This window comes from Prionailurus viverrinus, chromosome A3, assembly GCF_022837055.1.
Source record: "Prionailurus viverrinus isolate Anna chromosome A3, UM_Priviv_1.0, whole genome shotgun sequence".
Lineage (NCBI taxonomy): Eukaryota > Metazoa > Chordata > Mammalia > Carnivora > Felidae > Prionailurus > Prionailurus viverrinus.
Window position 1 is genome coordinate 79397373 of NC_062563.1, and position 243793 is coordinate 79641165.

Here is a 243793-nt window from a genome sequence, read left to right on the forward strand (position 1 = left end):
TCCCAGAGTGATGGGATTGAGCCCCACGTTGGGCTCCATGCTGAAGGTGGAGGCTGCTTGAGGTTCTCCCTCTGCCCCTTTCCCCTACTCCTGTACTCTCTCTAAAAAAATTAAAAAAAAAATTTTTTAAAGAATCTAAAATTTAACTATCCTCTGTTGAGACATATCAAAAACATCATATGACTTGAAGGTGATGATGGCTTTATTACCAGTTCTGAAAAATGCTAATTCCAAATCTGTGCAAGTAATTGTTGGATCTCATGTTTGTGAAACATCAGATATTACTACTGTTACAGAAACCAAATTAGAACACTGTGTCATACTTCCAAGCAGTGCTATGCACACAAAACTAGCATATATAATACTATAGGTCCTAAACAATATAAACATAGAGATTAAAGAGGCATTTTTAAAATGAGTGTTATATGACTTTTTTTGAGTTTTCATGAACTAAGATTTCATTTCTCTGGGTGTTCACAAACATTATGTTTCAGTTCCTTAAATGAAAATAGGTGAGTGGGCAGGTTTCTCAGAGCTACAGTCTTTACTTTAGGGACTGTCCCTTTCCCCTAAAGTTTACTTTAGAAATGGTGGTACATGGACTCATGTTGGATAGGAGGGACAATAGGTGAAATTGATGATGGCAGGATCTGGGTCTGCTGACATACTCCAAACTATTTACATATATTTTTAAGTTTATTTATTTTTGAGAGAGAGAGAGAGAGAGAGATCAGGGGAGGGGCAGAAAGAGAGGGGGACAGAGGATCCCAAGCAGGCTATGCACGAACGAACCTTGAGATCATGACCTGAGCCAAGATCAAGAGTTGGACACTTAAACAGCTGAGCTACCTGGGCACCTCTATTTACTTTTTTTTTTTAATGTTCATTTATTTTTGAGAGGGAGACAAAGGATCCAAAGCCACCCAGGTGCCTCATAATTTTTAAAAAAAAATTTTTTAAGTGATCTCTATACCCAACATAGGGCTTGAACTTGCAACCCCAAGATCAAGAGTCACATACTCTTCCAACTGAGACAGACAGGCACCTCTGATTTTTTAAAGTTAATCTATATATTCCATTTTCTTGCCAGCAATTTCTGCTGTATCAACACTTCTCCAGATTAAAAATTTGGGACTTTTGGGGGCACCTGGGTGGCTCAATTGGTTAAGCATCTGCCTTTGGCTCAGGTCATGATCTCGGGGTTTGTGAGTTCAAGCCCCGCATCAGCTCTCTGCTGTCAGCACAGAACCTGCTTCAGATCCTCTGTTCCCCTCTCTGCCCCTGCCCTGCTTGTGCGCATGCGCTCTCTCTCTGTCTCAAAAAAATAAATAAATAAACTTAAAAAAAAATGTTGGGGCTTTTCTTTGCCCCTTGGTTCTCCTTAATTCCCTATAACCAGCTGGTCACCAAGGCCTATAATTTTTTCTAATGTCTCTTGATTGTTTTCCTTCCTCTTCATCTTTACTTCATTTCCACATTCAGGCTCATGCTTGTTTCAGGCTCATGCTTGTTTCACAGCAATAACCTTTTCATGGAAGCTTTCATGCAATCAGTCTAATTTCTTGAACCACTTGCCTTCATCATAGCACTATCTGGTTTAAGAATTTGCAATTTTCAGGGCACCTGGCTGGCTCAGTTGTTGGAGCATATGACTCTTGATCTTGAGGTTGTGAGTTTGATTATTTTTTTAATACTTATTTATTTTTGAGAGAGAGAGAGATGGAGCACAAGCAGGGGAAGAGTGGAGAGAGATGGAGACAGAATCTGAAGCAGGTTCCAGGCTCTGATCTGTTAGCACAGAGCCTGGCATGGGGCTCAAACTCATGAACTCTGACATTATGACCTGAGCTGAAGTTGGACGCTAAACCGACTGAGCCACCCAGACACCCCTTGGGGTTGTGATTTGAGCCTCACATTGGGTATATATAGAGTTTACTTAAAAAAAAAAAAAAAAAAAAAAAAAGGGGCGCCTGGGTGGCGCAGTCGGTTAAGCGTCCGACTTCAGCCAGGTCACGATCTCACGGTCCGTGAGTTCAAGCCCCGCGTCAGGCTCTGGGCTGATGGCTCAGAGCCTGGAGCCTGTTTCCGATTCTGTATCTCCCTCTCTCTCTGCCCCTCCCCCGTTCATGCTCTGTCTCTCTCTGTCCCAAAAATAAATAAAAAACGTTGAAAAAAAAAAAATTAAAAAAAAAAAAAAAAGCTTGCAATTTTCTCCATTGTCTACAAGATAAAACTAAACTACTCCTCCCAGCATTCTAATCCCTCCATTACCAGATTTTAACCTTATTTCTCTGTTTTTTAGTATGTATTTGTATTAGTTAATGTTATGATAGCTGCTATAACAAAGAGACACAAATGGCTCAGAAAAGACAGAGACTCATTCCTTTCTTTTTTTAAGTTTATTTATTTATTTTGAGAGAGACAGCAGGAGCAGGGTAGGGGCAGAGAGAAGTAAAGAGAGAATCCCAAGCAGGCTCTGCACTGCCAGCTGCAGAGCCCAATGCAGGGCTCAAACCCAGAAACCATGAGATCATGACCTGAGCCAAAAGCAAGGGTCAGATGTTTAACTGACTGAGTCACCCAGGCTCAGAAATTCATTCCCCAGAAATTCATTTCTTAATTTAGTGTTTGAGTTCCAGGCTGCTCCATGCAGTCATACAGGGTCCTTCCATCTTGTTTCTCCATTCAACAGGGTTGAATATGGATCACAGGACATCTTCTTTTTAGCCCTTGAAAAGGCAAAAAAGCAGGCTTGCCATCTGAAAGTCTCTGCCTAGGAATGGGTGGGCGCATACTATCTCTACTCAAGGGAAGTTGGAGATACAGCACTATTCAGCAATCATGTATCAAGCTACAGTTAATACAGAAAAAGAAGAGAAGTTGGGCGAGGTAGCTGCATATGTTGAAGGACCTAACCGGCAGATTGGTGTCTTTTGCAAGATTGACATCATGGCAGATCCAAAAACTGATGACCAATTACATTTCACTGATATCAAAAAATATTTCAACTCTTATACTCTCACAGGTGGAATGAATTCCATACTGGCCACATATGGAGGCATTGCTTTGATGGTCTTATACTTCAAGTTAAGATCTAAAACAACACCAGCTTTGAAAGCAACATAAATGGATTTTAAACTGTACCTCATCTGTTAAGTTCCCAAGCCCAGAGAAGCTAATGTCAATTCATCATCTGGTATTCAATTTGTACAATACATTATGAACCTGGAAAAAAGAAAAGAAGAAAAAAGAAGTCAGCTAGCTCTGTGTGCTACACGCCCTCTGCTTCCATTGTCCTGGTCTCTCCAACACTCAGCTTTTCTTTCCTTCTCTCCTTCTCTTCTCTCCACTTATCCAAATAACATTCACCCTGTTAAAGTATTACCTCCTCTTATACATATTGCAGCCATATTAAAGAATGTCTCAGTAAGCTGAAGGAAGTGGAAATAGTTCCAGGCTCTTTAAAAGTGATTTGTAGATCCTGGTCTTTGCTCTTTATGAAGTGCTTCCTCCCTTACTTTTGTTTTTTACAACTTCTTGAATTCTTGGAAGTGGATTTCAGAAATCTTAAATAACACTCACAGAGTAATAAGTAAAAAGGGGAATGGTGGGGGTGGGAAGAAGGGTTGCCAATAGCACAGGTAGAATCCACTTCTAATGGCTGAGTCCAGCTACCACAACTATTTGTCCTGACTTGAAAGTACTCTAATTGGGACTAGAGTGTAGTCTTGATAAGGCTTAATTTCTTGTAAAATAACCTTGTTGCCTAAATTGATGTAAAACATCTACATAAACTGTGCAACCAAGGGAAGGTAATGCAGATAAAAAGGGTATCAAAGAGAAGCAGTTTGGCAACGTTCATCCAGAGTTATCTGAGGGAAAGACACTGAATCTGATGAACAGGATCATTCTGGTTATTAGAGAAGTGTAAAAATAATTGCTTCTTTACATATATATGTATATATTTTTTTAACTTTTAACTTTTTATTTTTAAGAGAGAGAGAGAGAGAGAACATGCACAAGTGGTGGAGGGGCAGAGAGAGAGGGAGACACAGAATCTGAAGCAGGCTCCAGGCTCCAAGATGTTACCGCAGAACCTGATGTGAGGCTCGAACCCACTAATCGTGAGATCATGACCTGAGGTGAAATCAGACACTTAACCAACTGAGTCATCCAGGTGCCCTGAATGCTTCTATATGTTGAAGTATTTAGGGAGAGGTGTACCAGTGTAGGGAATTGATTTTGAAATATGTTTTTAAAAAAATAAGGTAGATGAGTGGATGGATAGAGGAATGGAAAAATGGCTAGACAGGTGGTAAGTGTAGTGAAATTTATATTAAGGGTAGAATCTAGTTGGTGAGTGTATAGATGCTCCTTGAAAAATTCTTTCAACTTTGCTGCATGTTGAAAATTTTTATAACAAAATAGGATAGAAACCTGCTAACATTTTTTATATACTTTCCCTGTGTCAGACCCTTTACATTAATGATCCCATTTCATCCTCAGGACAAGCCTGTAAGACAGACACTATATTATTATTAACTCCATCTTATAAATGAGCAAACAAGCACAGAGAGGTTAAGTGACTTGCCTGACATCCCACATTTAAGATGAGGTCAATCTAAGATTTAAATCCAGGTATGTGTTGTTTGCAAAGCCAGATCCCTTGGTTATGGGACAGGGATAAGTCAACAGGCTTTTTTCACAGCCTCCATAAAATATTATTCAAGATTCTATCATTCATTTTTCCTGATTCCTTATCCATGAAGCAGTCTTCCTACTTCCTCCCAAACAACTTGTATCTGGGAAAAGAGTGTCCTATGCCTAGTGGATGAACTACATCTCTGGTCACAAGAAAAGCCTGTGATCAAACTCCAGAGCTGTGTTGGTTCTCAACTGTTAGTGGAAAACAAATGTCATCTATGTGGGGTACTGGGCTTTCATATTCATCACTAAATCAAGCGCCTATCAGTTACGATGTTCACTTGGAAGGGTAGGATGCCACTGCCTTTTGGCCCAGTTGTCCATTTGAACTCTGGTAGGCTACTATTAACCTGGGGCTCCCCTGGTCCCTCCAAGTACTTTCCTTAAACTCATCCAACACCATCCATTGTTTTTCTGGCCCTTCGCTATTATCACTTCGGTTTTAAAATTTACTTCTGTGTAGGGGCACCTGGGTGGCTTCAGAAAGTTAAGCATCCAATTCTTGCTTGGTCATGATCACAAAGTTCATGAGTTCGAGCCACATGTCAGGCTCTGTGCTGACAGAGCAGAGCCTGCTTGGGATACTCGCTCTCTCCTCTTTCTCTGCCCCTCCCTGGCTTGTTCTCTCTTTCTTTCTCAAAAATAAACAAATTAACTTTAAATTTTATTTCTCTGTTAGTTGTTACAGTAGCAAGAATATGCCCAACAGTATTATTACAATTTTCATCTACTAAAGGAACTTTTACTTTTGTTGGCATCATAGAGTGATGGCAATAAAATTTATTGCCAACAATACTACTACAATTTGTATGACCTTAAAAAACAAATGTACCAAATGAATATCTCAATATAAAGGTTCTTATAGGGTAAATTGGTTCCCTGCTGCGTCTTGGATTCTTTAGTGGAACACAGTAAGTTGAGTATCAGGGCTTTAGTGAAGAGCAAATCTTGTCAAAGTGAGTTTTGAGGGACAGAACTCTTAGGATAGTCAAAGAAAAAACATGGATCCCAGAGCCCTTCCCCTACCTACTAAATCAGAATTTCTGAGAATGGGTGCAAGTAATGTGCACTCCAAACAAGTTCCCCAAGTGATTCTTATGACCACCAAATTTATTTTAAAAAATGTTTTTAATGTTTATTTTTGAGAGAGAGAAAGAGAGAGAGAGAGAGAGAGCATGAGAGGAGGAGGGGCAGAGAGAGAGAGGGAGACACAGAATCCGAAGAAGGCTCCAGGCTCTGAGCTGTCAGCACAGGCCCTGATGCAGGGCTCGAACCCACAAACCATGAGATGACCTGAGCCAAAGTCAGAAGCTTAAGCAACTGAGCCACCCAGGTGCCCCTTATGACCACCAAATTTAAGATCCACTATTCCAAATGACTTGGGATATTTTGGAAATCTGTGACCAAACTGTTGGTTGTCAAAATGATTTGGGGGCACCCATGGCATTCACTGTGGGGGTGGTTAGAGATGCTAGATGCCCTCTAGGGAGAGTCCAGCACAGCCAACCATCTTCATGATTTCCCAGGGTCTCACCAGATATTCACATTCACATAGGTGAAAAATCTATTATAATAATGTAAGCCTAGAACACAACCCCATTTTACATATAAGCACAAAATATTTTTTGTGTGGTTTTAATATACACTGAATTTCTGAAGAATGCAACTACCATGTTAATCAAAGATTATTTTATTAGAAAACTTTTTGAAAGTTGTAAAATCACAATTCTGACAGCTCACCAGTATAGAACATCAGCATCAGACTGCATGTGCTACACCTACAGTGATTCTATGTCTAGGCATAAACATTTGAAAACTTTAAGTCTTTTAATGTAGTCATACCCAAGTGTGTAAGGAAAAACTCAGTTTTCCTCCCTTACTCTCATACTACTACCAAACTCACAACTTCTGATACCAGGTGTGTGGAATTTTTTGCCCATACCGAACAATTCTCTGTGACACCAGCAAGGGGTCTTATTACATTTAACTCAATTCTGACACTAGCTAATGGAGACAACATGAGATCCCACAGATTTAAGGGCTCAGTCCTATGAGATTGCCCCCACTTCAGATGTCAACTGCAATTAGTAGTTACCCATAACCTCTGTCTGACTTGGCTACAAATCAGAAGTTCCCATGACCTCCTTCCCTTGGATTCAATTACCTGCTAGAACAGTTCACAGAACTTAAGGAAACATTTACTTATGTTTCCCAGTTTATTATGTTATAAAGGATATGACAAAGGATACAGACGAATAGCCAAATGAACAGATACATAGAGCAAGGTATGTGCGATATGGAGCTTCCATGCCTTCTTTAGGCAAGCTACTCTCCTAGAACCTAGATGTGTTCAACAATCTTGAAGCTCTCTGAACCCCATAATATTGGGAATTTTATGGAGACTTCATCAGATAGGCATGACCAATTATCAACTCCATTTCCAGCCCCTCTCTCCTCTTTGGAGAGGGGGGGGGGTGGGGCTGAATATTCCAAGCTTCTAATTGCCACTTGGTCTCTCTGGCGACCACCCCCATCCAGGACCCAACCAAGAGCTCACAGAGTTGACTCATTAAAACAAAAGACATTGCTATCACCCAGGAAATCCAAGGGATTTATGAGCTCTGTGTCAGAAAATGGGGGTCAGAGACCTATATATACATATTTCCCATCATTCATACCAAACGTTTACATATTGAAGTATTATTTTTTTTATAAATGGCTTTCTTTTTATTTCTCCTTGACATTGTTGTTAGAGCATTATTTTTATTTCTTTGAAAATATACATGTGAGGTAGATTATATCTATGAATTTCACTTCAGGATAGTAAACAGGATGTTACAAATATAAATTATAAAACAGTGGACACTGATCTGATAAGGTGAAGAATCATTGCCCTTGATACTAAAGAACATGCCTTAAACACATAAAATCTTTTTTTAAATAAAACAGCAATCATGAAGTTACATTTTTAAAGAAACAAACAAATCTGGCTAGTAAATGGATGTGTTCTGGGTCTATGATCCAGAAGAATATGAAAGAGAGTGAGAGATAACAAAATGAAGTTGCCTTATAGATTTTGTGTTGTTGTTGAAAGATAAAAAAGATGTCCATTATCAAACTGAATAGATGTGTTTATAGAAAAGTTTCATAATAAAATCAACCACGATGGTCCTCCATAGGCTCAGAAGAGCTATCCAAATGCCAAGTGTATAATATACAACACACTAAAGACCAGACATGGTGGGGCGTTTACTAACCCAACCAGGCTCAAGGAAGAAAGGTATTGACTTCTAATCAAGATAATTCATTCAGCAAATATTGAACATCTGCTATATGCCAGCTGCCAGGAATAAGAGAATCACTGCTTTTAAGGATTGATTTTATATTTTAGCAAGGGAGCCAGGCATATGACCAAATAACCATACTTCAGTGTGATAGGATGATAGGTAATATGCTGGTTTTCATGTTGCACATATCTTGGAAGAGGTTGAGAGGATGTGATCACAAGGTGACCCTCAAGCTGAGCAATCAGAGTCTCTTTACCCCTCCCTTGTCCTTGGAATATATGTTCTACTCACCATTCCCACACTAGGAGACATTTCAAGGATGCAGCCTTAAGAGAGTAATGTGTTGTTGAGGCCATCTGGACTTTGTACGTGACTGGGCCTCATTAAGGCATTAATATAAACTTTTAAAAATCTGGCAGGTGGGTGTGGAGATCTACTTGTCTTACAGCTGACCAAAACAAATATTGTATGGAAGTTCCCTTGCTTATTAAACCTGCAATTTACCAATCTGGAAAAGTCCCCTTCTTTCTTCTGTCTCTCCTTGTCCTCTGCATATGGGGGCCAGTTTTGAATTTCACCTGGGAAACTCCTGCAGATGCTAACCAAGGACAAAGAAAGAAGAGTCTATCTGGCTAAGGGAATCTGTAAAGCCTTCCTGCAAGCTGAGTCTTAAAGGATGAGTGGAATGAAACAAGTGAAGAAGTCTGTGTTAGGAGGTGGGGAGAAGGGAGATAGGTGATAAGCAGGTGTCAAGGGAAGGCTATGCATGTTGTGTGGCCTTCATGGGGAAAGTTATTCAGAAGTCTATTCAAATATTTAAAAAAATTGAGGTATAACTTATGTAGTGTGAAAGTCTTTACACACCACTATAGCTCAGTTTTTAAATATATGTAATCCATGTGAAAGATATATAAAGCCAGACTCTAAAGTGGTATTGAAATAGGGAAGAGAGCCAAGTGTAAACTGAACTCAACTTTGATTTGTGCAAAGGTAACTGGACATTTTCAATGGAGAAGGGGGAAATAGAGAAGGGAAATGAGCAGTCAGGAGTGTGGAAATTTACAAAAAATGGGAAGGGGCCATCTGTGTTTGTTAACTGGCATTTATTGACGTTAGGCTCCTACCCTGCCACAGAGACTAGGAGACAAGTATCGTGTGGCTAGGTGTCGGCTAGAACAAACAGTAAATACTTTGAGCAGGCTTGTGCTTTCCCAAGCAGCAACCTAAGGGGGCTGAAGTCATCATCCTGGACTTAAGAAGTTAGAAACTTTGCTAGTGTTTGTTCAAGTCTCTTAGCATAAGGGGTGGGCAAAATAATTTGTGCTAAGAGTTGTCATAGTTAAGGGTGCCTGGGTGGCTCAGTCCATTAAGTGTCTGACTCTTGGTTTCCACTCAGGTCATGATCTCATGGTTCATGGGTTCAAGCCCCTTGTCAGGCTCTGTGCTGACAGCGTGGAGCCTGCTTAGGATTCTCTCTCTCTCCCTCTCTCAAAAAAAAAAAAAAAAAAAAAAAAAAAAAAAAAGCCCACCCCACACACACAAAAAAAAGCCAAAACAAAACAAAACAAAACCTACAGAACAAAACAAAAAAAAGAGTTGTTATAGGTCAAGACTGAGGGCTTGTTGAAAAGAGGGCTCAGCAGAGGCTGACTACAGTTTGGTCAAGGATTAAGTCTTTATCACCCATCACTCAGATCAAGATATAGAATATATCTAGCAACTCAGAAGGCTCCTTTGGGCCACTTCTCATCAATACCCACCCCAAAGGTACCCAACATTCTGCCCTCCATCACAAAAATTAGTTTTATCTGTTTTTGAACTCAATATACAGACATACGTTGTTTTATTGCTCTTCACTTTATTGTACTTTGCAGAGATTGCAATTTTTACAAACTGAAGGTTTGTGGCAACCCTGCACCAGCCAAGTCTATTGGCACTATTTTTTCAACAGCATTTTCTCACTTCGTGTATTTGTGTCACATTTTGGTAATTCTCACAATATTTCAAATTTTTTCATTACTATTACATTTGTTATGGTGATATGTGATATTTGATGTTAATTATTTTGGGGCATTGCAAACAGCACCCATAAAAGATGGCAAACTTAATCGATACATGTTGTGTATGTTCTGACTGATGCACCGACCAATTGTTCCCCATCTCTCTCTCCTTCCTCAGGGACCCCTATTCCCTGAGACATAGCAATATTGAAACTAGGCCAATTAATAACCCTAAAATGGTTTCTAAGTATTCAAGTGAAAGAATAATCACATGTGTATCACTTTTTTTTATTTTAAGTAAGCTCTATGACTAATGTGGGGCTTGAACTTATCACCCAAGATTAAGTCTCATATTCTACCAACTGAGCCAGCCAAGCACAGCTCACATTTCTCTCACTTTAAATCAAAAGCTAGAGGGGCACCTGAGTGTCTCAGTCAGTTGAGCGTCCAACTCTTGATTTCAGCTCAGGTCATGATCCTGGGGTCGTGGGATTGAGCCCCAAATTGGACTCTGCATTGAGCATGGAGCATTGCTTAAGATTCTCTCTCTCTCTCTCTTTCTGCCCTTCTCCCCCACTCATGCTCTCTCTCTCTCTCTCTCTCTCTCTCTCTCTCAAATAAATCAATCAAAAGCTACAAAAAGGCATGTTAAAAGCTAAAACAAGCCAAAAGCTAGGCCTCCTGCACCAGTTAGCCAAGTTATAAATGCAAAGGAAAAGTTCTTGAAGGAGACGAAAAGTCCTACTGCAGTGAATACACAAATGATAAGACAGTGAAACAGCCTTATTGCTGATATGGAGAAAGTTTTAGTGGTCTTGAGAGATCAAATCAGCCACAACATTTCCTTAAGCCAAAACCTAATCCAGAGCAAGGCCCTAACTTTCTTCAATTCTGTGAAGGCTGAGAGAGGTGAGGGAGCTACAGAAGAAAAGTCTGAAGGTAGCAAAGTTTGGTTCATGAAGTTTAAGGAAAGAGCCATCTCCACAACATAAAAGTGTGAAGTAAAGCAGCAAGTGTTGATGTAGAAGCTGTAACAAGTTATCTAGAAGAGCTAGATAAGATCATTAATGAAGGTGGCTACGCTAAACAACAGACTGTCAATGTGGTCAAACAGTCTTCCATTGGAAAAAGGTAGGACTTTAATAGCTAGAAAGAAGTCAATGTCTGGCTTCAAAGCTTCAAAGGACAGGCTGACTCATTATTAGGATCTAAGGCAACTGGACTTGAAGTTGAAGCCAATGCTCATTTACCATTCCAAAAATCCTAGGGACCTTAAGAATTATGCTAAATCTACTCTTTCAGTGCTCTGTGAATGGAACCACAAGGCCTGGATGACAGCACATCTGTTTCAAATACAGTTTACTGAATATTTTAAGCCAACTATTGAGACTTACTGCTCAGAGAAAAATGTTCCTGTCAAAATATTACTGCTCATTGACAATGCACATGGTCACTCAAGTGTGCTGATGGAGATGTACGGTGAGATACACATTGTTTTCATGGCTGCTAACATGACATCCATTCTGCAGCCAATGGATCAAGGAGTCATTTTGATTTTTAAAATATATTATTTAAGAAATACATTTTGTGATTTGGTTAGTGTTTTAGTAACATTTCAAGTTTTTTTTAATTTGTTTTATAGACTAAATGTAGGGTTGGTATGAAGCAAAAATCTAATTGTTAAATTTCTCATTTGTGTTTTGTTTTCTTGAATGCTTTTTTTTCAGTTGTTTAAGGAGATTTAAAAATTATTGTACTTTGGTCAAAAAAATAATAAATATATCTTATAAATGTAAAAAAAAGAAATATATTTTGATTCAGTAAAGTTGCAGGATACAAAATTAATATACAGAAATCTGTTGTGTTTGTATATACTGATAACTAGCAGAAAAAGAAATTAAGAAAATAATCCCATTTACAATTGCATCAAAAAGAATAAAATACCTAGGAACATATTTAACCAGGGAGGTGAAAGAAATGATAAGACACTGTTAAAAGAAAGTAAATATACATAAATAAATGGAAACATACACCATATTTATGGATTAGAAGAATTATTATTGTTAAAATGTCCATTCTATTCAAAGCAAGCTACAGGTTCAGTGTAATCCCTATCAAAACACCAGTAGTACTTTTCACAGAACGAGAACAAATAATTCTAAAATTTGTATGGAACTGCGGAAGACCTCAAAAAGCCAAAGCAATATTGAGAAAGAAGAAGAAAGCTGGAAGTATCACAATCTCAGATTTCAAACTATACTACAAAGCCACAGTAATCAAAATAGATGATAATGGCACAAAAATAGATCAATGGAACAGAATAGAGAGCCCAGAGAAAAACCCTCTACATTTATAGAGAGGTTCAATTAATCTATGACAAAGGAGACAAGAATATACAATGGAGAAAAGACAGTCTCTCTAATAAATGGCATTGGTAAAATGCAAAAAAAAAAAAATGAACCTGAACCACTTTCTTATACCATACACAAAAATAAACTCAAAATGGATTAAAGACCTAAATGTAAGACCTGATGCCATAAATCTCCTAAAGGAAAACATCTCTTGGACAATGGCCTCAGCAATATTTTTCTGTGTCTCCTAAGGAAAAAGAAACAAAAGAAAAAATAAACAAGTGGGACTACATCAAACTAAAAAGCATTTGTACAGCAAAGGGAACTATTAACAAAATGAAAAGTCAAGCTACAGAATAGAAGAAGATATTTGCCAATGATAGATCTGATGAGGGGTTAATATCCAAAATATATAAGGAACTCATACAACTGAAAAAAAATCTGATTAATAAATGGGCAGATGGGATACCTGGGTGGCTCAATCAGTTGGCTCAATCAAGCGTCCAACTCTTGATTTCAACTCAGGTCATGATCCCAGGGTCATGGGATCAAGCCCTGTGTTGGGCTCCATGCTGAGCGTGGAGGCTGCTTGATATTCTCTTTCTCTCTCTCTCTCCCTCTGCCCTTCTCCCCAACTTGTACTCTCTTTCTAAAATAATTTTTAAAAAATGGACAGAGGATCTGAAAATACATTTTTCCAAAGCAGACATATAGATAGCCAACAGACACATGAAAAGATGCTCAACATCACTAATCATCAGGGAAATGCAAATCAAAGCCACAATGAGATATTACCTCACACCTGTCAGAATGGCTAGTATTGAAAAGACAAGAAATAAGAAGTGTTGGTGAGGATGTGGAGGAAAAGGGACGCTTGGGCACTGTTGGTAGAAATGTAAACTGGCACATCCACTATGGAAAACGGTATGGAGTTTCCTCAAAAACTTAACAATAGAAATATCATCTGATCTAGTAATTCCTCTTCTGGGTCTTATCTGAAGCTAACAAAAACACTAATATGAAAAGATATATGCATTACTATGTTTCTTGCAGCATTATTTACAATAGCCAAGATATGAAAGCAACAATAGAGGAACGGACACAGAAGATGTGGTATAGACAAAGGAGTATTACTAAGACATAAAAAAGAATGAAATCTTGCCATTTGCAACAACATGGGTAGACCTAGAGGGTGTTATGCTAAGCGAACTAAGTCAGAAAAAGACAAACACAATATGATTTCACTTATACATGGAATCTAAAAAGCAAGGCAAATGAACAAACAAAAGCAGAAATAGACTCATAAATACCAGAGGAGAATGGAGTGGGGGCATGGGCAAAATACATAAAGGGGATTAAGAGTTACAAATTTCTAGTTATAAAATAAATAAGTCATGGGGATGAAAACTACAGCATAGGGAATATAGTCAGAAATATTGTGATAACTTGGGGCACCTGGGTGGTTCAGTCAGTTAAGTGTCCAACTCTTGATTTTGGTTCAGGTCATGATCTTAATGGTTCGTGAGACTGAACTCCCCTTGGGGCTTTACACTGACAATGTGGAGCCTGCTTGAGATTCTCTTTCTCCCTCTCTCTCTGCCCCTCCCCTGCTCACATTCACTCTCCCTCAAAATAAATAAAGATTAAAAAAATGTTCATCAACACCAGAATACATAAACTGTGGGCGCCTGAGTGGCTCAGTCAGTTAAGCATCTGACTCTTGATCTCAGCTCAGGTCTTGGTCTGGAGTTGTGAATTTGGGCCCTACATTGGGCTCCACTGTGGGTATGAAGCCTACTTTAAAAAAAAAAAAAGAATAAACTGTGATATATTCATAAACATGGATTTCTTTCCAATTATGAAAAAAATGTACTACTGCCATATAACAATATAGATAAGTCTTATAGACGAAAAGCCATACACAAAAGAATATATACTATATGACTCCATTTATAGGCATACCTCAGAGATATTATGGATTTGGTTCCAGATGACCACAATAAAGCAAATATTGCAATAAAGTGAGTCAAATGAATTTATCAGTTTCCCAGTGCACATAAAAGTTATGTTTGCACTATGCTATAGTCTATTAAATGTGCAATACCATTATATCTAAAAAAACCAATGTATATACCTGAACTTAAAAATACTTCATTGCTAAAAATACTAACCATCATCAGAACTTTCAGCGAGTTGAAATATTTTTGTTGGTGGAGGGTCTTACTTTGATGTTAATGGCTGCTGACTGATCAGAGTGGTGGTTGCTGAAGGTTGGGGTGGCTGTGGTCATTTCTTAAAACAAAACAGTGAAAGTTTGCCACATTGATGGACTCCTTTTTTTGTGAATGATTTCTCTGTAATGTACAGTGCTATTTGATAGCAAAATGTGAGATCATGACCTGAGATGAAATCAAGTCAGAGTTTTAACTGATTGAGCCACCCAGGTGCCTTGGCATTGTTCTTTTCATTTTAGCCATTCTGATGAAGGTGTAGCAATATTTTATTATGAGTTTTGTACACATTTCCCTTTTGACTGAGCACCTTTTTATATGCTTATTAATTATTTGGCTATTCTCTTTTGTAAACTGACCTGTTGGGGTCTTCTTCCCACTTAAAAAATTGAGTTATCTTTTTCTTACTGATTTGTAGAGTGGATAGGAGTATGTTAGTTGGATCCTATGGGAAGCAGATACCAATATGAAATTATCAATGCGGGGCGCCTGGGTGGCTCAGTCGGTTGAGCGGCCGACTTTGGCTCAGGTCATGATCTCACGGTCCGTGAGTTCGAGCCCCGCATCAGGCTCTGTGCTGACAGCTCAGAGCCTGGAGCCTGTTTCGGATTCTGTGTCTCCCTCTCTCTGACCCTCCCCTGTTCATGCTCTGTCTCTCCCTGTCTCAAAAATAAAAATAAAACGTTAAAAAAAAAAAAAGAAATGATCAATGCAATTGATGTATTGGGGTAATGCCTATGAAAAATAAAGGGGAGAGAAATAAAGGAATAGGCAGGAAGAGTCTTCAGATGCAGATCTGACACGTGTGAAAAAGGAAAAGGAAGGAGAATTGGGTAGGAATACAATCAGATTGAAGTACATCTCTGAGAAAGTCTTAACCAGTCCAATGAGAAGCTCTAACACAACAGCTCCCCATAGAGAAGTTCTGTACTGGTTGGAGATAGTGAGCCCTTGTCCCACAACTGTGCTTATAACTGGCTAGATGCTTCTAAGGAAATGTGTGTACTTGGCTTGCAAGCTGAGGTAGATCTTTTCTAGAAGTGAAATCTAAGCAAAGTAACTGATGGACACCATAGAATTCTTTACCAGATGTGTGTATTGCAAGTATCTTCTCCTAGTATGTAGCTTGCCTTTTTATTCTTAGTGGCATCTGTTAGTTACTTTTAATTAAGTCCAATTTATCTATCTTTTCTTTGTTATTGCTTTTTGTACATTGTTCAAGAAGTCTTTGCCTTTCTCAAGTTCATGAAGGTATTCTCCTGTTTTCTCCTAGAAGTTTTATCATTTTGCTGTTCACATTAAAGTCTATGATACATTTTACTTTATTTTATTTTATTTTATTTTATTTTATTTTATTTTATTTTATTTTATTTTATTTTATTTTATTTTTTTATGGTTTATTTATTTTGGGGGGGGGTGCAGAGAGAGAGAGGGGGGAGAGAAACCCAAGCAGACTTCACGCTGTTAGCACAGAGCCTGGCACAGGGTTTGATTCTACAAACAGTGAGACCATGACCTGAGCCAAAATCAGGGGTCAAACACTTAACCAACTGAGCCACCCAGGTCCCCCCATGGTCTATGATCCATTTAAAAAAATATTTTGGGCATGGTGTAAGGTTAGGTTCAGGTTCTATTATTTTCCAGATGACAAATTTTTCCCAGCACTAATGAAAAGACCTCCTTCCCTGCCCCACCCCCCTGCCCCCACCTGCAGTAGAGACTGTTCTAAACAAGTGACTGTATATGTATGGGTCTGTTTCTGGATTTTCTAGTCCAGCCCATTATTCTATTTGTCTAAACTTGTGCTAATATCATACTATCTTAATTTCTGTAGTTTTATAATAAATTTGGATATGTGGTAATGTAGATTCTTCACCTTTATTCTTCGCTATTGGCTTGGCTATTCCAGGACCTTGGCATTTCTCTATATATTTAAGAATCACCTTTTCAATTCCAACAAAAATATGCTGCAGTTTCAATTGGGATTCATTAATTCTATAGACTAATTTGGGGAGAACTGATATTTAAGCAATATTAAGTCTTTCAATCCATGAACATGGCCTGTTTCTGGAGAGGAACTTCTAGGTAGAAGGGAAAGTAAGAACAAAGGCAGATGGACAAGAAAGAGCATAGCTTCTGGGATATGAGAAGCTACAAAGCAGTTCATTGAGGTGTAAAAGTGCAAGGCATGGAATGCAGAAGATGAGGCTGAAGAAAGAGGTCTGATGTGCATTCATACTAAAGACTCAGGTGACAATGGATTTGAATAGGTTTGAATGGCTTTCACAGGGGTTAAAAGTGTAGGCGGGGATAATAGTTAGAAGACATTCCAGGAGTTTAGGTGAGATATAATGAAGAACATTGACAATGGCAATCAAAGTGGGAAAGAAATGGATTCATATTTTATTGGTAAAATCTGCAATACTTGGTGACGGGATGTTGTAGGGTAGATGGGAGATGGTGAGAGTCAGAGATGGCTCCCAAGTTTCTAACCTGTGTCTGAGTAGATGGCGATACAAAGAATATGGGAGTAACAGTAAACCTGGGAGAGAAATGGTGAGTAGGTTGAGGTTGGCATGCCGATAGGGCTCCCAGTGAAGTGTCTGGAAGACAACTGGATACATATGGTCCTGGAATCATAGGTAAAATCATGAGAATCGGTCAGATCACACAGGGAGTATGTGTGGGTTGAGGAATATTAAGCATCCTTCCCTCATATTCTCAGTGAAACTTAAATTTTCCTAATTCTTTGTCTTCTTTTTCAAGACAATATTGCCCATTGATCTTCCCTGGGTTAAAAATCATATAAAGGGGTGCCTGGGTGGCTCAGTTGGTTAAGCATCCAAATCTTAATTTTGGCTCAGGCCATGATCTCACAGTCCTGAGATCAAGCCCTGCATTGGGCTCCATGCTAGATGTGGAACCTGCTTCAGATTCTCTCTCCTTCTCCCTCTGCCCCTCTCCCCCACTTTCTCTCTCTCTCAAAAACAAACAAAAACCATATAAGAAATAGTGTTTACTGGTCTGACATTATGTTTATGACCACAAGTTTCAAATGGTCATTCAGTACAGCAGAAATGCCTTCTAAAGTTCCACTCTCAGAGACCATGTTTTTGGCTTCTCCTTTTCCTCCAACTTTCTATTCTCTCCTTGCCCTCTACTCTCAGTTGAATTTTACCTCATAATTTACTTTAAAAAAGGGGGGGGGGGAGCAATTTGACTACCTTATTTATTTATTTATTTATTTATTTTTAATTTTTTTTAATGTTTATTTATTTTTGAGACAGAGAGAGACAGAGCATGAACAGGGGAGGGTCAGAGAGAGAGAGGGAGACACAGAATCCAAAACAGGCTCCAGGCTCTGAGCTGTCAGCACAGAGCCCGACACAGGGCTTGAACTCACGAACCAGGAGATCATGACTTGAGTCACCGACTGAGCCACCCAGGCACCCCTGACTACCTCATTTTTATACTATCAAGTGTACCAGGTTCTCTGCATCCTCTCTGCCTTCCTTCTCATTACCACAGAGGAGTCCCCATTCCAATCTACAGCCAACCCTGTACATCTGTCCTCTACATTTCACCCTTTTTCCCTGCCTCACTCATTAGCCCCCTTCTCTCTATCATCAATTTCTCCTTTGCTGCCAACTCCTTTTCATCTTTATACAAATATGCCTTAATATCACTCTCTATAAACAAAACAAATCTTCAGTGCCAGAGACTGCTAGTGCTCACTGATACTCATTTTCTTTTCTTCTTCCCGAGCATATAGCTAAATGCTATTTCTCAAATTCTATTTTTCAGCCTCCTTGTGGAGGGCGTACAGAAAGTAAATTGTGACTTAGTAATGTACTCAGCTTTCAGGCCTGGCCCATAAAAATCTCCCATATATGATCCTCTACTCTCTTTTCTTTTCTAGGCTGATTTTGAAGGCCACATGTTGATGCTACAAGACCGAAGGCATCTTCCAGATTACTCCTGGAAGAAAGCCACTCAACTCACACTGGACTGTGACTTGAATAATAAACAAACGTCAATTGTGTTAACATGTTGAAATTGTGGTTGTGAGTGACAGCCCTTAGCCTCATATAGTTCTGCATTCCCCCTTCAGTTATTGCCTCATTTCTGTTTCCTTTAACACTCTTGAAAGGGTTGTCTATACTCCTTGTTTTCATCATTCTCCTCAACCTCCTCAAATTCAGCTTTCATCCCCACCATTCCATTGACATGGCTCTTATCAAGGCCATTAATGACCTTCATCTTGCCAAATCCAAGGTCCTTTCTTTATTCTATCTTTTTCAATCTCTCAGCATCATTTAACACAGCTGACCATCTCCATTCTTTCTGAAACACCCTCTGGGACACCATAGTCTCTTGGTTTTCCTCCTGCTTCACTGGCAGTTCCTTCTTCTCTACCAGTTCTCTAAGAATTTAAGGATCCCAGGGTTCTTTTTCATATTTTTTCCCCTCTATCTACGCTTTATGTTTAGGTAGTCTTATCCCAAATGAAATGCCACTGATTTCCAAATCTTTATTTCTAGCCCTGACCTTTTCCCTTAGCTTTTGTTCTGTATATTCCACTGTCTACTGGGATGTCTACTACGCATCTGTAACTTAACATGTCAAAAACACAACTCCTGATTTTCCCTCTCAAACCTCTTTCTTTACTAGCCTTCCTTTTTACCTGGTTGCTTAAACCAAAAATGTGGGAGGGGTGCCTGGGTGGCTCAGTCGGTTAAGCATCCGACTTCAGCTCAGGTCATGATCTTGCAGTCTGTGGATTTGAGCCTGGAGCCTGCTTTAGATTCTGTGTCTCCTTCTCTCTCTGACCCTCCCCTGTTCATGCTCTCTTTCTCTTTCTCTCTCTCTCTCGGAAATAAAAAAATATAAACATTAAAAACAATTTTTCTTTTAAATGTGAGAATTGCCCTTGTTTACTTTTCTCCCTACTCCTCCCTACATCCAATCCATCATCAAGTCCTTCCACCTCGGTCATCAAAATAGCTTACTAAATTTGACTTCTTTTCGCTATCTCCTCTGCTAAGACACTAATCCAAAGCACTTCTTTCATTTAAACTACTCCAACAGCCCCTAGTTATAGTGTTCACTAAGTTTAACATGTCAGCCTGAGTAAACATCTCAAAATGTATTCATAAATCAATCACACACTTAACACTCTCCAATAGCTTTCTGTGTGCTACTGGAATTAAACCTCATCTTCCTTATCATGGTCTACAAAGTCCTAGAGGATCTGGCCCCTGCTTACCTCTTCAACCTCATTCTGTTTGCGTTAGTCCTCCTGGCCTTCTCTCCATCCCTCAGGTAAGCTCTTACCAATCTCCAGGATTTGGTACTTGCTATTCCTCTGACTGGAATGTTCTTTCCCTGAATCTTCCTGTGGATACCTCTTTCTGATCACTTAGGACTCAGCTCAAATGTCACGTCTTCAGAGCATCCCCATCCTCAGTCATATACTATCCCATTGCTTTATTTTCTTTACAGCAACAAAAAAACAAAATACCTTCATAATAGTATTTTAAAGGATCTTTTTTGATAATATGCTCGATGTCTTTCATGTGGGCCATAGCTGCATGAAGGCAGATGCTCTGTCTTCTTTCTTAGTGTGTCACCACCTAAAGAGTACCTGGCACAGAGTAGATATTTGTTGAACTGAATGAACAGTATCAACAACTGGGTGCCTTCGAGGAAAACTAGCATGCGCTATTCTCTTCTATAAGTGCCAATAACTAGCTGCCTATCATCTTTACAGTAATAAGCTCTTTTTTCTCAGCATAAGTCCCCTCAAAATCAAAATTACTACTTACCTTTGTTGTTTTTTAGTCCATCCATCACCTTGTCTTGCAATCTTTCTATCTTAAAAAATTAAGTGAGGGCACCTGGGTGGTTCAGTTGGTTGAGCATCCGACTCTTTGATTTCAGCTCAGGTCATGATCCCAGGGTGGTGGGATCCAGCCCCACATCAGGCTCTGCCCTAAGTGTGGAGCCTGCTTGGGATTCTCTCTATCCCTGTCTCTCTCCCTCCCTCTGCCCCTCTCCCCTGCTCGTGTGCACTCTCTCTCTCCCTCACTCTAAAATTAAAAAAATAGGGGCACTTGGGTGGCTCAGTCAGTTGAGTGTCTGACTTTAGCTCAGGTCATGATCTCAGGGCTCTCTGGAGCCCCACATCAGGCTCAGTGCTGACAGCTTAGAGCCTGGAGCCTGCTTCAGATTCTGTGTCTCCCTCTCTCTCTGCCCCTCCCGCCCTCAAAAATAAACATTAAAAACTTTTTCTAAATAAAAAAATAAATAAATGTATCCTGTACAACTAAAATATTTTCCCTTTTCAGATATGGACTGAACCTTTCAAAAGAGGGTTCCACTACTTTAAAAAAATGTGAAAGGGTTAAAACAAATCTTTAGGAAGGTAAGATAATAAAACCCATAGCTTAGTCATATGACAAATTAAAAAAGCCCTGGAAATAAATATAAACATGCTGTCCTATTAATGAGGAGATTTAAATAAGTCAGTCTTTGAAAAATAAAAGATAACAATTAGTTCAAAATTCTATAGTTGTTACTAAATCTCCTTAGGTATAACTTGTGAGTTTACAGATTGGAGTGGTTTTAGAACTGGTCCTAAGTACTGCAACTGGGACAGATTCTGTTCGGTCCAGAACTCTTCAGTAGACAAACATTATTATCCTCTATTAAGTTCAAGAGGCACCTAAAACCAATCAATTTCTGAAGGTGGAATATAAACAAATAGACACAAAATATTTTCCCTTCCTATTTGTCATTCACCTTCCTAATGAATTCTTGAAACATCTGTGCTCAGTTCTCTCTTACAGTTCCGATATTGGGGGTTGAAGGTTAACTTCGTCTAAAAACTAAATTAAAAAATTTCCCTGGTACCAAAATGGACAAGAAATCTCACCTCCTTTCTTTTTACTCAGCAATTCCTTTAGAAAAATCGAAATTACAAATGATGTCTTTGAGATGTATGTATACCTTTTAAAAAGCTAAATAAGCCTCTTGCCAGTTTTGAATCCCTCTAAGGTCTTTCTTAGGGGCCTTGAAATTACCTCTTTGAAACGCAAGCACCAAGGAGGACCCTGTCCCACCTCTTGGTCTTTGTGGGATTTTAAACCCCAGCTGTTGGCTTCCAGATGTAACTTCGTATTATTTTTTTCCTTTGGATAAAGACAGCAGGTCGGTGGTGGATTATATCTGCCTGGCTACATAAACAAATGAGGGTTGTTGTGTCTTTCTTTTGTTTTTTTTTTTGTGGGTTTTTTTTTTTTTTTTTTGTCTTTACAGTCTCTTTAGTGCATCACATGCTTTAATGCTTATTCAATAATAAAATTGTTTCATTCTTTCCTACTTTTAGCGGAGAGGATATTATGGAGTTGGTAGATTTTATTTTTTTTATTTATTATTTTTATTTGTGCGAGAGATCGAGTGATCGAGAAAGCGAGAGAGCGAGAGAGCGAGGTAGAGATCACCCAAGCGTGGGAGAGGAGCAGAGGGAGAGAGAGAATCTTGAGCAGGCTCCACGCTCAGAGCAGAGGTCAACAAGGGGCTCAATCTCACGACCCTGGGATCATGACCTGCGCCAAAACAAGAGTCAGAGGCTCAAGGGACTGAGCCACTCAGGTGTACCAGGAGATTTTATTTTTAATGATTTCCCCAACTGGGTCCTCCAGTTTCAGCACTTGTATAGCTGGCTGATAATCCCCATGCCCCCTCCACACTCGTCTTAGGCAGTAAGGTATAGTGCAAAGACCACGGAATCAGACAACCCTGGGTTTAACCTGTGCTTTTCATTTTACCAGAACCTAACTTCTCTGAAGTATTACTTCTTTTTTTCTCTGAAGTATTACTTAACTTCTCTGAACCCCTATTAACCTCATTTACAAAATTAGGACAATAATACGTTTTAAATGAGGTAAATAAACGGACACACAAGGAGGTTCTTAGCACTCGAACGAAACAGAGTTATACCACACTGCCTCCACACACTAAACGTGTGTTTCACTCCCCCTCTCCTCGTGGGTATCTGTCAAATCCCAGGATAGAGTTTACCTCACTAATCTCGAGCACACTGCGTTAAGAGGCAACGAACTCGCAGTGAGGATCTTAACAGCTGAAAAAGTTTTAGTAGGTAAAGCTGACAGAGCCCTCGCAATTCAAACGGAATGGAGGAAAATCAGGTTGCGGGGGTCCCCAAATGCAAATACGTGAATTACAAATGAATACAGGCGACAGCGCTTCCGCACTTCCTCTCCAAGGCTCATCAGCACACCGCCCGCCGACGCGGGGGCGAAGATTTGCATGTGCGAAGTTGGAAAGAGGCGGGGAACCACCCATCGAAAACCCCGGCCGCCGTCCCCCGGGGCCCCGGAGAGCCAGCCCCACTTCACTGCCCGGCCCGCCCCCAAGTGCTCCGGTGCGGCCGGCCCCCTGGACGTCACCGCACCTTCCCACCCTCTTCTGAACTTTAAACCACGCGCCTCAGAACAACCTGGAGGAGGGGGATTTCTTCCGAGCCGGCGGCTGTCGCACGATCAAAACAGTCACCGCCCGGCTCCCAGCGTTCCCCGCGCTCCCGAAGATCCCGCCTCCCACTGTCCAGACCCAGTCTCAAAGCCCTCGGCTGCAGGGGGCGGGGCGCGGGGTAGGGGCGGGGCGGAGCGCGGGCCTCCGGGACGCCCCGCCTCTCCGCCCCCGGGGCAGGCGGTGCGGGGGTGGGGGTGGGGGTCTACGTCAGCCGCGGGAAATCCCCTCTACTAGCTGCCCGCCCCTCGGCCTGGCCGGCCTGGGGCTCTGGCGGCGCTCCGCCCCCTACCCCTGGCTATCTCGCCTAGGAAGGGCGACTCTGGGTGATCGCAACGCGAGAATTAAGGGGGTGGGAAGGTGTGAGCCGCAAACTCCTAGGAGGGCGGGAAGGAGGAGGAGGCCCCGGGGGGTGGTCAGGGGAACAGGGGGTCCGGTCGGCAGAGTCCGTCGGCCGCCGGACCGACGCGGGCTGATCGCGGAGGTCTCGGGTCTGGACGCTTGGAGCGGGCGGCGCGGTGAGCGGAGCCATGGCCTCCGGTGAGTGTTCCAGGCGCGGGTCCGGACCGGGGGAAGGAGCTCCTCCGGACGTCCGAGTTTCGGGGGTCCCAGTTTTGGTTGTGCGCGTTATGTCTTTAAAATCGTCTCATCTGGCAAATTGTCAGCCTTTAACAAGTTCCCCGGTTCAAGGTTTGCGTGCGAAACCAAAGTCACGCTCTGTAATTTGATGCCAACGATTTGATTTTAGGATTAGGGAAGTAACAATTACCTAAATAAAGGAGGACGGATAGTTCTCGTATTTAGAAGTTGTTTTATGTCGAAATGGTGGTGTTATATTTTAGAACAGGAATGAAGAAGCTTCAGACCTCAGGAGTGCGCTACTTTTTTTTTAAAGTTTAATTTCATCAAGTGCCGAGAGGTGATCACTGATGTGTTGACAGTTGTACAAAATGTGGTGCGGCTTTAAAAGTCACCAGTGGTATCCCAACAGCTTTTAAGTGGAAACGTTGCTTGAACAAAGTGGATAGTTTCTACTCTAAAGCGCGTACTTTCTGTTTTACGGAAAAGTCATTTTTTTTCTTTATTGGAAAGGAGTATTAAAACACCGGTGCTTTTAAAATAGGAGCAGGAATGAAAACTGTGCATCACTAATGTAGAAACTGATTTTCAGTTAATAGATGCGTCCATTTCTTGCTTTGGAGGGAAACGGCTTTATCAAAAAACAGGTTAGAGGACAGGGGAGGGAGTCTCAAGTATTCCCTCAAGTAGCCGTGGTTTAGATCTGTTTGTAACCTAAAGGGAAGTAAATCGAGTAGATTGTTCCAGTTGGACCTTTACAGGATGCTGGCAAGGTTCATGAGGACGTTTCCCGGCAGAGGGAGCAGCTTGAGCAAGGCTGGGAGGCCTTATCGATAGTATTAAGTTAGCGCTGTACTAAGTGGCAGAAGAGGGGACCTTGTTTTTGCTTGACCCGCGTCCTCCCAAGTCCCTGATTCAGTGACCCTCAGAAGGTTGATATCTAGCAGAGAAGAGGAAGTAGAAAGCATTAAAGGATTTTTTTTAAGGGTTGAGCAGAACAATGCCATAGCTACTGCTGTAGGCCGAAAAGGAAATTGGGGTGGTTCACATGACATTTGATTTCACTTTGTCTGTGGTTTTCATGTGAGAATACAAGTGTAGTTTAAAATATTTCAACTTTCTCTTTACCCACTTCAGTGACCCCAAACTTTAAGATAATTTTGTAAATTTATAACTTCAAAGCACATTTAGAATGAAAATGCAAAGATGATCTGAAATATTTGGCTAATTTATTATTGGTTACCAGAAAGATTTTGTGTGAAAGTAGTAAAGGTGAGCATTATAAATAAAAAAGGTCAGACTGCTGTCAACTTACACAAAATTCGTTAATATGTGGCTTGAATACAATACTTCTAATTACAAGGGAGAAAAGAACCATTTACACAGAGGGTAGCGTAAGCCCCACAGCATTCAGGAAGACGATACAATTTGAATTTGTTTAATGGCACTGTATTTTGTGCTGTTGTGAGAGCTGATTCCCTAAATTGAAGGGGAAGAAATTTAAAGGAATAGAAAGCTGTAGAGCAGTTATCTCTTTTTTTGTTTTTGTTTGTTTTCTGTTTTTTTGTTTTTTGTTTTTTGCCTTTTCTGGAGTTGCATTAAAATGGGACTATTTAAAATATAACAAGTTATTTGGGGTGCCTGGATGACTCAGTTGGTTAAGCGTCCAACTTCCGCTCAGGTCATGATCTCATGGTTGGTGGGTTCTAGCCCCTCGTTGGGCTCTGTGCTGACATTTCAGAGCCTGAAACCTGCTTCGAATTCTGTGTCTCCCTCTCTCCCTCTGCTCCTCCCCTCACTAGTACTCTTTCTCTCAAAAATAAATAAATTAAGTAAATAAATAAAAATAAAATATAACAAGTTATTTAAATTGGAATTCAGTTGTTTGAAAACTGCCAAGGAAATTTTTAAAAAGGAGTCTGGGTATATTTTCCTTAATCACCTGTAAAGGCCTTATAGAAAAAGATGCAATAATTACAAATTCTTTTCCTGTTTTGAAACAGTAATTGAACCGAAAGAGTAATAGGAGAAAAATTTTTGCTTAGTTTATCTTTGTTTAGTTTAGATTATTTGTAGTAAGGTAGTATTGGAACCTCAAAAAGTATTTTTATTGATTACCAAGCACTTTAGACCATGTCTTTATTTCTCACCGGATGTCATATGTAAATAGGTATGGGTAGTTGCATATGTTATCTGTATCACGTAAAAGTAGGAGATCATAATCTCATAGGCAAAATTATATAAGTACCATGAGTAACTGGGACTTTGATATGTTTATGATTCTAAATTTTGTTCAGGTAAATTACCAAATTAATTATTTAGGATTTCACAGATCAGGTTCTATTAAGTTGTCTTTATTGCTTGTTTGTTTGTTTGTTTGCTTGTTTTTAACGCGTTGATTTTTCTGTCTTTTGGCACAATTAATTAGAACAGGTATTGCTAAGAAGAATGTTCCTTGTCCACTTAGGGTATGCGTAGGCAGTCATTACTCTTGTATATTTATGATTCTGTTGTGCTTAACATAAGCAAAATTAGCTATTTTATGTCTGAACCTAAGGCTTCTCATTGTTCCAGTAGAAAGTACGGAATGCTCTTATGCACACCTAGGTCTGTTTCCTAATAAGCAGTACTGTCTTTGGTAAAATATGTTTTAATATTTAGATAATTGATTTTTATTCACAGTTTTCTTAAGTATAGTTCTGTTGTGTCATACAATAGGAAGTACATGAAGAAGTTGTTTTTGTAAGCCACAATACTTCCAACTCTGTGGTGTGAGTTTCAAGAGAACTATAAGTATTTCTCTTGAGTAAGGGGAAAAAAAATCAGTGTAGGTATGATGCAACTTAATCTTTAACGATAAAGCTGGAAGCTGGAATTGGCAACTAAAGCAAATGACTTTTTTAAGTAGAAGACTGCACACTGTAAACACGAAGGCTGTTTCAGACTTGCCACCCATGAAAACGTAGAGACAATAGTGGTATGAAAGAATGAAGGTGCTGACAGAATGAAGTGGTATGATAGAGTGAAGGCACTGAGTGAGTGAAATGGCTAGGGAGGAATCATGATGAATCATAATTGGTACCATCTGGGGTGTGTGTAGTATCTTTCCCAAATACAACTTAGGAGGCTCAGCATTTCCTTTTGTCCTGTCCTTCTCTCATCTGCGTTCTCTGCAAAGGATTGTGTTTGTAGGCACATGACCCAAATACTTGCATGGGACATACTTATACTAAAAACCAGTCAATATTTGTTTAATACTTTTTAAAATTGGCATCCTGTAATGTTTAGTTTTAAATTTGGCAGGCTTTTTAAAAATATATATTTATTTATTTATTTATTTTGAAAAAGAGCATGCGCGCACAAGCGGTGTAAGGGGCAGAGAGTGAAGATACAGAAATCCCAAGCAGGCTCAGTGCTGTCAGCACAGAGCCCATCCGTGGGGTTTGATCCCACATACTGTGAGATCATGACCTGAGCGGAAACGAAGAGTCAGTCGCTTAACTGATTGAGTCACCTAGGTGCCCCTAAATCTGGCAGTCTTAATCAAGACAGGTGATTTGGTATTGCCATTTATTTTCAATTTAATTAAATACCTGAGTAATCTGGGACAGATTTTAAATATTTCTCTACTTTTTCATCCCAGAAGTTAAAATTTTTTTCGAAATCCTCCCCGCCCCCCAACACAGTGAAATCTCTAGCACTTACAACTCTTACATCTTTTATTTACCTTATGCTGCATACATCAGTCAAATACACATCCAAAACTGTCCTTACTTGGATTCTTAAGGCCCATTTCCGAGTCAGCCTCAGATATTGGAATAAATCTGGACTTTAGCCCATAATGAAGCTGGTTTTATTCCAGTTCTGCTACTCTGTGAGATAAAAATGAGAGAATAATAATTATAAAGGCTTGTTTTTAGGAACCCATAAATACCCATCAATGTTAGTTTTCTTATGTAGTGGAGCTGTTTGGGGACCCAGACCTCTAGGAAATGGGACTTTCTAGAGATAGTTTGAGTATCCTGACATTCTAGAATTCTGTGAAACCTTAAAAACTTACAATAATAGGCTAGAACAGATGCTAGATAGAAAATAGTCTTTCAAGAATATATAAGACTACCCATTTACTTTTAAACAATTTGAAATGGTTTTCTGTATTTTTAAACTAGGGGAGAAGAATTTAACAGTGATGTTTGGAGGCAGTGTATCTTTTCTCTCTCTGTTGTCCACTTAAATGATACTGAACATTCTGAAAAGAAAGTAAATAAAAAATTTCTTAGTAGATAAACTGTCCTTTTGCTAATGATTGATATAACTTATCCTTCATTTGATTTCTTTTGCACCTTCTGTGTTATTCTCTTTCTATCCTGTGGGAATAGGCTTAAGTTTTCTTTGCCCCTTTGTTAACTGAATGCCATTCTATGTGAGAAATGGTAACTCTAAATTTTGATCATAATTAGGAAGAAACGGAAAAGCTCACGTGTGTCTTAAGGTAGAGAAGATTATCACCACAATTCAGTTGGGTTCCTAGGTTTGAGGAATGACAAATCTTTTCTTTTTCTCCAAAGTGAGTGAAGGTGATATTTAGAAAAGTGTATATTGTTAGCTCCATTTCCTCCTTTGACTCTCAGGCAGTCTGTTATCCATTACTTCTGTAAGAGAGATGCGGTCTGTAGTCAGTTATTCTCAGCTGTGGTGTTGACATTTTAGTGTGTTATCATTTGCTTGCTGTATTGTAACGAGTCTTACTAATGATAGTTAAAATATTAGTTTTGCAAACAGTTTACCTTTTAAATAGATCGCTGTGATTGGAGACCATCCCATCATAATGCCTTTTTCCCTTGCTTATATTTGGCTAAGCTTCTTAGACTGGGAGAGAAAGAAGACTTAGAAGTTGTCAGAATTCCTCTGCCTAGTTTGTCTATCACCCAGCTCATACTTGTATATGAATTTTTGGACTGCTCTCTAGATATGTGCATTGTTTCTGCTTCTTTATGTTTTAGGGCAGTGGTTCTTAATCAGTAGTGTGTTAGAATGGTTTGGAAGTCTTTTTCAGAAATATGTTGGGGCTTTAAAGATTTCTGTTTCTATTCAGATCACAGGTGGGATCAGGGCGTGTATGTTTTTTGGAAAAGCTTCCTAGGTAATTCTGATACATACCCCCACTCTGAACTCTGTTCCAGGAATTTCATTGGATCTAAATACTGACTTCCCTATACCAAGATGCATTATCTTCTTAAATTAAGTTGCATTTATTTTAGGTTATTTGCTGTAATCAGTTATTGTAACTTTACCCCCAGTGGTTTTTATGCTTGGGTTTTTTTGTTTGTTTGTTTTTTAATTTGATCCATTGGGATCCCAGCTATCATATTTGCTAATGTCATTTATAATTTCTTTTAACTTCATAATGTTGAGCTTTAGCATCTATAAAATGGGATAATAATTCCTGTTCTGTTTTTATGATGATTAAAGTTGAGAGGATCAAATAAGAATATATATAAGAGTACTTTAAAACAGTGTTATAATTACTGTAGTTAACTTTTTACTGAACAATTAACACTGGTTCCCAGTGCTGGCTATAAGGTTTTAGTTAAGGTGTCTATTTCTGACAATTAAAGCTCCATTTTTAACTTTTATTTCAATGTAATTAAAAAAATTTTTTTTAAGTTAATTTATTTTTGAGAGAGTGTGTGTGCAAGTGGGGGAGGGGCAGAGAGAGAGAAGAAGACAGAATTTCAAGCAGGCTCCTTGCTGCCGGCACAGGACCCCATGAGGGACTTGAACCCACGAACCATGAGATCATGACCTGAGGTGAAATCAGGACTGGCCACTTAACTGACTGACCTACTTAGGCACCCCACAATGTAATTTTTTTTTTATCTTAAAAACTCAAATAGCACCCTTTTTTTTGCCTAAGTGCAAAAAAAACCATGAATATATCTTGCAAATATTTTGGCTATATTTCAGATGTTTTACAATATTGTTCAAAATGCAGGGGTCAACCCTAGCTTTTGTATAGTATTGGTTAAAGAAAAGTGCAGTAATCAAGAACTACTTAAAAGAAATTTCAACTTTTCAAAACTGTAGTGATTTGAGATAATCTTAGTTGAGAGTACTTATTTTCCCTACAATTCCCTCATTGATATTTTACCTTCTTCCACTCCATAGATGACTACATTTCAGCACTTTTTTCAGGAGAGTGGCATTTTAAGACAGAGCACTGAGGAAGGAAATAACTGGTACACTGTACTGATGCGTGATATAAGTGATTTATAGTTGGGAAGTAGTTTTAAATCATAAATACAGATAAATTAGACTGTAAATAAGTATGAAGATTAGAAAAGTGTAGCAGTTCTGGTACCCACAAAGCACTGGTTTTTTTCCTTAGTAGGGAAACCTACTGAAGGATCATCAGTATGATCCTTCAATGTTTGTGTAACTTACACGAACAAAAAGATTTTTAGATTTTCAGTTATTCATTCTCCAGATGTTTACCGAATATCAGTGTATAAGGCACTGATGAATACGTCACAATTCTTGCCTTCAAGTAGCTTGAAAAGAAATAAGACCAGTAACTTGATGAAATAAAACAAGTTGCTTTTTTTCAAGAAGAAATAAAACAGTGAGTCTCCCCTTAATTATAGTAATTTGGAATAATTGTCATAAACAAAATACTATGGCAAATTAGAGGAGGGGGAGATTATTTCCAGCTGGGGGAATGTAGAATATTCTAATAAACTGTTGGTTGCTCATGAGACTTTTGTTTGTTTTTTTTTTAACCAATAAAGAGCTTCTTCAATAGGAAGAATGGATTTCAAAGGGTTTTAAGTACTTGATGTTATATGATAACTAATATTTTTCATTTTTATAATTTCACATTTTTAAAAATTATTTTAATCTTTCAGCAACTGCTCTTTTCTTGTCTATAGCCTTTTTTCAAAAACGCTTTCTACTTTAAGGTAGTGTTGTGTAACCAATGAAATATTTGAAAAATCACTATGAGCCTAACTAGCACTTTTACTCACACTCATCTCCCAAAAGTTAGCCACTTACCATTAATGATGTAATTCTATATCAACTTCCCACCAACCACCTTTAAATAAATAGTGGGCAGGGATTTATTTGACCTTTAGTTCAACCACATAAATTATTTTATATATCACTTTAAAATATTGTTGAGTATTGAGAGGAAAATGTACTTTATTTTCAAATACTCCTTCAATAATATAGAAGGATATGAAATATTTGAAACTGAAATGTGAATTTGAGTTATTTGAAATATGTGAAGTTGAAACACTCATCTGCATGCCTTACATTTTTCAGTAAAATTGAAATAAGTGTTAGGAACAAGATTAGGTTAAAGTCCGTTTTCCCTGGCTCTTTGTCTTTTGCCTAAACAAATAGGTAGTAAATTCAAACAGGAGTCTGAACCAACCAATTAATTAAAGGTAACATTAACACTTCATTCAGTAACCCAAAGTAGAAACTGTGGAGCCTCAGTGATTCTTTACTTGCTCTTAACCCTAATGTTCAGTCACCAAGGAGTGTTAATTTTATGTTTTCAATAATCCTTCATCCTTGTTATCACGACCATATGTCAGACGTGCCCTCATCATTGGGCACAGTAGCATAACAGCCTCTGAACTGATCATCATGCTTTCTCCTTTCTTTCCAATCTGTCCACTGCCATCAGAATTCTTACTCTAAAATGTCAGTCTGATCATATGGTTCCCCTGCACAAAACCATTCATTGATTCTTTGTCACTCAGAAGGAAATCCAAATCCCCAGTGTACTCTGGCATTTGGTTCTAAAGGTGAAAGTGTATTACACGTTCATTATGGTTATATTGGTGATTCTTAAACTTTCTTTTCTGTGCTGCCACGACTTTGGACTCCCTGCTGAATGCCTACCTTTCTCCCTTCCCCCTCTGCTCTCTCCACCCTTTTTTGCTTCATTAGTTCTTTTTCCTTTAACACAGGCATGTCTGACTCTTTTGCTCTTACTGTCATTTTATGCACAATTTGTTAGCATAAACAAAATTTTGTTTTGTTGGACTCTCCTATAGTCTAATAATTTGTGTTGTTTGCCTCATTTTTTTTTTAAGTTTTTTTTTTAATGTTTATTTTTGAGACAGAGACAGAGCATGAACGGGGAAGGGTCAGAGAGAGGGAGACACAGAATCTGAAACAGGCTCCAGACTCTGAGCTGTCAGCACAGAGCCCAACGCGGGGCTCGAACTCACGGACCGTGAGATCATGACCCGAGCGGAAGTCGGCTGCTTAACCGACTGAGCCACCCAGGCGCCGCTGCCTCATTGTTTTCCAAAGTCTTGAAAGTACCAGTTGTTATAAAATCATGGTATCACTATAAAATCATTGTTTTCAAGAAAGCATTTGAAATTAATAATAGTAGACAACATGTATTGAGTATTTCTTATAGGTGTGTTACTTGGTAAGAACCGAACACACATTACCTCTAATCCTCACAACAACCCAATGAAGTAGGTGCTGTTATTATTATTCACATTTTATAGAGTAGGAGACTTATAAGATACAACATTTCCAGTGTGTTTGCTATTAAGATAGGACTAAGTAGGACTCACAAGACCTCTTCCTCATACTGCACTGGGAAGACCCATTGTGTTACCCTTTTGAAGAGTTTTCTTGCATTCTAACAGAAGATAAGTCTTTAGTCAAAGAAATTGATTATCTAATTGTGGGAATTTAAAAGTCAGTAAGCTGATTGAGGGAATTTTTTTTAATGGAAGACGTCTTTACCTCCCTGAAGTAAAGACACATTGCTAAGTACCCTACTTGTAAGCACACTTGAGTGTCTCCACTGAGCTTTCATTTCCACAATATGGATCATAAGAGGGGGTAAACAAACATGCACGTGTTCTAGGGCAGCTCTATTGACATATAATTAATGTATGATAAATTACACATGTTTGAAGTATGCAGTTTGATAACTTTTGACATAGAAATACGACTCTAGGGGCGCCTGGGTGGTGCAGTCAGTTAAGCGTCCAACTTCAGCCAGGTCACGATCTCGCGGTCCGGGAGTTCGAGCCCCGCGTCAGGCTCTGGGCTGATGGCTCAGAGCCTGGAGCCTGTTTCCGATTCTGTGTCTCCCTCTCTCTCTGCCCCTCCCCCGTTCATGCTCTGTCTCTCTCTGTCCCAAAAATAAATAAACGTTGAAAGAAAAAAAAAAATTAAAAAAAGAAATACGACTCTAAGAATCATGATCACAGTCAAGATAATTAACATATCCATCATCCCCCAAGTTTCCTCATCCACTCCACACCCCTGTTCTTAGGTGATCAGTGTTCTGCTTTCTTTGATTATAGTTAGTTCATATATTCTAGAGTTTTATATAAATGGAGTCCTACAGTATGTGCTCTTTTGGTCTGGTTTCTTTCAGTCAGCATAAAGTTGCATGTTTTAAATGACATTTTTATAGAAAGTAAGTAATTATTTTCTTTTCCTCTGTTGTGTCTCATACTTTAGTAAAGGTTTAGATGGAACTGATTGAAAATTGTGGTGAGCTTAAAATCACTTCTGGAATTTGTTTGGATGTACTATGTATCAATCCTTTAAGATTCCAATGGAGATATTTAAAAAACATATCCTTCTGCAAGGATTTAAATGCATTTTCAGTTTCTTATTTTTCTTTCTTTTTAATGTTAATTTTTGAGAGAGAGCAAGAGTGAGTGAGCGTGTGGGGGTGAGGGGAGAGAGGGAGAAGGAGACACAGCATTCAAAGCAGGCTCTAGGCTCTCAGCTGTCAGCACAGAGTCCAACATGGGGCTGGAACTCAAAACCGTGAGATCATGACCGGAGCTGAAGTTGGATGCTTAACCGACAGAGCCACCCAGGTGCCCCTGTATTTTCATTTTCAATTAGCCGTCTTTTAGTACTGGTAAGAGTCTAATGCAAAATCAAGCAGTTAAACTCACTTTTGGAGTATGATATTGCACTTCTGAAGACTATCTTCTTGACCCTTCTGTGGGAATCTTGAAGGAAACCCTTCTACTTGTTCTCATATGAGAAGTGGATATCTCTGAAGTGGGTATCTCAGAACTTCACACTGGCATAGCTGTAGATATTAAATGGTAGAGTGCTACCTAATAAATATGATTTGAGTGATTTGTGTTAGCATTATGTTAATTATGAGTGGGAGAAGAAGGTGCCTTTACCATTCAACCTTGGGTAATTGCATTTCAACTTTAATATTGGGAGGGAAAAATTTTTAGTCTGCTGTTTTGAAAGAAACAAAATGGTTAAATCCATTATTACTGCTATTCTAATTTCACTCTCCCTCTTTTTCAAATTTCCAGGTGGGTATAACCCATGTATAGAGATAATTGAACAGCCCAGGCAGAGGGGAATGCGTTTTAGATACAAATGTGAAGGGCGGTCAGCAGGCAGCATTCCAGGGGAGCACAGCACAGACAACAACCGAACATACCCATCTATCCAGGTAATAGACCATTTTCCTGTGTGTACCTAACTCTTAATTGCTTCATATTTTAGCTATAGCAATTACATTAAAGACCCAGTTTCTTCACAATGTGCTGTCATTTCTACTGTGGCTTAAATATATACTTTGAAGGGGTATTTATGGTATGACAGTGAACAGAAAAGCCTGGCATTCGGTGGCCCAACATTCAGGTGTTTTCTCATGCTCCATGATAATATTACGGTATAACTTGTTTTAAAAGGAATATGGGCAGAATCAGATTATGTGACCAATTGAAATTAATGCAGAAAATAGTACTCCAAAGAACTGAGAGGTAAATTCTTCCCTTCTGGTATTCTCTGGAAAGTTTCATCGAAACTGCATTTGCCAGTCAACTGGACTTTATTTATCTGGTGCTAACTGCATTATATATATTCAACTCTCATTTAGTAGATCAATTCTTAATGAGATAAATTTATGGATTATATCTTTAATTTCCCCCTTTTTCAGATTATGAACTATTATGGAAAGGGAAAAGTGAGAATTACATTAGTAACAAAGAACGACCCATATAAACCTCATCCTCATGATTTAGTAGGAAAAGACTGCCGAGATGGCTACTATGAAGCAGAGTTTGGACAAGAACGCAGACCCTTGTTGTAAGTACACAGTCACAGATCTCTTCAGGAATAGGATAAGCATGGGATGCTCTGTTTACTATGCATGTACATCTGTTATTTTTTAGCAGAATAGAGTAACTTCTCATTCTACTTTTACTTACTATAGTGTACCTTTAAATTTTCTTACCATTTGCTTAGAACCACCCTTTTATTCTTTACTAGTGGACAGCCCATGATGGTAGCAGGAATACTTATTGTTACTGAAGGTATACATAAAATTATTTCATGCTGTGATTTTCTTTCTTAGTTTGAACAATTTATGAAAGGTTTTCTTTCATATATGTTACTTTGTCCTTTCATTAACAGTTAAAAATCACCAAATATGAGAAAATTAACTGGAAAACTGGAATTATTATTTAGAAAAGGACAGGTTATAAAAGTAACATACAATAGTAATTCTAAGATAAAAAAAATCATTTAATACTTTGGTATTGGTGAGGCTGCCACAAGATGGGTCCATTATCATGTTGGTGAGAGTACAAATTAATAAAATCCTTCTGGGATGCACTTTAACATAGGAAAAACCTGAAAAATATGAATGTCTCTTGAACCGGCAATTCTGTTTCTAGGAGTTTATCCTCAGGAAACAATTAAGCTTAATTTAACTATAGTGATATTCATTGCAGCTTTGTTAGTGAAAGTAAAAAGTTTGAAGCAATTGAAGTAATAAACAGGGAGGGACTAGTTAAATAAACTGGTACATCCAGGCATTAAATATAACATTGCAAATATCTCTTTATATAGAAAGATATTCACACTATGTAAGATAAATTGGTTTTAAAACAATATGTGATTAAAAATATATTTTTTTAAAAAATGTATGTGTACATATACTTGGTATTAATAGTAGTTGTCTCTTGGTGGGTAAGATTGTGGGGTTTTCTATTTTTCTTTTAACTTGTGTTTATTCTATAGTTCGTTTTTGTGATGAACATATATTGCCTTTGGGGAAAAAATGAACCTAATTACAACAGGGAAAATGTTACTAGCCTCCTTTTGTATTAGTAGTGACTATTTAGAAAATGTACTTTAAATTTATTATTATTTTTAATGTTTTTATTTATTTTTGAGACAAAGAGAGACAGAGCATGAGCAAGGGAGGGGCAGAGAGAGAGGGAGACACAGAATCTGAAGCAGGCTCCAGGCTGCAAGCTGTCAGCACAGAGCCCGATGCGGGGCTCGAACTCACAGACTGTGAGATCATGATCTGAGCTGAAGTCGGATGCTCAACTGACTGAGCCATCCTGGCGCTCCTAGAAAATATACTTAAAAATATTCCTCTCACAATAACAACATAAACCAAAAATAATTAATAATACACATGTGGCAAGAAATATTTCCTATTTATATTATTTGACCTCCCAATGCCATTTTACACTGTGGACCCTTCCTTTCTTAGAACATTCTTATTTCTTGATTTCTGTGAAAATAACCTCTCCTGTTTTACTTCTTGCTTTTCTCGATCTTAGTTACAGGCAGTTAAATTTTTGGACTATCTTGGTTATGTTCAACAGTGCCCTTTATGGCTGTCCTGTTTATCCCCCCAATCCAGGTTTAAGGATCACATATTGTATTTACTTGTCATGATTATTTTTTTTTTCAACGTTTTTATTTATTTTTGGGACAGAGAGAGACAGAGCATGAACGGGGGAGGGGAAGAGAGAGAGGGAGACACAGAATCGGAAACAGGCTCCAGGCTCCGAGCCATCAGCCCAGAGCCTGACGCGGGGCTCGAACTCACGGACCGGGAGATCGTGACCTGGCTGAAGTCGGACGCTTAACCGACTGCGCCACCCAGGCGCCCCTTGTCATGATTATTTAAGTTGTCATGATTATTAAAATCTCCCTTAATTCAGAACAGTTTCCCAGTCTTTTTTGGTCTTTCGTGACATTAACATTTTTGAAGAGTCTGGGCTGTTTTGAAGATTGTGTTCAGTGTGGATTAGTCTGAATGGTTGCTGGTTTATATTCATGTTAGTAACACGAATAATACATTCATGTTAACCCGAAACAATTTGGATGAGAAATCTACAGAGGTGCTGCTATGTTGTTCTCAAAATATCCCTTCAGGAGACATGGGATATTAGTGTTTTCCATTGGTGATGTTAATCAGCATTCTATTGTAAAGAAAAACTTTCCCTTTTTCCCCTTTCCTATTAAAAAAAAAAAAATAGCACTGTAGCCCCATGGATTCTTATATACACTGTACTGTAGTCCATTATTGGCATTATTATTATTTTGATGTTCGGGTTGACCCATATTTGACCAATGCAAGCCCCTTCAGCCTGTTTCCTATGTCCTTTTGATATGTTCCCATCTCTCTTTGAGCACTTATTTTTTTACTTTCTGACACAGCAAAGTGTTCAAGACTTACTTGTACTTTTCTTGCCCCAGCTCTGAAATCAGTTTTTTTCTAAGGAGCCCTGGTTCCTTTCAGTGGAGAATGGTATTTAGTCCCATTGTCTTTTTGACATATTCTTGTAAATATCAAAATACCTCAAATAGAGTATTCCCAAGACCGTGATTGTACCATGATCATACTTTTTTCTCAGTGCTTCTTCCAATGTGCCTTATCTCAGTGGTTGCTATAAAAGCCCCAAACTTGGGTATCATCCATGACACCCCTCCCACAGATGCATACTTTGAATGCATTAACTAGTATTTCTTAAATAGTTCTTGAATCTATGCACTTTCCTCAGTGACCTCCATCACCACCACACTACCTGTAGTCTAAATGTAAGCTGCCAGAATAGCCTCCTGACTCGTCTGCTTGCATCTTTTTGTACTCCCCCTCTCCCCCCTGCTCCCCAAGTCTGTTCTCCACTTTAGCCAAAGTGATCTTTTGTAAAAGTTAAGTTAATTCATTCAGAGTGAGCTTTTCAAATACAAATCTGAATGTCAAATCCCCATTTAAAATATTTTAATGGCTTTATGTGGCTCTTGGAATAAGGACAGCATTCCTTATTGGCCTGTGAGGTCCGCATGGTCTCCTTGTATTTGTAGCCTGCCATTATACTGTGCTTTCCTTGAACTTTATACTCCAGTCATAGAGGCCTTCCTTTAGTTTGCTGTGTTTACAATGCTCTTCTGTAGGGACCTTTGCTTGTTCTGTTCCTCCTGCCTGAAGTCACTTTACTCTTCTCTTCCCCTACTTCGTTTCTGTTTATATTAAGTATCAGTTCATACAATAAACCTGTTTGTCCATCCAGAATTGATCAAGTCTCTCCCATCAAAGGCTCCTATGACAAAGTGTATGTCCCCCTTATCAAATTTGTTAGGATTTCAGTTTAGCATTTGTCTTTTGTTTTTTTATTTTATTATCATTGTTATTATTTTTAATATTTTTATTTATTTTTGAGAGAGAGAGACAGACAGAGTGTGAGGAGGGGAGGGACAGAGAGAGAGGGAGACACAGAATCTGAAGCAGGCTCCAGGCTTGGAGCTGTCAGCACAGAGCCCGCTGCAGGGCTCAAACTCGTGAACCATGAGATCATGACGTGAGCCAAAGTCGAATGCGTAACTGACTGAGCCACCCAGGTGCCCCAGCATTTGTCTTTTGCATGTGATTATTTAATACTTCTATATCTGCTTCACTAGACTAGAGGTCAGCAAACTTTCTCTGTAAAGAGCCAGATAGTAAATAGTTTAGGCTTTGCAGGCCATATGGTCTGTGTTGAAACTGCTCAATTCTCTTGTAGCATGAAAGCATGCCTAGACAATATGTAAACAAATTGGCTTGTCTGTGTTCCAAAAAATCTGTGTTTGCAAAAACAGGTGGTGGGCCAGATATGGTCTGGGGGCAATAGTTTGTCAGCCCCCGCGCTAGACTGTGAGCTGCATGAGGGGAGGGATTGTATGTCCCCATAACTTTCCAGACAGTTTTGGTACAGAGTAAGAATCCAAAATTTCATTCATTAAAATTTTTGTCAAAGAAAAATGAGAACCAAGCTATGAATCTTTCAAAGAAGTAGAATACTTTTGAGGAAGAGGATTATGGTTTCAGGGTTTTGAGAAGGGATTACGTATTCCAGATTTATTTTTTAATTATTGGAAGCAGAGGAAAGAAATGTCAAAGGTATCTTAGGTGCTAACAAAATCACAAGTATGGTGAAGGTGAAGAGCAGGAACATAAGACAGCATGAGCATGGAGAAGGGCAAACAAGGCAGGCAGCCTCCTGTTGCAAAGTGCTGTTATGAAGTTTGAACAAATAGTAATGTTATTATAACCAAGTTTTGCTTCCTTATTCACACCCACCCAGCTTTAATGATGTCATGGTTTTTCCATGTGGGAACAAGTATGACTGGTGGTGGTAGGGGAGTTCCCCCCTCCACCATCTATGCTACAATATGCAAATTAGTAATATTTGTAGCTATTGAGAAGTTTTCCATAAATGACATTTTAAAACTTTTGTTAAATATTATTCACATTAAACAACTTTCTAATTTAAAATGTTTCAGTGTTTTCTTATGAATGATTATTATAGCTTCATATAATATAGCATAAAACATATTCCATTGCTACTAGCAGTGAAGTCAGGGCTCAGAAATCAAATGTCTGTGGAATGGATCAGGGATAAGAGGACTAGCAGGCACTATAGTAAATTGGAGAGCCCTGCATAAGTGGGGCTGCAGGTGCTCAGCTCTAGCCAGGTGTTTCTGTGCCAGTCTACTGTTGCCAGACCTTTAGAATGTTGAAGAGAAGCCAGAAATCCATATATTTATATTCAGTTAACTTGATTGTTAACTGTGCGCATTTGTTTTTTTATTTAAGGTAGGTGACACTTTTATGGGCTTAATAAAACATACCTGTGGGCTTCAGCTTATGGACATCTTTTTACAACTTTTTTGTTCGGGAGGTCAGTTTTAGCTTTGTGGTGTCACTTTCCTGTTAATCTTCATCTATTCTGGTATATTTGACGTAGGTATAGGATATATGCTTGATTTTTGCAGTATCTTTCGGTAAAACCTCATTTATATGTCTTTGTATTTAACTGTAAAGCAGTTTGAAAGTTCTGTTTTCCTTCTAGTTTTCAAAATTTGGGTATTCGATGTGTAAAGAAAAAAGAAGTAAAAGAAGCTATTATATCAAGAATAAGGGCAGGAATCAATCCTTTCAATGGTAAGTATGCTTGGTATAATCATTTCTGTTATTTGGGTATTGACCTATTTGTGTTAGTGAATTCTATTTGTATCTCAAACCTGTGCTTTAAGAGCTACCTTAAGTTCCATGTTCACTTTTCTACTTGTTAGCGTATACCTGTATCTGAAGAATGAAGAATATTTAAAATCTTTCATAGTGTTGGAAAAAAAAAAATTCTTTGGCAGACAGGGCTTTCTGGTATCAGTGGAAAGTGCCATTGTTTTCTATCAGAAAACCTCAAAAATGTTCTGATTCTTTTTGAATGTGGCCTTCCTTTTGCCACCCCAGCAGATAGTATACATTACCTTTTCTGAATGTTGAATAGGCACTGTGGTTATAAGATATAATCCCAGTGTGGAAGAAGATGTATAGAAATAGTAGAAGCTATACAAAATATTTTCATTAGTATATTTATATATAAGGCTAGATATTTACTGGTTAGTAGGTTTTGTTAGGGATGGAGTGATGCGGTGTAATGCCTGGCAATTATAAGCACTCTGTGTTGTTTGGATAGATAAATGCTGGCATCCTACACTACAGTTAGTCTCCATTGTAAGTCTTCTGCAGCTACTTAAATAAGCATAATTCAGGAATTGAACGACTATACAATTTTCAAAGAATACATTTCTCTGTCATATTTAAGACATCCTGATATTGTTGGGGCATCTGGGTAGCTCAGTTGGTTAAGTGCCCAACTCTTGGTTCTGGCTCAGATCGAGCCCCGTGGGATTCCCCCCCCCCCCCCTCTCTCTTTCTCTCTCGCCCAGGAGGTGCTCTCTCTCTCTGGCACTCCTGGTTTCATGAACTCTGTCTCTTTCTTTCAAAATAAATAAATGAACTTAAAAAAAAAAAAGACATCCTTATATTGTTGGTTGTTTGTTTTTCCTGGATGTATAAAAATAATTTAAGGGATGTGAAGTGAAGTTAAGGAATATGTTCATAGCCAAGTGTGGTGTTTGTATGAATCATAAGGTCTGCATCTCTTTTCCCTAGTCTTTATTTTTCATACTATTTAGTATAATGCTAAAAGCAAAAGTCCCCTTCAGCCTTCCTCATCAGAGGAGACGACTGGTAAATTTGATGTGTATTTTTCTAGAATTTCCTTTATATATGCATAGCTGTCTCCCTAGTTTAGCAGCTTATCATTTCGTAGTTTTTATAGTGGTGACTACTGTAGGGTAGGATGCCGACATTTAGCATGCTGTAGTCATTTACCTATTAAAATAATACAGGGTGCTTACAGTTGCACTATTCCAGATAGTGCCATCCCCAGCAAAATCCACTAAACAGTAAATAAATATATATAAATAATATAAGTGAATATACACAAATATACATATATATTTTTTTATATAATGGAATCATGCTATACTGCTACTGCTTCTTTCTTTGTACTTAGGAATAGATCTTAAATATCTTTCCATGTTAGTACTTTTGAATCTATTTTACTTTTTAACAGAGTACTCTATTGTTTGGACAGACCATAATTTGTTTATCTAGCCATCTGTTAATGAGCGTTTAGGTTTTCATTTTATTAAAAAAAAACCCAACTCCATTGAATATATATACTTTGAGTTCTTGTGTGATTATTTCCTTAGGATAAATTTTCAAAAGTGGAAAATTTCTGGGTCAAGAGTCTGCTCATTTTCATTACTCAAGTAAAAGCCAAAACTTATAAATTAAAGAGTCCGTCTAAGTTTAGATGTAGTATAAAACAGGGAAATGTAGCACAAAACAAGGAGATCATAAATAATAGCTACCATTTATTAAGTACTTTTTGTATGTCAAGAAGTAAATGTTAGGTGCCTATGTATGCTATTTACTTAATCATTGTAATGGCACTTTTCAGAAGAGAATTCCAAAGCTGTGGTTATTTAATTTTCCCAAGTCGTGTAGCAAATGGCAGAGCTGGAATTCAAGTCTGGATCTGACTCCAGTGGAAAAGCAAAAAAGGAAAATGTAGATGGGCCTTCTAGACGTTTATTAGGTTTTTTTGTTTTTGTTTTTTTACACCAATCCAGAACCAGGCATGATGTTAATAACACTCATATAGCACTCAGAGTAGTTCCTAGTACAAAATAAGTGCGTTACATATTATTTCATTAAATTTATTTTTTAATTTTTAAAAGTTTCTTTACTTCTTTATTTATTTAAATAATCTCTACCCCCAACGTGGGGCTGGAACTCACAACCCCAAGATGAAGAGTCACATGTTCTTCTGACTCATCCAGCCAGGCACCCCTTATTTCATTTAATTCTTATAACAGCCTATGAGGTAGGGACTATTGTTGTTATCTCCATTTTATAAATAAGGAAATGAAGGGATAGAAAAATTAAGTAGTTTTCTCAAGGTCATATAGTTGGTAAGTGATGGTACTGGGATTTGAACACAGGTAGCCTGGCTACCAGGCTCACGATCCTCTCTCTACTGCACTGCCTAGGTGGATTTAGATTTGGGGAAGGGAGCAACCCTGCCGGTTGAGCCTTCACAGTATTTGTGCTTTTGGTTGTTATTTAGTTTTTTGTAACATCCCTTTCTTCCCCATAGCCCTTTTGCTCCCTCTTTAGTTTAGGGACCTACCATCTCACAATTTGAATTGTAGTAATCTCCTCCCCCCACACCCCAGTAGAATAATCTTCTTAGAATAGTGCTTTAGCATATTATTCTGATTAAAACATTGAAATGGCTCCTTTAAAAGTTTAAAAACTAAATGGCCCTAAATTGAAAGTCTTCCACATGTAGCTCCAGCATATCTTTCCTGCCTTCTCTTCCACTGCTCCTCTTCATGAACCCCTCGCTATTCCAGCAAAACTCTTTTGGTCACCTACCCTAACCATTTCTCCACCATCTTCTCCATTTTTCTCACTACCATTGTAGGAATGTAAACTTATGTCATTTATAGCTGGACTGTTGCTGATAGCCCCTAAACTTGTGTTCCTGCCTCTGTTCTTAATATCCTCCAAGCAGTTTATACACTCTGCATGCAAAAATATCCTTCTAAAACAATAGGAATTCAGTGGCTCCAAATAATTTTCAGCAGTGGTTCTCAAAAATATACTTCATACTTGCTAAAAATGTGGATTCCAGGTCATATTCCCACTGATTTGCTAGGTCTAGCATGGGGTCTGGGATGCTGTTTTGAGAAACCTCTAGCTCCATGTTTCTTAACTTACTTGACTGTGACTCACAGAAGAAATAGCTCATTTCTCCACCAATACATACATATGCACACATACATACATACATAAAGCACTGTTCTTACTACATGCAGTTTACTCTATTCCATGCCTTTGCATTCCATTTCTTTTTCTCTTCTTTTTCTCTTTTTTTAAAGAAAATGCTTTTCTAACCCACTGAATTAATTTTATAACCAATGGGTCCCAAACTCTTACTAAAAATGTCTATCCACATCCACCTCTATGTTTATAGTGGCATTATTTACAATAGCCAAGACAAGGAAACATCCCAAATTCCCATTGATTGATGAATGGATAAAGAATGCTATATATACACGATGGAATATTATTTAGCCATAAAAAAGAATGAAATCTTGCCATATGCATTGACATGGGTGGAACTAGATTATAATGCTAAGCGAAATAACTCAGAGAAAGACAAATACCATATGATTTCACTCATGTGGAATTTAAGAAACAAAACAAATGAGCAAAGGGAAAAAAAAAGAGAAAGAGGCAAACCAAGAAACAGACTCTTAACTCTAGGGAACAGATGGATGGTTATCAGAGGGGAGGTGTGTGGGGGGATGGGTGAAATAGGTGATGGGGATTAAGGAGCACACTTGCCATGGCGAGCACCAGGTGATGTATGGAAGTGTTGAATCGCTATATTGTACACCTGAAACTAATATAGCACTGCATGTTAATTAAGTGAAATTAAAATTTAAAAAAGAAAATGCTTATCCAACCACCAAATTAATTTTATGACCACTGAGTCCCAAACAACAATTTGAATATCTCTTCCATAGATGATTCTGGTGCAAGCCATCCATGGACCACGCTTTGAGAAACTCTGATCTACTTGCTAGATTCAACTTCTCACTTATAGCATTCGAAGCCTTTGATCATCTGATCCTTGTTTTCCATTCCAACTTCTTCTCTGGCTTGCATCCTCTGCTTTGACTTCCTGTCCCTCCTTCCTCTAACACTGAGCGCACACATATGTGCTTTGTTTTTGCCATCTGAAATATTTTGCCGTGTTAGAAGAGCCACATTCTTTCTTGCTACTGTGCCTTTATATACGCAATGCCCTTACGTGGAATGCCCTGATCTACCTAGTAAATTCTTCCTGCTCATCCTTCAAGTTTAAAGGTTGCCTCTTTGAAGCTTTCTGTGACCTTGCCACAGAGAAAAGTATTGTTTTCTGAAAATGTTGTACATCTTTCCAATATGATTTGCTATGCCTTTGTGTGTTTCTCCCTCACTGATTCCCGAGGCTGTGAAGGACTGTCTTCTATGTATCTCTAACACACAGTCTAGTGTGTGGCACATGGTAGGGGCTTAATTAAAATTTGCTGAAAGGGAAAATGAACAAATGAATGAGTGAACACACCTTGTTTGTACTTGTCTACCAAAAATATCCAAGTTGTTTCCTTATCTGAAATGCCCTGAAAGCCTTTTTAGCTCTGTTGAGCCCAAGGTAATATCCCCCTAATTCTACCAGTCACTCAGCAATTGGTCATGAAAATCTTTGTGACATCTGTTGGATTATTTAATTCTCCAGCAGTTGTTTTATGAGATGAATTTTATGCTCATTGTGGACAGGATCTATGACGGAACTTGCTTATATGTCACTTTGGTACCTAAACCGTATATTTATATTACTGTTAAAACAAATATCTTCACAACCAAGTGCCTTGAGGTAAAAGTTTCCTATTTATATACAGTAAGTTATGCATCTTAACTACTAATGCATTCATTCCTTCAATAGGAAATGTTACCTCATTCAGTCTTTATAGTCCTAGGTTGTTGTAGGTGCTTGGAATAAGTTAGTGAACAAAACGAACAGAAATTCCTGCCTTTGAAGAGCTTCTATTTCTGTGGAGGAAGACCGACAATAAACAAATTTACTAAGTGAATATAGTATGTAATTTATTAGGCAATGAAAAGTTCTCAGGGGGAAACATCAGTGTAAGGAGTCGGGAATCTGTAGTTAAGGGGAAAAGGTTATACATTTAAATAGGACAGTTAGAGTAGGCTTCATTCTCTATTCCAGTATAGTTTTCATAATAGAAATTATGGTTATTATATGTTATTATTTTCCTAGAATATTGAAATAAGACCTAAAATGTACATTTCTCTTTTTTAAGTTCATTTTCTTATTTAGAGAGTGAGAGCGAGTACAAGCAAGGGAGGGGCAGAGGGAGAGAGAGGGTACAGAGCCCGATGCGAGGCTCAAACCCACAAACCATGAGATAATGACCTGAGCAGAAATCAAGAGTTGGATGCTTAACCGACTGAGCCACTCAGGCGCCCCCTCAAATGTGCATTTCTAATACTAAGCAAAACAAAATCTAATCCCCTTGAAAAAACTCAAAACACCAAAAACTAATTTAGATAACTCAGAATTATCCTTTTCTTTGGTTGTTTATTTTATTTTTGGGATATACAAGTTCAAATTCTACCATGTACATAGAAATTTGTCAGGGCTGAATTTATACTTTTTCACAGGTGTGTCACTTCACATAGGAAAATTCTGTTAGTACTGTAAGAGATTAGTTGACTTTGTTTTTGTGATCTATATTTATGATATATAGAAACAGTAAAATTGGAAGTGTTTAGTAAAATAGGACCTGCACTTTCTGGTCTATAGACTGATGTTACATCATTGTGACAGTCTGTTTTCTAGACATCAGGTATCGTGTGAAAATACAAAAACTGGTAAAAATTATTCTTAACTTTGTGTAGGATTAGTTTATGTACTACATCAACTAGTATGTTTTAAGGGCATTCCTTACTTTTCTTGCTATTAATTCTTTAGAACTATCTCTTACAAAAAAGGGATATACAGCAGTCAAGTAGTGTCAAACTTAAGGTTTCATGTAAAAATATTGTTCAAATTGTCAAAGATGTGCTGAAATCTAAATTGCACGAAGAATTTAATGAAGGGTTCCAATATCAAGTTTTAATAGTGTCCACTTAGCTGGAATAAAAGAATAGCAGTTAGACTTCATAGAGGACTCTTACAACAAAAGCTGAAAAAAATTTATTTATTATTTTCTAGCTATGTGTTTAATGACATACAAGGAATTCTAATATTCATTGATTAAAATCGATAGGATTTTGACAATAAAGAATTTACAATTCAGTTTTATTCAGTATCTTATTATTTTTCCATATCGAGGACACTGAGTTGTTACAAAGACTAATTTACAATTGAGTTTGGAGGGATTATCTTATATTGGTAGTCTGAAAGATAACACAGGGGCACCTGGGTGGCTCAGTCGGTTAAGCATCCGACTTCAGCTCAGGTCATGATCTCACCATTTGTGGGTTCGAGCCCCGCGTCGGGCTCTGTGCTGATGGCTCAGAGCCTGGAGCCTGCTTCCGATTCTGTGTCTCCCTCTCTCTCTGCCCCTCCCCTGCTCACGCTCTGTCTCTCTCAAAAATAAATAAAACATTTAAAAAATTAAAAAAAAAAACAAAGCCCTCACCAGAAGAAAAAAAATATTAAAAAAAAAAAAAATGAAAGATAACACAGTCTAAAAAGACAAGTGGTCTCTAACATAGATTCATTCTGGTCTCTAAAGTCTGGTTTAATACAAGAAAACATAAGAGCCTTTCCTCACAACTTTAAGCTTAAAAAACAAGAAGAGGGGCACCTGGTTAGCTCAGTCCATTAAACATGCAACTCGATATTGGGGCCGTGACTTTGAGCACCATGTTGGGTATAGAGATTACTTAAATAAATAAATTTTTTCTTTTGTTTTTAAAAGACAAGAAGAAAAAAAGGCTCTTGAGTACTTCTTTATCCTTTCTTTACTGCATTTGCTTTAGTTTTTCAAACCTTATTGATTATCATGGGCAGAACTTGGGGTACTTCTTTTATGCCTTCTGTATTCAACATACTCCCATTATAACACTTTTCATGTTATATAATTTTACTTTACCTATTTTTCATGGAGACACTAATCTCACTAAGAGCAGGCATGGTCTTTTCATATCTGTATCTGGTATTTATTTTAGTGCACAGCACATAATAGTAACTCAATAAATACCTTGAAAGAATGAGTAAATTAATGATAGATGGCTGTGACCATTTACCTTTGGCCTGGCCATGTAAGCACTTTAAATGTTAGCTTTTCTTATGTTATACGTGACAGATTAATCTATACATTTTTTTAAAAGTTTTATTTATTTTGAGAGTGAGAGTGCATGAACAGGTGAGCTGGGGAGGGGCAGAGAGAGAGAGAGGGGAGAATCCCAAGCAGTCTCCACGTTCAGCACGGAGCCTGACACAGGCCCACGACCACAAGATCATGACCTGAGCCAAAATCAAGAGTCAGACGCTTCCAGGTACCTGGGTGGCTCAGTCGGTTAAGTGTCCAACTTTGGCTCAGGTCATGATCTATCGGATTGAGCATCACATTGGACTCTGAGCACCACATTGGACTCTGTGCTGACAGTCTGGAGCCTGCTTCAGAGTCTGTGTCTCCCTCTCTCTCTGCCCCTCCCCCACTCACGAGTGCACGCTCTCTGTCAAAAATAAACATTAAAAAAAAAAAAAAGAGCTAGACACTTAACCAACTGAGCCACCCAGACGCCCCTCTATACATTTTAAATAGCAAGTCAAATGAATTATAACTAAACTTCATTTTTTTTTCTGAAATGAGACTTAAATGAAATGAGCTTTTTTCCCAAATGACTTTTAAATGAAGTGAGCTTTTAAAATTATTAGCCTATATACTGTGTATTTTTGTCCTGATGTTTACTTGTATTTCAGTAATATTTAACTGTATTAGAATTTTGGAAATGTCACATCTCTAGAGCTAATATATACTATAATTGACTTTAAAATTTTGAATCCCTACTTCCAAGAGAAATACATCATGGTGATATTTTTCCGATAAAAATTAAATTCTTATACATACTGCTTTTAGGACTAAGGAGTAATATTTATTTCTAAAGACAGATTAAGAAGAACAATTGTTACCTTGTTGCCTTTTGATAAATATAAAGGGAAATTTTAAACTAGTTTAAGAGGAATTTAAGAGAATTTGTTCTTCGTCAGATTTTGCATATTTTTAAAAGCTGAGAAGCATTCTCCACATTGCAGAACAAAATACTGCATTTTGTATTATAGAATGATACGTATATATTTAAGAACCTGTAGCAAGCATTATCCTAAATGAAGGAGACATCAGAAGCATGCTTTGAAGTTAAGAATGTGTATTCTTGCTACTTCTGTTCAACATTGTAGTGGAGAGTGTAGCCAATGCAGGGGCACCTGATTGAAAACGCAGAAATAAAACTGTAATGATCAGAAGCTATTCTTTATGGTGAAAACTCAAAAAGATATACAAGTATATTATCAAAATACTAACCTCAAGAAGAATGGATATAAAATTAATATACAAATATCAGTAGCATTCTATATATCAACAATAAATAATTAAAGGAAATATTGTCAGAAAATATAAAGTACGTGGCAACGAATCTGAGAGATGACAATGAAGATTTCTTTAGGGAAAATTATAAAATTTCATTATGAGAGGGTGGAGAACACCTAAACCGAAGGAGAGATAGGTCATGTTTACTAATATCAATATTATAAAGATGGCATTTTCCCCCAAATTGACATACAGATTCAATGCAATTCCAGACTCTTGAGATTTTTCATTATATATGATAAAATTATTCTGAACAGGAAAAGGAGGATATTTTATGGAAGAGAAATAGCGATGACAAACTGGCTTTATCAGATACTAGAATTTATTATAAAGAGAAGTATTAATTAAGGCAGTGTAGTATTGAGGTAGCAATAGACAGATTGACCAGTGGAATAGAATTGTGACCCCAGAAACAGACTTAAGAAAATATGAGAATTAAGTTGGATTTTTCTAACTCTTGCTATATACAAAAATCAGCTGAAAATGGATTACAAATTTTAGTGTAAATCAACACTTTTAAAAACTCTCAATAGAAAATCTTGGTAAGCAGATTTTAGTCCTTGGCATATACAAAGAGAAGACACAAAACAAAGTTTTATAAAACAGTTGATACATTTGATGGTATTCTTTTTTTTTTTTTTTTTAAATTTTTTTTTCCAACGTTTATTTATTTTTGGGACAGAGAGAGACAGAGCATGAACGGGGGAGGGGCAGAGAGAGAGGGAGACACAGAATCGGAAACAGGCTCCAGGCTCTGAGCCATCAGCCCAGAGCCCGACGCGGGGCTCGAACTCACGGGCCGCGAGATCGTGACCTGGCTGAAGTCGGACGCTTAACCGACTGCACCACCCAGGCGCCCCTTGATGGTATTCTTAATTTCAGTTTATTGTATTTTTCAATTCTAGAATTTATTTGGTTTCTTTTCTAATAGTTTCAAGTTCTGTACTAAGTTCAATCTTGTCTTTCAACTCCTGAGTACATTAAGTATAGTTATTTTTAATATTTTATTTATTTATTTATTTATTTATTTATTTATTTATTTAGAGATAGAGACCGTGAGCAGGGGAGGGGCAGAGAGAGAATCCCACGCAGACCCCGCACTGTCAGCACAGAGCCCAATGCAGGGCTCAAACTCACAAACTGTGAGATCATGACCTGAGCTGAAGTCAAGAATCAGATGCTTAACTGACTAAGCCACCCAGGCACCTCTAAGTGTAGTTCTTTTAAATCAGGTTTCTGAAGACTTCACTATTTGAATCTTTTGCAGTGTTTCTATAGACTCTTGTTTTTCTTTTCTTTTTTTTTTTTTTTGTTTTAAATCACTTTATTTTGTCTCCTCATATGCCTGGTTATTTGAAATAGAATACCAGTCATCGTATATGAAAACTTCTAAGGATTTTAGGTCTAGGATGTTGTTATCTGCCTTCAGAAGATTTTCTTGTGGTAGGTGACTAGTCACTAGCAATCTCAGATCACCTCAAATCAGTGAATGATTTAGGTTATTTGAAAGTGGACTTCATCTCTGTGGACCTGGTATCTTTCCAGTTCATTCTTTTTTTTTTTTTTTTTTAATTTTTTTTTTTAATGTTTATTTATTTTTGAGACAGAGAGAGACAGAGCATGAACGGGGGAAGGTCAGAGAGAGAGGGAGACACAGAATCTGAAGTAGGCTCCAGGCTCTGAGCTGTCAGCACAGAGCCCGACGCGGGGCTCGAACTCACAGACCGTGAGATCGTGACCTGAGCTGAAGTCGGACGCTTAACCGACTGAGCCACCCAGGCGCCCCTCCAGTTCATTCTTAACTCCTGAAGTGTAGCTCCTCCAGGGCCCCAACCAAAGAACTGGGCATTTTTCAGGTCCTCCATCCTTGGTATACCCTGAACTCCCTTTATTTTTCCCCTACAGGCTACTGAGAATTTATCTTAACTTCTCATTTTCTTAGCCACCTCTTAGAAAATTGGCAGGCTATATCTGGAAAAAAAGAAGCCTCTCATTCTGAACTTAACCTCTATGGGTTTCTGTGATACTGTGATTTATAATAAATATATATTTGGTCTTCACCCCCATTCCTGACATAAAGCTCCTAAAACCTTTTGTAAGTGATAACAGCAAAAAAAAAAAAAAAAAAGGGGGGTCTTTTGTTATTTGTAATAAACTCCTTTCAACCACCCCGTTATGTCATATTATGTTATGATATGAACACCTGCATCACAGGTGTTCATATCATAATATTTTGACTTTTTAGTTATACAGATATGTTCTTGTAGACTCCTTCAAATGCTTGGCTTAAGAATGCAAATGAGAGCGGCTCCTGGGTGATTCAGTTAGTTGTGTCTGACTCTTGATTTCTGCTCAGGTCATGAACTCACAGTTGCTGAGTTCGAGCCCCGCATAGGGTTCTACGCTGGCAACATGAAGCTTGCTTAGGATTCTTTCATCTCTTTCCCTCTCTCTCATCCTGTCTCCCGCTCACAGTCTTTCTAAATAAATAAATAAATGAATAAAGCTAACTTAAAAAAATACTAATGGGAATATTTAAAATTTTTTAATGTTTATTTTTGACAGAGAAAGAATGAGTAAGAGAGGGGCAGAGCAAGAGGGGGACAGATGATCCCAAGTGGGCTCCACACTGATAGCAGTGAGCACTAATGGGAATATTTTAAATGTTCTGATAGCTACAAAGACTGTGAGCATAGTTTAAATAAAAACAGTCAAAATTGCATTGCCATTTTATTAGTTATTTCCTGTAAGGACCAAAGAATTTGGTATTTAACTGTGTTTTCAAATTTAGTATTTCAAATTTTAATACTTTCTGAAAACTAAAATTTCATTAAAAATTTCCACATTGCGTATTTCATGCTTTTAAAAAATATGGCTGTTGGGGCGCCTGGGTGGCTCAGTTGGTTAAGCGTCCGACTTTGGCTCAGGTCACGATCTCGCGGTCGGTGAGTTTGAGCCTCGCGTCAGGCTCTGGGCTGATGGCTCAGAGCCTGGAGCCTGCTTCCGATTCTGTGTCTCCCTCTCTCTCTGCCCCTCCCCCGTTCATGCTCTGTCTCTCTCTGTCTCAAAAATAAATGTTAAAAAAAAAAATTAAAAAAAAAATGGCTGTTATGATTTATTGCTACAGCTTATGTTATTTGAAAATGCACTTAATATTTTCTTGTTGAACTGTATTTCTTTTCAAATATCAACTTAATAAACTGTTACTACATCTATTCTGTCATAAAGAATAGGTTTTTATATTTTTTCAGAACTGTAAAATTTTCCTGCTAGTGTTTTTGTTCCTTTTAAAGCAAACTTAATTTGTACATAAAATTCCTTACGGAAACTAGCTAGTTACCTTATATCATCTATTTTCTTCTATATGGGTATTTAATTCTATAGGGTATTTAATCCCTAACATATTGTTCTGAATTTTAGTAGTTATTTCTACGTATGTCATTTTTATGCAAAACATACGTAAAGCTTTCTAATAGAGTTCAGTTTTTGAGAGCATAGGTTCAGGATTCAATGACGTCTTAGTTTGAATTCCTTCTCTACCATTGCCTATCTGTGAAACTTTGGAGAAGTAATTTCATCTCCTTAACATCAGTTCTTGGGGTGCCTGGGTGGCTCAGTCAATTGTCCAACTTTGACTCAGATCATGATCTTCCGGTTTGTAAATTCAAGCCCCGCGTCAGGCTCTGTGCTGATAGCTCAGAGCCTGGAGCCTGCTTCAGATTCTCTGTCTCCCTTTCTCTCTGCCCCTCCCCCACTCACACTCTTTCGCTGTCTTTCAAAAATGAATAAACGTTAAAACATAAAATTCTTCATCTGTAAAACAGGGATGATAATAATTCTTATACAGATTTATATTCTCTTTTATATTCTTCCTATTCTCTGTTGCATATAATCTGCAACTACTTTGTAAGAATTTGTCAATTATTAATGTCAGTTTGGGGTTCTGCTCTAAATTTCAGATAACTTAGGATAGTTACTTCCTGACCATGGCTATAACTTAATACTGTTAGTGACTGACTACGTGCTGGTAATGATAAAAGGCATTCTTGGATTGTGTGCCATTCTGTTTTGTTAGCACAGATTGGATGCTACTTAGGGTTATTGGATATGTTGGGCAAGGAGGAGGACCTAGCAGGATTTTAGTTCTATGTGACTGTTTTACATGCTTAAAAAAATTGTACTATTTGTATTTAGTTCCTGAACAACAGCTGCTTGATATTGAAGATTGCGACCTCAATGTGGTGAGATTATGTTTTCAAGTTTTCCTCCCTGATGAACATGGTAATTTGACAACCGCTCTACCTCCTGTTGTCTCTAACCCAATTTATGACAACCGTAAGTACTTTATTTTCTTACATTTATAGCATTAGCTTATGGGGTTTTTTAGTTTAATTTTTTATAGTATTTTGGCAATTAGAAAAAAGTATCATTGTAAGAAAAATTCAAGTATTACTAAAATAATAGGAGTAATCTTCTCTGATCTTCTCCTCCTCCTCCAAAGATAATCACTATCCTCAGGTATGTTTAACCAGTTTCTTCATATATAAAAACAAACCATCGTTTTCACACAATATATTTTTGGCAACTTTAAAAAAAATCACAGATCCTTTAAAAAAAATTTTTTTTTTCTCTTAGCAATGTATCTTCAGCCTGTTCCCCCTTTAGGTACCTTATTCTTTCCAGTAACTGCATATTTCTTTATATGGCTATATCACAATTTTGTGAAATCATTACCTTATTACAAGACATTTGGTTTGCTTCCTTCTTGACTTTTTTCTCTAACAAATTGTACTTCAGTAAATATATCCTGTATGTGCATATTTTATGCAGATGTGTCTCTAGCATAATTTTATAAAAGTAGAAATGTTGGCAAATGCTAGATCAAAGGATATGGATATTTGTAGTTTTAGAAGATTATGAAATTGCCCTCAAAGTTTGTGTGTGTGTGTGTGTGTGTGTGTGTGTGTGTGTGTGTGTGAGTGTGTGTGTATTTGCTTTTATATGCATCCACTCATGGTATATGACTGCCTGTGTTGCATGTAGAAGCATAGTGGAGCATAGGCCTATAAAGGTGGATCAGAGTATCCTCATCATGGAGAACTTTGAATTGCCAGGGAGAATTATTAAAATTGTATTCCTATACATGTCAGCATGAAATTGCATTGCTATAGGGTTATAGTCATGATTGAAGAGATTAATCTGGTGACACTGTGTAGGATGGATTGAAAGAATCCGAATTTAGAAACAGGGAGATTTAACTAGAGGACCTGTTATTGCCGAGAAATGAAGTCACAAGGCTCTAAACCAGTTTGGGCAATGTAGTTAAAAAGGAAAAGGACAGATGTGGATTATTAATGTTTTTAGTGTCCTTAATTTATTTATACACTAAAGCTTTTATCTGTCCTGTAAGTTGTTTTCCTAGAATTCTCACCGTAAAAAACGAGTAAAAAATATTACTAATTAAAAAAAATCCTTTATGTTTAGGTGCTCCAAATACTGCAGAATTAAGGATTTGTCGTGTAAACAAGAACTGTGGAAGTGTCAGAGGAGGAGATGAAATATTTCTACTATGTGATAAAGTTCAGAAAGGTATTTATTTATTTGTTTCATTGAATTTAGAATATACAGATCTTCCTGGGCTTACAGTGAGGTTACACCATGATAAACTCACTGTAAATTGAAACTAATCTTAAATTGAAAATGCAGTTAAGGGGCGCCTGGGTGGCGCAGTCGGTTAAGCGTCCGACTTCAGCCAGGTCACGATCTCGCGGTCCGTGAGTTCGAGCCCCGCGTCAGGCTCTGGGCTGATGGCTCAGAGCCTGGAGCCTGTTTCCGATTCTGTGTCTCCCTCTCTCTGCCCCTCCCCCATTCATGCTCTGTCTCTCTCTGTCCCAAAAATGAATAAACGTTGAAAAAAAAAAAAATTTTAGAAAATGCAGTTAATACACCTAACCTGCCAAACATCATAGCTTAGCCTAGCCTACCTTAAACATGCCCATAACACTTACATTAGCGTGCAGTTGGGCAAAATGACCTAACACAAAGCCTATTTATAATAAAGTATTGAATATGTCGTGTAATTTATTGAAAACTGTACTGAAAGTGAAAAACAGTTGTGTCAGTTGTTGACCCTCCTGATCAGGTGGCTGACGTGGCTTGCTGCCACTGCCCAGCATCTTCAGAGTATTGTACTGCATATTGCTAGCCCAGAAAAGATCAAAATCTGAAGTACACTTTCTACTGAATGCATATTGCTTTCACGCCATCATAAAGTCAAGAGGTTGTTAAGTTGAACCATTGTAAGTTGGGGACCATTTTATTTCATATTTATTTAGAGAGAGAAAGAGCACGTGTGGGCAAGCAGCGGAGGGGTAGAGAGAGAGAATCCCAAGCAGGCCCTGCGCTGTCAGCACAGAGCCCATCACAAACATGAGATCATGACCTAAGCTCAATTGACTGAGCCACCCATGCGCCCCCGATCTGTACTTTAGATTAATAGATGGATTTTGTTTTCCCATTGCTATTTCTTTGCTTTTGTATTCACTAGATGACATAGAAGTTCGGTTTGTGTTGAACGATTGGGAAGCAAAAGGTATCTTTTCACAAGCTGATGTACACCGTCAAGTAGCCATTGTTTTTAAGACTCCACCATATTGCAGAGCTATAACAGAACCAGTAACAGTAAAAATGCAGCTGCGGAGACCTTCTGACCAGGAAGTTAGTGAATCCATGGATTTTAGATATCTGCCAGACGAAAAAGGTACGATTTCTTGGTGGTAAGGTTTTATACATTTCTTTCTTTTTTTTTTTAACCTTTACTTATTTTTAAGTAAAATAAGAGAGCACAAGCATGTGGGTGCGAGTGAGGAAGGGGCAGAGAGAGGGGGACAGAGAGGATCCAAAGCCGGCTCCACGCTGACAGCAGAGTTCAAAGCTGGGCTCAAACTCACCAACTGTGAGATCATGACCTGAGCTGAAATCGGATGCTTAACCAAATGAGCTACCCAGTCACCCCAATATATATTTCTTAAAGTTAGTTCTCCTGATAACATTTTCTTATTAGATACATTTGAATACAGTAGTGTTTATTCATGATTTACATTTTATTTCCTGAAAGTTTTCAGCTGATTTTTTACCAATTGATCTTTATGCTCTTTTGCATCTCTTTCTTTAGAAAGGAATCTGGAATAGTTTCAAAGTATCCGAACTGTTCATCAAAATTTATTTTATATTTGAGGTTCTGTTTTTGTCCTTATCATGCCCTTTTTATAGGTGGAAAACTTGCCACTCAGAAACTGGTCTTCATTTTGGTTTGGTCCTTAATCTGCCCTTATTGTGTTAGTTGACATTGTTGACTTATAGGTGTTATAAGAAAACAAGATGAGTATTATACCTTTTACTGCTGACTTGGGACACATTCTACAATACTTACTAAATCCATATTATATATATATATTTAAAGCATTTTCTGTATGGGAATAAAACACCTATTTAGTTGTTGAAGGAGAAGCAGCACAATCCTATGATGATTCACATACTTTCCTGCTTTCTTTTTAACCAGATACTTATGGCAATAAAGCAAAGAAACAAAAAACAACTCTACTTTTCCAGAAACTGTGGCAAGATTGTGGTAAGAGTATTTTGGATTGATTTGTATTTAAATAGATTTGGGGGTTTTTACTTTATCCCATTTTCCAAATTTTAACTGATGTTATTTTTTAAATTGCGTTTAATAATGAAAAAACTTTATCACAACAGTTAATTTTCCTGAAAGACCTAGACCTGGTCTAGGATCAACTGGAGAAGGACGATTCATCAAAAAAGGTATTTCATCCCCTGTAGACTATTCCTTAAATGGTCAAAAGATCAGTGCTTTGCACAGTATATTGGAATTCCATTCTTAAGAATGAAAACTGCTTCTTTGCTATTTTCCATTCCCACAAATTATTTCATGCTTTGAATATTAAATGAATTGATCTCCATTTAAGGTCCTGTTGGAAACTATGATTATGTTTTTGGGATTCATTGTTTAAGAAATTACATTTGTTCATATGGTGGTAATTTTACTTAATTATGGTGTGTCATGGAAGAAGTGGTTTGGATCTGGCGGGTCGCTTATCTTTAAAGTTTTACTGAGACACAGCCACGCTCGTTTGATGACATATTGTCTGTGGCTGGTTTTTTTGCATTACAGTGGCAGAACTGAGTAGTTCTAACAGAGGCTGTATGGCCCACAGAGGCTAAAATATTTGGCTGTTTATAGAAAAAAAGTTGTGAACCTCTGGTTTAGATCATTCAACCAGGGTTATTTAATTAGAAGTCTTTCGTTCCCCTTAACATTCTTAAATCAGTGCTTTTTCCTGGTTGAGTATGTGTAGCAGTCATATACTATATAAATAAATACAGAATCCTTAATTTCTTTCTGACTGGGAATTATGTGGTACTTTAGAGTTCTAGCTTAATAGATCTTAGCAAGTTATATGGATTTTTCAATCATCCCTAATGAGCATTTCCTCCATCCCTCCATTTTCTCCTAAAAATAGTGAATTTGAAAGGTTTTGGCTATTTAGATTCCCATTACCTGAAATTCTGATTTTTTTTTTTTAATGCTTTATTTTTTAAAGTAATCTCTATGCTCAATGTTGGGGCTCAAACTCACAACCCCAAGATCAAGAGTCACATGCTCTATTGACTGAGCCAGCCCGGGACCCCTGAAATTCTGGGATTTATTTTTCACTTTTCAAAAATACCTTTCTAGGGCCTCAGAAGCTAGATTTTCATATTTAACTGGAGTGAAGTTAACTATGCCCAAATAACTCACAAAATTAAAGGTATTGGTAAAACAGCGTTACAGAACGCAGCTTTAGACTCATGTAATAATTTTAGTGCAATTTACTATTTTTATCTAAACTGTTACATCAGTGTCCTTGAAAGTTTTCTTTATTAGTGTGTTTATGCTATTTTAATTTAGAGATATTTTTTATACTTTTATTTCAGTTTTGTAAAAATGTATTTTCCTCCCCACAGAATCCAACTTTTCTCATGGTGCAGTTTTGACAGATATGTCCAGGACCTCAGGCATTTCAAGCCAAGCAGACTCCTACTATTCCTCGTCTGTGTCCATCTCGAGTGCGTTGTCACATCATACTTCAGCCATACCTGCAATGGTATCTCAGCCTTCAAGCTGGTCTTCAGGGGCCCACCCCACCTCACGCTCAGTCAACACAAATCCACTGAGTAGTTTTTCAACGGGGACACTTTCCTCTAATTCACAAGGTGTCTCACCATATCTGGAAATACCTCTTGTGAGTGATTTGAATGCCTCTAATGCTTGCATTTATAACAATGCTAATGACATAGGCAGAATGGAAGCATCATCCATGTCATCAGCTGATTTATATGGTATTTCTGATGCCAACATGCTACCGAATTGCCCTGTGAATATGAATGACAGCATGAGGGAGTCTGATAATCCAAGACTTGTGAGCATGAATCTTGAAAACCACTCATGTAATTCAGTGTTAGACCCGAGAGACTTGAGACAGCTCCATCAGATGTCCTCTTCCAGTCTGTCAGCAGGCGCCAGTTCCAGTACTACGGCTTTTGTTGCACAGTCCGAGGCATTTGAGGGATCTGATTTCAATTGTACAGATAACAGTATGATGAATGAGTCAGGGCCATCAAACGGTACTAATCCAAACAGTCATGGCTTTGTTCATAGTCAGTATTCGGGTATTGGCACTATGCAGAGTGAGCAATTGAGCGACTCATTCGCGTTTGAATATTTTTAAGGTAACTTGTGCGATTTAAATGGTTACTCAAGATTTAAATCCTTTGACATGTTTGTAACCATTTTTATGTTACCTATATAGATACAGTATTTTATATTTCTCTGAGACTATAACATAGGGTTTTGTTTTGTTTTGTTTTTCATTTAAAAGATGACAGTTCAAAACTTCTTTATCAGAGAGAAGTATAAAACTTTGGGGATGTAGGGCCTTCCTCTAACAGGCAGGCGATCTTGGCTCTGGAGCTCCTTGTTTAGCTGGCAGAGAATTTGTCAGGATATAATGAAAGATGAATCTTCAGTGCTGAAGCTACAGCTTGAAAGAGAGGGATGAAATCATTTCCTAACTTCAGGAAGAGGAGGAAAAATTCCAGCATTTACAGAAGACTTTTGCTTCAAAGAGTAGATAAATCTACACAGACTGAACTTCTAGGCTAGGATGCCCTATAGAGTCTGACATCCAATGAAGGTTTATTAAACTAGCACATACTTCAGCTTAGGCTAAATCATTATTTGACATAAGTGTATCAAGTACATGTTAAATATTGAATAAAACCAATTTTCCCGTTAACCCCCCCCCCCACACACACACACACAACTTTGGGTATATTGAATATAAAGCTAGAAAGTACCATAAAAGGACAATTCTGAAATGGAAATTTAAAAGGGCCTTACTGTTTCTTCTTTTGAAACATGTGACCTGATGCTGTGTGTGGTGCGAATTGTGTCTTTAGAGTCCTATCCCATTTCCCCATGACAGAATGAGAAGGTGAGAGAGAGCAAGGCTCTAGTTTTTCCAAATATACTTTTTTATACTTCTTTTATATTGTATTAATGTATTCTTAGGTAAATGAATTAACTGATATTTGCTTTTAAGCAAATTTAAGGTGAAACCTGTAATGACTATGTCATTGGAAAAATGAATTACTTATTATTTTTGAGACCCATGGGCCAAGGTGACCCCTAAGGGGTTTTCTGGAGTTTCTTAGATTTTTTTTTTTTTTTTTTTTTTTTTTAGAGAGAGTGAGTATGAGCTGAGGGAAGGGGCAGAAGGAAAGAGAATCTTAAGCAGGCTCCACACTCCTTGTGGAGCCCAATGCAGGGGTTGATCCCATGACCCTGGGATCATGACCTAAGCTGAAACCAAGAGTGGGATGCTTAACCAGCTAAGCCACCCAGGTGCCCCTGAGTTTCTTAAATTTATATGTAAATCAAAAATCTTTAAAAATTTAACTTGGACAGAAGGGAGTTGAAGTGAGCTTTCAAGGTAGGGGAAGTTCTCTACATTTCGGACTTAAATCCCTACCTTTAGAATTGCTTGTGATTTTAGCTTTACATCCATGTCTTTAAGGTGAAGAAGTTTCCTTAGACCTCTCTTCTTTCTTGTTTCCTGACTCACTGTGATCTCATCCAATTTCGTGCCCTCTTCCTAAATTTTACCCTTAGACCTATCCCCTGACCTCCAGACTTGGAGCTTACATTATGCATGCAAAACTGATTATTTGACATCTCTGCTCAGAACCTAATTAAAGCTCAGACTCGACATAACTAAAACTGAGTTCTTGATCTTCCCTCCCAAATTTGCTTCTCCTTCAGTCTTCCCCAACTTAGTAATAGTAATGCCATGCTCCTAAAGTTGCTAAGGTCCAAAACCATGGAGTCATCCTTCATTTTTTTATCTCCCAAATCCAATCCGTCAGCAAATCTGGTAGGCCCTGCCTTCAGAATATATCCAAAGTTCACCACCTCTTTTGACCTCTACTATCAACTTCCTGTTCTAAGCCACTATCGTATCATCTGCCTATAGCCTCCAAAAATGCTCCTACATCCTTGTGCCCCTACTGTCTATTCTCCCAAAAGTAGCCAGAATAATTATTTTTAAAACAAGTCAAATTGTCAGTCATCTGCTCAAACCATCCAGTGGCTCCCTACTCCCACACAGAGTAAAGACCAAAGTCCTTAAAATTAGCAGGCCCACACTCCCTCTCCTGTCTCATCTCTTACCGTTTTCTTTTCCTCATTCAGCTCCAGGCATTTGGAGCCTCCCTTCAAAAACACCACTTATACTCATGCCTCAGACTCTTTGTGTTTGGTGTTTTCTCTGCCTTGCCTGTTTCTCTCTCAGATACATGCGTGGCTCACTTCTTAACAGCCTTTGGATTCACTCAGCTGTTACTGATCAAGGCCTTACTCAACTACCTACACATGAGCACTCCATGCCCCCTCTCCCTTATATTGGTCTATCGTACTTATCAGGATCTGACTTTACTAAGCATTTGTTTATTGAATCCCCAGTTTGTGGAACAGTGTCTGCCTCCTATTAAGCACCGAGTAATTATTTCAAAGTACTACTACTAGAACTTTCAAAGTGTAGTACTAATAGAATGTTCAAAGTATTATAGAACTTTGTTTTTTGAAAGACCAGCTCTAATTATTAGATGCTTAGGATTTTTTATAATTCTGTTTAATGTGACATGGGGTTTATGTCTGAATCATGTACCTTCAGGTCAAGGATTAATACTGGTAATCCAAATTGTTTGAAAGCAGAGCAATCCCAGTGGCAAAATGATGGTAGAATTTAGGCAGTAATAGTAGTTGTGATGGAATTGTCATGATGCTAAGTAAATAGCTTGTCAAAGACTTAGTCTCTTTTACAACCAGAATCTCCCATAAATATTGAGTATGTTCCGAGCTAGAAACAGTGTGTCATTTCACTTACGTAGTGTCCAAGCAAACCAATAAAGTTTATTGGAACAATCAAAATGGGAAATGTGTGGATGTCGTGTAAATAAAAATTCCGAGTTGAATGATCCTGGGAAATGAGAAGGCGAGCAAGATAAATCTTGACTTGAGGTCTGGATAGTTTAGGAAGCAGAAGAAAAAGAGTAAACATACAAGTACCATTGATATTTCTCAGAAATTTGATTTCAAATCAAAACATTTGTTATGTAACTTTAAAAACCATAAGCATATAGCATACTTTAGAAGTACTTAACCAGTAAGCAAGGAAAACTTGGAAGGTATAATTCCTTTTTTATTCAAAATATGAACCCGGGATATCTCCAGATAGTGGTTCATAGGTGCTGAGTTTTTTGTTTTTTTTTTTTAAAGAGAATCCTATAATTTTATATTAATTAGCACTGGCAAGCTTAAACACAGACTGTTAGAATATCTAAGTGGATTTTCATTAAATAAGCAATTGACTTGTTTCGCAGTTTGGGATTTTTTTTCTGTGTAAGCCCCATTAAGATACTGCAACATCTGTGTTTAGAGTATTTCCAATCGATTTCTCATTTTTCAGGTGCTATTTACTGATTGTAGAATTTATTTAAAAAAATTTTTTTTTCAACGTTTATTTATTTTTGGGACAGAGAGAGACAGAGCATGAACAGGGGAGGGGCAGAGAGAGAGGGAGACACAGAATCGGAAACAGGCTCCAGGCTCCGAGCCATCAGCCCAGAGCCTGACGCGGGGCTCAAACTCCCGGACCGCGAGATTGTGACCTGGCTGAAGTCGGACGCTTAACCGACTGCGCCACCCAGGCGCCCCTAGAATTTATTTTATAATTTAAAAAGAATTTGGCAGCCTGCTTCTCCTTGATCTCTAAATGTATTTATGCTCTCACACGTAGTTTCCAAGGAAAAGGTGCCCTTCTGCCTTTCTAAATGAACTCTACTTGTACCTTGGACTGTCCTCTATCTCCCATCTTGTTTTTGTGTCCTCATATCACCATTTAGTGCTGGTTTTCTTTGTATAAATGTGGTAAATGTCTTCTCTAGTCTAAAAAGAAAGGAAACAAAAATCTTTCCTACCAACTTCATGCCCTTTCCTTCACATCTGGGCTTGGGAAATGCTTTCAGCCTCCCATTTCCTCAGCTCCCATTCTTTGGCTTACTGTTTCATAACATTCTGGGGAAAGGGCCAGTCACTGTCCTTTTCAAATCTAGTGTCTTTTTGTCAGTCCTCACTCTGCCTGACCTATTCATAACCTTCTTCCCTATTGGCCACTCCCTCCTTGGATGCTCCTCCCAGGCTTCTGTGGTAGATAAGATTCTCCAAGGCTGACATTTTTTCCAGAGTCTCATCCCCAGCCCTCATTTGGTGCTATTTTTCCCCCTGGGTAGCCTCATCAATGCCCATGATTTCAGCTTTCTCTCATGCTGCCCACACTTACCTTTATAAACTGGCTCCCCCTTTGGATTCTCTACTTTCATTAATGGGATTGCCATTTACCCTGCCAGCCAGAATAGTTAATAGGAACTTCAAAGTCACATTTTATTCCTTTTCTCCCTCCCTCACACTCATACTTAGTTATCTGGTCTTTTTAATTCTGCCTCATAAAAATGACTTGCATTTTTCCCTCCTTCCTTCCTAGTGCTTTCTTAGTATAGGTCTTCATTCCTTTTCCCCAACAAGAATCTTCTGTATACTGTGGTTAACAATAATACCACATTCTCCTTAAGCCCTATTATGTAGCTGGCATTCCTTGAAAAATCTCTCAGGCTGCCAGGCCTCCATGCCTTTAACATACTCACTTGGCCTCTGCTCTTCGGCAACATGTATCCTTTTTTTTTTTTTTTTTAAATATAAAAATCTGTATTTATTATAGTTAGCATAAAACATTTTTTGCATCAATTATTGTTGTAATTTAGGCTGAATAACTCCAGCTATTTTGCTACTGTGCCGAAGTCCTCTTTTGAACCTACAACGAAGAGCCTGTAATACTTATGGAAAGCGTTACCATAGCAACCTATATTGATGTCACAAGCTCAGGCTTCTGACTTCATTGCATAATGCAGTAGCAACTGGGTTTGCAGCAGAAACACCCTGCTAAAGAAAAGTACCTTGGTTCACAGCAAAGGGGACAAAGGAAAACAGCAAGATATAGGGAGTTGAAAGAAAGGAATTACTAATGCCTTGTAGTAGGTAACTAGCTCACAAAGATGAAGAGGACACTTTGAAATTAAAAAGTGTATAGGGGCACCTGGGTGGCTCAGTCACCCGGGTGGAACCTGGGTGGCTCAGCGGACCCGGTGGCATCCGGCTCAGGTCATATCATGGGTTGGGGAGTTCAAACCTTGTGTCAGTCTCCACACTGACAGTCCAGAGCCTGCTTGGAGTTCTCTCTCTCTGCCCCTCCCCCGTGTGGATGCCCTCAAAATAAACAAACTTTTTTTGAAAAAGCATATAGAGTTTTTTATTTTTTGAAATAGTAATGGGTAAAGGATATGATTGATGTCCTAATCTTAATTTTAATAAAAATGTGGAGAACTCTTACATCAATATGTCATATTATATAGCTAGATCTATTTAAGCATGTTTTTGTATGTCTCAGTGAAAGATTATATCTGTTAATGAGTATTATGCTTCTTATACTGGGTACATTAAATCATCAGTGTTTATTTTACCATGCAAATATTCATCCTCATTAGAAGACAAATAAGTGACATGGCTCTGCTCATTTAAAATAAAACAAAAATTTGCAATGATAACCTTTTTTAGACAGGCCTGATCTTTCCATTGGAGCCTAAAGCCTGTTCATTATGTCAGCTGGTCTAGATTTCTATCATAGAGTGAATTTCCGAATTGAGATTTTGGAATTTGAAAAGGCATTTACACTAATAAACTTCCTCACCAGAAACTAAGCAACACATATCCTTTAAGACTGGGCTTCTCCTCCGTGAAGCTGAGTCCTCCCCCAGTTGAGACACAGCTCGGTGCGTGCGCCTGTCGCCAAGATCCTCTCAGTCAAGTACAGTCCTTAAAGGTTTGTCTCATTTGGCTTTTGGACTCTCACTTGGCACCATCCGTGGCATCGTTGGTGTTGAATAAATGGTAGCTATTCATTAAAGAGGGAAGGATAAAACTGACAGAGGATTATAAAATGTGGACAAGGATATGATTTTTAAGGGGAAAGGTTAAGCTGGTAGGAAAAGCAGTGATGCCAAGATTACCCAGCTTGTGAAATACTTTACTGTCTGCTTCCTATACTGTCAACTGTATTAGGTAGAAACTTTAATAGTTATTAGGATTGCTTCACATCTCTGACCTGGCTCCTTTTCTCTGCTGTGTGTGGCAGTTTTAATCTTCTACACGTTTCTTCAACACCGTACCCTTGCACAGACACTCCAGTATTAATGTAATAAATCACATGGCACATTTTTAAAAGTTTATTTATTTATTTGGGGGGGGGGGGGCAGGGAGAGAGGGAGACAGAATCCCAAGCAGGCTCTGCGCTCAAACTCATGAACCGTGAGATCATGACCTGAGGCAAAATCAGGAGTCAGATGCTTAACCGACTGAGCCACCCAGGCGCCCCTTTTTTCCCTCACAGAGCACATTTTTTTATGTCTAATGTGCAAAGCACAGTGTTAGGTGCTAGAAATGAAACAGGTGATGGAGATGAATCTCCTGCTCTCACAGATGTCAGTCTTTTTCTTTTAAGAGGTAAAATACTCTGCAAAGTACAGAAAGTGGACTAGTTTTAAGTGTACAGCTTGATGAATTTTTACATATGTAAACAATCATTTCCAGTATCCCAGAAGTTTCCTCCATGCCCTTTCCAATGTACCTATATCTCAAAACCACTATTCTTATTTCTGTCATCAGAACCTAATATTATAATGGCCTTTTAAATTGGTAACTGGGTTTCTCTAAAAGCTGGGTTGTCAGTTTTAAATCTAATGTTTCAGAAAAAAATTTGTCCATGTTAAGAGAGACTTGGAATTGGTGATCTAGGCTGCCCGGTAGTGCCCAATAACTTGTCATATAATAGGGGATTAAAGAAATTGCCACATGATGTTAAATAGCGTGGGAAAATGGAAAGAGTAGGGACTTTGTCGGAACATCTAGGTGTGAATTTTCAGCTCTGCAACTTACAGGTTATGCAATATTTAACAAATCATGCCTTCTGTGGGCCTCTTTTCAGATATAAAATGCAGATAATACCTTCTTTACCTACCTCACAAGATGTGTTGTATTAAATAAAATAATGCACAAGAAACTAAGTAGTGCTAATGAAATATTAATAAACCAACATCTATGTGTATCCTGTGGCCCTGAGTAATCTCTAAATCCAGACATTCCTTCTGTCTAATATATGGCAGAGTGAGAACTATGGAGTAGATTCCTTAGCAGGAACCCTGAGATGGGTTTCTCTTTAGAGTGACCATCTGTTGTGCCCAGATCTGGAGGCTGTTCATTTGGCCTTACTTTTAACAGAACCATTTTCTACTATATTCTATTATATAGCAAACCTAAGATCATTTCCAGTTCTGAAATTCTAGGATCCTTAATTTATTTGCCAAAGTTGATTATGAGTTGGGAGTTGTAGCACTATCTTCCTACAAGGGAGCCTCATCATAGCTAACGAAGTTGCCACTGAAAGATTTCTGATCGTTTCCCCACCCCGCCCCCCCAGGGGTTGAGTATGAAAAGGGCAAAATTAGGATGCTTTTCGTAGCACACAGAAGAAAAAATTTCATGCTATTTAACATAAGCCCAGGAGTGGGCAGCTAATGAGAGCGAAATATATGGTCTGTGTCTGATCTTATGCCTTTGTCTAAGATTTAGTCAAATTGCTATTTTAACTAATACATCTTAGCAGAATTTAAAGCACAGACTTAAAATCATTGGATAAGACTGAATTTCAAAAGTAATTGTAATTTTTTTCATGATACAAAAGTATAGGTTAAGAAAAAACCTTTATGTCCCCACTACTGTCACTAATAAAACACAGATAAAAATTTTAAACATTCATTTCTCTTAAAGATTTTCTAAATATGTTTCATTTCGAAATGTCTATAGCTTTAGGAAAAAATACCACCTGCTAGTAATTATCTATTTAGAGGGGGTAGAATTTATCATTTGTCACTTACCACTCATTTCCACTTCAGTTTACGATTGGACTTTCAAAAATTTAAAGAATCTTAAAATTTTAAAGAACTGAAAGAATTTAAAATTTTTCCTTAAATAGTTATGTGTGAACAGTAATAATAATTAGTAAATAATGGTGCTTCAGTAAATCGAGTTTTCAGGGATATCAGCAGAGTAAATAAAATGTGTTTTTGATAAAAGTAAACATCTTGGCTGTTTTTCTTATTACATAATCAAAACAGTGTAGCTTTGCATAAAATGTAGTAATAGAGAAGATGGGAGTATTTGGGGATCTACTTAATGGAATTTAGTCTCAGGAGACTTCATTGGGAAGTACCATGTCTAGACGAACGCTTTATATGTCTTATGTTTTAAAAGACTGCATTAAAGGGGCACCTGGGTGGCTCAGTAGGTTGAGCATCTGACTCTTGATTTTGGTTCTGGGAATGATCCCAGCACCATGGGATCGAGCCCCACGTCAAGCTCCATGTTGAGCATGGAGCCTACCTAAGATTCTCTTTCCCTCTGCCCCTCCCCTGCTTGTGCTCTCTTTTGCTTTCTCAAAAAAATAATAAAATGACTTTAAAAGAATGTACTTAAAAATGGTGTTAACTAATGAATTACCCTTCTTAAGGGCTCTAAGAAATTTGAAGGCACTGTAAAAAGTGGTTTTTGTTAAGTTCTCAGGTATTCAATTATTTATGTTAAATGTCACATCAAGATGTAATCATTTGTAAAATGTCAAGATGCTTTTTGTTGTACAGAATATTTTATTACCTTTGTAATATCTTTGTATACAGTGATTTTTTTTTTCGTGGTAATAAATGGAAAAAACTCAAAGACTTAAAATTTTGTTGTCATTTGACTTAAACTATTGATGAGATTTTGTTGTTTATAGCATCCTCCTTGGGAAAGGTAGTTGGGTTGCTTAGAAACATTAGGCATTTTTATGGAAAGCTATAACTGAATATACCTGCATATGTAACTGTTCTGTGAAATGATAATTTTTGTAGAGTACTAAAATGCATTTTTAAAAGATTTTCATTTTCTGCCTTCCTGACTTATTTCCTGCCTCTCTCCCTTTCTGTATAATTCAGGACAAAAGTCATTCACTTATTCTGAGCAAGGTACAGGTAAGTACTTTGCCACAGGAGGCAAAGGTGGTGTCCTAGTGTGGGACTGCTGGGTGGAGCTGAAGGAGAACATTTGAGGGTGGTAGAGAGGGGACTTTCTGGGATCTGGAATAAGAAATAGGAGATTGGTTATTTAGGAGGGGGACTGATCTATCAAGTAAATAAATAAGGCTAATGGGAGCCAGATTTCTGTCAGAGAAAGGTATTACAAATATGAAAAGGGAGAAAACTAGAATAAGGTTGGAATTGGAAGTACTGGTATACAACTCCCAATTTTCAATATGTGTAAAGTAATGTGTGTGTGTATGCATTTGCATTCATAAGTAACAAATTATAACCCGTCAAATAAAACAGGAAGCCACAAATCCACAAGAAGGGAAACTTCTACCTTTCAGTGGAATGGTAACCAAGAAATGTAAAAGGAACGGTGAAATTAGAAAATCAGTATTTGACAAATCTTCAGTAAATGCTAAAATTAATAGATGAAAGTGTGATGATCTTATAAGATACTCATTAATTAAAGGGAAAAAAAGAGTATAAAAGTGGAGGAGCCTGGCAGACACTACCTTCATTAAGTGATTAAAATCCAGTCGTCAGCAACTGCACAAATCAAAATTGTAGAATACCTGATAAGATGCAAGAAGATAATATCTCCTATGGTACTCTTGCGAGGAAGGTACAACCTGAGTCTAATAATAAGGAAACATCAAGCAAACCCAGATGTAGGAGCAATCTACAAAATAACTGACCTGAAATCTTCAAAAATATTAAAGTAATGAGGGGCGCCTGGGTGGCGCAGTCGGTTAAGCGTCCGACTTCAGCCAGGTCACGATCTCGCGGTCCGTGAGTTCGAGCCCCGCGTCGGGCTCTGGGCTGATGGCTCAGAGCCTGGAGCCTGTTTCCGAATCTGTGTCTCCCTCTCTGTCTGCCCCTCCCCCGTTCATGCTCTGTCTCTCTCTGTCCCAAAAATAAATTAACGTTGAAAAAAAATTAAAAAAAAAAAAATTAAAGTAATGAAAGTCAAGGAAAGACAAACTTTTCAGATTAGTGGAGATTAAAGGAACGTAACAGTTACATGCAAAGTGTGATTCCTTGCCCGTGAAAGTCACCGTTGGGACAACTGGTGAGACTTAAGTGGGGTCTGTGGATTACGCAGTCGTAATATCTATGTGAACTTGTGAGTTGATGGTTCTGTTGTGGCGAAGAAGAATGTCCTTGTTTGTAGAAATTACACACTAAAGTATTCAGGGTGATGAAGCATCACTGGCTCAATGGTTTAGGGGGAAAAGGTTCTTTGTACTTTTCTTGCAACTTTCCTGTAAAGTTGAAATTATTTCAAAATGAAAATAAATGAATATCATAAAAGTGGTATTTTTTTTTTCTCCATAATAAAAAAAGCAGCACCTAGGGGGCTCAGTCACTTAAGCATTTGACTCCTGATTTCTGCTCAGGTCATGATATCGCAGTTCGTGAGTTTGAGCCCCATGTCAGGCTCTGTGCTAACAGTTCAGAGCCTGCTTGGGATTCTCTCTCTCCCTCTCTCTCTGCCCCTCCTGTATGTACTTTCTCTCTCTCAAAATAAAAAAACTTAAAAAAAAAAAAAAAAAAGGAGGGGGGGTACCATTTCAGAAAATCCAAAAAGCTTGTGTCAAAGCTCATTCTTTTTACGTGGGCTTAATAATCAAGGATAAAGATCCAAAAGAAAAGATCAGCCTAAGTAAAATGTTTTTCTCTTTGGAAATGGAAATTTAACTTCCAAGTTTATTTCATATAACTTGTTAATGTCACCAGTTACCTTACTTGGGATATTTTTTTTTCTTTTTTTCTTTTCCAGGTATTCAGAGTTGTTTTTCCTCAACTAAATCACAGACTGTATTTGGAACAAAGAAATACTAAGAAGTACAATAGGCCCTTTCTTTAAGTGTTATTAAAGACTTCATTTAAACAAAGCTATGAGGGGAGATCACAAAACTAAAAATAATTTTATATGGGCAAAAGTGAAACTATAGCACTCATTACTTAATATTCCCAGCTCTGCATAACACAAAGACCTAACGTTAACTTTTAACAACCTGTGTCTCATAATATATGAACATATGGAATAAATAAAGTATAAACAGCTAATGTTTTTGCTTAAAACTTTGCATGTCAGGAATAGAAATTTAAGAAATAGAAATCTGTTAAGGAAGTTCTTAATTTTTCCAGTTTGGAGATTCCACTAAATTCAAGGCTGAGCCACAAGAAACATGCAAAAGACTATCTCCCAAATTATTTAGATCTTTTGTGGCAAAACTTCCCCAGAAATGGAGAAACACACAAAATTTCTTACCTGTTTATCAGAAGTTTATTTCCATTATCCCTTTCTCACTTTCTGGCATTGAAAATAGTGAAAAAAATTTTTGCTAGTATTCACATACAGAACTTCATGTCAAATAATTTTCCTGATTTCTAAAATGAATAATACATCTTGGTATCTATGAAGTAGGTTTAATGAAGAGATGGAAAACAATAATCCAGTACCATCCAAGTCACATGTGTTTTAAAATAAGCTCAGATAGTTGAATCAGGGTGACAAATTATACTTAAATCTCAAATTTTAATGAGATTGCTGAAACATTCCTCTTAATGACCCATCCATTTTCTTTAGGTTTGGCTTATTTCCTGTTCTCTCTTCATAGTACCAACTTACTAACAAATGGTCATCATATGAGATCATATGAAATATACTTGGGCTATTTTTTTGGTAAGCTCCTTGATTTGGCATCTGAATTCTAAAAGTCAATTCTCATGGTTAGTGCATTTAAATGACATTCTCAGGTGCCTCCTTTACACAGTGGGTACTCAATAACAAGGTTTATTAAGAAAGGACCTTAAAGACCAGGACACTTCAGTTTTAGCCCCTCCTAAGGAAGTAACTAACAATTTTAGACAAATCATTTAACTTTCATTCTTTGGTTTTCATATTTATAAAATGGAAATGATGAAATCCTATCCACTTGATGCAAATGTGTGAAATTGGATAATATATTGAAGCACTCTGGAATATATCAGATTGTTTAGCAATCTTAATTTTTCAAAATCTTATCCCTGGGTTTGAAATTACTGAAGGCACTTGTGTCTCCTTATTTAAAAGATTTATGGAAGTCTCTTACCAGGGTACACCTCAATTCCTAAGTTTCACTTTCCCTCCCCAGGAAAGGTATTGATTTTTTTAGGTTGTCAAAATAGTAACTTGAAGTCATTAAGATTTGTGACAGATTATACCAAAGAGTACTTCTGTTGACAATGGCTTGCTTGAAGTTTACCGGGAAAAATATTAATGATGTCAGATTTACACTTGATATCTTAGGATATTAGAGGATACTGTCCTGTGTATCAATCTAGATCTTTTGTCAAGATCATTTAACAAATGTAGAACATGATTTTGAAGGTGGTATGTCTTGTGCAGGGAAATTGTGCTGAAAGAAATTCTAGCTTCTCAGATTATCAGAATGCATCCTGTTTGTGTACTTCTCTAAATGGAATAATTAAGAGAATGTTTCCATTATTCATAGTTTGGCTTGTGGGTGTTGGAGAGGGAACAAGAAAAATCATAAGATATCCTTAGAACATTTAACACAAAATATACACAAATATAGATCCTGAGATGTTACAACAAATGTTAAAATATATAGATCAACATGATCCAAATGGTTTCCAAGACACTGTTATGGTGAGTAAACAGCCATCATACAGTGCATGCTGAACGGATGTCCACATCGTGCCACGAAAACCCTACTCTGTGTTTCCAAGTTTGAAAGCTAGTCATCCAGAGCAGGGGGCCAGTCAACATCTACAGACTAGAAGGAAGAAAACAAGACATTAAAACATTACTGTTTCAGTAAGCATTTGCTGATAATGCTTCTAAACTTAATAGTGTTAATATAACACAACAGAAGAAACTGCATTTGAAGAACAGTCATTAAATACCACAGTTCAACACTCTAAAATCCACATGAGGCCTTGAGATTCTTGGGCCCAAGGTCTGTTTCTGAATTCATAGAGTATTTGATTATCAGCCAGTTATTAACTGTACCTTTGAACAGTAAGAGACTAGAGTACCTCTAAATTTTCTAAATGTTATTTATGGGTAAAGTAGCAAACAAACTCAGGGAGCAAGACCAACTTTCCCTCGGAAGTCTCAGCAAATTTTACTCTTCAGATCATTTTCATTTTCCCATCTTGCATTTAACAAATACTCAAGCAGTTTATACACTTATAGTGTTATTTGTAACCTAGCAACCAAATGAAAAATAAATGAATATGAAAGAGCGCCTGGAACTAGAAAAGAATAAATGATCATTGAGTATCATTTCAGAAGTTTTGTTTCTTGAAAAATCAAATTTATCTATTTCTACTCACCTGGTTTGGCTCTTCTAGAACAAAACCTTTAAGTCATAGTGAAATTACAGTAGCAGACAATTTTTTCTCCACATAAGCAATCACTTCCTAGGCTTTACAAGTATGAAATTACACCTTGTCTTAACTACCCTAGAGGGCCTAATTTGAGAGAAAAGTTAAAAAAAAAATCCACTGTACCCATGTCTTGTTTTGTTTTGTTTTTGAGGCTTAAATTTTAAAACCCAGTATGATTTACTAGACACGATTTTTTTAAATTAATCTACAAGCTACTACCAGAATCAGGAAAATTGGGTGTGTGTGTATGTGTGTGTGTATTTTTTAGAAATCCCAAGATATTTTGGTTCTGTTTCAGAACACAGCCATGTACTTAACACCCATATATAAGTTCATGGGTTGTCTCTCATGCCTGAAAACTAAACATTTCAGACCATGATCTTGTATGTGTTGAAAGCAGGAGAGGTTTCAAAAGCTCCCTAGGTGATTCCAATGGACAAACAGGGATGAGGAACATTGGCCCGTGACTCTGATATTCCTAAACTGTTCTAAGAACTGAAATCAAGGAAGATGAATGCAGTTGAGATTTTCTTCAACTAAAGGTTGTCTTCCTCAAAATAAGTCTCATGAGAAGGCTCCCTGCAACCTTGAAGGTGCTGTCACTGGCTATACTGCAGGAGCTGTATAAAATCTAATCTGAAAGCTCTGAAGAAAACTGCCAGTAAGGTATTAATGCTCCAGTGATCATGTGATTACCATAGATGTTTTCACACTAGGCAGTTATACCCACTTCTTTTTATAACATCAATCCCAGGTGCAAAATGCTAGCCTCCTAAAATTGTTTTTGTTGGGGGGTGGGTTGGGAGAGGGACCACCTTCCTCAACAAGGTATTTGTCAGAGACACAACTTGTGACTCAATACCTACTGATGCTCAAATGAGAAAAAATACTTATGGAGAATTTCCTGAACGACCTATTCATGCCACTCTTCTAAATACTTAAGAATTTAACCTTGTTTCAATTCAGACTTAGAGCAGAGAATTTGTACCACATCATAGAGGTCCCTGACAGAACTGCTTTTATAAATAATTGTTGGCTCATCTCATTTTCTATCCCTGTCCTGAATGTATGTTTCTGAGCAATCTGAAACTCCTGAAACAAAACAGGTATGGGAATTAACTCTCTAGAGTCCAAAGGACATATGAAGGGCTCTTAAGCATCATTTCCTCACTCCGTTTAAGGGTTTAAGATCTCATGCCACATGTAAAGCAACTTGGTTAGCAAATTAGCTATATATTTGCAAAAATTACAAATGAGACCTTGTATTTTTTAAAAAGATAAAAATTCCAAAGAGTCCCTCCCTGCAATACAATGCTACTGTGAGATTTTGACTATTTTCAAATACCTATTACGGTGAATAGAGATAGGTACCTGTTTGGCTTAATGCCCCCCCGCCCCCCAAAAAAAGCAGAACTTTGTTGAATTCAATGTACAAACAGGCATTTCCACAATAAAATGGTTTACCTCAACATCCAGCTCAAGAATGTCTGCAGTCATATTCATTAGAGAGCCAATGTTCGGCTTGGTTCTCCCAAAGTCTCCATGTACAAACTCTTTAATGTAGCTGGGATTTGTTTAAGGAAACAATGGAGATAGCTATGCAGCACCAACTGTTTGGTGAGATTTGATAGGTAAAAGGGAAAGGACAGACAAAAGCAGAAATGTTACAACGGTGAGGTTATTTCCGAGCTGTGACCAGTGATGTGTGTCTTAGAAAATAAGCTCTGGGGGTGCCTGGGTGGCTCAGTCGGTTGAGCGTCCAGCTTCGGCTCAGATCATGATCCCACAGTTTGTGGGTTCGAGTCCCGTGTCGGGCTACGTGCTGACAGCTTGGAGCCCGGAGCCTGCTTCCAATTCTGTGTCTCCCTCTCACTCTGCCCCTCCCCTGCTCGCACTCTGTCTCTGTCTCTCAAAAATAAATAAATGTTAAAAAAAAAAAAAAAATTAAAAAAAGAAGAAAAGAAGCTCTGGCAAACTGGTTCCCACCAGCCTGGAAGCCAACAGCAGGACTCAGCACTAAAAGTCATGACTTTCTTTTTTTCTTTAGTTTACCTCCAAGTGCCAAAGTTTAGCTATGGAATTTTTTTTTTTTTTAGTTTTGTTTGTTTGTTTCAAGTAATCTCTACACTCAGTGTAGAGCTTGAACCCACAAACCCAAGATCAAGAGTCGCACACTTCATTGACTGAGCGGGCCAGGCGACCCTGGATGTACATTTTTTTTTAAGTTTATTTATTTATTTTGAGAGAGAGTGTGTGTGCATGCGCATGCACATGAGCAGGGTAAGGGACAAAAAGAGAGGAGAGAGAGAATCCCAAGCAGGCTCTGTGCTGTCAATGCGAGCCCCAGGCGGGGCCTGAACTCACAAACTGTGAGATCATGACCTGAGCCAAAATCAAGAGTTGGGCGCTTAACCGACTGAACCACCCAGGGGCCCATGGATATGGATTTTTTTAAGTTAACTGTAGTTCAATACTAAGTAAAACAAAACCTTAGCTATTTTTTCTCTGCCACAAATTCCATTTTGTCATCTTTTTGGCCTCATTTTTCAATAATGTCAGCTGGCATCTGCCAAATGATAAGTTTCCACAGGGTCACACACAGAGTAACCTCGATGATGGCTTTCCTGGTAATGTGACCCAGTGACACAATAGGAGTAGGATGGGAGGGACAATGAGAATATTAATTTAGTCTTGAGAAAGGTCCTTCAGAAGGATTATCAAAGGACCTAAGTTCTTGTTTGCAACTCTTGCATGGTTAACAAGAGAATTAGGTTAATTCTTCTTTTAAAGGGGCAATTTTGTGTTTCCCTCATAGGTCTTCGAATTTTGAAGTCAATGGTTAATCCTAGAATTACTTATTAAGGTTATATTAATATTCCTTACACAGGACTCTACTACAGGCTTGAAAATATTTATCTGAAAGATATAATTTTGCTAGCATTCAGTAAAAACTCATTTAGTGTTATGTTGTGTTCTATAAACCAGCACTTAGTATAAAAACTTGATATAATTTGAATAGGAAAAGTAAGTTTATTCTTAGATGATAAAACACTTCCACCATTAACATGCTGATATGATGTCCTCACTTTCTGAAAGTTTATTCACTCTACTTTCACCAAATGTTTTGACTCAAGGATAAGACATATAATTATCTAGTAACTGCCTTCTTTACTAAATGCATAATTACACAACAGTTATAATTCTTTTTCTCTCACTTTCTTTAGAGAATGCTACTTCTGAGGAGCAGTGATGAGGGGACATGACCAAAAAGCCCCAGAATAACCAACTGAAAGGGCCAGAATGTTCTTATTCATATCCAGAAGGATGAGGTATAAGTCAAATGAACTAGTTCAGTGTACTGAGCAATGTATGTGAAAAATCCACATACTTCTGTGTATAACCACATGGTATCTAAAGCTTTACCAAGTAGTCTTTCTTGGCTAATCCCTTAAATTCAGGTACATGGCTAGTCCTAAAAACGTTTTAGTAAGATTGAAAAGATACTTGTTTCTTCAAAAGACCACTGCATTTCACCTGAGCACACTACACCTAAACTGGAATTAGGTAAAAAGAGTGGGAACAACAACAACAAAAAAGAAGTGATTTCTTTGACATTCCATCTACAGTAGGCAGATGTGCTCCAAACAACAGGATTACAAAGGTCTGCCTGCTGTCTTCTCAACAGATCAATCCCTCGATCTAAACCAAAAGTTGAAAAGATTTTAAGAGTAAATAACATACACCTATTTCACCTTTGCAAATTCTGGTTGCTTCTGGGATGTCAAGGGGCAGGGTGCGGGAGGAGGTTGGTGGGGAAAGAGAGACAGACTAATTACAGCAATATGGTGACAATGCTAGTTGGTGGTTAAAATAACTTTTTTTTTTTTTTGCCTTCGATCCATAAGTAGATCGTTAGTTTTATTCTAGTTAAGTATTTTATCACTTCATACTATTGGATCACTAAGTAATATAAAAACAAAAAACAAACACACAAATATTAGGAGCACTTTTGAAAAGTAAATTAGAGCTAGGACTAAGGCAACTGCCAGATGTATTTTAACCAGCAGCTCAGGGTTAATACAAAACCATACAAGGCAGAGCCCAATATGAAGAAGTGATCATTTGTGGACTGTTCTCTTGTTTTGGGCCAGTGGGCAAATAAAGTGTAGATCAGTATGTAAAGTAGGGCCACTCCCATCTACTATCAGTGTTTAATAATCTGGGGCAAATGCTCCAAATACTGAAAGGACCCAAATGTCGTTATGAAAACGCGACTTGCAAAATGTTATGAAGACACAAATCAAAAAATGAATCAATCAGAACTGTTTCCTGAGTACTTACTATGCAGTGGGCATTGTGTGAGACACTGTGACTATTTTAAGGTTCACACTCTATTGGCTGCTGACTCATGGTTTAAAAAGTCATTTTGAAAAATACAAATTAAATGGGACCCCCCCACACCCCACACCCCAAAACAGAATTTTTCTCCAACCTAATCCTTACCCTAATTGTTCCTAGATCAAGTTGAACCTATCTTCTGGGGCAGCGTGAACTCTTCCACTAAGGTTCCGCTTAGATTACTGCTGGGCGAAAGGCGAAAGGATACGTGCCAGCTTGAGTCTTCAGGTAGAGGTGGAAGTGATGTTCATCCACATAGCGCGTCTCCATGGAGTGAATGATGCGAGTTCTCACAGCCAAGGGCCTCCGATGCAGGACTCGGAGGGGTGTTTTCTGGTCAATCTTTAAGTCCTAGAGGAGGATATGTTACACAACCATGGAGTCAGCTTTGCTCCCAGGGCACCCGGGGAAGCCCGTCTCAGTGTCTCCTTTGTCATCCATGGCTCACCACAGAGGTCTTCTTTGGTGGACCCCATCTATCACTGTCAGGGTAGATACTGGTACTATAATAAATCGTACCTCCAAAGGTTCAGGCTCTGTGGAACTTCTCATAACCTAGTCCATAGTTACTCATTTTCTGGGCCTCCGTATGCCATTAAAAAAGGATTTGGATGGGGCACCTGGGTGGTTCAGTCAGTTAAGCCTCCAACTCTTGATTTCCGCTTTTGGTCATGATCTCACAGTTGGTGGGATCTAGACCCACGCTGGGCTCTGTGTTGGTTGACAGCTCGGAGCTGGCTGAGAATTCTCTCTCTCTTTCTCTCTCTTTCTGCCCCTCCCCTGCTTGTGTGCACTTGTGCTCTGTCTCTCAAAAATAAATGAATAAACATTTTTTTTAAAGGCTTTGAAGTAAATGATCCTCAAGGTCTCTTTTACTCTAATATTTAATAAATTGATTAGGACCCCAGAGTTCTAGTCTATCCTTTACTTTAACAGAGCTCTTCTAGAAGATCTGTTCTTACCTTTTTTTTCCCCTGACCCAACAGATGATTTAACAGTGGGGTGAATGGCTGAGGTGAGAAATGGCTTTCTGTAGAAGGTGAGACCTTGGCATCACTTGTGTGTATGTGCAGTGTGCAAGTTTGAAGGACAACCATATACCTACTCACTAGGTTATTTTTTTTTGGTTATATGAAAAGATGTATCTGGAAAATTAAGTTACATCACTGTTTAGGGTAGTATTTTCAATATAATAACTACAAAGAAGTGTGTACAATAAATCAAGACCTCTCAGTATTTGTAAGCCCAGTTCAAGTTACTTGAGAATAACAATACTACATGCTTTTGACAATTTAGATTTTTTAGGGGCACAGCCTTGTTTTTCTTCAGAGATTTCCTTTTGTCACAAGACATTAAATAAGAAATAGAGATTAAAATTGTAAAAGGTCAACTAATTCTAAGTTTTAAAAATAGATATTGGATATAACCAGAAATGTAGGTTCATGAGAACTTTGAATCCTCTGCCATTTCTTGTTGGAACAACTCCTTCCTAATTTATACGACTTGGGAGTGCCTGAAGCCATGCTAAGAGAACAAAGATTTCTGTCTGGTCTCCCCTCTATCAAGTTTTCCACCCAGAAAGAAAGAGCAAGTTCTGACAAAGACTACACTTGAAATGGTGTGACTGTTTTGATCATAGCAGTGAGTCAATGGCCCCTCCTAACTTGTAGGTTTTATGATTCCATAATTCTTGGGTTTAGAAGCATGTTGTTCTGCTGAGATATGCTGTCTACATAAGGTCTGACATTTCTCTGGCCAAAGAGACAAAAAAAAGGACATGGCTGAACTGTTAAGGAATCTGTACAGATACAGCCTTCACTGTAGAATACAGAAATAACTGGCCTTTAAATGAGTGACTAAGGAATGCTCCTCTCCCTGTACTAGTACTCACTCCCAGTCCTAGTCAATGGAAGTACTGACTGAGCTGGGAGACCCACCACTGCTTCCAATATAACACTCGTTCAGCACACACTCCTGTGTGTTTTGTGTCTGCTTGTTTTCAGTAGACAAAAGGAAACTATTTACTTTAACATTGCATTCTTCTGGCCCCATTCTGATGAATTTTCAGAAATACAGACACATACGCAAACAACTTTTTTTTCCTTAGAAATAGAATACTCTTAAAAAAGAAGAGACAACAGACTTCAAGCTGTATTAGAAAGCTGTAATCATCAAGACAGTATGGTACTGGCACAAGAACAGACACTCAGATCAATGGAACAGAATAGAGAACCCAGAAATGGACCCACAAACATATGGCCAACTGATCTTTGACAAAGCAGGAAAGAATATCCAGTGGAATAAACACAGTCTCTTCAGCAAGTGGTGCTGGGAAAACTGGACAGCAACACGCAGAAGAATGAACCTGGACCACTTTCTTACACCATACACAAAAAATAAACTCAAAATGGATGAAAGACCTAAATGTAAGACAGGAAGCCATCAAAATCCTTGAGGAGAAAGCAGGCAAAAACCTCTCTGATCTTGGCCGCAGCATCTTCTTACTCAACACATCTTCGGAGGCAAGGGAAACAAAGCAAACATGAACTATTGGGACCTCATCAAAATAAAAAGCTTCTGGACAGCAAAGGAAACAATCAGCAAAACTAAAAGGCAACTGACGGAATGGGAGAAGATATTTGCAAATGAAATATCAGATAAAGGCTTGGTATCCAAAATCTATAAAGAACCTATCAAACTCAACACCCAAAAAACAAATAATCCAGTAAGAAATAGGCAAAAGACATGAATAGACACTTCTCCAAAGAAGACATCCAGATGGCCAACCGACACATGAAAAAATGCTCAACATCACTCATCATCAGGGAAATACCAATCAAAACCACAATGAGATACCACCTCCCACCTGTCAGAATGGCTAACACGAACAACTCAGGCAACAGATGTTGGCGAGGATGAGGAGAAAGAGGATCTCTTTTGCATTACTGGTGGGAATGCAAGCTGGTGTAGCCACTCTGGAAAACAGTATGGAGGTTCCTCAAAAAATTAAAAATAAAACTACCCTACGACCCAGCAATTGCACTACTAGGTATTTATCCAAGGGATACAGGGATGCTGTTTTGAAGGGACACATGCACCCCAATGTTTATAGCAGCACTATCAACAATAGCCAAAGTATGGAAAGAGCCCAACTGTCCATCGATGGATAAATGGATAAAGAAGATGTGGTATATATATACAATGTAGTATTACTCAGCAATCAAAAAGAATGAAATCTTGCCATTTGCAACTACATGGATGGAACTAGTGGGTATTATGCTAAGTGAAATTAGTCAGTCAGACAAAGACAAATATATGACTTCACTCATATGAGGACTTTAAGACACAGAACAGATGAACACAAGGGAAAGGAAGCAAAAACAATATAAAAACAGGGAGGGGACAAAACATAATATGGAGAACAAACAGAGTTACTGGCGGGGTTGGGGGGGGGATGGGCTAAATGGGTGAGGGGCATTAAGGAATCTACTCCTGAAATCACTGTTGCACTATATGCTAACTAACTTGGATGTAAATTTTTAAAATTAAATAAATAAATAAATAAATAAATGTGAAAAAAACAAAAAAGAAGAGACAAACAGTAAATTTGAAGTGACTTTTTCTCAAAATGGGGTAGTAACTCAGTTTTTCTATTTTTTTTTTTAATGTTTATTTATTTTTGAGAGAGAGATAGCAAGAGCAGGGGAGGGGCAGAGACAGGGAGACAGAGGATCCAAAGCAGGCTCTGTACTGACAGCAGAGAGCTCAAACTCATGAACTATAAGATCATGACTTGAGCTGAACTCAGAACCTCAACCAACTGAGCCACCCAGGCACCCCTCAGTTTTTCTATTCTTGATGACAATAGGAATATTTGAAAGTAGTTTTAACCCCAACACAAAAAAATTATTAGAAGTCAGCTAGTCCCATCAGTCCATTTGAGCTATGAACCATTAAAATAGACCCTTTCATTGCTTACTCTGTACCTACAAAAATTATCTTTCACATTATTCAGCATTATTTCTAAATTAGCTGTGAATAGGGCTACCTTCAAACTATGAATGCATTTTTTTTAAGTAATCTCTATACCCAACATGGGGCTTGAACTCACGACCCCAAGATCAAGAGTCACATGTTCTACCAACTGAGCCATCCAGGTGCCCCAAATCTATTTTTTAAATGAGTTCATCTTCCCCTCAGAATTCTGAATGACTTACATATGTGGTGAAATAATGGTTTAGAAATTTGTTTTCCAATCTTAAGAATATCTGTCTAAACTATCATTCTAAAGGCTGCAGATAATGGGCTGAAAACCAAACAGCTTTTGATATAGACTCATGGAACATAAGATCTGGAGGCCCACTGGGGGTGATCTAGTCAACACCCACCCCCGTGTTAGGGATGAACGTGTCTAAACAGGTGAATGATTCATACTATAAACATTATTCTGCACTTCACTTTCTTTCTCATAATGTCATGTGTATTTCTGTGAGTCATAGGTGTGGACCTACTTCTATCCTTTTTTCCAACAATTTTAGGCATATATACACACAATAACATAAATGGGATCACATGCTGCTTTAGTTTTTTTTTTAATAACTTTATAATATTCCAGCTTCCTCTGCCATTTCCTTTTTTTTTTAATTTTTTTAACGTTTATTTATTTTTGAGAGAGACAGAGACAGAATGCGAGTGGGTTGGGGCAGAGAGAGAGGGAGGCACAGAATCAGAAGCAGGCTCCAGGCTCTGAGCTGTCAGCACAGAGCCTGACGCAGGGCTCGAACTCACGAGCTGTGAGATCATGACCTGAGCCAAAGTCAGACGCTCAATAGACAGAGCCACCCAGGTGCCCCTGCCATTTCCTTTCTGAAGGAAGTTCACTTTGTTTCTAGCTGTGTTGTTGTTGATTTTGCCACTTTGAATAAAGTCAGTAAACATCTTTGTGCACAAATCCTTAAGCCCTGGAGTTTTATTTCTTCAGGACAGATTGCCAGTAGTGGAAGTGCTGGGTAGAAGACGAATACGTTTTTAATTTTTAGAATCACTGCTACATTATTTTCCAAAAAAGGCTAAACACTTTACATTTCTACTGACAAAGTATGCAACTAGTCTTCTCCATGCCAACCAATAGGTGCTAGTCTCAGAGGACTAAAGTGATGTCTTATTGTTACTTTAATCCAAAGTGGAACGTCTTTTCAGATGATCCTTGGCCATATGCAGTTGCTCTTTTCCAGCTGCTTGATCCTTTGTCTATTTTTCTCTATTGGGTGTTTGCATTTTTCATAAGTAGAAATCCTATTTATGGTATCTTTTGCCACACGATTTGTTTTCTACATAGTTGCATATATGTGTATACAGAAACACACACTCATGTATATGTTTTAATGTTTATTTATTTTTAAGGGAGAGAGACAGACAGAGCATGAGCGGGGGAAAGGCAGAGAGAGAGGGAGACACAGAATCTGAAGCAGGCTCCAGGCTCTGAGCTATCAGCACAGAGCCCGACATGGGGCTCGAACTCATGAACCATGAGATCATGACCTGAGCCCAAGTCAGATGCTTAACCGACTGAGTCACCGAGGCACCCTTGTGTATGTGATTTAAACATGTGTATGTTTAAATCACAATGTATCACCCAATAAATACTCTTATAGCTTGTTTTCTTCCCCTGAGCATTTATCAGGAACATTTTCCTTTGTCAATAGTCATCTACCACATAATTTCTAACAGCTGGTTAGCAGTAGTCCATCATACAGATAAACCATAAGATGAAGTCTGTCTCCTCTAGTAGGTCATCTAGATTATTACAAAATATTGCCCATTTTAACAACGTTGTGATAACTATACAGACCTCTATATCCATTTATGCTCATTCCTTGCATTTGAGAGTAAATTATCCTTACAGGAAGAGATGGGGATAGGTGGGAAGAAACATGCAAAGGAACAGGCAGACCCTCTACAGTGCCGTATGCTCATGTGAAGGAAAACCTAGCACATGCCAAAATTTGTGCTGTACATATATTATCCTTCTTAAAAATTTATAACGTTGGGGCGCCTGAGTGGCTCAGTTGGTTAAGAGTCCGACTTCAGCTCAGGTTGTGATCTCACAATTCATGGGTTTGAGCCCCGTGTCGGGCTGTGTGCTGACAGCTTGGAGCCTGGAGCCTGCTTCAGATTCTGTCTCCCCCTCTCTCTGCCCCTCCCCCACTTCCATTCTGTCTCTCTCTCCCTCAAAAATAAACATTAAGACAAATTTATAACATATTTTATTTATACACTTTATCTTAGCATCAATTCTATTAGACAATTCTATTTCATATTTCCTTTCTACGGATGGCCAAATATAATAATAGCATTGCTCACGTTTTCTATGTACCAGATACTGTTCTAAGTGCTTCGCATGACAACTCATTTCATTCTTCTAATTCTACAGATGAAGGAAACAAAGCATAAAGAAGCCAAGCAACGCGTCCAAAGTCACACAACTAGGAAATGCAGATTCAGGATTTGCAGCCAAGCAATCTGTGCCCAGAGGCAGGATCTCAATCACTAGCAATGCTGCCTCTCAAACAGGTTCGATGAATTGCCCAGTCATTCAACCAGTAAATGGCAATGCCAGGATTTGAAAGCAGGTCTCACATTCCCAAGCCCATGCTTTATGACTTGCTACTAACAATCTAAAAGACAAAGGAATATTTTATAGGCAATCAGGAAAAAAAAAAATAGAGCATTTAACTACCTTTATGTCATTTAGGAATTCAATGTCTTTTTTCTGTATGGCTTTATTTGTCCATATTAAGGCACTGTAGGATTTGGTCTTTTCTTCTTCACCTTCTTTCATATGTCCTATTGCCTCTCTAAACAAAAACAAGAAAAGAAAGTTTGTCTAAACACACAAAATACACTTAAGCCTTGCCCCAACTTCCCTTTCTTCAAAAATAGCTTTATTGAGATAAAATTTACATACAATTCCCATTTTAACTGTACGATTCAGTGATTTTTAGCATGTTTAGAGAGTTGTGTAGCTATCACCATAATCTAATTTTAGAATACTTCATCACCCCAAAAAAGAAACTCCATCCCTATTTGCAGTTCCTTCCCATTTCCTGTTTCCCCTAGCCCTTGGCAACCACTAATTGACTTTGTCTCCATAGATTTCCCTACTCTGAATATTTCATATAAAATGGAAGCATACAATACATGGTGTGTGGTGTCTGGTTTCTTTTACTTCATAATGTTTTCAAGGTTCATCATGTTGGTGCATGTATCAGTACTTTATTCCTTTTTATTATTGAATAATATTCTGTTGTATGGAGATACCATATGTTACCCATGGACATTTGGGTTGTATCTACTTTTTTGCTATTATGAATAATGCTACTATGAACATTCATGAGCAAGTCTTTGTGTGGGTGTACATTTTCACTTCTTGTGGGTATATATCTACAAGTGGAGTTGCTGGGCCATAATGGTAACTCTACATTTGACCTTTTGACAAACTGCCAACTGTCTTCCAAAGTGGCCACACATAATCTCACAGCAATTTCTTAGGGTTCCCATTTCTCTACATCTTTGCCAGCATTTGTTTTTTTCTGTCTTTCTGATTATAGCCATCCTAGTGAGCCACCCTAGTGAGAGTAAAGTGGGATATCACTGACGTTTTGACTTGCCCTTCCCTAATGGCAAATGATATTGAGCATTTTTTTTTCATGTATTCATGCATAAACATAATATCCTCTTTGGAGAAATGTCCACTTAATCATCTTCCCCATTTTTAATTGGGTTGTTTTCATATTACTGAGTTGTAAGAGTTCTTTATATGTTCTGGATACAATTCCCTTAACAGATACATGACCTACAACCAAAACTTCCATTTTCAGTTCGTCTCCAGTGAGTCTACCCTTACCTTGTGACAAGCTGCAAGTCACGGACTTGGATTTTGTTAGACGAATTATTAATTTTCTGTAGTAGCAGAAAAAGAAAAACAATTAGCAACTCTAGTTCAGTTACAGAGTTGCAGAAACATGACGATTTCCATGTCATGAAGTGGTTTACCTGCTGAAGTTCCTTAATTTCTTGTGAAGTGAAATGTACTCTATGAGGATTCACCAGCTCAATTGCAAAGGGCCTTCCTGGCAGCACACACCCCGTCATGAAACAGAAACGTGTTGATGGAGTTAACATTTGGGCCAATGCAAGAGGGTTAGGAGGTGTGAAAAAACGAGTTGAGCTCTAGAGGACTGAAAGTTTAGTGACATGACTACATCTGGGGGAGGGAAGAATGTGTGAAAAGAATCAAGGGGCTTTTTGGGGGGCTGCTAAACCCCAGGACAGGCAACATGTGAAAATGACTGCTCTCCCAAAAGTCCATGAACAAGCCTGTGTTAATTACAAAATAAAATCCAAACAACTGCTAATTGATTTGGTTACACAAAGGTAACATTATTACACACAGCAATGCCCAGGTATACCAAGCTGAAATCCATCCTCCTAGCCTAATCCACTAGTGAAATGGAAAAGCTGTGATTCCATAAGGGGAAGGGACTATTAACTCTCAGCATCTTTCTTGTAATGCAACAATGCAAAATGAGAGAAATGAAGGCTAAGAGAACAGAATCACTTTTTAAATGAAGATGTGCATTTTGAAAACTGTGCTGGTACTGCTGAAATGTTAGCAAATGGAACAATTAATAATCAAACTTTTGGAAAAACTTGGTTACCACCTTGTTAATGCACATAAAATTCCCTTAGAACCTATAGGTATGCAATAAGGATGGCTTCTGAACACATGATTCCTGTTAAGACATAATCATATAATTTATAAAGGTAGCTCCATAATTCGCAAAGCCTCCTCACTGGGAGAAGCTCTGGGCTTTGCCCACTTTGGTTTTAACTGAGCAACTACAGTGAACCTGCTGTCTGAGAAGGGTGATAGTCTGAAAGTTAGTTCTAGTCAAGTGATGCTGTTGCAATCTTACCATTTCCTAATGTTCTCACATCTACATCTTCTCTTCCAGAGGAGGAAAAATTAAAACCTTTGCAAAGGAGATAAAGAAAAATAATCAGAAACATAATAGCCCTAAGACTTTCATTCCCACCCGTTGGTAGAAACCCCATTTGTCTGAAATAATCTACCGGAGAACTCCAAGGGATAGTCGCCATCTCACCTCTAATCCCAATCTCTAATAAAAATAGCAATGATAAGAAGTACCATTTATTGAGCACATATATGCTGGGCACTGAGCTAACATTTTGCATACATTATTTCATTCAATCCTTATTAGAACTTTATGATGTAGGTATTAAATAAAAGAATACCAAGCTTCTAAAAGGATAAGTACTTTCATCAAGGTCGCATGATTAAATGGCAGACAGAGCTAGACATTTCTGATGTCAAAGCCAGACCTTAACTATCACCTTATGCCACCATCCCATGGGAGACCAGAGGCAGAGCACTTTTTAGAGGAAGGCTCCACAACAACCCTGGTCACAAGCTTACGGTGAAAAATCTGTCATTTTCCTTCTTTTTTTTTTTTTCTTGAAACAAAACAAAGCAAAATCATTTATTTGAGAATTAAACTCTATGAAAGGAAGAGGAGTGGGGGGGAAAGGGTTTAAAAGTAAATTCTTTGTATCAAGCAAAGCCTAAACTGGGACCACAACAAAACTAGTGTTCATTCTAAGATAAATGGATCATCCTAGACTAAAAGCTGCAAATATTAGAATGGGAAATGGTGTAAAAAAAGGTGGGGGGGGGCAGCTGTTGCATCATAACTTACTTAGATACAAAACTGACAATTTCACCATCATTGCCATAGCAAACATTACCACAGGCAGGCATTATTCTAAATTTTTCATAGATGTTAACACTATAAGGTAGGTATTATCATTATCCTCATTTTACTTACAAGGAAAATGACCCAGACAGGATAGGTAACTTGCCTAAGATGACATTATTGGTAAGTGGTAGGGCCAGGATTTGAACCAAGTGGTCTGACTCCATCCAGAGTCTCCTAACCACTGGTTTATACAACACCACCAAGAGATAGGCAGAAGAGTTCAGACTCATGCCCACAGGGAAAGCAAGACTGGTCTTCTTGGATCAGGGATTAGAAAAGGCTGGGACGTTTGGAGAACTCTGGTCAGTCATTAGAGTTTGGTAAAGTTTAAGATCTCTGAACACATACGTATATTAGAGGCTATACAAGGCACTGTGTACGAGGCACTGTGCTAGACACAGGGGAGATAAACAATATGGACACGGTCCTGATCCTCACAGGGCTTACTGTTTGTGGAGGGATAGGGACTGTAATATAGTGGGTAGGGCTATGACAGGAAGCACATAGCATTATGAGCATATACAGCACTAAGAGCACAGTTGCAACATGAGCTATGAGATTTGTATTTATTCCTCAATGGTCCAGCTACTTCGGAGAGCACAAGATGAGGAAGAACAAGATAGCTGGAAAGAGCAAATGGGAAAGGCGGAATAGTGAACACCATTTAGACAGCCACTTTTTTCCCAGGAAAGAGTCTATATGTAAAGGTCCCACGTAGATTTTAGAAAAAGGAAGGTTAAAAGGCTTGGAAAGGCCTATGAAAACTACACTGAAGATTAGCCCTCTTTTTGAAGATACTTAGCTGTGAAGAAAGTAGGATTTCACCCTTTCCTCATGTCTAAGAGATCCCTTTGGCAAGCCAAGGTCAACACTTTAGGGAACATAGGTTCTGAACTATTGTTTGACACGTACTGTCAGGGTAAAGTGGGCTCCTCTCTCCCACAGGGCCCAAAGCTATGGGTCTCATAGAGAGGAGTAACCCAGTACTGGTTAGGTAAGGGCCAGACAGCCAAGGTAGGACTAGAATTTAAGCTGAATTTAGGCTCAGAAATCTGGGTAAATTGGGTATGGCTCAGTCAGTTGAGCATCCAACTCTTGATTTTGAGTCATGTCATGATCTCATGGTTCTTGGTATCAAGCCCCACGTTGAGCTCTGCACTGGCAATGTGGAGGTCTTTTTTTTTTTTTTTTAATTTATTTATTATTGAGAAACAGAGACAGAGCACAAGCATGGGAGGGGCAGAGAGAGGGGGAGACACAAAATCTGAAGCAGGCTACAGGCTCTGAGCTGTCAGCACAGAGCCCGACGCAGAGCTCAAACTCACAAACCAAGAGATCATGACCTGAGCCAGGGTCAAACGCTTAACCAACTGAGCCACCCAGGTGTTCCAGGTGTCCAGGTCTTGATCTCAGGGTCGTGAATTCAAGCCCCATGTTGGGCTCCACACTTAAAAAATAAATATAAATAAATAAAAATAAAAAGAAGCCTGGATAACTTGTGCTGCATTAATACCTAAGAACTGGCCAAGTAAGCAGCTATGAGAGCCACAGGGTCAGGCTTTTCTTGAGGTGGAGAATCAAGGCCAGGCAAGGAATAGGATTCTGTGGACCACTGAGTCCCAAAGAACCCTCCACTCCATGTTTATACTCCATTGTTAATAAAACCCATGGTAACATCAGTAGCTTCTAGACAGACTCAACAGACTCAAGAGTAGCACTAACTAGGGGTGGATAGCTAAATGGGGAATTCAGAATGGCAACTGGGAAGCTGAAAGATACTGACTCCCTGGGGCTGTGATCTGTCTTATACCTGCCCACCTCCATCTCCAAACCAGCCATAATGTCAGGGAACCAGGGGATCCACAGTGACTGAGCCATAACCTGTGACTGATGGGGGAGAAGGGAAAGAACGGGACACAGAGAGGTAAGTCGAACAGTGACAGCTAAATCAGACCAGAAATCTCCAATTCATAAATTAGCCCATAAAATTTCCACAAATTCCAGAGGTGTAGGATCCCAAGCTAGGCCCTTGGGAAGTCCAGAGAAACATTAAATCCAGACAAAGGAAGAAGCGATTATTTATTATATCTTTTAGGAAAATATCTCAAATTTGGACAATACATTGAGAAATATTTTTGGGGGTGGCATGCCTGGATGGCTCAGTCAGTTAAGCATCAGAATCTTGATTTTGGCTCAGGCCATGATCCTAGGGTTGTGGGATCGAGCCCCACGTAAGGCTCTGTGCTGAGCGTGGAGCATGCTTAAGATTCTCTCTCCCTCTCCTTCTGCCCCTGTCCCCTGCTTGCGTGCTCTTTCCTCCTTCCTTCTCTGCTCTAAAAATAAATAGATAGATAAGTACATAATAGAAAACTCACTTAAAAATACTTTTGGGGGTAACCTTTAAAACTTTATTCGTATGCAATTATGAATAATAGCTAACAACAAAAGGAAAAGGAGTTAAGTATTAACTCCTTAATACCTTAAGTATTAGGAAATACATGTTTAAAATTTGGGTGAGTTTTCATTTTTTTTCTTTTTTTTTTTAATTTTTTTGATGTTTATTTATTTTTGAAGGAGAGAGGCACAGCATAAGTGGGGGAAGTGCAGAGAGAGAGGGAGACACAGAATCCGAAGCAGGCTTCAGGCCCTGAGCTGTCAGCACAGAGCCCAATGCGGGGCTCGAACCCACAAACTGTGAGATCATGACCTGATCTCTGAGAGCTAAAGTCGGATGCTTAACTGACTGAGTGACCCAGGTGCCCCTTTTTAAAAAAAAATTTTTTAAGTTGATTTATTTTGAGAGTGACAGAGACAGCACAAGTGAGGGATGGGCAGAGAGAGAAGGAGAGAGAATCCCAAGCAGGCTCTGCACTGCCAGCACAGCCTGATGTGGGGCTCGAACCCACAAACTGTGAGATCATAACCTGAGCCGAAACCAAGAGTCAGACGCTCAACCGACTGAGCCACCCAGGCGTCCCTTCTTTTCTGTTTTTTTAAAGATTTTATTGTTAAGTAATCTCTACACCCTATCAATGTGGGGCTCAAAACTCAGACCTGAGATCAAGAGTTATATGCTTCACTGATTGGGTCAGACAGGTGCCCTGGTTGAGTTTTCTAAATTCACATTATGCCCTGTCTTATCCCCATAATCCTGTGAGTTCCTTTTGCTCAAAGGAACAGAAATTGTAAAAACAAAAACAAAACCAAGTGCAAGAATGATCAGGAACTATCAGCAGTTCAGCTAGTATGTAGTGGGTAGTGGCCCTCATACGCAGAACACACAGATGATGGAACTGAAAAATGGGCAGAGGCCAGATGATGAAGGCCTCAGAAGATCAAGTTCAATAGTTTGGATTTTATCCTGCATGTAGTCATTGACAAGTTTTCAGTAGGGAAATAACATGACAGATATTTATTCAATAAGTGAATAGCAAATGTATTAGGGGAAAGTTTCTTAGACACAGTGACTTTGAGAGTGTGTCCAAGCTTACTACTCATTAACCAGGGGATTAGCAAATCGATAATATGATGTGCCAGTTTGAAGTGACTGAGACATCTCCCATTTAGGGGAAGGGACCTTTATACGAGTAGCTAGACTGCCTCATATAATACCACTTATTTTCAAAGAGTTGTAAAACATAGAGGTACATCAGTCAGAACCATCTTCCCAGAGTTGTCACATGTTATCTGCAGAAATGATGAGTAATATATCTGAGATACACAGGTTTAGCAAATTGATGCTATCAATCAGGCATTTCTAACAACAGGTTTTATCCCCTGACAAGGAGCCAGTTAGCACCAAGGCCCAGAGGTCTGCTTTTTCTCAAGCAGCTCTCAATAAATTTCCTCAGGACACAATTACAGATGCTAAACACACAGTTTGCTTCATTTTCAGTTTGGGGACAATTTCCCCCCCTCAAATGGAAAATGAAACCAAGCTAACTTCATGAAAGATTGCAAGGGGGAAACATACATCTGTTTCAGAGCCTCCTGACGGCCCTCTTGGCAATGGGGCCTTCCTTGAGACCCAAATAATCAAAACTGAAAGTTTCTTGAATCATCTTATACAAAGAGAGTCAGGTGGCTCCAAAAAGAGTTTGAAAGAAACTTTTTGTACTAAAGCTTAATTTTCACTTCTTTATAATTTGGATAAATCTTACAAGATACCCAGTATGTAGATATTAAGCAAGTAAAAGCTCATGGCAATATCCCAGAGTCCTTTTTTTTTTAAGTTTATTTATTTATTTTGAGAGAGAGAGAGAGAGACAGACAGACAGACAGAATACATGCACACACAAGCGGAGGAGGGGCAGAAGGAGAGGGAGAGAGAGAATCCCAAGCAGGCTCCACACTGTCACTGCAGAGCCCTACATGGGGCTTGAACTCACAAACTGTGAGATCATGACCTGAGCCAAGATCAAGAGTCGGATACTTAACTGACTGAGCCACCCAGGTGCCACTTATCCCAGAGTCTTTACTGCTGAGATTTTGGAAAATGTTAGGTTGCTAGGTTAATTTCTTCTTTATTCAGTAAACAATTCTTAAAGACCCTTAAAAAGAGAGTCCACCTACCTGGTAGGCAACAAATTATAAGAGGGATGTGTTTTATTTATTTATTTTTTTTAATTTTTTTTTTCAACATTTATTTATTTTTTGGGACAGAGAGAGACGGAGCATGAACGGGGGAGGGGCAGAGAGAGAGGGAGACACAGAACCGAAACAGGCTCCAGGCTCTGAGCCATCAGCCCAGAGCCTGATGTGGGGCTCGAACTCACGGACCGCGAGATCGTGACCTGGCTGAAGTCAGACGCTTAACCGACTGCGCCACCCAGGCGCCCCGAGGGATGTGTTTTAAAGTGCTTGTCTTCCTTCTTGACAAGCCAGAGAGGTGGAAGGAATAGCCATATCTCATCTCAATCATCTGCTTGCCATTCCTAAAGCAGTCTTGTCTCAAGGTTTTTCAGAGAGAAGAGTAGATATCTAGTTGCTTCCTCAAAAAAAGTGTTCTAATTATGCTAGGAGACCCACTTTAAAGTAAATCAATCATTGCTTATGGCCTACAGTTTTTCCTGTTGTACAACATGACTTCCTGCAATTGAAATCTTAGCCCCTTCCCTCTAGCCTAATCCTAGGTGAAATCACAGGCTCTATGTGGTCTGCGACCTGGCAGACCTACAGAGACAGAGAAAACCTAAGCCTGGCAGGATCTGACTCATCCCACAAACCTGGGCTCATTAATACCTGGAAAATTAAAATACAACACAACTATCATGAAGTCTTCATGAACTGGTAGCTGTTGACCTGCTTTCTCTAGGCTTGAACTTTATCCCAGGACATTTTAGCAGTTAAGGTGGAAGCTAGACATTTGCCAGTGATTATTCTTGAACAAGAACTGGATGTGGAAGTTGTGTTTTAATTTCCTCATATTCCCCCAAAAGAGGCCAAGTCTGAGGTGTCCCAAGGTCAGAACTTAAGTGCATTCACTTAAAACAGTTTCAGTGGTTTTGAATTTGCCCAGGAAAGAATAGTCATCTTGAGAGACAAAAGAAATCCTCGGCTCAAATCCAGCCCAAGCCAGAGGTGCTCAGGACATGGTGACCCTTGTTCATGGGAAGCTGCCAGGCAAGGAGTCTAGATCTGGTGATTTACAAAATTTAGAAATCTTTCCCGCCACCTCAAAGAAACCTATTCATGAATGACAATGTATTTAAAATATGAATATTATAACACTTACTCTCTGCTTTGAATACTGCCAAAAGATGATCTGAAATTAATTCTTCCACTGAAGATTCCAGCTTCCTTTCTCCATCAATTATCCAAGGAGTTTGCGGTAGATTCCTGGAATATTTATTATATCTCCCTGTCAAAGAAACATAAGGTAGCCTGGATGGAATTATATAATTAACATAATAAGATAAAACAACTATACATTGAGTGCCAATATCCTAGGTGCCACGATACAAAGCAAGGCTTACCCTTCAACTAACTTACAATCTAACTTGGGGAGCCAGCATACAGACATATAAATAATTAAATTAAAAGATTTAAGGTAACAATAGAAGAGATGGTTAAAGACATGATATGAATCATCAAATGAGCTCTGAAGAAATGCTCAATAAAAAAAAAATTAAATGCTCAATATATTTATTAATCCGATTGGCTGGCTGAACAAGTTATATTATGGAACACACCAAGGGTCATTACCAAAAAACCCAGCAACTACTGCTTTTATGCCTGATTAATAATACTTTAATGCAATACTCATTGGTGATAATATATTCCAAAGAGTTCAAATACGGGAAATTTTGAAGTTTTTTAATTAAAAAAAAAAAAAACCAAACAGAAAATGACTCACTGCTTTATGAAGAAAGCTGCACTATGGCAGGTAGCTTTCATTCCCACAGGGCAGAGTATTATAGTTAAGACCACGAAACAATTTCATTTCGGCCATTACTATGAAATAGATGTAGCTTTCAAAACAAAAACTATCTGCTAGATTACCTCTTGGGAAGGTCAATGCAACAATTTTTTATTTTTAAGCAGAAAGTCAAATCTTCAGTCATTCTGCAGATATAAAATTATTTTTTTCAAGTTTGCTTTTATGCTTTCTGTAGCTATGTTTCTCCCGATCAGTTTCGGGTCTCTGCATCTACCCATATTTCTATGGGTATTGGCCACCTCTGATGGAAACTATTAAAACTTAAGAAGTGTCATTTCCCTTTGGCATGGTATTTCAAATAACCATTATGAGTGGACCTTGAGAATACCTACAGAAGCTAAAATAAGCTTGACTATCAGTCCTAGTTCTCAAAAGAGTTAATTAATCAGAACCTGATAACAAAAATTAAAAGGAAACAGAGGAGAGGTGACTTGAGTTTTCAGAAAGGATAGTAAGTTGACAGCATAAGTATATTCTAGACTAAATATTTTACCAGCCACAAAAACAGCACCATGAGCACACTCAATTTCAAGAACAGTGCATACAGCCTTTGGTGAGTTTGGAGGACAAGGAAACTGCCTGCAAAACAAAATAAATTTTACAGCTACTATTTTCCAGAAAAGATATTGAACCACATAACTAGGATGAATCAGCATTGTCTGAGACACACGGAACCCGAGTCTCTCACGGACTAAGCCACTCCCTAACTTTAAGTTTTGAAATCATAAAGATCTTTTATACCTCAAGTACACTTTAATACACGAGAGTGACACAAAGTAAATCAGGGCTCTGCTACTACCTTTCACTCAGGGGGCTGCATGTTCCCAGATGATAATTTCTAACAGCCTTGAGATCTGAGAGAAAACCCCATATTTATGAAGTGGAAGCCTCTCCAGGGTCTTTAGCCATCTTGCTCCCTATGAACAGTTGGTGCCAGCTTAAAAAATCGTTAATCATTTGGGTAAAGCTGGTAAGTCCCACCTGTGGGGAGGGTCTCCACCAGTTTTCTCTCTTTCTCTTTCTCATTCCAACTATGACCTTGGGAATTAGATCACACACAGGGCCAGAAAAAGTGGAATGTGGCAGACTCTGCCCTTTTAACTAAAAAACTTCAATCTGAGGACAGAAAAGAGCAATGTATGGCTTTATTTTCTGTCTACCATCCGGGAACTTCCAAAGCCATGGACTGGAGTCTACCTGTAAATGACTCAATGTGGATGGACTCCAAATGCTTGGCTTGAAAATTTCATACAGTTTCCTAAGATGTCTTAACAAAAAAAAATGACTTAGAAGTTCAGGACCTATTGCTTGCAAAGAGAGGCTGACTTTACTTTCTAAAATTTAGTGTAAGTATTTCCATTTCCTGAGACTCACTTTTAGTCAATAAAATATATAAAACCTTCCTCACAACTTTATTGTTTGAAATTTATTCAAGGATATTCTGGAAAGATAACCATGATATTTTACTGAACAAGATGAATACAATGAGAATTAAAATATGAGGTTTATTGTATTTCAGCATATTTTAACAAGTGAAGGGCCTTTTTCTCCCTCGTCTTCAGATGGACAATACTTAAAACAGGGGATGTAATGGGACCAACTCTGGGCTGGAGAGACAGGAACCCTGGCTCTAAGCCTATTCTATTACCCAGTTGAAATCTTAGGCAAGTCAACTCCCTCAACATGCTCTTCTAAAGATAAAGAAGTTGGATTTGACTCACCAATTCAAATACCAGTCCAATAAACATTTACTGAACACTAGTACATGCCAGGTACTGAGCCAGGGATTTGGGAATATAATAATGACTAAGACACAATCCTCATCCCTGAAATACATCCAGTCTTGTTTTAGAGACTGGATGTTAGATTATCTCTAACATTCCCTTTATTCTAAAATTCCATGATGCCGCCATGTTTCTATACTTCTACTCACTTGCGGAAATCCTCTTCTTTTATCTTATTCAACGCTTTCATAACTGCCATTCTAGTGAACACTGACTATATAAGGTAAAATGAAAAGAAAAGACATTTTATCACTCAGACAAGAAAACATCAAAGGTGAAACACAGAACATAGTTGGGGAAATTACATCATTTTAAAGGAGAGAAATACTTAATAGCTTCAAGAAGGTAAAACATAAGCATTTATTCCAGCAGTTCTCCCCACAGCCTTTCTTTTCAATCTAGTCTGTGTCCATAACACCATGTAGGTCTAGCAGAACAGTTCAGCAGTTGGTTGCCAGGCTAAGAGTAAATAGAGCCAACAAGCCCGCCCTGGCATCTAGCAGCTCAACACCACTCGCCAACCACAGAGAAAGTAAACAAATTCACTGTAACAGAAGGGCATCTATAACAAATGTCCCACTTTGGGTTTTTTTTTAAATAAGAAAAGTCAAACCATATGGTAGACATGCTAGAACAAATTAGTGTATATATGCATGGCTTACTATGATAAATTACAATTACTTCTTCTGTTTTGTGAAATTACACTTGACTAAAAAGAGGTACAATGTAGGTCTCTCAACAGTTTATCATCAAATCAATGATTTTCTAAACCATATTTTGGAGAACCCCAAATTATAGAGTTAAAACTGAAAATTCAGTGCCTATTTGTTAAGATATGAAAACTTAAGCCTGAAAGAATCTCAAAAGGTTAATTAATTTGCTCTCAGCAATAAGGCAGGAAAACTACATACACTATACCACTGGCCAAATGATGTGGTATCTGTGATGCTTTGACAAAAATTTCCTTGTTCTACAATTTGGTGCTGGTACCTGTATATTTCCTCAAAGATAACAAACAATACAATGAGATCTTCAATATAAACATGGCTACAGGTCATTTGGGCAGAGCTTTCCAACTAGTATGGCAAAGCAATGAGCTACAGTTGTGCCAAGATGTTGAGCCCTCTAATTCACAAGGGCCAAAGAACCCCTAGACCAATTGCTTCCAGATTAGAGCAACTTGTTAACTTCAGGGTGCTGAAAAAACATGGTAATGTTCTAGGTGTATCATGATGTGAGAAAGGTGGGAAGCAGTGCTTTAGACTTTCTCACATTTAGACTTGCTGCACAGGGAATTTGACAAATGGTGCCAACTCTGTCTCCCATCCCTCAACACCCCCTCCCCCTACCACCCCCTGGTTCCAAAAGGCTCAGCAACCAGTCAAAGCGAGAGTAAAGACTAACAGATGTATCTTTGGCAATGAATACACACACACACACACACACACACACACACACACACACACACACACATTTTTTAGAGCATGTGCGTGCACGCATGTTAGCAGGGTAGGGGCAGAGGTAGAGAGAGAGAGAGAATCCCAAGAAGGCTTCGCACAATCAGTGCAGAGTCCTACGTGGAGTTCAAACCCACAAACCTTGAGATCATGACCGGAGCTGAAATCAAGAGTCAGACACTTAACCGACTGAGCCACCCAGGTGCCCCAGGAGAGAGAATCTTAAGCAGGCTCCACGCTCAGTGCAGAGCCCGATGTGGGACTTGATCCCATGGCCCTGGGACCATGACCTGAGCCAAAATCAAGAGTCAGACACTTAATAGACTGCGCCACCCAGATGCCCCAAGTTTATATTCTTTTTAACGACCATAAGGGTAAAATGGATGTCAGTAAAAGTAATGCCTGAATCTTCACATAAAACCAGGTAAGTATCTGTGGCATGAAAGGTTGCCAATATCGTTGCCTTGCCATTCTACCCTGGCACAGCAGAAACTGAAATGCATGCTAACTATTTTGCTCATTAACATGAAAACCAGCTCACATCAAATAAAGGGGAGTTTGTATAAAATGCCCTTTTGCAAATGTAGCCTGAAATAGGCATATTAATTCAGATTGTCCTAAGTAAAATAATTTATTTTGGATTATATTTCTTAAATACCAATTTCTAGAAAATGAGTATTAGACAAAAGTTTGGAATGCTAATAATTAACATGGATTTTCCCCAATGATGCAATTTTGGGAATAAAACCTCAAAGTTGAATTTCCCCAAACGGATAACAGTAACATCATTGAAACACTGGTTCTAAATTTAACAACACCAGGGAGACAACCTAGACAGTGAGACAAATATGAGATTGTTTGCGTTATGACTTCCTAGCTAGAGGCAAAGGTGTTCAGAGTTGAAAAAAAAATAACTGTAGCAAATGGAAATATTTAAAGAATGATTAAAAGATACATTGACAACATTTCTAACACATATCATTTTGTTGTTAATTTGAATATTCAGCTCAAATAAAACTCAATAAAGAATAAAAAGGAGGAATCTTTACCTGCTTGTTTTTGGCTGGCTTGAAGCAATCTGGGCATATTGCACGTCTAAGTAAAATCCAAGTTAATAAAGAAAAGTTAATGAGTTTATTTTGGGGTGAATATAACTCAAATATATTTTATATAATATTGCTGCTAAATTCAGGATATTAGGAACAGACAAAATGAATTTCTATACCAGCTGTATTGGTTTAATCTGCTAAAACATGACAAGTTACAAAGAGGACTGTTTCATGAAAATCCAAAAGCATTAACAATGTTACACAATTGACATTGTTTACGTAGCAACTTACAGGAAGTGGCAATCCTCAACTGTTTCTGGGTGAGCAAAGATCACACTCACTTCAAACAAGCTCTAAAAATTATAAAGACAGTTTAAAAATGAGCAAAAGGAAACCAACATCTAACCACTTATGAATGGAAATAGAAATTAACTCTCAAAGATTGGCTTCAGAAACGAATGAGAAGGAAAACTGGAATACTACTGTTCTCAAATCAGCTTGTTCACAGGGCCATTGAAAAGGATATAATTTTGTTGGGTTTTTTGTTTGTTTTTTTGTTTTTTTTTTTTCACTTCAAAGCTCAATTACTAGTGATTCTACCAAAAAAAAATTTTAACAAATTTTGAAATAAATTTGTATGATTTTTGTGCATGTATATAAATTCAATGTGAACATGAAAGAGAGTTCAGGGAACTGGAAAGAGACAACTGAAAGAATTGTTCCTGCCAGTATTATGATTAGGATTATTAGCAAGGCAAAAGCATTTTATTCACATACTTAAAATCTCTGTACAAGGCTTTCTTTTTTTATTATTTTTGTGTTAAGGCTTTATTTTTAAGTGCTCAAACTTCTTAATGGATTTGAATTTTAAAAGAGAGATCTTAGCTTCTTATCACAAAAATGATACATACAAATTATAAAATAATCAAACACAGAATGGATTTTTTAATCCCACACCACTGAGGTAGAATGTAGTAACCGTTTGGCGTGTTTCCTTTTAGCTATTTTTATAATATAAACATAAATGTATATACTTCATGGGATATTAAACATACTTTTGGAAAATTACTTTAATTAATATGCCAGGGACATCTTTTCAACTCTAGGGACTGTTGGACATTTAAGTTGTAAGCTTTTCTGTTATTAAAAAATGCTATAATGAACATCCTTGCATACAAAATAAGCACAATTTCATACTCTATATACATTAATCTCCACAGAGAACAAAAATTCAACATAGAGAAAAACAATAAATGCCACACCATGTAACAATTTATTCTTCTTTATTGAATATTTCTATATTTATTGATTGCATTGAATCATCAGCAAGCATATTAGCTACTCTAGAATCACAATAATGAATAGCTAGGTTTTTTTCTCTCTCTAATCTACAAAGTAAAATTAAAATCACAAGACATTCCTTTTACTCAAGAAAGCTTCACTCATTCTGAATCTATTAGAACACTGGCATCTTTTTGTTTTCTATTTTCTGTTCTCACTGGTTCAACATGTAAAATTACTTATGCTTCAAAACTGAAGTTTGAGGTAAAAATATTTTGCATCAATAACTTCTCTAATTTCCAAAGTACTTTCATTACCTCATTTCCTCTCCGTATATGTGTGAAGTGATTTTATTCTCTATTCTATCAGTATTCAGTTTAAAGGACAGAGTTTATTCATACTAACAGAGAGAAACACAGCTAAGAATTTTTCTGAATGGTGAAAAAAATTGTTTAACTATTTAGCTTTGAAGGATGGTTTGGTGATTTTACTGGAATAAAGGTGTATCTGATATTCAGGGAATTTCCTTCAAGCAAAATGATAAAGCTATGAGGCCATACTATTAAAATCTAATTTAAGAGAAGCTGGTAATATGTCCTGTTTCCACATCTGGAAACCTGTCGAACTCTCCCCTAAATTCAATCCATTCTGGAGACTGAGGTGAGGTCTGTTCTGGAATAGGGCAGACAGCTAAGTGTTCTGGTTTCAAAGGCGGTGTCTACCTAAAATTGAAAAGGAGGGACTTGAGATACCAACAAGGTGGGATAGATTGGATCCTCGCTCACTGTAGTTGATTGATTATATCTGAAAATAAGATTAGCCACAGATAACCAGAGTTGACTATTTAAGTTACATAAGTTACTCATAGTTACTTATGTATTGCTCTGTATTAATATGTGTCTCTCCAATTAAACTATAAATATATTAAAGGCATAGATTAATTTCTAATCTTTTAAAGTCAGTTAGGGTACACTATACTTGTTATACACATAAATGTCTTAGATCACAAAGAAGTCTTAAAAAAATAAAAACTTTCTCAATTTAAGACTGTTAGAAATTAATATGTTAAAAGTTTAAAAATCCTCTATTATTTAAAGAGAAGATTATTTTGACTAATCAAAACTCTGCCATATGATGATGTAAAACCAGCGAACAAAATTAACAGTGCTGATGATCAAATACCTTTCCATCAATGGGAACACCCAGTTCCTCTGAAAACAGGGGGTGAGTTATCCATTTGTAGGCTTCTTTTAGCTGTACTATATCGTTTCTTCCCAGCGACAGATTCTGCTTTCTGAATAACATAAAAATTAATTCACTGACATGAAAAATTTCACTTTTTCAACTAAAGGCAAAAATTTATGCAATTATTTAAAAATATTTATTGAGTGCCTACTATGTGCCAGGCGCTATTTTACATATTAGCTAGAAAGTAGAGAACAAGTAGACAAAAATCCCTCAGCTCGTGGACCTTATCATCTAGTAGAATCAAAAAACAACATTTTAAATGGTATGAAATAAATAAATAAATTAATTAATTAAATAAAATAAAATGGTATATAAGATAGTTTTTAAGCTTCAAAGACAAAAGAATACTAATGACCTTTTCTGAGCTATCATTGCCAGATTCCTAGATTTATACATCAGAAGACAGAAAGGTGTAATAGAAGGGATTATGTATTGCTCAGAAACAACAAAACTGTGTATTAGGATAACTCATCCAGACTAAAAATGTTTGCATCTACTCTCCTGATAATGGGGCTTACTTTTGGGAAATCAGTGTACAAGCTGTATTTTACTGCTGAAGAAGAAACATTAAATTCTAAAATATCGATGTGCTGAAATGCTTGTCAATTTAATATCAGAAAAATGTCTGAATAAAAATCTGACATTCCCCCCAAATCTACTCATGAGCCAATAAATAGATTTGGGGAAGTCCCAATTATGATTTCTAGCTTTTAGTTTGAGTTTGAACAATTTTATAACTAAAATTGTTATAGAAAGGAACTGAAGGGGGTGCCTGGCTGGCTCAGTCAGTAGAGCATGAGACTCTTCATCTCTGGGTCATGAGTTCAAACCCCACACTGGGCATGGAACCTACTTAAAAAATAAAAAGAGAGAAAGAAAGAGAGAAAGGAAGAAAGAGGGAGAGAAAGAGGAAGGGAGGGAGGAAGAAAAAAAAGAAAGGAACTGAAGTGAAAAGAAAAGAAAAACATGCATGCTATGATATTATTAAAACTGCTTTGTTATGCTGAGTATAATATTATACCACTAATACATTAACAAGTCCACTTCATTCAAATTATTAAAACTACAAATCAGTCTTACAGCTATATACGGGGCTTCTTTTAACAAAAGAGATGTTAGGGCCAACTTGTGAATCATTTCTTCTAATGTACAACTTTCACTGATAGAAAATGACTACTTATATCAAATATTCATTGTAATTTAATTCTTGAAGACCAAAAGACACTACTAACTGCAGGTAGAAAACAAAAAATAATTTAGCTAATGGCTAAATGTAATTGATCTAAAAAATATGTAAAGATGACTTTCCTCTAGAAATAAAGTTAAGAAATAATTGATGTACCAATTCGATATCCAGTTGAAAGTATAACTGATTACACAGAATGCTTTCATATGCTTTGGAATTGTGGTTTAACAATGAAATACCCTGATAAACTATATCTGACAAATAATCATATTATTTCTCTACATTTAAGAACTTATTGAAACACTAAGTGTTTGAGCTTCATAAACTGTTCCCAATTCTCTGAATATTAGAAACTTTTTAAGTATTTTAAAAGACTATTTGATGTTGTATCAACAGTTTAATGATATTGGCATAATATAGCATCACAGTTGAAAAGTAAATAATTAATGTATGAGAACACATTTTAAAGGATAAAAAGTTGAAACAAAAAAATACAAGAATAGAAAACCATTTAAACATTGTTTACACCCAAGAGAGTACAAGGGGTTACAGCAAAAACCAATCCTAAATATGAGTTAAAACATTACTCATGTATTTAAGAAAAGTGGCATTTTAAACCCTTCATAGTCTTTTAAATATATTTAGATATCTTAGTCCAGTTAAAAAAAATTCCATTATTTTTTCCTTCTAGATTAAAGAGCTGTTAGAAAGGGTTAATAGACAGCTTGGAAACCTTAATATATAAGGCAAATAATTAACACTTAAAATGCCAGATTTCACTTTCTGCCACATGAATGTGGCTAATAACTTTTTTTTTTAAGTTTATTTTTTTGAGAGAGTGAAAGAGGGAGAAAGTTGGGGAGGGGCAGAGACAGAATCCCAAGCAGGCTCCATGCTGTCAGCAGAGAGCCCGACACGGGGCTTGAACTCACAAACTGTGACATCGTGACCTGAGCCAGAATGAAGAGTCCGATGCTTAACCGACTAAGCCACCCAGGCACCCCATAACTTCTCTAACATAATGTAGGGTAAATGTTTTCATAGAAGTCCTTAGCATATGCTTGATGGTCCTTTAGAGGAATTAGTAGTCATTGAATTAAATTCAGTCCCAATTTAGTACTTAGTATCACGTTTCCCTCTCTCCTGTGTCAGATAACTACTGATAAGGATGTCAACTGCAATCACTTTTTCTATCAATACAACATGACAGCCATACCAGAGGAAAGATGAACCAAAATATCCAAGCACAATTAATTTTTCTTAATTCATTGAATCAATTCTTTAATGGCAATTCCTCTACAATATTTTGAATGTAGAATGAACTATGGACACTGAGGGAAAAGATTAGTAGTTTATATTTTTTCTGTTCCAGTATCTCTATATTGAACAGGATCTTTTGAAGAGCTAAGCTTAGTTTAAAATTCTTCAATAAAGGATAACAACAGCAGCTCACAAGCAATGTGGATGGAAACTGGAAACATTTAGAAAATAGCATTCTCTGTGCTAAAAAATTTCTCAAACACAGGATCAAATTTTATCATTCCAGAAACACAAGCATTTGAGACTAATCTAACACAACCTAACTAAACGCCAAAACCTTTGACAGATATATTGCTATTACCCTCCCAGAAAAGCAGATATGAAAGAGGAAATAAATCAACAAACAAGCCAAATCAATTACTTTTTTTATAAATCACTTAACCAAGTATAAGATTCTAATACAGAAATCTATACTTCTCTCTGTGCTTTTCTCTCCAGAGTACACAGGAACCTCTAGTAGTCACATGGCCCTTTTTATATTGGTATAAAATTTTTAGTTTCAAAATCCAAGAGGGTCTGGAAAGTTAAAGATTTTTTTCTTAACTTGGTAAGCAAACACTGACTTGAACGTGTGAAGCTTTTTAGAGGCTTTGTGTATCAAACTTAGTGTGAATATTCATGTTTCACTGCAGAAATATAAATGTGTTTGATTACAGAGTACCACCTCAGACCATGAGGGGAGGGGTATGTTATATATGGTATCTAACACCATATTGTATTTCTAAAACCTGAAAAAATTCTAAGTTCCAAAACATATTTGGTCCCCAAGGGTTTCAGATAAAGGACTGTGGACCTATGTTTTATATGTTTTATCTGTGTATAAACTCAACTGTTTTTCTGCTTTAGTTAGGATTTTACTTTGTATCTTTTAGAGCATAGTTTTATAATCTAGTTTCTAAGACCAGTATAAAATTTATTCTTTTATAACAGCTTGCCAAACTACACTATATAAGTGCCTTATATAAATGTAAAATATGTATTTACATTCTTGTTAAATCTACAAAAAAATGAATCCACTTTAATAGACACTAGTAAGATGCCATGCAAATAAACTAATTAAATAAGGTTGACACCTAAGTCATACCATAAATTTGTTTTCTTTCTGTTAATTTCTCTAGGAGCTAGTGAACTCAACTCTAAAAAAGGAGGCAGTAGTAGTAAAAGTACTTTAAGAATCAGGTAGCTTAAAATAAATAAACATTTAAAAAAAAAAAAGAATCAGGTAGCTTATATTTAAATGGTAGAAAAAATTCCCTACCTAAATTACTTACCCCATTTCCTGTTTTACCAGCAACCATGCAGCATGCTGTAGGCAATTTAGTCACACCCAGAAGAAGAGAAAAGGGGGAAAAATGTTCATTGAAATGAAGTTCCAATATCATTACTAAAGTGCTTAACTAATTTGCTAATCAAACTCTTTTTAGGGGAGTAGTAAGTATTCAGAAATGTGGCAATGACCTCAATCTCATTTAAAGTCAGAAATGAGGTAAGATGCCACTTTGCAATGCTGGGTTACTGTGGCCTAGGAATTCAACAGGGGTATCTCCCTCCTCCCTACAGATTTCTATCTCATTAATGAGATACAAGTTTGTAGCATAAGGAGTTTACTTTTTTTCTTAAAATATCTTACTTCTTCACAGAGGAAGGCCCAAAGTAATGGAGAACAAACTATGTCCCCCAAACAGAATTAAAGGCCTCAGTTTTGTTTTTTTTTTAAAGAGGGCTACACATTTTTAATTCTATCTAATTAATGATATCCATATGTAAGTGTACCAACATCTGTAAGTCACTTTGGAATAAAACTAAAACTAAGATGGGTGGATGGATAAATTGATGACTAGATATACAATAAAGGAAATATAGAAAGAGTAATAATGATAGAATCCAGGTAGGTATATGGGTGTTCGCTGTACAATTCTTTCAACTTTACTGAACATTTAAAAATTCTCATAATAGGGGTGCCTGGCTGGCTCAGTTGGTGGAGTGTGCAACTTTTGATCTTGGGGTTGTAAGTTCGAGCCCTATGTTGGGTGTAGAGATTACTTAAAAATAAAACCTTAAAAAATGCTCATAATAAAATGTTAGAGAAAATGTTCTGGGAAGAGTTAATAAAAACTGAAAAAGTTGCTAAAATGGAGACAATAACATTCACAATCATGGTTGTTATAAGGATTAAGTTCATGCAAAATGCTTGACACGGAAGTGTGTGGCACTAAGATTTCTCAGTCTGCCATTGACATCCCATAGCTGTCACCTTATAGAAAGCAAATGACAAGTCCTACCTCAGCAAATAGCATTTTGTGAACATGACAGAAGCACACGTGTATAAGTCAATAAAATACCATATGTAGTCTCTGCATCCACATGTCACAGGAGTGGCCATTCATTATTGCTATTAGAATAGTAGACCCGCCCACCTCTACACACATATTGTGGTTCATATGTAGAATCCTGTCCTTTTAAACTTCAAAAGACCAGAGGGACACTAGATACTTTTAAAGATTTCTACTCTTTCAGAAATCTTAGGTGAATTACTTTGTTCAGACATGAGCCAACTAGAACTAGAGCTGTTCCCAATGCCTAAACATCTCATCAGTACCTTCTGATTCAGTAGTTTACTTTGCTAGCTCAATCTAACACCTTTGATAGCACTACAAGTCCCCATCCTTCTTTCCTTCCTTTACTCAAGCCCTCTTTCAAAGAATGTGGGCATATGGTATAACACACAAATTACTAGGAGTCCGGAGACCTGGCTTTAGGCATTACTAAATTGCTGGCACTCAGTTTCCTAATGTGCCAAATGAAACAATTAGACTAAAATGAATGAACTGAAACTTTTCTGGATGGCAAAAGTCATCATTAATGGGCATTAGTTAGTACACTGTTTTGTAACAGAGGCTATTAAGACTTAAAGGACTTTATGATCATAGAAAAAAGTGAATAATGGTCTCCCAAAGCTGAAACTTGCAGTCAATATTGCCCCACCTTCCTTTAGCCTTCATATTTTAAGAGGTCAATAAATACTTGTTTTTTCATCCATAAAGGTGTATTAATACTCCCCTTCAAGGGACACTGTGGGAATTTAATGAAGTTGTGTATGTAAAGAACCAAGTAAGATTCTTGGCATGTACTTAACAAATAGTAACTATTATTGTCATTTTTGAATTAAAACCTTAACTGCAATTCACAAATAATAAAATTATTATCCCTTAAAAGATTTCCATGACTTGATTCCCAAACTGCTCTGCCATAGGTAGTTCTGGAACTTCTCTCATCAATAAAATCCTCATGGGTATCTAAGCTATAGAGAACTATCTATCCCTTCTTTAAGGGGACTCAGACTCTTCTGTCCTTTTTTAAAAAAAAATTTTGAGAGAGAGAGAGCATGAGTGGGGGAGAGAAGGAGAGAGAGACACAGAGAGAGAGACAGAATCCTAAGAAGGCTCCAACACTCATCATGGAGCCTGATGCAGGGCTCAATCCCATGACCCTGGGATCATGACCTGAGCCAAAATCAAGAATTGGATGTTCAACCAACTGAGTCATCCAGGCACCCCCCTTTTGTCTTCTTTTAGTGAACTTTTCATCTCTGCTTTTAAAGCAAATCCTGTTTTCTACAGTCACTTTCAGGTGATGCCCATCAAATCTGCAACATGTCCTGCCATCCTCTGATTATAAAGTAGGGCAGAACTGGAGGTTGCCAAGGGAGACCAGATTACCATGTGTAACATATAAAATTAAATCAACTGTCTTCAGTACCTGAGATTTGCTAAAGGGTTTTTCCTTCCTAATCCTCTGCAGGCTTCCTGCTCAAGCATGCCAGCAGGTTGGACAGAACTAATCACACAGCAGGGGCTGGAAGACTGAATCCCAAAGAAGTCAGTGTTGCTCAATTATTCAATTTTTACTACGTGCTAATAATGTCCTGGACCTGCTTCTGCTGAGGAAGAAAAGTACATTTCTCTCTTTCAGGTCACCAAGATAATTTTAATAAATGTTCTATTCCTTAGTCAGTGGGAAAAAAATCATTCTCTAGAGTAAGCAATTTAATTCTTCCTCCCCAACAGAACCAAATGGCATTAAAGTTATCAAGTTTAATCAAATTTGGTACCAAAGGCAGTATGTTATCTCCTGAAAATTCAGGAACCACACAACTTAATCCCAGACTCTGCTTTAACTGTATTACAGAATTCTGGGCAAGTGCTAAATGAAGCAGAAGAACATGCTTGCTAAAGTGCTTGTATATTGTGGTAACCACCCCACCCCCCCCCACACACACACCATGGGAAGTCTATGCCTCGGAATGGCTTTTGAGCTTAGGGTTCTGAGCTGGGGGTTCATCTAGCACCAGTGAGAGTGGGTAACAGTAGAGCCAAATTGACACCGATTTAAGTAGAGGTGGCAGGTGGGAAGGACAGAGAGAAAGAGAGGTGTTAAAAATGGCATGTTGGGGAGCTACAATTCAGTAAAACTGGTGCTCAGGTTATATATAATGTGCACATAAACGTGAGTAGGGATTCAACAACTAGAGATGAAACTCGAAAGATGAGCAGGTTTTAAGTGCCATGCTAGGGCATGACTCCGAAGCATGAAACCATAACAGAAGAAGTGCCACATTTACGTATGTACAAAGTCCCATGGCAGCGCAAAGAATGAACAATATTTGATCTTCTTTAATTAAGTCACAATAGCCATCATCTGCACACTATTATTTTTCTTACATGGTAGCTTAAGAAAACAAGATAGTTCTTATACCAGAAGGCCTCATTATCCTACATGGGAAATATAGTGTGGGAATGGAGAGGAGTAAGCAGCTTTAAGAGGTAATGGAGAGAGACAGGCAGGACTTGGCGACCAGCAGTGATACTAGGGTTTCTAAATTACCACTAATGCCCTTTTTAAAACTCTAAAAATCCTTTGAATTCTACACATCTCCTGGACTCATTTATGACTCATAATAACAAAGAAAATGTACCAACAGGAAAATGACAAGAGTTGTGTGGAAAGCTGGAGGTATTCCCCCCATTCTCTCTTCTCCTAACACACACACACACACACACACACACACACACACACACACATTTATGTATGTATTCTACCTTCACACAAACAGGCAGCAGGGAATCAGGTTCAACGACGAGGTCAGTAACAACAGTAACTCTTCTTTCCTCTTCCCAGCATGCCTGCCTAACCTTTCCTTCTCCTCCTCCCCATTCCCCAGCTTGCTACAGCCGTGAGCATCTGCCTCACCGGGGCCTGCTCCTCACTTCGCGACAGGTTTGGTGTCTGGCGTAGTGGCAGAAACAGGAAGGTAAGAGAGGAGGCAGGAGAATACATTCTTATAACCATTGCTGGGCTCCCCCACCTGGCTGAGGTAAAGACCCCTCCTCACCCATGTCTCCTCACCTCTACCACCTCCCTGCCTCAATCTTATTCTTCTTCTCCGGAGTCTCTGATCTCACATCCATGATGTAATGACTAACAGAATGAGTCTGGGTGTCTCTTTTGATGAATAAAAGTTATGTCAGCTCTGTTTGAAAAGCCACTCATATCCTCTACATTATCTTTCCCTATAGGGTTGAGGGAGAAAAAAATGAAGTGGGGGATTAAACTTTCTCACTCCAGCCCTCCCTAACACTGCCGGCAATACAACCTTTGGACAGCATTAAGAAGACTGAGCTTTTTATTTTTGACAAGACAAGAGGGAAAAGGCAAAGACAAGTCAGCAAAGACAGAATGCCCCAGAATCTGCGAGGCAAAATTAGGGTGTACAGCTCTACTGACCCAGTTCCCAGGAGAATCCTATTTCTAAGTTCTGAGGTTTAAGAAGGAGAATTCTTCTTGTATTTTCCAATATTCTAGGTGCTGATGTTTGCCTAGCTCTGAAGGACTTAATTGGAAATAACCACCAGAGGAAATTCTGTGGGGGTGGGAAGGTGGGGTAGGATGGAGGAAGGGAGATGACAATGAATGAAAGGCTCTGGGATAGACATAAAGACAAATATCGCTCATGTGGAGTCTAAAAAACCCCCACAAAACCATATGAGTAAACAAATAAAAAGCAGATTCAGACCTATAAATACAGAAGACAAACTGGTAGTTGCCAGAGGGGAGGAGAATGAGGGATTGGTAAAATGGATAAAGAGGAGTGGGAGATACAGCTTTCCAGTTATGGAATGAAGAAGTCATGGGAATAAAAAGCACAGTATAAGGAACGTAGTCAATGATATTTAACAGTGATGTATGGCAACAGATAGTAGCTACCACTTGTAGTAAACATAGCATAATGTATAAACTTTCTAATCACTATGTTGCACACGTAAAACTAATGTGGCATTATGTGTTAACTGTATTCAAATTTAAAATTTTAATTAAAAAAAAAAAAAGACAGATATGGCTCAGTCCTGTCCTTTAATGTCATATGCTAATGAGAGGATAACTTGGCAACTAAATTTCAGGTAACTCTGAAGTTAATATCAGTGAAGCGAAGCTATCTCAACAAGTATCTGTTAGCAACTGGGTGTGGCTGAGGGGATGCAAATATATTTCCCCCTAGAATGTGATTTTAGAAAAGTAGCATCCTCACTGAAATATCAGTTAACATAAAGTGAACTTGCAGATTCAAGAGACTTCAACGTATCAAATATAGCTCAATTTCAAGACATAAATACAATTTTACCTCAAAATTACTACCAAGAAAAACAGGTTTTTAAAAAAATTTAACGTTTATTTATTTTTGAGAAAGAGAGAGAGACAAAGCACGAGTAGCAGAGGGACAGAGAGGGGGACACAGAATCCACAGTTCAGGCTCCAGGCCTACACTATCTCTCTAAATAAATACACTTGAAAAATAATTTTTAAAAATTTTGGTATTACTTTATAAATATGCTAAAGTAATTTGTTACTATAAAATAAAGATTTATGGCTTCAAGGTGGTAGAATAAAGCCCTTTCTGTCTGCTTCTTCTTTGGAAAACCATCTCAACATAAGATGGAGAATGAGAAACAGAAAAACAAACTCCACCTACAATGAAACAAAAAAATAACTCGTCACCCCAAGTCTCCATACATGAAGACAAAAAAGAAATGCAGGAATGGAAAGTAGCAGAGCATAGGAAGTGGATTCTTAAGTGTTGGCAAAAGGCGATACTTGCCCCTCCAAACCCAGCAAAACTGAGGACTGGACGTGTAAGACAACAGAGTGTGAAGTGGGCTAACAGGGGAAACAGCTAACAGGTGGTATGAGGAATGAACAGAACCCAAGGTCCTCTCCCTGACACCATGCAAGGGCAGATTTATACTCTGGGTACCAAACTAGAGGTATTTACACTCAGAAGCCCCTGGCAAGAGGACGGCTGGAGTAAGGCCCTGCAAGGAAAACAGAAGTGTTCAGTGAGAGTTTACAGTCTGCATAGAGACCTGCAGTTCCCTCTCTCACCCTGCTCTGGGTACTGAGGCAGCCAAACTTATACTTCTCTGGACAGAAGATTAGAAGATTCATTGTTGAATGAACTAGATGGTTTCTGAGGGAAAAGTTTCAGAAAGTGATATGTGGTCTCTCCATATAAAAAAGTCAGTTTACTACCTGTTTTCCTCCAATAAAACCCAGTCCACAAGCACCACTGTCCTGCTCTATACAGACCTAACTTTCGATCGCTTTTAAAATGCCCTATGCTTAACAATGAATGAACAAAGATCACTTACTCATTTAGAGAAAATCTCCAACATGAAAGGAAGAAAATAAAACAACACATAAATAGAAAAAAGTAGAAAGAGTAATACCTGAATTCCCGTGTACCCTTTGAGCCAGCTTCAAGTTATCAACATTTTGCCAATCTAGTTTTATCTATCTCCATTACCTTTTTTTTGTAAAGAAATGACCTCAAGTTTTTATTTTTTTTATTAAAAAAAATTTTTAATGCTTATTTATTTTTAAGAGAGAGAGACACAGAGCACGAGTGGAGGAGGGGCAGAGAGAGAGAGAGAGAGAGAGAGAGAGAGAGAGAGGGAGACACAGAATCCAAAGCAGGCTCCAGGCTCTGAGCTGTCAGCACAGAGCCTGACATGGGGCTCAAACCCATGAACCATGAAATCATGACCTGAGAAGATGTTGGATGCTAACCGACTGAGCCACCCAGGTGGCCCCATCAAGTTTTTTGTTTTTTTAAAGAAAATCCAAGACAAATCATTTCACCTGTGAATACTGTCCAATGGAAGCATTTTTAAAAGTGACATTCTTTACTACCAATTAAACTTATAATGGAAACATTTTAGACATTGATTTCAAAACATGTGAGGGAGTACATAGTTTCTCAAACTTCTTTTGGGGCAGCAGAAGGGTATATAAGCAAAAAAAGTCTGAAAATCACTTACTGCACCTTAGTTTAAGCAAACAATAGAAATGAAAAAGGGACTAGAACCACATATTTGGAGAAGGTTTGGGGTTTTCCCCTTCATTTTGTTTTATTCTTTTTAAATAACATGTTAGAAAGTACAGAATACACTGTCATTTATTTTGGAACATGATTTTCTCTGTCTCTTTCTCCACTGTATATTATCTCAACTTCAAAGGCTTTCTGTTTCTTCAGCAAAGAAAAAAAGTAGGAGGGCCCCAGGCAGGGGAGGGCAGTAGGGGAGAACGTAGGACCTCCTTCCTCCTACTCTCCATTTCTTCCTTTTAATCTGACCTTTGGACAGACATAAACTGCACTGCTGCTGCTGGCGACTTGGGCAGGACGTGCTGAATATGGTCCAGAGTGGCCACACCCAATGACAAGTAATGTTGTGTGCCCATGTGTGGTAGGCATATATTAGTAAACAAAATAGGCATAAACCCTTGCCTTTGTAAAACCGATGGCCAAGAATCATAAAACAAACAAAACAAAGAAATCACACTATTTTATGTGATAAATGCAATGCGAAGTGATAAAGACAGTGGAGAAAAGTGAGAGGAACGAGGAATGGAAGAAATGATCTGCAATTTCCACTACAGTAGTCAAGGAAAACCTCACTGTGAAGGCAACATTTGAGAAAAGATGTGAAGGCAGTGAGGGAATAAGCCATGAATATATCTGAGGAAGAAACCTTTCATGCAGAAGTAACAGCAAGCAAAGGCCCTGAGGCAGAAGTTGTGCCTGGTGTATCCAGTGAATAAGCAGTAAGGCAGCCAATGTGGCTGAACAGTCAAAGAAGACAGAAACAGGTGAAGAAGTCAAAGAACTGAGGTGCAGTGCTAAGACAGGGCTGCTATAGGCCCTTTTAAGCAATTAAAGGAGTTTGATTTTACTCTGAGGGAGATGGGGACAATAGGAGAGTGAGCAAAGGAAGGACTCGAAATGATTTACTTTTTTTTTTTTTTAATTTTTTTTTTCAACGTTTTTATTTATTTTTGGGACAGAGAGAGACAGAGCATGAACGGGGGAGGGGCAGAGAGAGAGGGAGACACAGAATCGGAAACAGGCTCCAGGCTCTGAGCCATCAGCCCAGAGCCTGACGCGGGGCTCGAACTCACGGACCGCGAGATCGTGACCTGGCTGAAGTCGGACGCTTAACCGACTGCGCCACCCAGGCGCCCCAATGATTTACTTTTTAAAGTGATAGGGGACAAGCATGGAAACAGAGGCAGTTGTTAGGAGGCTATTGTTAAAATCCAGGTAATTGCTCAACCTGTCTGTGCACCCTCCACCTCAGGATCAAGGAAATGATTTTGAAAACTACGTAAGGAGAACTGGGGTCTTTTCTCGTCTGGGATCTAACTAACTTTTGCTCAACAGTCTTCAGTCCATTTCCTAAAAGAATAAGCTGAGGCTTTACCAGGCTATAACTCTGCTTTTGGTTCTGGTCTCGGCTTGTAGTTCCATGTATAGTGTGATGAACCAACTTTCACTGAAATAACATTAAAAAGATGCAACAAATATTTAAAAAGTAAACAATAGGCTAGTCTTATTTACAAATACATATATGCATGTATATATGTAAAAAACTTAATAAAATATTAATAAATCAAATTTTATTAAAATAAAACAAAAAATGTTTATTTCAGGAAAACAAAAGTTCAACACAAGAAAATCTATTCAATTACTTGACTACAATAATAGTTAAAAAGAGAAAAATATAATGATTGCAAATATCCATTTCTGATTTGAAAAACTTACTAAACTTGGGGGCGCCTGCGTGGCTCATTTGGTTAAGCGTCTGACTTTGGCTCAGGTCATGATCTCACAGTTTGTAAGTTTGAGCCCTGCATCAGGCTCTGTGCTGTCAGCACAGATCCTCCTCTCCCTCTCTCTCTCTCTGCCTCTCCCCCTATGTCTCTCAAATAAATAAACATTAAAAAAAAAATTACTAAACTTGAAATAGAAGCAAACTTCCTTAAAGAGTATCTATCAGAAAAGAGTTAACAATATACTTAATATCACAAAATTCTAGAAACATCCCTATTCTTGAGGGTCAAGACAATATATAATTTTCAACAAAAATTACTAGACATGCAAAGAAACAAGAAAGTGACTCGTTTTTAAGAAAACAGCAGTCAGCAGAAACTGACTCTGAGTGGGCCCAGAAATTCAATTTAGCAGAAAGAGCTTGCAGAATTGAAAGAAGTCATAGAAAACAACCTGTTGCATAAAAAGGAACGGTATAACTAATCACAGGCTTCTCATCACAAAAAAACAAATAACAAAAGATACTGGAACAACATATTCAAAGTGCTGAAGGGAAAAAATTTTGTCAACCAAATATTTTATATCCAATGAAACTATACTATAAAACTGAAGGAAAAATAAAGACTTTTCAGATAAACAAAAACTCAGAGGATTCATCACCAGTAAATCTATATTAAAAACAAAAATAAAAACCTTAAGCTCTTCAGGAAGAAGGGAAATGATACCAGATGGCAACTGGGATCTACAAGTAAGAATGAAGAACACTAGGAATGGTAAGTTTGTAGGTAAACATAATAGGTATGTATACTGTTTTCTTCTCTTTTAAAAAAGATATATGACCATTTAAGGCAAATGTTGTAACACTGCATTGCTGGGTTAAAAGGTATATAAATGTAACAGATATATACAACAATTACACCAAGGACAATAAATTGAAATATAATGTTGTAAAGTTACTTACTATATTTTACCCGACTGAATTAAGGTGAAGATGCATATTATAGCCCCTAGAGCAAGGGTTGGCCAAATTTTTCTGTAAAGGGCCGGACAGTACATATCTTGGGCTTTGCTGGCCAGGATGTCCTAGCGCACCTACCCAACTCTGCTATTGCAGTACGAAAGAAAAGCCTAAAATAAACTAAGCTCCCACTTCAGGAAGATAGAAAAAGAAGAGTAAATTAAAGCCAAAAAAAGTAGAAGGAAGGAAATAATAAAGAGCAGAAGTCAATGAAACAGAAAATAAATATATAGAAAGAGTAAATCAAGGGGTGCCTGGGTGGCTCAGTCAGTTAAGCCTGACTGTTGATTTCTGCTCAGGTCATGATCCCACGGTCGTGAGATTGAGCCTCGTGTCAGACTCCATGCTTATAGCATGGAGCCTGCTTAGGATTCTCTCTCTCTCCCTCTCTCTCTTCCCCTCTCCTGCTTGTGCATGTTCTCTCTCTCAAAGTAAATAAACAAACAAACATTTAGAAAAAAGTAAATCAATGAAACCAAATACTGGTTCTTTGGAAAGGTCAATCATATTGGTAACTCTCCAACTGGACTGATCACAGAAAAAAAAAAAAAAAGACATAAATTACCATTGTTAGGGAATATTAGTCCATAATACAGAAATATTATGAAAAACTTTATGTCAATATATCTGACAACTTAGATGAAACAAATTCCTTCAAAGATACAAATTATCAAAACTGACAGAAGAAACAATAGGAAACTGAATAGATCAGTATCAACTGAAGAAACTGAATTTGTAATTAAAAAATATGATCATGTTGTAAAATATCCTAAGGAATCTCCAACAAAACTATTACAACTATGAAAAAAAGTCAGGCAGAATTGCAGGGTACAAGGTTATAAAACACCAACTGTATTTCTATAAACAAGCAATGAAAAATTTAAAAATGCAATAAAAATACAATTCCATGTATAATACCACCCAAAAGAATGAAATTCTTAGAGATAAACTTTTAAAACATGTGTGAAATCTGTACACTGAAAACTATAAAGCATTGCTAAAAGAAAGCAAAGAGTGAAATATACCACATTCACACATTGGAAAATGCAATACTATCCAGATACCAATTCTTTTTTTTTTTTTTAATATTTATTTACCATTTAATTTACAGCGCTGTAAGGGAAGAAATATATTGGAAAAAATACAATTTTCTCATTCTAAAAATTCTGAATTGATTCTGCTTTGCCACAAGGAATGGCAAAACACACACATATGCGTACAAACACACAAGAGCATTATTTTGAAGTTAAAAAATACCAAATTTAAGTCAGATACCAATTCTTATCAAGTTTACCTATAAATTCAATGCAATCCCAGTCAAAATTTAAGCCAAATTAATGAAAAAAATAAATTGATAAGCAGATTCTAAAATCTGTATGGAAATGCAAAGGACCTAGAATCACCAAAGCAAATTTTATTATTTTTTTTAATGTTTATTTATTTTTGAGAGAGGAAGAGAGAGTTAGAGTGTGAGCAGGGGAGGAACAGAGAGAGGGAGACACAGAATCTGAAGCAGGCTTTAGGCTCTGAGCTGTCAGCACAGAGCCGGATGTGGGACGAACTCATGAACTGAGTTCATGACCTGAGCCAAAGTCGGACGCTTAACTGACTGAGCCACCCAGGCACTCCTCACCAAAGTAAATTTTAAAGAGAACAAAGCTCAAAGATTTGCTGTTTTCAAGACATACTATAATGCTGGAGTAATCAAGACAGTTTACTATTGATATACAATCCACTGATGACATATCAATGGAAGAAAAACACACACATATATATACACACATATGGTCAGTTTATTTTCTACAAAGTTAGCAAGGAAATCAATGGGGAAACCAAGGCTTTTTCATCATATGGTACTGAAAAGAAAAACAAACATCAACATTTACCTCACAGTATATTTAAAAAATTAACTCAGGGGGCGCCTCGGTGGCTCAGTCGGTTGGACGTCCGACTTCGGCTCAGGTCATGATCTCACGGTCTGTGAGTTCGAGCTCCGCGTTGGGCTCTGTGCTGACAGCTCAGAGCCCGGAGCCTGTTTCGGATTCTGTGTCTCCCTCTCTCTCTGACCTTCCCCCGTTCATGCTCTGTCTCTCTCTGTCTCAAAAATGAATAAATGTTAAAAAAAAATTTTTTTAATTAACTCAGAATGGATCAGAGATATAAACATAAAAGCTAAAAGGAAGAAAATTTTTTATTTTATTTATTTATTTATTTATTTATTTATTTATTTATTTATTTAAAATTTTAGAGACAGAGAGAGGATGAGCAGGGGGATGGGCAGAAGGAGGGAGGGAGAGAGAGGGAGAGAGAGGGAGAGAGAGGGAGAGAGAGGGAGGGGGAGTAGGAGAGAGATAGGGAGAGAGAGGGAGAAGGACAGAGAGAGAGAGAGAGAGAGACAGACAGACAGACAGACAGAGAGACAGAGGATCCCAAGCAGGCCTCTATGCTCAGCATAGAACCTGACACGGGGCTTGATTCCACGATCCTGGGATCATAACCTGAGCTGAAATCAAGAGTCAGAGGCTCAACCAACTGAGCCACCCCGACACCCCTGAAAACTTTTATAATAAAACATAGGAGAAAATCTTTGTAAACTTGCAGTGTACAAAAATTTGTTGGTAGGATACAAATAGCATGAACCATATGAATAAAAAGCTGGTGAACTGGACTTTATCAAAAGTAGGAAGTTGTCTTCTTTGACAAATATCATTAAGAAAATTAAAGAACAACCCACAACATGGTAGATAATATTTGCAACACATATATACATAATAAGGATGTGGATCTGGACTATATTAAGAACTGTTACAACTCAATGAAAAGAAGATAACCCAAATTTTTTAAATGGGCAAAATATTTGATAAAGTCACATGTGAAGAGACTTCACAAAGATATATGAATGGCAAGTAACTACCTGAAAAGATGCTCAACATTATTAGTCAGTAGAAAAATAAATATATAATCTCTATACACCCATTAGAATGGCTCAAATGAAAGAAAGTGATGATACCAAGTGTTACTAAGAATGTGAAGCGACTACAATGCTCACATACTGTTGGTGGATTATAAACATAAACTGATAAATCTACTTTGGAAAATTGCACGGCAGCTTCTCATATGGTTAAACACATACCTACCATATGACTTAGATTTCCACTCTAAGGTATTTACCCAAAATGATAATATACACACAAATGATTACACATAAAAGTTTGTATACACCAGCTTTATTCAAAGAACCCGAAAACTGTAATGCATGAATGTGCAGACGTGTAGGAATGTTAGACATGGTTGATTAATATCATTAAGATATTTCATATTGTTAGGCCTAACTGGCTTGAGGTGGAAAAAGCAATACTCTTTTTTTTTTTTTAATGTTTATTTATTTAGTACAGAGAGAGAGAGACAGACAGACAGAGTGTAAGCAGAGGAGGGACACAGAGAGAGGGAGAAGAATCCCAAGCAGGCCCAGCACTGTCAGCACAGAGCCCAATGCAGGGCTAGAACTCACAAACCATGAGTTCATGACCTGAGCCAAAGTCAAGAGTTGGTCACTTAACCAACGGAGTTATCCAGGCACCCAACGGAGTTATCCAGGCACCCGAGAAATAATCTGGTTTAAAGCTGAGCAATAACTTCAGGGTTTGAATGGTTATTCAGTGTCAGTTTGAAATAATTTTTTCTTGGCCCAATAAACAAATATTGTGGGATGAAGGCATATGAGATGATAGTTTTTATGCAGTATGGATATAGATTGCTTTCATAGATCTTAGAAGTGATAACTATGATTGGTAAAGTTAACATAAATAGTGAAATTAGTATAGAAGAGGTGAATAGATTTATTGCCTTTATTTGGAGTTGTACCAACTTTTTGGTTTTGAGACCAATGGATTATTACTTCTAGCCATTAAAAGTTTAAAAAAGCTGTTATTATTATACATGGAGGCATGAATTAATTCTTGCATATTTTCTCAGTAAAAAAGATGTTTTGAGTTTCTATTATTAGATTCACAATCTAATATTTTTATTAAAATATATTAAAATATATTTTATTAGGTAAAATATATTTAATTTTATTTTTATTAAAAATGGATGTCAAAATAATTTGGGGGTTAACTGATATAAGTCACAGGGCAGTAAATGTGGGGCTATGAGAGCATTTTCTCATGTGAATGATGGTTTGCTCTATTGTGTTTTGATCAATATATAAAGGGACTATAGGGTAGTAATAACAATGTTAATTCCTATTAGGATAATGATAATGTTGGATAATGAAAATGATGATGTAATGAATTACAAATAGTTCTCCAATTAGGCTAATTGTTGGGGATAAGACCAAATTGGTAAGGTTCACTAGAAGTCAACATGCTGCTGTTAGTAGAAGGAGAGTCTGTTAATCCCTGAGCTAGAATTATAGTTCAGCTGGGAATTTGTTCATAGTTTGAATTTGCCAGGCAAAATAGTGTTGATGTAAGGCTGTGGGCAATTATTAGGGCTGTAGCTCCTATGTAACTTCATGGTGTTTAGATAAGAATGGCTACAATTATTAGTGCTATGTGGCTAAGAAAGGAATATGCAGTGAGTGATTTCTTTTTAATGTTTTTATTTTATTTTTGAGAGAGAGAGAGAGACAGAGGGTGAGCGGGGGAGGTGCAGAGAGGGAGACACAGGATCCAAAGCAGGCTCCAGGCTCCGAGCTGTCAGCACAGAGCCCGACGTGGGGCTTGAACCCACAAACCGTGAGATCATGACCTGAGCCAATGTCAACATTCAACCAAATCAAGAACTAGATACTGTTTCGGTTCAGGATTGAATTATTAGAAAGTTTAATGAACCTGTAAGATTTTGGATAAAGATTAGGGCAATGAAAAGTGGGAGTGATCCTACTAGAATATAAAATAAAGTCCTGCTTTTAATCATTCTATTTGGTGTCCTTAGTGGCTGATGATGATTAGGATTGGAATTAATGTTGCTTCAAATAAAATATAAAATAAAATTCATTCTATAGCAGTAAAAGTTGTAATTAAGAATATTTGTAGGGGCGCCTGGGTGGCGCAGTCGGTTAAGCGTCCGACTTAGGCCAGGTCACGATCTCGCGGTCCGTGAGTTCGAGCCCCGCGTCAGGCTCTGGGCTGACGGCTCGGAGCCTGGAGCCTGTTTCCGATTCTGTGTCTCCCTCTCTCTCTGCCCCTCCCCCGTTCATGCTCTGTCTCTCTCTGTCCCCCCAAAAATAAAATAAAAACTTTAAAAAAAAAAAAAAAAGAATATTTGTAGCATAACTAGTATTGTAATATATAGTTTCTAAGGAAGGTTGGTGATTCTTTCATCTAGTGATAGATGAAACTGACTGGCTATGGGTATTAGTGGACAAAGTCATATCATTAATGTTAATAAGGGCACTGACAGGGAGCCAGAAAATATTAGTGAAAAGTTAAGGCTGTTGTCATTAAGTTGATTTAGGAGGAATGAGCTAATAAAGCTGATTAATAGGCTATAAATTGTAGTGTTAATTCAGATTATATTATTTAAATGTATTCCCTATGACTCAGCAATTCCACTCACAGGCATATAGCCTAGATAAACTCCTACGTATGTGCACTAGAATACAGCTACAAGAATGCTTATGGTTTTACTGTTGGAAGTAGCCAAAAACCAGAAATGAACTTAATATCCATTTATAATAGTATAAATAAACTGCAGTATATTTATGCAACTGAAAACTGTATAACAATGAAAGTGAATAAATTATAGCTACACATAGCAATATAGATGAATCTCTTAAAAATAATACCAAATGAAGGAAGCCAGACACAAAAGATATATTATGTTATGATTCTATTTTATATAGATCAAAACCAGGCACACTTAAACTCTAGTTTTAGGGGCAAAGACAGGGGATAACTACTGATGAATATTAAAACAAAACTTAATAAAATGAAAATGAAAATATTTCTATTCTAGAATAGAGGGTAGAGTTCAACTTCGAGGACTCATCATGTAATCTGTGTTTTCTATAAGGCCATTACTTAAATATGAGAAATGAATGACTAATCAAACTAGAATAAGACTTTACCTAAGATGTCCAGTAAGTTAACCAACAGACATACCGTGTCTCAAGTTCAGGGGAAAAAAGGTCTATGTGCTAATAGAATATTGTTTATCCGGGGGGCACCTGGGTGGCTCAGTCGGTTAAGTGTCTGACTTCAGCTCAGGTCATGATCTCATGATTCATTTCATGAGTTGCAGCCCTGCATCGGGCTCTCCGCTGTCAGCAAAGAGCTGACTTCAGATCCTCTGTTCCCTCTCTCTCTGCCTCTCACCCATGCTCACTCTCATTCACTCTCTTTCTCAAAAATAAACAAGCACTAAAAAAACAAAGAGAAGACACATGTGGTACATCTTAATCTTAATTGCAAAATAACTCAGGTTACATCATGAATAAAAATTTTATCCAACAGAAGTGTCCTTAATACATACACGCATTTAAAAAAATCTTACCATTCATACATGGTTACTGATCTACTAAATAGGCTTGAAATGCATGTGTCCAATTCCTTGATAAGTAGAGGGTCTCTGTGATGCTTTCAGAGCTATGATCCAAAGTCTCACTAAAATCACTATCTCATGGTTTCTTTTTGTTTTAAATGTTTATTTATTTTTGAGAGACAGTGAGTGGGGGAGGGGTAGAGAAAGAGGGAGACAGAATCCCAAGCAGGGTGCACACTGTCAGCGCAGGGACCCATGTAGGGCTCAAACTCAAACTCTAAGAACTGAGCCTAAGTCAGAGGCTTAACCGACTGAGCCACCCAGGCGCCCCACTATCTCATGGTTTCTAACATGAATTTATAGTGACAATACACCATAATCTCCAAGCTTCAGAGAAATTTTAAAGTTTACTTTTTTACTTTGAGAGAGAAAGCACGTGCACGTGTGTGTGCGCATGCACAGGGGAGGAGAGAGAGAGGGAGACAGAATGCCACATGGCCTCTGTGCTGTCAGTGCAGAGCCCAATGCAGGAGTTGATCTCACAAACCAGGAGATCACGACCTGAGCGGAGATCAACAGTCACATGCTTAAATGACTGAGCCACCCAGGTGCCCCCAAGAAAATGTAAATCCTAGATATGAACTGAATTCTGAAAAGATTATGAGTCTTGATACAAGCATAAAAGGGCTACTACCTATGTTGACACCTTTACATCTATTTCATGATTTCATTTCCTTTTGCATGCTTCACGACTACCTTTAATTTAAATAAAATCCATTTTCTTTTTCCCCACCCAAGTTAGTTCCCCTTACAGTATCTCTGCCCAGATACAGCAACATTTTTAACAATCACTTCAGAGCAAACTGAGATCCTAGCAGAAAAAAACATCAAGAATTTCAGTTGCAGCAATACTTCAACAGTTACTTACATGAATAGCTTTTAAATTACGATGTAATGAAAACAATATATGCTTCTTTAACTTGCTATATATATATATATATATATATATTATATTTGTGGGGTTTTTTAAAATAAAAAACCTAACCTCTTCTTTCTGCTAGTGCCTGCTCTGAGGACTCTTGCCACAACTGTACAGACTGACATGCATCCAGCTAATCTCTGACACACTAATTGTTAAACCAAAAGATACAAGCAGTAGAAAGGAAGTAGTTCTGAAAACTGACAACCCAGTGTACAGCTGAAGTCTTTACATGAGAGTGTTAGAAATTATTAGAGTATCCAAATTGGTTGAAAATATTTATAGCATTAAAATTGGATAACTATGCACAATAAAAGTAGTGGCAAGGATTTTACTCATATGTGGAATTTAAGAAACAAAACAAACAAGAAAAGGGGAAAAAAGACAAACCAAGAAACAAGAATCTTAACTCTGGAGAATAGACTGATGGTTACCAGAGGGGAGGTGGGTTGGTTGAGGGATGGGTGAAATAGGTGATGGGGATTAAGGAGTACACTTCTTGTGATGAGCACTGGGTGATGTATGGAACTGCTGAATCACTGTTTTGTACACCTAACACTAACATCCACTATATGTTAACTATACTGGAATTAAAATAAAATAAATAACAACGGTAAAGAGAAAGACATTTTTTCTTAGAAAAAGATTTCTCAGATAAACATTCCCACAAAGGCCTTGAATGGTATCTACTCTAGAAAGTGGATTCCATTAGTATTGATCCAGTATTAATATCAGTGAAGAAAACCAGAGCAGGTTTTACTTAAAAGGGAAGATTAATAAAGATAACTTCCAATATTTTAAGCACTACAACCTAAATTTTTAAATGTTTATTTATTATTGAAAGAGAGAGAGGGGGGCAGAGGAGAAGGGGGGCAGAGGATCCAAAGGCAGGCTCTGTGCTGACAGCAGACAGCCAGCCCAACACAGGGCTCAAACTCATGAACTGTGAGATCATGAACTGAGCCAAAATGAAGAGTCAGACGCTTAACAAACTGAGACACCCAGGCGCCCCAACCCAATTTTTTAAAAAAGCAGGAACAGCTGCAGCACTTCCATTAATCAACACTTTTTAACTGACTGACCTAATCTAAAACTATTTCGTTGATCTTGCCTTTTCTAAAAGAAAAGAAAGTACCGGTAGCATTTCTTAAAAATGAGGTTTCTGACAAGTCAGTAATGAAGTTGGACGAGTCTGACTTCAGGGTGGCACCTGCACCCAGGCCCTCTTCTTGGACATTTGGACATATGTGTGACTTGGCTGAACACGTTACTGGCACGCCCACCTCCAATTATTAAGGGACTGTAACATCATAATTCATCGTGTCACACACACACACGTACCAGTCGTCCTAAGATCAAAGGAAAATCAAAAGTAGCTCCTCACAAAAATGACTGGAAATTCCTTTATTTTAAGATATCTGCTGTAATAAAATACTCAATTCAAAATGTCTTCTCCACCTACTCCAGTCATCTGATAACCAAACTTGAACCCAACTGTGGTGGGAAAGTCTTAAAAAATGTAATTTTAATTTTATTTTTAAAAACCATATTTTTAGAAAATCACCAAATAAACTGGTGATTTATCCTCATTCTTGTTAAAATATTACGAGTTCTGGTTGTGTGTGTGTGTGTGTGTGTGTGTGTGTGTGTATACATATATATATATATATATATATATTTTTTTTTTTTGACCAAGTATCCTTTCTCTGACTTTGAAGATATTGTACCCTCTGAAGAAACAAAGTACCGGTGAAGGTCAAAACCTAGGCTAAGTCTCTCCTATAAACACAGCAACACAATAACCCACTTTTGAAATCTTACCAAATCACAATTTAGGCAGTGGGATATAGCAATAATCAAAAGCATAAACCTTAAAGTGGACAGATGAGCATTCAAATCCTAGCTCTGTTATTTATTAGCAATGTGATCTCGAGTTTCAGTTTCATCATCTGTACAATAGGGATAATAACACCATCTACTTCAAGAGGTTGTGGTGATTAAATTACATATATTATATATATATATATATCAAATTATACATACCAAAAACAATCATAACTTCATAGGTTAGAATTAATAAGTCTAAAACATGGTGGTGACATCAGAAAAAAAGGACAGTTGACATGACTTCTCTATGTAACACGAGAAACCCAAATCTGAAATAGGCAGAGCCTAAATTAGAAGTTCCCTTTTTCTGAAACTTAGTTTACTAGGCCACAAAGTCCTAAAATTAATGAAAAAAAAAAAAGTTTGATAAGGAACTCAACAGTTGGTAAGTAGCAACGTGATAATATGTTGCATTTGATGGGGAAACTGACTTTTAAAGAAAAACAATTTGCTTTACTTTATATTCCTTATTGTATTTATTTCTTGTATTTCTTCTTGTAAATTTTAAATATGCAAAAGTATAACAATTCACAAGAAGGGACCATACAAATTAAAACAATAAACTTCAAAATGTAAAGGCTGCCTCATATTCTTACTGCACCCTACTACCTCTCAATGACCTGCATGGGTTGATAAGACATAGCAACTCTTCTTTCTTGCTGCCTTCTCCACCTATACTTAGCTAGTTCAGACCAAGAAAAAAACAAAGCTAGGAAGTAAGCATATGCATATTCAAGTATTTAAACATATGTATGAATACCCTGCCAACTTCATTCCTTTTTTTTTTTTTTAATTAATTTTATTTTAGAGAGAGAATGTGCATACCCAGGGGGAAGACAGGGAGAAAGGGAGAGGATCTTAAGCAGGCTCCATGCTCACCATGGAGCCCAACTCAGGGCTAGATCCTATGATCCTGGGATCATGACCTGAGCCTAAATCAAGAGTTGGACACTCACCCAACTAAGCCACCCTGGAGCCTTGCCAACTGCATTCTTGAATTCAATATACATATTATTACTGTGATGGTCTTTAGAATTAGCCTTGTTTCTATCCTACTTCACCATGACATCTCCTTCCCAGGAATAGGATCCATTCCTCTTTGCTACATGCTGCAATGACCTCAGGAAGAGGTTTTTGTTTTACATGTTGGGCTCCCCTGGGCCTGCATCCCTAACAATGGGTTATTAGACCTCTTCAATACCTGCTCTGACTCCTTGACAGCTGGACTTCTGACTACCCATTCTAACCAGGACTGGGGTTCTGTATAGACTTTGACTAATTGCATATTACTCAACATTTCTCCCTTGGAACACATGTCCCAGATAGGCACTGAGTAACAGAATCCTGAACCTACTACCATGTCAAGTCCCATGTTCCCCCTAACACAGCACCTTTGACTAGATTCATCATTCTGGTGAGCCCTTGATCCTTGTTTGTGTTCTTGAGTGGATGGCTTAATAATGGAGTAGTTTAAAAAAGTAATTTAAAAAAGGCAATGCCCATAGAGCCATGGTAGTTAGGTAAATAACCACACCTGAATGTAACAAGATGAAAAGATGGTATGGTCTAAAAACAAAAAAGAGCCACCCCAAATTCCAATAAATATGCCACATTAGGCAAGCTTTGGTTTTTCTCCTCTTCAAGTGAGGATAAGTGAGATGATTAGTGAAGCAGTACCAATCTGTGAGGCAAAAAAAAATAATCCAAGTGTATCTTTTTTCTAAATCACAGATATAGGGGATTCATTGAACTGTGAGAGATTAAAAGGGGATCACCTTATACACAAAGGTTGGGAACTCCTGGATTCTCCATCAGAAATTCTGAATGGATTTATTTACACTGAGGGTGGGGCATGGTCAGAGCTCTGACAAATCACAGCTATATACACATCATCGTTTTTCAGTGAGTACCATAAAAAGCTAGGAGTTTTGTTCTAGTTCACCAGGGTCTCCTACAGATCTATGATTCTGTGATTCTACTTACTTGTTGTGCTCACAGGGACATGCTTTGGGAGTTACTTTTTATAAGGAAGATAGGTTGAAGTTGTTGCACGTCCTCTGAAGGGTTTTTAACGTTGCAGCCTGTGTATCTAAAACATAGCAAGGTTACTATCCCCCCCAACCTGTCCATAAAGAGTCTATTGAAAGACACCTAAGGAGCAGAGACAGTGATCTCTGTAATTTCTGGATGTTTTTCAGTGTCTCATTCAGCAACCTTATAAAAACACATTCTGCATGATTTAGTGGACCACACAGGGATTGAAGCAAGTTCTAACCAACTAACCTAATAAAAAAAATAGGGCTACAAATTCTGAAATCTCCTTAGTAAGCTCAGAAAAAGTTTGTTAGTCAAAGTGAACCTTGAGTTGCTCTTAAATGGTAGGTGAGAGAGAACACAAACTGATTTAGGCAAGACGCCTGTCATGCAAAACAAGAATGTGAGAAGTCATGGAACATGAACAAAAAGCTGAAACTACATATGCTAAATCAGAGTCAGGTTAATGAATGAGCCTGCATACATAATATGAACTTGAAAGCATAGTCTCTGTATTTGAAGTCAAAGTGATTTCAACATAATTAGAAAAAACATTGCCCTTTAGAAAAAGTAACTACATCAATCAGTTGGAGGGGGGAGGTTCTGGAGTATTTGATCAAGAAAGATCCTAGATTAATGGCTAGGAGTTTAAGAGGCCCTATAAGTACATGGAAATTTTTGAATATACACATGTCTAGGAAAGGGATTCAATTGCTTTCTTTAGATTCTTAATGAGATGATGATCCCAAATTGGTTATGAACCCACAGATTTAAGTAAAAATCCAATCTTTTGAATATCCATTTGTCATAATTTAAGAAAAAATTGTAAATATAAACTGCCACCACAGAAATGGTACTGCTTTTATTTTTGGTTAGTTTTCTAGAGCTGTGTATAATTTATAGTACTTAGTGCAAAGCATGAAGATATTACAAGTATAAAAATGAAAGTGTGGGGAGATCCTGGGTGGTTCAGACAGTTAAGCATCTGCCTTCAGCTCAGGTCATGATCTTGTGGTTTGTGAGTTCGAGCCCCGTGTCAGGCTCTGTGCTGACAGCTCAGACAGAGCCTGGAGCCTGCTTCAATTCTCTGTCTCCCTCTCTCTGTCCCACCCTCTCCCCCGGCCTCCTGCTCATGCTCTGTCTCCCTCTCTCTCCAAAAAAAAAAAAATAATAAAATAAAAAAAAAAAATGAAACAAAAAGTTTTTGATTTGACAAATGCAACTCCCAACAAGCTGCATAAGAGTCAATAAAGTGAGCAAACTGTTTCCACACACTACCAAAAAAAACAAACTGATAGTGCAATATTGCCCTCTACTGGACCACACTAGTAAAGATAAACCTAAAAGAACAGGACTTTAAAGAGTTTACTTTTAAAAGGACTAAATGGAATGCTTTTTCCCATAAACATCAGTTTAGCCTAATATTAGGGTAAGTCTGGATCATTCATTCTCTCATAATTTTAGTGTGGCACTAATTGGAATGTGGTGAAGAAGTTTAGAGGACTCAATCATGAATATAAGGTAACAAAAAAATAACTAATGTAATAAATATTTTTCTTAAAACTATATAGGATCTTAGAATTGAAAAGCCTGAACAAAGTTTCTAGTCTAACCATCTATATGGCGTACACTTTCCTTCTATATATCTCTGCCAAGTAATTGCCCAGCGTTGGCTTAAATATTCTGGTGGAATATACCATCTCTGAAAAGTCTATCCTGTTCTGAATAGTTCCTTATAGCTGAAAATGATCTCCCTCCTGATTCCATCTCTGCAACAGAAAACCTCTCAAATATTGAAAAATGGCAAATTCATCCCACTACTCATACATTCTCCAAATTTAACGACCCAGGTTCCTTCAACAGTGGCTCCCTGACCAGGTTTCAGATGTGTCCACCATTTGGAATGCACTCCTCTTAATGGGTATTTGTTTTCTTTTGCTACTATAACAAATCCACTACAAAGTGGTTTAAAGCAATATGAATTTATTATCTTATAGTTCTTTAGGTCAGAAGTCCAACATGGGTCTCACTGGGCTAAAATCAAGCTGTCAACAGGGCTGTATTCCTTTCTGGAGGATGTAGGCTAAGAGAATCCATTTCCTTGACCTCAGCCAAGAAGGGTACTTTTAAGGGCTCATATAGTTATGCTGAGCTCACTCAGAGAATTCAGGATAATTTCTCCATCTCAGGATCCTTAATCTTAATTACATCCATAAAATCACCTCCCCCCCTTTTTTCCCACGTAAAGTAACATATTCCCCGGTTTCAAGGATTAGGAGGTGGACTATCACATAACGCCTTTCCATTTGTCCCTGTTCCTCCTAAAGTAATATGTTCCATCTGCATATGGCAGTCCATGAATGGTCAGCACTGAGTAAAACCAGACGGACCATCACCTTCATCTCTCCAGATACTACACTTTCATATCTGTACTGAAGTCCAAAGAGGTTATCCACATCAGTCCCCTAATTCTTACCAGGCTATTAACTAAAACACCCACACCTTGTCTATAAACACAGCTTTTAAGCCATTCCCACTCTGTCCTGTAGTTGGCAGTGGTTTTCTAAACCCATGTATAAGAACTTATGTTTACTCCTGTTAAATTTCAACTTGTTAGATTTTCCCTATTCTTGAGATCTTTCAGATCTCAAGTCTAACACTCAGCCTATCTGCTATATTTTTAACTCTGTGTCATGCACATCTGCAGTGCTACCATTATAGCACCACTAGTAGAAATCATGAATGAGACATCTGAAAAAAACCTCGCAGCACATCAGAAATCTCTCTGAAGTTGCGTGATTCTTGAATTTCGGTGTGTACTTTAATTGTAGAAGGGTTTCTATGCCCTATATCTGGAGATTCTGATTGAGGAGGTTTAAGACAAGGCCCGGCAATCTGCTTTCAACACCTTTCTCCAAGTGGGTTTCAATCAGCAGAGTACACTCAAAGAAACACTGTCCAGGTTGAAATCAGTTACTAATCAGTTCCTTTTGGGTATGTCCAGCCACATACAACCCACCCAATTGTCTTCACATTCTGTTCATGTTTCCTGCCACAGGAAGTTATCATGAGAAAGAAACCTGGTCTGGGGCACCTGGGTGGCGCAGTCGGTTAAGCGTCCGACTTCAGCCAGGTCACGATCTCGCGGTCCGTGAGTTCGAGCCCCACGTCGGGCTCTGGGCTGATGGCTCGGAGCCTGGAGCCTGTTTCCGATTCTGTGTCTCCCTCTCTCTCTGCCCCTCCCCTGTTCATGATCTGTCTCTCTCTGTCCCAAAAATAAATAAACGTTGAAAAAAAAATTTAAAAAAAAAAAAAAAAGAGAAAGAAACCTGGTCAAATCACTAGCTAAATCCCTTTTATAGTCCTGCTAGCCTATAAAAGGAAGAAATGATGCAGACATAATTTGTTCTTAATTTGTTCATAATTTGTTTATAATTTTTTCACATAATCTGCTTGGTGTGTTCACCAAGTTTTCCTTACCCTCGGTGCCCACAATTAACTTTTTAGTTCTTGATCTAGAATACTGCCAGGAGTTTAGGGTCAAGCTCCCCAGTTAGTAGTTAACAAAACCACCTTTAGAAAACTGGGGCTGCCCTTCTCTGTCTTCCAGATTTTGGAAAATCTGCTATCTTTTAAAAGCTCTCAAAGATCATGGACAACTGCAAGTTCTTTCTCAATCCACCCTGGAACGTCATCCAACCAGGCCCAAATACCTGAACCCATTTAGAGCAGCTTCACCATGTGGAGCTCTCCCTCTCCCTCACCAGGCAATGATCATTCTACCCATTTAGGTTGGACATCATTTTCCTTCATAGGAAGGACAGAAGCAAAATAAGATTTTCAGAAGTTCCACTTTCTCTGTATCATCCATCAGCAATATACTATCAGTTCCAAATAGCAGACACATCCCCTTTTTCATCTCTTTCTTCCTATAATCATAAAGTACCCCAAGTCTTCCTTAGCAATTCTTGCAAGCTTCTACTCATTAGAGATTTTATTTTCCAGTTGCTATTACAGACCTAAGCCTCCTCCTTATATCTGCATTACTCTGACTTTACCTTTCCCATCTCTTTTTTTGGAAACTGACTTCAGTATGGCAAAAAAAAATTACAACTGGAGTTGGATGATATATACTTAAGGGCTCATTAGGCTAGCCTTGCTACTTTTGTAATTTTCTACAATAAAAGATAAATACATATAAATGTATAAATACAAATGTTTATATAAATACAGAGAGAAAGAGATCCCCCAATTTCTTCTTCGTTGAGATGCATTTTTATCCTTAAACTTTCTTTTATTGGTTGGGATAATTTGGTTTTAATTAAAGTCTGAATTGCACTTTCTCTGAACCTCTGAATCCTTTTATCTTCCAGCCCAGATTCCTCTGCCATTTTTCTCTGACTCCCTTTTCTTTGGACTGTTTGACATCTACCTATCAAAAGTGTAGGATTAAAAAAAAAAAAGTGTACAATATATTCTCATTATGCTTGTTTCTCTCTTCCTGTCAAGAATATAAATTTTAGGGGCGCCTGGGTGGCTCAGTCAGTTGAGCATCCGACTTCAGCCCAGATCATGATCTCGCAGTCTGTGAGTTCGAGCCCCACATCGGGCTCTGTGCTGGCAGCTCGGAGCCTGGAGCCTGCTTTGGATTCTGTGTCTCCCTCTCTCTGCCCCTCCCCCACTCATGCTCTGTCTCTCTCTCTCTATCTGTCAAAAATAAATAAACTTTAATTTAAAAAAAAGAATATAAATTTTAAAAAGTTCTCAGTTTATTATCAGACTAGATTATTTCTGCCATTATCCTTTAGGACAGTGGTTCTCATGGTGTGGTCCTTTGTAGCAACACCAGCAACACCAACACCCCCCATGAACTTGTTAGAAACACAAATTCATGGGTCCAACCGACCTACTCATCACAATCTCTAAGGATGGGGCCTGGGAAACTCTCCAAATGAGTCCTATGCACATTAGAGTTTGAGAACCACTACTTTAGGAGAAGACACTGTTCCAATTCAAAAGCCATCAATGTGCTTTTAACCAAATGTGATTTGCATCAAGTGCCTAGACACTGGGAGTCCCTGATACTACTGTAAACACTAACCTTTATGACTCTCTTATGTTTGCAACTCATCACCTCTTCTTTGGCCATACAACACACTTCCATGCCTGTGTCTATCCCGTCTCTCTCCTTTTATTCTCCTCTGGATGGTGTTCAGCATTCTTCCACTCACAGGATCTCTGATCTCAATGCAGGTATATAATTTCTTGCCATATCACACCATCATATCTCTCCTCTTAACAAATCTGATTCTCATAAAAAAACTCATCCTTCCTTTGTTACATTCAAGTGGTGAGCCCAAATCCACAAAGTCATCATTATGGTAATGATATACTTATAAATGATATACATGATATACTATCCCTTATAATCTCAACCTTATCATTCGAATTTTGTGTACTGTTATAAAGACTTTGGAGCCTCTAAGTATTATATCCAGCTAGGTTCAAGATTTGTCTTTTGTGAGTCCCTGAATACTGCTTCCATTTATTCTGCTTACCATGTATTACTTGATGTCTAACAGGGTTTTACCAGTTAATTTGCTTGTTTTCCTCCTCTTCGGCACTATTCAGTCTAAAACTGTCCCAACCAGATAAGACAGTTCCTAGGAAAACACACACAGATGTATTCTACCTCTCCCTCCATATTCTCCCAAACTCAGTGCAAGATGATGATTATATCAACTGCAAGCTTTTCTTCCTAAGCTTTTAAATTAGTGCATTTATAATGATGATAAATAAAAACTATAGCTGTAGCCAGAAGGGATTGATAGGGCCAAATATGGAAGAATTAATATAAATTTAATACTTTGATTAAAAAAAAACACCTTTAGTTGAGCTCATCCTTTCCCTTAGTTCTTTAGTAAGGAGACATACACTATTACCATGTTGATAAAAAGTTATTTGTTTTCAACTCAATGTATCTGTGATCATAATTTTTTTCTTTAGAAGTAGAAAACACTGAATCATTCAAATTCACTCAATTGTGTATTCCACTCTGAATTATGAGATAACTAGCATCAATCAATTCCACACATATTAATGTTTATCTTACACACAGAAAAATAAGTTCTAAGCTTTATAAGCTCTAAGTTGAAAAACTACAATGTAGAAGAAACATGTCACTAGAGAAGTCAAGAATTTATATTCAAAATGCAAGAATACACGAAAAATGTGTAATTTGTTTAAAATGGGATATGTAACACATATGTTAACTAGTTTGAATAGCAATTTATATCCACTCTGGCCTACATATCATATCTTAACTCCAAAGAAGTAATAAAAGACAGCAATACAAGAAAGTGACAACACGTAATAATGAAAGAAAATCACAAAATGAACCATAAACACAATTTGCTGAAAAAACCTGCATAGTATACAGCATGTAGGACTGCATACTTTTTGAATAATTAATATTCTTAAGAAAAGAATGGGTAAAAATGTATTACTCAATATAAAGGAATACAACGAGGCGCACCTGGGTGGCTCAGTCAGTTGAGAGACCGACTTCGGCTCAGGTCATGATCTCATGGTTTGTGAGTTCGAGCCCCACGTCAGGCTCTGTGCTGACAGCTCAGAGCCTGGAGCCTGCTTTGGATTCTGTGTCTCCCTCTCTCTCTGCCCCTCCCTCACTCATGCTCTCTCTCTCTCTCTCTCTGTCTCAGAAATAAACAAACATTAAAAAAAATAATAAAAAAATAAAGGAAAACAATGAGTCACTGAACACACTATTCTGTGGAAATGTATTAATTCTGCAATAACTGGAATGCTCACATATTTCTGCTAAATAGTTTTGTGGTTAAAATCAGTTATAAAAAGTAAATAGAAGGGTTCTTGGGTGCCTCAGTCGGTTGAGCATCTGACTTTGGCTCAGCTCATGACCTTGTAATTTATAAGTTCGAGCCCCACATCAGGCTCACTTCTGTCAGGGCAGAGCCTGCTTTGGATCCTCTGTCTCCCTTGCTCTCTGCCCCTCCCCTGCTCATGCTCACTTGCTCGCTCTCTCTCTCAAAAATGAATAAATATTTTTTAAAAAGTAAATAAAGTTTAAGCAGAATTAGAAATATTCTGTTTGTAATATGGAATATAAATACTTCATAAGTATTCAATAACTATTAAATGGATATGTTAAAATGATCACTTAAGTGATAAAAATGGAAAATACAAATTTTAATGTCAAAATATAAACTTTGAGATGAAGAACTTGGTGGTAAGATATATAACCGCACTTAGAAAATATGCTCATATTTCTATTTTTATTACTCAAACACTGCAACTTTTTATGAGTTACTTAGCTTTCGGAAGCCGGTTTCTTGCTACCAAAACTGGATTCAGAAAATGACCTATCCGTGAAAAACGCTTTGATGATTCACTAGAAAATGATTTTATGTGTTTATAAACCTCTGTACCTCATCATCATCCGCTTTATTCTATTAGTTCAGCCATCTTGTCATCGACAGAGATACTATTTAAAAACACTCTACTCTTTTTCACCTCCCAGCTCTTTGTCATTCAACCAGCTTCAACAAGTCGTAAGTTAATCTTCGGCCTTTTGGAGGCTAATAAACATAGAATTTGCTACAACATACTTTGCTCAACCAAGGAGAGTGATGGTATAAGATATAATGTTCTGCTGACACTTTTAGATTCTTAGGGAAAAGACACCTTACACCCATAAATGAATATGTTTAGAACTCATTGTTATAATTTGAGATTACAGGGGTCATTCTCCCTATAATTCATTTAACAGTATTAACAAAGATAGTTTTATGTTTTCATGTCAGTTTTGACATACAAGAATGTTACAGTAATGACTACTATTATTTTTTTCACTTAACAAAGGAAAAAAGTTAAACATGAGGCCATTTCTCTCCCTTTTTCCATGGACTCCAGAAAATAAGAAGGTTCATCATAACTGAAATGATCCCATCCCAAGACCATTATAAAATGTATACAACTGCCCCAAAACATTTCTGAAGTCCTGGTCAAATCTCTTTCTCTGATCAACATGCCTCACACAGATCTAAAGCTCAATGAATATCTGCTACAGAATGAGGACCTTTAAAAAAAAAAAAAAGACAGTCCTTTTAATGGCACAAGGAACACTGTTCTCTTCACTAAGTCTTCAAAAAGTGACTTAAACTAGTCACTTTACATATTGAAATGAGAGAAATTCTCTGAAATCTCTACCTTTCAATTCCTTTAGAGGACTCCTGGCCTTTGGGATGTTTTTCATGTTTAAAGGCGCTAGGCTTTTATTATATAACTTCCCACAGAAGACTGAAACCATGTGATATTCTCAGCCCTGCTGACACAATAAATATTAAAAACTAAAAAAATAAATAAAAGAGAGACAGTCCTATGATAAACTAACTTAATCAATAATTCCTTTTTTTCATCCATTCATTCAACATTATTAAGCAGCTATAATAATGCCATGCTTTCAATCATCAATTATTCAATAAGTACACAACAAGTAGAAAATATGGTAAGGCATATTTTTACATCTCCATTTTTTGAGAAATTTCTAGCATGCATTTCACATATAGTTTCATGCATTTAAATGACCTTACCTCTCTTACAGATAGCTGTGGTGGGAAGGAGACTGAAAATACCAAGTTGGTAAATTCAAAACCAGAGGCCTCAACTTTTTGGCACACCTAAAAAAGTATTACATAAAAGCATTTTTTTATTACATAAAACAGTATTCTATAAATTCTCAGGAATTGCTGCAAGTTTTACACTAATCTTCATAACATGGATTTTGGTCTAGGAGATCACACTACACTTCTAAACTTTCACCTTTGGGAATTCTCAGAAACATCCTGAAATCAAATATTTGCTAACTATAACCTGAACAACTGATATCACAAGGTTCAAAACAGCCAGGATTCACTTGCAGAACAATCTGTGAAACGTCAAAATAGTTTTATATTAGATCACCTCCTAATTTAAAAAATATTTTTAAGCAAAATAAAGCCAAATTTGGCACTCCTGACAGCTAAGAAACAAAAGGCCACCCCACATTCAATCATGTACCTTCCACAAGACGGTAACACTTGTCATTTCAAGACACTAATAGGTATGACTAAGAGCTTTTCTCTAACTCCTAACTATGTTAAACAGCAGAAGGAAACTGCTATATTTTCTTCAGTTGAGTAGCACTCATGACAAACACAAGGACACATATTTCATTAATTTTCAGATATCTTGTTAATAACGTAATTTGAAAAGAGTCGGCTTGTTTTTTCAAAAAAATGTAAAAATGTTTTAATGATCCATTGGTGTTAAACAAGTTGAAGTGAATGGTATTGCTCCTTTAGATTCAAGAATTCTAGGCCTTAAGACTGAAAATTTCTACATAATTGCACATATAATAAAAAAACAGATTATTTACCTTTTTAATGAACTCTTTTTCACAGAATTCTTGAAGAATTCCTAGACATACATTGCATACATTTAAATTTGAGTTCTTAGAAGCAATGCTACCATCTTCCAAAATGGAGACCCTCCCCTCTCCATTTTGACTCAGATTATCAATCCCATCAATCCCATCTTCTAGTTCTTGTAGTCGAATTTTCTTGGGAGGTGGGTTTGGAACATCCGAAATTAATTCCTCTTTTTCAGTTTCCAAAAATTTCTGTAGTTCATTGAGCAACTCCTGGAAAGTTAATTTGGAAAAAAGTAATAACCTTTTGACAATGCCCTTAAGGTTAGGATGAAAACAGGAGTGAAATTACTATATATCACAGACTTATACAATGTTGATTTATATCAATTTTGGAGAAATCAATTAACCTTACTATCCTGCATTGGCTTTCTGGGGAATTTAAAAGAGAATTATCTGTAACTCCTCCAATATATGTGTGAATATTTTTCCAAAAGAGTTTCATATATCAGTGAAGCTAAAGTCCTAAATCTGACGCAGAAAGGTTCCATTAACAAATTTATTACAGGTGTAACCCGTTTTACTGTGTTTCAGTTTATTCTGCTTTGCAGATACTGTGTGTTTACAAATTGAAGTTTTGTGGCAACCTTGCATCAAGCAAGTCTATCAGCACCATTTTTCCAACATTTGCTCACTTTGTGTCTCTGTGTCACATTTTAGTAATTCTCACAATATTTCAAACCTTTCCATTATTATATTTTTTATAGTGATCTGTGACCAGGTGTTATGACTCTCTGGAAGCTCAGCTGATGGTTAGCATTTTTTAGCAATAAATTATTTTTTAATTACGTACATTTTAGACATAATGCTATTACACACTTAAAAGACTACAGTATAGTGAAAACATGAGTTTCATATGCACTGGGAAACCAAAAAATTAATTTGACTCACTTCATTGTGATATTTGCTTTAGTTCGGTAACCTGGAACCAAATCTCTATATCTCTGAAGTATGCCTGTAATTTGGTTTGTAGTTATGTCATGAGGATCATTCACTTGCTAATTTTAGATTTTAAAAAAGCTTCGCTTCTAATTATTAACAAATAGAAATACAAACTGAATTCTATTATTGCTAGGTTATTTAATAATCTCACAAGCACTAAAACCTCATTTGTACAATATTCATTTAATATGAGTTCTGAAAAAATAGAGATTATACGTATATTAAGTAAAAATAATTTCAAGACGAATTACTAAACAAAGGTAAACAACAGATGCTGGCAATGCTGAAATTAGGCACCATAATTACAAAAACCATGTATGCATTAATTGAAAGAAGGCTTCTACTACACTCTGGTTTGCCTAATTTCTGTCACCCTTTGTAGTAGAATGTTAAAAGTTGCATTTCTTTGAAACTGTTCTCATATTTCAGGCATTCCATTCATCTAAAAACTCAGAGGACTTTCTTTCTGTTTTGCCTACATTAGACAGATTTTATTATTCAGTTGTTGAATAAATATAATTTTGAAATTCACTCAGGTTACAATTTACTAGCTCTAAAGAATAAAAAATCTTACACTCAAACAAATCTAATTTATTTTATTAAGACATTAGCTCCCCTATTTCATCTTTAACAGAAATATTCATATATACACACACATATAGGTATATTGTGACCTACACAAATGTTTATTACCTAAATTCTATAATGTCAGTATAACATAGTACATGTGTATGGGTACATAAATAGTAATATGACTAGAACAGATCAAAACCTAAGTATATTACAAAAAAAGTCTTCAAATATTTTCATATTTACATAAAATGATACAAATAAAAGTTGGTAAGACTAAGTGTCTTTATAAGATATATTTTTTAAATCTTACGACAAATGCATAGAATGATAAAATAATGTGTCTGAAAAAATGTGTAAGGAGAGTTATACAAAACCAGTCTTATTACTTTATAGTCACAGTGTGTATAAACAAATATACACATATATATTAATCATCATAGCATATGTACCATTTTCAAAGTGTTTTCACATACTTTATTAGATACTGTCCCTTAAAATCCTGTGAGGTGGATGTTATCATCAATCCCATTTAGAGAGGAGAAAACTGAAGCTGGAACTGGGATTCAAATCCATGTCTTCTAGCTCCAAATTCTAGGCTTTGGATTCAGACAGATAGTTCATATCCTAGCTTGCTCACTTAATAGCTGTGTAAATTGGGCAGGTTGTTTACCTCTCTGTGCCTCAGTTTCTTCATCTGAAAATAGAGACAATCATAGTATGTACTTACCTGATAGGTTATTATTAGGATTAAATGAGAGCTTGACATATAATAATGTTATATGAACACTGGATATAATTATTATTTCCAAAATAATAGAAACAACTAATACATAAGGGAAATGACTTATATTTCTAACTCCTGAACAATTTTTAAAAACTGTAAAATGGGGTGCCTGGGCAGTTCAGTTGGTTAAGTGTCTGACTTCAGCTCAGGGCATGATCTCCAGTTTGTGAGTTCTAGCCCTGTATCAGGCTCTGTGCTGTCAGCATACAGCCTGCTTCAGATCTTCTGTCTCCCCTCCCTTATCCCCCACCCCCCACTCTCCCTCAAAAGTAAATAAACATGTAAAAAAATCGTAAATTGTAAGAAACAGAGTGTGCGTGTGTATATTACTGTTAATATAGGTATATATTCACATATATATAATTATTGTCCCTAAAAAGACCATCACTAGTAGAATCAAGTATATTTCACAAAATATGTTACATATTTTATGTGAAAGTATTGCTAGTCAAACCTCTGTATATTATCATAAATGTCAAAGATCCCTGTATATTATTTTTGTTGTTATTAATAGTAAAAAATGATGATGGTAAGCATTTACTTCTAGAGGGTTACAAATACCTATTTGTAAGTACAAATGGTAATACAGAAAACATAAAAAGAAAAAAATGCAGCCAAATCTACACTTAATAGATCTTCCACTTAATAGAAGATCTCAGGACTGTCATTCTCCTGTCACATATATTACTAACATCTGGTTAGAAGTACTATTTTTTGATATCTGTCTACTCTTTGGGAGAAGTATATACAAACATTACATACACCAGGGATGTGCTTCACAAAGATCCCACTACATTAAGTGTCAGATATAATCACTTAAGAAGGAACTTACACTTTTATGGTCTAGTGGAAATTCCATAATTACCATCATCAGGAATTACTTTATTATAGTTTTTTTTAATTTAATTAAGAGCTATGGATACTTTCCCCCAAATGTACAGGTATTCATTTTAGAATAGAGAAACTTTCTTTAGAAACAAAATGAAAGTACCTTGTAGGGACGTTTGTAAGGTGCATGAAAATCCACACCACAGAATCTGAAGATACATCTTGGACAGGTACCAGTACTGAGCAACAACTGGGCCACATGCTTATTTTCCTCAGTCAGTGGAAACATATTAAATAATTATCACTAGAAAGAAAGAAAAAGTAATGAATATCTTTCGTGTTTTACTTTCACAGACAAATCTGTCACCTTTAGGGATAAAAACTAGCTTTAATTTGAAAACACTATTTCATACTCTTCAACAATATCCCTCTCATTTTATGCATATTTAAACATAAACTTGAAAGACATTTATTAGATGGATCAGGTAAAAGTTTCTAATTGTCAAGGAATTTAGCTTAGCATTCTGGATTATTGATAAAGTACGTCAATTTAACTAAATCAATCAAAAGAAATAAAAATAATCAAGAACAGTTGTCTCTGAGGAGGGTAATTCAAACAAAGAATGCAGAGTGAAATTTTGTTATTTTATACCATTCAGGGCTGTTTGGGAACACAGAGTAGTAAATTCAATAAATTTTCCCTATTAGAAATTAAAAATGAGTTTGCTAGGAAAAAATAATCGGAGCAGTCTATATAATATTTTACTAGCCTTACTGATAGCTAAGCAGTCAAGTATTTAAAACAAATTGACCAGTCGATCTAAAAATACCAATTATAGTTTGATGAAATAACTAAATGATAACCATTAGGAAAATGAGAAAAACCTGCTCCTCTGATGCACAAGTAAAACCTCCCCCCACCAAAAAAAAAAAAAAAAACCCACAAATTACATGCAAAATAATTTAGAGTAACTATTATCTACCACAAGTTGCTACTTTTTGCAATTTGAATAACCTCCCTTAGAAACAAATACAAGAGAATGGGGTAATATCCAATATAAAACTCTTATTGCCAAATAAAATTAAATTACTAAAATTAAATTACATAATCATTCTGTTTCTCAAATATTTCTCTAAAATTAAATTACATAATCATTCTGTTTCTCAAATATAGATATTCTGATTATTGTACCACCTCATATTACTTTAAAATGAGGAACTGGCAATATTTTATAAAACAATAATTGCATGGCAGTATTGTGGGATGGTATAACTATGGTCATGCAGATAAAAAACAGTAGCATTTTTTGAGAGGCGCCTGGGTGGCTCAGTCAGTTAAGCATCCAACTTAGGCTCCAGTCATGATCTCACACTTCGTTGGTTTGAGCCCCAAATCGGGCTCTGTGCTGACAGCTAAGAGCCTGGAGCCTGTTTCCATTTCTGTGTCTCCCTCTCTCTCTCTGCCCCTCCCCCACTCACACTCTGTGTTTGTGTGTGTGTGTCTCAAAAATAAATAAAACATTAAAAAAAAAAACAGTGGCACTTTTTAATTTGTGCAGTTTTATAATCCAAATGAACTTGCTTAAAATTTGTGGGAAGGTAAAGCTCTTACCAACTCCTTACTCTGAAGATGTGATTCTTAGAATTAGCTTGTTTTCCAACCCTTTAGAACCCACTCTTACTTGCAAGTTTTTAAATGTTCATGGACACTTAACAGCATACCCTTCACATAAAGAGTGAGGAAGGCAGGTAGAGTGTATCTTAGAACCCTTCACCATAAAAATCAGTTCAGCAGCCAGGACTACAAAAAACAGACTCTCTCTGGCTGAGTTCTAACTCAGGTGAATACAATATGGGAGCTGGTAGGCAGAAAGAGAAGAAACTCAGACATGCCTGGATACACCAGCGAGAACTGAGACACTGAGACTGAAGCTCTGATTTAGGGTTGCCTAAGTACATTTGGGCTCGAGGCCATTTTCATGAAATGACACAAGAGTATTTGGAGAACACTTTGTACATAGAGAAGCTCTGTGTGGTCATCATCATATAAGTGATATGAACTCCTTCCGCCAGTCCATTTAATCTGCTAGTTTGATAGTGACAAGGGGTGGCATTCACTGAGGGGCTGATTATCAGCATTTAAAGTATGTCCCTGATTGCACTCCCTTCCCAGAGAAACTATTTCTGTCTCACTCTTTTTTTCTCCTTTCCATTAGTTAAGGCCAAAGATTTCATTTAATTCAGAATTAATCTTTAACTCAGAAAGAGAAACAAACCCTCCTCCCTGATAAATAAGTGGATGAGTAAGTTCTTTAAAAGGTCACTTTGTATCAAAGATTTCCCTGGGGACTTAAGTTAAATATTTTTATTAAAATGGATGCTTTCTTAGGGGCACCTGGGTGGCTCATTCCGTTAATCTAACTCTTGATTTCTGCCCAGGTCATGATCTCACAGTTTGTGGATCAAACCCCACGTGGGCTTCTTGCTGACAGGGAGGAGCCTGCTTGGGATTGATTCTCTTTCTGTCTCTCTCTCAAAATAAATAAATAAACTTAAAAACAAATGGATGCATTCTAAGGATAAGATCGTTCCATTTGCAACAACACGGACAGACCTAACAGTTTATTATGCCAACTGAAATGACTCCAACTAAGAAAGATAAATACCATATGATTTCACCTATAAGTGAAATTAAAAAAAAAATTTTTTTTAACAAAAACAAAATGAGAAAAGAACAAATTGATGGTTGCCAAAGGGAAGGGGAGTGAGAAATACAGGCTTCCTCCGGTTATGGAATAAGTCTATGAAATAAGTCACGGGAATAAAAGGCAATGATATTACAATAGGTTGTCGGCTGACAGATGGTAGCTACACTTGTGAGCACGGAATATCAACATAGAGAAGTTGAATCACAATGTTTTACACCTGAAACTAATGTAACACTATCAAGTACACTAAAGTAAAAACAACTTTTTAATTGAAAAAAAAAGGGGGGGGAATGCTTTCTTTCCTTTGGCTCAAAGACTGTTTATTTCTCCAATAAGCACACTTAAAAGTAGGATGCAAAGTCAATACATGACACATTACAATCTTTTGGCTCTGAGAAGTTCCCAAACCTGTTCCAGAATTAGGAAACCTCCTGCCCCACGTAATTTGAAGGTCTTAAAAGAGAAAACAAAACCCTCTCTTTGGCGTTTATGTGTTACTAATGGAGCAGTCTTCCAAACCCTCTCAAGATTATTTTCATTTAGCAACAATCTAGCAACTTCTCAAGCAAGTTGGCATGTTAACATTAAAAGGAGGAAATGCGTTATGCCTTAAGGTTGGTTGTTTTATTTTGATGTACAGCACTGAAAGGATTTCATAAGACATCAGAAATAAGTTGTTTCATATAAGGTTTATTATCTTTGAAAGCAAGCCCTGAGAAATGTATCCCATACTGTACGCTTTTCATTGTTGGTTGCCTTTCTTAAGATTTTTTTTTTCTTTTCGCTTGTTTTACAGACAGAATCGGAACAAGTCATTGCAACAGAACTTCCTCCCACGTGTCAGCGTCCCTGCGGGTTTCGGGTCCCTTCTCCACAAAACAATGATACCTGGAGAGGACGGTGGACTTTATTTTCACCTCTTGGACGACAACTGCAACCATTCGTTGCAAACAGAGAAGGGGCAAGGGCGAGTGAAAAAACACCAAAATGGCCAGACTGAGTCTCACATCCCGTGATCTTTTAACACTCATTTCCACAGAGAAGGGTGTCATTCGTCTCATGGGGGTGGGGAGAAGTGTATTTTCAGAACTTCATTGCTCTACCGTTACACTCAGCTGCAGAATGTACTCTAGTCTCGGAAATTCATCCAAGATCTAACCTCGAGTCTCTCCTTCGGCCAAGCAAGCCCTTACCCCCTTCAGTCAGGTCCAAGAAACTTCCCACTCACCCCTCCTTGCTAACAAGGTCGCTCCAGCAGAAAGGAAACGACCCCCTCCATCCAAACCTCTCCAGCGCCCAAGCCGCACTCCCACCCCTCGGACCTTCCAGCCTCACCTTCTCCCGCGACGCCGGAGCCTAAGGTTTAACCCCTTCCGGCTCCCAGAGGGAACGGGGAAGACTAAAGACAACGTACCTACTGCGTGTAGCAATTCTGTTCCCCGAGGAAACGAGAGCTTTAGAACGAAAGTACCAGGTCCTCTCGCAGGGCCTGAATGAACTCTCTCCCCTTCTCGTTTGTAGGGAAACCAGAAAAATTGCCTGGTGCACCGCCCCAACCCCTCACCCCATCCCCACCCCTTCTGGGGTAGGAGTCGGTGGGATCCAACACCCCGCCAGAGCCAGACTAGTCCCAGAGAAGCCTCCGTGGACTCCGACGTCTAGGAAGTTGTAGTCGCTGTTAGAAATATCGATGAGCCCTTAGCCTCAGGTTTAGAATGGAAATTCTTGCTTAAGCAAATAAAGAGAGTGTTCCCCACCCCCGTGGATTAGCCGCATCTTCCTATCCTCAAGTCCCAGCCAGCAAAGCACCACAAGCGACGTCCTCCTGACTGCAGGGGTGGGCGGGGTGGAGGGCTCGGTATTCTGCCCGTTGCGCCTGGCGCGCGAGGTACTAGTGTACCCGGGCCTGGAGCGTCCCAGCGCGGACCAGGAGTGAGCGGAGGCGGAGGAGATGGCTTCCCAGCCGCCGCCTCCCCCGAAACCCTGGGAGACCCGCCGAATTCCGGGGGCCGGGCCAGGACCAGGACCCGGCCCCACTTTCCAGTAAGTGTGGGATTCTTCAGACCGCGGGTTTGACGGGCTGGAGCGGGAACTTGGCAGGAGACGGTTGAGGCCGTTGTTGGGCTGAGGTGTCCCCTCCCCCCCTCAACCAAACCCCAACGGTGAGGGTATCAAGGTGGGGACAGGGCGCCAGTGTGGGGAATTTCGATGTCAAACAGCTGTTTCTGACTTGACGGCTCTTGGTAGGGACACTGTCCAGGGAGCCTCTGGGCGCCTCACTGGGTCCCGGTGCTTGGAAGAAAGGGGGCGGCTTCCAGCCCCTTGCTGTTAGCGGGACGCCGTGACAAAACTGCTAGACCCCCTTTAAAGCGTTAGACTTTTCGGTCTTCCGCAGATGAGAGTGGCTGGCACTTGCCCAGCCCCGGCTCGACTGGGAACAAAGTCTCTCCAAAGCTTTTAACAACCTCTCAATAAGTTGGTGAAAGCCCAAAAGGTCATTTTTACGCAACTGGAACCCAAGCCTATACAACTTTGAGTTGTTTTCTAGCATAACTCAGCAACGTTTTGGATAAAGGTTTGGAGAAGCAACTTCTAAGCGGAGTTCTAAATCCAAGGCCTATGGATGGCCTTTGTGTGCAAAATAGTGTGTCATTTTTCTAAGCCCTGTGTGTTTTGTATTTGTTTTTAATCAGTGTTAAATGGATAAAAAGTTAAAATAGAACGAGAGAAGAGTTTCACAGCCTTGTCTGTTTCGTGTTGGGTGGATCTGGACATCCAAATTTAAGTGGTGACATTCGGATGTCATCACCTATCATACAGTAGGTTTACCTAACAACTAAAAATCCCCAGTATACTGGAATGTATTTCTACTGTGTTCTAAAATCTTGTAATCCTTATTTAAACGTCACGATGCTTGAACATATTAGCAAATTAATTTAATAATGACAGATACATAACAAGTAATGAGCCGTAATTATACTGTTAAGATGAGGCCACACTTTCTGCTACCTTTTTTATGAGCGATTTGACTTTTAAAAAAAAGTTTGGACAGCTATTTGGAAGACAGATTTTATACCTGACATCCTGTTAAAGTTCTGTTTATGTAAAATTAACCATTTTCCCACTTTTTCTCATTGTGAATTTTAAACACGTAGAGACCAGTAGAGAGTAAGATAATGAATACTTGTGTATTCACTCCTAGCTTTAAGAAATGTTAACATTTTTCCAGATTTGCCTCATTTTTTCATATTTTTTAAAAAATAAAAATTACAGAAATGGTTAAGCCTCTCTTTCTTCTTTCCTCCTGTAACTACTGTCCCTATTTGGTGTTTAATGTACCCAATTGTGTTTTGATACTTTAGTACTAGGTTTATATGTTATATATATGTGTGTGTACAGTATTCACTATGTTTTTAAACATCAAATCATATGTGTGTGTATCATTTTGCAAAATGTTTTCCCCTTAAATATTATTGATTTTGAGATTTATCTTGTTCATACGTATAGCTGTAGTCCATTTTAATTGCCATAGGATATTCTATTATATAAAAACAAACTATTCTGTTGTATTAAAGTATTATATATTAAAAACTACTTCAGTGACCATTCGTGTGCCTTTCTCCTTGTCCACATTTCCAAGAGGCTTTCTAATAATGTTATTGGGAATAGAATTGCTTGGTAGAGGGTATGCTTATCTTTAAGTACTAACTGTTGCCAGGTTGCTTCCCAAAGTGGTTTTATACCAGATTTTACATTTTCACTAGCAGGGTATTCTGTTTCTCTACATTCTTTCAAACACTTGATGATGTTATTTTTTAGTTCTGTATTTGCTAATCTAATGGATGTGAAATGATATTTTCATCTTTAATTTGCACTTCTCTGATTAGTAATAAGATTGTCTTTTTGAAAGTTAATTAGACATTTGAGATTTTTCTGTTGACATCTTTGGCTCACTTTTTAATTGGCTATATGTTTGCTTCTTAACTTGGTAAGAGTCCTTTATTCTAATTCTATACTAATTCTATTATGTTTGTTTTTAATATCTTTCAGGCTGTGGCTTGTCTTTTTGCTTTATATTTGTGTTCATTTTTGTTGTACAGATACTTTTTAATTTCAATGTAGCCAAAATTTTCATATTTTATTGTTTGTGTTTTTTGTGTCTTGGCTAAGAAACCCTTCCTGTCTTAGATCAAGAAAATTTTTCTCTATTTTCTTTTTTTTTTTCTCTTTTTTTTTTTTTTTTTTTAAGCTTATTCATTTTGAGAGGGAGAGAAACACATCCAGAGAATCCCACACAGGCTCCACACTGTCAACACAGAGCACTGGGGGAGGATGTCTGGAGGTGGGGGCGTGGATCTCACAGACAACAAGATGATGATGTGAGCCAAAATCAAGAGACTGACCCTTAACTGATTGAGCCACCCAGGCACCCCTCTCTCTATATTTTTTTTACATGTTCTGCATTTCACATTCATATTTTTAATCCACCTAGAACTGACTTTGTTGTACAAAATCAATGTGAAATAGGTAATCTAGTTTTTTTTTTCCATGTGGATAACTGTCCCAGTACCATTAATTTATATATTCTGTGCTAGTTTGTAATGTCATCACATTCAGTTTTCCTAAATGTGTGGTTCTGTTTGGGATTCTATTGGTCTTTCTAACCGCCACAGTTTTTAATAAGTTTTGATATCCGGTATGTCAGTTACCTCTCCACATTGCTGTTCTTCATAATTGCCTTTGTTACATTTAGCCATTATAAAAAGACTTACTGTGATTTTTATTGAAGCTTTATATTTTATGAAAATACGGACTTTTTGCCTCCAATTGTGTTTTGTGATTGTCTCCATGAAGTACTTTTCCATCTTTTATATCCAGCATAATTCAGACTTAATTTGTTCTGGTGGTTTGGTTGAAATTCTCTTTGTTCCATGTTGCAGTCCTGTCATTTACAAATAAGCCAGCATAGATAACCAACAATCTTGTATTGCTCTTGACTTTCATTGGAATGCTTCTCAAGTCTCACTATTAAGTTTGATATTTGATTTTTGGTTTTGATAGTTCTCCTTTTGAACTTCCATCTCCTTGCTCAGATTTTTATTATGAAGGAGTATTAAATATTATGGATGACTTCTATGAATTTGTTGAGATAATCGTTATATATTTTTTAAAATTTGAAATGTGATTTATTTACATCAATTAACTTTCTAATTTAATCAATCCTTAAATTTCTGGATGAACTGCTTAATTGTGATTGTTTGTAAAATACAATGCTGAATTCTGTTCTAATATTTTAAGATATTTGCATGTATATTTCTAGGTGAAATTAGCCTGTAATTTTCTTTCTTTGCACTATCCTTTTTTAGCTTTATTTCCAGGTTGCATAGGTACAGAAATTTTTCTTTTGAGTCTTATTTTTATTCCTTTATAGGTAGATTATTTTTTCCTTAGTAGTCTTTAAGATTTTACCTGATACCTTGGTCCTCTGCAACTTTATTATGCTCTGTTCAGATATGAATATACAGACATGTATATTTTTTCCTCCTGCTCAGTAGCTACAGTGTTCATACTCACTCATAATCCTTCACTGTAAGGATTCAATCTTTCTTTTATTTTTTTTCTTTTCTTTCTTTTTATTTTATTTTTTCTCAATATATGAAGTTTATTGTCAAATTGGTTTCCATACAACACCCAGTGCTCATCCCAAAAGGTGCCCTCCTCAATACCCATCACTCACCCTCCCTCCCCCCATCAACCCTCAGTTCTCAATTTTTAAGAGTCTCTTACGCTTTGGCTCTCTCCCTCTCTAACCTCTTTTTTTTTTTTCTTCCCCTCCCCCTTGGACTTCTGTTAAGTTTCTCAGGATCCACATAAGAGTGAAAACATACGGTATCTGTCTTTCTCTGTATGACTTATTTCACTTAGCATAACACTCTCCACTTCCATCCACGTTGCTACAAAAGGCCATATTTCATTCTTTCTCATTGCCACGTAGTATTCCATTGTGTATATAAACCACAATTTCTTTATCCATTCGTCAGTTGATGGACATTTAGGCTCTTTCCATAATTTGGCTATTGTTGAAAGTGCTGCTGTAAACATTGGGGTACAAGTGCCCCTATGCATCAGTACTCCTGTATCCCTTGGGTAAATTCCTAGCAGTGATACTGCTGGGTCATAGAGTAGGTCTATTTTTAATTTTTTGAGGAATCTCCACACTGTTTTCCAGAGCAGCTGCACCAGTTTGCATTCCCACCAACAGTGCAAGAGGGTTCCCGTTTCTCCACATCCTCGCCAGCATCATAGTCTCCTGATTTGTTCATTTTGGCCACTCTGACTGGCGTGAGGTGATACCTGAGTGTGGCTTTGATTTGTATTTCCCTGATGAGGACCGACATTGAGCATCTTTTCATGTGCCTGTTGGCCATCTGGATGTCTTCTTTAGAGAAGTGTCTATTCATGTTTTCTGCCCATTTCTTCACTGGGTTATTTGTTTTTCGGGTGTGGAGTTTGGTGAGCTCTTTATAGATTTTGGATACTAGCCCTTTGTCCGATATGTCATTTGCAAATACCTTTTCCCATTCTGTAGGTTGCCTTTTAGTTTTGTTGGTTGTTTCCTTTGCTGTGCAGAAGCTTTTTATCTTCATGAGGTCCCAGTAGTTCATTTTTGCTTTTAATTCCCTTGCCTTTGGGGATGTGTCGAGTAAAAGATTGCTGCAGCTGAGGTCAGAGAGGTTTTTTCCTGCTTTCTCCTCTAGGGTTTTGATGGTTTCCTGTCTCACATTCAGGTCCTTTATCCATTTTGAGTTTGTTTTTGTGAATGGTGTGAGAAAATGGTCTAGTTTCATCCATCTGCATGTTGCTGTCCAGTTCTCCCAGCACCATTTGTTAAAGAGGCTGTCTTTTTTCCATTGGATGTTCTCTCCTGCTTTGTCAAAGATGAGTTGGCCATACGTTTGTGGGTCTAGTTCTGGGGTTTCTATTCTATTCCATTGGTCTATGGGTCTGTTTTTGTGCCATCAATCTTTTAATTCAGGAAAATTTTCACTAATTATATCTCTATTGTTGAAGAAATATTTTTTCCCATCTCTTCTTCTGGGGGACTCCTATTAAACGTTGTATCAGGAATAGTTTTCACTACAAGTAATAATATGTGACTTACTGAGTTTTGGACTATAAAGACATTTCTTGTTTAGTTAACAAAAAGTCTAGAGATCTCCTAACTCAACATTGTCATTAGGAACCTATGTTTTTCCTGGCTCCCTTTTTAAATTTTTTTCTGTAAGCTTTCTGAGAGTTTGGGCCATTTCTGTATTAGTCTTTCTTCTTTGAAAGGAATCTCTTTTTTTCCTCCAGTGCTTTAAAGATTTTCCTCTTTGTTTTTGGTTTTTAGCGATTATACTTTGTTGGGCCTCAATGTAAACGGTTTCGTTTGTGTTATTTTGGGTGGGATTCATAGAGATACTTGAATCTGATTTGATGTCTTTCATTAATTTCAGAAAAGTTTCAGCCATTATCTCTTCAAATATTCCTTCGGCCCATCATCTTTTCACCCCTTTGACTCCAACAGCATATATGCTCTGTATTTCACTGTACAGCCGGTACCTTATACTCCTTTCTGTATATATTCTTTTGTTACTCATACTTCATTCTGGGTATTTTCTTCGGAATTCTCTTGTAGTTCACTGATGTTTTTCTTTCAAAATGTCCAATCTGGTACTGAACCAGTCATTAAGTTCATAGTTTCAGTTATTTTAAATTCTTCAGTACCTTGTTCTTTCATGTTTTAAACAGGTAATGTTGTATGTTTTTAGCTTTTCTACTTTTTTTTTTTAGTGGCAGGATTAGTCTGATTACCTAGAATGCCATTGCTTGAAGTGGAATTCCCCAAGTTCTTTCTATATTTTCACTGTGTTCCTTAGTCTACAACTAATTTTCTTTTTGCCTCATAGTTGCAAGATAATCCCTGTGGCTGTGAGCATCATGTCTAAGCTTTGTAATGGAGTTTTCTTCATATTTACATGTTTTTATTTCATTTCAATTTTTATTTCACAGATGTCATTGCTTCATTGATGTCTATTTTAAACATATTTGCAGGGCACCTGGGTGGCTCAGTCAGTTAAACGTCCAACTTCGGCTCACGTCATGATCTCGTGGTCTGTGAGTTCGAGCCCCGCGTCGGGCTCTGTGCTGACAGCTCAGAGCCTGGAGCCTGTTTCGGATTCTGTGTCTCCCTCTCTCTCTGACCTTCCCCCATTCATGCTCTGTCTCTCTCTGTCTCAAAAATAAATAAATGTTTAAAAAAATTTTTTTAAACATATTTGCAATCCTTGTTGAGCTGTTACATGAAACTTATTTTTCCTTGGATTTTCATTCTAATTGTTGATTTTTGTTAGTTTGGTTCTTAATGTTTTTATTTCTTCTTGTGTACGGCATTTTTGATATGTTTGTTTTGAATAGGCATTTTTGAGTTCTGTTTCCTCTCCTTTCCCTTCCATTTATCTCTCTGTGTCTAGTAGGTTTTCTATTGACTCTCCCTGCTCCTTCAGCATGCACCCTCCCATGTAAGAATCAGGTGTAAAAATGGTGGCTTAGATTAAGGATATCAAAGATAAAGTCACTGAGTCAGTAGTTGTTTCATTTCCTGGTCTTGAGGCCTAGTCAGAGTCCTACCCTTCTTAGTTCTGTAACTTTCTAAAAATCTTAAACTACTGTCAGCAAGTTTCATAATCTCTTTTTAGAAGCCAAAGTGATGCATCCCAGGCCACAGCTTCAAGCAGTGAATTATTTCCATTAGAAAGGAGCACCGTTAGTTCTTGTTACTTCCTAGAAGTCTAAGTCCTGGTTGTCACTACCTGATTTCAAACCCAGAATTGAGTAGGCCTGTAGCATCACCCTTCCAATCATTTTACATTTCTGCTTGGTTTCTGTTATGTAAATCTAGATATGCTATTTGTTCTTTTTGTTTTATCTATTATTGCTCCTACTTTAGAGCAGAGCTGCTTTATGAAAACCAGGAAATAACTACACTGTTAGTCACCTGACCCTTTTTAAAGTTTGGTTCTACTTTTTGTGATGTGATACAATATGAAGTAAACATAACCCATGAATTATTCTTGCCAAAAATGTTAACATGATTCTAATTAAACCTTTAGATGCAATGTTTAATTTAACTGGAAATGTAGAGGATAGAGATATATTTAAACAACATTTTGGGAAAACACAGATTTAGAATGTAAGACATTCTAAAAGAAAACTGGCTGGACTCTTCAAAAAGTCCAGGGCATTCCAAAAAATGGAATGATTCTAATTTAGAAGAAATGAGGAGACAAACAACCAAATGCAGTGTGTGAACCTTAATTGAATTTTTGTTAAAAAAAACCCACAACAACCTAAAAGACATTTGACTCTTAAAACTCAATGATAAAAAGGCAAGTACCGTAATTTTTCAAATGGGCAAAATATCTAAATACACATTTCTCCAGAGATGATTTAAAACTGGCAAATAAGGGGCACCTGGGTGGCTCAGTCGGTTGAGCGACCGACTTCAGTTCAGGGCATGATCTCACGGTTTGTGAGTTCGAGCCCTGCGTCAGGCTCTGTGCTGACAGCTTGGAGCCTGGAGCCTGCTTCGGATTCTGTGTCTCCCTCTCTCTCTGCCCCTCCCCCACTCATGCTCTATCTCTGTCTCAGAAATAAACATTAAAAAAATAATAAAACTGGAAAATAAGCACATGAAAAGATACTCAACATCATTAACTGTCAGGGACATGCAAAACAAAATCACAATGAGATACCACTTCATACCCACTAGGTTGGCTATAATGAAAAAGATAAATAATAACAAGTATTGGCAAAGATGTGGAGAAATTGGAACCCTCATGCACTACTGATAGGAATATAAAATGGTACAGTTGCTTTGGAAGACAATCTGGCAGTGCCATAGAAGGTTAAGCATAGTTACTCTATGATCCACCAATTCCATGCCTAGGTATATATACCCAAGAGATATGAAAGCGTATGTTCACACAAAAATTTGTACATAAATGTTTATGATAACAGTCACAAAAGCCAAAAAGTGGAAACAACACTATATCTATCAACTGATGCATAAATAAATATAACTCAGCAGGAAACAGGAATAAAGTGATAAATGCTACAATATGGATGAAACTTCAAAACATTACATTAAGTAAAAGTAGCCAGTCACAAAATACTATATGTTGTATGATTCATTTACAGTAGATTCTCATTATTTGCAGATGCCAAATTTTCTAATTCTCCTCACTAAAATTTATTGTAACCCCCAAATCAATGCTCATGACGCTTTCATGATCATTCACAGACATGGATAGGGTGGCAAAAGATTTGAGTCATCTCAGATGAGATGAGCTGAGATTGAACAAAGCAACACTCCTGCTTCTTGTTTTAGCTTTAAGCTTTAAGCAGGTGTCCTTTTAACAACCAAATGGATGCCACATTTTTCATATTTTTGTTGGTGATTTTGCTATTTTAAAACGGCCTCTAAGTATAATGCTGAAGTGCATTGTTTCCGCCAGGAACAATGATTCTATTTGTTAATTAGATGTTCATAGCAAATTTATAGACTATGACTATCGCAAATAACAAGAATTAACTATATGTGAAATCACCAGAATAGACAAACCTATAGAGACAGAATTTAGATTAGTCATTGCCTAGGATAGGGAATAGAGCAAGAAATAGGTAGTGACTGCTAATGAATGTGGGATTTCTTACTGGGATGCTAAAAATGTTCTGGAATTACATAGGTTGGTAGTTGTACACCTCTGGTATCTCAATAAAACTGTTTGAAGACACTTGAGGGTAATGGATATGTGTTGAATTTTAATTGGATAATGATATGGAATTGTTAATTTTTAGAGATGTGAAAATGGCATTATGTTTTTTCTGAAATATCTTTGCTCTTAGGAAGTAACATGTTGAAGTATTTAGGAGTAATGTATCAAGTCTGCAAGTTAATTTCAAATGGTTCAAGAATTTTTAAAAGACTAGACAGTGAGAGAAAGAAAGTTCATGTGGCAAAACAATAATAGTTGTTGAATCTAGATAGAAGAAATGAGGGTATTCATTGTACTTTCAACTTTTTTTTCTGTTTGAAATTTTTCAAAATAAAAAGTTGGGTTGGTAAGACTTTTGGCACGTTCAGCACAGAATATACATCTTTTGTTATAAGTTGTAGGTGTGTTGGTTTCTCATTTTGCTGGTTGTAACAGAAGGCCGGATGGAATGTGGACACTGAATGTACTTGTATATGCCAAAAATAGCATTACAACCAGAGAAGAGTTGGAAGAAACTTTCTTTTTTTTTATTAAGTATTTACATTTAATTCCTTACAATTTTTAAACTAACATATTCATCAAAACTTATAAAAGAAGGATATATAAAGAAAAAATAATCTGTATTAATGATCTGTGTGATATATGTGTTTTAAATATTCACTAAAAAGAGACTTCAGCATAGTGGTTGTATCAGTACCTTTTATATGCTAAGCACTGTAGTAGTTGATGGAGAAACAAGGATAACTCCTGCACCTATGAGGAGCTCACCTTGTAGAAGAGGCAGACATGTATACAAATGTAAGATACTGTACGATGATGGACAAAGAATTGTGGGAAGGACTTCTGATGACAGTAGAATAATTTAAGGGAAAAAAAACAACGCTATTAAGGACAAATAGAAAAGCTAGGCAGAATATAAAAACATCTGCTTGAATGCATTATAGAATAAATAAGGTAAAGATTTATGGAGCCCAGATCCAAAAGATGGAAAAAGAGAAAGATGGAAATCCACAAAGGTGAGAGTAGATTCTCATAGAAGCTGCTGCTGATTCCAAAAGAAGCAGTTTAGATGATGGGAAGCTAGTTGAAGAGCACCTTCGACAGATTCTTGGAGTATGGTTAGAGTCTAGTAGTCCTCCAAGACAGGGTGCTGATAAATTACCCATACCTTGTGTTATGACCCTAAAAAGATACATCTATCTAGATATGAGAGTATAAAAGAAGCAGACACTCCCTTACAGGAGCATAAACCCAGCTTCAGATCATCTCAATCCCTGAAATTAGATTAGGGACAATCATGGATTGATAATAGCTTTAGCAGGCTAGTTTGCCTGAAGCAAACTAGAGGATAGTTCAGAAAATAGTATCCAGAATGAAATACACCTAGAGGAAGAGAGCATCATCCAGAGTCTCAAATTCTTGCCACAATTCTTCATGTATGTCTCATGCATAAGCAAAATCAAATAGCAGGACCCAGAAGGATATTAGATAATATAAATTGAAACTAAGTGAAACAACAGATGAGAAAACAGATTTCAAAGGGACTCTAGAAATTGGAGTTACTGAACAGACTTTAACATAAATTTAAAATGTTTAATATGTTGAAGGCAATAGAAGAAAACAAGGAATTTTGGCAGATAATTGGAAACTATCAAAAGGAAAAGGAATATGTAGAACAAAAATGCAGTAACCAAACTTAGTAACTCATTGGGTTTAGCAACAGTTTAGACACTGCTACAGAGATAATTAGTGACTTAGAGCAACGTTCTAAGTGTGTTCTGTAGCTACCAAGACTGGCTGCTGTTTTCAAACTATAAATTAGCAGCCCACAAAAAGATAATGAAACTTTGTCCAGAATGTAAAGCAACATTAATACTAAGCACACTATTTAGTTCAGTTGGCATTAAGAATTCATTGATAAAGAGGCACCTGGGTGGCTCAGTTGGTTAAGCATCTGCCTTTGGCTCAGATCATGATCTCACAGTTTGTGAGTTTGAGCCCCACATCAGGCTCTCTGCTGTCAGTACAGAGCCTGCTTCAGGTCCTCTGTCCCCCTCTCTATCTGCCCCTGCCCCACTCACACACACTCTCTCTCTTAAAAATAAATAAGCTTAAAAAATTTTTTTTAAAAGAGTTCATTCACATTATGGTACAAGATACTTATTTTGTGATGTATTGGCCCTTTTGAATAGCAGGACCTAAAGGATAATTAGGAAGAACATATCCAACATATTTTTGCACAAAGAGACAAAAGGGCAGAAAATGCAGAAAGGATGGGAAGAGATTTAGAGGATTAAGCAAGGTATAATTTAAAAACAGAGAAAATGAGGGGTGCCTGGGTGGCTCAGTCAGTTAAGCGTCTGACAGCTCAGGTCATGATCTAATGGTTTGTGGGTTCGAGCCCCATGTCAGGCTCTGCTGATAGCGCTGAGCCTGGAGCCTGCTTCAGATTCTGTGTCTCCCAGTCTCTCTCTCTCTTTCAAAAGTAAACATTAAAAAAAAATGTTTTTAAATAGAGAAAAGGAGTAGTCTTATAATTATACAGCAATGCTTCTCAAAATATTTGTGCTGATACCTAATACCTTTATAAAATACAGTAAAAATATAACAATGTCAGATTGCTTAAACAGTCTTATTTGTTGTACTTTTCTCATTATAGGTCAGTGCATATGACTCATAAATTAGCACTGATCGACAAACCATATTTTAAGTAGCATGATACTAAAGAAATTGAATTTGTAATTAAAATCATAATCATCTTGATGTTGAGAAATCATTTGATAAATTCAATGTTCATGGTAAAAACTCTTAGCAAATAGAAATAGAAAACAAATTACTAAATTTACAATAACTCTACAGTAAACATAATAATGGTTACATGTTGAGAAATTTCTCTTTGAGATCAGAAATGAGACAAGAATGCCTATTAATCACTTCTGTTCAAGATTGGACACATGTCTTAGGTGCAATACCTTCTTTAATAATCAAAACTGTAAGAATTGGAAATATACCTATCATTCACATACAGTATGACTGCAAATCCTTAATTGAAAATCCAGAAGAATCAAAAACAAGTTTGTTGGATATAAGCACCATATTAAAAAAAAAATCCATTATTTCTACATAACAGTATCAAAGTGAAATTTTAGAAGACACCATTTATAGTAGCATCAGAAAATATCAAATATACAGGAATAAATCTAAAGAAAACCTGCCACAAGGAAACTATAAAACAGTATGGAAACTTAAAGTTTAAAAACCATTATTCAGAAAAATCTTTAAAAGATCTGATGGGGCCGCCTGATTGGTTCAGTTGGTTTAGTGTCTGACTCTTGATTTCTTGATTTCAGCTGAGGTTGTGAGATCCAGCCCTACATCTGGGCCTCCATAGAGCCTGCTTGAGAATTTCTTTCTCCCCTCTCCCTCTCCTGCACACTTGTGCTCTGTGTCTCTCTCAAAACAAAACAAAAACCTAATAAATGTGGGTTGAAACTCTAAATATTATAAAGATATGGTTTATCTCAAATTAACCTACAGATTCATTGTAATCCCAAACAATCTCAATAGGGTTTTTTTGTAAGTATTTTTTTAAATGTTTATTTATTTTGAGAGAGAGAGAAAAAGAGAGTGCATGCACTTGGGGCAGAGAAAGAGGGAGAATCCCAAGCAGGCTCTGCGCTGTCAGTGTGGCTTGAACTCACAGACTATGAGATCATGAACTGAGCCGAAACTAAGAATCAGCCATTTAACTGAGCCACCCAGGCACCCCTCAATAGGGTTTTTTTGAGGGAGAGGGTGTGGAACTTAAAGCTCTGATTCTAAAATGTATATGGAAATTCAAAGGGTCAAAAAAGCTAAAACACTCTTGAAGATGAAGAACATTGGAGGAGGACGTGTTTTATTGAATACTGCTAAGACCTATTATAAAACTATAGTGATTAAGATAGTGCCATTTAGGGGCAAGGATGGACAAATACCTAGTTGTAACTAACCCTGAGAAAATAGGTTGAAGATACTGCTAATAATGCTAGCAAGTAAACAAGAAAATAGCAGAGTTTAGTCAGCTCTTTTATCTTGTTCATTTTAACACTGAGATTCTAAGCATGTAGGTATTAGAGACTAATCCTTATTCTTACCACCTCTTCAGTAGATCTGTCATTAACACTGGGTATGTAAGAGGTGTTTAATAGTTACTTTGAATTGAATTTATTATGTGCTTAAGATACTATTTTGAATCTTTTTTTTTTTTTTTTTTTTTTTTAGATCTGCTGATTTGGGTCCTAGTTTATTGACAAGACCTGGACAACCAACACTTACCAGAGTGCCCCCACCTATTCTTCCAAGGCCATCACAGCAGACAGGAAGCAGCAATGTGAATACTTTCAGACCTGCTTACAGTTCATTTTCTTCAGGATATGGTGCCTATGGAAATTCGTTTTATGGAAGCTATAGCCCTTATAGTTATGGATATAATGGGTTGGGCTATAACCGCCTCCGTGTAGATGATCTGCCACCCAGTAGATTTGTTCAGCAAGCTGAAGAAAGCAGCAGAGGTGCATTTCAGTCCATTGAAAGTATTGTGCATGCATTTGCCTCTGTCAGTATGATGATGGATGCTACCTTTTCAGCTGTCTATAACAGTTTCAGGGCTGTATTGGATGTAGCAAATCACTTTTCCCGATTAAAAATACATTTCACAAAGGTTTTTTCAGCTTTTGCATTAGTTAGGACTATAAGGTATCTCTACAGACGGTTACAGTGGATGATAGGTTTAAGAAGAGGCTCTGAGAATGAGGACCTGTGGGCAGAAAGTGAAGGAACTGTGGCTTGCCTTGGTGCCGAGGACAAAGCAGCTAATTCAGCCAAATCTTGGCCAATATTCTTGTTCTTTGCTGTTATCCTTGGTGGTCCTTACCTCATCTGGAAACTTCTGTCTACCCATAATGATGAAGTCACAGGTAAGAGTAATAGAATAGGTTCAAAAACCACATAACAATCTCGAATTTTAAGAATAGATTTGTTAAATTAACGCTCTTTGTGTTCATTTGTGTTTAATTTTTTTTTTTAATTTTTTTTTCAACGTTTATTTATTTTTGGGACAGAGAGAGACAGAGCGTGAACGGGGGAGGGGCAGAGAGAGAGGGAGACACAGAATCGGAAACAGGCTCCAGGCTCTGAGCCATCAGCCCAGAGCCTGACGCAGGGCTCGAACTCACGGACCGCGAGATCGTGACCTGGCTGAAGTCGGACGCTTAACCGACTGCGCCACCCAGGCGCCCCTGTATTTAATATTTTGATCCAATTGTATTTTCAGTTAAGAACTTGAAAACTGGAAAATGAATATATAGCAAAAACAGGCTTACTGATTGGTTTATTGTTTGTTTAATGTAAGAGTACACATTGCCTGACTACTGTTTACAGGGTACTGAACTTGATGCTGTAGAGGCTACAGGTATGCATAGGACATAATTCCCTTATCTTTCTAAAACTTACTGGCAGGGATGGATAAGACAATATACAGGTAATTGTAATTTTGACCTTGAAAAAAAGGAGAAGGTTCATAATATATATCCTAGTGAGCATATTTTTGGATTTTGCATAGTGTTAATTATAGAATTTACTTTGGTGGAGGGTGGTGCTTTTCTCTTGGCAAATAGATTTATACAGTTTACACCATAGCCAGTGAACACTAACCCTAACTTTAATTCTTAATTTGGTTTGTAGACAACACCAACTGGGCAAGTGGTGAGGATGACCATGTAGTTGCTAGAGCAGAATATGATTTTGCTGCTGTGTCCGAAGAAGAAATTTCTTTCCGTGCTGGTGATATGCTAAACTTAGCTCTCAAAGGTAACAAAACATGAATAAATTGAAATTACCCATGAATTTTTTGAATTTGTAAATGTACTATTAAAAACTGCAACAAAAGATCTTGGTCCTTGTTCGTTAACTCAGAAGTAGTTGCTAGTATTTCTCTTTTGTGTCAGTTTAGACCTTCCAGATCCAGGGATGTGGAAGAAAAATGCTCAACAGGGTTGTTCCAATAGTATTTCACTGAGATAAGGAAATATTTTGTTTATGTATATAATCACTTATAAACTCAAAACTTGAATTCCAAACTCTGTTAATCCCCACACAAAAACATGAGATTAACACTACATGTAACAAATCTAACAACCCGAAGAAATTCTCCTGTGACATAAGTATCCCTGTCAGTCTTTAATTGCTCAGACTGGTATTGCTTTCTTTTTTATTTGACTAGTTTACTTCAGAAACTCCCAACATGAATATTTTAGGAATTACTGTCATGAAGTATTAAAGAACTTCAGCAAGGAATTTATACACATCACAGGTTTATTTTTGAACCAGGTCACTAATAGTTTTTAATGGTTCCAGGTAAAATGGCCTTTTCCCTTAGCTTTCCTCAGTAAGGATGATCAGAATTTTTATGGATTTGCAAAAAAAAAAAAAAAAAAGATTTTTGTGTGTTTGTGGGGATTCAGGTTTACTAGGAAGAGTAACATTTTGTTGGTAAAAATACTAGTAACAATAGTAACAGCTATCCTTTATAGGATAAGGCACTATATATCTTTCATTTAACTCTTATAATAATGCTGTGATGTAGGTACTATTATTATCCTGACCTTTTTTTACTTATGAGAAAACAGAGACTCAGAATAATTAAATGGGATCACAAAGCTAAGGTGTGATGGAGCTGGACTATGAACCTAGGTTTGTCTGACTTCAGAACCTGTACGTGTAACCCCTTTGGCTGTTTTCCATGTGATCTATTAATGGAAACTTGAGCCTTTAATTGGTTCTAGTCATTACATAGGGAAAAAATATCTTCCATGTTCACATAATTTATTGTATAAATAATTGAAAATTTTGGATCAAATTTGCTAAATCTCTGCCTCATCCCTCATACACAAAACCTAGGCTTCTAAGTATTAGATTCATATTTTTCTTCTAGTGAAAATAGCACTTTCCTATTTTGGATTACAAAAGAGTGATTTCTTTTTAAGATTTATTGTTAGACCCATACAAATAATTAGCTTTAATCTAAATAAAGTATAAAGATCAAGTGTGGTTTCTTTCAATTATAGTATTTCAGGAAAATTTTATATCTCATATTATTCTTCCACTAATGACACCTCTTAACACTTTAGCTTTGCTTCTTTGTTTTCTTCCTTTGCCCAAAATACATTTGAGCATTTAGAACAAAATCAGTCACAGACATGGTTGATTTTAAGTGTTTTATTTATTCTCTATTGTAGAGTATTAAACATAAAAATGTTATATTGTGCCTAACTTATAGTGTTGACCTAAAACCCTAACAGTTAAACAGCTTTTTAAAGATATGAGTAATCTTTAAAATACCAAAAAACAAAATTGAATATATTAAATAAATCTTTCCTACTTTAAGCTTAGAGTACTGCCTTACCTTTTTGTCATGTGCCTAGAGATAACTGAGGTCTTTATTTTTGCCTATCTTGGATTAAAGTTAGCATTCAGTATCTTCAGAATTATTCATCACAATCACATGGAATGAATTTTGTATTTTGGCCAAAAGTTACGTAAAGAAATTTGGCTTGTATAAAGGTATGTATTTTCTATACTTCCCTGTAACTTATATTGAGAAGGACTGAGAAATTCATTTCTTAAATTTCAGTTTAAAATATGAAAGACATGGGAGAGAGCCAAAGCATAAGAGACTCTTAAAAACTGAGAACAAACTGAAGGTTGATGGGGGGTGGGAGGGAGGGGAGGGTGGGTGATGGGTATTGAAGAGGGCATCTTTTGGGATGAGCACTGGATGTTGTATGGAAACCAATTTGACAATAAATTTCATATATTGAAAAAAATATGAAAAACAGTGATGTTAGTTTTAGCTTTTAGGAGAATTGAATCTCCTTACTCTATGAATGGACCAACTAATAATAAACTTCATGTTCTTCAAGGCTGAAAATATAGTAAGTATAAAATAAAAAGTATAAATTGTAAGAAGGGACTCTAGAACTGTTAAGGCTACTCATTTGATTTTGAATATATGTATTTGTTTATGTATTTTATTGTGTAAGTGTAACAGATATTAATATTTTATTATTAATATTTTGTTGGACTCCAAAATGTGTTATAATTACAAGGCTGTCTTTTCTTCCATCAGAACAGCAACCCAAAGTGCGTGGTTGGCTTCTGGCTAGTCTTGATGGTCAAACAACAGGACTTATACCTGCTAATTATGTCAAAATTCTTGGTAAAAGAAGAGGTAGAAAAGCAATGGAATCCAGTAAAATTTCCAAGCAGCAACAATCTTTTACCAACACAACACTAATTAAAGGAGCCACGGCTGCTGATTCTTTGGATGAACAGGAAGCTGCCTTTGAATCTGTTTTTGTTGAGACTAATAAGGTTCCAGTTGCACCTGATTCCACTGGGAAAGGTGGAGATAAACAAGATCTTTGATATCTTTCATGTTTGCCTGCAATTGAACTATACTTTTTAAAAATTCCTTCTTACAAAGAAATTAATCTACAATCCAATGAACACATTTGTTAATGGCTATTCCAGGTGTTTTGCTGCTAGAAATTATTAAAGTTGTACACTAGTATGTTGGTCTAGTGACCTGGTTACATTTTATGAGTTCTTAGACCATGAGGGTATTTGTTTCACCTAGCTTTTAAGATTATGGAGACTGCTGTCATTTTCATCTTATATAAAATCCTGTGTTTATTGAAAGAATAAGTTTAATGAACTATAGAATACACTGTTTGCTACAGTAGGGGTCATTAATGCTTTTTAAAGTTAGAGATTTGGAATTGATTTGGAATCCTCAGATAACGGGTGATAACACACAAATATGAGAACAGGCAAAAGGCTAATTTTTTTTTTAACAACTTTAATTAAACTGAATAATAAAAATTTTCTGATCTGTGTTATATGCAGTCTTGGGTTTGCTTTAGGCAGTAATATATTTTTATCTACTAACAATTAATACTTTTACCTTTTATTGTATTTTTAAAAATTCATCTTGAAAAGGTCTTGAAAAGGTCACTAGAAGCATGGTTCTAGAGTGATATTTAGCCCTTATAGTTTTTCCTGCTAGTAAAAAAGGCTGAAAATTCTCTTTCTTACAGATTATTTCCATTTCTTCTGATGATCATGGAATGTTTTATCCCTTTACAATATGACTAGTTTTCATCCTGGATAAATCAGAATATATGAAAGATTTACTTTATTTTTCTCCAGCCAAGACTCAAATCCTTCAAAGTTACACATTACAGTATAATCATTTCCAGCGGTAATGATTTATATCTTTTCATGGATTCTCTGCTTTTCCCTCGTATAATTACTTTTTAAATTCCATATTCAGGCTGTTCTGTAAACATTGAAAACGTGTCACATTGGATACACATTCTGTTAGGTTTAGTTTTTACTACTGAGACTATAAACGCAATGCCATTTAGCATATGATAATACTATACAACTTGTTTTATATTTAATAATGACTTTAAATGCAGTTAAACTTCACTGAATATTTAGCCATAAAATTGGAAAATCATACAAAATTGGAAAACCTAAACGTTGTGATCATAGTACAAAATAATACTTTCAGGAATACAGGTGTACAAAAATACATTTACAGATACTTGCTGAAAGCCTGGGACTATTTGATAAAGATTTTGATTTAGTATTTTCATCTTCTTACAGACTTTATGTTGTCAATAATTCTAGAATAGTTCACACTAAAACATAGAAGATCCAGATATATACATATATACAAATATATAGCATGGAACTTTACTAAAGTCTTTTTGGGAGCCTCTCCTTTGAAATGACAATATAATAAGTAACATATAATTTAAACATATAATTTAAAATACAAATATTGACCCTGTGCAGAAAAAAATAATAAGATAGTAAAATTTATTTATCTTAAGCCTATTTTTCAAACACCGAGATACTTAGTCTTCAAGTTGAGATAAAGTTCCTTGCATATTATTTTCCATTTGTGTTCTACAATTAGAGGTTCTGGTTTTGTTAGAGTAATCTATGGAGATTTTGTCCTTGAAACAATTTTTGATAAAGCAAATTATTAAATTTGGTGTTCAAACATGTAAATTGGGGGTGCTTGGGTTGCTCAGTGTGTTAAGCGTCCAGCTTTGGCTCAGGTCATGATCTTACAGTTCATGAGTTCAAGCCCTGCATCAGTCTCTGTGCTGTCAGCGCAGAGCCTGCTTCAGATCCTCCATCCCCCTCTCTCTCTGCCCCCCACCCCTGCTCTCTCTGTCTCTCTCAAAAATAAACATTTAAAAAAAAATTTTTTAACGAAACATCTAAATTGATTGCTAGAAGTCAAGTCAAGTAGGGGTGAAATGCTGAGGCATTAAGGATAGAATTTGTGACTATTAAAGGTGCCTAGGGAGAAGAGTATAGCACAGAATGAATGACAAAAACAATTTCACTTTTCTTAGGGTATTTGTTTTTTGGTTAAGTATGCTAAATTGCAATATACGTTATCTGGTAACTATTTCTGAAAATTCCTTTTCGATTAGAATTTTGTAAAAGGAATTTAGGAAAATAAGCAGAGAAATTTTGTAGCCTTTTTTATCATGATAGTTTTAGTGTAATTTTTTAGTTGAGATTAAATGTAATGTTCACAGATCTATTATTGTTTTTAGAAACTTATTTAAGGAGTACTACTTTACAGAAATTACTAACTGAAACCAAAACATTTTCAATTAAACAGAACAATAAATCACAAGTTACAGTAAGAAAACAGATTTCATTTAAAAAATTTTTCTGATTGTATTTCATCAGTTTAGAAAGGAAAAGGTAAGAGGACTATAAATTTTCATGTTTTAACATTTTATGTAGGTACTTGATTCAGTCTATCTTTATGTCATAATTATATGTTTACTTGAATATAGCTGTCTTTTATCTTCTGCTTTCTTTGATGGAAAAAAGAACAGAAATTGTTCTTCAGTTAAAATTTCATTTTGAATAGATTGTGAAGTTACTTTTACTGGACAAATAAAAGTATATTAAACTTGGTTGACATTTTTTGAAGATAAACTGTTAACTCTTTGCAGGTTGAAATTAATATAAAAAGTCTCTATTTTTCTTCATATCATTGTATATATTAACTACTGCAAACCAATTTGTTCTATTTCCTTGTGATGTAAAGAAAAATATCAGATTTACAATTATATAAAAATAAAAACCTAAAAGGTTATAAATACAAGACCACAAGTCTAGGTTTTGGGAGATCTATTTGCTAGTCTGGTTACCACTATGAACTTACTGCAAGATTTAGCTCACAGTATTTTTCAGTTTCCTCACTAATAACATGGGGCATAGCTGCTACATCTGTCTCACGTGAGAGTACTCCTTAAAAAATGTAAAGCAGGGGCGCCTCGGTGGCTCAGTCAGTTAAGCATCCAATTTTGGCTCAGGTCATGATCTCCCAGTTTGTGGGTTTGAGCCCCACGTTGGGCTCTGTGCTGACTCAGAGCCTGGAGCCTGCTTTGGATTCTCTCTCTCTCTCTCTCTCTCTCTCTCTCTCTCTGTCTCTCTGTCTCTCTCTGCCCCTACCCCGCTCACACTCTATCTTTCGCTCTCAAAAATAAACATTTTTAAAAATGTAAAGCAAAATCAAAGTACAATGTTACAGCAAGTATATGTTTTGTAAATTTTTCTGTGTATATTGAAACTTTTTACATTGTGTAAAAATGTCACAAAGGATTTATATCCATCTAGAATTTCAGAATCACATATACTTAATTAAAAATCAAAATTTGCGGGGCGCTTGGGTGGCTCAGTCGGTTAAGCGTCCGACTTCAGCTCAGGTCACGATCTCGCGGTCCGTGAGTTCAAGCCCCGCGTCGGGCTCTGGGCTGATGGCTCAGAGCCTGGAGCCTGCTTCTGATTCTGTGTCTCCCTCTCTCTCTTCCCCTCCCCCGTTCATGCTCTGTCTCTCTCTGTCTCAAAAATAAACAAACTTAAAAAATATATATTTTTAAAAAAAATCAAAATTTGCTTGTACTTATAACTTTGCCTAAAATGCAATTTAAAATTATTTTGCTGAATACTAGAACTGCCTAACTTAGAAAAACACATTGGAATATTTATTCAACACAAGAAGTTTTGTTTTTCCAGCATTGCCTTGACATGTTCTTTCGTATTAGTTTTTTATTGAGCTTATCTTATTTGGAAGAATGAACTGTTTCTTTTAAACTCAGCAAATGCATGAATCCTTTGGGATACTTATTATGCTTCATGAATAGTTTTTCACATTTAAAGAAATAATGTTTAACTTAAGGCTTAATGTTTCTGCTCATGTAAAATGAGTGTTTTGGTTTGTGAGGATCTCAGGTGTTCAGAATTGAGTCAGTCATTGATCATACTCTTTATTAATGACACCAATATCATTGGTCTAGAAAGGCTACACTTTTGTTCTGTTTTATTTCACCTTTATTTTCTTCCTCTCCTACCTGCTATTCCGTACTCCTTGTTCCCTACTAAATGTTTATCCTTCCGAGCCATTTTCCAAATTTTGTATATATTTCCTTAAAAAACTATGTTTTTTAAAACTATATATTTAATATGTGTTCTATATAAATGATAATGTGGTATGAATCTATTTTGCTTCTAACTTTCTTAAAATATTAAGTTTTATGACCTACTCATGTTACCTTATATGACGTGCTTCTGACTGGTGCATATCATTATACTGCATTCACATACCACAGCTGATCTTTTCCTCTAGCCACAGATACTTAAGCTCTCAGCTGTTTCCCCTTCTACAAACTTGTACATGTCTTCCTATGAAACTGCCCTGTCATCTCTATGGGATATATGTCCTAGAGTAGAATGCCTCGGGTTGGGGGTATATGCATATTTAATTTCAGTTAAGTAATGCTGCATTGTTTCAGCAATGGTTGCACCATTTTACACTTGGACCAGCAAAACATGAGGATTACATTTTATCTGCCTCTTCAGCAGCACTTGATATATTTGATTTTTTGTGAAGCTGATATGTGAAACTGTGTTTTTGTCTTAATCTGCATTGTCTGATTACTAATGAGGGTAGGCATATACTTTTTTGGTTTTCTGTTCTTTGGAAAATACTATATTGTACTTATAATTTGCCCTTTTTTTCCTATTAAGTTTTTATCTTTCTTGCTGATTATATAGTACAAGAAACTTTTTATAGAGTCTAGACGTGTTATTGTCAGGTTCAGACATTGGAAATAACTTGGTCTTGTCATTTGTTAATTCTTGTGTTTGGTGTCCTTCATGGAATAGAAATCCTCAGTTTTCCCAATTGTGCTTTTTAGGTCTTGTTCTTCTCAGTTTTATAGTTTCACCATTTACATTTAGGCCTTTAGTTTAATTGGAATTTATATTTGGATGTAGCATGTGGTATGAATCCAACTTTTTCTCCAGCTAGTCATAAAAGGGAATGGGTTAACAAAATCCCTTCTCTCCATGTATGGGGAAATTATTTTGGTTTTACCTTCTCCTTAGCACAATTTCCTTGGAAATCTATTAAGATAAATATGGAATGCCAACTACTTACCCAGCAAGATTTTTGTGTTGTACCAAAAACAAAAAAACAACACAGGCTTTGAGAATTCTCAGAGAAAGGGAAGACTGTAACTGAGCTTGTTCCTCATTGCAGAGACTTGGAACCTACCATCAGGGATTTTTACAAGATAGTGGTTCCTGTGGCACATGAGGCTTACCTAAGGAGAATGCCCTTCTCTACATGATCTATTTACTATGGTATATCCTGCCAAGCTAAGTGACCTTTGTGCTGAGCTATATCCTTTTGGGTCTTGTGAATGTCTGCTGGGCATGCAGGGTAGGATGGTAGTCCATTTTTCTAACTATTACCAAATAATCCACATCTTCCCCCATTTCATTACATACCAAGTTCCTATAAACATGAAACTTTGAGGCTCTATCTTCTATTGATATATATCAGTTCCTTTCTTTCCCAGTACAACACTGTCTTACTTAACGTTACTTGGTAATATGTCCTAATATATGATAGGTGAATCTATTTTGCCCTACTTTGTGAAAATTACATTAGCCATTTTTGGGGTTTTTTTTGGCTTAAGTTATAGTATCAGTTTATCAAGTTCCCTTTTTTAAAAAAGCTGCTGAGATTTTGGTTGGAATTACATTGAATATAGAGGTTAATTTAGAAAAAATTGACATACGGTTAAATCATCCCGTTCATGAACATAATTTCCCCATTTATTCAGGACATTATGTGTATGTGTGCTTGTTGGGTTTTTGTTTGTTGTTTTGGCTGTTCCTAGGGATTTTATAAATTATGTTGCCATTGACAATGGTGTCCTATTATTTCTGGTACAGAGAAATGTACTGAACTGGGTATGTTGATCTTGTATTTGCAGCTTTGAAGAATGCTTATTAGTTCTAATATTGATTCTCTTGGATTGTCTATGTAAATGCAAATAATGACAGTCTTATCTCTTCCTTTTTAGTCTTTGTGCTTAGCATTCTCTTTATTGCCCATCTGTTTTTGACAGTGGCTGTGGTAGCAGGCATTTTTATTTTTTTCTACCTCAGATTCTAAAGTTGCTCTATTAAATGTGATGTTTACTGTGAGACTTATGCTAGTCTTTTATCCAAAGAAGTTCCCTTTTATTGCTGTTTTAAATCTGAATTTGTTTAGATTGTCTTTTGACTTTTCACCTCTAGTAATAGTAATTGATGAATAATATTGATTTTCTGATATCAAACCATTCTTGCATTCCTTCTGGGTACTATTTTTTTTCGATGAAATAATTTGTTTTACCAAAAAAAATACATTTATATATGTATGTATGTATACATATATACATATACACATATACATATGTTTGTGTGTGTGTGTGTGTGTGTGTGTGTGTGTGTAAGATGATTAATATTAAAGTGAGGTATTAGCAGGGCACCTGGGTTGCTCAGTGGGTTAAGTGTCCGACTCTTGATCTCAGCTCAGGTCTTGATCTCAGGGTCGTGCATTCAAGCCCCACATTGGGCTCTGTGCTGGGCATGAAGCCTACTTAAAAAAAAAAAAAAAAAGTACTAGCATGCAGAAATCTAGCTGTATACAGAAGGTACTATTGCTGCTGTTTGATAAGGTGTCCCGGGAGAAGATAAGCTAAAAAGACGCACTGGATCATAGTCTGGCTTCACTTTTTCTGAGAATTTACAAGAACCATTTCTGGAGAAATCACTGGGCAAGGTCTGAGCAAATCTTAGGAAACCCAGGGTTATCCACAGTTAGTGTATTTTGGAAAGTACCAACTACTAGAACTGAATATCTGCCTGTAACACAGTCCAGGGGAGTGGAGTGCTTAGGCTTTTCTGCTTTTAAGTTCCCTGTGGCCATCCTTCAATCAGGAGTAGATCGCTTGTGTGTTCTCAAATGATCCAGGGAACAGAACTTGAAGGAAAAGGGCAAGGACTTCATCACCATGCAGTTTAGCTAATCACATACAGCTATAATCTGGGCCAGGCTTACCCAGGCTCTATCACATTAAAAATAAGCTGTAACATGGGGTGCCTGGGTGGCTCAGTTGGTTGAATGCCTGACTTCGGCTCAGGTCATGATCTCACTGTTTGTGAGTTCGAGCCCCACATCGGGCTCTGTCTGGGCTGGCAGCTCAGAGCCTGGAGCCTTGTTTGGAGTCTGTGTCTCCCTCTCTCTCTGCCCCATCCTTGCTTGCAGTCTCTCTCTCAAAAATAAATAAGCATTAAAAAAAATTTTTTTTAATAAGCTGTAACAGAAAGCAACATTATGTTTCTCTTGAGTCATTCCACATAAGAGAACTGGTGGTTCTGTTTTGAGGTTTCCATTTTCCTACATGGTCTTTTTCCCCCTGTTGTATATCTTTGGTCTTTCATGACAAATCTTTTCCTCAGGTTTCTGCTGAATTTTGGTTGTTTGCTTATGTTTAAGAATAAGAGATCAGGGGCATCTGACTGCCTCAGTTGGTAGAGCATGCAACTCTTGATCTCAAGATCCTGAGTTCAAGCCCCACATTGGACATAGAGCTTACTAAAAAATAATAATAAGTAAACAGCTAATTGAAGATCTTGAACAGGCAGGTCGGGCTGGTTTGCGAACTATGTTAAAGCTAGTTTGGAGGGCATGCATAGGATTTGCTATTTACCTGAATTCAACTATCCATCCAGTCTCAGACAAAGTAAACTACCAAACTTAGAGAATGTTCAGAAAAACACCAGAAATCACCTTCACTGTAGGTAAGCAATCCAGTGAGAGTGGAGAGGGGCTGGAAAACTACATGTGTATAATTTTTTCTTATAAAATCACTAATCGGCTAACACTCCTTCCCTGAGAAGCAGTAAGAGAGGAAGGGAAGGTGGGAAAAAATAAGCACCAGAGGGTTACTCTTGAGAAATACTTCCATGTGGAAACGTGGATTAGGGAATTATGTTAGACTGAAAAGTACATTAGATTGAACTTGTATTTTTATTTTATTTTTTATTTTTAAGTAATCTCTGCACCCAAGGTGGGGCTTGAACCTATAATCCAGAGATCAAGAGTCACATGCTCCACCAACTAAGCCAGCGAGGTGCCCCTGAACTTAGATTTTAAATTTGTCTTTACATTTGCTTTTTTTTTTTTTTTTTTTTTTTTGGTCTCTTTGCTCTAAGTGGACTATGTTTAAAATCTCCATTTGATAACTTTTCATGGTTTTATCAGTTTTTCACATATTTCCACTACCTTACTACAAGTGTTGTACTTAAAATTTCTTTTTTTATAGATCACATTTTTTTCTTCAGGTTTTTTGTTTTGTTGTTTTTTCTTTTTAATTTTTGCTGCAAAAAGCTTTATTGTTGGTCCATGGCTTGGGACAGGGCTCCAGGGTGGTTAAAAAGCTACCTGGTGGCTGCAGGGAGAGGCTCAGGCACAAGCCCTGGTCCGGGGGTTGCAGGCCAGAGAGGTCCTTCAAAGGCTGCCAGGCTTCAAAGGCTCCTAGTCGCGCTTGAGGGCCAGCCTTTAGAAGAGATACTTGCCCAGCCCAGCCTGGGGGCCATCCCGCCTACAGGGGTGAGTCAGGTGGTTGCCCATCTTCTTGATCCCCTTCTCATCTTGGTCCTCCAGGAAGTCACAGAGATGGGGGTCTGCGTGCGCAGAAACGAGGGCATGCAAAGCCAAAAGGGCCTGGTTCAAGTTCTTCTCCAGAACCGGGGCGGCTTCCTTGGTGTCCAGGGTTTCATTACACGCTTCCTGGAACAGCTTCTACCTGGTCCTGGTCCTGGAAGAGGGTACAGCTGCCTCGTTGACTTTGCATCTTCTGGGGACACTCCGCACCCTCGCACTTCTCAGCCAACACTCGGAAGTGGCCCACGCCCTCCAGAGCCCCACTGTCGCAGTTGAAATAGAAGACCAGAGAGGTAGGTGTAGGAGGCCTGCAGATGCATGTTGACCAGGAGGTTGACAGCCCCCTCCACCTTGGTGAAATAATTCTGAGGAATCCGGGGAGCTCACAGTTAATGAGTAATAAAGAGCTAAGCTCAAAATAGGGTGTTGGCCAGTCCCAGAGGCAAAGGATGGCTGAGAAGATGGCTCCAAAGGTTGTGACTGGAAAAAGGGTTGGAGGGTGGTCGGGAGGCTGGTAGAAGGGGCGTCCCTGCATCCATTCCATCCAGACACTGTTGAAGCAAGAGACAGATCCTTGGAAACCGCCAGATGCGTTGTCTCTTCAGGTTTGAAACCTATACATTTCTATTTTTATTCTTGTTGTGGTTACTTTTTAACCCCTAATTATGCTTGTTTCTCTACCAGTGTTTAAAGTTATCAATATTGAAGTCTTACAACCACACAAGAATGTTGGCACACTATCATCCTCCCTGCTTTCTCCTCCAGACACTTCTCCCTACTGGTCCCCTGCCCCTATTCCTTCACCAATGTCAGTATCCCTTGAAGTTTTATTCCAGATTGTTATGGTTAATTTTTCATATTTAATATTTGCCTAGTTGAAGAAATAACTTGTTTGAAGTTACTATTTTTCCTTCATATATATGTTTTATCCATTCACTTGTATTTTTAACTATGAAACTAGTAAAATCGCATGGTTTTAGAAAATCAAATTGTGATTAAAAAAAAAAAGGAAATAAAGTAGTCCCCTACCTCACTCCAGGTTCCCAGAAGCAAACACATTTAGCTTTTCTGCTACTCTGTTTTTACCTTATTTCTAAATAATTGCACTACTATTTTCTCTGCAGCCATTTCAGACTCAGAGATGGAAGTTTTGTGTCAAGATTGGCAAAGCAGCCACACCAGTTCTGGGGCACCCACCTGTACTGTAATTTGAGAGAGAAATAAACTTTTATTGTGTTTAAGCCACTGTATTTAGGGTGTCTTTGTTAAAGCAACTTAGTCTGTACTAAAACTGATAGAGGGATGAGCTTCTGAACATAAAAGGGTTAGACTTGGTGAGGAAGGGGAAGTAGATGAAAGTTTTAGATACAATTACCCGTTCTGCATAAAAGGCCTTAGAAAAGAACATCTGTACAATGCCAAAGATTCTTCCTTGGGCAAAGGTCATTGAACCGAATGAGTTGACCTTGGGCAAGTCACTTGAACTTTCTCTAACCTTGGAATAAAAAGATTGAAGAAGCCCATCTATCAAGGATTCTTTCTTGCTCTGTCATTCTGTAAAGGGATATTGTTCTCGAAAAGACTAGAGAGTGATGAGGAAAGCTTCAAACATTAAGTTCCTGAATTGATCATTTAGAGATGGTATAGTAGTATGTGGATCTACAGCAAGAGCAAATGTTGTGAATGGGGTCCAGGAATAGAGCTCTAGTCTATCTCCGCTTGCAAACTGGTTGATTCTTAACTGACTTCATTCCTTTTTATCGAACCTTGCTAAAAGCAAAGATTGTCAGCCAATATAAACTTAGATTTTGACCTTTTCTAAACTCCTTTCCTCAGAGCTGTAGGCTTGATAATCTACCTTTCAAGTTAACACAAGTGACACTTCCCAATACACTCGGAGTCACCAGCCTTCCAGCCTGCAATGTGCTTCTACCTGCCAATGCCATACATAGCTTAGATCTTTGTAATTATAGCACACCCCTTTCAGGGACCAAGTTTTCCCTTTTAGGGACTACTCTAAGCTTCTGTAACAGACCAAAAAAACAACAGTAGCTAAAGAAAGATAAATACTTTTTCTCATATAACAGTCTAGGGCCTGTTAGGCAGCTTCTCTTCACAAGGTAATTAAATTCAAGGCCAAGGTGCCTTCTATGTTACTGCTCTAAAAAATCTCATGAGTCCTTTTTTTATTTTTAAAGTAACATTTACTTTTTAAAGTTTATTTATTTTGAGAGAGAGAGAGAGAGCACGCTTGCATGAGGGGCAGAGAGACAGGGAGGGAGAGAGAAAATCCCAAGCAAGCTCCACACTCAGTGCTGAGCCTGATGCGGGCCTAAACCCACAAACCATGAGATCATGACCTGAGCTGAAATCAAGAGTCAGACACAACTGACTGAGCCACCCAGGCGCCCCTCTCATGAGTCTTTCTAATCCTCATGGTTTAAACTGGCTCACCACCATCACAACTGAGTTCAGGACTAGGAGAAAGAAAGTCAAGGGCAAGTAAGAGAAGCAAACAGCTTCTCTTTAAGAATTTACCTAACTAGGCGCACCTGGGTGGCTCAGTCGGTTAAGCGTCCCACTTCGGATCAGGTCATGATCTCACAGTTCTTGAGTTTGAGCCCCGTGTCAGGATCTGTGCTGGCTACTCAGAGACTGGAGCCTGCTTCGGATTTGGATTCTGTGTCTCCCTCTCTCTCTGCCTCTCCCCCGCTCAGGCGCACGCTCTCTCTCTCTCTCTCTCTCTCTCTCTAAAATAAACATTAAAAAAAGTATTTACCTAATTAAATACAGAGCTTGCCTAACTTCCGTGTCTCTGTGGAATAAATATAGTAAAAGATTTGATAGTAAAAATAGCAAAAAGTCAGAGTTGATACAATTAGAAAAAAACTGACAGCCACTCAATCATCAGATCTCATTATAGTAATTTGCCCATTTGAATAGAGCTTTATTTTTTCTGTCCTTTCTAACATTTAGTTTTAGTCCTCAGACTAGACACATTGTGAGTGAAAATTAAAAGTAATTGACATGGAAGCACCTGAGTGGCTTCGTTGGTTAGGCCTCTGGCTTGGGCTCAGGTCATGATCTCACAGTTAGTGGGTTCAAGCCCCACATTGGGCTCTCTGCTGTCAGCACAGAGCCAGCTTTAGATCCTCTGTCTCCCTTTCTGCCCTCCTGCCCCCCCCCCACAAACATTAAAACATATTTATAAAAAATAAAAATTAAAAAAGTAATTGACATGGGGGGGCACCTGGGTGGCTCAGACCATTGAGCATCCGACTCTTGATTTCCTCTCTTGATTTCCTCTCAGGTTGTGATCTCACCATTTGGTTCATGAGTTCTAGCCCCATAATGGGCTCTTCCCTGACAATGCAGAGCCTGCTTGGGATTCTCTCTCTCTCTCTCTCTCTCTCTCTCTCTCTCTCTCTCAAAATAAATTTTAAAAAAAGTAATTGATGGCACAAAAACAGACACCCAGATCAATGGAACAGAATAGAGAACCCAGAAATGGACCCACAAACATATGGCCAACTAATCTTTGACAAAGCAGGAAAGAATATCCAATGGAATAAAGACAGTCTCTTCAGCAAGTGGTGCTGGGAAAACTGGACAGCGACATGCAGAAGAATGAACCTGGACCACTTTCTTACACCATACACAAAAAATAAACTCAAAATGGATGAAAGACCTAAATGTAAGACAGGAAGCCATCAAAATCCTCAAGGAGAAAGCAGGCAAAAACCTCTTTGATCTTGGCCGCAACAACTTCTTACTCAACACATCTTCAGAGGCAAGGGAAACAAAAGGAAACATGAACTATTGGGACCTCATCAAAATAAAAAGCTTCTGCACAACGAAGGAAACAATCAACAAAACTAAAAGGCATCCGACAGAATGGGAGAAGATATTTGCAAATGGCATACCAGATAAAGGGTTAGTATCCAAAATCTATAAGGAACTTATCAAACTCAACACCAAAAAAAACAAATAATTCAGTGAAGAAATGGGCAAAAGACGTGAATAGACACTTCTCCAAAGAAGACATCCAGGTAGCCAACCAAACATGAAACATGTTCAACATCACTCATCATCAGGGAAATACCAATCAAAACCACAATGAGATACCACCTCCCACCTGTCAGAATGGCTAACATGAACAGCTCAGGCAACAACAGATGTTGGCGAGGATGAGGAGAAAGAGGATCTCTTTTGCATTGCTGGTGGGAATGCAAGCTGATGCAGCCACTCTGGAAAACAGTATGGAGGTTCCTCAAAAATTAAAAATAGAACTATCCCACAACCCAGCAATTGCACTACCAGATATTTATCCAAGGGATACAGAAATGCTGTTTTACAGGGACACATGCACCCCGATGTTCATAGCAGCAGTATCAACAATAGCCAGGGTATGGAAAGAGTCCAACTGTCCATCAATGGATGAATGGATAAAGAAGAGGTGGTATATATATACAATGGAGTATTACTCAGCAAGCAAAAAGAATGAAATCTTGTCATTTGTAACTACGTGGATGGAACTAGGGGGTATTATGCTAAGCGAAATTAGTCAGAGAAAGACAAATATCATATGATTTCACTCATATGAGGACTTTAAGACACAGAACAGATGAACATAAGGGAAGGGAAGCAAAAATAATAAAAAACAAGGAGGGGGACAAAACATTAAGAGACTCTTAAATATGGAGAACAAACAGGGTTACTGGAGGGGTTATGGGAGGGGGGGTGGGCTAAATGGTTAAGGGGCATTAAGGAATCTGCTCCTGAAATCATTGTTGCACTATATGCTAATTTGGATTGAAATTTAAAAAATAAAATTAAAAAAAGTAATTGACACATAGTAGTATTTACCCTACAAGACTGAGACTTATATATCTTACTTGTTTCCCAGTAATAGTAGTTACCACAGTAACACATGTGGAACCTATCAATGTGAATGAACACTGAATTTCTAACCCAGAGCTATTTACGTTTTTCAAGAGATGCCTCCTGATAATAATGACAACGCTTCACCCAAGATACTTCTTGTGTCCTTCTAAATGATACAACTTTACCATTCTACCTAACCTAAGCACCTATACCAAAGTGACCTATACCGCCAACTAGTTCATTCATGGTTGATCCGAGTTCTTTTATCTCCCTTGTTCCTATTTCCTCTAGAGTCAAGAGTTGGTCACTTAAGATCCGGTCGGGAGGATCTGGTTGCTAAGAAACAAGACGCTGGGGGGTGAAGACGCTGCACTGCGACAAGCCCAGGAGTGAAAGCGAGAGGGGGAAGGGAAAGGCAAAGGCACTGGGCTGCGGCCGCTAGCTGCAGCCGCTTCTCTGGCCACCCGTCCCAGCCCTGCAGGAGCTAGTTGTTCATTGGTTCCGCCGCTGTAGCGCTGGCCTGTGATTGGTTGGACGGCGTGGGGGCCGGCGGTACCGCGAGCAGGAGGGGCGATGCGTGTGAGTACCGGGGCCATGCTTGCGGGCCGGGTAGCTGGAGCTTAATGGCGCGAGGACAGTCTGTGCCGGCCGCTGCAGGTGACAAAGGCGTAGTGAGGGCCACCACGGCCCCGAGCAGGTGAGCGAGACGTCGAGGGACCTGGGGTGCCGGCGGGGGTGGGGGGGGCGGGAAGTGCGGCAAGGGGCGGTACCGTTGGCAGTCAGCGGCTTCATCCCGCGGCCTCCTCCTCCGCCCGTCCGGGCCAGGGTCCCGTTCGCCCAAGCGCCCCCGAACGTCCGTCCCCACGCCCAGCCTGCAGCCCGCCGGCCTTCCCAGCCCCAGGTCCCTGCTGCCGGTCCCTGCCGCACCACCAGCAGAGGGAACCCTGGTGTCCGTCCGCCGGGCCGCGCCCTGTGTCTGCCAGCATCTTCCCTCAGCCTTTGCCCCCCTGCCCGGCGCCTTTGTCAGTCCCCAACCCGCTCCACGCCCGGGGAGTTTCTACCCCTACGGGAAAGGCGGGGACACCAAAGGCTGGGGAACTCTGAGGACGCTCCTCGCAGTGAGGTCTGCGCCCAAGGTTTGCACGGCTTTGATCTATTTATCCTGGGTTGCAGATGTGATTTTTTCGTTCACGGTGAAAGCCAACTGCCTCGGTTCTCATTTGTGGTCAGGAAGCGTGGACACAAGGCTTCTCCCCTGGAGCAGGAAGACTCTGTTCTCTCCCGATCTCAGTTACGCCAAAGGCCTTTGACCTACCTACCCTACCGGCCCCTTCGTTTAGCGTCTTTCCTCTACCTAAGGGAAAAGGCTTTGTCTACAACAGCCTTTTTCTATTCGGGGGAAAAAAAAAAAAATCAGATGCCAGTGGTGGACTTCCATTTGGTCTTAATTAATTAGATTAGTTTTATTAAAACATTTAAATAAACCAAGATTGTGGAATGGGGTGGGGGGAGTAGGACACGAAGAGTTCTTAAAAAGTGTAGTGCATTAAATAGAATGTTTATTTCTGGTAAATAACACGTTTGACCTTAAGCATTAATTAACATTAAAAAAATAATTTATTGGGGCGCCTGGGTGGCTCAGTGGGTTAGGCGGCCGACTTCCGCTCAGGTCATGATCTTGCGGTCCGTGAGTTCTAGCCCCGCGTCGGGCTCTGTGCTGACAGCTCAGAGCCTGGAGCCTGCTTCATATTCTGTGTCTCCCTCTCTCTGACCCTCCCCTGTTCATGCTCTGTCTCTCGCTGTCTCAAAAATAAATAAACGTTAAAAAAAAATAAAAAAAAATAATTTATCATGAATGGGACTAGATTTAGTAGTAGTGTAATTTGAACTTCAAGTTTTTTCTTATTGCCAGTTTTTGATAAGTCTGTACTTTTCTTTCCAGAATGTAGTGCACTATGACAGCTATTCCAAGAGAATTTATGAGAATATCGTGTATATTATAAATGAATATTACATGTGAAATATATACAAAAAATTTTAAGTGTTTGATATGGACAGTATTTTTAATTAGCTAACAAGTGCCAGCACTTTGCAGGCCACAATAAATATTTTAGAACTTTTAAATGAATATTTTTGAAAGTGAAGGAAAAAAAAAGCACCCAAATCCTTGCCCTGAATTGTGGATTAGACTGTTTTCTACTGAGGTCCAAACAAATTATAATGAAATACTCTATATTCTAACATACATTTCAAATTGTGTGGTATGAAAAGTGACGATGTGCTAGGCATACAAGTGGAGAACAATAAAGCTTTGTAAAATCTATGTTCACCTGGGCTCAAAGAAGTGTTTTACAATTATTAAACTGCAGTTAGCCCTTGAAAATGCAGGGGTTGGAGTGTTGACCACCTTCAGTCGAAAATACTCATGTTAACTTTCAACTCCCTCACAACTTAAGCACTAATAGCGTACTGTTGACCACAAACCTTACTGATAACATAGTCTATTAACACGTATTTTGTATATAATATACTGTATTCTCACAATAAAGAAAACTAAAGAGAAGAAAATGTTATTAAGAAAATCGTAAGGTCAGCTGGGACGTTTGGGTGGCTCAGTTGGTTAAGTGTCTGACTTCAGCTCAGGTCATGATCTTGCAGTTTGTGAGTTCAGGCCCTGCATCAGGCTCTGTGCTGACAGCTTGGAGCCTGGAGCCTGCTCTTGATTCTGTGTCTCCCTCTCTCTCTCTCTGCTCACGCTCTGTCTCTCTCTGTTGCAAAAATAAATAAACATTAAAAAAAAGAAAATCATAAGGAAGAGCAAATACATTTATAGTCCAGTATTGTACTGAAGGAAGTCTGAGTGTAAGTGGATCAGTACACTCAAACCTGTACTGTTCAAGGGCCAGTTGTACTCAATAAATAACAATTATTATGTGTGTTCTTCCTCTGCTCCTCCATGGCTCCCCTGTGCTTTGGTTCTCAGCAAATGATATTAAAATTACCTGTTTGTCTGCTAATATCCCTCACCAGACCATAAATTCCTTGAGGATAGGGACCATGCCATATTTATTTTTGTATCCACAATGCTTGGCACATAGTTGAATTTCACTAAATGTTTATTGAACTACATTTATTTGGGAAGCTTTCTAGAGCCCTTTTTCTTGGTGATTCTATTGCTTGAAGATCTTGGACTCCCTTGGTCACTGGACATGTCATTCAAGGGCTCCTGGACTGAATTAGAGGATGCGATGAGAGGACAGATGGGTGGGGAGCCAGGTGAAGAAGCAAGGGAAGCCTCCACGGGGCAGGAGTGACTGCGTACGTGCGTGTAGGTGCTTTTTATATTTGAGTGGCAGGGTGTGTTTGGATGTAAGGATTAAGCCTTATCAGGCCAATTGTCCTGTTTTTCCTGAAGACAAGGAAGAACACTCCAAAAACTCAAATTTCTAGAAATAATACTAAATACAATTGTTGCTATAATCTTCCCACAATTTATAACTAATAATCACATAGCATAATAACAATGATTATGCTTATCCTATCGTGTCAGATTAACTTGTTTTTAAATTTCATTTGATTACATTAGTAAAATTTAAATATACTCAGTCTTCATTGTTTGTAGGATGGACATTCACTCACAAAAGAATAAAGGAAATATTGCTTAGGACTAGAATGAAATTATAATTCTTTTAATGAGCTTTATTTTTTTGTTTGTGTGTGTTTGTGTTTTATTTGTTTTTTTTTTACAGTTAAACTCCACCATCTGTGAATTGCCAATCAATGTACAAATAAGGCACACTTATGGATTTTTTTAAGGAAGATATATTGTATTCAACTTTCCCCCCCAGTGTTTTATTATGAAAAATTTTAAACATATAGCAAAGTCAAAAGAATGTTATGGTGAACACCTGTATACATACCCACCACTTCTACTACCATTAATATTTTATTATACTTTTTTATCACATAATTTATCCATCTGTCCATCCACCAATCCATAATATTGAAATGCTATAATATTTGAAGAGATTTGAGACGTATATTCCATGTGTATTTTAGGTCACTTTTATTCTTCCTTTATAGGTAGCATATAATTCTTAGGAATAAATTGTAACTGATTTATAATGTCCTAAAAACACTTGGATTTCATATGTAAATAAATCTATTTGTCTTTATTTCTAGTTCCAAAAGATGAGTCGTGGATATTCAGAGAACAACAATTTCTTGAACAATAACAACCAAATGGTGTTGGACATGATCCTTTATCCATTAATTGGAATCCATCAGACCATCAACTGGGAAACTGTGGCAAGGCTTGTGCCTGGGTTAACACCCAAAGAGGTAAATAACCGTCCTCTAGATAGCTCCTGGAAAAATCAGAAAAAGTGACCAATTTAAAGAAACAGCTAGTGGGGCACAGTCAGTTAAGCATCTGACTCTTGATTTTGCCTCAGGTCATGATCTCACAGTTGGTGAGTTTGAGCCTGGTTTGTGAGTTTGAGCCTGGTTCATGAGTTTAAGCCCCATGTGGGGCTCCACAGCACTGACAGTGCAGAGCTTGCTTCATATCCTCTGTCCCCCTCTTTCTGCCCCTCCCCTGCTCACACATCAGCTTGCTCGCTCACTCTCTCTCAAAAATAAATAAACTCGGGGTGCCTGGGTGGCTCAGTCGGTTAAGTGTCTGACTTCAGCTTGGGTCATGATCTCACAGTTTGTTAGTTCGAGCTCCGTGTCAGGCTCTGTGCAGACAGCTCGGAGCCTGGAGCCTGCTTCTGATTCTGTGTTTTCCTCTCTCTGCTCCTCCCCCACTCATGCACGAGCTCTGTCTCTCAAAATAAATAAACATTAAAGCCTTTAAATAAATAAATACATACATAAATAAATACATAAACTTAAAAAAAGAAGAAACGCTACTCCTGAAATCATTGTTGTACTATAGGATGTAAATTAAAAAAACAAACAAAAATTTAAAAAAAGAAAGAAATGGCTACTAAGAGAAAAACATTTGAATTTTACATATACATATGTGTGAATACTGAATGTGCATATGATATGATTTGACTAGATACAAACTGCATAAATTATTATTTATGTACATTACCCAAACACCTGGTACATTAACCCACCTGGTATGTTTAAATTCAACCAATTGTTTATGTAACAACTGAAAGTTCACAAAGTACCTAAATTTAAGTAACAAAACTGTTACTGGAAAATTATGGGTAGATAAAATTTTTGTAAATCAAGTCATATGTTATTAAATCCCTAATGCTATGCTTCTCAAATTTGAGTGATGGACAGGTCTTTTTAAAGAAAAACGTTGAGAACTCCCAATGTTGACTTAAATTATTTTTTTAATGTTTATTTTCTTTATTCTGAGAGAGCATGAGCAGGGGAGGGGCAGAGAGAAAAGGAGAAAGAGAATCCCAAGCAGGCTCCACACCATCAGCACAGAGCCTGACATGGAGCTTAATCTCACAAACAGTAACATCAGGATGTGAATCAAAATCAAGAGTCGGATGCTTAACAGACTGAGCCACCCAGGTGCCCCGTAAATTATTTTTATTATAATGTAAATAAAATGTCCACTAATAATACTAGTTGTAAACACACCTATACACCCATAAACCAAATTTGCATATTATAGACACAAGTGAGAACTAAAAACAACACAATTCAAACTAAAATGGTTAGCTAGGGGTGCCTTGGTGGCCCAGCTGGTTGAGCATCCAGCTTGATTTTGGCTCAGGTCGTGATTCCAGGGTTGTGGATCCAACCCCTCATCAGGCTCCACCCTGAGCATGGAGCGTGCTTGGTATTTTCTCTCTCTCCCTCTGCCTCTCTCCCCTGCTCATGCTCTTTGTCTCTAAAAATAAAAAAAATAGGGTCCCCTGGGTGGCTCAGTTGGTAGACTCCCGACTTCAGCTCAGGTCATGATCTCACAGTATGTGGGTTCAAGCCCTGTATCCAGGGCTGAGCCTTCTTGGGATTCTCTCTCTCTGCCCCTTCTCCTCTCACGCTTGTGTTCTCTCTCTCTCTCTCTCTCTCAAGATAAGTAAAGAAACCTTTAAAAAAATTAAAAAAATAAAAATAATAATGGTTACCTAATGTGGTAAAGTAATAGTGTTTTGCTGAAATTGAATTGCTGATTACAAGGCAAATATTGTGTGATCTGTCATGGCACAAAATATTTTGCATTTAGCTTATATTGCCTTGTACCTTTCAAAGACTTCATCCTTCCTCCACTTTTCTCTCTTTAACCTCCTATGAAGACTTACATTGCACCATGACATTACTAGCCTTCCCCTGACACCACTGCCTCCCTCCTCTATCAAGTCCCTTCCCTATCTTATCCTTTTAAAAATTAACCTTAGATGGGGTGCCTGGGTGGCTCAGTTGGTTAAGCATCTGACTTGATGATTCTCATGGTTCGTGAGTTCAAGCCCCACATTGGGCACTGATACTGCAGAGCCTGCCAGGGATTCTCTCTCTCTCCCTCTCCTGCTGCCCCTCCCCCACTCACACTCTCTCTGTCTCTCTCAAAATAAATAAATAAACTTAAAAAAAATTTACCTTAGACAATTGAAGTATTTCTTAGTACAACTTAATTATAAACAGAAAAGCAAATAGGCACTGAAATACTCTGTTATCCTGATGATTTAGATGATTTTATTTAATGCTTAGAATCAAAACTTAAAATCTAAACATTCTTATAGAGAACTCTTTGATTTCTAGTAATTTATCCATGAACCCTAGTTTGAGAAACATTGACCTCAGAATTTCTGCTGTAAATAGGAATCCTAAAGTAGGTGAATCATCTCAGAGTTCTCTAAAAGTAAAAATGACATTAGTGATTTTCCCCAATAAATTTTAAGCGTATTCACCATTGCCCTGCTCCGTCATATACACTCAATAAATACTTGTGGAATCAGTGAATGAACCAAGTTCCACCATCTTCTTTTGCAGCCGAGAAAACCAGTACCCACAAGAAATTACTTGCCCTCAGTTATGTTATAGGTCTTTGTGAAATGATAAGGAAGTTTATTTATTTTTTATGTTTATTTATTCTAAGAGAGATTGAGAGAGAGAATCAGTGGAGGAAGGGCAGAGGGAGAGGGGGACAGAGAATCTGAAGTGGGCTCTGTGCTGACAACAGAGAGCCCAATGCGGGGCTTGAACTCATGCACTGTGAGATCATGACCTGACCTGAAGTCAGACACTCAATCAACTGAGCCACCAGGTGCCCAGGAATTTATTTTTTAGTGTATAGTATCATTCCCTAATTTATACTTTTCAAACCTTCTGGTTAAGTTTTGAAACATGTTAACTTTTAAAATGGGACAAACCTGTGAAGTCAACTACTGTTCTAACTTTTTATTGTGAATATCTTCAAACATATAGAAAAGTTGAAAGAATAGTACTACACCCCTCTATTCTAATATATATGTCCTAATTGCTTGATCCCTTTATGTAATTTTTTTCTGTGGTATTTAATAGTAAGCTTCAGGCACTGTGACACTTTACCCCATAGACTACAGTGTACATTTCCTTAAAAATAGACATGGGACACCTGGGTGGCTCAGTCTGTTCAGCATCCGACTTTTGATTTCCGCTCGGATCATGTCTCATGGTTCATTGCATCCAGCCCCACATCGGGCTCTGCACTAGCAGCATGGAGCTTATTTGGAATTCTCTGTCCCTCTCTCTCTGCCCCTCCTACGCTTATGCTCTCTGCCTCTGAAAGAAACATTAAAAAAAAAATGACATTATTTTATAACCGTGGTACCATAGTCAAACCCAAGAAAATTAACAATAACTCTGTGATATCATCTAATATTCCTGTGTATTCAAATTCACTGAATTGTTGAATTATTTTAACTAAAATACAACTAAACGTGAATCAGATTATTTTTAAGTAGTGTTAATTTTTTTAGTGTTCACTTATTTTTGAGAGAGAGAAAGAGAGAGGGCAAGGAAGGGGTAGAGAGATAGGGAAACAGAATCTGAAGCAGGCTCCCCGCTGCCAGCACAGAGCCCCATGCAGGGTTTAAACCCACAAACCATGAGATAATGACCTGAGTTGAAATCCAGAGTCAGACACTCAACTGAATGAGCCACCCAGGCACACCTAAGTAGTGTTAATGTGTTTTTAAATTTTTGTTTAATGTTTATTTATTTTTGAGAGATAGAGCATGCGAGCAGGGGAGGGGCAGAGAGAGAGGGAGACACAGAATCAGAAGCAGGCTCTAGGCTCTGAGCTCTCAGCACAGAGCCCGACATGAGGCTCGAACTCAACGAGCTGTGAGATCATAACCTGAGCCACCCAGGTGCCCCAGTAGTGTTAATTTTTTAGTAACTTTTTTATTACTAAACAAAACATGTCCTTAAAGAACACACACAAGCACAAAGGAAATAAGTGAAAAATCAGAATGATAAATCTGTCCCTATCTAAAGTAAGTTGTTAACACCTTGATTATATCCTTCCAGATACTTTTCTATATACAGAAAAATTCTTCAGGTGGGTATACAACAAATGTATTGTTTGGCTGCTTGCTTTTTCATTCAGCATATCGTAATCATCTTTATATATCAGTTAATAGACTTCTGCAGCATTTGAGCTATGAGCTATAATAATTTATTAAACCAGTCCCTTTTGTCCCTTTAGTCCCTAGGCTATCTAACATAGTTAGAAATATGTTATTCTTTTCTTAAGGCTTTTGTTACATATTGCCCTCTAGAAGGGCAATCCGTGTTATATTCCAATCAACATAGCTGAATACTTGATCCCTGCACTTTCTATGTCACATATTATTTATGCGTATATGTCTTTTCAAAATTCCCATTTTTAAAAAAAATTTTTTAGATGTTTATTTTTGAGACAGAGCGAGAGACAGAGTGCAAGCGGTGGAGGGGCAGAAAGAGGGAGACACAGAATCTGAAGCAGGCTCCAGGCTCAGAGCTGTCAGCACAGAGCCTGACGCAGGGCTCAAACTCACGAAACGTGAGATCATGACCTAAGCCGAAGTTGGATGCTTAAACAACTGAGCCACTCAGGCGCCCCTCAAAATTCTCATTTAAAAAAAAATGTTTGTTTGTTTGTTTGTTTGTTTGTTTATTTATTTATTTATTTTAATGTTTATTTATTTTTGAGACAGAGACAGAGCATGAACAGGGGAGGGGCAGAGAGAGAGGGAGACACAGAATCTGAAACAGGCTCCAGGCTCTGAGCTGTCAGCACAGAGCCTGATGTGGGGCTCGAACTCATGGACCATGAGATCATGACCTGAGCTGAAGTTGGACACTTAACTGACCAAGCCACCCAGGCGCCCCTGTTTATTTATTTTTGAGAGAGAGAGAGCACAAGTGAGGGAAGGGCAAAGAAAGAGATGTAGACACAGAATCTGAAGCAGGCTCTAGGCTCTGAACTGTCAGCACAGAGCCAGACACAGGGCTTGAACCCACGAACCATGAGATCATGACCTGAGCTGAAGTTGGATGCTTAAGTGACTGAGCCACCCAGGCACCCCCAAAATTCTTATTTATATAATATATATATATATATATATTTTTTTTTAAGTTTATTTATTTATTTTGAGAGAGAGCACATTCACATGCAAGTGGGGGAGGGGCACAGAGAGGGAGAATGAGAATCCCAAGCAGTCTCCGTGCTGTCAGTGCAGAGCCCAAGGTGAGGCTCAGACCCACGAACCACGAGATTGTGACCTGAGCAGAAATCAAGATTTGGACACCCAACTGACTGAACCACCCAGGTGCTCCATCAATTATATATGTTTTTAATAAATGTTAACTTGTTTCAGTTTTATTTTACTTTAAATCCTAAAGAGGTTGAACATTTTATATTTAATTCTATGTCCTTTTTCTATTTGTGAATTTGTTTTGTTAGTAGTTTTAAATAATGATTTTCTATGTATTAAATATATTAACCCTTGATCTAGTTATTTTTTTGTTTGTTACCAGCCTATTAGGTTATTATTGGTAGTCTCATATACAAATGTTTACAAGTTTAAAATGTTTAATGTAAAATCTGTGAATCTTTACTTTAATATCTGCCTTTTTTGTCCTGTTTAGAAAATCCTTCTTGCGGGCATCTGGGTGGATTAGTCAGTTAAGCATCCTACTGTTGGTTTCAGCTCAAGCCATGATCTCATGGTTCGTGGGATTGTTGCCCCCTGTTGGGCTCTGGCACTGACAGCATGGGGCCTGCTTGGGATTCTCTCTCTCTCTCTCTCTCTCTCTCTCTCTCTCTCTCTCTCTTTCTTTCTTTCTCTCCCCAGCTCACAGACATACACTTTCTCTGTCTCTTAAAATAAATAAAAGAGGAAAACAAAAAGAAAATCCTCACCTGAAGCCGTATAATAAATACGTAGTCACCTATATTTTCCTGACTACTTTTATTTTCTACTTTTAAATCTTGACTCCACATGGAGTTTATTTTAGTTTTAACTTTTTTTTCTAATGAATAGTTAATTGTCTCCACATTTATTGAATATTTCATTCTTTATTACTGATTTGAAATTCCACCTTCAAATCTCTGGACTTACTATTCTAATCTGTTGATCTCTATCTAATCCTACTGACAGTTCTATGTTCATTTATTTTCAATATTTTTTTAATATCTGGTAGACAAAAAAATATTTTTTACCTTTCCTTAATATTCTGTTATTTAATTTCCTGGATTATCGTGTTTTTTTTTTCCATTTTGACAACGATCGTGTTGGTATTTTGAAAGTGGAGAAAGGATAAATTAAGAGTTTTTATGTATCGGGGGCCTGGGTGGCTCAGTCGTTAAGCATCTGACTTCAGCTCAGGTCATGATCTAGCAGTTCGTGAGTTTGAGTCCCCTATCAGGTGAGCTCATGCCCCACTTGGGTGAGCATGAGCCCCCCTTTGCTACTGGTGAGCTTGAGTCCCACTTCGGGTGAACACAAGCCCCACCTTGGGTAGAACATGAGCTGGTGAGCCCTGCTTCTCTCTCTCTCTCTCTCTCTCTCTCTCTCTCTCTCTCTCACTCTCTCTCTCTCTCTCTGCCCCTCACTCACTTGTACACTCTCTCTCAAAAAAAGAAAAAAGAAAAAAGGAGTTTTTATGTTTTTAAAGATGAAATAATGTGTCTAATTTTTCCAAAGTGCACCATTTTACATTCCCACCAGTAATGTCAGTTCCAATTTCTTCATATCCTTGTCAACACTTTTATTATCTGTCTTTTTGAATACAGCCCCTTAGGGGTATGAAGTAATAATTCATTACGATTTTTTTCTTTTTTCTTTTATTATGATTTTGATTTTCATTTTCCTGATGGCTAATGATGATCAGTATCCTGTCATGTGCTTGTGGGCCATTTATAGCTCTTCTCTAGAGGAATGTCTATTTAGATCCTTTGCCCATTTTTTAAATTAGGTTATCTTTTTATTATTGAGTAGTAAGAGTTCTTAATATATTCTAGATGCAAGTCCGTTGTCAAATAATATGATTTGCAAATATTTTCTGCTATTGTGTATGTTGCCTTTTCATTTTCTTGATGGTGTCCTTTGAAACACAAAGTTTAAATTTTGAGGAGGTCTGGTTTTTCTGCTTTTTCTTTGTTGCTTGTGCTTTTAGTGTCATAGCTAAGAAACCATCACTTAGTCCAAGGTTATTTTCTCATAAGAGTTTTATAGTGTTAGCGCTTATATTTAGTCTTTGCACTTATATTTAGTCTTTAATCTATTTTGAGCTAATTTTTGTGTGTGGTATAGGTAAGGGGTACAGTCTCATTCTTTTGTATATAGATATCATGTAATTTTTGCTTAAACACGAAGAATATTTAACAATATAATTTAAATTATTTATGGTTTACTTCTTTGTTTAAGCAATCATGTGTTTATTTCAGATATTCAGAATTCATAATATTCTTATTAAGTATTAGAAATTGCTGTAAACTTTATTAAATAAGATAAATCTACATTATAGCTATGAACTTTACCTAAAGGATATCCAAAAAACCTGTGTGGTTTTTTTTTTTTTTAAGATTTTATTTTCAAGTAATCTCTACACCCAACGTGGGGCTTGAACTCACAACCCTGAGATCAAGAGTTGCATCCTCCTCTGACTGAGCCAGCCAGGTACCCCAGGAACTTGTGTTTTATTTAAAAGCCTATGGGGCACCTGGGTGGCTCAGTCGGTTAAGCGTCCGACTTTGGCTCAGGTCATGATCTCACGGCTCGTGAGTTCGAGCCCCGCGTCAGGCTCTGTGCTGACAGCTCAGAGCCTGGAGCCTGTTTCAGATTCTGTGTCTCCCTCTCTCTCTCTGACCCTCCCCCGTTCATGCTCTGTCTCTCTCTGTCTCAAAAGTAAATGTTAAAAAAAAATTAAAAAAAAATTTACAAAAAATAAAAGCCTACCTATCACCTTCTCCGTGTTACAAAAACTAAATTCATTTTGTAGGAGAAATGAATTCAGTAAAACCATTTATCTTTTTTATCCTATACATGTATATGAATCTGTACATTTTTCTAGTGATGTTATAACATTTGTTTTCCTTTATTTGTCCAGACATTCATCACAACTTTTTTCAGTCTTCATATAAAAAAATATTTGGTTTTTCATATATCATATTAATTATTTTTATTTAAGACTTTGTTTAAAGACATAGCATATTGACTGCATATGTCCATCTATGCATACATATTTTTTAAGTGTGTTTTTTAAAAAAATTTTTTACTTTTCAAAAGACTAAGCCTTGAACAGGCGTTTCATGTAATAGTAACCGTATAAACAATCTTTACTGAAAATAGTGCTTAATATCTAGTGGGTATTTGATAATATTTGTGTAATAAATGAGTGATGCCATGCCCAATGCTTTATTCATTTAATATATAGACATATACATTGTATATATTTTTCTCCTTTTGCACCTCCCAGATTACTTGGTCTGGTATGGAATTTGTCATCCGTGTTGATGTTGGTGCAGATTTAAAAATGGATGCTATGGCAGTGTTGTTTGACCAAGATCCGCATTAAGGAAGGCATTTTATGCTGGGACCTAAGACACACATAGAAATGACATTTCCACGAAGGAGTACTTAGCCTAGTATGCTTAATGCACTTCCGATATTTTCTAATCTATTAAATTTTACTTCTTTTTTTTTTTTTTTCCTCTTCAATTGCTGATCTGGACCTTCTAAGTTGATTTCTTGAGTAACTGATGGGTTAAGGGGAAAATACTGTGCTAGAACAAACTATGCCCAAATATGTGGCCATGACGTATTACTACTGTATTTTGTGCAAGGTGAACCTCAGTGTTGGTAAGAACAAAGTCTTCATTATTTTAATAAAGAAAATCTAGTGTCACGAATTAGATTCTTTTTGGTTTGCTTTCCATTGAAGTTTAAAATTTGGTCTCATTCCTGGCGGGAACTCAGTTAATGTAAAAATAATGACCAAGTTTTTAACTAAATTATTAAAATTGTCAACTGATAATAAAAACAGACCACAGGGAAATATGGTTTATAAAGACATTCTTCATTTTCCTATAACAGCATAAACATATTATGCCATTGGGTTAAAGTGTATTAAAAAAAAGTTCTACCCTGAATTCTTAAAAAAAAAAAAAAAGTCAGAAGCTTTTGTGTATTGAAATGTGTGCTAATTTTCTAGGTATTACCCAGCAGATTAGTATTCACTCGTAAAAAATGATTATAGAAAAGTATTGTCAAATAGAAGGCAAGAAAATAATCTTATATTTTAGTTACAAAAGACCCACATTTCCTTCCTTAATGTCATTACAGTGTGCAAAAAGGTTTGATGAACTGAGGAGCAGTGGCAGCTCACCTGTTGACAACCAATATAATCCCCTAATGGCTGCTGGAGAGAGTCCTGTGGAAACCTTAGCCACATATATCAAATCGTCACTTCTTGACATGCAGGGAGAATTTCAGGAAACTCCAGTTGGTCAAGATGCAGTTTCCAAAACAGGTAAGGTTTGAAAACAAAATATAGTGTTTGTCCTTATGATAATTTTGCAACATACACATTTCAATCAACTTTATTTACTTAGAGGCTAATATAAACATTACTGGAAACCTATTAGTATTTGTATCTTCCTGAATTTTAGAAAATTATCTTTGCTATATTTGAAAAATGTTTTAGTATTACCATACAGGTCAAACTCTATTACCAAAAAAAAGCTATTTGCTATATCAAAATTTACTACTCCAGTCTGTTGGCCTAGTTATGTCATAATTTCAGAGATTTGTTGACCTATACCTTCTACTTAATTTTTTTTACTGAGGAAATGTTGCTTGTTCCTCATGTTATCTTTTTTTACAGCTGTCTTTTATTGTAGTCAACAGTAGCTTCGAATACCACAGTGGCAGTGTAGAAAAGATCTTTTCTGCAATTATGTTGGAAATATTTACTGATTTTAGAAATCCTGAGTATAGTAAATAATTTGAACCTCAGCAACAGCAAAGTACCGATATAAAAACTTGCTTCAGGAAGAGAGAACTATATTGTTGGCTTTTGAACATTTGATCCCTGCCCTTTCACACCATATCATTTTTTAAATCTTCAGTGTAACATTAGCAATGTGTGATCCTATTTTTGTACTGTTTTTTCCATATGCCTTTAGAAATATTAAGGGAAATGCCACCTAACAAAGTGCCATCTTTAGCCTTGGAAACCATGCATTTACAGTATAACCATTCAGTAAGTAAAAACCCTTTCTCAGCTAGAAACGCTAACCTCCCCCTTTGTTTTTGTATGTGTTTGTTTCTGTATTTAAGGAAGACATAGTATAGCTTCCACAAGGAATTGTTCTTCAGAAAGTGAAAATTGTACTACTCGTAATGGTGGAGAAAAGACTGAAGAATCTGAAGGGTAGGAGGCTGGTTCTTTGCTAGATAAGATTTAATATGAATATCAACTTTAAATTATAAAATATAGGATTGGTGATTGTATACATCAGTTACCATAATTTAGGAATTTCACATTACACAATTGTTGAAACTGTTGGAATCAGAACAGTTCATGTGTTGAACTGTAACAGTTGCTTGATAGCTGAACATGGCTTATTCCTGTTATAATTAAATTGGACTACAGTTTTCCACATAAAAAATTCATTTTCATATTGTAAATATTAAGAATAGCCTCTACTATAGAAAACTTTGAAAAGCAAATTTTAAAACCCAAAGAAAAATCTCTGCCATTAATTCTCCAATTTTGGTAAAGAAACTAGATGTGTATTTTAGAGCCATTGGAATATAATTCTGATTATGGAAACGTTAAAAATTAGAATATACCTTTCAGTATATTGCAAGTTTTGATTGTTTTGTATATTTTACATAAAATAAATTAACATATATTTTAAGTATTCACCTTGATGAGTTTTGGCAATGGATACACCATGTAACCATCACACAAATGAAGATATAGAACATTTTCATCATATCTGAGAGTTCATTTCTGTATTTTCAATTCTGATAGGTTTTTTTTTTCTTTTTTTGTAACAGCTTTATTCATATATAATTCATATACCATAAAATTTACCCTTTTGAAATAGTTCTGGAGATGGATGGTGGTGATGATTGCATGACAGTGTGAATGTACTTAATGCCATTGGACTGTACACTTAAAAAGAGCTAATATGACAGATTATATGTTATGCGTATTTTACTACAATAAACAAAAATTCACCCTTTTGAAGTGTATAGTTCAGGGATTTTTAATTTACTCACATAGATTTTTAACTAATAGTTTTGTTTGTGTATCACAAAATTTATCAGATAATTTTCTGGCTGGGATTGTCTAGTATTTCATACTGTAGATCTAAAATCCATAGAAACATTATGCTTCATTATACAAGCATACCTTACCAGCACCTGTTTATATTTTGACCATAATTTCTTTGGAAGAACAATTTGATTTAAATTCCTTTGACCTTGACAATAGTGTTGGTTAATAATCCTTTATCTGGGAGCCCAGTTTTGTTTCAAATATGATTTTTTTGTATTAGAAAGTTATGAAGTTCCATTGAACACATTAAATTCATATTGTAGGACAGTGTGTCTCTTTTGATTTATTCTCTTTTGTAATGACATGAAAGTAGTTGTGGATCATGCTGATATTTCTTTTTGAGGTGATCTAATTTTCAAGGGAAAGTAAATTCAAGGACTATGTATTTTTTAAGCAGTCTTTCTGATGCATCATCTAAACTTATTCTTAAATTATTTTTAAAATATGTTAATAAACACATTGTAGTCTTAATTCTTTTAACTACATTTACTAATTTATATTTGATGAATGCATAGAAATAAACTTTCTTGCTGTTAAAAATAACTAAGTAGCCATGCTAATTTTTTGATTCTTCAATGAATGATTTTAACTGTTTTTCTTATTTATTAATAGTAATAAAATTTTAATATTTAATATTTATCTCCTCATACCCATAACCATGTAAAAGTACTGTTTTACATTCCTCACAAGAATTAGAATGTGTTATTTAATTTTTGTGTGTGTGAATTGGTATTAGTTTTTAAAACTTTGTTATTAACTTATAACTTGAAAACTAAACTTTAAACCATGTAAATTATGAGTCCTGTAATAAAAATATTTTTGTTTTTCTAAGTTCTTAAGTTATTAGGCTTAATAAGCTTAACAGCTTAAGCTGTTAGGTCAATAACCTAACTAAATTTAGTCAAAATCTAAGATATAGATCAGGTTTGCAAGATACTTTTATGAAAAATTCTGAATGTCAAACCCTTTCAAGTTTATTTATGGTCAAAACTTCCAAAAACATCTTGTTCTTGTACTTCCAATAAATGTCAGTATTCTTGGCTCCTCTTCTAAAACTCTAATAATTTCATTTCTGTGTAACATTTTTTATGAAGGCCAAACATGGTGATCCATGTATGTGATGAAGCAAAAAACTTGAAAGAAGATTTTATTTGCCCACGAGATCTTTTGATAGCAGAAATGAAGTACTTTGCTGAATATTTATCTATGGATGCCCAGCGCTGGGAAGAGGTGGACATTTCAGTTCATTGTGACGTTCACATTTTCAACTGGTTGATAAGATATGTTAAAAGGAACACTAAGGAGAATAAAGATTGTGAGATGCCCACTTTAGGTAAAAGACCATCTATTGCTTATTTTGTAGTGAAATTTATGTGTCACCTGGTAGTTGCTTCACACCGAGCATGCAATGTGGAAAATTACTTGGACGTTAGTATTTGTGCCTAGATTTAGTAATCACCTTTTAGGAAACTGATACCTCATCATTTTTAGTAGATTATAGTGAATGTATGGCAAGTGGACAGGTCTCTAGATCAGCAGTTCTCATTGTATGGTACATGGACCTCTGGAGTCCTGGAGATATTTTGTTGGTTTTTTTTTAATTTTGAGAAAGAGAGAGAGAGAGAGAGAATGAGTGGGGGAGGTGCAGCGGAGGGGAGAGAGAGAGATTGAGAGAATCCTAAGCAGGCTTCATGCTCAGCGCAGAGCCCAGTGTAGGTCTCAATCTCACAACCGTGAGATCATGACCTGAACCAAAATCAAGAGTCAGACACTCAACCAGCTGAGCCACCCAGGTGCCCCAGAGTCCTGGAGATCTTTTAGAAGGTTCACAAAGTCAAGACAATATATATAATAATACTAATATCTTACGGTCTTCTTCTTTGTTGCCATTTGTTTACATGGTATAGAAGTAATGGAGGGCACACATCTGGGCAGGGGCACCAAACTGTACTAGTGGTCATCATATTCTTGAATAACATGTGCTCATAGTTAAAAAGATAAAAAAGAAAAGAATAAATTCAATCTCACTTTAAGAATGTCCTTGAGGGGCGCCTGGGTGGCGCAGTCGGTTAAGCGTCCGACTTCAGCCAGGTCACGATCTCGCGGTCCATGAGTTCAAGCCCTGCGTCGGGCTCTGGGCTGATGGCTCAGAGCCTGGAGCCTGTTTCCGATTCTGTGTCTCCCTCTCTCTCTGACCCTCCCCTGTTCATGCTCTGTCTCTCTCTGTCCCAAAAATAAATAAACGTTGAAAAAAAAAATTAAAAAAAAAAAAAAAAGAATGTCCTTGATGAAACAGTAAAGATGAGTAATTTGATTAACTCTTGACCCTTGAGCATGCATCTTTTCCATGTTCTGTGTGATGGCATGGGAGGTGCACTTCTGCACACTAGAGTGTGATGGTTGTCTAGAGGAAAAGCACTTGTGCAGTTGTTTGAGTTGCAAGCTAAACCAGCTGCTTTTTGAAAAAGAGAAAACCATTTTTACTTGAAAGAATGAGAGGCAAATTATGGTTATTCAGATTTAGGCAAGATATTTTCTTGAAAATGAATTAAGCTGATCAACTGAAGGGAAACAACTGACAGTATTTGTTGTCAATAATAAAATTCAAGGTTTCAAGTGAGAGAGTATGGAAAACTTGTATCTGCTTCCACATGCTTGACAGTTTCTCCATATTTAAAAGACTTTTCTGATGAGACTGGTGGTGATATTAACAAATGTGAGAGAGAGATATATACATATGTATATTAGAGAGTGTGTGTGAGGGAGTGGTAGTGGGGGAGGGAGAGAGAGAGAATGAGAATCTTAAGCAGGCTCCATGTTCAGTGCAGAACCCAACACAGGGCTCAATCTCATGACTCTGACGTTATGACCTGAGCCGAAATCAAGAGTGAGACTCTCAACCGACTGAGCCACACAGGTGTCCCTTATATATATTGTACAATGAAATGTTTCAACATTTAGAAGATCTGCATAACTCAGTGAACCAATATTTTCCAAATGACAGTGCGTGATGTTAAAATCATGCATGGGTTAAGCAAAGATCCATTCAAAGTGCAAGATAAATCATTTGACTTTGAGATAACAGAATAGGAAAAGTTCATTGATATGACTTCAGATTCCATAACACCTAACCTTTAAAAGAAACTATCAGTTGTTGAGTTTTGATGGAACATCAAAGACTACCCACAAACTGAATGTGGAAACAGATATAGAATCCAGCTATCTTCTCTTAAGTTGGATATCGAAGAAATTTGTAAAAAATGTCAGTGTTACTCTTCTTGCTAATTTGTATTTTGGAAAATACAGTTATTTTTCATAAAGATATGTTAGTATATAATGAGTTTATTCTTTTAAAAGGAATTAAATATTTTAAATTTTTCCTGTTTTAATTTATACTGATAGTTCTAACCCATCTCAACAAAAAAGGAGTCTTAAGATCAAAAGTTTGGGAACCAGGGATGCCTGGCTGGTTCAGTCATTGGAGCGTGCAACTCTTGGTCTCGGGGTTGTGAGTTCAAGCTCCATGTTGGGTGTGGAGATTACCTAAAAATACAATCTTAAAAAAAGTAAAAGTTTGAGAACTGGTGTTCTAGATGAAAGGAAGAATAATGAGTAATCTTTAGTCGGGTATAGCATTGTATAGGAAATCACACTTGTAGTTTAATAAAGTCTGTGGCTTAGAATTTGCTATTTGTAGCAGTCCCAAAATATTTTTAAATTCTTATTAGTAAATAAATCTATAGGGATAGTATAAACATTTTCTGAAGAAACTTATTATTAATAGATTTTAAGGATCAAATTAATGAAAAAAGATTTTGGTGGTTCTTAAATAAAAATTACAAGCTTGCTAAATAAAAATTTTCAGCCAGTTGGAGTCCAGAGATTCCAGATCACTCAGATATGGTTATGTATATGTGAAATAAAAAATTTAATTATGCAGCGAGAAAAAAAGTTTTATCCAGCATATTTATGCATATAGTCAAGGTAAAAGAAGTGGAGCAAAACTAGTCACTCTGTAATCTTTGACCTTATATCAGTAGCTACAAACATAAACTTTTATAAAAGCAATCTTTATTCTAACCAGGAAAACCACCAGAATGCTTACTTAAATCTCTAATAATGCAGACAAGTGGTCTTAGCTGGAATGAGCTATATTACTCTTCCCTGAGGAATTTCTCATGAGGAATTTTTCACCAGTCCCCTTCACCATCTCTTTCTATTTGAGAGCCTTTAACCTAGAATTATTGTTTAAACAAAGATTGGAATGGCTTATTTTAATCATTGCATAGTCCTTTATTTGGAAGGATTATCTCAGTACTATAATGGGAAAAATCACAATTTTTCTTCCTTAAATATACCTCACAGGAGATGACTTAGGTTTACCAAAATAGTAGTGTCATCCAGCATTCCCCTTTCTCTGGTTATGCCTCGCCTCAGTTTGCCTTTAGGAAGTAACTTTAGCGCTTCTGCAGTAGTAAATTTTATGTTACCTTTTAGAGTCTTTTAAATAAATAATTGTTCATGACAAGTATTGTACTGCCTTTGAAATAACTTCACTAATAACAAGTGCTTTCATTAATCATTTAAAAGATTTTCTCACTACGATTATTTTTATGTGATAAATTAGAGTCTCAATTTTAATTATCTTTTTCTCTGATTTAGTTAAGCAGAAGTTTGCATGTGTCGTATCTTTAGCTGGAGTCTTTTTACTTAGATATAAATCTAATTCCCGGGCAGATTTACTATGTGCTTTCTCTATACCCCATATTTTAACATTGCATTTTCTTTCTTTCGTGTATCTAAGCCATATGACGTAGTAATGTTATAATAAACTGTTGTTATAATGTAACATCCTCTTTTAAGGTGAGAAGGACCTTGTCCTGAGGAGATTGAGGTACAAATCAAAAGGAGAATTAAATTTTTTTCTTTTTTTTTAGAGCCAGGAAATGTCATTTCAATTCTTATTTCTTCAGAGTTTTTGAAAATGGATTCATTGGTAAGTATTATTAAAAGATCCAAGTTCTTTTATTCACCTATGCTTAACACACAACTTGATTTTTCCTTCAAGTGCCTAGAAATTTCTAAGACATCTTACTAAAGTAGTTGTTAATTCAAGAGTGTGATTCTGTAACTGAACTAATAGGAATTTGCTTCGCGGTGAGTTAAGCTAAGAGCCTGCATCAGGTAGAGTTGTCACACAAAGGAAACTATTTGCAGCAAATAAGGAGATCATGGGGAATAACTTCCAGAGCTTTGACTCACCAAGGAGGGGTGAGCATTTTCTTTTATTTAGGGTTTAGGATGAACATTCATAAAGGGGAGCTCTGTCATACCAAGTAAAGGTATGACGTAGCACGGGCATCCTGTGCTATGTTAATGAAGCTTGTGCTCCACCTAGGATGGAAACTTCAATTTTATAATGAAACAGAGGTAACTGGAAGAGGGCAAGGTTCTATGGGTTTAAACTGGATGAGGTCTTGGGTTTGTTATCTTGGGTGAGGAGTGCAGGGCCTTGCTTACTTTGGAAACAGCGATGAGAGTTTTTACCACTACTTTGGTCAGGCTATTTCCAGGCCTGGTGGAGACTGTTAGTTTTTGTGTTCCCTTTGTTCTCTTAAAATTCTTAACTGTTAAGGTCTTTGTATTTCTTTGTAATTCTGACACCTCCTAAAGACACTTCTGTAAGAAGTGGTGCTTGGGCAAGTGGGGCACAGATCACAGAAAATATCTGGGGGCCTAAAATGACTTCTCTTGTGTCAGGAAAGTTTTGTCTCATCTTTCTTTTTCTAGGGATTCCTAACTCTTCTTACTTACAATTCCATTAGAATAAACTACTCTTGTTCTGTTGGGAAGGGGTTAAACTAGTATGTATCATTTGTATATTACGTCTATACAGCAAACAATTTATCTTCAAGGAATAGCTTACTGGTGTATTAGATGAAACTAAGCAGAATTAGCTTTACTCCAAGATGGATTTTGCTGTAAAATCAAATTAAATGAAAATTAATTTGAATATATTTGTTCATTATTTAAGTAATTTCTTTAAGCATGTTTGGTTATTTGTGTCTTTCATTTACAAATCAGTGAATTAAAAACAAATACCCAAATACTGATATAATTGTATACGTATAAACCCAATGCTAATGTCTGTTGTTAAGGAGTAGTTGATAAAACAGAAAAGCACAGTATATACAAATACGTATCAGACTGTAACATTAAATATATTTGTTTCTTGGGGCGCCTGGGTGGCTCAGTCGGTTAAGCGTCCAATTTCAACTCAGGTCATGATCTCATAGTCCATGAGTTCAAGCCCCACGTCAGGCCCTGTGCCGACAGCTCGGGAGCCTGGAGCCTGCTTCAGATTCTGTGTCTCCCTCTCTCTCTGCCCCTCCCCTACTCATGCTCTGTCTCTCTCACTCTCAAAAATGAATAAATGTTAAAAAAAGGTTTTTTAAATGTATTTGTTTCTTTTTATTTAATCAATTTCTTAATCATTCACATGTTTATATATGTTTGTGTTAGGGCAGAGTACTCCTTTGCTATATTAACAGATGTGAAGTTTGTTTAAAAAAAATTTTTTTTTTTGGGGCGCCTGGGTGGCTCAGTCGGTTAAGCGTCCGACTTCAGCCAGGTCACCATCTCGCGGTCCGTGAGTTCGAGCCCCGCGTCAGGCTCTGGGCTGATGGCTCAGAGCCTGGAGCCTGTTTCCAATTCTGTGTCTCCCTCTCTCTCTGCCCCTCCCCCGTTCATGCTCTGTCTCTCTCTGTCCCAAAAATAAATAAACGTTGAAAAAAAAAATTTAAAAAAAAAATTTTTTTTTTTATGTTTATTCATTTCTGAGACAGAGACAGAGCATGAGCGGGGGAGGGGCAGAGAGAGAGGGAGACACAGAATCTGAAGCAGGCTCCAGGCTCCGAGCTGTCAGCACAGAGACCAACGCGGGGCTCGAACTCAGACCATGAGATCATGACCTGAGCCAAAGTCGGTCGCTCAACCGACTGAGCCACCCAGGTGCCCCTGAAGTTTGTTTATTTGAGTGTTTAAGGTTTTGCTTAGTTCTCTGTATTCTTTCTATTCTTTAGTTGCTCCCTATTTAGTTGCTGGTATTAATTGTTCCAGGGAAGGGTTATAGAAAAAAAGCAGAGATGGAAAGAATCCTTAATGTTTGAGTTTTGAAATCTAAGCCCTAAAGCATATTTTTTTTTTCCCATAACAAAATATTTGGAAGAATACATGATTAGCCAGAGCTACTTTTCCCCAAGCCCCAAAACCACCTCAAAAAGTAAATAAATATACCTCAGGTTGGAGAAAGGGGAAGAAAGTCAGAAAGCAAGTACAACACAACTGAGAAAACCCTGAAGTGACTATATTTCTGCCACTCAGAGAAGTAGAGGCTTAAAATTGCCACTAAGTCTAGTTTTAGGAAATTACATATCTTGTATACTTGAGTTTGTGGACTAAGATACATACCTGCCACAATCATGAAAGATGCTCATTGCATTATTGTTTAAAGTGTGCCAGGAAAATTGAAGATTATTTTTCTAGCTTTGTATGGGTTTGTACAACTATGGCCTGCTGGCTCACTTTGGAACAGTATAGATTAGCCCAGTATAGATTAACCTGAATGCAGTTAGTGCCTAGTAATCCATGGATCGAGCTTTTAATGAATTTTACCTTTGAAAGGTATTGAAATGACATTGTCCTTCATGCTACTCTTTTCAACATTCATTTTCTATTCTTTTTTTCAGGTTGAGCAATGTATTCAGTATTGCCACAAGAATATGAATGCCATAGTTGCTACCCCATGCAACATGAACTGTATTAATGCAAATCTTCTCACACGTATAGCTGACCTGTTCACACATAATGAAGTTGATGATTTAAAGGACAAGAAAGATAAGTTTAGGAGGTAATTTTTTAATTTAATTTTTAATCTAATGTTCCTGTTAGAAGAAATATATTTCTATTTCATTTTAGTGAAATATTCTATTTTTAGAATATATTTAGAAATATTTCTGTTTTTTAAAAGTTTATTCATTTATTTTGAGAGAAGAAGAGAGAGAGCATGAGCAGGGGAGGGGCAGAGAGAGGGGGAAAGAGAGAATCCCAAGTAGGCTTTACACTGTCAGCGTGGAGTCCAACGTGGGGCTCAGTCCCATGAACTGCGAGATCGTGACCTGAGCCACAATCAGGAGTCAGCTGCTTGACTGAGCCACCCAATTGACCCTCTATTTTATTTTAAATGAAGTAAAATTTATCCAGAGCCAATGACTCTAGATAAAAATTAGTACTTATTTTTTACAATGTACATATGAACATATCATGTTAGTGAATTATGATCAAAATGATTAAAACTGGCTTTATTATAAAAAGGAAGAGTAGTATGGGATAAGGTCGGCAGTTTAGGCGCTGTTTGAGTCACAGTAAAGAGAGTATACTTTATTCTAAGTGTGAATGGGAACAGAGGAGTGGCATGATCTGTTTTTGAAGAGACCATCCTGTTGCTCTGTGGAGAATAGACTATATGGATGTGAGAAATAAGGAGACTGATGAGGAGAGGCTAGTGTGATAATCTGGTGAGAGATGAAAGAGTTTGGACTAGAGTAGAAGCAGTGGAGCTGGAAAGAAGTAGATGGATGCAGAGTGTATTATTAGAAATATTGACAGATTGCAAATGGAATAATGTGGGAAAAGAGTGTATCCTAGGATAATTACTAGGTTGAGGTTTAAGGTTGAGCAACTAAGTAGATGGTAATACCATTAATAGAGGAGAGATTGGGGTAAGGGGTTCAAGAGGTGGATTTGGATCTTATTGAGATTACATAATATATTTAATACACTTTTTGGACATCCAGGCAAGATAGCAGAGGTAGGTGGATATATAAGTTTGAAGCTTAGGTCAGAGATCAGAGCTTAAAATAGAAATACAACAGTAGATAGATTTGAAACCATGGAACTGGCTGAGGTTTCTTAGCAAGACCATTCTTTCTCCACTGGATTGCAGTGGCACCATGTGTTTCCAAACTCTCCATTTTGTTCTGTTGATCTCTTCTTTTTTTTAAAATTGAAATACAGTTGACACATAATGTTACATTAGTTTCAGGTTATAACATAGTGATTTAAAAACTCTATGCATTAAGCTGTGCTTACCAGGAATGTAGCTACCATCTGTCACCTTACAATGCCAATACAATCCTATGACTTACTCATTTTGTAACTGGAAGCCTGTATTTCACCCTCTCCTTCACCCCTTTTGTCCATTCCCTTACCTCCCTCCCCTCCAGCAGTTTGTTTTTTGCATTTATAGGTCTGATTCTGCTTTTTGTTTGTTCATTTATTCATTTGTTCTTTAGATTCCACATATAAGTGAAATCATGTGGGATTTTTCTCTGACTTATTTCACTTAGCATTATACCTTCTAGGGCCATCCATGTTGTCACAAATGGCAAGATCTCATCCTTTTTATGGCCAAGTAATATTCCACTGTATATACACGTATACCATATCTTTTTTATCCATTCATATATCGATGTACACTTGGATTGCTTCCATATGTTGGCTATTGTAAATAATGCTATAATAAATATACAGGTGGATATATGTTTTCAAATTAGTGGTTTTTTTTTTTTTTTCTTGAAGTAAATACCCAGTATTGGAATTACTGGACCATATGGTAGTTCTGTTTTCAGCCTTTTGAGGAACTCCCTTCTGTTTTCCATAGTGGTTGCACCAAGTTACATTCCCATCAACAGTGCACAAGGTTCCTTTTTCTCCACATCCTTGCCATCACTTGTTATTTCTTGTCTTTTTATTCTAACCATTCTGACACATGTAAGATGATATCTCATTTTGGTTTGGATTCACATTTCTCCCTCATGATTAATGATGTTGACATCTTTTCATGTCTGTTGGCCATGTGTATGTCTTCTTTGGGAAAGTGTCTATTTACTTTTCCAATCATTTTTTAATTGGATTGTTTTTTGGGGTGTTGAGTTGTATAAGTTTTTTATATATTTTGGATATTAACCTCTTATTGGATGTATCATTTCAAATATCTTCTCCCATTCAATAGGTTGCCTTTTTGTTTTGTTGATGATCTCCTTTGCCATGCAAAAGTTTTTTTTTTTTTTTATTTTTTTATTTTTTATATATATGAAATTTATTGTCAAATTGGTTTCCATACAACACCCAGTGCTCATCCCAAAAGGTGCCCTCCTCAATACCCATCACCCACCCTCTCCTCCCTCCCACCCCCCATCAACCCTCAGTTTGTTCTCAGTTTTTAACAGTCTCTTATGCTTTGGCTCTCTCCCACTCTAACCTCTTTTCTTTTTTTTTTTTTTTTTTCCTTCCCCTCCCCCATGGGTTCCTGTTAGGTTTCTCAGGACCCACATAAGAGTGAAACCATATGGTATCTGTCTTTCTCTGTATGGCTTATTTCACTTAGCATCACATTCTCCAGTTCCATCCACGTTGCTACAAAAGGCCATATTTCATTTTTTCTCATTGCCACGTAGTATTCCATTGTGTATATAAACCACAATTTCTTTATCCATTCATCAGTTGATGGACATTTAGGCTCTTTCCATAATTTGGCTATTGTTGAGAGGGCTGCTATAAACATTGGGGTACAAGTGCCCCTATGCATCAGTACTCCTGTATCCCTTGGATAAATTCCTAGTAGTGCTATTGCTGGGTCATAGGGTAGGTCTATTTTTAATTTTCTGAGGAACCTCCACACTGCTTTCCAGAGCGGCTGCACCAATCTGCATTCCCACCAAAAGTGCAAGAGGGTTCCCGTTTCTCCACATCCTCTCCAGCATCTATAGTCTCCTGATTTGTTCATTTTGGCCACTCTGACTGGCGTGAGGTGATATCTGAGTGTGGTTTTGATTTGTATTTCCCTGATAAGGACCGACATTGAGCATCTTTTCATGTGCCTGTTGGCCATCCGGATGTCTTCCTTAAAGAAGTGTCTATTCATGTTTTCTGCCCATTTCTTCACTGGGTTATTTGTTTTTCGGGTGTGGAGTTTGGTGAGCTCTTTATAGATTTTGGATACTAGCCCTTTGTCCGATATGTCATTTGCAAATATCTTTTCCCATTCCGTTGCTTGCCTTTTAGTTTTGTTGGTTTCCTTTGCTGTGCAGGAGCTTTTTATCTTCATAAGGTCCCAGTAATTCACTTTTGCTTTTAATTCCCTTGCCTTTGGGGATGTGTCGAGTAAAAGATTGCTACGGCTGAGATCAGAGAGGTCGTTTCCTGCTTTCTCCTCTAAGGTTTTGATGGTTTCCTGTCTCACATTCAGGTCCTTTATCCATTTTGAGTTTATTTTTGTGAATGGTGTGAGAAAGTGGTCTAGTGTCAACCTTCTGCATGTTGCTGTCCAGTTCTCCCAGCACCATTTGTTAAAGAGACTGTCTTTTTTCCATTGGATGTTCTCTCCTGCTTTGTCAAAGATGAGTTGGCCATACGTTTGTGGGTCTAGTTCTGGGGTTTCTATTCTATTCCATTGGTCTGTGTGTCTGTTTTTGTGCCAATACCATGCTGTCTTGATGATGACAGCTTTGTAGTAGAGGCTAAAGTCTGGGATTGTGATGCCTCCTGCTTTGGTCTTCTTCTTCAAAATTCCTTTGGCTATTCGGGGCCTTTTGTGGTTCCATATGAATTTTAGGATTGCTTGTTCTAGTTTCGAGAAGAATGCTGGTGCAATTTTGATTGGGATTGCATTGAATGTGTAGATAGCTTTGGGTAGTATTGACATTTTGACAATATTTATTCTTCCAATCCATGAGCAGGGAATGTCTTGCCATTTCTTTAAATCTTCTTCAATTACCTTCATAAGCTTTCTATAGTTTTCAGCATACAGATCTTTTACATCTTTGGTTAGATTTATTCCTAGGTATTTTATGCTTCTTGGTGCAATTGTGAATGGGATCAGTTTCTTTATTTGTCTTTCTGTTGCTTCATTGTTAGTGTATAAGAATGCAACTGATTTCTGTACATTGATTTTGTATCCTGCAACTTTGCTGAATTCCTGTATCAGTTCTAGCAGACTTTTGGTGGAGTCTATCGGATTTTCCATGTATAATATCATATCATCTGCAAAAAGTGAAAGCTTGACTTCATCTTTGCCAATTTTGATGCCTTTGATTTCCTTTTGTTGTCTGATTGCTGATGCTAGAACTTCCAGCACTATGTTAAACAGCAGCGGTGAGAGTGGGCATCCCTGTCGTGTTCCTGATCTCAGGGAAAAAGCTCTCAGTTTTTCCCCGTTGAGGATGATGTTAGCTGTGGGCTTTTCATAAATGGCTTTTATGATCTTTAAGTATGTTCCTTCTATCCCGACTTTCTCAAGGGTTTTTATTAAGAAAGGGTGCTGGATTTTGTCAAAGGCCTTTTCTGCATCGATTGACAGGATCATATGGTTCTTCTCTTTTTTTTTGTTAATGTGATGTATCACGTTGATTGATTTGCGAATGTTGAACCAGCCCTGCATCCCAGGAATGAATCCCACTTGATCATGGTGAATAATTCTTTTTATATGCTGTTGAATTCAATTTGCTAGTATCTTATTGAGAATTTTTGCATCCGTATTCATCAGGGATATTGGCCTGTAGTTCTCTTTTTTTACTGGGTCTCTGTCTGGTTTAGGAATCAAAGTAATACTGGCTTCATAGAATGAGTCTGGAAGTTTTCCTTCCCTTTCTATTTCTTGGAATAGCTTGAGAAGGATAGGTATTATCTCTGCTTTAAATGTCTGGTAGAACTCCCCTGGGAAGCCATCTGGTCCTGGACTCTTATTTGTTGGGAGATTTTTGATAACCGATTCAATTTCTTCGCTGGTTATGGGTCTGTTCAAGCTTTCTATTTCCTCCTGATTGAGTTTTGGAAGAGTGTGGGTGTTCAGGAATTTGTCCATTTCTTCCAGGTTGTCCAATTTGTTGGCATATAATTTTTCATAGTATTCCCTGATAATTGTTTGTATCTCTGAGGGATTGGTTGTAATAATTCCATTTTCATTCATGATTTTATCTATTTGGGTCATCTCCCTTTTCTTTTTGAGAAGCCTGGCTAGAGGTTTGTCAATTTTGTTTATTTTTTCAAAAAACCAACTCTTGGTTTCGTTGATCTGCTCTACAGTTTTTTTAGATTCTATATTGTTTATTTCTGCTCTGATCTTTATTATTTCTCTTCTTCTGCTGGGTTTAGGCTGCCTTTGCTGTTCTGCTTCTAGTTCCTTTAGGTGTGCTGTTAGATTTTGTATTTGGGATTTTTCTTGTTTCTTGAGATAGGCCTGGATTGCAATGTATTTTCCTCTCAGGACTGCCTTTGCTGCATCCCAAAGCGTTTGGATTGTTGTATTTTCACTTTCGTTTGTTTCCATATATTTTTTAATTTCTTCTCTAATTGCCTGGTTGACCCACTCATTCGTTAGTAGGGTGTTCTTTAACCTCCATGCTTTTGGAGGTTTTCCAGACTTTTTTCTGTGGTTGATTTCAAGCTTCATAGCATTGTGGTCTGAAAGTATGCATGGTATAATTTCAATTCTTGTAAACTTATGAAGGGCTGTTTTGTGACCCAGTGTATGATCTATCTTGGAGAATGTTCCATGTGCACTCAAGAAGAAAGTATATTCTGTTGCTTTGGGATGCAGAGTTCTAAATATATCTGTCAAGTCCATCTGATCCAATGTCTCATTCAGGGCCCTTGTTTCTTTATTGACCGTGTGTCTAGATGATCTATCCACTTCTGTAAGTGGGGTGTTAAAGTCCCCTGCAATTACCACATTCTTATCAATAAGGTTGCTTATGTTTATGAGTAATTGTTTTATATATTTGGGGGCTCCGGTATTCGGCGCATAGACATTTATAATTGTTAGCTCTTCCTGATGGATAGACCCTGTAACTATTATATAATGTCCTTCTTCATCTCTTGTTACAGCCTTTAATTTAAAGTCTAGTTTGTCTGATATAAGTATGGCCACTCCAGCTTTCTTTTGGCTTCCAGGAGCATGATAAATAGTTCTCCATCCCCTCACTCTCAATCTAAAGGTGTCCTCAGGTCTAAAATGAGTCTCTTGTAGACAGCAAATAGATAGGTCTTGTTTTTTTATCCATTCTGATACCCTATGTCTTTTGGTTGGCACATTTAATCCATTTACATTCAGTGTTATTATAGAAAGATACGGGTTTAGAGTCATTGTGATGTCTGTATGTTTTATGCTTGTAGTGATGTCTCTGGTTTTTTGTCTCACAGGGTCCCCCTTAGGATCTCTTGTAGGGCTGGTTTAGTGGTGACAAATTCCTTCAGTTTTTGTTTGTTTGGGAAGACCTTTATCTCTCCTTCTATTCTAAATGACAGACTTGCTGGATAAAGGATTCTCGGCTGCATATTTTTTCTGTCTAGCACACTGAAAATCTCGTGCCAATTCTTTCTGGCCTGCCAAGTTTCAAAAGAGAGATCAGTCACGAGTCTTATAGGTCTCCCTTTATATGTGAGGGCACGTTTACCCCTTGCTGCTTTCAGAATTTTCTCTTTATCCTTGTATTTTGCCAGTTTCACTATGATATGTCGTGCAGAAGATCGATTCAAGTTAAGTCTGAAGGGAGTTCTCTGTGCCTCTTGGATTTCAATGCCTTTTTCCTTCCCCAGTTCAGGGAAGTTCTCAGCTATTATTTCTTCAAGTACCCCTTCAGCGCCTTTCCCTCTCTCTTCCTCCTCTGGGATACCAATTATGCGTGTATTATTTCTTTTTAGTGTATCACTTAGTTCTCTAATTTTCCCCTCATACTCCTGGATTTTTTTTATCTCTCTTTTTCTCAGCTTCCTCTTTTTCCATAACTTTATCTTCTAGTTCACCTATTCTCTCCTCTGCCTCTTCAATCCGAGCCGTGGTGGTTTCCATTTTGTTATGCATTTCGTTTAAAGCGTTTTTCAGCTCCTCGTGACTGTTCCTTAGTCCCTTGATCTCTGTAGCAAGAGATTCTCTGCTGTCCTCTATACTGTTTTCAAGCCCAGCGATTAATTTTATGACTATTATTCTAAATTCACTTTCTGTTATATTATTTAAATCCTTTTTGATCAGCTCATTAGCTGTTGTTATTTCCTGGAGATTCTTCTGAGGGGAATTCTTCCGCTTGATCATTTTGGATAGTCCCTGGCATGATGAGGACCTGCAGGGCACTTCCCCTATGCTGTGGTGTATAACTGGAGTTGGTAGGCAGGGCCGCAGTCTGAGCTGATGTCTGCCCCCAGCCCACCACTGGGGCCACAGTCAGACTGGTGTGTGCTTTCTCTTCCCCTCTCCTAGGGGCGGGATTCACTGTGGGGTGGCGTGGCCCGTCTGGGCTACTTGCACACTGCCAGGCTTGTGATGCTGGGGATTGGCGTATTAGCTGGGGTGGGTAGGCAAGGTGCACAGGGGCAGGAGGGGCAGGCTTAGCTCGCTTCTCCTTGGGTGATCCACTTCAGGAGGGGCCCTGTGGCAGTGGGAGGGAGTCAGATCCACTGCCGGAGGTTTGGCTCCGCAGAAGCGCAGAGTTGGGTGTTTGCGCGGAGCGAGCAAGTTCCCTGGCAGGAACTGGTTCTCTTTGGGATTTTGGCTGGGGGATGGGAGGGGGAGATGGCACTGGCGAGCGCCTTTGTTCCCCACCAAACTGAGCTCTGTCATCCAGGGGCTCAGCAGCTCTCCCTCCCTTTGTCCTCCAGCCTTCCCGCTTTCCGAGCAGAGCTGTTAACTTATGACCTCCCAGACGCTAAGTCGCGCTTGCTGTCGGAACACACTCCGTCAGGCCCCTCCGCTTTTGCCAGCCAGACTCGGGGCCTCTGCTTGGCCGCCGAGCCGCCCCTCCGCCCCGGCTCCCTCCCGCCAGTCCGTGGAGCGCGCACCGCCTCGCCGCCCTTCCTACCCTCTTCCGTGGGCCTCTCGTCTGCACTTGGCTCTGGCGACTCCGTTCTGCTAATCCTCTGGCGGTTTTCTGGGTTATTTAGGCAGGTGTAGGTGGAATCTAAGTGATCAGCAGGACGCGCAGTGAGCCCAGCGTCCTCCTACGCCGCCATCTTCCCTCCTCTTCCCAAAAGTTTTTTATTTTGGTGTAGTCACGATAGTTTATTTTTGCTTTTGTTTTCCTTGCCTAAGGAGACATATCTAGAAAAAAGTTGGAAAGGTCAATGTCAAAGAAATTGACTGTGTTTTCTTCTATGAGTTTTATGGCATCAAGTCTCTCGCTTAGGTTTTTAATCTGTTTTGAGGGTTTTTTTTTTGTGTATGGTGTGAGAAAGTGATCCGATTTCATTACTTTGCATGTAGCTGTCTAGTCTCATTGATTTTTTTGTTTGTATTGGTATCAGTAGCCTACTGCCTTAATTACAGTGGCTTTATAATATTTTTTGCTATGTAGTAATCTAAATTCTCCAGCTTAGCCTTTTTTCAAGATTGCCATTTTGGCCATGTTAAGTCCTTTCCATTTTTGCATAATTTATATGGAATCAGCCTGCTCATTTTCTCTTTCTGTCTCTCTCTCATAGACACACACACACACACACACACACACACACACACACACTTGCTGGAGTTTGATGTTAACATTGATTATATTTGAAAAGATTTGAGATCTCAATTGTACTGGCTCTTTCAGTCCATGAACATGGTATAACCCTCCATTTATCTTAGCAACGTTTTATAGTTTTCAGTGTAGAGATACTTTTCTTTCTTTTTTTTTTTAATTCCTAGGTAAAAATTTTTTGGTGCTATTTTAAATGCTATTTATTTATTTAATTTTCCAATTGTTAGCAAGAGAATATTGATAAAGACTATCCAATATTTAGAGGTTCAACAGAGGAGTGGCCATTTAGTGGCCTGAGAAGGAGGAGCCAGTGAGTCAAAGGGAAGATAAAAGGAAAGATAGTTTCAAAAGTAGGGAAGTGATTGGGGCGCTGGCTGGCTCAGTCAATAGAGCATGCAACTCTTGATCTCAGGGTTGTGAGTTCAAGCCCTACACTGGGTACAGAGATTACTTAAAAATAAAATCTTAAAAAAAAAAGAAGTAGGGAGGTGATTAAGTGATCAAATGTGTAGAATGCAGCTACCATGTAGAGTAAAATGAGGACAGAAATGTGACCAATTAGATTTAGACAAACTTTTTTCCCGATGTTTTGCTCTAAATGAATACTAAAAATTTTAGCAGTTAGCCATTAGGGATAGGTAGGCCCAGGAGAGGATTTTTTTTAAGGTAGATACTAGATAATGTTTATATGCTAATCAAAATGATTCATTCCAGAGGGGGAAATTGCTAATGCAGGGGATTATACAAAAGTGTAGTCCTTAGGGGGGATGAGACAGAGGGCAATTATCTGAGAGCTAAATATTTAAAAATGGGATTAATATCCTAAATCCAGACCTAGCCTCAGGACATACACTTCGAATTAATGACATAAGACTTAAAGTTTGCTCATAGTATGTATAATCAATAAGTTTTTGTTAATATATATCAATTGCTTAATGCTATATCTGGCACTCTTTAAACACACTATTCATTTAACCCTCATAAAACCTTGTGAATTTGGGATTATTAATCCCATTTTATTTTATTTTATTTTTTTAATCTTTATTTTTGAGAGAGAGAGACAGAGTGTGAGTAGGGGAGGAACTGAGAGAGGGAGATGCAGAATCCAAAGCAGGCTCCAGGCTCTGAGCTATCAGCACAGAGGCTGATACAGGGCTTGAACTCACGAACCACGAGATCATGACCTGAGCTGAAGTTGGACACTTAACCTGAGCCACCCAGGCACCCCTTATTAACCCCATTTTATAGAAGAGAAAACAATGTTCAAATATGCCAAGTTATTATTGGTAGACCCAGGATTCTTAAGTTTTCAAGTTCCTCAATCTTGAATATTTTTACCAAATATTCTTGTGAAAATACATTCTTTTTTTTTTTTTTATGTTTATTTATTTTTGAGAGAGAGAGTGCGCAAAAGTGGGGGAAGGACAGAGAGAGGAGGAAACACAGAGCTGTCAGCGCAGAGCCCAACCCAGAACTCAAACCCACGAAGTGTGAGATCATGACCTAAGCTGAAGTCAGACATTTAACCAGTTGAGCCACTCAGGCGCCCCTGAAAATACATTCTTAATTAAGCAGTTCTCATTAATAGGTTTATTTACTTAGAACACTATAAATATATCGTAAATCCCCAGAGTGGCTCTCTAAGGGTTTATTAATTTTATTTTCTACATATGCAGGTAGATCAGTATTTATTTTCATCACTATCAAGTAATTTTCATAATGTAAACATAGAAAATTAATTTGTCCATCATTTGTTGTTAATAGTAAACTTTTTTGTAAGAAGATTGAAAGACTTTTTGATCCTGAGTACTTGAACCCAGATTCTCGGAATAATGCAGCGACATTATACAGGTATGGTGATGTATTTTTCTTTGATATTCTGTACAGTGCAGCTAAATTCTTTAATTTTACTACATTTAAAATTTTTCTCCTTGGATATTTTTGTATGTTCTTTGTGTTATAGATGCTGTTTGTGTAAGAAACTTTTAACAAAAGAAACAGAAAGAAGAATTCCTTGCATTCCTGGAAAAATCAATGTGGATCAACATGGAAATATTATCTACATTCACATAAGGTGCAGTAACAATAAAATATAGCTTTTAAATGTGAATTACTAGTGTTTGTCTAAAAACATTAACTAGTATTATAAGGCATAGTATAACATTTGTCTCTGAATGTAATCCAACTTTGACTTAGAAAGATGCTACTTTCGGGGTGCCTTGGTGGTTCAGTTGGTTAAGCATCCAACTTTGGCTCAGGTCATGATCTCACGATTCGTGAATTTGAACCCCACATTGGGCTGTGTGCTGACAGCTCAGAGCCTGGATCCTGCTTCGAATTGTGTCTCTCTGTCCCTCCCCTGCTTGCACTCTGTCTCTGTCTATCAAAAATACATAAACATTTGGGGCACCTGGGTGGCTCAGTCGGTTCAGTGTCCGACTTCAACTCAGGTCGTGATCTCACAGTTCATGAGTTGGAGCCCCATGTCGGGCTCTGTGCTGACAGCTCAGAGCCTGGAGCCTGCTTCCGATTCTGTGTCTCCCTCTCTCTCTGCCCCTCCCCCGTTCATGCTCTCTCAAAAAGTGAGTAAACGTTAACAACAACAAAAAAAATACATAAACATTTTTTAAAAATTTAAAAAAAGATGCTACTTTCAAAACAAAGTTTTGCAAAAGTTTTATTTTATTTACTAAGTAAATTTCATGATTTTTTAAACTTTAAAATAGTAAAAATTATTCCACATTAATCTTGAAAGATATTCTGGTCACTGTCATTAAAAATTATTTCCCTAACAGATTTTATTTATGCAAATGTTATATTGAATTTGACAGAGAACCAAATTTACTTTCAGGTAAATTTTGGTGAATGAGGAAATTGTCTTTAAAATTGAATTTTCCATAATCTATTTATTCTTCATACTTTGTCAGTATTTCATTAGTACGTAGTCTTTTCTTATTCCCCTCTAGGTTCAAAACTAGTTCTCATTATCAGTTGGGGGGAGAGTGTTGCAAATTGGTATAATATCTCAGAAAAGCAAAAATTCTGAAATGTATGTATTTTCTAAAAATATCTTCCTGCTAGGAATTTCTCCAAAGAGGTAATGTTAGATTTGTGAAAGCACTCAACAAGAACATTTATCGCTATATTGTTTAAATAGAAAAAAAGGGAAACATCCAAATGATTAAGTGAATTAAAATATATCCATGTAGTAGTATATCTATATGTAACATATCTAATCCATTCTCAATGTGCAACCTTTGAGAATAATGTTGTAAAAGAATGTGTACTTATGTGGCAAGTTGTTAGTCGTGAATTAAGTGGGGGGAAGAAAGTTCATAAAACTAGAAACATTTCGCCAAAGTGTAAACTGTGGTGTTACCTTTAAGTAATAATATTATGGATGCTTTTAATTTTGTTTGTTTTTTTCTTCTATGATAAAAATGTATAGCACTTTTGTTCACTATAAATGTTAAATTGCATATTTTAAACATTAAAACAAATATAAATAAACACATATGACCCTAGTATTAATAGCATAGTCATGCTTATTTTATTTTTATTTTTTTAAGTTAATTTTTTTAGTAATTTCTACACCCAACATAGGGCTTGAACTCATGGCCCCGAGATGAAGAGTCCCATGCACCTCCAACTGAGCCAGCCAGGCACCCTTTACAGTCATGTTTAAAATGTTTCATTTTTGTCTTCATATGATAATCAGGGAAATCTTCATTAGTTATTGTAAGCACCTAGGATGTTATACTTCTTTGTCTTAAGACTTGATTTCACCTTTTGGAAAGCACTTTCATTCTGACAGCAATAACTATTAATACTATTTGAAAAAAATTGATATTGACTTCAACATCCATTTTTGATTTATTTAAAGCATTTCCGTGCAAGTTAGCTGTTGATATTTTTTCAGTTGTCTTTAATTAAAACAGATGTGCCTATGTAATTTGTAATAACATCATGACATCTTGTTATTTGTTGAACTAAGGACAAAAATAGCAAAAGTTCAAAAGATTAAGGGATTTGGGAAAAATAGGAACATGAGTTACATATGGACATAGCCAATAGGGTTTTAAGTCTTTGCTATTTTTTAAGTTTATAACTTAAAAATGTATGTTACTAAGACCTGATTATATATTACTATATTATTGAATTATTGGAGAATTCCTTTTGAAAATAATATAAATAATATATTAATGAAATGTTTAGAATCACCAATAATTAATAACAACTTATTCTATAATATGTACAATTAGAATAAAGGTTCTATTTAGCAACATATGCCTAAGTCTCAACTGTTAGTCTGCTCAAACTACATTTAACATAGCTTAGCAAAATAATTTGTATAGTTTAGCAAAATAATTTGGCGTTCAGTCTTTTATATCTTTTTTTTGTGTTCACAGAAAAAGAGAATAAACAAACTCCAAATGAAATTTTATCTACTGTCAGTATAGTCCATCCCACAACCAACATTTGGGGAATGTTACTGGAAATAAGCCACAAATTTAAAAACATGTACTGAAAACAAATTGTTTATATTACTTGCTTGTAAAATAAGATAATAATTGAGGCTCTTTTCCCCAGGGATAAGACTTGGGATGTTCATGAGTATTTGAATAGTCTTTTTGAAGAATTAAAATCTTGGAGAGATGTATATTGGCGCTTGTGGGGAACAGTCAACTGGCTAACTTGTTCAAGATGTTATCAGGTGAGGTTTTTTTTTTTTTTTTTTTTCTTTTTAATATCTTGTTCTGTAAACATTCATAGTGGGCTCTCCCTTTTTTTGTTTTTGTTTTTTGTTTTAAGATTTTGTTTGTAAGTAATCTCTACATCCAACATGGGGCTTGAATTCACAACCCCAGGATCAGGCATTGCATACTCTACTGACTGAGCCAACTAGGCACCCCGCATAGTAGGCTCTTTTAATACAGGATGTTTAGTATGTTTGGATGTGTTTAGACGATATCTGACATCTTTTTAAAGAAACTAGTGGCAAAACGGTAACACTATTAAACATTCCTTCCATCTGGTTTCATCTCTCTTACTGTGTATCTTTGTCTTCCTTTTTACTTTCATTGCTGAAACAATCAACACCTTGCCTAATTTTTAGAAAACCAACAGGTTTTAAGTGACCCAATCTGTTTTTTCAGTGGGAAAAAAACCAACAAAGTCCTTACTACCTTTAGTTATTTTAAGCCAGACTTTCTCTGTTAGCCCATTAATTTCTTCAAAAATTCAGAAACACTTTGTAGATATGGTACTATTGATATGTGCTCTTCTTATTGTAGCTTATTGTAGTTGTGTTCCCAAAAAGGTTAAAAGATTTTGTTCATTTTTTAAAAATAAATGAAGTCTGTAATGAAACCACAAGAAGCTTACTATATGAAGGTACCTGTAATAAATAATTTTAAAAATAAATAGATTTTAACAGGTCACAGTCATTCCTAATTAGTGTTAGGTATAAATCTAGAGTGTTCTACATAAAATTTTTTATAAATCCCTAATATCTCCTTTCCTCACTAATTTTCCTCTCTCACTTGAGTAATGATTTTTGGTAGATAGAAAGAAGAGCAGCTTATCAGAACCATCAGAGTGAGTTTTTTCAAACTGTGTAAGTTTCCACCCAGTGAACTCTAGTCCCCACAATTTTTTAATTGGATTTTTTTAAGAGACAGCATGAGAAAAGGGGGAGGGGCAGAGGAAGAGGAAGAGAGAATCCTGAATAGGGATCAACCTCAATATCATGACCTGAGCCAAAATCAAGAGTTGGATGCTTAACCAACTGAGCCAACCAGGCGCCTCCATAATAAATATTAAATATTATAACTCACTCTTCAATATGCTATAAAAAAGTGAAAAAAATCCCTCACATTTTCTGTGTTCTAAATGCTAAATAAGTTAGATTTTAGAAGCCTGATAGCCTTGATTATTAGTGATACTCCATTGTAGGGAAGACTACTACATACACCAGCCTGACAGTAAATAGTGCTGGTGAGGGTGTGGAGCAACTAGAACTCTCATACATAGGTGGTAGGAATGCAAAATGACTCAAGGACTTTGGGAAACTGTTAGGCATGTAAATGTTAAACTTACATTAGCCACACAATCCAGCAATCCTACTTCTAGGTAATTACCCAAGAGAAATAAAAACCTATGTTCACATGAAAACCTGTATGGAAATGTTTATTATGGTGGCTTTTTTTCATAATGGACCCAAAGTAGGACACTATAAAGTCCTTCATGGGTGGGTGGATAAACATACTGTGATGCATTTATACATCACTAAAAAGGAATAAACTGACACATAAAACAGTGTGCATAAGTTTCAAATCCATTTTCTAAGTAAAAGAAGCCAGACTCAAAAAGCTAAATACAGTATGATTCTAGTTACATGACATTCCGGAAGAGCCAAAACTATAGAAACAGTAAACAGATCAGTGTTGCATGAGGCTAGGGTGGAAGAAGGAACTCAAAAGGGGCCTAGGGGAGTTTCTAGGCTGATGGAAGTGGCTTAGGCTTTGACTGTGGTGGTAGTTATGTGACTAAATGCATTTGTCACACCTCATAAAAAGGATGAAGTTTACTGTATAAGGATAAATTTTACTATATGAATGTTACACTTCAATAAATTCAATTAGGGGTGCCTGGGTGGTTCAGTCAGTTAAGTGTCCGACTCTTGATTTTGGCTCAGGTCGCAATCTCAGGGTCTTTAGATCAAGCCCTGCGTCAGGCTGTGGGCTGTGATGGAGCCTGCTTGGTATTCTCTCTCTCAAAATAAATAAATAAACACTTAAAAAAGTATATATATATATTACGGAGAGTTTATAAACCCATAAAATAGTTCATATGCAAAATATTTTGTGTATGTGCACCCTATAGCTTTAATCAGACTCCATATTTTTAAATTAAAAACCATTTGAAAATCATAATGGGAACTAACAGCAAAGACTTTTGAATATAGACTGATGAAGTTTTGGGGTGATGGTGGGGATCATGGGGCTTGGAGCTGATGGCCAAGAAAGAATTCTTGAAGATGTCTTTGGTGCAAAAAAGGTGACTTTATTAAAGCACAGGGACAGGACCCATGGGCAGGAAGAGCTGCATTGGGGTAGTGTAGAATGGCTGGTTATATACCGTGGACTTGGGATAGGTAACGTCAAAGAGAAGTTTCCAAAGAGACTTTCATATGCTAAAGACTTACTGGAGACCTAACTATTGTCAAGCTAAGGTTGTTTTTCCCTCTAGCAAAGCATTAACATTAAGACAGTAGGGGAGTTCCTGGACTTTAGGCTATTGAGGAGATTGCCTTTTTCTTGTGAACTGATGGAGACTCTTACTAGTTTAACCATTTAGAGGCTTTGTTGTTTTTTTTTTCCTTTCCTGTTTTTGGAAGTGTCCAGGAGATATCATACATGGCCCGCCTTGAGGGAGTGTGCTGTTAGCCTGTACTTTGCTGTCAGCTTGCCCTGTGCTCCCTCATCATAGACTATCTTTTACTGCTCTTAGGTTCAACATCAGTGCTTAAAATTGTTAATTTTTAAATTTTCTTTAAATTATTTTACGAACTTAAAACACACAATATTAATTTTATATTTAAACCTTGGTCAGTTTTTGACCAGTGATTCAGAATTGTTCCATAGTTTTCACTAATATTGGTGCTAAATATTTATCTTAAAAAATATGTCTAGGAATAATCAAGTGAGGCAAATTTTATTTCATTTTTTTCCTTGGAAAACTTTTTATGTGATTAGCCATTTATAAAATTAGATGTACATCGAGATCAACTTAATGCACCTGAATTTTGAATAAAGTATTTTTATTCTTGCTTTTTAATAGCTTTACTGAAGTATAATTACCTGCCATAAAATTAATTCATTTTAAATGTACAATTCAATGATTTTTAGCAAATTTACAGAGTTGTGTAACCATTACCACCATCCAATTTTAGTACATTTCCATCATTCCAAAAAGGTCCCTTGTGTCCATTGGCTACCATTTCCCAGTCTGTCTCCAACCCTAGGCAACCTCTAATCTACTTTGTATCTCTAAAGATTTGTTTTTCTGTACATATTATATAAATGGAATATACATTATGTGTCTTAAGTATAAATTTTTTGAGATGTATAATTTCATTGTGGGAATAATCATTGCTTTTATATATTTCTTTTTTCAGGCTTTTCTCTGTATAGAATTTTCACATTGTCAGTATCACTCAGAAACAGTGGTTTATCCGACTGCAGCAAGTTCACTGAGTACTGTTGGCACTGGTATCTATCCCTGTTGTAACCAAAAGGTTCTTCGGTTTGATCCCACTCAGCTAACAAAGGTAAATTTTGTTTTTTGTTGTTTTGGAGTTTTTTAGATTTTATCTATTTATTTATTTATTTTAATTTTTAAGTTTATTTATTTATTTTGAGAGAGAGGGATAGAGAGAATGCGTGGGAGGAGCAGGGAAAGAGGGAGAGAGAATCCCAAGCAGGCTCTGCGCTATCAGCCCAGAGCCTGATACAGGGCTTGAACCCATGCACTGAGATTATGACCCAAAAGTGTAGTATAAAGTACAAAGTATAAAGGTGATACATTCCTGTAAGAAAGACTTTAAAGAATACAAAAAATAAGTATAGTAAAAAGTAGGAGAGGGGCGCCTGGGTGGCGCAGTCGGTTAAGCGTCCGACTTCAGCCAGGTCACGATCTCACGGTCCGTGAGTTCGAGCCCCGTGTCAGGCTCTGGGCTGATGGCTCGGAGCCTGGAGCCTGTTTCCGATTCTGTGTCTCCCTCTCTCTGCCCCCTCCCCCATTCATGCTCTGTCTCTCTCTGTCCCAAAAATAAATAAACGTTGAAAAAAAAAAATTAAAAAAAAAAAAAAAGTAGGAGACCCTCTTTACACCACTCCCTTGTTCTGCATCTTGTCTTAGAGGTAACCAGTTAACAGTTTCCTTTCAGACCTTTTACACATTTCAGACACAAATTATATGCAATGTTTTGGTATTGGAAATCTGATCATACTATTCATACTATTCTACCCTTTTAGATCAACAGTATACTTAGGTTATCTTTCATTTTCTTTTACTGCAGTTTAATATCCTAAGCCGTGCATATATCACAATTTATTTAACCATCCTCCTGTCGATCAACATTTAGATTATTTCCAGATTGATGGTATTACAGTGTTGTAATGAACATCCTTGCACATATATCTTGGTACAATATGTGAGTGTTGCTGTAGGTTAGACTCCTTGATCCGTAACACTTTTGAAAAGGTTATATAATTAGATTTCATAAATGGGGGGGAAAGAATCTAAAGTTCTTCCTCCTCCTTCTCTTCCTCATCCATACAGCAGTTATTTTTTTTTTTATTTTTTTTTAACATTTATTTATTTTTGAGACAGAGAGAGACACAGCATGAACGGGGGAGGGGCAGAGAAAGAGGGAGACACAGAATCGGAAGCAGGCTCCAGGCTCTGAGCCATCAGCCCAGAGCCCGATGCGGGGCTCAAACTCACGGACTGCGAGATTGTGACCTGAGCTGAAGTCAGATGCTTAACCGTCTGAGCCACCCAGGCTCATATATATATATATGAGTATATATATATACATACATATATATAATAATATAATAAAATATAATATCTGGTCTGATGTGGGCATTCAAGTCAAGGAGTTGGCATTCAGTTGAGATCTGAAGAATGGATAGGAGTATATGAGGCAAAGAGGAAAAGAAAGAGCATTCTAATCTGAATACCAAAGCCAAAAGGAACACAGTGAATGAGAGAGACTGAAAGAAACTGCCTTTTGTAGAAAACATATAGTTTGAGAAAAAGTTGGCAGGGTAAATAGGCCCTGCAGGGCCAGGACCTAGTAGGCCATGTTATAGTTTTTTCTTTATTTTGTATTTTGAAAATCACTTACAGTGTGGATGGAGAGTGGCTTGGGAATAGTAAGTGCAGTCAGGTACAAGAGGAAGTTACCGTGGTAGTCTTAGAGAGAGATGATAGTTTGGCCTAGGGTCGTAGAGATGAATTCAGTATTTAGGAAGTAAAACTGAAATGGCCTGGTGGATTATACCACAGAGGAAGGAGTTGAGGATAACTCAGTTTCTTGCTTGTGCTCCTGGGTGGTGGTAGTGCTGTCTACTGATGAGGAAACAAGAAGGGAATCTGGTTTGGAGAGAAGCTCACGAGTTCTGCTTTGGACAGTCTGAGATTGAGGTGTCTAACAAAGAGTGTTAGATGCATGGGTCTTAGGGCTCAGAGAATTGGCTACCTGGAGGTGATAATTTTAAGTCTCTTTGCAAATAAGTAAGAATTGAAACCAGCAGGTATGGGTAAGCATAAGAAGAGCAGATAGCCTAAGGCAGAGCCCAGAGAAACTCCCAGAGTTTAATGGCTGTGTAGAGAAGTGTGAGCCTGCAAACGAAAGTGATCAGGAGCAGCTGGAATAATAGGAGGAAAACCAAGGATGTTGTCGTGAAAGTCAAGGGAGTAGTATTTAAAGAAAGAAAAAGTGGACCATGATGCCAAATACTGCCAAATACTGATAGAATGATGAAAGATATGTGTCCTTTGGCTTTGGTAACCTGGAATTCATAAGTGTGACAATCTGTTTTGTCAAAGTGCTAGATCCCAAAGCCAGATTGGTAAGGGTTGCAGAGTGAGTGAGTGGAAGAAGAACAAATGTGCACAATGTGAATAGCAACTCTTTTGGGAAATTTGAAAAAGGTAGAAAGTAAGTCAGTATTATGTTATAGATATTTGTTTATTGTTTCTGCTTTATTTTGTTTTGATAGGAGAGACCTTTTTATTTTTTTATTTTTATTTATTTATTTTTTTAAACATTTATTTATTTCTGAGAGAGAGAGAGAGAGAGAGAGGGAGAGAGAGAGAGAGAGAGACAGAGCATGAACGGGGGAGGGGCAGAGAGAGAGAGGGAGACACAGAATCTGAAGCAGGCTCCAGGCTCTGAGCCATCAGCCCAGAGCCCGATGCGGGGCTTGAACTCATGGACCGTGAGATCGTGACTTGAGCTGAAGTCGGACGCTTAACCGACTGAGCCACCCAGGTGCCCCAGGAGACACCTTTTTAAAAGGCAGTGGGAAGGATCCAGTTGAGGAAGAGAGGTTGATAAGTATAAGGCCATGAGGACACAGGGTAGGGTGGGATCATAAGCACATGTGGCAATCTCAATTTAGACAGGAGGAAGGGCAGTTCCTCTGTTGTAACAGTAGAGAAGAGTAGAATGGTTGCAGATATTAGTAAAATTGTGTTTTTGTCATTTAGATAAATTTTTCCAATCTAATGCCTTTCCTGTTCTCTATATAGTAGGGGGTAAAGCCATCTGCTAATAATAAGGGAAAAGGGAAGGTTTGAAGTAGTCTTTTTGGAAAACATGAGAGTGAATTTTCCAGAGAAAGGTTGTAGGTTAGTAAGCAGTTTGAGAGCCCATGGGAGATTGGTAATCATAAATTTACAATGAAACCCAACATGTCTTTTATGTCACTCTCTCTAGCACCCCTAAGCTGGTTGAGTGCAAACATGGAGAAAATGGGTAGTTGAGTTCGTCCAGAATTGGGGTTTTGCCGGATGGGTATGGTTAGATTTACTGCCAAGGAATTTGGGTTATTAGCAAATTTAAGCTCAGTGGCAAATTTAAATTTAACAGGAGATTAGATACAACTGGAAGATAAAAGTCAGAAGAAACTATCCAGAATGAAGCACAGAGAGACAAAATGATGAGAAATCTAAAAGTAAGAAACCTAGAGAGTGCATGTCATTTTTTAAATTGTGGTAAAATAAACATAAAAATTTCCATCTAAACTGTTTTTCAAGTGTACGGCCCAGTAGTATTAAGTATATTCACACTGTTGTACAACCAGTCTCCAGAACTCTTTCGTCTTGCAAAAACTGACATTCTATAGCCAATCAACATTCTCCATTCCCCCTCCCCTCAGTGCCTGGCAACTCCCATTCTGTTTTTTGTCTCTACCAATTTGAATTCTCTAAGTACCTCATATAGTAGTATTCTACGCTATTTATCTTTTTATGTAAGAAGCACTAATTTCTTAATGGGGTTCCCAATAGAAATAAAAAGAGAATGTATTAGAGGCAAAATTTGAAGAGATAACGGCTGAGATACTTCAGAATTATTGAAAGATTTTAATTTATAGATTCAAGAATTCCAGGGGTGCCTGGGTGGCTCAGTTGGTTGAGTGTTGGACTCTTGATTTTGGTTCAGGTCATGATCCCAGGGTTGTGGGATTGAACCCCACATTGGGCTTCACATTGAGCATGGAGTGTGCTTAAGATTCTCTCTCTCTCCCTCTGCCCTTCTCCCCTGCTCTCTCTCTTTAAAAAATAAATTTAAAAAGTAAAATAAATTAAAAAATGAAAAGAATTCCGGTGATTCCCTTTAATGGAATTGTTGAAGCACTATATTGTACACTTAAAACTAATATAACACTGTGTGTTAACTAACTGGAATTAAAAAAAAAAAAAAATTCCAGTGACTTCCAGTAAAAATAGTAGGAAATCCATACCTGCACATATCAGAGTGAAACTGCAGACAACAAAAGAAAACATTTACAAGCAGCCAGATGGAAAAAGTAGAATCCCTTCAAAACATCAATAATGAGAGTTCACATCTCAAAATGGCGTCAGTGGAAGCCAGAGTATAGTTCCTTCAGTCTTTGGTGTACCAAAAGAAAAGTTAACATTCTAGAAATCTGTGCCTTCCTTAAATATCCTTCGAGAGTGAAGACAAAATAAAAACATTTTTAGGCAAAGAAAAATTGAAGGAATTTTCAACCAACGAATTGCTTTAAAGGAGATACTAATGATGTTCTCAAGATACAGGAAGAAATGAAGACCAAAGAAAAAAATTGGTATATTGGTAAATCTAAATGAACATTCACTATATTAAGCAATGATGGTAACACTTTATGTGTGTGTGTGTATGTTTGTAATAAATATAGGATTATATAAGTAAAATAGAAAATTTTAAATAATTGACACATACTCTAGATTTTAATGTATAATTTTAAAACCCACAACAATAGCCTGTAGATTAGAAGGATGTTAAAGTGGAGGTCTGACAGTTTAAAAGGTCTTGCATTGTTTAAGAGAAGAGGTATTAATGGAGTGCCTGGGTGGCTTAGTCAGTTGAGCATCCGACTTCGACTCAGGTCATGATCTCATAGCTTGTGAGTTCGAGCCCCGTGTCAGGCTCTGTGCTGACAGCTCAGAGCCTGGAGCCTGCTTCAGATTCTGTCTCTTTCTCTGCCCCTCCTCTGCTCATGCTCTGTCTCTTTGTCTCTCAAAAATAATAAACATTAAAATAAAAATTAAAAAAAAAACCAGGAGGTATTAACAAATTAGACTTTGATAAGTCAAGGATACGTGTTATAAGTTCTAGGATAACCACTAAAAGGATAAAAGAATGTATAACTTCCAAATTAATGTATATAAAGGGAATGAGAGGAATGATTTTAAAAAAAAACTTAGCAAATTTAGAAATAAAAGGGAAATAACACAATCCAATAAAGAATAGATAATACACAACTTAAATGTCACACTTAATAGTGAAATGTAGAAAAGTTTTCCTTTGAAATTAGGAGTAAGATAAGGGTGTGCATTGTTACAACAGTTCTATTCAAATTGAACTGGAGGTCCTAGACAGTATAGTAATGCAAGAAAAAATAAAAAGTGTAAGGATCAAAAAGGAACTGTCATAATTTGCAGATCACATTGTGAACATAGAAAATCCTGAAGAATCTTCAGATAAATTATTAGAATTAATAGGAATTTAAGATTGATCTGTTAAACATCATTTACAAAAACCAATTTTATTGCTATAAACCAAACAATGTTAGAAGATCAAATTTATAAAAAGAAACCATTTACAGTAGTCTCAAAAAATCAGGTACCTAGGATTAAATCTAATAGAATATGTGCAAGAACTCTATACAGAAAACATAGAACACTAATGAGAGAAAATGAAACTAAAAAATGGATTGTCATACCACATTCATAGATTGGAAAACTCAGTATTGTAAAGATGTAAATGTTCCCCAAACTGGTCTATTTAGATCAATGTAATCTCAATAAAAATACTAACAGATTTTTATTGGAAACTTTGCTAAACTGATTGTAATGTCTGTGGAAATGAAGAGGGCCAAGGATAAACAAGATACTCTCAAAGAACCAAAGGTAGAAGTGCTTGCTCTGCCCAACATGAAGATTTATTACAAAGCCATTAGGGTGATACTGGCAAAGAGTAGACAGACCAGTAGAAGAGAGTACTCACAGCCACTTGGATACTTGATATGACAGAGGTGGCAGTATAGAGCAGTGGGCAAAGGGTAGACTTTTTAGTAAGAGGTCCTGGAACATTGGTATATCCATTTGGGGAAAAAAATGGAAATGGAATCTATCCCAAACTACTCACAAAAAAAGATCTATATGTGAAAGGAGAACTAATAAAGCTATTAAAAGATAATACCATAAAAAATCTTATTTTTTATTTTAGAGTGAGCAGGGGAGAGGGGCAGAGAGAGAGAAAGTCTTAAGCAGGCTCCATGCTCAGCGTATGGAGCCCAAGACAGGAGTCGATCCCATGACCCTGGGATCATGACCTGAGCTGAAATCAAGAGGTGGATGCTCAACCAACTGAGTCACCCACACATCCATTATTTAGTTTTTTTAAGTAAACTCTACCCCCCAATATGGAGCACAAACTCACAAATCCAAGATCAAGAGTTGCATGCTCTAATGAATGAGCCAGCCAGGAGTCCCAAGAAAGAGATTTTTAAATTCCAGTACATCACCTACATTAAATAAACTTCAATAGACAAAGTCATAGGTAGGACCAGATATTAGCAACATATCCATAAAAGGTTCATATTAAGAGGTTTTTAGCTCATACAAATCAATAAGAAAACAGTGTTTTAACTTTTTTATGTTTATTTATTTTTGAGACAGAGCGTGAGCAGGGGAGGGGCAGAGAGAGAGGGAGACACAGAATCAGAAGTAGGCTCTAGGCTCTGAGCTGTCAGCACAGAGCCCGACATGAGGCTCGAACTCACAAGCTGTGAGATCATGACCTGAGCTGAAGTCGGACACTTAACCGACTGAGCCACCCAGGCACCCCACAATAAGAAAACAATAATAGGAATGTCACACAAGAAGGCATTTCGCTGGGGAAAAAAAGACATTTAGCTGTCTTGTAACCACGAAAAGGAGTTCAACCTCATTTGTAATTGAGGAAATGCAAATTAAAACCACAATGAGATACTACTACATGCTCACCAGAATGACTAAGATTAAAATGCCTTACCAAGTGTTAGTATATAGAGTAATAACACTCATATACTTCTGAGAGTAATATAATTTGGTACACATGAGCACTTTTACACCAGGAAATGTAAAAGATTGTTCATAACAGTTTTATTTGTAATAGCTCCAAACTGGAAACAACCCATCCATCAACTGTAGAATAGATATGCAAATTGTGAATTTGTATACAATGGAATAGTATACGTTAAAACAAATGTTATTGTTACATACAATAATGTGGTTGACTCATAAAGACATAATGTTAAACAAAACAAGTGAGGTAAAAGTATAGCTAGGTTTAGGGATGTATCCTTTAGTGGTAAAAGGATAAAAACAAGGAAGTGAGTACCATAAAAGTCAGGATAAAGATTATCTTTTGGGAGAAGGGAGGCAGTTACAATCAGGAATGAGCCCATAGGAATTCCAAAAGTGTTGGTAATATTCTAGTTTTTTTTAATATATATGTGTGTGTGTGTATACACTTATAGATATATAAGTTTATTTATTTTGAGAGAGAGAGAGAGAGAGAGAGAGGGAGAGAGAGAGAGAATCCCTAGCAGGCTTCCATGTGGGACTTGAACTCACGAACTGTGAGATCATGACCTGAGCCAAAATCAAGAGTCAGATGCTCAACCAACTGAGCCACCCAGGCACCCCAGCAATATTCTGTTTCTTAATGTGAATGAATGTTGGTTACATGAATATTCTTGACTATTTGTTAAGGTGTACATTTATATTTCATGCTCTTTTCTGTATGAGCACAGGTAACCCTTGAACAACATGGGTGAACAGCATGGATCCACTTATACGTTGATTTTTTTTTGATAAGTACAGTATAGTACCATAAATATTTTTTATTCCTTTTGATTTTCTTTCCTTAGGTTGCCTTATTTTAAGAATACAGTATATAATACATATAACACACAATATGTGTTGATCAGCTGTTTATCAGTAAGGTTTCCAGTCAACAGTAGGCTCTTAGTAGTTAAGATTTGGGGAGCCAAAAGTTATGTGGATTTTTGACTATGCAGGGGATCGGCACCCCTAACCCTGCATTATACAGGAATCAACTGCCTTATTTTTTTCTTGAGAAAAAGTTATAAAATGGTTAATATGACAATATGGCTGGGCAAAGAAAAACAAAAACATACAATCATCTTTAAAGGAATATTTCTATTACAAACCAACCTCTCTAATGTAGTATCTCTTACATGACAGGGTTGTAAAGTGAAGGACCACATAGTTGCTCTTCATGATCAAAGTGAAGGCGGAGATTTGCTGTCGTGTCCAACCACTAGAATACTGGACGATCTGCACAAACACAAAGATGTCATTGTTGTGCCTTTTTCTAAAGATACAGTTAGGTGAGGTGGGGGTGGGGGGACGCGCTGCAGCGCTTTATTCAGTGCTTCCCATCTCAGAATCCTCGTGCCTCCCCAAACCAATAATGGCAGTCCCCGCATAGCTTACATTATTCCAGAAAGCTTACTGAAATTATATGTAAGCTTGCAGTAAGAGCAAGCAGGTGTGTATTTGATAGAAAAAATATGGGAGGTCCAAGGGAAAGAAAAACTAATAAAAAGAGTCTTTGGTGATTGAAAGGTTGGGACCTGCAATTCAGTTTTTGAGGTTTTTTTTTTCTTTTTCGAAGTCACTTAAGCCCTTTTTAAATCCTTGATTGATACAACTAGAAAAAAAATGATTAAGGTTTTCTTTGCATAAATTTGAACTCCTTGATTTAATAATTTCTGAAGTCACTTCTGTCATTTTGCAATTGCAGTAAGCTGTCAGGTTGGGGGTAGGGGGACCCTTTCCTGAAGGCTGTTCTCATAAAAGTACCAGTCTTAGCAGCCCATTTCACTACATGGCAAGTAGGATGCTTGGAATGCAGTAGTGCCTCCCCTGTATGGAGTGCCTTCTGCTAGGGGAAATCACTGGAGGAATTAAGAAATGGAAATGTTGAGGTGGCATGCCTTATACTCAAGAACTATATTTCTAAAGAACATTTATAAAACATTTGCAATAAAAATAGACATCATTTGCATTTAACTTCTTCTGAAATTGAACATTTCTCCCTAAAATCTCTTTTTCTTTCAAGTGATTCTGGGGTTGGCCCCTGTGATGAAAAGGGTCTAGACTGTGATGTTTTATTGGAGCCAAATACACCATGGGGCCCCAAAAGTGGGGAGCTCAATGCTGTGAGTAGCTTGTTTCACTTATTCTTTTTTGATATGAACAATTGGTGACATTTAATCTTTGACAGAAATGTGATGGGTTTAAACTGAAATTGACATTTTCAATTAATAAACATTTACTGACTATCTGATCATAACAAATGCTGAGTTAGTAGGACTGTAAGGGTAATAGGACATGTTCCTTGCCCTCAACTAATAATTAATCAACTTCAGTTTGGGGAAAAAATATAACATGTTCTTCAGAGGTTTTATTATGAACAAGTAATGATTTGAGGATTGAAGATAGTGTGAATGGGATATTTTGTCCCCTCCTAATTCTAATTCTGTAAACTTTTTTGGTATGAAATTTTTTTTAATTGAAATCAGGATTGCATTTAGTTTTTGCAGGGTTTCAAAACTGAAATATGTTTCAGGTGGCCAGATAGCTTTAATTCCTTTGATTCTTATTACTGACAAACAGGGAATCTCTATTTGCCCATGAATTTCCTCACTTTGTATTGGCTGAGGTATCATTTACTTGACAAAGTGAAATATTCTATGTAAAATGTATTGTCAACTCCAAATGGCTACAAATATTCAATCATTATCATTCTTTAATTATGTACAATATAGCAAATGAGGTTTTTTGAATATCCATATATAATTTGGTTCTTGAATCTATAATAAAATATAAACATTAAAAAGTGATTGAAATAGTTCAAAAATTAAATCATATTATCTCTGCCTGTGGTTTACTTATCCTTTGGAAATGATACTGGGAAGTGTTGATTTTCCTTTTTGTTTTTTGTTTTGTTTTTAACGCTTATTTATTTTGAGAGAGAGTGAGTAAGAAAGGGTTCGGAGACAGGGCAGAGACAGTGAGAGACAGAGTATCCAAAGTGGGCTCTGCACTGACAGTAGAGAGCCCACTGCAGGGCTTGAGATCACGAACCGTGAGATCACGACCCCAGCTGAAGTTGGATCTTTAACCAGCTGAGCCACCCAGGTGCCCCAGAAGTGTTGATTTTCTTTTTCTTTCTTTCTTTTTTTTTAATGTTTATTTTGAGCGAGTGAGTGAGCATGAACAGAGAGAGGGAGTAGAGGGAGAGTGAACAGAAAGAGAGGGGAAGAGAGAATCCCAAGCAGGCTCCATGCTGTCAGCACAGAGCCCAGTGCAGGGCTTGATCTCACAAACTGTGAGATCATGACCTAAGCTGAAATCAAAACTCAAACACTTAAGACTGAGCAAACCCAGGTGCCCCGATTTTCTTTTTCTTTCTTTTCTTTTTATAAACATATACATCTTTTTCTAGACAGCCGTTATAAAAACCGTGTAAAACATCATTTTCAGCCTGAGTTTCAAGTTGTTTCAACCTGGAAAGGAACTATACTTGCAGCTTTTTTCAACTCTTACAGTATCCACATGTAAATAAGGAGCTGCAATCTGGGTAGATACAAATTTATTAATCTCTCATTCCTTTGTCTTATAGTTTTTGTCACTGAAAAACTGGACTCTGCAACTGGTAAGTAAGCAACTATACTTTACTTTCATAGATCTCTTTCTTCCAAAACTAAAGTTTAGTTTAATAGAATCTTACCAGTATCTTATTTTACAGACTTTAGTTCAATGCAGTTATCTTTTTCAGCTTCTATAATTTTGTACTTACTAAAAATGCCATTGTTTAAAATAGACATATACTCCATAAGTCTCTTTAATGGCTTTTTTGAAGTCACTTTTAAGTCACATTAGGTCATAGAACAAAGCAACAAATGTATTAAATTCCAGGTATTTGGTGGTTTGATTGACACGTTGGTTGATTTTTTTTTTTTACCTCTTTGCCATCACCCCGCCATGTGCCACCAATATTCAGAAGAATGGAAATGGAATTTGGATCAGTGATGACAGAAAGCAGGGTGGGTAGATGCAGGAAGCTGATGCAGATATGGTTGAGTAATCCAAGGCCACATTTATCCAGGGAATGTGTACATATGGTTGCTTATGGGACTACTTTAATACTAGCAATTATTATATTTTAATGTAATCCTAATATCAAGGAACATGCATTCAGTTAGGTGTTAGAGGTATAGTTTGACAAATACTGATGACCTATTATGGGCCCAACACTCTACTAGAATATGCGAAGGAAATAAATAAAAGATATTTAATGTAATGTGATCCTCTCCTAAATGTAGAACTTCTTATGGCCATTTCCTGAATGTTGTATTAGGTATTGGTCATTTTATTAGCTCTTGTTTGACTCATTAAATTTAGATAAATTTGAAAGCATCCATTAGAGATATATTAATATGTTTTTAAAAGGGTGTGTGTGTGTGTTTTTTTTAATTCAGAAACAACAATCGTTATTTTCGGAAGAAGAAGAATATACCACTGGATCTGAGGTCACTGAAGATGAAGTTGGAGATGAAGAAGAAATATCCAAGAAACAAAGTACTGATTTCTAAGATAAAATCGAGTCTCACTTTTATGAAGGGGTTGCATTCTAAAGGCTCTAATGCAAGGGATGATGAATTAGCTTTGTAAGTCTACATGGTAGGTTACAACATGGAAAAAAAATAAATAAAGGAGGCTTCATCAAGATTCTCTAACCCTGGCACTAACACAGAATAATCACAAAGTTATTTAAAAAGTGCAGTGTAGGGGCGCCTGGGTGGCTTAGTCGGTTAAGCGTCCGACTTCAGCCAGGTCACGATCTCGCGGTCCGTGAGTTCGAGCCCCGCGTCGGGCTCTGGGCTGATGGCTCAGAGCCTGGAGCCTGTTTCCAATTCTGTGTCTCCCTCTCTCTCTGCCCCTCCCCCGTTCATGCTCTGTCTCTCTCTGTCCCAAAAATAAATAAAAAACGTTGAAAAAAAATTTAAAAAAAAAAAAAAAAAAAGTGCAGTGTACTGAGAAATAATCCTCCAAGTTTTCATTTCAAGTGTAACCTAAGGGGTTTCTCAAAATGTATGACTTATATCAGTGTACCAGAGATGATTTGAAGTGACACTGTTCGAGCCCCACATCAGGCTTTGTGCTGACAGCTCAGAGCCTGGAGCCTGCTTCAGAATCTGTGTCTCCCTCTCTGTCTGCCCCTCCCCCATTCACGCTCTGTCTGTCTGTCTCTCTCTCAAAAAATAAACATAATAACAAAAAAAAATTTTTTGAAGTGACCTCAAATGAAGCACCAGAGTATGATTTTTAAAAAACTAAAAACATGATTTTATACAACTACAGAATGAACTTGTGTCAACATTTTTCAACTCATTAGTGAGAGAAACAGCCAAAGTTGGTTCAGAGAACATTTGAAGGCTTGGGTATTTATAGACACTTGAAAAAGAATGTTAAAAAGGATTGCAAGTTAGCGGCAAAACTGATTGATGTTCTACTAGGCAGTAACTGATAACCTTTGAGGTTATCTTTCCTTCTAAAAAAGAATCATTTGCATTTCTGTTAGACACAAAAATCTGCAAGTTAACCTAAGACTTCATGTCCTCTGGGCCTTCAATAACAGTAAATAGGAAAGACACAAGGACATTTTCTTTGAGAATTAAGTAATTCTTACATGGGCCTTTTTTTTTTTAATATAATTATTGTCAAATTAGCTTACATACAACACCCAGTGCTCATCCCAACAAGTGCAATATTACACTATTGCAATATTACAATATTCCATTGTGTGAGTGTATCACCCATTGTGTGAGTATATCACCTCCTCAATGGCCGTCCCCCATTTTCCCTCCCCTCCACCCCCTCCACCCCCTCCAACCCCTTCCACCCCCTCCACCCCCTCCACCCTCAGTTTCTTCTCTGTATTTAAGAGTCTCTTGTGGTTTGCCTCCTTCCCTCTCTGTAACTGTTTTTTTCCCCTTCCCTTCCCCTATGGTCTTCTGTTAAGTTTCTCAAGATCCACATATGAGTGAAAACATTGATATCTGTCCTCTGACTGACTTATTTCACTCAGCATAATACCTTCCAGTTCCATCCATGTTGCTGCAAATGGCATGATTTCATTCTTTCTCATTGACAAGTAGTATTCCATTGTATATATAAACCACATCTTCTTTATTCATTTATCAGTTGATGGACATTTAGGCTCTTTCCATAATTTGGCTATTGTTGAAAGTGCCGCTGCAAACATTGGGGTACATGTGCCCCTATGCATCAGCACTCCTGTATCCCTTGGGTAAATTCCTAGTAGTGCTATTGCTGAGACATAGGGTAGATCTATTTTTAATTTTTTGAGGAACCTCCACACTGTTTTCCAGAGCAGCTGCACCAGTTTGCATTCCCACAAACAGTGCAAGAGGGTTCCTGTTTCTCCGCATCCTCACCAGCATCTGTAGTTTCCTGAGTTGTTCATTTTAGCCACTCTGACAGGTGTGAGGTGGTATCTCAGTGTGGCTTTGATTTTACACAGGTCTTTTAAACAGTCCTCCAATATGACACTAAAAGGACATGCAACCTTCCCTTTGTCTTTTTTCCAACTTTCACGTAATTTTTCTTTATGTGTTCAATCCTCTTATTAAAAACTAGTCCTTTATCAATTACTTTTAAATTATAATTAGTCAAGAAGAAAAGGCTGCTGTGTTTTGTGTGGGCTTTTTTACCTACAGTTGATTGAGGTAGAATTTATATGTAATAAAATTCACCCATTTTTAGTGTATATATTGAGTTTTAGCATACAATTGGGTAATCACCACCAAAATCAAGACCTAGAACATCACTCCAAAAAGTTATCTCCTGCCCGTTTATACTCCTCTAAGGTCTCATGTGAGTGGAATCCTGAGTAGTGTTTTGTGTGTGTAGCTTCTTTCACTTAGTATGATGTTTTTGAGATTCGTCCATATTGTTGTGTGTATCAGTAGTTTGTTTCTTTTTATTTCACAGAAGTATTCCATTGTGTGAGTATATCATAATTTGTGTATCCATTCACCATTTCATGGACATTTGGGTTGATTCCGTTCTTGGCTATTAACAAATAATGCTGCCGTGAACGTTTGCATACAAGACCGTGTGGACATATGTTTTCATTTTTCTTGGGTAGATACCTAGGAGTGGAATTGCTGGGTCATATGGTAAGTGTTAACGTTTAACTTTGAAAGAAACTGCCAGACTGTTTTGCAAAGTGACTACCATTTTGCGTTCTACCAGCAATGTATGAATTCAGTTGCTATATGTTTCTACCAATATTTGGTATTATTGTTACTTTTTTTTTTTTTAACTTTAGCCATTCTAGTGTAGGTATATAATTCTGGGCATCTTCTCATGTGCTCCCTGGCCATTTATATATCTTTTTCATGAAGTATCTGTTTAAATGATCTTTTACCTGTTTTTCAGTTGGATTGTTTGCCTCATTATTGAATTACAAGCATTCCTTATATATTTTTGGATACAAGTTCATATGTTTTGCAAATATTTGCCCCTAGTTTGTGGCTTGCATTTTAATTTTATTAATGATGTCTTTTGGGGGCACCTGGGGCACTTAGTTGGTTAAGTGTCCAACTGTTGGTATTGGCTTAAGTCCTGATCTCAGGATTCTGGGAGCCCAACGTGAGATCATGGGATGATCTCACAGTCATGGAATAGAACAGCATGGAGCCTGCTTGGGAATTTTCAAGCAGTTCTTTTTTTTTTTTTTTTTAATTTTTTAAAAAATGTTTATTCATTTTTGAGAGAGAGTACAAGTAGGGGAGGGGCAGAGAGCAGGCTCCATGCTCTGAGCTGTCAGCACAGAGCCCGACACGGGGCTTGAACCCACGAACTGTGAGATCAGGACCTGAGCTGAAGTCAGACACTTAACCAACTGAGCCACCCAGGCGCTCTCTCTCCCTTTTCTTGTATTCCTTTCCTGCGCGTGTGCACACACTCTGTCTCTCAAATAAATTTTTAAAAAATGATGTCTTTTGAAGAGCAAAAGATTTTAATTTCATGAACTCTAATGTTTTTGTGTCTCTTTTATGTTTCATACTTTAATAACTAAGAAATCTTTGTTTACCCCAAGGTCACAAAGATTTTCTGCTGTTTTCTTCTAGAAATTGTATGATTTTAGCTTTTGTATTTAATTCTATGATCTCTTCCAGGTTAATTTTTGTGTATTGTATAAGTTAAGGGTCGAGCTTCCCTTTGTTTTCCTATAGGCATAGCCAATTTTTCCAGAACCATTTGTTGAAAAGAATGTTCTTTCCCCATTGGATTACCTTGACACTTTTGTTAAAAAATCAACTGATCATTTACATGTGGATCTATTTTTAAACTCTTTGTTTTCTTCCATTGATTTTTATGTATCCTTTATTTACATCAGTGTATGAGTACCACATGGTCTTAATTTTTGTAGCTTTTAGTGATTCCTGAAATCTGGTGATGTGAGTTCTTCAAAATTGTTCTTTTATTTTTAGATTATTTTTGTATTTCTAAGTGCTTTGCATTTCCTGTCCATTTTAGAACAAAGGTAACTACGTCTACAAAAAAACTGCTGGAACTTTCATTAGGATTGTGTTGAATCATATATCAATTTGGAGAGAATTGCTTTTTTTTTTTTTAACAATGGCAAGTCTTCCAATCCATGAATACAAAATATCTTTCCATTTATTTAGTTCTCTAATGTCTCTCAACAATGTTTTATAGTTTCAGTATGCAGATATTGAACATCTTTTGTTCAATTTATTCCTAAGTGCTTTTTTAAATGCTGTTATAAATGGAAGTAGGTTTTTTAAATTTTTCCAACTTTTCAGTTGTTACAGTTGACCTTGTTTCTTGTGCCCTTGCTAATTTCACATAATTTTTCTTTGCTTATTAGATTCCTTTCCAGTGTGTATGCTTTTTATTTCTTTGTCTTGCTTTTTTGCACTCATTAGGGCCTCATATTGACTAGAAGTGTCTGTAAGAACACATGTCCTTACCTTGCTCCCTATCTTAAGGGGAAAGCATTCATTCTTTAACCATTAAGTATAAAATGTTAGTGGTTGGTTTCTCATAAATGCCCTTTCTCAGGTTGAGGAAGTTCTTTTCTGTTTCTAAGTTGTTGAATTATTATGGTGAATGGGTGTTGAATTTTGTTAAATGTTTTTTCCCCATCTATTGAGATGATACAGGTTTTCTCCATATTACCAGTATGAGAAATTGAAATCGGTTTTTCAAGTGTTATGCCAATCTTCTAGGGTAAACTCCACTTGGTCATGAAGTATTTTTCTTTTTATATATTAATGTATTTGACTTGCTAATATTTTGTTAAGGATTGTTTGTGTTTATGAGTGATATTAGTTTTTTGTTTTTAGTTTCCTATGACATCGTCTTTAAGTTTGGTTATTAGGATAATACTAATCTTATAAAATGAGTTGGAAAGTGTTCTCCTCACTTTTCTGAAAGAACTTGTGTAGTGTTTGTATGATTTGTCCCTCAAATGTATGATAAAATTCATCAGTGGAGTCATCTGGGCCTACAGTTTTCTTTTGGGGAAGGTGTTTAATTAATTATGAATTTATTACCTTCAATGTAGTGCTATTCAGGTTTTCTATTTCTTCTTGAATCTGATAACTTGTGTCTTTCAAGGAATTTCTCCATTTTTATCCAGGTTGTCAAATTTATTGGCATAAAGTTGCTTACAATATTTTCTTATCCTTTTCTGTCTAAAAGATCTGTAGTGATGTCCCTCTTTCAATCCTGATAATTGGTAATTTGTGTTTTATCACTTTTTTCTTGAACAGTTTAGCTAGAGGTTTATTTTACTGATCTTTTCAAGGAATCACCTTTTGATTTTATTGATTTTTCTCTATGGTTTGTCAATTTTGTATTTCATTGGTTGTCACTCTTATATTTAGCATTTCCTTCCTTGTAATTGTTTTGTTTTGTTTTGTTTTGTTTTGTTTTGTTTCAGTATATGAAGTTTATTGTCAAATTGGTTTCCATACTACACCCAGTGCTCATCCCAAAAGGTGCCCTCCTCAATACCCATCACCCACCCTCCCCTCTCTCCCACCCCCCATCAACCCTCAGTTTGTTCTCAGTTTTTAAGAGTCTCTTATGCTTTGGCTCTCTCCCACTCTAACCTCTTTTTTTTTTTTTTTCCTTCCCCTCCCCCATGGGTTTCTGTTAAGTTTCTCAGGATCCACATAAGAGTGAAAACATATGGTATCTGTATTTCTCTGTATGGCTTATTTCACTTAGCATCACACTCTCCAGTTCCATCCACGTTGCTACAAAGGGCCATATTTCATTCTTTCTCATTGCCACGTAGTATTCCATTGTGTATATAAACCACAATTTCTTTATCCATTCATCAGTTGATGGACATTTAGGCTCTTTCCATAATTTGGCTATTGTTGAGAGGGCTGCTATAAACATTGGGGTACAAGTGCCCCTATGCATCAGCACTCCTGTATCCCTTGGGTAAATTCCTAGCAGTGCTATTGCTGGGTCATAGGGTAGGTCTATTTTTAATTTTTTGAGGAACCTCCACACTGTTTTCCAGAGCGGCTGCACCAATCTGCATTCCCACCAAAAGTGCAAGAGGGTTCCCATTTCTCCACATCCTCTCCAGCATCTATAGTCTCCTGATTTGTTCATTTTGGCCACTCTGACTGGCGTGAGGTGATACCTGAGTGTGGCTTTGATTTGTATTTCCCTGATGAGGACCGACATTGAGCATCTTTTCATGTGCCTGTTGGCCATCCGGATGTCTTCTTTAGAGAAGTGTCTATTCATGTTTTCTGCCCATTTCTTCACTGGGTTATTTGTTTTTCGGGTGTGGAGTTTGGTGAGCTCTTTATAGATTTTGGATACTAACCCTTTGTCCGATATGTCATTTGCAAATACCTTTTCCCATTTCGTTGGTTGCCTTTTAGTTTTGCTGTGCAGAAGCTTTTTATCTTCATAAGGTCCCAGTAGTTCATTTTTGCTTTTAATTCCCTTGCCTTTGGGGATGTGTCAAGTAAGAAATTGCTACGACTGAGGTCAGAGAGGTCTTTTCCTGCTTTCTCCTCTAGGGTTTTGATGGTTTCCTGTCTCACATTCAGGTCCTTTATCCATTTTGAGTTTGTTTTTGTGAATGGTGTAAGAAAGTGGTCTAGTTTCAACCTTCTGCATGTTGCTGTCCAGTTCTCCCAGCACCATTTGTTACAGAGACTGTCTTTTTTCCATTGGATGTTCTCTCCTGCTTTGTCAAAGATGAGTTGGCCATACGTTTGTGGGTCTAGTTCTGGGGTTCTATTCTATTCCATTGGTCTATGTGTCTGTTTTTGTGCCACCTTGTAATTATTTTGAACTTAATTTCCTTTATTTCTTTTTTAACTTCTTAAGGTAGAAACTTGTTGGTTTTTTTTACTTTTCTTCTTTTCTAATACAAGCATTTAAAGCTATAAGATTTGCTCTAAACACCACTTTAACTATTTCCCACAGGCTTTGTTATGTCTTGTTTCCATTTATAATCAGTACAGAATATTTTCTAATTCCCATTATGATTTTGTTTTTGTTTGACACGTGTTATTTGGTAGTATGTTGTTTAATTTGCAAATATTTTCAGATTGTCTGGGTATTTTCAGTTATAGGTTTCTAACTTAATCCCATCATGGTCAGAGAACATACTCTATGTTGTTTCATCCCTTAAATTTTATTGATACATGTTCCACATGTGCATGAAAAGAATGTGAAATCTGTTGTTGGTGTAGTCTATAAATGTTAAGTTGTTTTGGTTATCTGTTGCAAAGCTTCTATAGTTGTGCTCTTTTTCTGACTGCTTATTTCTAACTTCTTGTTCCACTGATTAGTAAAAGAAGTTGTTGAAATCTCCAGCTATGATTGTTAATATATGTATTTTTCCTTTTAAGTCTACTAGTTTATTTTGTGTACATTACAGCTTTATGATTAGGCATACATATATAGTGTATTGACTCTTTTATCATTATGATATATTCCTCTTTGTCTGTAGCAAAACTGTCTTGAAGTCTGTTTGGTACTCATATTATCACTCTAGATTTGTTTACTGTTTGAATGGCATATCTTCTTGCTATCCTTTTCTTTTTAACCTCTTTGTGTTTCTGACTTAAAGTGTATATCTTGTAGATAGCATGTTGTTGAAAACTGCTTTTTTATCCAGTTTGACAGTTTGCCTTTTGATTGGAGTATGTATTCTATTTATATTTAATGTGTTTAATGATGTGGGTGCATTAGTTCTGCCATTTTGCTATTCATTTTCTAATTATTTCAGATGTTTTGTTTCTCTTATTTCGCCTTTCTTGCTTTTTTTGTGCTAAGAAAATAAATTTAGTATATCATTCTAATTATTTTACTGGCTTTTTAGTTGTATTTCTTTGCATTTTATTGTTCTAAAGATTACAACACCATCTTTAACCTATCACAGTCTACTTAAAGCTAGTAAGAATCACTTTAGGTAAAATATAACCCTAAAGTAAGATAGTTTCCTTAGTTTGTCCTTCTTTGTGCCATTGTTACTTATCTTTATAAATTATACAGAATTACATTATGTGTTACAATTTTTGCTTTAAACAGTTCTATGTCATTCAAAGAATGTAGAGGGGCAAAATAAAATATATATACATTTAGTCTTTTATATTTACATATTTACTATTTTTTTATATCTGAGTAATTGTCATGCAATGTTGTTTTCTTTCATTCTGAAGAACTTTCATTATTTCCTATAGTGTAGGCATACTAGCAATAAATTCTTTCATTTTTACTTACCTGAAAATCTCTTTATTTCCCTTTTTTTTTTAAAGATTGTATTCTTAAGTAATTTCTACACCCAACGTGGGGCCCCAACCACAACCCCGAGATCAAGAGTCACACTTTCTACCAACTGAGCCATCCAGGTGCCCCTCACTTTGATTTCTAAGTACAGTTTCTCCAATATAGAATTCTTGTTTAACAATTATTTTTTTCTTTTAACGGTTTGTATCTCCCATTCCAGTGTCTTCTAGCCTCCATTATTTCTGATGAGAAGTTAGCCATTGATATAATTATTCCCCTGGATGTAATGCGCCCTTTTTATCTTGCTTCTTTCACGATTTTATTTTTTACTTTCAGAAGCCTGACTATGATATGCCTAGGTGTGGTTATCTTACTTGGTATTTGTTGAGCTTCTGGGATCTGTAAATTAATGTTTTAAACAAAATTTGGGGAGCTTGCAATGATTATTCTTTTAAGTGTTTCTTCTGTCCCTTTCTCTCATTTACCTTCCGGAACTCCAGTACATGTATGTTGGACCTTTTGATATTGCCCCACAGGCTTCTGAAGTTTTGTTTCTTTTTCTTCACTCTTTATTTTTTTGGATGGAATAATTTCTTTTCTTTTCCTTTCTTTTTTTTTTTTTTTTTTTTTTTAGTTTTATTTATTTTGAGAAAGAGAGAGCATGGGAGGGGCGGAGAGAGAGAGGGATGGAGAGAGAGAAAATCTCAAGCAGGCTCTGCACTGCCAGCATAGAGCCTGACATGTGGCTCAAACCTGCAAACTGTGAGATCATGTCCTGAGTGGAAATCGTCAGATGCTTAACCGACTGAGCCACCCAGGCGCCCCTGGATTGGATCATTTCTAATGCTTAACTTCCATTTCACTGGTATATTCTTCTACCATTTCAGTCTTTTTCTTGAGCCCATCTACTAAATATTTCAATTATTGTGCTTTTTAGTTCTAGAATTTCCACGTGGTTCTTCTTTATAGTTTCCATATCTTTGTTGAGATTTCCTATGTGTTTATTCAGTAACACCATTTTCCCTTTGAACATACTTATACTAGTTGCTTTGAAATCATTGTCTGCTTTTTTTTTTTTAATGTTTATTCTTGAGAAAGTGAGACAGAGTGAGTGGGGGAGGGGCAAGAGAGAGGAGGACACAGAATCTGAAGCAGTTTCCAGGCTTCGAGCTATCAGCACAGAGCCCAAAACGGTGCTGGAACCACCAACCGTGAGATCATGACCTGAGCCGAAGTTGGATGCTTAATCAACTGAGCCACCCAGGCATCCCAAAATCACATTGTCTGCTTTAATCCAGTATGTAGGTTCTCTCAGAATCAGTTTCTGTTTACTGTTTCTTTTCTGAGTAGTTCACATTTTTTAGTTTCTTCATCTTATAACTTTTGGTAGGTTATCTTTGTGCAGTTCTGAAATGTTTTTGTTCTTAGAATTGTTGGGTTTTTTTGTTCTAGTAGGCAGTTAACTTGCCTGACCCAAACTGCAAAATCTGTCTGCCTCATGGTATGTAGTAAATGCTGTCTCTACATGGGTTTTTCTTGGCTGCTAAGCTACTGTTTTAGCCTGACCCCCAGGGTCATACCAGCCTGTGTAGTTTAGTATTCAGGCAAGATTTTGGACAGACTTTATATTCAGATTTGGGGGCTTACCTGCTTAGCTTCACCTTGCTTTATGGGTTCCCTCTCGATTGCTAGTTGTTTTCTAGTCCTAAGTAGGGCTCCTGCTTTCAGAAGCTTGAGCTCAATGAAGTTTGGGAAATCATCAAGTCAAAGGCACAAGAAAGTCTCACTTCTCTTCAAGAGCAATTCTGTCTTGCAAGTATCTTTCTGCTTGCCTGCTTAGCTGGATCTCCTAGGGTCTCCTGTACACTTTCATAGTTTAACAATCATTTGGGCAGAGTTTATAGTCACATTTTAGATCTCCAGTCTTCTGTGACTTTCTTCTAAAATTTCACCTTTAAATTTCCAGCTTCTCTTTCTTTCAATTGTATCATCTTTTCCCTGGAGCTCATAAGGCTGTAATTTTCCTACCTTAGCTGGGGATATTGAGAAAAGTGCCCTCAGGCAGAAAGCCATAAACTCACAATTCTTACTTCTTGCATCTTTTTTTTTAAGTTTTTAATTTTAATTCCAATATAGTTAACATAGAGTGTTTTATTAGTTTCAGGTGTACAATACAGTGATTCAACAATTCTATAGATTACTCAGTGCTCATTGTGATAAGCATATCATCATGATAGTGTACTCTTTTAACCCGATTACCTGTTTCACTCAATCCCTCCCCTACCTCCCCACCTCATGCATCCTTTAAATGTAAACACTCAACTTTCTACCTCCCTTTGATTATTTGCCAGTACTTACATTTGGTTGTCTATAGTATTTTTGCTCTGTTTCTACCATTCTTTTCTTTAGAAGGAACTTGTCGTCACACTCTAATCTCACCCTATCGTGTCTTTTTGATGTTTGGGAAACAGTGATCTGATGTACTCGCCTTGCCTTCCAACATTGATTTTAGAGAAACGCATCTTTCCCCTCCTTCTTTTCTTTTCCTTTCCTTTGTCCTCTACACTGTCAGCCAGAATAAATTCAGAATATTGATTGTAGCAAAGCACTAGTTCAGAATACAATTTGTCCCAAATCTGCTTCCTCCCAAAATCATTTGTCCTACCTCCATTTTTACCCAAATAGCCCCTTCCCACCCACCCAAGCAAAGACATTTTAAAGCTTTTTTGTGAGTTCTTCATTCCTCCCATTCCCAAACTGTGTTTTTTTGGGTTATGGTGGTGTTGTTGTTGTTGTTGTTGTTGTTGTTGTTGTTTTGGTATATAAAAATTTGGAATTAGGTGTTAAAACCACTATCAAATTAGATTCAGAGAAATACATATAGTTTCCCCCAACATTTTCTTTTTTTTTTTTTTTAATTTTTTAATGTTTATTTATCTTTGACAGAGAGACAGAGCATGAGCAGGGGAGGGGCAGAGAGAGAGGGAGACACAGAATCTGAAACAGGCTCCAGGCTCTGAGCTGTCAGCACAGAGCCCGACACGGGACTCGAACTCATACTCACAGACTGCGAGATCATGACCTGAGCCGAAGTCGGACGCTCAAGTGACTGAGCCACCCAGGCGCCCCAACCCCCAACATTTTCAACATTTAATTTCACTAGGATTTTGAAATTATTGCCCTGATTTTTTTCTCCTTAAGGTTTTCACCAAGTAGAAAGAAGAAAAGTAATTAAAACTAACCCCTATAAAGTACATTCAACTTCTCAATATATTTATATTTTATTTAGAGGTAATTTGTTAGTTTTAAGAAACATGTCTTTTTTACAAAATGGTTTTATTGTTTGGAAGTAAGTAATAAGTGCATTGGAGAAGCATGTGAAACTTATGCTCATAACATTGACTTTCTTTTGTCAGGGAAAAAGGAAAAGCCAAAGAAGTTCACAAAACAACCAAAAAAGCAGATGTCTTCACCTTGTGGTCAGAAGAAAGAAAAGGTGTTAGAGAAGGTAACTCTAAATTATCTATTACTGTTCTAAAGTTCATATTGAGAAATAAGCAGGCAAATATAGCCAAGAAAAATCTGAAGAAGAGTTAAGAACATACAGTGGAATGCTAGAGATATAGCAACAAACAAAGAAGTTCCACATAAACAGATTAAAGATCTCTAAGATATATTGATAGGTGAGAAAAAGTATGCATAGTATAGAATAGATAGAGGAATCTATATATCTTTCCTTATATATGCATAAAATGTTGCCTCTAAAGGGAAGTGAATGGGAGACAGAGACTTTTCACTATATGTGCTGTTTGTAACTTTTGAATCTGGAACCAGTAGTACTTGTTCAAAAAACTTTGAAATGAGATAAATAAGTAGACTTTATAATTTTTAAATAAATTGTATTTTATGAGCTTTTAAAATAATTCTTATTTCACATGCCTTTGAAAGCCAGGTAGGATTAAGAGGACAATAATAACCATATTTGACTAAAAGAGAAATCATAGATTCCAAAAATGTATGAAGGCTGGGTTGAGACAAGTTCCACACAATTATATTGGGCAGGTTGTACGTTCATCTGCGTGCCAAGTGCTGCAAGCACACAAATGGATGAATTCTAAAAGATTGTATAAGCTGGGGCTTCCAGGTCAGACAGATAAAACTGGGTTCAAATTTAGGTCTATATCTCTTTGGACAAGTTCTTTAACTTCTCTGAGCCTGTTTTATTATAGAGATAATTACAGCTGCTGTCTCGTGTGGTTGTTGCAAGGTTTAAATGAAATAATACTTGTGATGCTTTTGGTACGATGTCTTGAACTCAATAAATTAGGCTGCTTTTTATTTTAAACTGTAACACTAATCAGTAAATATGTTCTAATTGGACCTTAATGTTATCTACTTTTTTTTAGTCAACTTCTAGAGATGTGTCTCCTTTCATGTGAGTATTGCTCCTTAATCCATCAGATATTCACTCTTAAAGCATCAGTGCTGATTTTTGTTTAAATTTTCTAATAGCGTGAGTATGCAGAAGAATAAATGGGATGCCACAAGATCCTTGAGATTCAACCAGGATGCACAAAGGGAAGATGGTAAGTTTTGATATTTAGGTAACGTACAGATTAGGTATAAATAACAGTGATAGGAATCTTTCATTTAAAAAAAATTTTTTTTTTAAATGTTTATTTATTTTTGAGACAGAGACAGAATGCGAGTGGGTTGGGGCAGAGAGAGAGGGAGGCACAGAATCTGAAGCAGGCTCCAGGCTCCGAGCTGTCAGCACAGAGCCTGACACGGAACTCAAGCTCACGAGCTGTGAGATCATGACCTGAGCCTAAGTCGGACGCTCAACCGACTGAGACACCCAGGGGCCCCAGGAATCTTTCATTTTATGCAGTATGCTGAATAGCGTTAAAAGTTCCAACTGGAATAAAGCCCAGAATTTGCACATTCCCTTAGGAATCAACCAGAGTTGTATTAGTAGACAACCCCAGTAGATAATGTGTTGTTTTATGCACCTGTGGTTTGGAGGTCTCAGACTGACTTTTGCCCATTACTTGCACATCATATTTTAGGTTCATTTACAAGTGGGGTTTTTTTTGTTCTTCACTATTTATTATAACATGTAACCAATAGGTCTGTTTTTAATCTTTTTTTATTTTTTATTTTTTTATTTTTTTAATATATGAAATTTATTGTCAAATTGTTTTTAAAAACAGCACAATTACCTATGTATAAGCCATTTTGCCACTTGCTGCCTAAAGTTCTTCAAAGATAAATATGTGTAGATGTCTGTAAAATAGTATCTAATGGTATTTTCATAAATTCATGATAATTGAAGTGTGTGTTCTTTAAGAAACAGAAGTTATAAATCATCCCCATAAAAAGTTAGGTTTATTATATTTTACCTCCAGATCAGCGGCGGATGTCCGAAATTACAGGGCACCTAATAAAGATGAGATTGGGTGATCTGGACCGTGTCAAGTCAAAGGAAGCAAAAGAAGTAAGAATTATGTGCTAGGGCACTGTGCTTGCATAGATATGCCTTCCTACTTTATTTTCATCATGAGTAATATAAAGATGTTTTAGGCAGAATTTCTAAAAACTAATGTAAATATTTTAATATATTTTTATATTCTGTACCAGTTCACTCACATAAACGTTGTCCACCTTCGTATCACCCGTGGTCCATAAGTCCTCTATAACACACATAATAAGGTAGGTTATTGCTGAAAGTGTAATGTCACACCACGAGTAGATTAGCTGTGCATTGCTGACTATCCAGAGGGTGACTTTTTGGAAGTTGCTGATTTCAGTCAACTCTGTAGGCAGTGCTTAGATGTTATTTCTAAAATAAGATGTAATCTTGCTGAAAATGATGCCTGGAAATACCTGTGTTCTTACTAAAACTATGTATTAGTCATAACACTGTATATTAACATTAGTATTGGTATTATGTATTCACAAAAACTCTTGCCCTAATTCTTTTATTTAAAAATTTACTTCCCTATAAAACTTATAAAATCTTTCTTTTTTAATTTTAATTTCAATATCATTAATATACAGTGTCAAAAATTCTAAAATCATTGTGACCTTGGTTAGGCAAATATTTCTTAGCTGTGACACCAAAAGCATGATCTGTGAAAGAAAAAATTGACAAATCAGACTTTGTCAATGGTCTTTTTGAAAGACACTACTAAGAAAATGATCTTTTTGAATATCAATGGTCTTTTTGAAAGACACTACTAAGAAAATGAAAAGATAAGCCATAATCTATGAGAAAATATGTGTAAAAACACTTATCTGGTAAAGGAGGTGTCCAAAATATATAAAGAACTTTCAAAACTCAATAATCAAATAATCCAATAAAACTAAATGGGCAAAAGATTAACCAGACCCTTCATGAAAGAAGGGATACAGATGGTAAATAAGCACATAAAAAGATTCAGCATCTTTAGTCATTAGGGAAATGTAAATTAAAACCTCAGTGAGATAACTGCTATATAACAACTAAAATATCTACAATGAAGGGGAAAAAAGTGCTGGTCAGGATAGAGAGCAACTGAAACTCTCATTTATAGCTGGTAGGGATGCAAAAAGGAATGGTCACTTTGGAAAACAGTGTGTCAGTTTCTTATAAAGTTAAACATTTACTCACCATAGAGATCAGTTCATACATGTTTATACTGGCTTTATTCAGAACTGCCAAAAATTAGAAACAACCCAAATGTCCTTCACCTGGTAAATGAATAAACCAACTGTGGTGCATACAAAAAAGAAAGAACTAATACATCAGTAACATAAATGAATCTCCTACACATTACGCTAAGTGAAAGAAACCAGATTTCAAAGGCTACACAGACTGTGTGATTCAATTTAGGTAATATTTTCAAAAATACAAAACTGTAGGGACATAAAACAGATAAGGAGTTGCCGGGAACTGATCGTGGGTTGACTTATGAGAGGCACAAGGGGATTTTCTTGAGGTGATGGAAATGTATTTCTCCCTTGTAACAATGGTTACACTACTGTATGCATTTTCAGAACTCAGAACTGTACGCTAAAAAGGGTGAATTTTTACTATATGTAAAATTATTCACATAAATTATAATTCAAAGAGCCTGAATTTTAAAGATCAAAATAAAATTACTTCTAAGCTAAAAAGTAATGCCATTTTAATAAACAGAGCTTCTGTTGATTCCATAAAAGTAATAACTTCATTTTGCCCCTTTACTCTGCAGTTTGCAGGAGGTATTTATTCCAGACTTGAAGCTCAAATTAAGGCCTCAGTGCCAGTCACTGCCCGGCAAAGCAGCTCAGAAAAAAACACAAGGTAAAGCAGCATAAACAGATTCAGAATGCGACTGGCTTTGACGTGATTTTCTTTTTTTAGGGAAAATGACATGAACAATAGAGGCACTAATTGGAGTTTGGTTTGTTTTGTTTCAAAGATTAGATCATCGAGACATTAGTCAGAACCAAAATTTAACATCAAGTTAAGACTTAAAAAGCTCATAAGCATAAAATTTAATGAAAGTATAGTTTTGGGTTTTTTTTTTAAGTTTTCTGTTTACTGAATTACTTCTGTTCTGAGCCACCTGCTGATAAGAATGTAAACTATACTGCTACTGTGAATTAGTAGAATTTTATACTGTTTATGGGTTATATATTATTTTATATAAATCATTAAAGTCTTTCCTGTTCCTTATTTTATTTCTCTTAATAAAAAGTAACTTGTGGGTCCTCTGTCATTTTACATCACAAAATTTCTTTTAAATTATAACACTTATTGAGATTGGATCATTAATACTACAGATCCAAATGCCTTATCAGCAGTTCTGAAATCCAGAAAACTCAGAAAACCATCCAGACTTTTTTGTACATTTGTGGCAACTCAAACCTGGCTGAACTACTATGATGCTATTTATGGTTTTTATTTATCACACTTAGTTAATTAATTTATTTTTTTTTTTCTTCTCAACGTTTTTATTTATTTTTGGGACAGAGAGAGACAGAGCATGAACGGGGGAGGGGCAGAGAGAGAGGGAGACACAGAATCGGAAGCAGGCTCCAGGCTCTGAGCCATCAGCCCAGAGCCTGACGCGGGGCTCGAACTCACGGACCGCGAGATTGTGACCTGGCTGAAGTCGGACGCTTAACCGACTGCACCACCCAGGCGCCCCTATCACACTTAATTTAAATGTTCATATGTTACACTGAAAAAGTATTAATGTGTTTGGTTAAAGGGCATTGCTCCAATCCATAATATACAATATATGTACCATATTCTGTCCCCCACATCCACAAAAATCTGAATTCCAAAATGTCTCACTCCAAAGGTTTTTAAAAATGGATTGTGGGGCTACATGAAGTTTCATTTAACTCTGATACTGTCAAGCAAACAGAACCTAAAGCAGCAGCAACTTCCTCCTGTTTTAGAAGCACCTCTGACCTTTTTTTCTGTTTAAAAAATCTAGGTCTAAAAGCCGTTTTGGTCCAGGGCGTCCTGCATAAAGCATCTTAACTACAACTAAAAAGAAGACACACCTCTGGACATCTGAAATTGCTCACTTCTTGAAGATCTTCAGAACAATGACTTATAAATGTTTTATTTATTATTCTTGCAAACCACATAAATCATAATGCTAAGGGAAATGTATAGTTAGGTCTTTTGAAACCTAATTGTAAATATGAAACTTCTTAAATCTGACTTTTTTAATGTGATGCTATGTAGAAAATTAGTATTTACAGATTTGCATAGTTAAGACTCCTAATATTTGTTATCCTTTATTTATTTGAAAGAGAGGAGGCCTCAACTCAAGTAGCTAAGACTTTTTAAGACCTTAATAAATTAAGGGAACACAGCTGGTGATGGTACTGTGCATGTGCACTGATTATAGTATGCCTTTTGAGCTGTAACTCTTGGGATAGCATTGAGAACTGCAATCTGTGTAATGAAACTCCCAGGGATGCTAATTTTAAGTTTGCATGAATATTAAGGAATGACAGGTCTCAAGCCTATATTAAATAAAGTTTCAAGGTGTGATGTATTCCCTGTGTTGGGCAAGAGGGTTAATTTTTTTCAGCATTAATCCATGGAAAGCACAATGTTCATCCAACTTGTTTTTCTTTCGGTTTTTAATGCTTATCTATTGGTTATCTGAGCTGGAATTACTGATTATTCCTTTTCCTCTGTGAAGCCAGTGCCATTCTGAATTTATTAAAATAACTTGATAGTTTTAGGATAGTAAATCATTTTAGTTGTATAAAACACCCAGTGTGCAGTTCTCAGGGTTCTAAAACCCAGCCATGTTTCTAAAGCCATTCGAATAGCCCCATTAAACAGTTACAATTACTTACTACTTTAGCAGTGTCTAGAAGGAAACATTCCCAAATACATTTGATGGGTGAAAAATGCTGTGCATTCAGTAGAAATCAAGCTAAATTCTATTATATAGATCATGTTTTAATTTTTCTAACCAAGCAGAAAGAGTGCTCAGGGAAAATTTGTTCCAAACTATAAGCATAAAAAATTATGTGTTTGGAAATCACATATAGGCGTTTGAAAAACTTATAAAATTCACTGTTTCTATTTGTAGTCTCCATTGTCTTATAATTGGAATTTCTTCAAATTATTTAGAGAACAGATTTTGATAATGTGACAGAATGGCAGTTTCCATTGAAATGTTGAAGTGTTAAACTCCGTTAACACATACAGAAATCATTTTTAGGGACTATTTTAGTTAGTAAATGCAGCTAGATGTTATTTGATGCTATAGGTATGGCTTTTCCAAGGTTTTTGAATTTATGTTTGGAAATTTTGTTCCAGTTTATGTATCTTTCAATTGTTTGATGTTTTTGAAATAGATTATAAAATTTTTATTTTCAAAAGAAAATGTTTTATAGTACATGGTCTATAAGCTCTGTTAAATACCACAGTCTTGTTTCTTTTACTGTATTCTCTGATTAAAAGGATTTAGGCCTGTACAGGTTATATAATGCTGTGATGGTCACAACTGAAAGAAGTATGCTCTTTAGATTTTTAACTGATGATAAAAAGGCAAGTTGCTTTTCCCCTGGGAGGACTGTACCAGTGGATTGATTTTTTACAAACCAGAATTTATCAGAATTTGATTTTCTTCAGAATAGGCTTTTTATTTTATAAACATCTGTAATACATAGCACAGGTACCACAAACATTTTAATCAAACTGTTAATAGTATTTCTTTACCAAATACTTTGAAAAGGTTTTATCTTACATTAATTCTGAATTTACATTCCTTTAATTGAAATAAATGTTAATGACAAAAATGGTTTGAAAAGTCCCTTGATCTGAATCATTCCATCTTCTCAGGAAAAGTCTGGATGGGCTCCTAGAGCACAGGTTTTCATGAAAAATTAGCTCTGTTACAAGGTGTATTTTATAAATTTTAAGATTGTTTTGAGTGAGTTTATCCTGGTAAAGATTCAGCAAAATATTTAGGGGCTAAAATATTGCAGGAAAGATTATCTGTTAGGGGTGCTTATTCCACACTCTTGCACCATGTTTGTAATTCTCCCTTTTCAGAACATTCAGCCAGATATTGTGAGATACGCTAAATTGCTTTGGAAGCTG

The 243793-nt window shown here is 37.2% G+C and overlaps 5 protein-coding genes and 1 pseudogene across 13 annotated transcripts; 4 read left to right on the forward strand and 2 right to left on the reverse strand.

Moving 5' to 3' along the window:
* Nucleotides 1-2895: 2895 nt before the first annotated feature.
* On the forward strand, nt 2896-3126 carry LOC125162094 (ATP synthase membrane subunit K, mitochondrial-like). The gene has a single exon (XM_047852657.1). The coding sequence runs from the start codon at nt 2950-2952 to the stop codon at nt 3124-3126; it is 177 nt and encodes a 58-aa protein (XP_047708613.1). The 5' UTR covers nt 2896-2949.
* A 20189-nt stretch (nt 3127-23315) lies between these two features.
* Nucleotides 23316-66702, forward strand: REL (REL proto-oncogene, NF-kB subunit). 3 transcript variants are annotated; one of them, XR_007150703.1, is made up of 11 exons: nt 23316-23666; nt 34043-34185; nt 34675-34823; nt 39872-39963; nt 52806-52946; nt 54096-54200; nt 55159-55371; nt 56173-56241; nt 56370-56435; nt 57639-58488; nt 66692-66702. XR_007150703.1 is itself a non-coding variant. In XM_047851422.1 (10 exons), the coding sequence occupies exons 1-10, from the start codon at nt 23657-23659 to the stop codon at nt 58400-58402; spliced, it is 1752 nt and encodes a 583-aa protein (XP_047707378.1). In that variant the 5' UTR covers nt 23317-23656; the 3' UTR covers nt 58403-59450. The 3 variants fall into 3 exon arrangements, 2 of the variants coding, with proteins under 2 accessions (XP_047707379.1, XP_047707378.1); XM_047851422.1 differs by lacking the exon at nt 66692-66702 and having other exon boundaries at nt 23317-23666; nt 57639-59450; XM_047851423.1 differs by lacking the exons at nt 56370-56435; nt 66692-66702 and having other exon boundaries at nt 57639-59450.
* Nucleotides 66703-69873: 3171 nt separating this feature from the next.
* PUS10 (pseudouridine synthase 10) lies at nt 69874-141321 on the reverse strand. Of its 3 annotated transcripts, none has more exons than XM_047851425.1 (18): nt 141183-141321; nt 137224-137364; nt 133883-134146; nt 133059-133145; nt 103134-103168; nt 99291-99402; nt 97119-97180; nt 96828-96873; nt 94471-94535; nt 93031-93116; nt 91833-91958; nt 85238-85294; nt 84315-84391; nt 84166-84221; nt 82999-83116; nt 76468-76610; nt 73326-73425; nt 69874-71245 (listed from the first exon to the last, which is right to left on the reverse strand). In XM_047851425.1, the coding sequence occupies exons 2-18, from the start codon at nt 137347-137349 to the stop codon at nt 71207-71209; spliced, it is 1599 nt and encodes a 532-aa protein (XP_047707381.1). In that variant the 5' UTR covers nt 137350-137364; nt 141183-141321; the 3' UTR covers nt 69874-71206. The 3 variants fall into 3 exon arrangements, 2 of the variants coding, with proteins under 2 accessions (XP_047707381.1, XP_047707380.1); XM_047851424.1 differs by lacking the exon at nt 141183-141321 and adding an exon at nt 141104-141182; XR_007150704.1 differs by lacking the exon at nt 141183-141321 and adding an exon at nt 141104-141182 and having other exon boundaries at nt 71197-71245; nt 73326-73471; nt 76365-76610.
* Nucleotides 141322-141675: 354 nt separating this feature from the next.
* On the forward strand, nt 141676-159529 carry PEX13 (peroxisomal biogenesis factor 13). The gene is made up of 4 exons (XM_047853018.1): nt 141676-141811; nt 154852-155546; nt 156313-156438; nt 158756-159529. Exons 1-4 carry the CDS (start codon nt 141720-141722, stop codon nt 159052-159054), a joined length of 1212 nt encoding a protein of 403 aa, XP_047708974.1. The 5' UTR covers nt 141676-141719; the 3' UTR covers nt 159055-159529.
* Nucleotides 159530-167605: 8076 nt separating this feature from the next.
* On the reverse strand, nt 167606-172864 carry LOC125162939 (ferritin light chain-like; annotated as a pseudogene).
* Nucleotides 172865-173186: 322 nt separating this feature from the next.
* SANBR (SANT and BTB domain regulator of CSR) lies at nt 173187-243523 on the forward strand. 5 transcript variants are annotated; one of them, XM_047853012.1, is made up of 21 exons: nt 173187-173315; nt 176801-176959; nt 186406-186592; nt 187402-187495; nt 189505-189743; nt 193348-193406; nt 196159-196319; nt 206743-206829; nt 206942-207052; nt 209569-209692; nt 213158-213310; nt 221530-221675; nt 222410-222509; nt 223976-224008; nt 224835-224934; nt 236601-236692; nt 237591-237619; nt 237697-237770; nt 238593-238681; nt 240420-240511; nt 241656-243523. In XM_047853012.1, the coding sequence occupies exons 2-21, from the start codon at nt 176810-176812 to the stop codon at nt 241690-241692; spliced, it is 2157 nt and encodes a 718-aa protein (XP_047708968.1). In that variant the 5' UTR covers nt 173187-173315; nt 176801-176809; the 3' UTR covers nt 241693-243523. The 5 variants fall into 5 exon arrangements, with proteins under 5 accessions (XP_047708968.1, XP_047708969.1, XP_047708971.1 ...); XM_047853013.1 differs by lacking the exons at nt 173187-173315; nt 176801-176959 and adding an exon at nt 185813-185922; XM_047853014.1 differs by lacking the exons at nt 173187-173315; nt 176801-176959 and having other exon boundaries at nt 186483-186592; nt 187406-187495.
* The last annotated feature ends 270 nt before the right edge of the window (nt 243524-243793 follow it).

Bases quoted from the DNA above. Each gene is read 5' to 3' on its own strand.
- PUS10 (XM_047851425.1), bottom strand. From the start codon at position 137,349: ATGTTTCCACTGACTGAGGAAAATAAGCATGTGGCCCAGTTGTTGCTC. The intron at 134,147-137,223 runs GTACTTTCATTT...TTAACTTTCCAG, and splicing joins CTTACAAACGTCCCTACAAG to GAGTTGCTCAATGAACTACA. The intron at 85,295-91,832 runs GTAAGTGTTATA...TCCTTTGCAAAG, and splicing joins GGCAGTATTCAAAGCAGAGA to GTTTTAATTTTTCCTCCTCT.
- LOC125162094 (XM_047852657.1), top strand. From the start codon at position 2,950: ATGGCAGATCCAAAAACTGATGACCAATTACATTTCACTGATATCAAA.
- PEX13 (XM_047853018.1), top strand. From the start codon at position 141,720: ATGGCTTCCCAGCCGCCGCCTCCCCCGAAACCCTGGGAGACCCGCCGA. The intron at 155,547-156,312 runs GTAAGAGTAATA...TTTGGTTTGTAG, and splicing joins CCATAATGATGAAGTCACAG to ACAACACCAACTGGGCAAGT. The intron at 156,439-158,755 runs GTAACAAAACAT...TTCTTCCATCAG, and splicing joins GCTAAACTTAGCTCTCAAAG to AACAGCAACCCAAAGTGCGT.
- REL (XM_047851422.1), top strand. The intron at 54,201-55,158 runs GTATTTATTTAT...TGTATTCACTAG, and splicing joins ATGTGATAAAGTTCAGAAAG to ATGACATAGAAGTTCGGTTT. The intron at 56,242-56,369 runs GTAAGAGTATTT...TTATCACAACAG, and splicing joins GAAACTGTGGCAAGATTGTG to TTAATTTTCCTGAAAGACCT.
- SANBR (XM_047853012.1), top strand. From the start codon at position 176,810: ATGAGTCGTGGATATTCAGAGAACAACAATTTCTTGAACAATAACAAC. The intron at 176,960-186,405 runs GTAAATAACCGT...ATGTCATTACAG, and splicing joins CTGGGTTAACACCCAAAGAG to TGTGCAAAAAGGTTTGATGA. The intron at 213,311-221,529 runs GTAAATTTTGTT...CTTACATGACAG, and splicing joins ATCCCACTCAGCTAACAAAG to GGTTGTAAAGTGAAGGACCA.